The sequence below is a fragment of the Podarcis cretensis genome (assembly GCF_951804945.1).
Source record: "Podarcis cretensis genome assembly, chromosome: 12".
Lineage (NCBI taxonomy): Eukaryota > Metazoa > Chordata > Lepidosauria > Squamata > Lacertidae > Podarcis > Podarcis cretensis.
The window spans coordinates 502,915-750,000 of NC_137181.1; the positions used below are offsets into that span (position 1 = coordinate 502,915).

At 51.1% G+C, this 247,086-nt stretch overlaps 7 protein-coding genes and 1 pseudogene across 17 annotated transcripts in view; 4 read left to right on the forward strand and 4 right to left on the reverse strand.

Annotated features, from left to right (window-relative positions):
* Positions 1-23,061: 23,061 nt before the first annotated feature.
* Positions 23,062-29,623, reverse strand: LOC307199301 (vomeronasal type-2 receptor 26-like; annotated as a pseudogene). Its single transcript, XR_013843881.1, has 5 exons — positions 29,389-29,623; positions 27,318-28,127; positions 25,564-25,790; positions 24,286-24,412; positions 23,062-24,123 (listed from the first exon to the last, which is right to left on the reverse strand). The product of XR_013843881.1 is annotated as a vomeronasal type-2 receptor 26-like (transcript).
* A 5,686-nt stretch (positions 29,624-35,309) lies between these two features.
* Positions 35,310-45,193, reverse strand: LOC307199120 (vomeronasal type-2 receptor 26-like). Of its 2 annotated transcripts, XM_079946768.1 has the most exons (5): positions 44,829-45,094; positions 41,474-42,286; positions 37,562-37,789; positions 36,466-36,592; positions 35,310-36,304 (listed from the first exon to the last, which is right to left on the reverse strand). In XM_079946768.1, exons 1-5 carry the CDS (start codon positions 44,988-44,990, stop codon positions 35,406-35,408), a joined length of 2,229 nt encoding a protein of 742 aa, XP_079802894.1. In that variant the 5' UTR covers positions 44,991-45,094; the 3' UTR covers positions 35,310-35,405. The 2 variants fall into 2 exon arrangements, with proteins under 2 accessions (XP_079802894.1, XP_079802893.1); XM_079946767.1 differs by lacking the exon at positions 37,562-37,789 and having other exon boundaries at positions 44,829-45,193.
* A 9,781-nt stretch (positions 45,194-54,974) lies between these two features.
* Positions 54,975-89,063, forward strand: LOC307199300 (vomeronasal type-2 receptor 26-like). Its single transcript, XM_079947118.1, has 7 exons — positions 54,975-55,937; positions 57,114-57,393; positions 58,519-59,331; positions 59,427-59,654; positions 60,614-60,740; positions 60,902-62,139; positions 88,246-89,063. Exons 1-6 carry the CDS (start codon positions 55,690-55,692, stop codon positions 61,798-61,800), a joined length of 2,595 nt encoding a protein of 864 aa, XP_079803244.1. The 5' UTR covers positions 54,975-55,689; the 3' UTR covers positions 61,801-62,139; positions 88,246-89,063.
* Positions 64,297-88,251, forward strand: LOC307199086 (vomeronasal type-2 receptor 26-like). Its single transcript, XM_079946701.1, has 6 exons — positions 64,297-64,478; positions 82,216-82,507; positions 84,115-84,939; positions 85,565-85,792; positions 86,724-86,850; positions 87,012-88,251. The coding sequence occupies exons 1-6, from the start codon at positions 64,432-64,434 to the stop codon at positions 87,908-87,910; spliced, it is 2,418 nt and encodes an 805-aa protein (XP_079802827.1). The 5' UTR covers positions 64,297-64,431; the 3' UTR covers positions 87,911-88,251.
* A 5,362-nt stretch (positions 89,064-94,425) lies between the features above and the next one.
* On the forward strand, positions 94,426-152,171 carry SLC4A2 (solute carrier family 4 member 2). 7 transcript variants are annotated; one of them, XM_079996397.1, is made up of 24 exons: positions 94,462-94,558; positions 109,119-109,210; positions 125,026-125,163; positions 128,617-128,800; positions 131,257-131,537; positions 132,368-132,492; positions 133,491-133,717; positions 135,607-135,743; positions 136,983-137,163; positions 137,715-137,850; positions 138,753-138,936; positions 139,123-139,237; positions 141,590-141,774; positions 141,862-142,087; positions 142,452-142,658; positions 142,870-143,018; positions 143,623-143,817; positions 145,260-145,490; positions 146,043-146,132; positions 146,539-146,705; positions 147,937-148,190; positions 150,100-150,269; positions 151,173-151,346; positions 151,520-152,171. In XM_079996397.1, exons 3-24 carry the CDS (start codon positions 125,104-125,106, stop codon positions 151,598-151,600), a joined length of 3,759 nt encoding a protein of 1,252 aa, XP_079852523.1. In that variant the 5' UTR covers positions 94,462-94,558; positions 109,119-109,210; positions 125,026-125,103; the 3' UTR covers positions 151,601-152,171. The 7 variants fall into 7 exon arrangements, with proteins under 7 accessions (XP_079852524.1, XP_079852523.1, XP_079852525.1 ...); XM_079996398.1 differs by lacking the exon at positions 109,119-109,210 and having other exon boundaries at positions 94,426-94,558; XM_079996399.1 differs by lacking the exons at positions 94,462-94,558; positions 109,119-109,210 and adding an exon at positions 114,968-115,081.
* Positions 152,172-152,174: 3 nt separating this feature from the next.
* Positions 152,175-161,396, reverse strand: FASTK (Fas activated serine/threonine kinase). The gene is made up of 10 exons (XM_079946746.1): positions 161,375-161,396; positions 160,426-160,932; positions 158,970-159,437; positions 157,242-157,390; positions 155,656-155,869; positions 155,303-155,462; positions 154,909-155,000; positions 153,527-153,941; positions 152,697-152,811; positions 152,175-152,467 (listed from the first exon to the last, which is right to left on the reverse strand). The coding sequence occupies exons 2-10, from the start codon at positions 160,892-160,894 to the stop codon at positions 152,381-152,383; spliced, it is 2,169 nt and encodes a 722-aa protein (XP_079802872.1). The 5' UTR covers positions 160,895-160,932; positions 161,375-161,396; the 3' UTR covers positions 152,175-152,380.
* A 2,730-nt stretch (positions 161,397-164,126) lies between these two features.
* TMUB1 (transmembrane and ubiquitin like domain containing 1) lies at positions 164,127-169,079 on the reverse strand. Its single transcript, XM_079947039.1, has 3 exons — positions 168,931-169,079; positions 166,153-166,623; positions 164,127-165,124 (listed from the first exon to the last, which is right to left on the reverse strand). Exons 1-3 carry the CDS (start codon positions 169,038-169,040, stop codon positions 164,767-164,769), a joined length of 939 nt encoding a protein of 312 aa, XP_079803165.1. The 5' UTR covers positions 169,041-169,079; the 3' UTR covers positions 164,127-164,766.
* Positions 169,080-179,689: 10,610 nt separating this feature from the next.
* The window catches only part of AGAP3 (ArfGAP with GTPase domain, ankyrin repeat and PH domain 3), a 99,751-nt gene continuing 32,354 nt past the window's right edge, over positions 179,690-247,086 (forward strand). Inside the window, exons 1-9 of one of the 3 annotated variants that reach the window (XM_079996422.1) lie at positions 179,690-179,972; positions 224,583-224,641; positions 229,112-229,199; positions 231,648-231,733; positions 232,451-232,592; positions 234,938-235,072; positions 237,150-237,277; positions 240,402-240,557; positions 244,513-244,605. In XM_079996422.1, the coding sequence (XP_079852548.1) occupies positions 179,705-179,972; positions 224,583-224,641; positions 229,112-229,199; positions 231,648-231,733; positions 232,451-232,592; positions 234,938-235,072; positions 237,150-237,277; positions 240,402-240,557; positions 244,513-244,605 (1,155 nt within the window). In that variant the 5' untranslated portion in view covers positions 179,690-179,704. Of the gene's footprint in view, positions 179,973-212,644; positions 213,495-224,582; positions 224,642-229,111; positions 229,200-231,647; positions 231,734-232,450; positions 232,593-234,937; positions 235,073-237,149; positions 237,278-240,401; positions 240,558-243,033; positions 243,175-244,512; positions 244,606-247,086 lie in introns of those variants that run through there. The other 2 variants (XM_079996423.1, XM_079996421.1) reach the window with 2 other exon arrangements.

A 247,086-nucleotide genomic window follows, 5' to 3' on the forward strand; every position in this document is an offset into this window, starting at 1 on the left:
AATTTCAACAAAAGTAACATTATATGATTAACAAAATACCACAGTATCTATGGAACAATATTAATACCCTCAACAAACCAGCAACCAGAAATGAACTGTGCACTCTTGAATTCATGCACCCAGTCTCCCCACCGCATGACTCATGATCTTTCTCTCAATTCAGTTCACTAAAAGACGCATGCAGATAATGTCCATGGCAGCAGCTCAGGGCTGGAAGGTGGGGCAAGGCAGGTGGGAGAAGCCTTGGCCTGATGGCCATCACATAACTCAAGGTTTCCCCCCTTAACGCCCCCCAGGAGAAAGTAGAGTTTCCTACTGTGTCCCTCCATGCCCTCTGTCCTATTCATACATGTGGGATTTTGTAGATGCCTGACATGGTGGAAATCTCTTTTGAGATGTCAGAATCACTCCTTCCAAGAACAGCCAGAAGGGGATTCTCTTCTCCACAGCGATAATTGGGAATATTTCTTCCGCTGCCTGCAAGCAGCTCTACCATGGCATCTGAAGTCATCCTGGCATCAAAATAGTTCTCATAGAGGTTGTAGCCAAGGGTGGTGTTGGGTAAGAGCCTGAGATCCTGGTTGATCTCCTGGATGGTGAACAGGAAGGAGAAGATGTGCCAGTAGAAAGCAAATGTGTTGCTGCAATGAATGGACCAATTTAAAAGACTCAAACCCTATTCACAGGTGAATGATAACAAAATATTATCCACAAAGATTAGTCTCTATTAAATTATCTTATTGCATTTATATCTATTCATTTCCTACTTCCTAAAGATTTGGAGATTTGTTCTCCAGTCCAGGAGTGTAGAGGTACTCCGGAGAATAAAACAGAGTAAGAAAATAAATCTCCCTCCCCCTAAATTTGTGAAATACTGGGAAGTTACTGCAAATGTTTTGCCTGTGCTTTTGCCTCAGGGGTTTGGGTCCTTCAAAGGGGGGCTGTACACATTCCCCAGCTCTTATTCAGAAGGCAAAATGGGGGTCAAGTGGGGGTGGCGGTGTTTTGTCCAGGGTGACCAGTGGCTTAGTTAGGAGCAATTTGAGTCCAGGACCTCAAAACATCTTTACCGAGGAGGAGGAGGAGGAGGAGAGGAAGAAGAAGAAGAAGAAGAAGAAGAAGAAGAAGAAGAAGAAGAAGAAGAATTGCTCATGTTTAAGAGATCTGACTCCATAGCATGGGAGTCTCCTGGCTTTTATTGTTTTATTTCCTCTTTTTGTAGAAAGCATACCTTTCTCTCTCTCCAGCCAACAAACGTCACCCAGAGGATCTTAACATTTCATTCTCAAAACTGCATCCCTTAAAAGGAATTCTGACTAGGCAGTTTATAAATTGTACCAATAGAATAGTAATAAATCAAATCTTGGAACCTTGGAAACTGCCTGAGTCTCATGCCATCCTCACCTACTTCCTGCGGGTGGGAAACTTCAGGGGATCCCTTTGATCCCTGACCAGATTCTCTTGCATTCTTGTGTCACCAGCCTCCAAAAGCAACCCAGTTGCATGAGAAGGAGAATATTTTACTTGGGAAGATGCAAGGAACTGGGAGAGGCTTTGGGAGAAATCTTTTACTGGACTCCAACTCCCATCAGTCCTAGCCATCAAGGCCAAGGGTGAGGCAGGCAAGAGGGGGTTGTAATCCAGCGATCTCTGGAGGACCCCAGACTCCCCGGCCTTGAGAAAGGGGCTCTTTCCTTCACCAGGGGCCCTTAAGGACTTTGACATCCTCCTCTAAAGAATTACTTACCCCACAATCCTGGTGAAGGGTGTCTGGGAGAAGACATAGGGATCATATTCTAAAAAATCTTTTGGAGATACGATTCCACCAATGAGAAAGTCTCCAGGCCGGAAGTAATTGTGAGCATCACTTTGATCTCTGATCAGATTCAAGGGGCATTTTGCCTTCTGCTTCACACAGACTCCTTGGGAGCAAATTAGCAGCAGGAGCAGCAGGGATCTCATCCTGGCTCTGCCTCCTTCACACCTGTTGTGTGTGGCTCCTCTTCCTTCCTGACCCAGCCAAGCAGGAGAATCACAAGACTCTCGCAAGACCAAAGCTGCAGTGGCTTTCCTGGGGTGGGGGTGGGGGCTCAGCTCTGGCTTCCCTCTTCCCCCCAGCCCTTCACCTGCTCCAAATCTTGACTCACTCTGTCTCCAGCACAGGAAATATTATCTGCAACAACTTTTTCTTTTTCACTCACGGTACAAGTAATAATGTCATGCTTCTGTTGGTGCTTCTGATGCATTCTCCAGAAACATCTCTTGGGCTTTTAGAAGATGAAATCACTATGATTTTGATAATTATAAGTGGAAGAAATCTCACCTAGATAACTTTCTGGCGTCTTGAATGCCCCAAGCAGCAGCTGCAGAGCTGGAGGAAAACATGTTTGCAATGCTGCTCTAACATTTGGCACAAATCAATAGAGGGGGCATGTTTGGCCTGAAATTTGTGCACAGGACCTTTGGAGAGAGACCTGCACCTGGATCCGACCAAAGTCCCAACTAGTCCAACACCCTGTAGCTCACAGTGGGAAACTAGAGAAGCAGGACCGGAGGGTCCCAAGGGAGCTGCTCACACCTTCTCAAAGGATTGGGGTGCTTAAAGTTTTAAAAGCCCCATTGCTTTTTATATCGGTTCTGGAGGTCCTGCTGAATATGATTAGAAGAGACTAGTTGGTCAAAGGTATACAGGTCGGAGTTAAACAGTACAAATTGAGAGCATTTGCAGATGACATAGTTTTGACGTTACAGGAGCCAGAATCTAGTACTAAAAGGGTTTTAGACTTAATTCAAGAATTTGGTCAAGTGGCAGGATTTAAATTGAACAAGTCAAAAACTAAGGTTTTAGAGAAAAAATTAACATCAATTGAAAAAGAAAGGTTTCAGAATGAGACTGGTTTGACTGTGGTTAAGAAAGTGAAATATTTGGGGATTGATATGACAGCAAAAAATGTGAACTTATTTAAAGATACTTATGAAAAATGTATACCAGAAAGAAACGGATGTCTCATATACCCCAGGTAGTGTGGTTGCTGACCTTGAGCCAGACATCCTGGAGAGTGAAGTCAAATGGGCCTTAGAAAGCACTGCAAATAACAAGGCCAGTGGAAGTGATGGTATTCCAGCTGAACTATTTAAAATTTTAAAAGATGATGCTGTTAAGGTGCTACACTCAATATGCCAGCAAGTTTGGAAAACTCAGCAGTGGCCAGAAGATTGGAGAAGATCAGTCTACATCCCAATCCCAAAGAAGGGCAGTGCCAAAGAATGCTCCAACTATCGCACAATTGCACTAATTTCTCACGCTAGCAAGGTTATGCTTAAAATTCTACAAGGAAGGCTCAAGCAGTATGTGGACCGAGAACTCCCAGAAGTGCAAGCTGGATTTAGAAGAGGCAGAGGAACCAGAGACCAAATTGCAAACATGCGCTGGATTATGGAGAAAGCTAGAGAGTTCCAGAAAGACATCTACTTCTGCTTCATTGACTAAGCAAAAGCCTTTGACTGTGTCGATCACAGCAAACTATGGCAAGCTCTTAAAGAAATGGGAGTGCCTGATCACCTCATCTGTCTCCTGAGAAATCTCTATGTGGGACATGAAGCTACAGTTAGAACTGGATATGGAACAACTGACTGGTTCAAAATTGGGAAAGGAGTACGACAAGGCTGCATTTTGTCTCCCTGCTTATTTAACTTATATGCAGAATTCATCATGCGAAAGGCTGGGCTGGATGAATCCCTAGCCGGAATTAAGATTGCCGGAAGAAATATCAACAACCTCAGATATGCAGATGACACAACCTTGATGGCAGAAAGTGAGGAGGAATTAAAGAACCTTTTATTGAGGGTGAAAGAGGAGAGTGCAAAATATGGTCTGAAGCTCAACATCAAAAAAACGAAGATCATGGCTACTGGTCCCATCACCTCCTGGCAAATAGAAGGGGAAGAAATGGAGGCAGTGAGAGATTTTACTTTCTTGGGCTCCATGATCACTGCAGATGGTGACAGCAGCCACGAAATTAAAAGACGCCTGCTTCTTGGGAGAAGGGCAATGACAGGCCTAGACAGCATCTTGAGATGTAGAGACATCACCTTGCCAACAAAGGTCCGTATAGTTAAAGCTATGGTTTTCCCAGTAGTGATGTATGGAAGTGAGAGCTGGACCATAAAGAAGGCTGATCGCCGAAGAATAGATGCTTTTGAATTATGGTGCTGGAGGAGACTCTTGAGAGTCCCATGGACTGCAAGAAGATCAAACCTCTCCATTCTGAAGGAAATCAGCCCTGAGTGCTCACTGGAAGGACAGATTGTGAAGCTGAGGCTCCAGTACTTTGGCCACCTCATGAGAAGAGAAGACTCCCTGGAGAAGACCCTGATGTTGGGAAAGATGGAGGGCACAAGGAGAAGGGGACACCAGAGGAAGAGATGGTGGGACAGTGTTTTCGAGGTTACCAGCATGAGTCTGACCAAGCTGCGGGGGGCAGTGGAGGACAGGAGTGCCTGGCCTGCTCTGGTCCATGGGGTCACGAAGAGTCGGACACGACTAAACGACTAAACAACAACAACATGAAAAATGTTGGATGAAAGTGAAAAAAAATCTAGAAATTTGGTCAAATTTGAAACTTTCCTTGTTGGGTCGAATTGCAGTTATAAAGATAAATGTATTGCCTAGAATGTTGTTTTTGTTTCAAACATTGCAAATTGTGGACAAGATGGACTGTTTCAAGAAGTGGCAGAAAGATATTTCTAGATTTGTCTGGCAGGGCAAGAAGCCCAGAATAAAATTTAAGATATTAACCGATGTAAAGAAAAGGGGTGGATTTGCCCTGCCAGACTTCAAACTCTATTATGAATTAGCAGCATTCTGCTGGTTGAAAGACTGGCTGCTTCTTGAGAACACAGACATTTTGGACTTAGAAGGATTTAATAATGCTTTTGGGTGGCATGCATATTTGTGGTACGACAAGGTTAAAGTACATAAAGCATTTAAAAACCATATTGTCAGGAAAGCATTGTTTAATGTCTGGATAAGATACAAAGACTTATTGGAAAATAAAACCCCAAGGTGGTTGTCACCAATGGAAGCGAAAGCTTTTAAAAGACTTAATATGGAGTCCAAATGGCCAAAATATTGGGAAATTTTGGAACAAGAGGGAGATAAATTGAAATTGCAGAGTTTTGAGAAACTAAAAAACAAAGTGCGAGACTGGCTTCATTATTATCAGATAATGGAGGCTTACAAACTGGACAAGAAAATTGGATTCCAGGTGGAAAAATCGAAATTAGAAACAGAATTGCTAGAACCTAAAACTAAGGTTTTGTCAAAGATGTATAACTTGCTGCTGAAATGGAACACTCAGGATGAAACGGTGAAGTCTGCTATGATCAAATGGGCACAGGATGTTGGACATAATATTATGTTTGCTGACTGGGAACAGTTATGGACTACCGGTATGAAATTTACGGCATGTAATGCCTTAAGAGAGAATATTTTGAAAATGATTTACAGGTGGTACATGACCCCAGTCAAGCTTGCAAAAATTTATCATTTGCCCGATAATAAAGGTTGGAAGTGTAAAGAGATTGAAGGTACATTCTTTCACCTTTGGTGGACATGCTCAAGGATTAAGGCTTTCTGGGAAATGATTTATAATGAAATGAAAAAGGTATTTAAATATACCTTCTTGAAGAAACCAGAGGCCTTTTTCCTAGGCATGGTTGGCCAATTGGTGTCAAAGAAAGAACTTTTTTTATGTATGCGACAACAGCAGCAAGAATACTTATCGCAAAATATTGGAAGACACAAGATTTACCCACCCTGGAAGAATGGCAGATGAAGATGATCGACTATATGGGATTGGCAGAAATGACTGGCAGAATCCGAGACCAGGGAAAAGAGTCGGCAGAAGAAGATTGGAAGAAGTTTAAAGACTATTTGCAGAAATATTGTAAAATTAATGAATGTTAGAATGATGTTGGATAGAAATTAAGTGGTTTCCAGCTGTAATGCTTAAGAGAAATGGAAAATAAGGTTTTGAAATAAGTAAAGGTCAATGGGGAGGATCTGCTGAATTAATAATTTGAACTGGAATATAAGAAAGGGAGGTATGAGGAGGTCTGGAAAATAAGTTAAAAGAAAATAAGTAATTGGAAATTATACGTGTTTTGAGTTGGTTTTGTATTTTTGTATTTTTGTATTTTTGTATTTTTGTATTTTTGTATTTTTGTATTTTTGTATTTTTGTATTTTTGTATTTTTGTTGTTTCCTTTTTCTGTTTTACATTGTAATTCTTTTTGAAAATTTCAATAAATATCTTATAAAAAAAAAAAAAAGTTTTAAAAGCCCCCAAAGTCCTGCTCTGGCTCCACAGAGGAGAGGGCTGTTGTGCTCAGGTCCAGCCAGGGCTTTTGATGGAGACATTGGGTTGTCCACTGTGAGAACAGGATGAGGAATGACAATGAGCCATTGGCCTAAATGAGCCATTGGACTCCTCAATCAGAAGCACTGTAAATCGTAATGCCCTGTGGACTGTCCTTCTAAAAATTGGTTGCCCAGATAAATCATTCTGCTCCTCTGTGATAATGACAGGAACAATAGCAGAAAACAATGGCCCTCAAAGTGAACCATTCACAGTGGGATCAGGTGTTAAACAGGGTTGTGTTATTGCCCCAGCTCTATTCATTATTTTCATTGCCATGATCCTACACTTTGTTGATCCTACCCCACCAGAGTAGAAATCATATCTGGAACAGATGGAAAGCTCTTCAATCTGAGCAGGCTGAAAGCAAAGAGTGAACTTCTGTCCTAGAGCTTCAGGATGCAGAGGACAATGCGGTGTTTGCACGCTCAGAGGATGACCTCCAAACCATCCTAAATATCTTTGCAAAAGCTTACAAAAAGCTTGGCGTATCACTCAACATCCAAAAAACCAAAGTACTGCACCTACAAGTACAGAATATCCCTTCTGCAGCGCCACAAATCCAACTCAATGATGTTACGTTGGAAAATGTCGATCCCTTCTCCCACCTGGGCAGATATCTTTCCACAAGGGCCAACACTGATGCCAAAATCCAGCATTGCCTGAACTCTGCGAGTGCGGCTTTCTCCTGATTGAAGTGCGGAGTGTTTGAGGACCGGGACATGGGCAGGAAAACCAAAATGCTTGTTTGCAAAGCTATTGTACTACCGACCTTACTATGTGCTTGTGAAACATGGACCACTTATAAACGCCATCTCCAACTCCTCGAAAGATTCCATCAACCGTGTCTTTGAAAATGTTTACACATTTGGGAAGACAGGCAAACTAATGCCAGTGTACTGGAAGAAGCAAAGATCACCAGTGTTGAAGCAATGATTCTTCAACATCAACTTTGTTGAATTGGTCATGTTGTGTGGATGCCTGATTTTGATCTTTCAAAGCAACTACTCCTTTTCAAACTTAAAAATGGAAAGCATAATGCTGGTGGTTAACAATACAGTGGTACCTCTGGTTAAGTACTTAATTCGTTCTGGAGGTCTGTTCTTAACCTGAAACTGTTCTTAACTTGAAGCACCACTTTAGCTAATGGGGCCTCCTGCTGCCACCACGTCACCGGAGCACAATTTCAGTTCTCATCCTGAAGCAAAGTTCTTAACCCAAGGTAGTATTTCTGGGTTAGCAGAGTCTGTAACCTGAAGCATATGTAACCTGAAGTGTATGTAACCCGAGGTACCACTGTAGAGGTTTAAAGACTCTCTTAAGGCAAATCTTAAAACAATCCAGTATAAACACCGATAACTGGGAAACATTGGGCTGCAAGTGCTCCAGTTGAAGAACAGCCTTTACCAAAGGTGTCATAGGTGTTGTGGACGTTGAAGACGCTCGAACTCAGGCTGAAAGACAGAAATGTGCTAAGAGGAACACACGCTTGGCAAACCCACGTGATCCACTCCTGCCCGGAAACCTATGTTCCCACAGTGTAAGGACGTGTGGATCCAGAATTGGCTTCCACAGTCACTTACTGATACAAGCATGTTCATGGAAGACCATCTTACTCATCTATGAGGGATTGCCAAAGAAGAAGAAGAACGATCAGACTCACCATAGCCTGATAGGAAACCCAACTCCTTAGTGGAATGTGACCCAGGCTGAACAGATAAACTGCCAACCAAGTTTGAATGTCAAACGGACATGTAAATTAGAGCTGCCATATGTCCAAAATTTCTCAGACATAGTCAGAAATGGCATTCGGAAACAGAGTCTGGGCAGAAATTGCTAAGATGTCCAGGAAAATACGAACATATGGCAACCCACGTCAGTTCCCCAGAGTTCCGTCCCCCCTACTTGGCTGCAGTGGCCCCCGAGACCTGGAGGGATTACATATCATCCAACATTTCTCCAGTGGAAATAAGGAAACCTAGCCAGATGGGCGGGGTATAAATAATAATAAAGTATTATTATTATTATTATTATTATTATTATTATTATTATTAACATACATACATACCCCACCCATCTGGCTGGGTCTCCCCAGCCACTCTGGGTGGCTCCCAACAGAATATTAAAAGCACAATACAACATCAAACATTAAAAACTCCCCTAAAGTTATCTCTAATGCTCATTTTACTATTTATACCCCAGCCATCTTACTGGGTTTCCCCAGCCACTCTGGGTATCTTCTGACATACATAAAAACATAACAAACCATTAAACATTTTTTTAAAAATCGCCATAAAATATTGCCTTCAGGTGGCTCAGAGGGTCAGATAACTCCATCCCCTCCAACATTTCTGCAGTGAAAATAGGGACGTCCTAAGGGAATGTGGGACATTCCGGGATCAAATCAGAAACTGGGACGGCTTCTCTAAATCAGGGACATCCCTGGAAAATGGGGACACTGGGAGGGTCTGGGATGAGGAGTGGGAGCGACTTCTCCTGTTGAACTACCACCTGAGTGGGAGGAACAGAGAAAGGGCTTCTGGGACCCCGAGTTCGAGGGGCAAGAAGGGGAGTATCCAGCCTTGTCTTTCCCCTACGCCTGAAGGTTGGGGGGTGGGGGTCTAGTCAGGGTTTCTGTCCCGGGTGAAGCCTCCCCAGGGGGGCAACTGAGGCTCCCAGCCTGGAAAGCCCGGCTGCCTGGCTCTTCCCACTGAAGACGGGATCCCCTGTGGGTTTGCTGCTGTGCGGGAGAAAGAAATTCTGGAGGGGAACGGAGGAAGAGAATCGGCTGGACTACCAGGCACATCCAGATCCCAATAGACTGCAATCTACTCACAGTATGAAAAAAACTGGCAGTGATCTACCCATTGTAAAACAAACAAACAAACAAACAAACAAAAAACTGGCAGTGATCTACCTTTTTTTTTGGAAGCTAAAGTTGTTGGGCTCTTTTTTGGAAAGGCAAAGTTGTAGAGCTTTTTAAAGGAAGCCAGAGTTGTTGAGATAATTTTCGGAAGCTGAAGTTGTTGAGCTTTTTTAAACAAAACAAACCAAAACATTTTTTAAAAAAGATTATCGCTGAGGCTCCAGAGATCGTCCTGGATCTACCAGGAGTACCCCAAGATCGACCAGTAGATCACACTCTGCCTGTTGGACATGCCTGATCCCTGGGGTCCCTTCCAGCTCTGCCATCCTCTGATCCCTTTCAGGAGCTCAGCTGGAGTCCTTTCACAGGCTCTGTGTGATCCACCCGCAGGAGAGCCTTTTCCCTGCCCCAGGCCGATCCCTGGCCAGCCAGGACTGTGACCAAAGGGCCCTTCCTGCTTCAGACTCACAAAAAGCATTTCTTCGCCTCACGTGGAACCGCAAAGGACTACAAAACTATCATTTCCTCAGACGAGTAATCAGACAAAAATAAAACTTGTGAAGCTTACTTGGGAGTAAAAACTCGTTGAAAGGGAAGAACAAAAAGGGGTGGTGGTGGCAAAAAGCCTCAGAGAGAGGGGGAAAACCCATTTTAAAAGGAGACCAGAGGGTCTTGGCTGATCTGAGGGAAATGCCGTCTTTTAAGGACCCCGTGACCAAAAAAATCCCATTTGAAACCTGACCTCAGATAGACTATTGCTGCACCGGGAAGTTCTCCTTTGGAGAAACATTTTGCTTTGACTGGAAGGGATGCTCACTTCCCCTTTGCTCCGAGGTTTCCTTTGTACTCAGATGATAGACGTCCTTTTTATGCCCTTGAGGGATAAATGTGTTGCGGGGGGTTTGTTTGCAAAGACGCACCCGGGGTGCCCAACTGGGCCTTGGACCCCGGGGACAGAAAGCCCCTTTTTGGCCCTGGCTTGCCTTGACTCTGGTGGGACAAAGGAAGCTGGTCTGGGGGGTCAAACTCCCCTGAGGGAACCCTCCGCCTCTGAGGAGAAAAAGGCCCCATTATTATTATTATTATTATTATTCCTCAGAGAGGGCCTTTCCCTCCTTGCTGCCTCTTCTGGCGCACAACCTGGAGGATCCCCCCAGGCCTGGCATCTCCAAGGGTCTCGGCCTCCTCCATTGTGCCAACATGGCGAGGAGAGAGGTGCCCCCTGAGGCAAAGCCACCCTGGGCGCAGATGCAGAGGGAGGGCGGCCAGGCGGCCAGACACCCCAGGAGAGCTGGCACCCAAAGGTGCCGCCATCATTCAGCCGGGAGGAGAGAGCACAGAGGAGCCACGAGGCCCGCAAGGTCCGCCATCACATGGCGTTTCCCGTCTTTTTCGGAAAAGGGAGGGAAAGGCCTCCTCTGCCGCCTCCCTGGGCTCCTCCTGGGCCGGCCTGGCCAGGGGGGGAATCCAGCTGCCCCTAAAAATGGAGGGGAAAGAGAAAGAGGGAGAGAAGGAAGGAGAAATGAAGGAGAAGCTGGGAGGAAGGGAGCAGCCGAGAGGGAAACTCAAGGGGAAAACTCCCTCAGGAAAGCGGGCGAAGGAGAGGCCCAGGCCCAGGGGAGTGTTAGAATTCCTGCTCCATGTTCGCAGTCATGGGATTGTTGTCTTTCACATGACGGTGGATGTTTTGACTCCACCGAGTGGGAAGTGACGGAAACAAGATGTTTGTGTTCCGTGAAGTGGGACTATTGTCCTTTGTCCTTTTTCTCTTTGCTGTCTGATGCTATAGAGAGAGGGAGCCATGTTGCAGTGCTCCCTGTGTGTTTAGATGTAGATAAAGCAGATTAGCCAAAATGCTGAGTTGCTGAGAGGTCTGTCATGCGCATGTTGCTCAAACTCTCCGGATCCCTAAGTGTGCTGGTGTCTGTTGGCATCGGTTGCTGTGATGTTCGGGCAGAAGAAAGCTTATGAAGCTCCCAAACAATCGACCAGGAGGGAGGGAACATGCCAGTCGGGCATGTGTCTCTATCAGAGTCCTACTCGAGTGTAGGCTGAACTCCTGACAGGGAGACCCTCACCAAACTGGCCCCCCAGGAAGGCTTTCTCCTTCTAAGACAGAGAGAGACACAAAGACCCCGCCATCCCTGGCTGCAGGTGGGAGAGCCTGCCTGCCTGCACCCCTCAGAAATGGCGGACACCTGGCCTTGGACCGAGCAAATCTTTCAGAGACAACGTTGGTGGGATCATTCGGAGTTGGAGATGCGTTCAGAAGTGGTCCACGTTTCACAAGCAGACACTCAGGTTAGTAGCACGATAGCTTGGTAAAGGTGCATTGCGGTTTCCCTGTGAATGTCCTCAAATGCTCTGCGCTTCAGTCAGGGCCAGATTGAGGTTGGATGCGGCCCTCAGCAGCTCCTGAAGGTAACGGGGCCCTTGCTATGTCCAGCTGTCCTTTGCCCACAACAAATTGCTGCTGTTTTTTTGTATTGAATAGATGCTAGATGGTCATTGATGGACCTAATGTATGGGGAGGCAACCTGAGGCCCGGGGGCCGAATCCATCCCAATTGCCTTCTCAATCTGGCCTGTGGAAGGTCCAGAATCAGTGTGTTTTTACATGAGTAGAATGCATCCTTTTATTGAAAATGCATCTCTGGGTTATTTGTGGGGCACAGGAATTCGTTCATTTCTTCCCACTAAATATAGTCTGGCCCCCCACAAGGTCTGAGGGTCAGTGGACCGGCCCCCTGCTGAAAAAGATTGCTGATCTCTGACCTAAAGGGTATCTAAAGCACATCACAAAATATGTATTTTATCAAAGTCATTGCTGAACTGAAATACAACTAAGAAGAAGTATATTAAGAGTGAAATAATTATGAAGCTCTAACTTAAAATGCTTTTTTTATTCATAACAAACTTAATAATGCAAACACATTGGCATTTGGCAATAACAAAAGTTCCTTTAGAAACACCATTTACAAAGACTCCTCATCTAGTCTCTAGAGCAGGCATCCCCAACCTTCGGCCCTCCAGATGTTTTGGACTCCAGTTCCCATCATCCCTGACCACTGGTCCTGTTAGCTAGGGATCATGGGAGTTGTAGGCCAAAACATCTGGAGGGCCAAAGGTTGGGGATGCCTGCTCTAGAAACTTGCTAGAACATGAAACAATGAGATGATAACTACTAAAAATTATAAAGAGCAGAATGTAGGCACTCTATATCTAGAAAGGAGCAAACCAGTGATATTTTAGGGAGCAGGCGAGCAGGCAGAGCCCATTACTTAGGTACATCATAGGAGCCTACACAACACCAAACACTGTTGCTGTATGTAGGTTTTATTACATTTTTTAAAATCTTATATTTTGGAAATGTACATCCAGGTTTTTTTCCTTTAAACTTTTTTGAGTGGGGCCCTAAGCTATAGCTTGTTTAAATCTAGCACTGACTTCAATCGGGAGAATGCTGCACTCGCAGAGCTGAGGCGATGCTGGATTTTGGCATCAGTGTCAGCCATTGTGGGAAGACAGCTGCCCAGGTAGGAGATGTGATCAACATTTCCCAACGTTACACCACTGAGTTGGATTTGTGGTGCTGCAGAGATGTTATTTTGTACTTGTTGGTGCAGCACCTTGGTTTTTTGGATGTTGAGCGATAGGCCAAGCTTTTCATAAGCTTCTGTGAAGATATTTAGGATGGTTTGGAGGTCATCTTCTGAGCGTGCAAACACCGCATTGTCCTCCACATCCTGAAGCTCTAGGATGGAAGTTACTTTACTTTGTGCCTTCTCAGATTGAAGAGCTTTCCATCTGTTCCACATATGATTTCTACTCCAGTGGGGAGTTTCCCTTCGACAAAGTGTAGGATCATGGCAATGAAAATAGTAAATACAGTTGGGGCGATAACACAACCCTGTTTAACACCTGATCCCACTGTGAATGGTTCACTTTGAGAGCCATTGTTACCTGCAGTTGTTGCCATCATGTTATCATGGAGGAGCTGAATGATGTCCACAATTTATCTGGGCAGCCAATTTTCAGAAGGACAGTCCACAAGGCATTACACTTTACAGTGTCAAAAGCCTTAGTCAGGTCAATAAACGCCATATACAGGGGTTGGTTTTGCTCTCTGCATTTTTCTCTCTGCTGTCGAGTGGTAAAAATCATGTCCACTGTCCCCCTAGAAGGCCAAAAACCATTTTGGGGTTCAGCAAGGCTTGCCTCGGGTATTGTTAAGAGACTGTTTGCTAGGATCCTTGCAAGAATTTTGCTGGCCGCTGCTAATAGAGAGATGCCTCGATAGTTTCTGCAATCACTTCTGTCACCTTTTAAAAAGAGATTGATGATTTTGCCATCCCTGAAATCTGCTGGGATCTTCTCTCTCCCAGATTTTTTTGATGAGCTTGTGAAGTTACTGTGTAAATTCAATTCCACCCACTTTGAAGACCTCAGCAGGTATCCCATCAGGTCCGCTGGCTTTGTTGTTTTTCATTTGGTTAATAGCTGTGCACAACTCTCCCAGATTAGGAGATACTGCAAGCTCAGGGTGGAATTGAGCTTGCAGGGCAGCGGCTGAAGAAGGAGCAAAAAGGGTTTTCTCGTGTGTGTTTCTTGTGGCTGATTAGTTGCTCTCCCAGTGCAAAGGTCAGAGGGGGCAGGGTTTCTGTTGAGGTAGGTGATTAGCTGTGGGAGGAGCTTATCAGAGCTTGCAGGGCAGCGGCGCGCGCCTAGCAGCGAGTGCAGTTTAATCCATCTCTTAGATTTAGGGGAGCTAGTCTCAAACGTTTGTTGAGGGAGACCTAGGGTGTTTTGGGGGGAGTTATTTGTCCTGTCTGCACGCTTCTTATGATGGAGGACTGCTGTAGCCACCCCCAATGACACGTTCTCAAGATGGAGAGTGAGGGAACAGCTGCAGTCGCCTGCGGTTCCTGCGCAATGTTTGCCATCTTGCCAAAGGTTGCAGGCAGCTTTACCTGCAGCAATTGCATGTTGGTTGCCCTCTTAAAAGACAAAGTCCAGCAACTGGAGGAACGTGTGGTTACGCTCCAAAGAATTAGAGAGCTGGAGCTCTTCTTGGAAGCAACAGAGCACACCATCTCCACCAAGGAGGAGACAGGGGACTCCCCTGAGAAGGAGGCTAGTTCACCAACACAGGAGCCAGATATCTGGAGAAACGTGACTCAAAGAAGTAGGAGGCCCAGGGTTCGCTCTGATTGTTTAGAAATACACAATCGCTTTGAGGTCCTCTCCCCTAGCATGGAAGACGAAGAGCAGACTCCATTTGAGGATCTCTCCCTCATTACAGTCGATCAGGTATATGAAGACGAGCAGCAAAGTCAGTCCTCAGGGAATGTGCAGGCGACCTTGGAATGGACAGCTCACGGAAGAACCCCGACCAAACCTAAGAGGAGGCGTGTAGTGGTGATAGGGGATTCCCTACTGAGGGGAACAGAAGCAGTGATCTGTGGGCCTGACAAGATGTCTCGGGAAGTGTGCTGTCTCCCCGGTGCTAAGATCCAAGATGTAACTGAACGACTGCAAGGAATCATAAAACCCACTGACAAATACCCCTTCCTCTTGGTTCATGTGGGAACCAATCACACTGCAAGCAATAGCCTCCAGAAGATCAAAAGAGACTATGAGGCTCTGGGCAGGAAATTGAAGCAATTAAATGCACAAATTGTCATCTCATCTGTCCTCCCAGTTGAACGACGTGGCCCAGGGAGAGAGGGAAAAATAGTGGAAGTGAACAGCTGGCTTCGCAAATGGTGTAAACAGGAACGGTTTGGATTCTTAGATCACGGACTGCAGTTTCTTGAAGATGGACTTCTGGCAAGCGATGGGCTGCACCTCACAACGGTTGGGAGGAATGTTTTTGCCAAAAATCTCAGAAACCTCTTCAGGAGGGCTTTAAACTGACTAATGTGGGGGAGGGAGACAGTGCTCCTGAAGGCAGGAGTCTATCAATTGATGAAGGTGATCATCCAAATGTCATAGACCAAATGGAGCAAACAGCACGCAGACCTAGTGGTGGGAGGAAAAAATCCTTAAATAAGAGACACGGGGGAATGATTAATGGACTTCAATGTCTGTACACTAATGCGCAAAGCATGGGAAATAAACAAGATGAGCTTGAGCTCTTGGTACAGCAAACTAAATATGACATAATAGGCATCACTGAAACCTGGTGGGATAACTCCCACGACTGGAATGTAATAATGGAGGGATACAATCTATTTCAGAGAAACAGACCAGACAAGAAAGGAGGAGGAGTGGCGTTATATGTCAGGGATGTGTATACCTGTGAAGAGATCCAAGATTTAGAACCTCAAAGCCAAAGTGAGAGCATTTGGGTCAAAATTAAGGGAGAGAAGAATAACAGGGATCTCATTGTGGGAGTTTACTATAGATCCCCAAGCCAAACGGAGGACATAGATGATGCCTTCCTGGAACAGATGGCCAAGCATGCAAAAGGAAGGGAGATAGTAGTAATGGGGGACTTCAATTACCCGGATATTTGCTGGATGTCAAACTCAGCCAAGAGCATAAGGTCAAACAGATTCCTCACTGGCCTTGCAGACAACTTCATTGTCCAGAAAGTGGGAGAAGCAACAAGAGGAAAAGCCCTTTTAGAATTGGTCCTAACCAATGTTGATGACCTGGTTAGTGGGGTAGAAGTGGAAGGATCATTAGGCGCGAGTGATCATGCTTTTCTGAAGTTTACTATACAGCGGAAAGGAGCAGCCAAGCATACTAGGACTCAATTTCTTGACTTTAAGAAAGCCGACTTCATAAAACTTAGGGAAGTGCTGGGTGAGATCCCATGGACAGTAATACTAAAAGGAAAGGGAGTTCATGATGGCTGGGAGTTTGTTAAGAGGGAGATAGTAAAAGCACAACTTCAGGCAATACCAATGAGACGGAAACATGGAAGGTGCCTAAAGAAGCCAGGGTGGCTATCTAAAGAACTTTTAACTGAGTTAAGATTAAAAAAGGATGTGTACAAAAAATGGAAAAGGGGGAAACCACCAAAGAGGAATTCAAACAAATAGCCAGCACGTGTAGACACAAAGTCAGAAAAGCTAAAGCACAGAATGAACTCAGGCTTGCTAGAGAGGTTAAAAGCAACAAAAAAGGCTTTTATGGGTATGTTCGTAGCAAAAGGAAGAACAAAGAAACAGTGGGGTCACTCAGAGGAGAAGATGGTGAAATGCAAACAGGGGACACAGAAAGGGCTGAACTCCTCAATGCCTTCTTTGCCTCAGTCTTCTCCGATAAAGAAAACAATGCCCGACCTGAAGAATTTGGAGCAAATGATTCAGCAGAGGAAACACAGCCCAGAATAACTAAGGAGATAGTACAAGAATACTTGGCTAGTTTAGATGTATTCAAGTCTCCAGGGCCAGATGAACTGCATCCAAGAGTATTAAAAGAACTGGCAAATGTGATCTCAGAACCACTGGCAGTCATCTTTGAGAATTCCTGGAGAACAGGCGAAGTCCCGGCAGACTGGAGGAGGGCAAATGTTGTCCCTATTTTCAAAAAGGGGAAAAGAGAGGACCCAAATAATTACCGCCCAGTCAGTCTGACATCAATACCAGGGAAGATTCTGGAGCAGATCATTAAGCAAACAGTCTGTGAGACCTAGAAAGGAATGCTGTGATCACCAATAGTCAGCATGGATTTCTGAAAAATAAGTCATGTCAGACTAACCTGATCTCGTTTTTTGACAGAATTACAAGCCTGGTAGATGAAGGGAACGCAGTGGATGTAGCCTACCTTGATTTCAGCAAGGCATTTGACAAGGTGCCCCATGATATTCTTGTAAAGAAGCTGGTAAAATGCGGACTTGACTATGCTACCACTCAGTGGATTTGTAACTGGCTGACTGACCGAACCCAAAGGGTGCTCATCAATGGTTCCTCTTCATCTTGGAGAAGAGTGACTAGTGGGGTGCCACAGGGTTCTGTCTTGGGCCCGGTCTTATTCAACATCTTTATCAATGACTTGGATGATGGACTCAAGGGCATCCTGATCAAATTTGCAGATGACACCAAACTGGGAGGGGTGGCTAACACCCCAGAGGACAGGATCACACTTCAAAATGACCTTGACAGATTAGAGAACTGGGCCAAAACAAACAAGATGAATTTTAACAGGGAGAAATGTAAAGTATTGCACTTGGGCAAAAAAAATGAGAGGCACAAATATAAGATGGGTGACACCTGGCTTGAGAGCAGTACATGTGAAAAGGATCTAGGAGTCTTGGTTGAGCACAAACTTGACATGAGCCAACAGTGTGATGCAGCAGCTAAAAAAGCCAATGCAATTCTGGGCTGCATCAATAGGAGTATAGCATCTAGATCAAGGGAAGTAATAGTGCCACTGTATTCTGCTCTGGTCAGACCTCACCTGGAGTACTGTGTCCAGTTCTGGGCACCACAGTTCAAGAAGGACACGGAGAAACTGGAACGTGTCCAGAGGAGGGCAACCAAAATGGTCAAAGGCCTGGAAACGATGCCTTATGAGGAACGGCTAAGGGAGCTGGGCATGTTTAGCCTGGAGAAGAGGAGGTTAAGGGGTGATATGATAGCCATGTTCAAATATATAAAAGGATGTCACATAGAGGAGGGAGAAAGGTTGTTTTCTGCTGCTCCAGAGAAGCGGACACGGAGCAATGGCTCCAAACTACAAGAAAGAAGATTCCACCTAAACATTAGGAAGAACTTCCTGACAGTAAGAGCTGTTTGACAGTGGAATTTGCTGCCAAGGAGTGTGGTGGAGTCTCCTTCTTTGGAGGTCTTTAAGCAGAGGCTTGACAGCCATATGTCAGGAGTGCTCTGATGGTGTTTCCTGCTTGGCAGGGGGTTGGACTCGATGGCCCTTGTGGTCTCTTCCAACTCTAGGATTCTATGATTCTATGATTCATCTCTAACTTGTTTTTGAGGAATTTGTGAGAGGACCTCAGCAGCTGTGGGGGAATTGCAGTTACGGAGATGTTGGTAATGTTCTTTCCAGTGCAGTGCAATACTGTAGCTTCTTTATCTTTATCCCAGGAGTAATAAATGATGCAAATATATAGACCACATCTTCTCATGCCATTTCTGCATCCCGAAAAGAGCACAATAATTTGCGGGAATATCTGCAACATATTGTTTCTTTTTAGTGGTCAGAATATGAGTTGTTGGTTTGTGAATTGGCTGAAAGAGAAACCAAGGGGGAACAGGACAGAGCAGAGTTAGTGTATCAGTCAGAGTCCTTGTCACTCTTCCGTTACCAAGGGAACCATAGAAAGTGTGGGTCTGTGGATGGACATGGGGGGGGGGGAGTTCAAAGCAAAGGTCCTCATTGGTCTTTGGATTCAAATGTAGATCCACCAGACTGAGCCCCTGCTGCTGGTGGGGCTAGCAGGTGGGAGTTCTGGAGGCTTATTTCTTCTCTCACCCTGCTGTAAAGTGTATGCACTTAGTTATGCCAAAATCTCAAGGGGGGGGGAGGGGGGGAGTGTCAGTGCCAAGAGGCTCCTCCTACCCTTTAATGAGGCTTTATTTTCCCCACGCTTGAGGCTTTGTGTTATTGCTTATTAAATTTGTATGCCGCACTTCATCCGAAAATATGAAACAAGAACACAAAATCATAAGAAAACCAGACCCATTACCCCCCTCCCACAAACACAGGTGACAGCAAAACTTGCAAGGTTTTTAGCTGGGGCAATTAGAATAAGATCCACTATATGACTATTGATTCAAAACCCTACAATGTATTTTATATAATCAACTTTTTATTTTTATTTTTATTCGTTGTATGTCGTATTGTTGTTTTATTGCTATGGCCGATGGCTGATGCAAATAAAGATTCATTCATTCATTCATTCTGCCTCATTCTGCCCCTCCCACAAACACATTAAAGAGGCCAGAGAAAGTAAATCAGCCAAGGCCTGGTTAGAGAGGAACATTTTTGTTGTGGAGGTGGGGTTTGTGCAAACAAAACCAATCTCCTGGCAAACTGGGAATATCCCCTCGAACACCCAAGTTTAGGGTGTCCCACACCTTTCCTCAGCAGTTTCTTTTTCGAGAAAAATAAGTGACTCATGCAAATGTAAGCTAATCTTTAAAATAAAGAAAACTGTAACAATATAGTCGAAACAAAATAAAAAAAATTCCTTCCAGTAGCACCTTAGAGACCAACTAAGTTTGTTACTGGTATGAGCTTTTGTGTGCATGCACTCTTCTTCAGATACCTTCTTCTGATATTCTTCAGGTATCTGAAGAAGTGTGCATGCACATGAAAGCTCATTCCAGTAGCAAACTTAGTTGGTCTCTAAGGTGCTACGGGAAGGAATTTTTTATTTATTTTGTCTTGACTACGGCAGACCAACACGGCTACCTACCTGAAGCTGTAACAATATAGCATACAGGGAGAACCTAAATACAGCAGGAGGCAAGTCTGAGGCAAGAAGCAAGCTGCTGCTGGTCCCTCTTAATGTACATTTTTAAGGGAACAGACCCTGAAGGGAGAGGCTGATCCTGGAGCAAAACACACAAGCCCCGCCCACCAGGGATCTTCTGGATCCCCAAGTGCAGGAAAGTTGTTGTCTGCCAGGGGAATCTCAGAAATCCCAGGTGCCCTTTCCAGCAAGCGAGATCCATCCGTTGTCCTCTCCTTAACTTCCCCAAAGAAAAAGTAGAGTTTCCTGCTGTGTCCCTCCATGGCCTCTGTCCAGTTCATACCATTTTGTAGATGCCTGACATGGTGGAAATCTCCTTTGAGATGTCAGAATCACTCCTTCCAGCCAGAGGAGGATTCTGTTCTCCACAGTCATAATTGGGAATGTTCCTTCCCCTGCCTGCAGGCAGCTCTCTGTAAACAAACAATAACCGTCCATAAAAATGACAAAAGCAGTTTCTTTCCCAAATAGGTTTAATCTTAATTGCAAACGCAGTAATAAAGAGTCCACTTGTTGTTTGTTGTAATAAAGAGTCCACTTGTTGTTTGTTGTTTGGGTGTTGTTGTTTGTTGGCTGGCTTGGGTGGGTAGGTGAGGGAAAACTTTTGCCTTCCTTTCCTCCCTACCCCTCTCCTGCATTCTTAGCCAGCTGCTTTTCTGCACACGCCTCTCCTGCTCCTTGTCCCTTCTGTGTTTTTCCTTCCCTCCCCACTTAAAATGTGGTTAAAAAGCATGGATCCACATGGATCCTCAGGATCTTTGCATTGGGTCAGCCCAAATTCACCATCAGATCACATAGCATGTACCATGGCAACAGCCTGCCCCCCAAAAATCACGCACCCACTGTTGCCTGGGGCTGCAGTGGTGCAAAAATGTGGTTAAAAAGCATGGATCCACATGGATCCTAAGGATCTTTGCATTGGGTCAGCCCAAATTCACCATCAGATCACATAGCATGTCCATGGCTACAGCCTGCCCCCCCAAAATCACTCACCCACTGTTGCCTGGGGCTGCAATGGTGCAAAAACGTGGTTACAAAACATGGATCCACATGGATCCTCAGGATCTTTGCATTGGGTCAGCCCAAATTCACCATCAGATCACATAACATGTCCATGGCTACAGCCTGCCCCCCAAAAACCACACACCCACTGTTGCCTGGGGCTGCAATGGTGCAAAAACGTGGTTAAAAAGCATGGATCTACATGGATCCTCAGGATCTTCGCATTCAGTCACCCCAAATTCACCATCAGATCACATAGCATGTCCATGGTTACAGCCTGCCCCCAAAAAATCACGCACCCACTGTTGCCTGGGGCTGCAATGGTGCAAAAATGTGGTTACAAAACATGGATCCACATGTATCCTCAGGATCTTTGCATTGGGTCAGCCCAAATTCACCATCAGAGCACATAGCATGTCCATGGCTACAGCCTGCCCCCCCAAAATCACGCACCCACTGTTGCCTGGGGCTGCAATGGTGCAAAAACGTGGTTACAAAACATGGATCCACATGGATCCTCAGGATCTTTGCATTGGGTCAGCCCAAATTCACCATCAGAGCGCATAGCATGTCCATGGCTACAGCCTGCCCCCAAAAAATCACGCACCCACTGTTGCCTGGGGCTGCAATGGTGCAAAAACGTGGTTACAAAGCATGGATCCACAGGGATTCTCAGGAGTTTTGCATTGGGTCACCCCAAATTCACCATCAGATCACATGTCTGTGGCCACAGCATGAAGCACAAAAATGATACATCCACTGTTTCATTCAGAATGTTTTTTCCCTTGTTTTCCTCCTCTAAAAACGATGTGCGTGTTATGGTCAGGTGCGTGTTATAGAGCGAAAAATACGGTAATTTTCCAAATCAATACAAATCAAACCACATTAAATTAATACAATTTCTTAAAATCAGGTTTCCCACTCCTGTTCCAAACATATGATCATCATCATTTCCTCACATTGCTGCATCATTTCTTATTTAGAGTCCCGTTGAAATCCTTCACTTGCCGTTACAGCATTCTTCCAGCTGGCTGCTTTTTCCACCATCTTATAAATGGCCAATGCATTTCACATGTATAGGCCTTCATGTACAGTGTTGTTCCAGACCTGGTGTGCTGGGAGAGATCATTACGATCTTCCATTGTTCAGTTCTTTGCAGTTTTTATCTGGGCGGCACAAGGTCACATTCCATCCCTTCTGCTGTTTATTGACTAGGCTATGAGCTGCAGCCATAAATAACTCACACAATGCATATCCATACTCCGCCATTAAAATTCCTCTCTTGAGTTCTTCCTCGGCACACAGTTAAAGATAAGATCTTTTCTCAAATTCAGCCTCTTTGCCAGATACACTCAGCAGCAGGTCCTCCTTCCTTTTTCAGTGCACCAACAGCATTCCTAGTCTTCTCCAGGAATAATTTTAAATAAAGTCCATTCAGGCTTTGTCAAGGGGGGGAGAGCATAGTAAAACCTTGTTAAATTCCTTGTTAAGCATAAATCAAAAGCCTCCCTCCTCTTTTCCGAAGTAGCAAACAGAAAAACATAACAGTGGCTACACACGTCTCTTTCATTTTGAGGGGAGGGCAAGAAGAAAGAAGAGCATTTGAAAACCACAAAAGAGCACAAAGCACCTTGTCGTCCCCCCCCCCCCCACTTCCTTTCCTGGCTGTTTTTAATGTTCTCAAGCTTCAAAGAAAACATTCAGATGCCTTCAAAGAGCCAAGCCCAGTTCTTTTGGCAGCTGACTGATTGTATCAGAATTGCACTGAATTAACAAGTAGAATGAGGAAAATTAAAAATACATTGAGAAAGCATAATTAAGACATACATTTGTAGTAAATAATATACAAGACAGTATGTAAGCTGCTATTCCTAATCGAATGAAAACAACATAATATTATCCACAAAGATTAGTGTTTATTTAATTATCTTACTGCAATTATATCCAATCCTTTTCTGTCAATTACACAATAAAGATTGGGAGATTCATGCTCCGTTACAGGAGTGTAAATGAACACAGTCTCTATCCAGAGAATAAAACAGTAAAAAATGAATCTCCCACCCTCAAAGTTTCTGAATTGTTTTGCCTTTGCTTTTGGCTCAGTGGTTTGGCTCCTTCAATCCGATGCCATCTTAAGTCCTTGTTCTCAGGTGCTCCTTTGTATTTTAATGTTCCATTATTTTAATGTTGTATTTTATTTTTGTTTTAAAGTTTGTAATCATTCATCTTGTTTTTATTATTGCTTGTAAGCCGCTCTGAGCCCGGCCTTGACTGGGGAGGGCGGGGTATAAATAAAAAATTATTATTATTATTATTAGTCCAAGAGCTTGTAGTCATGGCAGTTATTATAGGTTCATTTTCATCATTCATGACTTATGCAAAATGAAGAGAGATTTATATTGATGGAACGTTAATCCAAAAACAACTATGTGTGTTTCCTTTCTGCAGTGTTGGGCAGAATCAACATGCAATACTATACAAATCCGATGCCATCTTAAGTCCTTGTTCCCAGGTGCTCCTTTGTATTCAGATCAGGTCTCAGCAGAATAACGTAGCACTTGGGAAGGAAGATGCAGCCCAGGAGCCCAGCACTGGAGGCCAACACAGAGAAGATCTGCACGGCCACCATGTACTTGCCCTTGGTGCTCAGGTAGGTGGGCACAAAAGACACCCAAACACTGCAGAAGACCAGCATGCTGAAGGTGATCAGCTTGGCTTCGTTGAAGGAGCCAGGCAGCTTCCTGGCTAGGAAAGCCACCGTGAAGCAGATGGCAGCCAGGAAGCCCAGGTAGCCGAGGGCAACATAAAACATGGCCACAGAGCCTTCGTTGCATTGCAAGATGATCTCTTCCGCCTGGGAGTGCATGTCGGGATCTGGGAATGGGGGAGAAGAGCCCAGCCAGATGGTGCAGATGAGAACTTGCCCCCCAGAACAGGAGATGACAATGGAGTTGGCCAGAGTCTTCCCTAGCCATCTCCTCACCCTGTTCCCTGGCCTTGTGGCCAGGAAGGCCAGCACCACCGTGATGGTCTTGGCCAAGAGAGAAGAAACAGCAACGGAGAAGATGATGCTGAAGGCCGTTTGTCGGAGAAGGCAGGTCGCTATTCTTGGTTGCCCAATGAAGAGGAAGGAGGACAAACAGGAAAGCAGAAGGGAGGCGAGCAGGATGTAGGAGAGGTCCCGGTTGTTGGCTTTGACTATTGGGGTTTCTTTGTATTTAATGAAGATTCCCAACACAATGCCTGCTGTAGAAGATAAGAAGAGGACAATGGAAGCTAAGGTGATCCCCAGATGTTCTTCATAAGCCAGGAAGGTCACAATCTTGGGGACACATTGATCTCTGTCCTTGTTTGGATGCTGATCTTCTGGGCATTTGGTGCAACGCTCTGCATCTGAGGAAGAGGAAAAGAGTGGCTTCAGCATCTCTTACATCCATGACCACCTGTGCTCCGGAAATAAGAATGTGTACAGAGGTAAAGAGGGGCAAGAAATTCTTTGTTCCCTTTTTAGCAAAGGGCAAGAATGCTTCCTCTCTTGTAATCCTTCTCACCCACCTTCTTGGTTGGACATGGTTCCTTCCGGACAAGGATCACAAGCATAGCAGCAAACAGGCTTTCCTTCTGGAACCACCTTTGCAAATCCAGGTGGACATGTTTTGCTGCACCTGGAACGAGGCACGGCCTAACCATGAAGATAAGAAGGTGCATGGAGAATCAATAAACATGATAGGGTGGGGGGAGAAGGTGAATTTTGACACTTTGGAAATTACCTAATAGGATCTCTTGTCCCCCTGACCCTGTCCACTTTTTGCACAGAAGCATCTCTTTGTTCGTTTGTTCATGCAAGTTTTATATCACACGTTTATATACAATTCAGAATGTTGGTGCTGATCTTTAAAGCCCTAAACAAACTTGGCCCTGTACGCTTGAAGGTGTGTCTCCTTCCCCTTTATCCAGCCCTGACCCTGAGGTCCAGCTCCAAGGGCCTTCTGACGGTTCCCTCCCTGTGAGAAGTCCCATTACAGGGAACCAGGCAGAGGGCCTTCTCGGTGGTTGGGACTTCCATGTGGAACAACCTCCCATCAGATGTCAAGGAAATAAGTACCGTATTTTTCGCTCTATAAGACGCACTAACTAGCTGACTTTTAGAAGGCAGTCCTATACAGAGAAGTATTACATTTTCGAGGTTTTATTGTGCGTTTTTGGGAGGAATTAGCTGCTCGTCTTGTACCAATTGGCTGTTCAGGTCTTTAATGTGGTTTTGCCAAACTTTAGGATTTGGGTAATCTCCCACATGCCAAACCACAGGGTGCAAACGCCTGGGTGTAAGATTTGGGGTTTAGAGAAAACCAGCCACCAGCCTATTTTGATGCTGGGGGGGACCGGACAGGAGAGAGAGAGAGAGAGAGAGAGAGAGAGAGAGAGAGAAGAAGAAGAAGAAGAAGAAGAAGAAGAAGAAGAAGAAGAAGAAGAAGAAGAAGAAGGAAGGAAGGAAGGAAGGAAGGAGGAAGGAGAGGGGAGGGGAGGGGAGGGGAGGGGAGGGGAGGGGGGGAGAGTGCTGCTGGCTTTCCTCCCCAGGCGGACTGAAAGTGAGAGGGACCTGGCTGGGAAACATAGTCTGCCTTTTCTCAGGATGCCTGGGCGCTAGCGCATTCTTGAGCCTCTAGATTCCTCTCCCCTCTCAGCTGCTGTGGCAAGAAGGAGCAGCGCTGGCAGCTGAAACTGGGTGGAAAGGACACCACTGGTCCCCCTTCTAAGGTCATTTGGCAAAAGAGGCTCCAGGAAGAGGATGAGCAGGATCTCCTAGCCTTCTTCCTCGCTAACATCCCCTACCTTGTGAAACTTCTCAGGCCACTCAATGGCTTCTGGGTTGATGGTGAACTTGATGCCAGTAGATGCCTCTCTCCTTATACTGCCAATCTTCACTAGAGCACGAGACCTATTGGAAACATCACCCAATTCATAATATCAAAGTCAGGAGGCAGCTCCCAATTCTCATCCAAACATATTGTGGCCCTGGAGGTATTCAAACACTGGATTTCTTTTAAGAAAGGGTGGAGCTGGAATGACAGGGAAAACAGCAGTATTTCATTGTTCCTCACTTGGAGCAAGTGGCTCTCCAAAATAAAATTAGTACAAATAATAAATAAGATCAATACAAACGACAATAAAATCATTTTATTTAAAAAAAAACAAAATGCCTAACAGACACTTTGGTCTATTAGAAGTAGCTGAGAGAACATCATTTTCACAGATACCCCTTTTATTTCTAGTGAAGATTGAATTCATATAGCTCCGTTCATCCAAGGATCTGATGGTGGATTACAGCATAATTAAAATTCTTTATGTTGCTCTTGCACATGACATCTGGTGAAAGGCCTGTGTCAGGAATGTGGCTCACCAGAATGAAGGGGAAGAGTCAGACTTAGAAATTGAACTAAGTGAAAGAGGGACCGACTCTGCAGATGAAAGCTGGCTGACAGTTGAGAAAGGGCAGTTCAACACTCCCACTTTCTCAAGGAAGATACTGTTAGCTCTTAAGAAGAGGAAGAGTTGGAAGGCAGCCAGAGTGTTGCTAGGCAATCAGCAGATAAGCAGAGGTCTGAGACTGTGTCAAGTGAAAGTGGGGAGGGCAAAGGCCAGCCTCTCAGTCCCCATTCTAGGAGACTGGATAAGATCAGAGGGCAACGGAAGGGCAAGAGGGGAAAGGCAGGAATTTGGCATCCTTCCGGCTGTGGGAGGGGTGAGGATTCAGACTGACCAACTATCGTCCAGGCGAGCAGGTGAGAAGCCGTGCTCTGGAAGTGTTTTGTTGAAAATAAATGTACATTAAGCTGCCAGAGAGTCATTACTTCTTGTTGGGGCTTGCTTGCCTGCCAGAGATCATTACAGGCTGTATCGCAGTGGAACAGCATCTACTTTTCACACCGAAGGCCCGTGCTTCAATCTCCAGCCCCTGCAGGTGAGGCTCTGTCTGAAAGCCAGGGGAACAAGTCCCTGGAGGCAGCACTGAGGTCGATGGGCCAGTGATCTGACTCGGTATAAGGCGGCTTCCTATGCTCCAAATGGTCATGCCTGCACCAAGTAAAATGGTTCAATAGCTGCATTTCCTTTCATCACCATGAATGCTACACAAAGTGATAAGGAAAGGCAATTCTTCCGAGGTTAGAGAGATTCATCAGCAGATTCAACAAGTATTTCATGTTTCCTAACTGAGCAGGTGCTACAGGGTCACTCCACAGAAGGCCTTCATAACCCCCACAATCATCATCTGATGGACTTGTTCATGCGCACGTCTTCTACAAGAAACCATACTGCAGTCCCTTTATTATGGACCGCAAAGACCTCCCTTTCTGGAATGGGATGATTAACAAGTGTTTCTGCGTCTGTCAACAAAAACCAGTCCCTGTTGAATTAACTGTTTTCCGTAATAAAGGAGAAAGAAAGCAAGCTCCAGCTTACAGCGTTAAGTAAAAGCAACAAAGAACTGGATTTATTGTGTGGATTGAGAAACTTTTGTCTCACTCCTACTTTTATTCCACAGTTGGGACAATGGATTGCAGTTTGCAGAAGGAGGAAGGAAATACCTGCCATGGCTGAAGCCTTCCTTGCTCCCATTTGGCTCCTCCTCCCACCATCAGCATCCGCCGTGGTCTAGATGAAAACGCAGCATTCAAGGCCTGGGCTGCAGCTTGAACATTGATGTAAGTGCCATAGCTGTCAGCAGACAGGACTCTCTCAATCTCCCCTTGGGGCAAAGCCCCCCGTTCCTCCATCTCTCTGCATCTTATCCGGCCTTTTGGGGATAACACATGCTTGGAATATGAACAGAGAAATGCTTCCCACAAAAAATAGAAAAGATCGGACAGTGGTCCATCATCACTACATTTGGTGCTCCCTATTCTGGTCTTAATTGCGAAAGAGAGAGAACCATGAATGTACTGGAAGAATGTACAAGGGAAAGTCAAGCTGACGCTGATGTCCTGGAAAGCTGTTGTGATCCAGACTTTGGCCCCTATTTCCTTCTCATAATACATACATATTTCCATTATTAATATGATTCTCACTGTATCAGTTACATAGCAAACAAATACCCCAACTTGTCTCCAGTTGAAAAGAGCTTCACTTGGGTTCAGCAGTTGCTTTAAATCCTCTTCTGCGAATATTTTTGACAAGGCAATGCAGATCCCTCTTCTGATCATCAGAGGTGTCATAATGCTCACAAAGCTTTCTCCACTGTCATTGTCTGGAGCCAAGAGACCAATCCAGTTCCATCCGAAATGGAGGAGCAACTCCACTATACCTTGGTACTGAATTTCATCTTTGGGGAGCATCTGGTAGAGGAAAGGGAACTGTGTTTTATCTTCAAGAACCTGGGCTGTGAAGCCATAACTGAGCTGGTGAGGAAAGGAAAGAGTAATTGTTTTGCTTTCAGGAAGGGAGCAGATATTTAGTAATCTGAAATGATTAATATCTAACCACAGTTGTTCTGGTGGGGCTAATGGGAACTTTATTCTGAAACAGCTGGTGGTGTCAGGAACTGTTCAGATGAGAAGAAGAGGTGAAGACCCTCAAGAGTCTTCCAGGGAGGGGGCAGAGGAAGACAGCATGGAGCCAGGATCGTGGTGGTAGGAAAAGGACAGAGCCCAGAAGAAGAAAAGAGCTGGGGAATGTTGGAAGGTGAGGAACAAGGGCAAGGTAGCAGATCCACCAGCCCTGAAGAGAGACAGGAGTCAGATGCAATGGAGACAAGATCGGAGCCAGTTGAGACTAGGTCCCTTGGGAGCCTGCTAGATCTTCCTCCTTCCTCTAAAACCAGGCGTTTCACCCACATCACAGAGCAGAAAACGACCCAGAGGCAGAAGGGGTCCCTTGGCCGCCACCGTAGGCAGCAGGAGGGGCCTGATATGCAAGCTGGGGCAAGGAGGAGGGGGCACACTGGGCAACAGCTCCAGCCTGGAGGGAACATACTTTGTGGTTCTCTGTCTCTTTCTTCGTTTGATATTAAGAAGGGAAGGGATAAAGATGCTCTCTGCCTGCCTGGTTCCCCTTGCCAGTACTTTGCCTGTCAGCTCCCTCTCTGTTAGGTGGAGGCCAAGTAGGAAAAGGCTCAGTACATTCAAAAAGAGTATGGATTCCATTCCATTTATTATATTTCTGTGTTGCTTTTGATTCACAAAAATCACAAAGCGGCTCATGAACAGCAAAAACGTAATAGAACATCACAAATGCAACATAATTCATATAGAATAATTTACAAATCCTCAGTAAAACAATTACGTTTTATAAGACACTCTTAACAAAACAACAGTACAATTTCAACAAAAGTGATATTATAAGATTAACAAAATAATATGCTATGGGACAATATTAATACCCTTAACAAACCAGCAACCAGAAATGACCTGAGCACTCTTGAATTCATGCACCCAGTCTCCCCACCGCATGACTCATGATCTTTCTCTCAATTCAGTTCACTAAAAGACGCATGCAGATAATGTCCATGGCAGCAGCTCAGGGCTGGAAGGTGGGGCAAGGCAGGTGGGAAAAGCCTTGGCCTGATGGCCATCACATAGCTCAGGGTTTTCCCCCTTAACTCCCCCAGGAGAAAGTAGAGGTTCCTCCTGTGTCCCTCCGTGCCCCCTGTCCCATTCATACCTGTGGGATTTTGTAGATGCCTGACATGGTGGAAATCTCCTTTGAGATGTCAGAATCACTCCTTCCGAGAACAGCCAGAAGGGGATTATCTTCTCTGCAGCGATAATTGGGAATGTTTCTTCCGCTGCCTGCAAGCAGCTCTAGCACGGCATCTGAAGTCATCCTGGCATCAAAATAGTTCTCATAGAGGTTGTAGCCAAGGGTGATGTTGGGTAAGAGCCTGAGATCCTGGTTGATCTCCTGGATGGTAAAGAGGAAGGAGAGGGTGTGCCAGTAATACCTCGGCGTCTCACTGGAATAAGTGGACCAATTAAAAAGAGTGAAACGGCTACTCACAGTTGAATGGAAACAAACATGATATGATACACAAAGATTAATCTCTATTAAATTATCTTTTTGCATTTATATCTAACCCTTTTCTATCCATTATACAATAAAGATTAGTAGATTCGTGCTCCAATCCAGGAGTGTAGATGCACACAGTCTCTCTGCAGAGAATAAAACAAAGTAAGAAAATGAATCTCCCTCCCCAAAAATTTGTGAAATACTGGGAAGTTGCTGCAAATATTTTGCCTGTGCTTTTGCCCCAGGAGTTTGGGTCCTTCAAAGGGGGGCTGTACACATTCCCCAGCTCTTATTCAGAAGGAAAAATAGGGGTCAACTAGGGGGGTATTTTGTCCAGGGTGACCAGTGGATTAGTTAGGAGCAATTTGAGTTCAGGTGGGGAAGCACCAAACAACTCAAAATATCTGTACATAGAAATGTGTATGAGAGAATGAGAATGAGAATGAGAATGGGAAGAAGAAGAAGAAGAAGAAGAAGAAGAAGAAGAAGAAGAAGAAGAAGAAGAGAATCACAGAGTTGGAAGAGACCACAAGGGCCATCGAGTGCAACCCCCTGCCAAGCAGGAAACACCATCAGAGCACTCCTGACATATGGTTGTCAAGCCTCTGCTTAAAGACCTCCAAAGAAGGAGACTCCACCACACTCCTGGGCAGCAAATTCCACTGTCAAACAGCTCTTACTGTCAGGAAGTTCTTCCTAATGTTTAGGTGGAATCTTCTTTCTTGTAGTTTGGATCCATTGCTCCGTGTCCGCTTCTCTGGAGCAGCAGAAAACAACCTTTCTCCCTCCTCTATGTGACATCCTTTTATATATTTGAACATGGCTATCATATCACCCCTTAACCTCCTCTTCTCCAGACTAAACATGCCCAGCTCCCTTAGCCATTCCTCATAAGGCATCGTTTCCAGGCCTTTGACCATTTTGGTTGCCCTCCTCTGGACACGTTCCAGTTTGTCCGTGTCCTTCTTGAACTGTGGTGCCCAGAACTGGACACAGTACTCCAGGTGAGGTCTGACCAGAGCAGAATACAGTGGCACTATTACTTCCCTTGATCTAGATGCTATACTCCTATTGATGCAGCCCAGAATTGCAATGGCTTTTTTAGCTGCCGCGTCACACTGTTGGCTCATGTCAAGTTTGTGGTCAACCAAGACTCCTAGATCCTTTTCACATGTACTGCTCTGAAGACGAAGAAGAAGAAGAAGAAGAAGAAGAAGAAGAAGAAGAAGAGGAGGAGGAGGAGGAGGAGGAGGAAGAAGAAGAAGAAGAAGAAGAAGAAGAAGAAGAAGAAGAAGAAGAAGAAGAAGAATTACTTACCTCACAATCCTGGTGATTGGTGTCTGGGAAAAGACATATGGATCACGTTCAAAAAAACGTTTTGGAGATATGATTCCACCAATGAGAAAGTCTCCAGGCAGGTAGTAACTGCGAGCATCACTTTGATCTCTGATCAGATTCAAGGAGCATTTTGCCTTCTGCTTCACACAAACTCGAAGGGAGCATATTAGCAGCAGGAGCAGCAGGGATCTCATCCTGGCTCTGCCTCCTTCACACCTGTTGTGTGTGGCTCCTCTTACCTCCTGACCCAGCCAAGCAGGAGAATCACAAGACTCTCGCAAGACCAAAGCTGCAGTGGCTTTCCTGGGGTGGAGTGGGGGGGGGCTCAGCTCTGGCTTCCCTCTTCCCCCCAGCCCTTCACCTGCTCCAAATCTTGACTCACTCTGTCTCCAACACAGGAAATACTGTCTGCAACAACTTTTTCTTTTTCATTCACAATACAAGTAATAATGTCATGCTTCTGTTGGTGCTTCTGATGCAATCTCCAGAAATATCTCTTGGGCTTTGAGTTGAAGAAATCACTATGATTTTGATAATTATAAGTGGCAAAAATTTCACCTAGATAACTTTCTGACATCTTGAATGCCTCAAGCAGCAACTGCAGAGCTGGCGGAAAACATGTTTGCAATGCTGCTCTAACATTTGGCATAAATCAAGGGGGGGCAGAGTTTGGCCTGAAATTTGTGCACAGGACCTCCAGAGAGAGACCTGCACCTGGATCCGACCAAAGTCCCAACTAGTCCAACACCCTGTAGCTCACAGTGGGAAACTAGAGAAGCAGGACCGGAGGGTCCCAAGGGAGCTGCTCACACCTTCTCAAAGGATTGGGGTGCTTAAAGCTTTAAGCCAGTGTGGTGTAATGGTTAAGAGCGGTGGACTCGTAATCTGGGGAACCGGGTTCACTTCCCTGCTCCTCCACATGCAGCTGCTGGGTGACCTTGGGCTAGTCACACTTCCCTGAAGTCTCTCAGCCCCACTCACCTTACAGAGTGTTGTGGGGGAGGAAGGGAAAGGGGATTGTTAGCCGCTTTGAGACTCCTTCGGGTAGGGATAAAGCGGGATATCAGATCCAAACTCTTCTTCTTCTTCTTTAAAAGCTCCCATGGTCCTGCTCTGCCTCCACAGGGGAGAGGGCTGTTGTGCTCAGGTCCAGCCAGGGCTTTTGATGGAGACATTGGGTTGTCATCTGTGAGAACAGGATGAGGAATGACGATGAGCCATTGGCCTAAATAAGCCAGCAGACTCCTCAGATTCCCAGGGCTGTTATTTCCTAGTTGCACTGCTGATATGTGAGTGCCATCAGAAGCACTATGCTGCCCCCCCTTCAGACCCTTTCATGGTGCCACTGATGGAGAACGAAGGCACACTTGGCAAACCCTCACCATGATCAACTCCCACCCAGAAACCTATGTCCCCACGGTGGAAGGACGTGTGGATCCAGAATTGGCCTGCACAGTCACTTTAAGGCTGTGCTCATGGATGACCATCTTACTTTGTCATCCAAGTAATGGAAGAAAGAAGAAGAAAGATCATACTCACCATAGCTAGATGGGAAACCCATCTCCAAAGTGGAATGTGACCCAGGCTGAACAGATAAACTGCCAAACAACGTATAAATTATGGCTGCTATATGCCCAGAAAATTGCGGACATAGTCTCCATAGAGACTCCATAGTCTCTTACAGACTCACTCCCCCATAGATTTCTGGAACTGGCATCTCCTTGTCCAGTGCTCATTAATGGTTCCTTCTCATCCTGGGAAAAGCGACACGTGGGGTGCTGCAGGTTCTGTGACCTTAAGAAGCGTCTCCACCTCCATTGTTCAGCCCAGAAACTGAGGTTCAGCTCCAAGGGCTTTCTGCTAGTTCCATCATTACAATATGTGAAGGGACAGGGAACCAGGCAGAGGGCCTTCTTGGTAGTGGCGCCCACCCTGTGGAATGCCCTCCCAGCAGAGGTCAAGAAAATGTATCCTTCAGAAGAAGAAGAAGAAGAAGAAGAGTTTGGATTTGATATCCCGCCTTTCACTCCCTTTAAGGAGTCTCAAAGCGGCTAACATTCTCCTTTCCCTTCCTCCCCCACAACAAACACTCTGTGAGGTGAGTGGGGCTGAGAGACTTCAAAGAAGTGTGACTGGCCCAAGGTCACCCAGCAGCTGCATGTGGAGGAGCGGAGACGCGAACCCGGTTCCCCAGATTATGAGACTACCGCTCTTAACCACTACACCACACTGGCTCTCCAGAAGACATCAGAAGGCAGCCGTGTATAGAGAAGCTTTTTAATGTGTAATGTTTTATTACATTTTTATCCCCTACCACTCTCTGGAAACCAGTTGGATCCATTAAGTAGCGGGGGAGGACCATCCGAATCAGTCCCACCTCCCTGCAGAGGGGAAGGGTCGTGGAGAAGTCCAGTTGCACCAGGAAGTGATCTGACCATGGCACTTCTTTGGTTTCGCTTTTAGTTAGTGTCAGATCACCAACATCCATGGAGGTAAACACCAAGTCTAAGGCATGTCCATGGCTATGAGTTGGGCCAAACTTATTCAGGGACAGCCCCATGGAGGCCATGTATCAGAGCTGCCCGAGGTCCCAGCTCACAAAGGACCAACGCCAGTCTGTTGTTATATACAAAAGTCTTTATTGAAGCGCAGTTTCAATTTCAAAGCCGCGGCGTGCAGCCCTACGTCTTAAACCCTAGACCGCTGAAGCTCCGTCTGAATCTCCTCCCCTCAGACACCAGTTTAAGACTCTAGCCTTGCTCCACCTCTTCCTTTGCTCTTTCCTCCTCTGGGTCCGCCTGTCCGCTGGGGTCTTGCCCTTTCTAGACTCTTCTGATGCTGAGTCCCCTGAGTCTTCCCCCTCCCTCCGGCGGGCTTTAGGACCTGGTTCCCAATCCGGGTTACCTGCTGTGCCGCACGCCTGTACATTCGAACTTGGCGCGTGCGCCCAGCCGGCAACCTTCCTCCTGACCGTTACACTGCTCCTGTCACTGCTTCCCCCTTCGGAGAGGCTAGCTGGACCTGACTTCCCCTCTGTTCCCTCACTCTGCGATGGAGGCGTGGCCAGCCCTGATTCATCTTCTCTCCCTGCTGGAGGAGAAGCTGGTCCTGATACATGGGACTCTTCCCCCCCACTACGCTCTGGTGGAGGAGCTGGTCCTGATCTCTCGCTGCTGCTTTGGGAGTCCCCGCTGGCCCCTTGCTTCTGGTGTGTCCCCCCTGGGACCCCCCTTGCCCTGGCCATCGGCGCCCCCTTCTGGGAATCTTCTGATTCGCTGGAGAAGCTCATGGAATCTCTCGGGCCACTCTCATACTCCCCTACGCTGCCCTCAGATTCTTCCCCTTCGCTCTCCATTTCCTCTCTCCCCTGTGCCTCTGCTCCTGAGCCCCTGACACCATGCTTTCCACGAAGTCCCGAGCAGCCCCTTGTAAGGTCATGTTGGCATGGATGTTAAAATCCCCCAGGAAAACCAAGCTAGGTGTCTCCAGGAGCATATCCGCCATGACCTGAAGCAGCTCGGGCAGGGAATCCTTGGTGCAGCGGGGACGTCGGTACACCAGTAGGAATCCTGTACTGCCCCTATTGCCCAACTTCCAGAACATGCACTCAGAGAACTGGGTCTTCCCAATAGGATGCCTGGTTTTTATATATGCTGGAAGACACGCAGGGTGGCTGGAGCAACCCAGTCAGTTGGGAGGGATACAAAGGGTACCTAGGTCTTGAGGCCCTCAAAATAAATTTTAGGCAAATTGGTGAAGCAGCAAAGAGTTTATTGACTGCATACGTTCTTGCAAGAAGTGGGTGTCCAAAAGCAGGCACACCCGAAATAAGCAAAAAGCTTATACCCCCTTTTCCCAAGCTCAGGGTCCCTCCCTTCTTTCCCCATTGGCTGGGGACGCAGAGGGTTTACAGCCTATCACGGCTGCCTGATTAAAATACTAAGACACCCGCCTTTGTTAACATTGCCCATTACCCTTAATTCCGATGACTTCTCATATTTGTCTTTCCCCTTATATGGTCTATGCTTTCAGCCTTTTACACATTGCCTCAAACTATAAAGCCACATCCTGAGCACTAGTGGGTGTAGCTGAGTTCAATAATAATAGCAATAATAATAATAATAATAATAATAATTTATTTTTACCGGCCCCCAGCCATTCTACATCTACATCTGCTGACGCATACAGATAAGTTGCAAGCTTCCTTGTTTTTCTGTCGTTCTAACCATAATCCGTTCTAAACATAAACTTTAATCCAAAAACAACTATGTGTGTTTCCTTTCTACAGTGCTGAGTAGAATCAACATGGAATACTATACAAATCCGATGCCATCTTAAGTCCTTGTTCCCAGGTGCTCCTTTGTATTCAGATCAGGCCTCAGCACAATAACGTAGCACTTGGGAAGGAAGATGCAGCCCAGGAGCCCAGCACTGGAGGCCAACATAGAGAAGATCTGCACGGCCACCATGTACTTGCCCTTGGTGCTCAGGTAGGTGGGCACAAAAGACACCCAAACACTGCAGAAGACCAGCATGCTGAAGGTGATCAGCTTGGCTTCGTTGAAGGAGCCAGGCAGCTTCCTGGCTAGGAAAGCCACCGTGAAGCAGGTGGCAGCCAAGAAGCCCAGGTAGCCGAGGGCAACATAAAACATGGCCACAGAGCCTTCGTTGCATTGCAAGATGATCTCTTCCACCTGGGAGTGCATGTCGGGCTCTGGGAATGGGGGAGAAGAGCCCAGCCAGATGGTGCAGATGAGAACTTGCACACCAGAACAGGAGATGACAATGGAGTTGGCCAGACTCTTCCCTAGCCATCTCCTCACCCTGTTCCCTGGCCTTGTGGCCAGGAAGGCCAGCACCACCGTGATGGTCTTGGCCAAGAGAGAAGAAACAGCAACGGAGAAGATGATGCTGAAGGCCGTTTGTCGGAGAAGGCAGGTAGCTATTCTTGGTGGCCCAATGAAGAGGAAGGAGGACAAAGAGGAAAGCAGAAGGGAGGCGAGCAGGATGTAGGAGAGATCCCGGTTGTTGGCTTTGACTATTGGGGTTTCTTTGTATTTAATGAAGATTCCTAACACAATGCCTGCTGTAGAAGATAAGAAGAGGACAATGGAAGCTAAGGTGATCCCCAGATGTTCTTCATAAGCCAGGAAGGTGATAATCTTGGAGACACATTGATCTCTGTCCTTGTTTGGATGCTGATCTTCTGGGCATTTGGTGCAACGTTCTGCATCTGAGGAAGAGGAAAAGAGTGGCTTCAGCATCCCTTACATCCATGACCACCTGTGCTCCGGAAATAAGAATGTGTAAAGAGGTAAAGAGGGGCAAGAAATTCTTTGTCCCTTTTTAGCAAAGGGCAAGAATGCTTCCTCTCTTGTAATCCTTCTCACCCACCTTCTTGGTTGGACATGGTTCCTTCCGCACAAGGATCACAAGCATAGCAGCAAACAGGCTTTCCTTCTGGAACCACCTTTGCAAATCCAGGTGGACATATTTTGCTACACCTGGAACGAGGCACGGCCTAACCATGAAGATAAGAAGGTGCATGGAGAATCAATAAACATGATAGGGCGGGGGGGAGAAGGTGAATTTTGACAGTTTGGAAATTACCTAAGAGGATCTCTTGTCCCCTGAGCCTGTCCACTTTTTGCATAGAAGCATCTCTTTGTTTGTTTGTTCGCTTGTTCATGCAAGTTTTATATCACACGTTTGTATACAATTCAAAATGTTGGTGCTGATCTTTAAAGCCCTAAATGAACTTGGCCCTGTACGCTTGAAGGTGTGTCTCCTTCCCCTTTATCCAGCCCTGACCCTGAGGTCCAGCTCCAAGGGCCTTCTGACGGTTCCCTCCCTGTGAGAAGTCCCGTTACAGGGAACCAGGCAGAGGGCCTTCTCAGTGGTGGCGACTTCCATGTGGAACAACCTCCCATGGGATGTCAAGGAAATAAGTAACTAGCTGACTTTTAGAAGGCAGTCCTATACAGAGAAGTATTAAATATTTGAGGTTTTATTGTACCAATTGGCTGTTCAGGGCTTTAATGTGGTTTTGCCAGACTTTAGGATTCGGATAATGTCCCACATGCCAAACCACAAGGTGCACACGCCTGGGTGTAAGACTTAGAGAAAGAGTTAGAGAAAGCCAGCCTCCTTTGATGCTGGGGTGTGTGGAAGGTGTGGGAAGGAGAGAAAGAGAGGAAGGGAGAAGAGAAGAGAGCTGGGTGCTGCTGGCTTTCCTCCCCAGGTGGACTGAGAGGGACCTGGCTGGGAAACATAGTCTGCCTTTTCTCAGGATGCCTGGGCGCTAGCGCATTCTTGAGGCTCCAGATTCCTCTCCCCTCTCAGCTGCTGTGGCAAGAAGGAGCAGCTCTGGCAGCTGAAACTGGGTGGAAAGGACACCACTGGTCCCCCTTCTAAGGTCATTTGGCAAAAGAGGCTCCAGGAAGAGGATGAGCAGGATCTCCTAGCCTTCTTCCTGGGTAACATCCCCTACCTTGTGAAACTTCTCAGGCCACTCAATGGCTTCTGGGTTGATGGTGAACTTGATGCCAGTAGATGCCTCTCTCCTTGTACTGCCAATCTTCACTAGAGCACGAGACTCATTGGGAAACATCACCCAATTCATGATATCAAAGTCAGGAGGCAGCTCCCAATTCTCATCCAAACATATTGTGGCCCTGGAGGTATTCAAACACTGGATTCCTTTTAAGAAAGGGTGGAGCTGGAATGACAGGGAAAACAGCAGCATTTTATTGTTCCTCACTTGGAGCAAGTGGCTCTCCAAAATAACATTAATACAAATAATAAATAAGATTAATACAAAAGTCAATACAATCTTCTTTTTTTAAGAACCAAAATTCCTAACAGACACATCGGTCTGCTGGAACTAGCTGAGAGAACATCATTTCCACAGGTGATGTCATGAATGAGCCAACTGAAGAAAGCAGCCAGGATGAGAGAGGGTTAACTGCCATGCAGGATGAGCATCGGCTTGTGCCTACTCCTCCACCCCCTTGGAATGCCGGCTGATGAGGGAATGGCGGAGAACATAGTCAGGAATGTAGTCAAAGCTCGCCGGAAGCACAAACCGGCAGTAAAGAGTTAAGGGACAGCCTCTCGGAGAATTAGGAAGAGGTGGGAGTTGACTCACTCTCTCCAAGGTCTCGACGAATGGGAAGGCTTCAAGATAAGAAGGAAAACAAAAGATGTATGAAGTGAAAGTTCAGTTGCTTCTGGTCGCACCGGAAGCATTCTTCAGAAGGGTCATCTTGACTGATGATGGAGGCTGTGTTAGAGCCGGCCGGAGTTACCTGTTTGTTTTGACAATAAATCATCCTTTTTAATTAACTACGCTCACTGTGTTATCAAGCTGGGGACTGGATTCCTGACTGGTGACCCCTTTATTTCTAGTGAAGATTGATCAGATCAGAAGAATTTTTATTTGCATCAACCAGAAGTCATAGCAATAAAATTGTCAGCATTGCCCTTGAGCCAGTGCCACCAACTGAACTCACACACCTCAGCCCCGACTGGGCTAGGCAAGCTGGGTAGCACTTCTGGAGACCACCTTCTGCACAAGAACAGGTCAAAGTGCTGTGGACTCACAGCTTAGAGTTGTGAGCACCGGATTCACTTCCACAAGAAGACAGTCGTCGCACAACAGAGTATAGCAGAGTATAGCAGAGCATAAACGACTCGGAGAGCAGCTCTGTAGAATATCTTCTTTATTCTGTCTACAACTATAATACACAACTATGTACAGAGCTAAATGAGGTCTAAACGAAAATGCTGAACTGCACTGAGTGTCTGCAGCTGCTCTTAGCAGCAACCTTATCTATACACACGATCTCTCTCTAACACTCAGTCTCTCTCTCTCTCTCTCTTTGATGTGAGGCTGGAGCGAAATAAGTAGAGAGCAGAATCCGCCCCCTCCTCTCTGGAGAATCAGCAGAGAACATCAGCAGATTCTTGGATATGGGAGGGGTGAAATCTCCTCAAAAATAATAATATATACTGAAGATAGAGGTAAAAACTTTAACTAAAATAGAATGCATTTTGGGGTTTACATCAAATAATAGATCTTATTCTAATTGCTGCCCATTAAAATCCTTGCAGTTTTTGCTGTCACTTGATCATCTTGATCTGCTAAAAGAAAGGACACAGTAACAATGGTTGAGCGACCCGGCATGGAAAATAAAAGAGGGGTAATAACCTCACTCCTCAAATCTTTATAAAGAGTGCAAACCAGAAGGACATGAGCCGCTGACTCAATACTGCCATCTCCCCAGGGGCATAACCATTTTTCCAGTGGAATTTTTTGAAATCGACCCTCAAGTATAGCCGAAGGCAGTATATTCAACCTTGCAAAAGTGCATCTATATTTTGGGATTGTTAAATTTTGCAAATAGGGTGCCAAATGTCAAGATGACCATGTGGAAAGTAGTCATACCATGGACAAAATTTCCTCATTGTGGCCAGATTATTCTGTTGCTCAATATCATGTAGGCCAGTAGTAGCAAACTTATGGCACGTGTGCCAGAGGGGACACTCAGAGCCCTCTCTGTGGGCACGCACATCGTCGCCCCAGCACAGGGCCAGCAGAAGGTGAGAGCAGTGTGTCAAGTCCTCAGCTCAACTTGGGCGGCCGGAGCGCCATGTGCGCGGCCGGTTGGCATAGGAAACTGCACAGCAGGAGTGGGATGCGATGCCCGTCAAGGCACTGGCTCTCTCTAAAACAGAGCTTGCAGCTCTTCTTTGGCCCTAGTTCATTGCGCTCAATTGCACGGAGGCTTCCAGAACATATTGTGGCAACTAGTATTTTGCGCGAGCAGGTTGCAAAATAGCACCAGCAATGGTTATGGCGGGCCCTCAGTTTCGGAAACTGCACAAGCAGGACAGCATAGAGCCGAAATCCCCAAACTGGCCCGTCTGCTGCAGCACCTTTAGGGCTCCTTTTGCTCAGCCGCTCGGCACAGGATGCCCAGACTGAGAAGGCACCCTTGTGGCCAGGGAGGGGCAAAGGGAAGGGGCGAGTGGGGCATTGGTCCCATTCAGATACTTGATGCTGTCCCCACGCAGGCACTCATGTTCTCAGAGGCTGAGCATGGATCCTGGGACTTGTGTCCAAGTAGAAGAGCCTTGGATGGGGCGTCGGGGGGTGCAAAACGGAGCCACAACCCCCAGGGCACACGTTTTTCCTTGGGGAGCCTCTGCTGTGGGTGGGGAAGGCGCAGCAGTCTGCACATGCTCAGAGGTGTGCTGCCACTTTGGTGAGCCGCTGAGAGTTCTGGATGGGCCTTTTCTGTGGGGGGTTGTGTTATTTGGTTATATGTTATGTATTTTTTCTTCTCATTTTGTGTCTTTATGCTGTGAACTGCCCTGTGATCTTTCCACCAAGGATGGGATCATGGTGGACTGAAGGTCTTTCAAAGACTTCTTGCCCACAGAGATAGTAGCCTAGGGTTGGATGATAGCCAGACTCAAGCTTGGCTGTCAGATTTCACTTCTGAAAAGAAGTTGAAATGAAGCAATTAACCTCTGGTTGCTTTGAAAAGTTGCTTTGAAATGTTGGATTGTTGTTTTCCTGCCCTGTGACTCAAGTGACTACAAACCATGGATCATCATCTTGCCCAAACCATGCTGCTGTCCCATTATTATGGACCACAAAGACCTCCCTTTCTTAATGATCTTTGGAATGGAAGACCATATTACACCGGTCCTGAAAGACATGCATTGGCTCCCAGTACGTTTCCGAGCACAAGTCAAAGTCTTGGTGCTGAGCTTGAAAGCCCTAAGCGGCCTCGGCCCAATGGACTTGAAGGAGCATCTCCACCCCCATCATTCAGTCGGGACACTGAGTTCCAGCGCCGAGGGTTTTATGGCAGTTCCCTCCCTACAAGAAGTGAGGTTGCAGGGAACCAGGCAGAGGGCCTTCTCGGTGGTGGCGCCTGCCCTGTGGAACGCCCTCCCATTAGGTGTCAAGGGAATAAACAAATAGCTGACTTTTAGATGACATCTGAAGGTAGCCTTATTTAGGGAAGTTTTAAAGGATTGCTGTTTTATCATGTTTTTGATATCCTGTTGTAAGCCGCCAAGAGTGGGCAGGGTATAATTTTTTAAAAATTATTTTATTTTATTTTATTTTATTTTATTTTATTTTATTTTATTTTATTTTATTTTATTTTATTTTATTTTATTTTTTATTTCATTTACAAGTGTTTCTGAATCTGTCAGAAAAAACCAGAACCTTGTGAGTTAACTGTTTTCCACACTAAAGAAGAAGCATTGAGTAAAAGCAACAAAGAGCTGGATTCACTGTGTGGATTGAGAAACCTTTGTCTCACTCCTACATTTATTCCACAGTTAGGACAATGTATTGCAGTTTACAGGAGGAGGAAGGAAATACCTGCCATGGCTGAAGCCTTCCTTGTTCCCGTTCGGCTCCTCCTCCCACCATCAGCATCCGCCGTGGTCTAGATGAAAACGCAGCATTCAAGGCCTGGGCTGCAGCTTGAACATTGATGTAAGTGCCATAGCTGTCGGCAGACAGGACTCTCTCAATCTCCCCTTGGGGCAAAGACTCCTGTTCCTCCTTCTCTCTGCATCTTATCCGGTCTTTTGGGGATAAAACATGCTTGGAATATGAACAGTGAAATGTTTCATTCAAAAAATAGAAGAGGTGATTGGACAGTGATTCATCGTAACCATGTTTGGTGCTCCTTATTCTGGTCTTAATTGCGAAAGAGAGAGAACCTTGAATGTGCTGGATGTACAGAGCAGGGAAAGCCAAGCTAGCACTGATGCTCAGGAAAGCTGTTGTGATCCAGACTTTGGCCCCTATTTCCATCCCATAATACATACATAGCTGCATTATTATTAGGATTCCCACTGTATCAGTTACATAGCAAACAAATACCCCAACTTGTCTCCAGTTGAAAAAAGCTTCACTTGGGTACCTCTCTTGATATATATCATCTTCTGTTAATATTTCTGACAAGACAATGCAGATGCCTCTTCTGATCATCAGAGGTGTCATAAGGCTCTCAAACCTTTCTCCACTGTCATTGTCTGAAGCCAAGAGACCAATCCAGTTCCATCCGAAATGGAGGAGCAACTCCACGATCCCTTGGTACTGACTTTCCTCTTTGGGCAGCATCTGGTAGAGGAAAGGGAACTGTGTTTTATCTTCAAGAACCTGGGCTCTGAAGCCATAACTGAGCTGGTGAGGAAAGGAAAGAGTAATTGTTTTGGATATACAGGTGGTACATGACACCAGTCAAGCTCGCAAAAATATATCATTTGCCCAATAATAAATGCTGGAAATGTAAAGAGACTGAAGGTACATTCTTTCACCTTTGGTGGACGTTCCCAAGGATTAAGACTTTCTGGGAAATGATCTACAATGAAATAAAAAAGGTATTTAAATATACCTTCCTGAAGAAACCAGAGGCCTTTCTCCTGGGCATGGTTGGCCAATTGGTGCCAAAAAAGGATAGAACTTTCTTTATGTACGCCACAACAGCAGCAAGAATACTCATCGCAAAGTACTGGAAGACACAAGATCTACCCACCCAGGAAGAATGGCAGATGAAGGTGACGGAATACATGGAACTGGCGGAAATGACTGGCAGAATCCGAGACCAGGGAGAAGAGTCGGTGGAAGAAGATTTATTTTATTTACAGAAACATGGTAAGTTTATTTACAGAAAGTTTATTTACAGAAACATGGTAAAATTAAGGAATGTTAGAAGGAGGCTGGAATGAAGTTATGTGGCTTTAACAGAAACATTATAAAGGACTAAGTAAAAATAGACTTAATGGATGAAAGGAAGAAAGGTAAAGTTACATTATATTAAGATAAATTATAGGATAAAAATTGGGAATGGCGGAAAGGATTTGTTGAAATAGCTAACCGAACTAGAATACAAAAAAGGGAGGTGTGAGGAGGTCAAGGAAACAAGCAAATGAAAGATAAGTTATGGGAAGGTTTGTTGTGCTTTTTTGTTGTTGTTGTTTTAATTGTTTCTATTTTTCTGTTTTTTTACAAGTTTGTGTTTAACTTGGTGTGTTTTCTTTTTCTTTTTGTAACCTTTAAAACCTTAATAAATATATATATATCTTTTAAAAAGAATGCTCCAACTACCGCACAATTGCACTCATTTCACACGCTAGCAAGGTTATGCTTAAAATTCTACAAGGAAGGCTTAAGCAGTATGTGGACCGAGAACTCCCAGAAGTGCAAGCTGGATTTAGAAGAGGCAGAGGAACCAGAGACCAAATTGCAAACATGCGCTGGATTATGGAGAAAGCTAGAGAGTTCCAGAAAGACATCTACTTCTGCTTCATTGACTATGCAAAAGCCTTTGACTGTGTCGACCATGGCAAACTATGGCAAGTTCTTAAAGAAATGGGAGTGCCTGATCACCTCATCTGTCTCCTGAGAAATCTCTATGTGGGACATGAAGCTACAGTTAGAACTGGATATGGAACAACTGATTGGTTCAAAATTGGGAAAGGAGTACGGCAAGGCTGTATATTGTCTCCCTGCTTATTTAACTTATATGCAGAATTCATCATGCGAAAGGCTGGGCTGGATGAATCCCTAGCCGAAATTAAGATTGCCGGAAGAAATATCAACAACCTCAGATATGCAGATGACACAACCTTGATGGCAGAAAGTGAGGAGGAATTAAAGAACCTTTTAATGAGGGTGAAAGAGGAGAGCGCAAAATATGGTCTGAAGCTCAACATCAAAAAAACGAAGATCATGGCCACTGGGCCCATCACCTCCTGGCAAATAGAAGGGGAAGAAATGGAGGCAGTGAGAGATTTTACTTTCTTGGGCTCCATGATCACTGCAGATGGTGACAGCAGCCACGAAATTAAAAGACGTCTGCTTCTTGGGAGAAAAGCAACGACAAACCTAGACAACATCTTAAAAAGCAGAGACATCACCTTGCCAACAAAGGTCCGTATAGTTAAAGCTATGGTTTTCCCAGTAATGATGTATGGAAGTGAGAGCTGGACCATCAAGAAGGCTGATCGCCGAAGAATTGATGCTTTTGAATTATGGTGCTGGAGGAGACTCTTGAGAGTCCCATGGACTGCAAGAAGATCAAACGTATCCATTCTTAAGGAATGAGTGCTCACTGGAAGGACAGATCGTGAAGCTGAGGCTCCAGTACTTTGGCCACCTCATGAGAAGAGAAGACTCCCTGGAGAAGACCCTGATGTTGGGAAAGATGGAGGGCACAAAGAGAAGGGGATGACAGAGGACGAGATGGTGGGACAGTGTTCTCGAAGAGACCAGCATGAGTTTGACCAAACTGGGGGAGGCAGTGGAAGACAGGAGTGCCTGGCGTGCTCTGGTCCAGGGGGTCACAAAGAGGTGGACATGACTAAACGACTAAACAACAACAATTTCAACAAAAGTGATATAATAAGATTAACAAAATAATATGCTATGGGACAATATTAACACCCTCAACAAACCAGCAACCAGAAATGACCTGAGCACTCTTGAATTCATGCACCCAGTCTCCCCACCGCATGACTCATGAACTTTCTCCTGATTCAGTTCACTAAAAGACGCATGCAGATAATGTCCATGGCAGCAGCTCAGGGCTGGAAGGTGGCAAGGCAGGTGGGAGAAGCCTTGGCTTGATGGCCAGCACATAGCTCAGGGTTTTCCCCCTTAACTCCCCCCAGGAGAAAGTAGAGTTTCAGTCTCTGTCCCTCCAAGGACTCTGTCCCATTCATACCTGTGGGATTTTGTAGATGCCTGACATGGTGGAAATCTCCTTTGAGATGTCAGAATCACTCCTTCCAAGAACAGCCAGAAGGGGATTCTCTTCTCCGCAGCGATAATTGGGAATGTTTCTTCCGCTGCCTGCAAGCAGCTCTAGCATGGCATCTGAAGTCATCCTGGCATCAAAATAGTTCTCATAGAGGTTGTAGCCCAGAGTGATGTTGGGTAAGAGCCTGAGATCCCGGTTGATCTCCTGGACGGTGAACAGGAAGGACAATGTGTGCCAGTAGTACCTAGGTGTCTCACTGCAATAAGTGGATCAATTAAAAAGAGTGAAACCGCTACTCACAGTTGAATGAAAACAAACATGATATGATACACAAAGATTAGTCTCTATTTAATTTTCTTATTGCACTTATCCAGCACTTTTCTATCCATTATACAATAAAGATGAGGAGATTTGTGCTCTAATCCAGAAGTGTAGATGCACATAGTCTCTCTGCAGAGAATAAAACAGAGGGGGGGAAATGAATCTCCTTACTCCAAAATTTCTGAAATACTGGGAAGTTGCTGCAAATGTTTTGCCTGTGCTTTTGCCTCAGGGGTTTGGCTCCTTCAAAGGGGGGCTGTACACATTCCCCAACTCTTATTCAGAAGGAAAAATGGGGGTCAAGTAGGGGAGGGTTGTCCAGGGTGACCAGTGGGTTAGTTAGGAGCAATTTGAGTCCAGGACCTCAAAACATCTTTACTTAATAGGAGGGTGAGAGAGGAGGAGGAAGAGAATTGTTCATGTTTAAGAGATCTGACACCATAGCATGGGAGTCTCCTGACTTTTATTGTTTTATTTATTCATTTTATAGAAAGCATTTCTCTCTATTCAGCCAACAAACGTCACGCAGATGATCTTAACATTTTATATTCAAAACTATTGCATTCCTTAAAGGCAATTCTGACTAGGCAGTTTATAAATTGTACCAATAGAAGACTAATAAATCAAATCTTGGAACCATGGAAACTGCCTGAGTCTCATGCCATCCTCACCTCCTTTCTGCAGGTGGGAAACATCAGGGGATCCCTTTGATCCCTGACCAGATTCTCTTGCGTTCTTCTCTCGCCAACCTTTAAGATGCAAGGAACGGGGAGAGGCTTTGGGAGAAATCTTTTACTGGACTCCAACTCCCATCAGCCCCAGCCATCAAGGCCAAAGGTCAGTCAGGCAAGAGGGGAGCTGTAGTCCAGCGATCTCTGGAGGACCCCAGACTCCCCAGCCTTGAGAAAGGAATCTCCCCTTCAGAGACAGGGACCTGGGGTGCTTAAGGACTTTGACATACCTCTGTAAAGAATTACTTACTACAACATCATGGTGAAGGGCGTCTGACGAAAATCAAATGGACCACGTTGCAAAATACGTTTTGGTGATACGATTCCACCAATGAGAAAGTCTCCAGGCCGGAAGTAATTGCGAGCATCAATTTTATCTCTGATCAGATTCAAGGGGCATTTTGCCTTCTGCTTCACACAAACTCTTTGGGAGCAAATTAGCAGCAGGAGCAGCAAGGATCTCATCCTGGCTCTGCCTCCTTCACGTCTGTTACTCATGTCTCCTCTTACCTCCTGACCCAGCCAAGCAGGAGAATCACAAGACTCTCGCAAGACCAAAGCTGCAGTGGCTTTCCTGGGGTGGGGGTGGGGGCTCAGCTCTGGCTTCCCTCTTCCCCCCAGCCCTTCACCTGCTCCAAATCCCGACTCACTCTGTCTCCAACGTCTTTTTCTTTTTCACTCACAGTACGAGTAATAATGTCATGCTGTTGGTGCTTCTGATGTATTCTCCAGAAACATCTCTTGGGCTTTTAGAAGATGAAATCACTATGATTTTGATAATTATAAGTGGAAGAAATTTCACCTAGATAACTTTCTGGCGTCTTGAATCCTCAAGGAGCAGCTGCAGAGCTGGAGAAAAACATGTTTGCAATGCTGCTCTAACATTTGGCATAAATCAAGGGGGGGCAGAGTTTGGCCTGAAATTTGTGCACAGGACCTCCAGAGAGAGACCTGCACCTGGATCCGACCAAAGGCCCAACTAGTCCAACACAGTGGGAAACTAGAGAAGCAGGACCGGAGGGTCCCAAGGGAGCTGCTCACACCTTCTCAAAGGATTGGGGTGCTGAAAGCTTGAAAAGGCTACAAGCCCCCAAAGTCCTGCTCTGGCTCCACAGGGGAGAGGGCCGTTGTGCTCAGGTCCAGCCAGGGCTTTTGATGGAGACATTGGGTTGTCCACTGTGAGAACAGGATGAGGAATGACAATGAGCTGTTGGCCTAAATAAGCCAGCAGACCCCTCAGATTCCCAGGGCTGTTATTTCATAGTTGCATTGCTGATACATGAGTTCCATCAGAAGCGCTGTGCTTCTTTCATGGAGCCACGGATGGTAAGAAGAAGAACCTTCGGCCAATCCTCACTGTGATCAACTCCCGCCTTGAAACCTATCTCCCCACTTTGGAAGGACGTGTGGATCCAGAATTGGCCTCCACAGTCACTTATGTTCATGGATGACCCATCTTACGTAGTTACAACGGATCTCCAAAGAGAGAACAGAGAAGACGCCTGCCCATGTTTGCATCAATATGTCCTCTCAAAGTACTGCAATCTGCAACAATAGCCCCCCCCCCCATGCCAGTTCTCTCCCAACAGAGGCTCACTTCCAGGGGATGAGTTTTAAGGGCCAACATGCCATAACCACTGCTGTCAAAAGATGGTTGCAGCACAGCCCCCCCCCCATACCTGCTCAGGGCAATTCTCAGTCCATTGTGCTGCTTTTGTGAATGGGACACTCCGCTGTGTCAATGGCACACTGTGGGCAATCTTGTCAGGCATCATGCGAACCCTGGTCTGCCATGAATCCCCAAGCACACAGTCACGGAGGCTCCTCCTCCTCAGCAGAAAGGTCCAGAAGAGTTTTTCTTCATGGTGGCAATTTAAAATGGACATAGCAATGTTTTCCCATCCTATTGGTTACCGTATTTTTCGCTCTATAAGACACACTTTTTCTCTCCTAAAAAGTATGGGGAAATGTGTGTGCGTCTTATGGAGTGAATGCAGGCTGCGCAGCTATCGCTGAAGCCAGAAGAAGAAGAGGGATTGCTGCGCAGCGATCCCTCTTGCTGTTCTGGCTTCAGGGATAGCTGTGCAAAGCCTCTTCAGGGCAGTGGGAGCGTTCCTCCCGCTGCCCCGAAGAGGCTTTGCATTGCTTTCACTGAAGCCAGAAGAGCAAGAGGGATCGCTGCGCAGCAATCCCTCTTGCTATTCTGGTTTCTGGGATTCAGAATATTTCCCCCCCCTTGTTTTCCTCCTCCAAAAACTAGGTGCGTCTTATGGTCAGTGGCATCATATAGAGTGAAAAATATGGTACTTTGACGGAGTCCTGCCGTCATAGATGGTGCTTAGCATAGCATAGAAAGAAGACACAATGAGGCAGCGAGTATTTTCATAATGGAGGGGCAGCTCCTTCGAACCTCTCCCTTCCCCGGTCACTTTTATTATCCTTTGTCCTCACCAACAGCATGGTCATCTTGCAATGTCTCACGTTACATGCCTGGTAATGGTTTGACACTCCCCTCACCATATAAGGAAACACTGTCCAGAGGAAACACAACTCCATTTAAGGTCAATACATTCCTATACATTGTAAAGCTCAGAGTGCTGGTCAGCCGAGGTCAGGGGACACCCTGTGGTATTTATAAGCCTCTGCCTTGGCTTTATGACTCCCACAGTACTTGTGTTGTCATTCAAATGGAACTTGTGATAACTATTCAGAACCTCAATGCATTACGAAAACTCTGTCTGGAAAGGTGTAAGCCCTGCAATTCACAACTGACTTGATTGACATGTAATTTCTAACTTGTCTGACCTGCTGCAGACCCTCCTAACGTGTGATGTTCTTTTTATGTTTGCATACACATCACTGACATTTGTGGGATGGGACTTCTTACCATTTTTGTGCCAAATGTAAATTTTTAAAAAGCTAAACATGCATTGTCTGGGGGTTCTCCTTTCTTTATTTTCAGAGAGGTCAAATCTTTGTCGTAACAAATAAATGACCAACGTACAGCAAGCACGGGAATGGCTGGGATCAGTCTAATTAGTTTTGATTTAGAAGCATATTTGCGCAGCGGTGTTAGTATTTTCATTCTCCTATTGGTGGGTCACATGATCCCATGTTTACATTCCTTACCATTGTATGTGTGGGAACGGAAGTAAGACTGAAAAACTTCCCCTCTTTGTTCTTCTCTCTCTGACTGAGAGGATGTTTGTGTGAGACGCTGCTCACACTGCTAGTCATGTTTGTTTACTTAATTTGCTGTAAATAATAAAATACTCGATGCCACATATCTGGACAGTCTGGCTTTTCGCTGACTCTGTTGTTAGCATGCACACAGGTCCATTGGATGTGCGTCACTGGATGTATGGGACCGCTGCCAAATTTGTGTCCTGATAAGCAGTTCTCACACACAACCATTACACATAAAATATGTCCTAATCTGACTCCTGGTGCTGGAGGAGACTCTTGAGAGTCCCATGGACTGCAAGAAGATCAAACCTCTCCATTCTGAAGGAAATCAGCCCTGAGTGCTCACTGGAAGGACAGATCCTGAAGCTGAGGCTCCAAGACTTGGGCCACCTCATGAGAAGAGAAGACTCCCTGGAAAAGACCCTGATGTTGGGAAAGATGGAGGGCACAAGGAGAAGGGGACGACGGAGGACAAGATGGCGGGACAGTGTTCTCGAAGCTAACAGTGTGAGTTTGACCAAACTGCGGGAGGCAGTGGAAGACAGGAGGGCCTGGCGTGCTCTGGTCCAGGGGGTCACGAAGAGTCGGACACGACTAAACGACTAAACGACAACAACATGTTTTTTAGCCACATGTGTTTCTTATAAACAAATTATATCAAAAAATTTATGAATAAACAAATGTTCATTTTAAAAAAAATATTTATTTAAATTTTCAGGATTAATACATAATAACAGAAAAAAGGAGAAAAAACAGAAATAGAAAAATACAAAAAAATTAAAAACAATTTAAAGGCAAGAAAAAACAAAACAAAAAGAACATGTATAAATTCCATTTACATATTTTCTTTTACCTTGCTTTCCAGACCTCCTCATACCACCCTTTCTTATATTCCAGTTCAAAATTATTTGTTCAGCAAGTCCTCACCATTAGATCTTCTGCTTATTTCAAATCCTTATTTTCTATCTCTTAAGCATTACAGCTGAAAACCACTTAGTTACTATCCAACATCCCTCTAGCATTCCTTAATTTTACAGTGTTTCTGCAAATAGTCTTTAAACTTCTTCCAGTCTTCTTCCACCGACTCTTTTCCCTGGTCTCGGATTCTGCCGGTCATTTCTGCCAGACCCATGTAGTCGATCATCTTCATCTGCCATTCTTCCCGGGTGGGTAGATCTTGTGTCTTCCAATATTTTGCGATAATTATTCTTGCTGCTGTTGTCGCATACAAAAAGAGAGTTCTATCCTTCTTTGACACCAATTGGCCGACCATGCCCAGGAGAAAGGCCTCTGGTTTCTTCAAGAAGGTATACTTAAATACCTTTTTCATTTCATTATAAATCATTTCCCCAAAAGCCTTAATCCTTGGGCACGTCCACCAAAGGTGAAAGAATGTACCTTCATTCTCTTTACATTTCCAACATTTATTGTCCAGCAAATGATAGATTTTTGCAAGCTTGACTGGGGGCATGTACCACCTGTAAATCATTTTCATAATATTCTCTCTTAAGGCATTACATGCCGTAAATTTCAAACCGGTGGTCCATAACTGTTCCCAGTCAGCCAGCATAATATTGTGTCCAACATCCTCCTCTGTCCAGTGGTTCGGGTCTTCTCCAGATTCCGCTCCTTTCTGCAGGTCTTCTCCGTGGTCCCCCAGAAACCTATCTTTGTCATGCACTGTTCTTATTCTTATCTTCCTTTCTTTATATTTAAAAGATAGGCCTTGGGGGAATTCCCACCTGAAGAGTATTCTGTTTCTTCTCAGTAGGGTAACTAGATCTCTGTAGTTGGTCCTTATGTCCAAAATGTATTTTGGGATATCCTTATAAATCTCCACGAATGAATCTTCAATTTCCAAAGTTCTTTGATAGTGCAAATTCAAAATTTTGTCTCTTTCCTCTTTTGTTCGAAGGGTAATCAGACAGTCTCTGACCTTGTTCTTTCTCTGTTTTCTCCCAATTCTAAATGCACTCACTATCTTAAATTCTTCCTTCTCCAAGTCCTGTTGCCAAAAGTCTGTAAATTCTTTTGTAAGAAAGTCGGCCAAATTGTCCTTCTCAATTTCAGGTATTGCTCTGATTCTCAGATTTCTCTCCTTATCATGTAATTCTATCATAGAGAATGTCAAATCATGATCTTCCAGCTTCTTATACACTGGTAGTATCTTCTCCTGAACGGCAATAGCAGTTTCTTTGGCTTCGTCGGCTATTTTCCGAGTTGTAGCCGATTCCTCTAATAATTTTTCGATAGACTGTGTATTAAAACTGACCTTTTTTCCCAAGTCATTAATGCTTGTGGTATTCACATCTATTTTTGCTGAAGCCTCAGGAACCTGTTTATTTGTCTCGGCCACTTGTTTATTTGTTTCTGCTACTTGTCTTGCCAAATTTTCCAAAGACTCATTAATTTTGCCAAGTGCCTGGCTCAAAACATCTTCAGTTGACATAACTTTTAATTTAGTTTGCAAAGTAGCAGTTCCTTGTGTACCAGCAGAGCCAGATGTTGAGGCCCTCCTCTGAGCCGAGGTATCTCGAAATTGCCTGCCTGATCTAGTGCCAGTAGTTTTTTCTTGTGCCATCTCTAATTTTCCTTTATCATCTGCCATGCCACTCTCATGAGACTCCAAGGTCAATCCCATGCCTGGAAGATTTTGTTTTGGAGAGGAAATTTCCAATTGCTTAAATGTTGTTGCAACAATATCAGTATTCCTTTAGGGGGACCAATTCAATGTAAAAGTCTTTAGAGACAAATAAAGTCCTTATAAGTTCTAAAGTCACTTAAAAGTTACAGTTTCAATGTCCCCAGACAATTACTTTAAACAGTTGCATCAAAAATTGTTACTTTAAAATGTTACTCTCAGAAAGGAGAAGACCAGAAACACTGTATCTCTTTTGCAGAGTTGCTTTCAAAGTACTTAACTCACGGCTCTCTTCCTTGCCTTAAGGCAGTCCGTTCCCAGGTATAGAGGCAGCGGATAAAATTCCCTCTTCCCTCCTTTCATACAGGTAAAGGATGTTTAAATCTTCCCCCTCCACTCCTGCAATTTAGAGGGGGAACTGCTTTTCTTTATTGGTGTTGGGTTTAAATCTTCGCAAAAAGTCTTTAAAGGTTTCCGCTTTTTGATCTCTTTGCTTTACTCAGTCTACAAGAAGGGGGGGGCAGACTTCCTGTTTATACCCTCCCCTTTCGGTGTCGAATTTGTTCAAATTTTCTCAAATAGTTCAGATTCAACCTACTCACGGGTAGTTGTTTTGTAATCCAATTGTCAGGAAGAAGTCAGCGCTCTCCGCAAATGGCTGTGCGGCTTCACTCCACGAGAATAGCAGTCGGCTCTCAGCACCGCGCCTCTCACCCCGTTCCATTCCGAAGCCTTTAAAAAGGCTTTTTCGCAGTTCGGGGGGGGGCATAAATGGTGCCCGCTGAGTCCCACGCTCAGAGGCTTCACCCGCCTGTGATTTTTGAGGGTCCCCGCTTTGCCGCAGCGGCAGGACCCGAACTCGTGAAGCTGGTCCCTCCAGAGCTCAGAGGGAATCCGCCATTACGCGTTGGCGCTAACCCGGAAGTCCTGAATTAACAAATGTTCAATTTTATTTCTTTTTACTTTATTATTAAGTCCATTCACATTCCATGATAGTACTTTCACTGCCATTTCAAATTCCAATTAAAATAATATATTTTTATTTTTAAGATTGGGATTCTTCTTCCTCCACTTCTTCCTCCTCTTTTTCCTCATCTATTTGTGGTTTGTCCTCTCAAATCTTCCATTCTTGGGCAAGGTGATTGAGCGGGTGGTTGCTGAACAACTCCAAGCACGCCTGGAGGATGTGGACCATTTGGATTCCTTCCAGTCGGGATTCAGGCCTCACCATGGGACTGAAACTGCCTTGGTCGCTGTGATGGCCTGGGATTCTGATTTAGAGGCTGAACTGGAGGAATCCCAGCCTACACAGGAGTCCCGGCCTCCAGGGCCAGCTGAACTGGGGCAGGGCCTTGTTTCTGAAGCAGCTACACCTGTGCCAGATCCTCAGGAACAGGCACCAGGTGAATCCACTCTGGCTCCGGAGGTGGTTGAGGACACAGTGCCTGCAGGTGCGCCTCTCCCAGCCCTATCAGGGGAAGGTGAGTCTCCCCCTGGGTCCAGTAACCCTCCAGCCTCTCCTGAGCTGCAGAGGCTCAGGGCAGAGAGGCGGAGGGAACTGGTTTCTCCCAGGAGGAGTGCTGGGGTCCTGGGGGCCGGGACCACCCCTGGCCTCAGAGAAGATAAAGGCCAGTCAGCCCGGTCCCAGGTTGCGGGAGCAACGTCGTTGAAGAGCTGTTTTGGCCAGACCCAGTCCTGTTCCTCCAGAGTTCCTGTCCTTGCCTGACTCCTTGCTTTGGACCCCGCTTCACCCATGGAGGACTTTCTGCCAACCCTCAACTCAGGTCCTGGACCTTGCCCCACAGTAACCTCCCCCTGGGACCAGCACAGTCGCGCTGGTCGATGATCTCCGGTGGGCTAGGCATAAAGGAGAGTGCTGTTTCCTAATTCTGCTGGATCTTTCAGTGGCGTTTGATACCATCGACCATAACATCCTTCTGGACCGTCTAGGTGGGCTGGGAGCTGTGGGCACTGTTATACAGTAGTTCCACTCCTTTCTCCTGGGCCGTGTTCAAAAAGTGGTGTTGGGGGATGAGTGTTCAGACCCCTGGGCTCTCACTTGTGGGGTGCCTCAGGATTCTGTCCTCTCCCCCATGCTTTTTAACATCTACATGAAGCCACTGGGAGAGATCATCAGGGAGTTTGGGCTGGGTGTTCATCAGTATGCAGATGATACCCAGCTCTACCTCTCTTTTATTCAGAGCCAGTGAAAGTGGTGAAGGTCCTGTGTGAGTGCCTGGAGGCAGTTAGAGGATGGATAGTGGCTAATGGATTGAGATTGAATCCTGACAAGACAGAGGTATGGTTTTGGGGGGACAGGGGGTGGGCAGGTATGGAGGACTCCCTGGTAATGAATGGGATAACTATGCCTCTGAAGGACCAGGTGCACAGCCTGGGAGTCATTTTGGACTCACAGATGTCTATGAAGGCACAGGTTAATTCTGTGTCCAGGGCAGCTGTCTACTAGCTCTATCTGGTACGCAGGCTAAGACCCTCCATGCCCGCGGACTATCTTGCCAGAGAGGTGCATGCTCTAGTTATCTCCCGCTTGGACTACTGCAATGTGCTCTATGTGGGGCTACCTTTGAAGGTGACCTGGAAACTACAACTAATCCATAATTCGACAGCCAAACTGGTGACTGGGAGTGGCCACTGAGACCACATAACACTGATCCTGAAAGACCTACATTGGCCCCCAGTGCATTTCTGGGCACAATTCAAAGTGTTGGTTCTGACCTTGAAAGCCCCAAATAGCCTTGGCCCAGTATACCTGAAGGAGCATCTCCATTCCCATCGTTCTACCCAGACACTGAGGTCCAGTGCTGAGGGGCTTCTGGCAATTCTCTCATTGCGAGAAGCTAAGTTACAGGGAACCGGGCCTTCTCGGTGGTGGCACCCACCCTGTGGAATGCCCTCCCACGCGAAGCCCGTTCTGGATCCACATGTCCTTCCACAGTGGGGACATAGGTTTCCAGGCGGGAGCTGATCACGGTGAGGGTTTGCCAAGCATTCCTTCCTCTTACCCAGCCAGATTGGCGGGGTATAAATAATAAATTGTCATTGTTATTATTATTACCATTTGTGGCTCCATGAAAGGGTCTGATGGGGGGTGGGGTGGCACAGTGCCTATGATCAGCAATGCAACTAGGAAATAATAGCCCTGGGAATCTGAGGGGTCTGCTGGCTCATTTAGGCCAACGGCTCATTGTCATTCCTCATCCCATTCTCACAGTGGACAACCCAATGTCTCCATCAAAAGCCCTGGCTGGACCTGAGCACAACAGCCCTCTCCCCTGTGGAGCCAGAGCAGGACTTTGGGGGCTTGTAGCCTTTTCAAGCTTTCAGCACCCCAATCCTTTGAGAAGGTGTGAGCAGCTCCCTTGGGACCCTCCGGTCCTGCTTCTCTAGTTTCCCACTGTGAGCTACAGGGTGTTGGACTAGTTGGGACTTTGGTCGGATCCAGGTGCAGGTCTCTCTCTGGAGGTCCTGTGCACAAATTTCAGGCCAAACTCTGCCCCCCCCTTGATTTATGCCAAATGTTAGAGCAGCATGGCAAACATGTTTTCCTCCAGCTCTGCAGCTGCTCCTTGAGGATTCAAGACGCCAGAAAGTTATCTAGGTGAAATTTTTGCCACTTATAATTATCAAAATCATAGTGATTTCTTCTTCTAAAAGCCCAAGAGATGTTTCTGGAGATTGCATCAGAAGCACCAACAGGAGCATGACATTATAAATTGTACCGTGAGTGAAAAAGAAAAAGTTGTTGCAGGCAGTATTTCCTGTGTTGGAGACAGAGTGAGTCGGGATTTGGAGCAGGTGAAGGGCTGGGGGGAAGAGGGAAGCCAGAGCTGAGCCCCCAACCCACCCCAGGAAAGCCACTGCAGCTTTGGTCTTGCGAGAGTCTTGTGATTCTCCTGCTTGGCTGGGTCAGGAGGTAAGAGGAGACATGAGTAACAGACGTGAAGGAGGCAGAGCCAGGATGAGATCCTTGCTGCTCCTGCTGCTAATTTGCTCCCAAGGAGTTTGTGTGAAGCAGAAGGCAAAATGCCCCTTGAATCTGATCAGAGATCAAACTGATGCTCGCAATTACTACCAGCCTGGAGACTTTCTCATTGGTGGAATCGTATCTCCAAAAGATTTTTTAGAATATGATCCCTATGTCTTTTCCCAGACACCCTTCACCAGGATTGTGGGGTAAGTAATTCTTTACAGAGGGATGTCAAAATCCTTAAGCATCCCTGGGCCCTATCTCTGAAGGAGAGAGCCCCTTTCTCAAGATTGAGGAGTCTGGGGTTCTCCAGAGATTGCTGGACTACAGCTCCCCTCTTGCCTAACTGATCCTTGGCCTTGATGGTTGGAGATGATGGGAGCTGGAGTCCAGGAAAAGATTTTCCCCAAAGCCTCTCCCAGTTCCTTGCATCTTCCCTAGTAAAAACTGGGTTGCTTTTGGAGCTTGGTGACACAAGAATGCAAGAGAATCAGGTCAGGGATCAAAGAGATCCCCTGAAGTTTCCCACCTGCAGGAAGGAGGTGAGGCTGGCATGAAACTCAGGCAGTATTCAAGGTTCCAAGATTTGATTTATTACTATTCTATTGGTACAATTTATAAACTGCCTAGTCAGAATTGCTTTTAAGGAATAGAGCAGTTTTGAGAATGAAATGTTAAGATCCTCTGGGTGACGTTTGTTAGCTGGAGAGAGGGAAAGATATGCTTTCTACAAAATGAAGAAATAAAACAATAAAAGCCAGGAGACTCCCATGCTATGGAGTCAGAGCTCTTAAACTTGAGCAATTCTTCTTCTTCTTCTTCTTGTTCTTCTTGTTCTTCTTGTTCTTCTTGTTCTTGTTCTTGTTCTTCTTCTTCTTCTTCTCCTCCTCCTCCTCCTCCTCCTCCTCCTCCTCCTCCTCCTTGTCTCTCATTCTCTCATCCTGATTTCTAAGTAAAGAAGTTTTGAGATCCTGGACTCATATTGTGCCTAAGCCACTGGTCACCCTGGACAAAACACCCCCCCTACTTGACCCCCATTTTTCCTTCTGAATAACTGCTGGGGAATGTGTACAGCTCCCCTTTGACGGAGCCAAACTCCTGGGGCAAAAGCACAGGCAAAACATTTGCAGCAACTTCCTAGTATTTCACAAATTTGGGGGGAGGGAGATTCATTTTCCCCCCTCTGTTTTATTCTCCAGAGTACCTCTACACTCCTGGATTGGAGAACAAATCTCCAAATCTTTATTGTATAATAGTCAGGAAAGGGTTGGATACAAATGCAATAAGATAATTTAATAGAGACTAATCTTTGTGGATAATATTTTGTTATCATTCACCTGTGAATAGGGTTTGAGTCTTTTAAATTGGTCCATTCATTGCAGCGACACATTTGCGTTCTACGGGCACACCCTGTCCTTCCTGTTCACCATCCAGGAGATCAACCGGGATCTCAGGCTCTTACCCAACACCACCCTTGGCTACAACCTCTATGAGAACTATTTTGATGCCAGGATGACTTCAGATGCTATGCTAGAGCTGCTTGCAGGCAGCGGAAGAAACATTCCCAATTATCGCTGCGGAGAAGAGAATCCCCTTCTGGCTGTTCTTGGAAGGAGTGATTCTGACATTTCCACCATGTCAGGCATCTACAAAATCCCACAGGTATGAATGGGACAGAGGGCATGGAGGGACACAGGAGGAAACTCTACTTTCTCCTGGGGGAGTTAAGGGGGAAAACCCTGAGCTATGTGCTGGCCATCAAGCCAAGGCTTCTCCCACCTGCCTTGCTCCACCTTCCAGCCCTGAGCTGCTGCCATGGACATTATCTGCATGTGTCTTTTAGTGAACAGAATTGAGAGAAAGATCATGAGTCATGCGGTGGGGAGACTGGGTGCATGAATTCAAGAGTACTCGGTTCATTTCTGGTTGCTGGTTTGTTGAGGGTGTTAATATTATTCCATAGATTATACATACTGTGGTATTTTGTTAATCTTATAAAGTTACTTTTGTTGAAATTGTGCTGTTTAGCTTATGAGTAGTTTTCTTAATTGTTTTTTTATAGAGCGTAAATGCTTAACTGATGGTTTGTAAATTATTCTATATGAATTATGTTGTATTTGTGATGTTCTATTACATTTTTTCTGTTCATGAGCAGGCAGAGAGCATCTTTATCCCTTCACTTCTTAGTACCAAGCAAAACAGTCAGAGAACCACAAAGTTCCCTCCAGGCTGGAGCTGTTGCCCAGTGTGCCCCCTCCTCCTTGCCCCAGCTTGCATATCAGGCCCCTCCTGCTGCCTACGGTGGCGGCCAAGGGACCCCTTCTGCCTCTGGGTCGTTTTCTGCTCTGTGATGTGGGTGAAACGCCTGGTTTTAGAGAAAGGAGGAAGATCTAGCAGGCTCCCAAGGGACCTAGTCTCAACTGGCTCCGATCTTGTCTCCATTGCATCTGACTCCTGTCTCTCTTCAGGGCTGGTGGATCTGCTACCTTGCCCTTCTTCCTCACCTTCCAACATTCCCCAGCTCTTTTCTTCTTCTGGGCTGTGTCCTTTTCTCACCACCACAAACCTGGCTCCATGCTGTCTTCCTCTGCCCCCTCCCTGGAAGACTCTTGAGGGTCTCCACCTCTTCTTCTCATCTGAACAGTTCCTGACACCACCAGATGTTTCGGAATAAAACTCCCATTGATCCCAGCAGCACAATTCTGGTTAGATATTAATCATTTCAGATTACTAAATATCTGTTCCCTTCCTGAAAGCAAAACAATTACTCTTTCCTTTCCTCACCAGCTCAGTTATGGCTTCACAGCCCAGATTCTTGAAGATAAAACACAGTTCCCTTTCCTCTACCAGATGCTCCCCAAAGATGAAATTCAGTACCAAGGTATAGTGGAGTTGCTCCTCCATTTCGGATGGACGTGGGTTGGCCTCTTGGCTGCAGACAATGACAGTGGAGAAAGGTTTGTGAGCATTATGACACCTCTGATGATCAGAAGAGGCATCTGCGTTGCCTTGTCAAAAATATTGGCAGAAGAGGATGTAATTCCACTGATGAACCCAAGTGAATCTTTTTCCAGATGGAGACAAGTTGGGGTATTTGTTTGCTATGTAACTGATACAGTGGAAATATTATTAATAATAGAAATATGTACGGATCATGAGGAGGAAATAGGGGGGAAAGTCTGGATCACAACAGCTTTCCTGGGCATCAGCACTGGCTTGACTTTCCCTCCTCCACTCTTCCAGCACATTCAAGGTTCTCTCTCTTTCGCAATTAAGACCAGAATAAGGAGCACCAAAAGTGGTTATGATGAATCCCTGTCCAGTCTTCTTATCCATTTTTTGGATGAAGCATTTAACTGTTCATATGCAAAGCATGTTTTATCCCCAAAAGACCGGATAAGATGCAGAGAGAAGGAGGAACGGGGGGCTTTGCCCCAAGGGGAGACTGAGAGAGTCTTGTCTGCCGACAGCTATGCCACTTACATCAATGTCCAAGCTGCAGCCCAGGCCTTAAATGCTGCGTTTTCATCTAGACCACGGCGGATGCTGATGGTGGGAGGAGGAGCCCAATGGGAACAGGGAAGGCTTCAGCCATGGCAGGTGATTTTATTGTCTTTTGCATTAATCTTATTTTGGAGAGCCACTTGCTCCAAGTGAGAAACAGTGAAATGCTGCTGTTTTCCCTGTCATTCCAGCTCCACCCTTTCTTAAAAGAAATCCAGTGTTTGAATACCTCCAGGGCCACAATATGTTTGGATGAGAATTGGGAGCTGCCTCCTGACTTTGATATCATGAATTGGGTGATGTTTCCCAATGAGTCTCGTGCTCTAGTGAAGATTGGCAGTACAAGGAGAGAGGCATCTACTGGCATCAAGTTCACCATCAACCCAGAAGCCATTGAGTGGCCTGAGAAGTTTCACAAGGTAGGGGATGTTACCCAGGAAGAAGGCTAGGAGATCCTGCTCATCCTCTTCCTGGAGCCTCTTTTGCCAAATGACCTTAGAAGGGGGACCAGTGGTGTCCTTTCCACCCAGTTTCAGCTGCCAGCGCTGCTCCTTCTTGCCACAGCAGCTGAGAGGGGAGAGAATGCGCTAGCGCCCAGGCATCCTGAGAAAAGGCAGACTATGTTTCCCAGCCAGGACCTTCTCAGTCCACCTGGGGAGGAAAGAAAGCAGCACCCAGCTCTCTTCTCTTCTCCACTTCTCCCTTCCTCTCTCTCTCTCCTTCCCACACCTTCCACAAACCCCAGCATCAAAGGAGGCTGGCTTTCTCTAACTCTTTCTCTAAGTCTTACACCCAGGTGTGTGCAGCTTGTGGTTTGGTATGTGGGACATTATCCAAATCCTAAAGTTTGGCAAAACCACATTAAAGCCCTGAACAGCCAATTGGTACAATAAAACCTCAAATATTTAATACTTCTCTGTATAGGACTGCCTTCTAAAAGTCAGCTAGTTACTTATTTCCCTGGCATCTTATGGGAGGTTGTTCCACATGGAGGGTGCCACCACTGAGAAGGCCCTCTGCCTGGTTCCCTGTAACGGGACTTCTCACAGGGAGGGAACCGTCAGAAGGCCCTTGGAGCTGGACCTCAGGGTCAGGGCTGGATAAAGGGGAAGGAGACACACCTTCAAGCGTACAGGGCCAAGTTCATTTAGGGCTTTAAAGATCAGCACCAACATTTTGAATTGTATACAAACGTGTGATATAAAACTTGCATGAACAAGCAAACAAACGAACAAAGAGATGCTTCTGTGCAAAAAGTGGACAGGCTCAGGGGACAAGAGATCCTCTTAGGTAATTTCCAAACTGTCAAAATTCACCTTCTCTGCCCGCCCTATCATGTTTATTGATTCTCCATGCACCTTCTTATCTTCATGGTTAGGCCGTGCCTCGTTCCAGGTGCAGCAAAATATGTCAAGCTGGATTTGCAAAGGTGGTTCCAGAAGGAAGGCCTGTTTGCTGCTATGCTTGTGATCCTTGTGCGGAAGGAACCATGTCCAACCAAGATGGTGGGTGAGAAGGATTACAAGAGAGGAAGCATTCTTGCCCTTTGCAAAAAAGGAACAAAGAATTTCTTGCCCCTCTTTACCTCTTTACACATTCTTATTTCCAGAGCACAGGTGGTCATGGATGTAAGAGATGCTGAAGCCACTCTTTTCCTCTTCCTCAGATGCAGAGCGTTGCACCAAATGCCCAGAAGATCAGCATCCAAACAAGGACAGAGATCAATGTGTCTCCAAGATTATCACCTTCCTGGCTTATGAAGAACATCTGGGGATCACCTTAGCTTCCATTGTCCTCTTCTTATCTTCTACAGCAGGCATTGTGTTAGGAATCTTCATTAAATACAAAGAAACCCCAATAGTCAAAGCCAACAACCGGGACCTCTCCTACATCCTGCTCGCCTCCCTTCTGCTTTCATGTTTGTCCTCCTTCCTCTTCATTGGGCAACCAAGAATAGCGACCTGCCTTCTCCGACAAACGGCCTTCAGCATCATCTTCTCCGTTGCTGTTTCTTCTCTCTTGGCCAAGACCATCACGGTGGTGCTGGCCTTCCTGGCCACAAGGCCAGGGAACAGGGTGAGGAGATGGCTAGGAAAGAGTCTGGCCAACTCCATTGTCATCTCCTGTTCTGGGGGGCAAGTTCTCATCTGCACCATCTGGCTGGGCTCTTCTCCCCCATTCCCAGAGCCCGACATGCACTCCCAGGCGGAAGAGATCATCTTGCAATGCAACGAAGGCTCTGTGGCCATGTTTTATGTTGCCCTCGGCTACCTGGGCTTCCTGGCTGCCATCTGCTTCACGGTGGCTTTCCTAGCCAGGAAGCTGCCTGGCTCCTTCAACGAAGCCAAGCTGATCACCTTCAGCATGCTGGTCTTATGCAGTGTATGGGTGTCTTTTGTGCCCACCTACCTGAGCACCAAGGGCAAGTACATGGTGGCCGTGCAGATCTTCTCTATGTTGGCCTCCAGTGCTGGGCTCCTGGGCTGCATCTTCCTCCCCAAGTGCTTCGTTATTGTGCTGAGGCCTGATCTGAATACAAAGGAGCACCTGGGAACAAGGACTTAAGATGGCATTGGATTCTTAAAGTATTGCATGTTGATTCTATCCAACACTGCAGAAAGGAAACACACACAGTTGTTTTTAGATTAACGCTCCATCAATAAAATCTCTCTTCATTTTGCATAACTCATGAATGATGAAAATGAACCTATAATAACTGCCACGACTACAAGCTCTTGGACTGAAAATCTTTTTCACAGGCTGATTCCAACAAGATACCTTAAACGTCATGTTGTTGTTTTTTATGCTCCTGATCCTCATCTGGGTCATCCTGACTGGTTCTGGAGGACAGTATGGATTTGGATCAGTTGTTTACAGAAGGGCATAGTTCAGAGGCTGCAGAGGGTAGAAGCTGGGGAAGATTGGAAGAGGAAGGAGGAGGAGGAGGAGGAGGAGGGGAGAGACAGCTGACAGACTCAGTGTCTTTGGAAAGCATTCCTGACCCCCCCCCCCGCCCCTTTTCACAAGACAAGACAGGCATTGAGGATAGTAGAACAGAGAGCTCAGCTGCAGAAGGCCCGCCATCCTCTGCTTTCTCCCCCTCGAGAGAGTTCAATCCAAACTTCTTAGAGCCCTTGTACAAGTCCCCAGATGTGTTTCAAACACCTGGGTCAGACTAGAAACGGGGATGATGAGAGTTTTGGTTCATATCAGCCCAACCTCAATATATAAATGGCTGGCACTGAAACTGCTCCCGCTTGGTATAGCTCCACTGATCCTTTGCGACCAGTTCCAGTCAGGCTGGCTGTCCTGAACATTCTTCAGAAACTGGGCTTTGCCCCTCAAGCCCCTTTAAGCCTGGGCTTGCGCCAAGCAAAAGCCACGGTCAGGCAAAGAATTATAGACAGTGAGAGACAACAGGACTGCCTAAGGTTCCCCGAGTACAAAACTCTAGAAACTGGCAGTATATCTCTATTTTCTTGTATCCAAAAATACACTTGCCAGAAACTTGGCTCTGCCCTCCCCGGTCCTGGAAGGATCCTTCAAAAAGTCCCATATGCCCAGAGACTTTGTGCCTGCCCATTGGGGGATATAGAAAGCCCCGAACATCTATTTTTTAGATGTCCTTTCTAAAATGAGGCACGTAGAAATACTACTGACCACTTGCTGAAGAGTCTTGCTGACCTCCCAGAAAAACACAAATTTGATCTTCTCCTTTTAGGTAAAGATCGTAAGATGACCTGGATGGTTGCCAGATTCTGTCCACAGATCTGTAGGTGCAGACCATCCCCCGATACAACTAGTCCGTCAAGAAAATCCCCAGACTCGGATCCATGGGTGACTCTGGGCCAATTTTCTATGCTAGTTTTTCCCAAAGATTTTATGTGTTTACGTGTTTGGCGCATTTTTTAACATGTAAGCCATTGCTGTACATTGTTTTTAATGTCTGCTTTGCTTTTGGGAGTGCAGTCCCCTTATGTGTTTTACAAGCTGGTCATTCCTGACCCCCTTCTCCCAGGACCAGGCGAGCATTGAGAGCAGAAGAGAAAGCTCAGAAGCAGAAGGCTCAGATTAGCCGACACAGGGGTGGCGTAGAAGAGGAGAGACGAGGGGGGGGGGGGACTTGACTCAGAGCAACGCCACTATCTTAAAACAAAATAAAAAAATTCCTTCCAGTAGCACCTTAAAGACCAACTAAGTTAGTTCTTGGTATGAGCTTTCGTGTGCATGCACACTTCTTCAGATACACTGAAACAGAAGTCACCAGACCCTTCTATATAGTGAGAAGGGGGGGAGGGGTATTACTCAGAAGGGTGGTGGGATTGGGTGATTGGCAGATAGCTGTGATGAGCCTGTTGACGACTCTTAACGACTGCAATAGGTCTTACAGGAAAAAGCAAGGGGTGAGAAGGTGAAAAATGGCTTTGTCATGTATAATGAGATAAGAATCCAATGTCTTTGTTCAGACCAGGTCTCTCCATGGTTTCGTGTGCATGCACACGAAAGCTCATACCAAGAACTAACTTAGTTGGTCTTTAAGGTGCTACTGGAAGGAATTTTTTTATTTTGTTTTGACTATGGCAGACCAGCATGGCTACCTATCTGTAACTGCCACTATCTTAGGGAGACTGCATTCTTCCGTGTCTCTCTGTGAACTATGGAATAAATTACTCCTCTTGTTTACCTGCTTCTTGGCTGCCTTTGTGGGAGGGGTCGGATTCCCTGCACCCTGACACCACTTGCCACTCTTTCCAGGATGACAAGGAACCATTAATGAGCACTGGACAAGGAGAGGCCAACTGCAGAAGTTTATGTGGCAGCCCAAGGAAACACACCGGAAGGCAGATGTCAGGGGCTGGACTGAGGAGGACTGGGGGGAGCCCCCGCTTTTCCTGAACCTTCTCAAGGGCAGGAGGACAGTATTGAATTAGAAGAGTGGTTTGCAGAGGGGCATAGTCCAGAGGGGAAAGGCTGGGAGAAGCTGGGTGAGGAACAGCTAGAAGAGGAAACACCAGGAGAGATAGAGCTGGCAGATTCAGTGCCCTTGGGCAGCATGCTTAAGACTAGAAGGGTTTGAGAGTGATAGAACAGAGAGCTCAGAGGCAGCAAGCTCAGATTACGCGATGGAGGAGTGACGTATATTAATGGGGACGGAGGGGGTGAGCCTGGACTGGGGGCAGCACCATTTCCAGAGAGATGGGCATTCCTTTATCTCTGGCTGTGATTATTAAAGGAACCAACTGGTAAGAACGCTGCTTTCATTTGATCTGATGATTTACTGCCACTGGGGGAGGGATACGATTCCCCAAATCCTGATAGCAGATAAGCTCTGACCACCTAAACGTACACTTCCTGTGGTGAAAATAACCAGATATCATTTTGAATTATTTTAAAATTTATACACCATTGAATGACAAAATGAGAGGTTCCAAGAGGTTCACTAAGTATAAACGCCCAATTACACATCATTTAAAAATACACCGCTAAAGGTCTTCACTGTCATCAAGCTGCAGCAAGATCTTCCTCTCCTCTCCCCTCCCCTCTCCATCCCTGCTTCCCAGAGCCCCTCCCAGGCTGGTTGCTCACAGGCTTGTTGTTTCTGGCAAGAGGAGCAAGTTGGCTGCATGTGCTACAGAGACTCACCTTCCCCAAAACACGTTGACAGGGAAGGGAGTTATTCTACTGGACAAAGTAATGTCAACGGTGTACTTCCAGGTACTATCTCCGATCATCCTGTCCTCGCCACTGAATTTCCGGCACAGGTCCCCATTGGTAGGTCCAGTCAAGTAGATGTATTGATGGGTCAAGTTCACTGCAGTTAAATTCCAAAAATCCACGTTGGCGAAAAGGTGTTGTTGTAAAGTGAGGGGAATGCCACTTTGGACATGAGCTGGGGCATTTGCACAGATCCAGCAGTTGTCCAAGGTCACTTGCTTGGCAATTTTTGAGACGAGTTTTACGTAGGAATTGGAGTGCCAAGTGGAGAGGAGGTCTTCATTGGTAGGTATATTTGACACCAACAGTTCCCCCCTTTGTTGGGGTGCCGTGCCTACGGAATGCAAGGGGTCTTGGCAGTATAGATAGGTGAGGTTTGCAGCCAGTCCCCCACACCTTTGTGGGCCAGTAGTGTCCCACTCTGTGGGTGTGGGGCCAGTAGTGGAGTGGTACCAGCCTTCCAGGTAGGCCTTGCCCTCCCATGTAGAGGCCAGACCAATGTGCCATACACAGCAGAATCTCCGTAGACAGACCCCTAAGTGGATAGTGGGTCGGGGTGTGGAGTCGACACGTTGGCAATAAAATCCATGGATCAGGCGGTCGGTTGGGTGATTCCGGTCTGTATAAACAGACTCTCCTCCCCCATTGTCCAGTAATGTCCAGTTAATTGGTTGGAAGACTTCGCCGTCAGAAAAAAGTGTATATGAGCCATTCAAGCATTTAGCTCAATTCCAAGCGTTATTGTGGGTTAGGATGAATTTCTCTAGGAGGGTATAAGTTGGTGAGCAGATGAATAGTTCCCGGGTCTGGTGGGTTGTCAAGGTTGGTAAGACCAAGTAGCAGAGGAGAACACGGGTTTCTGGCGAGCAAGAGTCAAAGTCACCCAACCGGTCTAATGACCCCTTCTTCACCATGTCCACAATTCCAAAATCCAGGTGTTGTTCCAGTTACAGATAGGTAGCCGTGTTGGTCTGCCATAGTCAAAACAAAATAAAAAAATTCCTTCCAGTAGCACCTTAAAGACCAACTAAGTTAGTTCTAGGTATGAGCTTTTGTGTGCATGCACACTTCTTCAGATACTTCTTCTTCCAGGTGTTGTTGTTCAACTTGTAGTCCCGGACACCAGTGGTGTTGGGGGTTTGTGGGTATGGCAGTCTTGGAGTAGGGAAGAAAGGTAGTGAAAATGCAGGGTGTGAGGAGAAAAGATAAGAGGAAAAGCGGACTGGTATTGATGGAAATCATGGGGGATAGTAGGGGCGGTAGGATGAGGCGGGAAATGTAAGCTGTCAAAAGTGGCGGGTTGTCAGAGCGGTGAGTCAAACACGAGCTGTCAAACAGGAGCTGTCAAAGTGTTGTTTTGCGTAGTAGGAGGCAAATTGGGGGTCTCCCTTGAGTGGGAAGTATTTCGGATGTCTGGTGGGTCGTTGTTGTAGGTGAAGCTGGTCCGGTCTGCTGAACTGGTCCGGTCTGTTGGGCTCGATCCGTGCCCCGAACTGGTCCAGTCTGTTGGGCTCGATCCGTGCCCCGAACTGGTCCAGTCTGTTGGGCTCGATCTGTGCCCCAAACTGGTCCAGTCTGTGGGAGGTCCTCGGAATCGCTGTCGTCCCTGGGTTGGGGTGGGGTGGCTTAGATCGTAGGGATGTCGTCCTGGTCTGTGGCGTCAGTGGGTGGAAGGGAAGCTTTGCAGCGTGTGTGGTGAAGCCAAGCCAACTTTTCCGCTACCTTAAGAGAAGTGGGGGTAGTCCGTAATACCTGATAGGGTCCCTCCCAGGTGGGTTCCAACGGCACCTTGTGGTAGGTCTTTGTCAATACCCAGTCGCCCGGCTGGAAAGAGTGGATCTTCTCGTCCAGGGGTATATTTTGACTCCCAGCTGCATACCTGTGGAGAGTAATCAATTGCTTCTGGAGCTGGATTACATATTGAGTTAGTTCTGATTTTCCCACCTCTAGTTCAGAAGGGGGAAATTGGGTGTTGTACACAGAGGAACCAGAGACCAAATTGCAAACATGCGCTGGATTATGGAGAAAGCTAGAGAGTTCCAGAAAGACATCTACTTCTGCTTCATTGACTATGCAAAAGTCTTTGACTGTGTCGACCACGGCAAACTATGGCAAGTTCTTAAAGAAATGGGAGTGCCTGATCACCTCATCTGTCTCCTGAGAAATCTCTATGTGGGACAAGAAGCTACAGTTAGAACTGGATATGGAACAACTGATTGGTTCAAAATTGGGAAAGGAGTACGGCAAGGCTGTATATTGTCTCCCTGCTTATTTAACTTATATGCAGAATTCATCATGCGAAAGGCAGGGCTGGATAAATCCCAAACCGGAATTAAGATTGCCAGAAGAAATATCAACAACCTCAGATATGCAGATGACACAACCTTGATGGCAGAAAGTGAGGAGGAATTAAAGAACCTTTTAATGAGGGTGAAAGAGGAGAGCGCAAAATATGGTCTAAAGCTCAACATCAAAAAAAACGAAGATCATGGCCACTGGGCCCATCACCTCCTGGCAAATCACTGCAGATGGTGACAGCAGTCACGAAATTAAAAGACGCCCGCTCCTTGGGAGAAAGGCAATGGCAAACCTAGACAGCATCTTAAAAAGCAGAGACATCACCTTGCCAACAAAGGTCCGTATAGTTAAAGCCATGGTTTTCCCAGTCGTGATGTATGGAAGTGAGAGCTGGACCATCAAGAAGGCAGATCACCGAAGAATTGATGCTTTTGAATTATGGTGCTGGAGGAGACTCTTGAGAGTCCCATGGACTGCAAGAAGATCCAACCTCTCCATTCTGAAGGAAATCAGCCCTGAGTGCTCACTGGAAGGACAGATCCTGAAGCTGAGGCTCCAAGACTTTGGCCACCTCAGGAGAAGAGAAGACTCCCTGGAAAAGACTCTGATGTTGGGAAAGATGGAGGGCACAAGGAGAAGGGGACGACGGAGGACGAGATGGTGGGGCAGTCTTCTCGAAGCTACAAACATGAGTCTGACCAGACTGCGGGAGGCAGTGGAAGACAGGAGGGCCTGCCGTGCTCTGGTCCAGGGGGTCACGAAGAGTCGGACACGACTAAACGACTAAACAACAACACACAGAGGAAGGTCTCCCAAAGAGTAGCTCATACGGAGAAAGGTTCAGGTTTCCTCTGGGGCACCCTCTTATGTTATGTAGTACCAAGGGGAGAGCATTGACGCACTTCAATCCGGCGGTTTTACAAAGTTTCCCTAATTGTGACTTGAGCTGCTGGTTCATTCTTTCCACCTGGCCGGAGGACGGTGGGTGGTACGGGGTATGCACTTTCCATCAAATTCCCAATGCTTTGGCTATTTGTTGGACCACATCCGGTGTAAAATGGGGTCCTCTGTCGCTGTCTATGTGCCTTGGGACTCCGAAAGGTGGTATGATTTCATGTAACAAGGCTTTTGCCACAACCTGAAGTCCACTTGCAGACTTTCAAATGCAACAAAAGCCCATGGTCTAGCTCCCGGTGGGGTTCTGGCAGCGTGTTTTGGGTTGAAGGCATGACAGGTATGGCATCTTAAACTGCAGCCTTTGCAGCAAGGGCTAATCCTGGCGCATACCAGCAGCGTTTCATACTATCCACAAGCTTGTCCCTTCCCCAACGAGTACAGTGGTGTAATATTCTTAGATGCTTTGGCACACAGAGTCTCGGCATCAAGAGTTTTTTGTCGGGGAGGTACCAAATGCCGCCTTTTAAAACAGCCCCCTGTTCCCTCCATCCCACTAGTTCTTCTGGAGTCGCTGTTTTATACATTAGTTCGAAATCAACATCAGAAGGTAATTGTGCTCCCTGGAATCCATTGTCCGGTGGTAGGGGCCATAAAGCCGGTTCCTGTGCTGCCTGATCAGCGCATCGGTTTCTGACTGGGATCAGATCCTTTCCCTTTGTGTGCTTTACAGTGCACCACCACCTTGGCATCGGGAAGGTGTGTGGAGTTCACCAGGCGCTCAACTAAAGTTGCATGGGCAATGTTTGTGCCTGCAGCTGTTAAGAAACCCTTCCGGAGTCAAATTTGACCTGTGGCATGCACCAGTCCGAAATAATATCTCGAGTCCATGTAGATCACAATTCTTTGTCCCGCCCCCATTTCACAGGCTCTGATAAGGGCAATTAGTTCTGCTGCCTGTGTACTATATCTGGCATGAATGGGGCGGGCTTCTAGAATGTCAGTATCAGTTACTACTGCATAACCACTTTTGTGCTCCTCTCCCACTACCTTGGAGCTCCCATCTGTATCTATGATGAGGTCCGGATCTTCCAAGGGAAGGTAGTCCAGATCCTCTCATGGTTTTTCAGCATGGCCAACTACTTGGGAGCAATCATGGTGTGGCGACCCATTGTCAGGGAGAGGAGGGAGAGTCGCTGGGTTAAGGGAATTCACCCTTTTGATCCTTACGTCTGAGGGGCTCAGGAGGATGGCTTCACGCCTATTTAGTCTGCATGGTGAAACGTTGGCACCCCCCGTAGGTTAAAGAGGGTGGCCACGGCATGGGGAATGTTTATGGTCAGGTCGTGTCCTAGTACAGTTTCTTGTGCCTTCTCTAAAAGTAGGTGCAGCTGCTGCTACCGCTCTGAGGCACCCCACATTCCCCATTGCAGTGGTATCTAACTGGAGGCTGTAATAGGCAACTGGTCTGTTCCTTCCTTGGAATGGCTGTGTGAGGACACCTGAGGCCACGCCTTTATTTTCATGTAGGAACAAGGAGAAGGGCAACCGATAATCAGGGAGCCCGAGGGCAGGGGAGGATCTTAACTCCCAGGATTCAAGTGCCTCTGCAGACCACACAAGTTGTTTTGGGGCATCATCATGAGTCATGGCGGTGAGGGGACGGGTGAATTCTCCATATCGGGGGATCCAGGCGCGGCAGAACCCACTCATTCCAATGAAGCCTCTAAGTTGCCTTTTTGTCTTGGGGAGGGGTAGTTTTGTTATGGCCTCTATCCTGTCTGTTGTTAAGGGTTTCTTTTCCTAGGATGTGACCAAGGTATTTACTTCCCTTTAGTAACACTGTACTATCTTTGGGGATACCTTGTGTCCTTTATGCGCTAATGCCGTGAGAAGAGCGATGGTGTCCAGTTTACAAGATTCTAAGTCCCGCCCACATGGTAAGATGTCATCAACGTACAAAAGGGGGGCAGACCCTTTTGGGAGGGTTACATCTAGCAGATCCTGATATAGTATAGCAGAGAAGATTGCTGGAGATTCCACATAGTCCTGGGGCAGCCGCGTCCATGTTAATTTTCCGGCTTGCCAGGTGAAGGCAAAGAGTAATTGGCTTTCTGCATCCACTGGGATCCTGAAGAAAGCAGAACACAAGTCAATAACGGAGTAAACTACAGTTCCCTTCGGAACTGAGCTCAGGAGGTGATGAGGATTTGCCACCACAGCGTGGCGGGGAAGGACAAAGGAGTTCACAAGTCTCAAGTCCTGAACCAAGCACCATTTTACAGGGTTCGTGTGGGGTTTGTGGACGGGGAGCAAGGGGGTGTTACAAGGGGAAGCGCAGGGAACTAGAACTCCCATTTTTAAGAATTCCTCTATCATCGGAGTAAGTCCTTCTATTGCCTCCTTTGGTAATGGGTATTGTTTGGTACAGGGAAAAGGCAGGTCTTTCCTGTAGTTCACCTCTATTGGGGTGGCGAACTTCAGGAGTCCAACCGATGTGGATTCAGTTCCCCATAGCCGGGGAGAACACCCCATTTAGGAGCTCAGGGGGAAGATCCAGATCTTTATTATTCGTCTCTTGTAAGATTCCTTGGAAGTTGAAGATAGATTCATTGGGCATATGCAGGTAAATTCTCTCCTGTCCACATTGAATGGTGGCATTTAGTTTGATGGGGCTAGAAGGTAATAAAAAAAGTGTGCTTAACGGACAAAGGTCCAACTGACACTTTGGCAGCCTTGGAAAGGGGGCAAACTCTAGGAATCCCGTCTATTCCCATTACAGTCCTGGTTTCTTCTCCTGGGCTCAAGTGACTATTTGTGAGAATAGAACAGGTGTCCCCCGTGTCTAGCAGACAGTCGTAAGATTGTAGGATCTGAGGGTGATAGTTGTAGAATAGGACAAAGGAAAGGAAAAGAGGCGGGATCTGCTTCTGATTGTCAATAGTCATTGTATTCCTCCATTACCATTTCGTGGAAGGGTTGTCAGGGCAGTTTGGATGGTTGAAAGGATTGGTGTTATTGGGGAGATTCTTAGGTTGTGGTAAAGGAGGAGGAAGCGCCCTTTGGGAGGACCCATAATCAGGGGGAGTTCCCTGAGCCTGGGGTTAGCTGGTTCCCTGTATTCCAGCCTCAGTGTCCTTGCCTCTCTATATGAAATATACTCAGAGTCGCAAAGTGATTTCATGCTCTTTATTCAGCTCATAGTGGTGAGGAGGAATGAATGTCCCCTCAAAGTATCTGCTTTATATACATTATTTACACAATGGGCTGCACATGATTGGCTAATTCCGGAATTCTACTGTAAGCCAATCAGGTTGTGGATTCACTTCAATCTGGAGCATGACTGGGTGGTTCCTGCCAACCAATCATACTGCTGCATTGTTCTAGGACCAATCAGACTGCTGCATTCTGAATCCTATTGTTCTAGGACCAATCAGACTGCTGCCTTTTGGATCCTATTGTTCTAGGACCAATCAGACTGCTGCAGTTTGGATCCTATTTGACTCAGTACATAACACCCCTCCCCTCTAAGTTCCAGTCCTGCCCGGGAGGTCGCATTCATAGTCCTCAAGGTACGCTGGCGGCCTACGTGTGCGTTGCGGCCTGGGGTGTTCCCTGGTCCGGGGTTCAGGTTCTGGCTCGTGTTCCAAGGATGCTGGCTGTGATGGGGCTGTTTGGTCTGGCGCAACCGGCTCGCTCAGTCGTGGTTCTGGTTCCGGTGTCCTTTCAGCCTCACGGGTCCTCTCTGTATTTACTGATTCTGCCTCTCCTGCTGGCCCCTGCTGCTCTATGGGCCTCACTGCCCCACTGTTCCCTTGGGACTCCTCTGACCTGTCCTCCTCCTCCTGGTTTTCTCCCGGGAATCGTCGGCGTATCTGGTCGCAGTGGCGGCGCCAGCATTGCCCCCCATCTGTTAGCACCTCGTACGACACGGGGCCAGTGACCCTGGTGACTGTGGCGGGTACCCATGCAGGGCCTGCCCCAAAATTCTTTGCGTACACTGGGTCCTGGGCCTCGAAGGTCCGGGGGTTCCTGCCTTCCCCCACCACTACCTCATCCTGAGCTCTATCGGGGTGAAGGCGGTCCAATCTGATTGCAAGGCGCCGACCCATTAGTAGTTCAGCGGGGCTCCTGCCAGTTGTTGAGCTGGGGGTGCTGTGCTGTGCTAGAAGGAATGTGGCAAGGCGGTACTCCCAATCCCCTTGCGTCATGCGGCGAAGGGTTTCCTTGGTGGTCCGCACCATGCGTTCTGCTTGGCCATTGGTGGCAGGGTGGAATGGCGCCGAACGGATGTGGCGGATGGCGTTCTGCGCTGTGAAGGTTTGGAATTCTCCTGACGTAAATGCAGTCCCGTTGTCTGAGACGAGAGTGTCAGGGAGCCCGTGGGTAGCAAACAGCCTGCGTAGTACCCGGATGGCTGCGGACGTAGAAGTGGACGGTACCAGTGCGACTTCCAGCCATTTGGTGTAGGAGTCCACCACTATGAAGAATGTTTTCCCCTGAAAGGGGCCAGCGAAGTCCACATGCAGTCGTGACCATGGTGCTCGGGCGGACTCCCAGGACTGGACTGGGGCCCTTGGGGGATCTGGGCGGGATTCTTGGCAGGCCTGGCAGTGTTTGACCCAGGCCTCTATCTCTCCGTCAATCCCCGGCCACCACACATAACTCCTGGCAAGGGCCTTCATTCTTACTACCCCAGGGTGTGTCTCGTGTAGGGCTGTGAGGACCCTTTTTCGGAGGGGCTGGGGAACAACGACCCTGCTTCCCCATAACAGGCACCCCTTGTGGGCCGACAGTTCATGTTTGCGGGTTGTGTAGCCGGCGAATTCTGGCCCGGGGCTGCTGCTGGGCCATCCCCTCCACACCCAGTCCAGGACCCGGGAGATGACCCTATCTTTCTTGGAATGGTGTGCAACTTCTTGTGCCTGAATGGGGCGGTCAGGAAGCAGCTCCAGGCTCATAACCTCTTGTGCAGGTGCTGGGTCAGGGCCTGTTTCCGGTAGTAGCAGCCTGCTGAGGGCGTCCGCATGGCCCATCGCCTTCCCAGGGCGGTGAATCAGTGCATACTGGTAGCTGGTAAGGAAAATTGACCACCTGAGGACGCGAGGAGACAGCACTTGGGGGGTCTGCTTTTCGGGGGCAAACAAGCCAAGCAACGGTTTGTGGTCAGTCACCACGGTGAAGGGCCGCCCGTACAAGAAATCATGGAATTTTTTAACTCCCTTCACGATTGCCAGACCCTCCTTGTCAATTTGTGAGTAGTTCCGCTCAGTTGCGTTGAGTGTCTGGGAAAAGTATGCCACCGGTACCTCTCTTCCATCTGGGAGTTGGTGTCCCAGGACAGCGCCAATGCCATAGGGTGAGGCGTCGCATGCTAGCACCACCGGCAGCCTCTCGTCGAAGTGTGCCAAGACCGAGTTTGAGACAAGCAAGTCCTTGACTGCCTGGAATGCGGCCTCCTGGCGCTGGCCCCACACCCAAGGGGCCCGCTTGTCCAGGAGTCTGTGTAGGGGCTCCGCTACCGCCGCCTTGTGGGGAAGGAAGGAATGGTAAAAGTTCAATAGTCCCAAGAAGGCCTGAAGTTCAGTCTTGTTCTTGGGCGCTGGGGCATCACAAATGGCCCGTACCTTGTCCCCAGTCGGGTGGACCCCTTCTGCGTCCACCATAAATCCCAGAAAGTCCACCTGGGGCACTCCTAGTAGACATTTTTCCCGCTTCACCTTGAGACCTGCTGTCTGGAAACGGTGCAGAACGGTGCGGAGGCGGTCCTCAAACTCCTCTGGTGTGGGCCCGGCAATCAACACATCATCGAAGAAGGGGGTGACGCCAGGAATCCCTTTAAGGAGAGAGTCCATTAGATTCTGGAATATGCCTGGTGCCACGCTGACACCGAATTGCAGCCGCTTTACCCTGAATGCTCCTCTGTGCGTCACAATCGTCTGTGCCTCTGCTGTGGCCTCATCTACTGGCAGCTGTTGATATGCTTGGGCCAAGTCCAGCTTGCCAAAAATTTTCGACCCAGCCAGGGTGGCAAGGACATGGCTGACCACTGGCACTGGGTATGCATGGGCCGTGAGGGCCTTGTTTATAGTACATTTGTAGTCTGCGCAGATGCGGACTGAACCATTAGGCTTGACAGGTGTGACGATTGGGGTTTCCTAGGGGGCATTAGGCACCGGTTCCAGCACTCCTTGCTCCATGAGCCGGTCCAATTCCTCATCTATACGGGGTTTCAGGGCGAACGGGACCCGGCGGGCCTTGAGCCTGACCGGTCGTACTGCGGGGTCAAGCTGTAGAGCAATGGGGGGGCCCGTATACTGTCCCAATTTCCCATCGAAAACCCCCGGAAATTCCTTGCATATGGCGTCCACGTCCACTTGTAAGCTAGTGTGGTTCACCCCGGTGACAGCTAGCCCCAGTGGTCCAAACCATGACAATCCCAGTAGGCTAATGTAGGGGCCCTTGACCACAAGTAAGTCCAATTGCCGCGTCCGCCCTCGGTATTGCACCCTGAAGGTCCCCACCCCCATTGTGGGGACCTTACGTTTCTGGAAGTCCCGGAGGGTGAATGGGGCCGGCCTGAGTTTGGGACCCCCAGTAGGACACAGTTTCCTTAAGGTCCTTGCCGAGATTATGGATAGAGTTGAACCCGTGTCAAGCTCCATGCGGCATGGGGCCCCCTCTATCTGTACCTCTACATAAATTTTTTCTACGTTGGGGTGGGGCAACTGGTATACCTGGAAGTCCGTGAGCTCTGTCGAGTTGCCTTGGTGCGTTGGGCCCCGGGACCTGGGGTTCTTGGATTGGTCATCTGATGCCTGGCATCGGGTGGGCCGAGCCCGACACACCCGGGCGATGTGTCCCACTTTTCTGCACTGCCTGCACTCTGCGTTGCGGAAACGGCAGGTCCTCCTCTCGTGACTTTCTCCACAGCTTGCGCAGTTCCCTCCTTCTCGTCGAGGCAGCTGTGGTATGTGGGCTGCTTGAGTGCGCTGCTGTACTCGGTGCACCTCCTCCCTGTCAGATCCTGAGTCGTCGGTGAGGTCTTCGTGGTGGACCCTCGGTTGGGATGGCTGGCTCGGCCGTGCCTCTTGCGTCGACCTCTCGGCAGCTTCCGTTGCCAGGGCCTCCTCCAGAGCGACCTGGAACGTTAGGTTCTTCTTAGCGTAGAGGCGTCGTTGCAGCTTCTCATCCCTCAGGCCACCGACGAGGCGGTCACGAAGCATGTTCTCCAGCTCTGAGAAGTTGCAGAACCGGGCGGCTTGGCGGAGAGAGGTCACAAACCCAGTTATGGTTTCCCCAGGGGCTTGCCGCTTTGCATAGAAGGCATTTCGACGAGCTACCACTGAGGGCTGTGGCGAAAAGTGCCCCTTCAGCTGTTCCATTATTGTTTTGTATGGAACAGTAGCAACGTCTTCAGGCGCAAGGAGAGCCCGGGCGATTTCAAATGTCTCCTCTCCGCAAACGCTGAAGAATATTGCCCTCTTCTTGGCGTCTTCTTCATCGGTGACCCCTTTGGCTTCTAGGAGGAAGGTGAAACGGGAGGCGTACGCTTCCCAGTCTCCGGATGCTGGGTTGAACGGCGAGAAGCTGCTGTCGGTTGCCATTCTGAGTTCCTTGTGTCCCGGAGCTGAAGCCTGGATACACGGTGCGAGGCAGCGGTGCGGCAGGTGGCGGTGCTGCGGTGCTGTGTGTGGCAGTCAGCTCAGCGGGATCCCACCTTCGTCGCCAGTGAAATATACTCAGAGTCGCAAAGTGATTTCATGCTCTTTATTCAGCTCATAGTGGTGAGGAGGAATGAATGTCCCCTCAAAGTATCTGCTTTATATACATTATTTACACAATGGGCTGCACATGATTGGCTAATTCCGGAATTCTACTGTAAGCCAATCAGGTTGTGGATTCACTTCAATCTGGAGCATGACTGGGTGGTTCCTGCCAACCAATCATACTGCTGCATTGTTCTAGGACCAATCAGACTGCTGCATTCTGAATCCTATTGTTCTAGGACCAATCAGACTGCTGCCTTTTGGATCCTATTGTTCTAGGACCAATCAGACTGCTGCAGTTTGGATCCTATTTGACTCAGTACATAACACTATAGATCTCCTGGGCCTGGATTCTTGGTGTCCGGTTAATAATGGGCAGTTCCTTCTGATGTGTCCTTCCTCATTGCAACGGAAACAGACACGTCTGTCTGTCTGTTCATGTCCTCTTCCCTTCTGCCTTTCCCTAGGAGGGGGAACCCCAGTTGCGTAGGCTAGCACTTGTGGGGATTCTCCCCTCTGGTCCTTCCTTTTTCGTTCATCTCTTGAAATAAAAACTGACTTGGCAATAGAAAGGATCTCATTTATTGTTTTCCCGTTGTAGCCGAGGTGTGCGTTTAATGCCTTTCGTATGTCGGCTGTGGCTTGGTCTTTAAAGAATCCCTTAACACTAACCTCATGTTGTAGACTTTCAGGGTTGATCCCACCCCAGGTTTTGATTGCAGACACCAATCGGGTATAATAATCAGAAGGGTGTTCATCGGGTCCTTGTAGGACGCCTTGGACTTTAGTCCAGTTTACTGTTCACTGTCCTGCAGCTTGCAAGCCATCCAAGATAGCTTTCTTAAATATCTTCAAACCCCATATACCCCCGGTTGTGTTATAATCCCAGGCAGGGTTGTTGTTCAGGAGGTTTTGGGCTGTCAAAACGGGCATATCAGTGGGTCTGTCTGCTTGATAGTCAGGTCTGCTCAAAGCTTCCCCTGCCTTTACCAGTATTTCCCTCTTCTCAGCTTCATTAAAAAGGGCTCCTAATAACATGTGCACGTCAGCCCACATCGGATTATGAGTGGAAAAGATAGTGGCTCCTTGTCAATGGCATTTATCGGGGTCATCTCGGAGGGAGGGCATTTTATCCGACCAGTTCATTAAATCGGAGGTGAGGAAAGGCTGGTGGGTGAAAACAATGTGAGGCGGGTCTCCTGCTCTTGCCGGGGCGATGGGTAGTGCTCTGAGGGGGACCACGGCCTCTACTTCTCCACTGACTAAGTTATTTCTGTGGCAAGTTCTCCTAGAGAGTGGTTCTTCACCTTCCTCATCTGAAGGAGCCCCCACAGGCAGAGCATTCGGGTCAGGATTAGCTTGTCCCCCCCCCTCCTGGCGCATTCTGGAGAAGGTTGTTTGAGCTGGGATTTGTAGGTTTGGGGAGAGATCGGGGGCAGGATTCCCCGGACTTTCTATGGCTCCTCCCCCGGCTCTGGCTCCTGGTCCAGATGGCAGGGGTCCCATTGGTTCAGGGTAGTAAAAGGGAATGAGGGACCTATCTAACTGTTCCTCTTGCATCCTGATTTCATCATAAGGAGGGGGTCTGGCGGTCCCCAGTACAGCCATCTGTCAAGCAATCTGTGCTTGCTTACATTTAAAGAGTTTGTGGGCTTCCATGAAGACATTTAGGTAGTAGAGCTGTTGGGGTGTTTCATCAGCTGAGTAGGATCTAAGTGCTTGCATCTTCGTAACGTTAAAAGAGCCTTGAGGTGGCCATTGAGACCCTGCCTCTAGGTGATGGATAAAAGCCACCCATGAAAAGTTACAAAGGTCTCTCAATTTGGACTTGGAAAGACCCTTTCACCCCTTTAAACTTTTCCAGTTGGAGATGACAAACTGGAGAGCCGTATCAGAATCCTCTCTGGGGCAAAAAGGCTTCATGTTTAAGATAAGGAACTAAGATAAAATAAAGAGGGGGAAATTTGCTGAATTAATTATTTGAATTGGAATATAAAGGAGGGAGGTGTGAGGAAGTCATGGAAATAAGTAAATGAATCATAAGATAGAGAAAGAGGGATTTGTTTTTAATTTGCTTTTACTTTTCTTTTTTTTCCCTGTATTTTGTATTTTTTCTTTTTTTTGATTATGTAATTTCTTTTTTTTTTCTTTGTAATTTTTCTCTCTTTTTTTGAAATTTCAATAAATATATATATATATTTAAAGGCTTCATGGAAGCCTTGTTGCCAGGAGGAGTCCAGCTAGGGTGCTTGGAAGGTTGAGCTCCAATTTTCCTTTTATACCGAGGGGGGGGGTTGCTCAATAACAAACTATACAAGGAGATAGACAAACAAATACAAGTGAGGGACAAAGGGGGGGGGAGAGAAAAGAATGTCCTATCAGTATTCAGTCTAACACTCAGGTGCCCCTCGTGGCCCTTTCTGGGCAAACTCTGATGGATTGGACCAGAGAAGGCTAGCAGAAATCTAAAACCAGGCAATCCCTGCCTACAATTAAAACCACAGGCAACTGGCCTGCAAACCACAGGTCTCTTAACCCGGAAAAACCACAGATCCAGAATTCACTCAGAGCTGCTCATAAAACTAATCCTAGTGCGGGGCCCAGTCTTCTTCCTTGAACCTCCCGCTCTACCGTCTACAACAACCTCCTTCCTGAACTCAAATGCTAGGTTTGGGATTCCCTACTGGACACTTGCACATCGCAATGCCAGATTGGGACCCAAGAAAACAAAAGTTTGGAAAGGAACAAACAACCTTGCGTTCTTACGTACACGAGTCATCCCAACAAGGGTCGTCGTGGCAGAGGTGCGGCTTCATTTGATTTAAGGAGAAAAGAAGAGTATAGGCGTAGGTAAAGTCCCTTCGACCTTCTCTGGCCGTTCTCCGAAGGATCGGGTTGAAGGGTATCATTCAAGAAAGTGGTGAGGTGAGTTTTCTGCGACCCTTTCTGGGCAAACTCCGATGGATCGGGTCAAGGAGACAGAGAGAAAAAGGTTTCCCATGACCTTCTCTGGCCGTACTCCGAGGGATCAGGTCGGGGAGTGGGGAAAAAAGGAAAGCTTTGGTTGTCGTGGAGATGTTATCCTTCCACCCCCTCCCAGTGCACTAATTTCAAATCATACTCATGTCCTAGGAACATCCCTCGTGGATACCGGGATCCTTAGTTGGCCGGCTTGACCTTGCCTTTGCTCCTCCTGGCTGAGCCTTTGGTGACAGTTGATTACCTCCCACAAAGGGAAGGCAGGGAGAGAAAAAGGATCCCTGGGCTAAGGTTGCCCAGTGGCGCCCGATCCCCTCTATCTCCCTCCTCGTCTTCATAGGAGAACCAAGAGTCCCTGAGCACAGTCGCCAAACTGTTAAGGGAGAAATCCAAGGGCTCCCTTGGACAAAAAGCAAGGACACCAACCAGGAAAATTGGAGCAAAACAGCAGCCAATAGGCTTGGTCTTTATTAAGACTGTCGTGACAGGACTCCAACTCACTGCAAGACAAAGCAAGATGGAAGCGCCAAACAAAAGAAGACCCCAACTTTTATTAGTTACTAATCCCCCATGCTACACCCCTAACACTACATCATAACTACATCATGACTACATCATTGATACATCACAAAGAGGAGGGGTTGATGTGGTAACCTGAGTGTCCTGTCACCTGTCCGGTTCCTTCTTTCCCCCTCCCCATGAGCACATTCCAGAGGACAAAGAGGAGTTCACAGTTTCCTGCTCCCAGAGGGAAGGGTTGGTCACTGTCCTTTGTTTTGGTCCGTACTGAACCCACTTCCAATGCAAGTTCTTTGTGATTGAAATGGTCCACTTTCTGGCACCATCAGTGTGGGCACGCCCGCTGGGGTGGGCTCGCTGCGGACGCGTTGGTACGCTTGGGGGCTTATGGCTGCCCTATGTCAAGCCTCCCCCTTTGATAGTCCTTCTTCCAAGGTGCAGAACAAAAGTGGAACGGTACAGATCCGATGTACAGCTGAATTTCTTTGAATTTATAACAGAAACACTACAGAGGTAAAAACACTTTCACTCCAAGAGGAAACACTTGGATACATTCGGATAGGACAAGTCATGATCAGTTAAACCCAGATACAGTGTATTGGCAGCTGTCAATAGTTACTGAGAGGTAGACATCGGCCCTGCAGTACCTGCTTGGTCGCCAGAAGGGGCGCTATTCAGTTACATTCATTGGCTGGAGCGCAGCAGTTTATTTGCATAGGGAACTGGTCTACCTGTATTGAAAATAGCAAATGGGCTTCCGTGGGGATAGACTTATGATTCAAGCGCTGCCTTATTTATAGAAGGCTTTTCAAATAAAGTTTATTAAAGGAAGTGGTGTGTGTGTGTGTGGTGTGTGTCGTGCTTGTGCAACTGAATGGTTGGGGGGGATCCTGCAACAGGCCAAACTCTGCCCCGCCCCCCCTGCTGCTTGGGGCATTCAAGACGCCAGAAAGTTATCTAGGTGAGATTTCTTCCACTTATAATTATCAAAATCATAGTGATTTCATCTTCTAAAAGCCCAAGAGATGTTTCTGGAGATTGCATCAGAAGCACCAACAGAAGCATGACATTATTACTTGTACCGTGAGTGAAAAAGAAAAAGTTGTTGCAGATAATATTTCCTGTGTTGGAGACAGAGTGAGTCAAGATTTGGAGCAGGTGAAGGGCTGGGGGGAAGAGGGAAGCCAGAGCTGAGGCCCCCCCCCAACTCCACCCCAGGAAAGCCACTGCAGCTTTGGTCTTGCGAGAGTCTTGTGATTCTCCTGCTTGGCTGGGTCAGGAAGGAAGAGGAGCCACACACAACAGGTGTGAAGGAGGCAGAGCCAGGATGAGATCCCTGCTGCTCCTGCTGCTAATTTGCTCCCAAGGAGTCTGTGTGAAGCAGAAGGCAAAATGCCCCTTGAATCTGATCAGAAATCAAAGTGATGCTCACAATTACTTCCAGCCTGGAGACTTTCTCATTGGTGGAATCGTATCTCCACAATATATTTTGGAACATAATCCATATGTCTATAACCAGACACCCTTCACCAACCATTTAATGTAAGTAATTCTTTACGTAGGAATGTCAAAGTCTTTAACTGCCCCTGGTCCCTCTCTCTGAAGGAGAGAGCCCCTATCTCACGGCTGGGGAGTCTGGGGTCCTCCAGAGATCGCTGGATTACAACCCCCTCTTGCCTGACCGACCCTTGGCCTTGATAGTAGTTGTTGTTAGAATTTATAGATATCCCTATACCCGGGGGTCTCAGGGCAGTTCACAGAATAAAATCAAGATATAAAACCACAAAATACCTGAGAAAAATAAAAACAACAACCCAATTGCCTCCCCACTGGGGCTGATGGGAGGTGGGGTCCAGTAAAAGATTCCCCCCAAAGCCTCTCCTATTGCCTTGCATCTTGCAGGTTGGTGACACAAGAATGCAAGAGAATCTGGTCAGGGATCAAAGGGATCCCCTGAATTTTCCCACCTGCAGGAAGGAGGTGAGGCTGGCATGAAACTCAGGCAGTTTCCAAGGTGCCAAGTTTTGATTTATCACTATTCAATTTGTACAATTTATAGACTGCCTAGTCAGAATTGCTTTTAAGGAATAGAGCAGTTTTGAGAATGAAATGTTAAGATCCTCTGGGTGACGTTTGTTAGCTGGAGAGAGGGAAAGATATGCTTTCTACAAAATGAAGAAATAAAACAATAAAAGCCAGGAGACTCCCATGCTATGGAGTCAGAGCTCTTAAACATGAGCAATTCTTCTTCTTCTTCTTCTTCTTCTTCTTCTTCTTCTTCTTCTTCTTCTTCTTCTTCTTCTCCTCCTCCTCCTCCTCCTCCTCCTCCTCCTCCTCCTCCTCCTACTTCTCCTTCTTCTTGTCTCTCATTCTCTCATCCTCATTTCTAAGTAAAGAAGTTTTGAGATCCTGGACTCATATTGTGCCTAAGCCACTGGTCACCCTGGACAAAACACCCCCCCTACTTGACCCCCATTTTTCCTTCTGAATAACTGCTGGGGAATGTGTACAGCTCCCCTTTGACGGAGCCAAACCCCTGAGGCAAAAGCACAGGCAAAACATTTGCAGCAACTTCCCAGTATTTCAGAAATTTGGGGGAGGGAGATTCATTTTCTTACTCTGTTTTACCTCTACACTCCTGGATTGGAGAACAAATCTCCATATCTTTATTGTATAATAGTCAGGAAAGGGTTGGATACAAATGCAATAAGATAATTTAATAGAGACTAATCTTTGTGGATAATATTTTGTTATCATTCACCTGTGAATAGGGTTTGAGTCTTTTAAATTGGTCCATTCATTGCAGCGACACATTTGCGTTCTACTGGCACATCTTCTCCTTCCTGTTCACCATCCAGGAGATCAACCAGGATCTCAGGCTCTTACCCAACACCACCCTTGGCTACAACCTCTATGAGAACTATTTTGATGCCAGGATGACTTCAGATGCTATGCTAGAGCTGCTTGCAGGCAGCGGAAGAAACATTCCCAATTATCGCTGCGGAGAAGAGAATCCCCTTCTGGCTGTTCTTGGAAGGAGTGATTCTGACATCTCAAAGGAGATTTCCACCATGTCAGGCATCTACAAAATCCCACAGGTATGAATGGGACAGAGTCCTTGGAGGGACAGAGACTGAAACTCTACTTTCTCCTGGGGGGAGTTAAGGGGGAAAACCCTGAGCTATGTGCTGGCCATCAAGCCAAGGCTTCTCCCACCTGCCTTGCCACCTTCCAGCCCTGAGCTGCTGCCATGGACATTATCTGCATGTGTCTTTTAGTGAACTGAATCGAGAGAAAGATCATGAGTCATGGGGTGGGGAGACTGGGTGCATGAATTCAGGAGTGCTCGGTTCATTTCTGGTTGCTGGTTTGTTGAGGGTGTTAATATTATTCCATAGATTATACATACTGTGGTATTTTGTTGATCTTATAATGTTACTGTTATGTACTGTGTCGAATAGGATCCAAACTGCAGCAGTCTGATTGGTCCTAGAACAATAGGATTCAGAATGCAGCAGTCTGATTGGTCCTAGAACAATGCAGCAGTATGATTGGTTGGCAGGAACCACCCAATCATGCTCCAGATTGAAGTGAATCCACAACCTGATTGGCTTACAGTAGAATTCCGGAATTAGCCAATCATGTGCAGCCCATTGTGTAAATAATGTATATAAAGCAGATACTTTGAGGGGACTTTCATTCATTCCTCCTCACCACTATGAGCTGAATAAAGAGAATGAAATCACTTTGCGACTGAAATCACTTAGTTCAGTTACTTTTGTTGAAATTGTACTGTTGTTTTGTTAAGAGTGTCTAATAAAAAAAAGTAATTGTTTTACTGAGGATATGTAAATTATTCTATATGAATTATGTTGCATTTGTGATGTTCTATTACATTTTTGCTGTTCATGAGCCGCTTTGTGGTTTTTGTGAATGAAAAGCAGCACAGAAATGTAATAAATGGAATGGAATCCATACTCTTTTTTGAATGTACTGAGCCTTTTCCTACTTGGCCTCCACCTGACAGGGAGGGAGCTGACAGGCAAAGTACTGGCAAGGGGAACCAGGCAGGCAGAGAGCATCTTTATCCCTTCCCTTCTTAGTATCAAACGAAGAAAGAGACAGAGAACCACAAAGTATGTTCCCTCCAGGCTGGAGCTGTTGCCCAGTGTGCCCCCTCCTCCTTGCCCCAGCTTGCATATCAGGCCCCTCCTGCTGCCTACGGTGGCGGCCAAGGGACCCCTTCTGCCTCTGGGTCATTTTCTGTGATGTGGGTGAAACGCCTGGTTTTAGAGGAAGGAGGAAGATCTAGCAGGCTCCCAAGGGACCTAGTCTCAACTGGCTCCGATCTTGTCTCCATTGCATCTGACTCCTGTCTCTCTTCAGGGCTGGTGAATCTGCTACCTTGCCCTTGTTCCTCACCTTCCAACATTCCCCAGCTCTTTTCTTCTTCTGGGCTGTGTCCTTTTCCCACCACCACAAACCTGGCTCCATGCTGTCTTCCTCTGCCCCCTCCATGGAAGACTCTTGAGGGTCTCCACCTCTTCTTCTCATCTGAACAGTTTCTGACACCACCAGCTGTTTCGGAATAAAGCTCCCATTGGCCCCACCAGCACAACTGTGGTTAGATATTAATCATTTCAGATTACTAAATATCTACTCCCTTCCTGAAAGCAAAACAATTACTCTTTCCTTTCCTCACCAGCTCAGTTATGGCTTCACAGCCCAGGTTCTTGAAGATAAAACACAATTCCCTTTCCTCTACCAGATGCTCCCCAAAGAGGAAAGTCAGTACCAAGGGATCGTGGAGTTGCTCCTCCATTTCGGATGGAACTGGATTGGCCTCTTGGCTCCAGACAATGACAGTGGAGAAAAGTTCGTGAGGACTATGACACCTCTGATGATCAGAAATGGGATCTGCATTGCCTTCTCAAAAATATATACAGAAGAGGATTTATTTCAACTAATGGACCCAAGTGAAGCTGTTATCAACAGGAGACAAGTTGGGGTATTTGTTTGCTATGTAACTGATACAAAGGAAATTTTCTTAATAATGGAAATATGTATGAGTATTGAGGAATATTGGAAGAAGGAAATACCGGGAACAGTCTGGATCACAACTGCTTTCCAGGACATCAACATTAGCTTGACTTTCTCTCCTAGGTACATCCAGTACATTCAAGGTTCTCTCTCTTTTGCAGTTAAGACCAGGATAAGGAGCACCAAACATGGTTATGATGAATCAGTGTTCCGTAATTTTTTCCTTTTTTGGAGTGTAGCATTTCACTGTTCATATTCCAAGCATGTTTTATCCCCGAAAGGCCGGATAAGATGCAGAGAGAAGGAGGAACAGGAGTCTTTGCCCCAAGGGGAGATTGAGAGAGTCCTGTCTGCCGACAGCTTTGGCACTTACATCAATGTCCAAGCTGCAGCCCAGGCCTTGAATGCTGCGTTTTCATCTAGACCACGGCGGATGCTGATGGTGGGAGAAGGAGCCCAACGGGAACAGGGAAGGCTTCAGCCATGGCAGGTATTTCCTTCGGCATTTAGAATGGTTATGTAAATTATGTGAATATTTGGAACTGGCCAAATTGATGGATATAATAAGATTAAAGCCAATGAATTCAGAAAAGAAGGAATGGAAGTGCTTGAATGATTATTTAGAAAGACAAGGTTCTAACGTAAAAATTTGGCTGTGTCTAGAATGACCTCGTGAATGGAAAAGGGTAAACATATATATATGCATATCTATATATTAAGATGCAAATAATACTGAAATACAGATAAAACATGAAATAAAATATGAAATGTGAAAGGAAGTGTTGTAAGAGTGATGGAAGTCTATTACTATTATTATTTTGTAAAATAGTGTTTATTGTATTGAAATATACTTTTCTTTATTCTTTTACTGTCTACTTTTCTTTTTTCTTTTCTTTCTTTTTTTCTTTTTTTCTTTTATTTATATTATTCTTTATGTATAGTTTGGTATTGATGTATTTACTTTGCAATAAAAATTCTAATAAAAAAATAGGGAAAAAATGATTTTATTGTGTTTCGTATTGATCTTATTTATTATTTGCATTAATCTTATTCTGCAAAGCTCCTTGCTCCAAGTGAGGAAAAATAAAATGCTGCTGTTTTCCCTGTCATTCCAGCTCCACCTTTTCTTAAAAGAAATCCAGTGTTTGAATACCTCCAGGGGCACAATATGTTTGGATGAGAATTGGGAGCTGCCTCCTGACTTTGATATCATGAATTGGGTGATGTTTCCCAATGAGTCTCATGCTCTAGTGAAGATTGGCAGTACAAGGAGAGAGGCATCTACTGGCATCAAGTTCACCATCAACCCAGAAGCCATTGAGTGGCCTGAGAAGTTTCACAAGGTAGGGGATGTTACCCAGGAAGAAGGCTAGGAGATCCTGCTCATCCTCTTCCTGGAGCCTCTTTTGCCAAATGACCTTAGAAGGGGGACCAGTGGTGTCCTTTCCACCCAGTTTCAGCTGCCAGTGCTGCTCCTTCTTGCCACAGCAGCTGAGAGGGGAGAGAATGCGCTAGCGCCCAGGCATCCTGAGAAAAGGCAGACTATGTTTCCCAGCCAGGACCTTCTCAGTCCACCTGGGGAGGAAAGAAAGCAGCACCCAGCTCTCTTCTCTTCTCCCTTCCTCTCTCTCTCTCCTTCCCACACCTTCCACACACCCCAGCATCAAAGGTGGCTGTTTTTTTGTAACCCCCCAAGTCTTACATCCCGGCGTGTGCACCCTGTGGTTTGACACGTGGGAGAATCCTAAGTTTGGCAAAACCACATTAGAGATCTAAATAGCCAATTGGTACAATAAAACCTCAAAAATTTAATACTTCTCTGTATAGGACTGCCTTCTAAAAGTCAGCTAGTTACTTATTTCCTTGACATCCCATGGGAGGTTGTTCCACATGGAAGTCGCCACCACTGAGAAGGCCCTCTACCTGGTTCCCTGTAACGGGACTTCTCACAGGGAGGGAACCATCAGAAGGCCCTTGGAGCTGGACCTCAGGGTCAGGGCTGGATAAAGGGGAAGGAGACACACCTTCAAGCGTACAGGGCCAAGTTCATTTAGGGCTTTAAAGATCAGCACCAACATTCTGAATTGTATATAAACGTGTGATATAAAACTTGCATGAACAAACGAACAAAGAGATGCTTCTGTGCAAGAAGTGGACAGGGTCAGGGGGACAAGAGATCCTCTTAGGTAATTTCCAAAGTGTCAAAATTCACCTTCTCCCCCCGCCCTATCATGTTTATTGATTCTCCATGCACCTTCTTATCTTCATGGTTAGGCCGTGCCTCGTTCCAGGTGCAGCAAAATATGTCCACCTGGATTTGCAAAGGTGGTTCCAGAAGGAAAGCCTGTTTGCTGCTATGCTTGTGATCCTTGTGTGGAAGGAACCATGTCCAACCAAGAAGGTGGGTGAGAAGGATTACAAGAGAGGAAGCATTCTTGCCCTTTGCTAAAAAGGAACAAAGAATTTCTTGCCCCTCTTTACCTCTTTACACATTCTTATTTCCGGAGCACAGGTGGTCATGGATGTAAGAGATGCTGAATCCACTCTTTTCCTCTTCCTCAGATGCAGAGCGTTGCACCAAATGCCCAGAAGATCAGCATCCAAACAAGGACAGAGATCAATGTGTCCCCAAGATTGTGACCTTCCTGGCTTATGAAGAACATCTGGGGATCACCTTAGCTTCCATTGTCCTCTTCTTATCTTCTACAGCAGGCATTGTGTTAGGAATCTTCATTAAATACAAAGAAACCCCAATAGTCAAAGCCAACAACCGGGACCTCTCCTACATCCTGCTCGCCTCCCTTCTGCTTTCCTGTTTGTCCTCCTTCCTCTTCATTGGGCCACCAAGAATAGCGACCTGCCTCCTCCGACAAACGGCCTTCAGCATCATCTTCTCCGTTGCTGTTTCTTCTCTCTTGGCCAAGACCATCACGGTGGTGCTGGCCTTCCTGGCCACAAGGCCAGGGAACAGGGTGAGGAGATGGCTAGGGAAGAGTCTGGCCAACTCCATTGTCATCTCCTGTTCTGGGGGGCAAGTTCTCATCTGCACCATCTGGCTGGGCTCTTCTCCCCCATTCCCAGAGCCCGACACGCACTCCCAGGCAGAAGAGATCATCTTGCAATGCAACGAAGGCTCTGTGGCCATGTTTTATGTTGCCCTCGGCTACCTGGGCTTCTTGGCTGCCACCTGCTTCACGGTGGCTTTCCTAGCCAGGAAGCTGCCTGGCTCCTTCAACGAAGCCAAGCTGATCACCTTCAGCATGCTGGTCTTCTGCAGTGTTTGGGTGTCTTTTGTGCCCACCTACCTGAGCACCAAGGGCAAGTACATGGTGGCCGTGCAGATCTTCTCTATGTTGGCCTCCAGTGCTGGGCTTCTGGGCTGCATCTTCCTCCCCAAGTGCTACGTTATTATGCTGAGGCCTGATTTGAATACAAAGGAGCATCTGGGAACAAGGACTTAAGATGGCATCGGATTTGTATAGTATTCCATGATGATTCTACCCAACACTGCAGAAAGGAAACACACCTAGTTGTTTTTAGATTAATGCACCATCAATAAAATCTCTCTTCATTTTGCATAAGTCATGAATGATGAAAATGAACCTATAATAACTGCCACGACTACAAGCTCTTAGACTGAAGATCTTTTTCACAGGCTGATTCCAACAAGATACCTTAAACGTCATGTTGTTGTTTCTGCTCCTGATCATCATCTGGGTCATCCTGACTGGTTCTGGAGGACAGTATGGATTTGGATCAGTTGTTTGCAGAAGGGTATAGTTCAGAGGCTGCAGAGGGAAAAGCTGGGGAAGATTGGAAGAGGAAGAAGAAGAAGCACCAGCGAGAGACAGCTGACAGACTCAGTGTCTTTGGAAAGCATTCCTGACCCCCCCCCCAGCCCCTTCTCACAAGACAAGACAGGCATTGAGGATAGTAGAACCGAGAGCTCAGCTGCAGAAGGCTCAGATTGGCCAACACAGAATAGGGGAGGCAAAGTTGGGGGGACTTTACTTTGAGCAAGGCCATTTCTAGAGAGACCACATTCCTTTGTCTCTCGTTGTGATTATTGAATAAACTAATGGGTAAGAACTCTCCTTTTTTTAGCTGCTTCTTTGCTGCCAATGAATCTGATCTCCCAAAGCCTGACTCATTTTCATCTTCTGTCTGAAATGATGGGAGGAACCAGCTGGGGAACCATCAAGGGCAGAAGGCTGAGAGCCTGGGGAGAGGCGGTGGGACAATGATGGGAGGTCAGAGCGAGAAGACTAGGGAAAAGAGGGGTCAGAAGCTGAGAAGGTAACAGGGCTTAGTGAGCGGGGAGAGTCTGTGGAGAGGGCAGTCCAGAATCAGAGGCCGAAGCTGAAGCAGGAGGGGGGGGAGAGGGAGGCCAAGAGGCAGAGGCGAGTCAGGCTCCCCCTCCTGCAGCCACAAACTCCCCTCCCTCCTGGTCTCTCAGAACCGGAAGAGGCAGGAAAAGGGTGGAGAAGAGAAGAACTTCACACAAGCGCAGTCTCTGCTTGCTTGGGAAAAACCCTGGAGAGGAGCGGACTTATGCAACTCCAGGACATGAGCTGCCCTGACCCTTTGCCAAGTCTGTGAAGATCTCCATTGCCTCAAGGATTGGTTTAGGTACTGCCTGTGCTCATCTGGCACTGGCTGAAAACCTACCTCTGAAAAATAATTGTGTATTAATTTTTGAGGCAGGTTGTCAGATGAGTGCATCTATCCTCTGAATCTCTTGCTGAGTCATTCAATACTGTCCCTTCAGGTTGCAAACCTCAGTAATTTGAGTTCTGTTTCTCGGTTTGTTGACGCTGGGGTGACACACCTCCCCCCAAAACCCCCAAGAAGAGTACTGGGGTGTCTTGGGGTCCTGCGGCTCACAAGCGGAGCTAAAATCAAGAGGAGGACTAGAACATTTATTATTAATATTGAGCTATCAACATTTAATAGTACAGACTTTCATATTGAATATAAAAATGATTTGGATGTGAATGGCTGTAAAGATCTGAATATATAATTGCTACAAATTATATTCGTGAATAAGGTGGGGGAGGGGAGGGGTAAAACTGAAAGTACTCGTTTTCCTCTACTGAACCTGGAGGAAAGTCTCTGACAAAGTACTGACAAAGCTGAAAATAACACTATTAGTGGTGGGAAAAGGCTTCTTGTTCTGAAAGCAAACCCTAGAGGAAGCTGGGAAATGGGAAGAGTCGTCCCCCCGTCCCCCCGTCCCCCCCGCTCTAAACTAGAAATGGCAGAGGAAAAAATCCATATGTTAAAAGGAACCAGCCAGGCCGTAATTCAAAAGAACATAAGAGATGATTTGCATGATTTTCTTTTAGATATGAAAATAGAACTGTTTGATCAGATAAAAGAAGATGTTAACAGAGCAGTTTCTTAAATTTGCAAAAAATAATAATTTCCTTGCAGTGGCCGTGACACAATTAAAAACGGCAAATACACAAACCACCAAGGTGGAAACGGTAGAGAGATGAGACACAAGGAAAATACAAGGGAAAGTAAGGGGAGTTCAAGACAAAAATGGTATTATATGTGAAATGATCTGGGAAACTTTGACTGATAAAAGTGATCCCTCATGTGAAAAGATTTAGGAGGCTTTGACCATGACAGAGAAGAATCAAGAAGGGAGGGCAAAATGCACAAGAGGTTACTGTATGTGGTGGAAATGTAAAATTATTTAAAAGGCCTGGGGAAAGATGTATAAAGATTTGAAGAATATGTGGGAAATGATTCATGTAAGAGAAAACTGGTGAAGATACTGAGATGCACAGGGTTTGATGGACCTACCGAGTGAAAGGTTTTGTTCCAGGACCGGAGACAGGATCCCAGACCAAGGCAGGTCAGCCTCCGCCGAAGAAGACAAGAAGATTGGCAAAATAAACTCTTGAACGATGCAGGACAATTTAATTTGAAACCATAGAAAGAAGGAATTTGAGTTTAAAAGGGGGGCAAATGTTTAATGCATCTCTTTTAAGCTTGTGTTTAGACTTGTACATCAGTATAACTTTTACAACTCACTTGTAATAAGATGAAGAAGGTTTTAAAATTGGACTGTTAAGAATATAAGGTTCGATGGACGTGCATAAATCCCTCGGCAATCTTCGCGGAGCTCTGGCCCAATGGTTGCCAGTGGCTTGATTTGAATTAATTTTATGATGAATGATTTTAGAGGGTTGTGTTGTACTTTTGTACTGTTTTATTGTTGTTAGCCGCCCTGAGCCCGGCTTCGGCTGGGGAGGGCGGGATATAAATAAAAAAATTTATTATTATTATTATTATTATTATTATTATTATTTAATATAATGAAACCAAGAGGGGGAGGGGAGGGAAGTCTACTAAAAAGAATATGGTTTATAAAATTTCGCATATGATTCCCCACCCCCTTTATCTTCTGTTGTGTTGTTGCTGTTGTTTTTATTTTGGTTATTTATGAAAAATTTAAAAAGGCTATCACAAAAAAAGAGGATCCCTGAGTACAGCACATTCCACTCTGCGATCTGGTGATCTTGGGAGGTCCTTTTGCCAGTCAGAACCATCCAAGAGACCGCAGCCAGGTATATGAAGCTATTAAGCCCCATCTTTATTGTTGCAACCCCCCCCCCAAGCAAGCGAAAAGAAGAAACCCCGGACAAAGGTGTGCAACCCTTTTAAAAGCTACAATTTCCCCAAAAACATTTCCAGAAAACACAATTTAAATGCCATGCCATGTCACAAAACGGTTCTGTGATAGACAGAAACTTAAGTCCTTGGCTTGTCACCTTTCAGTCAAGATGTCAGTGTATTGCTCATCTTTCCTCCTTGAAGCAAGGATTCCCGTTTTCTTTTACACTACAGTCACGTTCGTTCCTTTCTCTTGGCCCAGTCTCTTGTGCAAATAGTCCCTGATTGCGAGTGGGTGACTCTCTGCCTGTCCATCTGGTCCAGCCTTGCCCTCTGGCAGCCAAGAGGGAGAGGTCCGAGTTGGCACTCTTGCTCTTTGGGGACGATGGCTCCTCTCGCTCTGACCAGCCCGAGGGCTCGGGACCACTCCAGCCATGTCTTTGTAGGCTGAGTTTCTACCCTTTTGTACAAGCAAAACGGTTTATTTGAACATTTACAGTGTTTTCCGTTGATAAGAGTTTCACGGGCTTATTGGATGATTTCCAGAAGGCACATTTCTCCACTGGACCCGCTGATGTGTGATGGATGAAGTGCTGACAAGCTCTTTCTCGGCAGAATTTGCTCTTTACACAGCCACTCCTATAGAGGCCGCTCTTCCTTAAGGGGATTTTAACTCTAAAGGGCCTGCTAGTGCTGTTTCGGAGTGGATGGCTGACAAAAGGAGTGGTCAGTTTTCGGGCTGTGTTGAAAATGGAGGTTTACTGCCTGATTTCAGTATGGTGGACTGAATGCACTTATGTAAATTGTTTGTTTGTTTGTTATGCCCCGCCCATCTGGCTGGGCATCCCCAGCCACTCTTGGCGGTTCCCAACAGAATATTATTATTATTAATATTATGCTTGAGCTGAGATTCCTGCCTTGCAGGGGGTTGGCCTAGATGACCTTTGGGGGTCCCTTACAACTCTATGATTCTGTGACTCTTGGATGGAGTTTCCTGCTTTACAGAGCCTTTCTCCCTGCAAGCTGCTGCTCCTGTTTCTGGCCAAGGGAGGGAACACAACGCCACCAGCCAGGAACACACACACACACACCCACAAAAAATAAAACCTCTCTGGGTTCCTGGGCAGGAGGGAGCCTGGTGTGCTCAGCTTATCAGGATTGCAATCTTCCCTGTACCTCATTTGCTGGTGCTTTCTAAAGACTGTTCCCTATTAGGAAAAAGGTTTCCAGACCATAAACCAGATGATGAAATCCCCAGTCCAATCAGATCCCAAAATAGCATGATTACCTTATTTTTCTTTAGAAGCCCAAGGAATGCCTAATGAAGATCTTATTACTCGTTTGTTAACTGCCGCCGGATTAATAAATGTCAGGCGCAGGAAGACTCTTAATGTAAACCTCTTTGAAGCTCGGCTGTCGCAAATGTAGGACTCTAGGCTTATGCGCAAGCTAAGAGCCTGGCACTGAGAGCCCCCTGCTGGAAAGGAAAGCACAAACTTTTAGGGGAACCATATTCCTTTTGTGGAATATGCACAGTCTATTGAGCATGGCTTCCGTCCACATGGCAATACTGCGGAACGGTCTCCCTTGGGAGGTTGTGGACTCTCCGTCCTTGGAGGTTTATAAATGAAGGTCAGGCAGCCCCAGTCAGAGTACCTGGAGACATGATTCCTGCATCGCAGGGGGTTGGACTAGATGACCCTTGGGGTCCCTTAAAGCTCTGCAATTCTAGGATTCTACGATAAGGTTACCAGATTTTTTTCTTTCCACCCCCCCCCCAATAAATATTTATTGTTTTCTTTACATATTCTTTCTTACAATACTTTAATCAACACAAAACCATTTTAGGTCTGCTGAGCTTGTGACTTCCCTCCCATATCACATCCATTTACGTATTTTATCTTTTCACTTTTTTCATCTACATTGTAGGAGTTACTTCAGTCCTGCTAGTGTCCTTAAATTTGTAAGGCTATCTTTTAAATATACAATAAATTTACTCCAATTTTCTGGGCATCTCTGATCGTCCTGATCCCAAATTCTTCCCGTCAGTTTGGCTCATTCCACATAGTCAATCACTTTCGTCTGGCATTCTGCAATCGTAGGAACTTCCTTTAATTTCCAGTTTGGGGCCAACAAAGTCCTTGCAGCACCTGTGGCGTACATAAACAGTGTTTGATCTTTTGTCTTAATCTCCTTTCCCATCAAGCCGAGTAAAATGTTACCAGATTGTTTTCAATGAATCCAGGGACACTTTTCAACTTCAATGGATTTTGTATGGGGACTGATTTGTAAATCGTGGGACTGTCCCCGGGAAATGGGGACGTCTGGTAACCTTATTCTACGAGTCTATGAATGATACTTTCATCTGGCTATTGTGCATTCAATGAACCACAACTGGGATTGCTTCTGTTATATTTTCCTCTTTGGAGGGACGGCTCTGTACCTGTTGTGATTGTTTATATTACTATTATTTTCTCTCCTTCATATGCTATTCATTTGTAACTGCTCTGCTTCAGGACAGAGGAAACCTTCCTTTTCCCTTTCCCTCTTTCTTTTTAGTGCCACACTCCCTTCTTCTCTCTTTCGGCTCCTTCTCTCTCTCCTTCCTTCGAGGTGCGCCTGTCCCGTGGGAGACTATGCCAACCTTTATTGGCATAAAGCTTTGGAGAATATGCCAACCTTTATTCCACTGGTGACTCAGCCTCTTGTGGGTTTAAGGTCAAGGGGAAACACATTTCACAACCAAGGCACCTTACAAACTCTGGGTGCCGCCGCGTCTGGGAAGGCACGGGCCCCCTCCTTCTTGCCGGGATCTCGCACGCGGGTCAAGGGAAGGCGGTGAAAGCCTCGCCTGCTGCCTCTGAGCTGGGACGGGATGGAAGTTGATATCCAGTTACACCTGGCATGGAAGAAAGGGGAAAGAGGAGAGTTTTTCTCCCATCCCAGGAAGATGGAGGGCAGGTGAAAGGAAGTTCTTCTTCCCCTAGTTAGACTATGGAGACAGGATGGCCAAAGGCCTGGACGGCTTGAGCGGAGACTCCTGCACTGCGGGGGGCTGGACTAGATCCCTCCCAACTCTACAATTCTAGGATCCTGCGGAAAGAGGATTGCACAAATTCCTGGCGGAGGCGGAGGCTGTCTCTGGCCAGCAGCCAGGCTGCCTCCAGTCCCAGCGCCGGCTCCCCCCTGGCTCCGCGCGCTCTGGCGGTTCTTGCGCGCAAAGCAGGCATCCCCCTGCACGCCTTTTGCCTCCCCCCGACCCTGGGGGTCTCTGCCCGCCCCTCTGTCCGCCTGGGCGGGGCCCCCGCTGCTCCTCTCAGGGGGCGGGGGCTTTCCTGCCGTGCACGTGGCGGAGTCGGGAGCGCGCAGGGTCCAGCTGCGCATGCGCTCCCCCCTGCTTGGCGAGCCGAGGTTGCTTCCTCGGACCTGGAGGGGCCGGGCTGGCGGGCGCGCGCCTGAGGCTGCTGCCGGGGCTCTTGGAGCGGGTGAGTGACGGGCGCGCGCGCGCGAGGCAGCGGCGGCGCGGGAGGAGAAGGAGCGCGCGAGAGGCACCGGCGGGCCGGAGCTGGAGCCTCTCGGGGCCGGGAGACGAGCCGGGGGCGGACTGGGGTGGGGTGCCTGCCTCCCATCCTCTGGCCCAGGAGGAGGGGGGGCGGACGGGCCTCCCGGGGCCGCGCGCTGGGCTCCCTCCTGCTCCGAGGCAGGCGCGCTCTGCGTGTGCTCAGAGGCACGCGCTTGGCGGAGAAGCGAGGGAGCGCCCTCCCTGGGGAGAATCGGCTGAGGAGCCCCCCATCCAGGACTTGCGCTCCGCCAGATTGCCTTTGCCGGTGGGGCTGGGAGATTCCCCGCAGGCGGGACTCGCGTCGGGTCGAAGCTCCCGAACATCCCCCTGGCCGCGCTCCCGGGGCGCCTGCAGCGCGCGGCCTGCGCTTTGGGAGAGCGCCGGCTCCAGCTTCGCGCATTGCGCTCTGCCGGGGCAACCTGGGCGGGGGGGGGGTGTCTCCCTTTCTCTTGCTCAGCCCGCGATGCAGAGGTCTGCCCGGGGTCCACCCCAAAGGCCAGGCGAGCCACCCACCGTGGGGCAGGATCTGAATCCAGGCCCCGGGGCCCCGCAGGCAGAGGGCATCTGGGGCAGGCGCTGCGGGGGCACCCGGAAGCCTGGAGACCAGGGGGATTTGCCAGGATCCATTTCCCTGAGCAGGAGGGATGCCGATGTTTCTGGCTGGGATGGAGCCGCCAGGGACACACCTTGCTGTGGGCGCGGATGATGCCAACACCTTCTCTGGCTTTCTGGGCAGGGCTGGGCGCCGCTGCATAACCTTGGAGGTGGGGGGGGGATCCAGCCTGCAGCCCGCATCCTCTCACCAGGGAGGAATTCTCCAGGGGTGGCTCATTCCTGGCACTCCCTCCCGCCTCCCTGGAGGGCCTGCATTGCTTTGCAGGCCGTGCCAGCCTGTTCAGGCGGCACCCCTCTTGGGGGCGAGAGGGAGGAGTTCCTGGATCCCTGCCCTGGGTCTGTCTGGGTGCTGTGCAGCGCCAGAACCTCAGCTCATGGGCAGCGCTCACCTTTTGCTCCTGATAGTGGAAGGTTCGGGAAGGACAAAAGAAAGTCTGTCTTCACACAGCAGATAACTGACCTGTGGAACTCCCTCCCACAGCCATGACCACCAGCTTGGATGGCTTTCAAAGAGGGTTAGGACAATTGACGGTGGGGGTGGCTTGCAATGGCTACTAGCTGGGGTGTCTGAGTGCCTCTGAATCCCAGTTGCGGGAGAGTTGCTCTGGCGCTCGGATCCTGCTCATGGTTTCCGAATAAGGGCATCTCATTGGCCCCTGTGAGAACAGGAGGCTGGACTAGGTAGGCGACTGGCCTGATCCAGCAGCTCTTGCGTTTGAGGTGGGCGCCACATCCCATGACACCAGTCCGGAAGCCCCAGCTGCTCTCTGCTTTTCCTTTCATTTCTGGACATGAAACCAAGAGCAAGGAAGGTGGCTGGGCCTTTGGTCAGGCCAGACTCTGGGTTGGCAACCTGGCACTTCTGAGTGTTCCTGGCCTGCAGTTCTCATCATCATCATCCCTCCTGGCTTCCACCTGCAGGCAGCCCCTTGGCCCTTCCTCTTCTGACCCAGAGCTCCTTCCATGGTTGTATCCTGGCTTGTGTGGACACCCCACCCCACCCTGCTGCTGCCTTTGAGCCTGGCATTCTCTTCTCCTCACTCCACTGGGGACTGCATTGCAGGGGGTTCGACTAGATGGTGCCTGAGGGTCCCTTACAATTCTGTGATTCACGAGAGGTTTCTAGCAGAGTTCGGATGGGCGTCTGTTGCATAGCTGTCAACATTTCCCTTTTCTTGTGAGGAATCCTATTCAGAATGAGGGAATTTCCCTTTAAAAAAAGGAAAATGTTGACAGCTATGGTTTGTTGGGGATTCTTCAGCTGTGATTCCTGCGTTGCAGGGGGTTAGGCTACAGTTCTTCAGTTTTGTGGGTGCCTCTAAGCATGTGCAGAGTGGCGGCCTCTTGGCAGATGCCGTTGGCAGAGCCCCGTTCATTGTTTCAGAAATGAAGCTGCCCTTCCGTTTCCACTCAATTCTGGCCTTTCTGGCAGGTGCCTTATTCACCTCTTGAGTTTATTACCTGCTTTTCCCACACTCAGAAGGGGCAGCAGCCAAAACCCCAGTCGAAGCCAAAAGAGAGAGGGGGGGCGAGGAAGAGCAGAAGGGGCACCAAACCAGAACCAGACACAGGACAGAACCAAACAGAGGCTGGTTGGGAAATCAAGTTGGTGCCATAGCCTTCTCCAAGCGCAGCAGCAAGGCAGATCTTTGCCCCTCCTCAGGTGGGAGAGCCTTGGGGTGTGCCACGCCAGGCCACCTGGTTTGCAGGCTCCGCTGTTTGTTTATTGAGGAGGCAGCCCCTTCAGGCGTGTTTGTTTGCCTCCTGCATTTATGTCTCCCCCCTTTCTCCACGGAGCCACCGTACGCAATTCTCCTCTCCCTCCTCGTTTAATTCCCACAACAACCTCGTGTTGGGCTGAGACTGGGTGACCGGCCCCCAAGGTCGCCCTTCCTGGCTGAGTGGGCAGATTTGAACCCTCGTGCATCCTTGGTCACAGAACCATAGAATTGTAGAGTTGGAAGGTTCTGCAATGCAGAAATGTTTCCTGGGCTGACACTCCCGTCCTGTAGAATTCTCTCTGTTATATTTCATCTACACCATCAGAATGAATTCTGGAACCAAAATGCTTTTTCTGTGAAGCCTGAGCAGGAGCAGCAAACAATTATAGTTGATAGTTGTTGCTTGTCTCCGCTTCCCCCATTTCAGAATTGTGAAGAATATTCGTGTGATATGAATGGTCTGTGTCACCATTAAGAAAAAGAGGTTGGAACTGGTTGATATACAGTGTTACCTCGGGATAAGAACTTACCGGTAATTCGTTCTGGAGATCCGTTCTTAACCTGAAACTGTTCTTAACCTGAAGCACCACTTTAGCTAATGGGGCCTCCTGCTGCTGCTGCACCGCCAGAGCACGATTTCAGTTCTCATCCTGAAGCAAAGTTCTTATTTCTGGGTTAGCGGAGTCTGTAACCTGAAGCGTCTGTAACCACTGTATCGGCAGACTGTCCCTGGATCAAGAGACTTCCCTTCTTTTAAGTTTTCAAAATTCTTAACCCATCTCAAGGTTGTCCTCTGAACTAGCCAGATGTTTCCCTGAGAATCAATCACAGTCAGTCCAACATTTGAAAAATAAGACTTCAGAGCTGTCCGGTCCCAAAATGGCAACTAGACGTTCCATTTTGGCAACTTCAGCCTCGGTTTAAGGAGCCCTTTGGCCCCTACCTTATACATCTGAGTTTCCCACCCTGCTAGCAACCATTGACAGCCTTCTCCTCCTCTATCAACTTGCCCTGTGTCCTCTTTTAACACCAAAACACCTTCCTTCCTTTGCCTCTCTGCCGTGTTTGGGCTATTTGGCCAAAAAGGCCCCCAGAGCGGTTGGCCTCCTATCAGGAGAAAGAAGAGACAGATGCAGGCTGGCAGCATGAAGGACGTGGCACCCCAAAGAGGACTTTAGGGCCCCCAAATGGCAACCAGAACTAGACCTTCTGTTTTGGCGACTGCAACTTTGGTTTAAGGAGCCGCTTGGTGCCCAGCTGATCTGCCTGGGTTTCTGTCCCTGCCTCCAGCTCCCCTGTCCTCAAAGGGCCTCTGTGGGAAAGTGGGAACAACTCTCCCCTCCTGGGCAGCCCGTATTCAGGGGAACAGTGGTACCTCGAGTTACAAACGCCTCAGGTTACAAACTCTGCTAACCTGGGAGAGTTAACTTGAGTTGAGAACTTTGCCCCAGGATGAGAACGGAAATGGTGTGCCGGCGGCATAGCGGCAGCAAGAGGCCCCATTAGCGAAAGCACGCCTCTAATTGAGAACAGTTTCAGGTTAAGAACAGAATTAAGTTCATTAGTAGAGGTACCAGTGTATTTGTGGAGGCAGAGCAGAGCCGGGTGGCCAGCAGCCAAGAGGCCAGAGGGGCTTGTCCTGGCTGGAAGAGTCCCAGCTTGGCAGCTAGATTTCTCTCTGCGGTGAAAGAGGCCGGCAGTTGCTGTCAGCAGAGTTCCTGAGGCTCATTGTGTCGAGTAATTAGTGGGTTTTGTTCTCGGCCCCTTGCGCTCCCCGGGGTGGGGAGGGGGCCTAGGTGAACAGGTCCAGGGCTGCGTAATTGCAGGCGCTGCCCCACCCACCTGGGAAGCAGCCGAGGAGAACCTTGCGGTGTTTTTGGGGCTTCCTTTGTGAGATCCTCATCTCTGCTTTCTCACGCTCAGGGGGAAGGGCCTGCTGTGGGCCTACCATCGCAGGAGGGGGCCGGGCGGCCGCTTATGGAACCGTACCATTTGAAAGCGTTGGAAGGGAACCCCCAAGGGCCATCTACTTCAAGCCCCTGCAAATCTGGAGACGCAGCCAAAGAATCCCTGCTTAAAAACCTCCAAGGAAGGAGAGAGAGTCTTTCAAGAAAGTCCACTCCACAGTCAAATAATAATAATAATAATAATAATAATAATAATAATAATTTATTATTTATATCCTGCCCATTTGGCTGGATTTCCCCAGCCACTCTGCGCGGCTTCCAACAAAGTATTAAAATACCGTGGTCTGTTAAACATTAAAAGCTTCCCTAAACAGGGCTGCCTTCAGATGTCTTCTAAAAGTCTGGTAGTTGTTTATTTCTTTGAAATCTGGTGGGAGGGCGTTCCACAGGGAGGGCGCCACTACCGAGAAGGCCCTCTGCCTGGGTCCCCCCTGTAACGTGGCTTCTCGCAGGGAAGGAACCACCAGAAGGCCCTCGGCGCTGGACCTCAGTGTATGGAAGCTGCTCAGAGTGGCTGGGGAGACAATTATTATTATTATTATTATTATTATTATTATTATTATTATTATTTTCTTAAAGCAACAGGGAGGCTGCTTCTGTTTCTTTGGTTATAGAAATTATTGCCCTGAAAATGAATAAAACTAGCCACAAAATAACAGCATACTGGAGCAGAGATATTGCGGGGGGCGGGGGGTGTCCTTGCAAGGGCTGCTCCTCTCTTCCACTGCCTTGGGAGGGGCTGCTGGGCAGAGCATCTTGACCAGGAGGTTGTACAGCTGGCATCCCGCCCCCCAGTTGCCCCCTCCCTGTGGGAATCCTGGGGGTGCCCCCTGGACCAGGAGCAGGCACAGAGAGGGGGGAGCTGAGATTCCGTCCCTGGCTTGGCCTCAGTGTTAAAGGAGGGCTCCTTAAACCGAGGCTGAAGTTGCCAAAACGGAATGTCTAGTTGCCATTTTCGGGCCGGACGGCTCTGAAGTCTTATTTTTCAAATGATGGACTGACTGTGATTGATTCTCAGTGAAACATCTGGCTAGTTCAGAGACAACCTTGAGATGGGTTAAGAATTTTGAGAACTTAAAGAAGAAAAGTCCTTGATCCAGGGACTGTCCGCATATATATTAGCCTATTCAGACTTCTTTTTCTTAATGGTGACCATTCCTAATGTAGGCAGATTCTTCACATGTGTGAGCAGGGTGAGGGGGGGGGGGGAGTGAAGACAAGTGCCAGCAATTCATTATAACGTCGTTCACTACTCCTGCTCAGACTGCCCAGAAAAAGCATTTCGGTTACAGAAGTTCATTCTGATTGTGCAGATAAAATATCACAGATAGAATTTAGCAGGACGGGGTCTTTGTGTGTGAAAACAGTCCCGATCCAAGGATCCCCAGGTGGCCGAGATGTCAGGCCCCATCCTGGCTCACAGGCATCTTCACTTGGTCACAAGTGGTCAATAGCCAGGTGCAAAATGAACCCTGGGCAGAGCATCTTTGGTGGAGCACCTGCAGGATGGGCTCTTGGTCCTGTTGGCCCAATTCTGTGGCTCTGCCCCCCAGCTGAGACAAAGCAGCCCCCCCATTGAACTTCAGGCACTCCGTGGACACTTTTCAGACGTCTAGTTAATTTAAACAGATTATAACTCTTTTGCAACTTTGCATTTTGCGTAGAAACAATGGCCTGTAAATTGTATCAAAAAGCTTTGCGTGGAGAAGGGCGCCTGTTCCGTCCCTGCCAGCATCTTCAGGGAGAGCTAAGAAAAACCAAACCCAAAGTGCGGCTGCTGCCCATCAGTGTTGACAGTTCTGAGCTAGCTGGGCCCTGGTCCTCCGTCTCCGCTTCTCCCTCTCCTGTCCTGCGTTCTTCCCGGTCCGACCCCTGGAGTCTCTTGCCGGCCCCTAATGATGGGTTGTGCGGCTGGCTGGGTTGCATCTGCCACATTGGTCTGGTTTTGAAGTCTGGGTTGTGGGGCTGGAGGTGGGCCGGTTTGTGGGAGGGAGGGGAAGGGCCCCAAGCCAGCCAGCCCAGGCCTGCAAAGATGTGCCGGTCAGCTGGTTTTCCGCAGAAGAGGAGAGTCAGTGGCTGGTCCTGAATGGGGGACGGCGCTGTCAGGTGCTGGTCCCAATCCGTAGAACTGGGGAGGATTCAGAAAAGGGTGAGCAAAATGGTCCAGGAGTGATGCCCCTGTGAGGAAGGCCTGCAGCACTTGCAACTTTTTAGTTGAGAGAAAAGGCAAGTCAGAGGCAATGGGATAGACGTTTATAAAGCTTTTCTTCCTCTCTCATAACACTAGAATTCATAGGTATCCCATGCAGTGTTAGACATCTGCCTGGTGCGTTTTGCTGCTGGCACTCATCCAGGTGCAAATTCCTGCAGATTTCTGGGCATCAGGTTGGGGACCGGCGTTTAAAAACCTCTGCCTTAGTCCATTGCTAATGCCATTTCCATTCCCACTGAGTGTGTTTCTCTGTCTTGCATCCTGGGACAAGGAGACTGTTGGAGGAGTAAGCGGCAGGCAGGCAACGTAGCTGAGAGCATAGGACAATGGAATCATAGAAGGGACCCCAAGGGTCATCCAGTCCAGCCCCCTGAAGAATAGACATCCCATTGTGGCGACTGCAGCCGAGGTTCAAGATGCCCTTTGGTGCTGAGCTTGTATATCGGAGTTTCTAACCCTGCATGAGGTTGAAGGTTGGAAGATTCAGGAGAGGTACAAGAAAGACCTTCATGTGGCACTTAGTTGAACTGTGGAACTCCCTGCCACAGGAGGCAGTCATGACCACACACCTGGTTGGGTTTCAAAGAGGGTTAGGGCAAATTCATGAAGTGGGAGAAGGCCAGCGATGGCGACGAGTCAGCATGGCTCTGCTGTGCCTCCATGTTTGCTGGAAACCACTGGAAGGGAGATGGCCGTCGAGGAGGGAAGGGATTTACCTTCCCCCAGGTCAGGCTGCCCTCCTGACAGGCCCTGCGAGAGAATCCGGGGGCAACACAAGGCGCTTCTGCTGCGCCCTGGAGCCTGAATTGGGAGGCAGGGGGGCCCAGAGCCGGTCCTTGGAGCAAAAAGTTGGGCCAAGTCTTCCCCTAATGATGATGCGAATCCCAGAGGCCCCTGTGAAGCCAACGGCACTCTGCACATGGGCAGAGGTAGGCCTGCTTCCATCACTTCTGGGGGCCCTTCCAACTTGAGCTGGAAAGCAAGTTTGAAGACCTGCCTCCGGCACCCCACTCGTGGACAAGGGTTGTGAGGTTTCCCCAGTGAGTAACAAGGGCACCAGAACAGCTTGGCTGGTGCTGGATGAGGCCAGAGGAGGCCCATCTGGGCCAGCCCCTCTTCTTCCAGTCGCCAACCAGATGTGTGGGGGGAACCAGCAAGCGGGATCTGAGCAGAAGAGCTCTCTCCCCTCCTGGGGTTTCCAGAAAGGGGGGTTCAGGAGCGCCATGGAGAGCTCCCCCCTCCTCTTCCATGAATTTGTTCTCATCCTCTTTCCAGCCCACAAGTTTTGCATATCACTCATTTCCTGACATGACGCATCTTTGGTTCAGAGTTTCCGCCTCTTCTTGATTCCGAGCTGAAAAGTGGGGGGGAGGGGGGCTTTTGTCGGCCTGAGGCCTCATTCCCTGATGGCCAACCTAAGGCCCGGGGGCCGGATGCGGCCCAATCGCCTTCTCAATCCGGCCCACGGACGGTCCGGGAATCAGCGTGTTTTTACACGAGTAGAATGTGTCCTTTTATTTAAAATGCATCTCTGGATTATTTGTGGGGCATAGGAATTCGTTCATTTCTTCCCCCAAAATATAGTCCAGCCCCCCACAAGGTCTGAGGGATAGTGGACCGGCCCCTGACTGGAAAAGGTTGCTGACCCCTGGCCAAGGTTATGGGGCCAAATGTAAGGGGTGTGGCCGGAGGCGCAAGTGGGCAGAGACCCCCCCCCCCAAAAAAAAACATGCATCCACACACATGCATACAAATAGTTGCAAAGAGGCAGGCATTCAGACACATCTGTTCGTTCTTGACACCCCTGTGCCTTTGTGCTGCCATGCCTGCTCTGCCTGGGCTTGGACCACGTGATCTTTTGGATCCCTTCCAACACTTCCATTCTGTGATTCTATGAACCTAATGGCGGCACAGGGACATTTTGGGCACTGGGGGGTATCGCATCGCTTGGGGAGGTATAGCCTTTCCTTCCGCAGCTGCGACCCCCCCTCCCCAAAAAACAGCCCCCCCCCCCGGAAAACCTCCTAGTGGCTCCCTGGGTTTTTTCAGGTCTAATCCTGGCACTGGTGGGAGGGGAGGAATACCAGAGCTCAATGGGCCACATCCAGCCTCCAGATCAGGAACAGGGTTATTTATTGCTGCTAATCAAATTTATCTAGCCACCCATCAATAAATATTCCCGGAGCGGTTTGCAAGCATAACGACGTTAATTAAAAATACAATATATAATTAATCTTGTGGAGAATAATTATCTGGTCCAACCCCTCTCCTGGTGCAGGACGTCCTGTCCTCGGATCGAGAGTCAGGCAAGACCGTCAAGGTAGATATCCCTCTGAAATCTGGAAGGAAAGACTCTCTCTCTGCACTTCTGCCCCACGAAAAGTGCTCCTTCCCTCTCTGCGGAATCCTGAGCTGAACGTCTGCAAACCGTCCTTGCCAGGTGCAAATAATTTTGCCGCCAGCCACCTGTGCGCAGCCTAGCAGTTCTTCCATCTTGCCCCAAAGGTGCTTGGGAGAGATTGTCTGCAAGTGTTTCTGTGCCAGCGCTGGAAGCCTCTGAGTCAAGAGGGGCAAAGTGGAGCGCTCAGTGTTAGAGAACGGCTTTGGTGCAGTGAATAGCATGGAAACCTGACGGTTAACTCTGGGAAGGACAGAGAGCAGCGTATCGGAGGTGGTTTCGCTCTGAATGTCAGACACAGCACTGAATCCAGCAAGCTAGAATACCCCAAAGGGACAGATTCATTGTGGGTGGTGGAATTGACCGGGGGGGGGGGCACCCCTAGACTGAACCTTGAGTGGCACCCAAAACCTGGCACAAGAGGGAAGGGTTGCCCAACCACTTGGGAGCAGCAGCCACTGTGCTATTAAGTTAAATGTGCATTTAACTGGCCAATTGCCCAGAAAATCCTACACGGCCCCATTTGACTTCCAAACAGGAAACTTCATCACAATGAGGATATTGGTCAGCGATGGGAGTTTTAGTTCAACCCCCTATGGAGGGCACCACGTTGGCAACCTTAGTAAAGGCCTGGTAGTGAGGCAGTGATACAGTTGAAGCTCTTTTGTTTTTGTTGTTGTTGTTGTTTTAATATTATGATAGATTTTATTAAAATTTTGAAGGTTACAGAAAGAAAAATAGAAAAAGTTAAACAAACAAAGCACAAAAAAACACACAAATCCAACCTTTACATAACTTTCTTTCCTTTGCTTATTTCCTTGACCTCCTCACACCTCCCTTTTTTGTATTCTAGTTCAATTAGATATTTCAGCAAGTTCTTTCCATCTTTGTTTTTATCCTAAAAAATTATCTTGACATACTATAATTTTACATTCTCCTCTTTCACTAATTACCAATTCATTTTTACCTAATCCTTTATAACATTTCTGCTAAAACCACATAGCTTCATTCCAACATCCTTCTAACATTCCTTAATTTTACAATGTTTCTGTAGATAAACTTTAAATTTTTTCCAATCTTCTTCCACCGACTCTTCTCCCTGGTCTCGGATTCTGCCAGTCATTTCCGCCAGTTCCATGTAGTCCATCACCTTCATCTGCCATTCTTCCCGGGTGGGTAAATCTTGTGTCTTCCAGTACTTTGCAATAAGTATTCTTGCTGCTGTTGTAGCATACAGTTGAAGCTCTTTTGGCCTCCTTTGTGCAAGTTAGGACTGGGCAATATATCAATATATCATCGAAAACCGGATGTCATGATTTTGGTTTCATAATTTTTGACCTGGCAATATATTGCAAATCATGATGTGTGTGCGCCCTGTGCCGAAATTACAATGGGAGGGAAACCGTGGAGCCAGGCAGGCCTCTCCCTAACTCCACCCTTATTTCAGACATTGCAATACATATATCGTCATGTATGGCTCATGATATATCACGATGTTGAAAACCAGACATTGCCCAGCCCTAATGCAGGTAGGGGGGGGAGTTCGGTCTGTAGGAGCAGCATTCTGGAAATTTGCTGGAGTCTAGAGGTGGAAATGTTCTAAAGTGCATCCTTCGACATGCATAATAATGTATTTTGTCCTCATTTTGCATTTTTCTGTTGTGAACTGCTCTGGGATCGTAGGGTGGAGGGCAGCATGCAAACTTTTATCATCATCATCATCATCATCATTGATAATATGGCAAGGAAGTAGAAAGGCAAAGAATGGAGGATTAAATCTCTCCCAAATGATCAGGAGTTGGAGAAGTCATTGGAGACCCGAAGGCTTCTTTTGAAAAATGCAAGTTCTGTCTGAATGAAGAGAAAAGGAGCACAAACTTTGGCCAAAGAAGAAAGTTAAAGTAGATAGTAAAGGATGCTAAAAAATAAAAAGGCTTTGAAGAGCACATTGGTAAAATCATTGAGACCAAAGGCCAGAAGTGTTTAACTACATTTGTAGCAGGAGACCATCTAGGCTAGGAAGGGGTTAACCCTTGGGTGACCAGGGGGTCAAAAATGTGCTAAAGGAAGACAAGGAGACTGTGAGGAAACAGAATGACTTCTGCAAGCCTATGCCTGAAGGATTGGGAAGAGAGTTGCACTCTGTTCATGCTCCGAAGCCTCGCCCATTTATTTCTGGGGCTTTGTTTGCTCTGGTGTTTTGAAATCTGGTTCCGTGGCTGAGCTCTCGCAACGCCTGATTCAGAGGGGTCCCTCCTTGTCCCCTTCCCTGTGACAGCCACAAGTCCTTGGAGACACCTTTTCATCTTCTGCCCTCCAAGGACCAGGCAAAAAAAACAGGAGTTGTGGGTCCTGATTAGGAGAGGGCAGAATTCAGTTAAACATTAGGCGAGATTAAGGGAGCCAGTGCTGACTGACTCCAGAGATCCAGGACAACATTCCCCTTATCCGGCCAAGATAAGAAGTGGAACAATGGGGAGAAAGGCACCTCCTGGGGACCCCTTGGCCAGGAGAAGGGGCAGCCCCTGCAGATGGGGCTCTCTGGGGCCAGGCCGGACCAGGTGCCATCACCTCCTGGAATGGACTTGTGGGTCTGTGCCCCCTTTCTTTTTTCCATAGGGCAGGACGTTTTTGGGGTGCAGCACTTTGCTGCGTTTTTGTGTGGCCAGGTGTTAGGGATGTTAGGGGAGGGGCAGCACTGTTGGCTATTTGCAGTATAGCAGCGGGGCAGAGAGCTTGCTGGGGAGACCATGCATAACCAGGAACTCAAAATAACTTTTTAACAAGGTTTTAATAACAAACAAAAAAAACTCCTTTTACACTAAAGATAACAACAAACCAGACCCAACCACCGACCCACCCCCCAGGGTAATGGGAGAGGAGCTAGGTGCTGCTTCTTATATACACAGCTTGATTAACACAACTCAGCAGCACCTGCTGTGTTTCACAGCTGCAAGACTGGGTCTCGTTATTTGCCCTGGCCCTTAAAGACGTACACAACTTGTGAAACAATAAGGAACCTTCACATTTTACAGTGACCATTCAACAAGCACATCTGGTGGGGGCACGTCCTGCTCCTTTGGGGTCATTCGCCCATCTTGGCTTCCCTGTGCTCAGTTCTTACCCGTGGCTCCTAGAAGCTGCCAGCAGGAGACAGAGGCCACAATCCCAGGGAGGGGAGCCAAGGGGTCTTGAACCCTCAATGAGTGATTTGCGGGGGCAGCACTAGACGACCCTCGGGGTCCCCTCCAACTCTACAATTCTGTGGTTCTGTGACATTTGGAGAGGGAGTCATAATGATGTATAGTCTGCTCTAGGGGGCTTAATTTGGACAGAATTGAGTCCACACTTCCAGAGTTAATGCTAAATGCCGTTTTTTTCGCTCCATAAGACGCACCTAGTTTTTAGAGGAGGAAAAGAAGAAGAAAAATAGTCTGAATGAAACGGTGGATGTATGATTTTTGTGGTTCATGCTGTGGCCACAGACATGCTATGTGATCTGATGGTGAATTTGGGGTGACCCAATGCAAAAATCCTGAGGATCCATGTTGATCCGTGCTTTCTAACCACGTTTTTGCGCCATTGCGGCCCCACACAACAGTGGGTGCATGATTTTTTTGGTGCAGGCTGTAGCCATGGACATGCTATGTGATCTGATGGTGAATTTGGGGTGATCCAATGCAAAAATCCTGAGGATCCATGTGCTTTTACCTCCCCCCTCCCAGGCAGCCTCCTTTATCTCTAGAGTCCCTTATCTCCCTCCCAATCGCTTGCCAACCAGCTGCTCAGCGGCTTTGTTTCAACACCCCCTTCCCTCTTTCTAAAAAAAAAGCACAATCTGCTTTTTGCCCCTGGGCAATTCAGCTCCAGGGACCACGCATTCGCTCCATAAGACACACAGACATTTCCCCTTACTTTTTAGGAGGAAAAAAGTTCGTCTTATGGAGTGAAAAATACGGTATGTTAGCGGCCACCAGAGCCACTAGAGGGCCATGAAATCTTGTGCCCTGGGCTTTTTAGACTCGTCTCCCCATCTACTCTCTGAAAACCAAGGGACAAATTGGTTGCCGGGTGTGAAGTTTTCCCCAGCCCTCCTACCCCACGGAACTTCTTCTTTGGCAATCATCTCTCTGATACCTGCTTGGTTTCCCCTGCCAGAAAGGACTTGAAATCCTTCCTAAACTCAGACCTGGACGCAGACACCCTTGCCTTTGTCACGCCAAGGTTAGACTACCTCTGTGCTCTCTCTGTGGGGCTGCCCTTGGAGACGGTCCAGGAGCTCCTGCCAGGCCAGACTGTGGCGGGTGAGGTGTCTGCCATCTCACCTGAGGCTCCTTGTGGTCCCTCGCTTCTTTACCTGCTCATTTTTGGTGCTGCCATTCTCATTTCCTGCTTGTTCATTTATGCCCCTCCTAATGCCTGAATGGCTTCCATTGACCTTTGAGGCCCCCAATGGCCTGGACTTTTGGGGTCCTTCCAGCTCTACAGCCCCATGATTGTGTGATCTGCCCTACAGACTTGCTCAAGTTTTAAGATCTGCCTCCCATTCATAGAATTGCAGACTTGGGAGGGAGCCCAAGGCAAGAAGAGCTGTTTAACAGCAGAGGTTTTTAAGCAGAGGCCATCTGTCATGAGGTTCCTGCACTGCGGGGGGTGGGGTGGACTAGATGACCCTCAGGGGATCCTTCCATGATTCTAAGCAGCCCCAACAGAGTTTGTTCCACTGGTCTTTGAGACGCAGCTTTGAGTTTTCCTGATCAGTCCTCCTGACTTCTGACTGTGGCTTTGTTTTGCTGTTCTGCCTTCTTTGCATAGCTTTGCATGTTTTCAAATTACAAGCAGATAAAGAATTGTATGTGCTGGATCAGGCCACAGGCCCCACTGGCCCAGCCTCCTGTTTTCACAGCAGTTGCCCAGATGCTGGGGGGGGGGCGACCTGCAAGCGGGACTGGAGCCCCAGAGCCCTCTCCCCTCCTGGGGCTTCCAGAAACAGGGATTCAGAAGTACGGCCGTCTCTGACTGGGGAGGGCAGAGTCCAGCCACCCTGGTTTTCAATAGCCCTTTCCTCCTGCACAAAGTTGCCCTGTCCTCTTTGGAAGCTGCCCAAGTTGGTGGCCCTCCCCGCCTCCTGTGGCAGTGAGTTCCGTAGGTTAGCTGCCCCCTGCGTAAGGAAACTCCGCTCGTATATTTCGCAATTTGCTGCACCGATGCATTGCTTAAGGGGAAGCAGAGACGAGGACGCACTTGTCCTTTGTGCCACGGGCAGCGTTGTGACTCGGGCAGCGCTGTGCGATGCCCTGTGCGCTCTGAGTGCCTGTTTGCATGTATTTCCCCTCTGCCTGGTTGGGGGGCTCAGTGTGGGGCCAGGCATGCTGGACATTTGGGCAACCAGCCACGGCACTTGGTGGCTGCCTGACTATCTCCTCGCTCGTACAGGTTCAGAGGCGGCTCCCATCCCCTCTTGCAACCCGCGTCTGCAGAAGGGGTGTCCCTGGGGGTGAGATGGATGGGGGACCAGCAGCACCCACAAAGAGGGGGCTCACCCCCTTCCTGGATGTCTTCTTTTTCAGTATCCTATTCACTGGCCGAGTTTGAGATGGCAAGGCCTCCTCTTCACTGCCTTTCCTGAGGACTAGAGACCCTGTAGGAATTTGGCGAGGAGGTGAGTGCACCCCCTGCCATTGGACATGGGGAGGGTGAGCGGTAGAGTGTTGGGTTTGGGGTTTGAGTCTTATACCACCTTTTGGGGGCTGAGACTGAGCAGAGCAGTAGGAACCGGGATGCTGTCCAGCCACCCCTTTCTGCCCCCTGCTCAAGAGAAAGCTGCTTCCTTGCGCAGCCTTTGGAACCTCCTGCCACCAGAAAGAGTGGCTTCCTCCCCAAACAGGCTTTAGAGAGGGAGGTTTCCAAGGGCACGGGAGGAGCTGAGTCACTTCTGTGTTTCCCATCAGGGATGAATCAGGGCTTTGGGGAGGGAAGGGGTGTTCCTGGCGGAGGACGGGGGGGGGGGGAGCGGCCTTTTCTGAGTGTGCTTTGCCCGGCCTCCTCTGCTGGTGGGGCCTTTGCAATAGGCAAATGGGGGATGCCACACTTCTCAGTCATGGGGCACCTGCCTGGAATGCAGAAGGACTCGAGTTCGAACCCTGACAGCATCTCCTGGTAGACCCAGAAATATCCCCAGACAGCGACTGCTGCCAGTCAGCGCAGGTATGACTGATCTAGATGGTCTGACTAAGGCGGCTTCCTTAATGAGGAGGGGAGCTTTGCTGGGGGGTAGAGACAGTCTGGGGAGGGGGCTTGCTGGGTGTGAGGGACAGAATGAGCCCCCTTCTCTGGAAACTCCCTCTTGAAAGTGTAGGGCGGGGCTTTGTTTCCAGACTTTGTCCAGATGTGGCTGAACTACAACTCCCAGCAGCCTCTGCACCCTCCAGCTGAGTATCTGGAGCAGACACCCTCAACCTTGGCCCTCCAGATGTTTTGGGACTACAGTTCCCATCATCCCTGGTCCTGTTAGCTAGAGATGAGGGGAGTTGTAGTCCCAAAACATCTGGAGCGCCGAGTTTGGGCATGCCTGATCTGGAGGGCTTCTGGCCGAGGACTCCTAGATTTATAGCATTGCAGAGTTAGAAGGGACTCTGGGGGTCATCTATCCCAACCCCCAACGTGGGCCTTAAACCTGGGACCCTCGGGCTGAGTTTTGTGCTTTGACAAGTGGCTCCTTCCTCGTTTTCCTGGCTGCGCTGTGTGTGCCTTGTGTTGTGCAACCGGCTGCATGCTGACTCGGCTGTCCGCAGTGAAGGTGATTTGGGGGCTGGGCTGGGGGGCAGGAAGTGTGGGGGGGCTGCTTGTGGGGCCGGATTTCACAATGGCGGCCCCAGGTTGAGCTGCGGGTCAGGGCGCTGCGCCAGCCCAATTATTCCGCCCTGTCAAGGGGAAGAATGTAGATTTTCACAGCGCGGTGGGGGTCTGCCGGCCGCCTCTGGAACTGGGGGGGGGGGGGCGGGGAAGGGGACCCTGCCCCAAGAGCATCAGCCGCCCTGGGGCAGGACATGGGGGGTGACACGAGGGTCCTGGGCCAAGTGGGGTCTGGGGGTCTGTCTAGAGCCGCCATTCGTATATCGATAGTCCTTCTGCTCAGTCCCGCAAGGAGCACATTGGACCATAGTTCCGGAAGGGACCCAACGGTCATCTAGTCCAACACGCTGCGTTGCAAGCTGTGACCCCCAAACTAAGCTAAGACCCACTCCTGCTACCCTTGCCCAGAAGTGGGGAGCAGGGGGGTTGGTTTTTGGGGGGGTTGCAGCTGCAGAAAGAGGTTCTTCCTGCTGGTGCCCAGGAGAGTTTGCCAGCTGCAAGGTGGGCAAGAGGGCAAGGCGGAAAAGGGGTCAGGCCCAGTGAAGGACACCGGGGGGAAAGGGGTTGCAGAACCCGGGTTCCAAAAACCCGACCTTAATGAAAAGCTTGGTGCAGATTGCCTGAGCTGTGATTGTTGCCTTGCAAAGGGGGTGGACTAGATGAGCCCAGGGCCCCCTTCCAACTCCCTTCCAGTTCCACGATTCTCTGCCGCCCCGCGACTGACGGGGGCCGCCATCCTTGCTGCCCCCCCAGATGCCAAGTGGGGACTTGGGGGTGCTGTGCCTTTGACTTTGGCCGGATGGGGACCCCCACGGCCGGCCAGGACAAAGATGACGCAGCGCTTGCCCCGGCTGGCACTGCCCACCCCGGCCTGCTGCTGGCGCTGCCCCAGAGGCGGCTCCCCACGCCTCATTAGGGCCGCTTAGGGGGCAGTGGGGGGCCTGAGTGGCAGCCAGGAAGGGCAGGCCAGACGCAGGGAAGGGCAGAGCGCTGCCTCTCCTCGCCCGGCCCTCCTCCTCCTCCTGCCGGCTTGGGGGGCCTCTGGCGGCCCATGCCAATTAGCCCAGCGCCTGCCGTGGGGCAGGAGGGCCTTTCAAGTTCTTTGGGGTCACTGGAGGGCTCAGGGCACCAGCGGGGGGCTCTTGATGGCCAAAGAGCCTCTGGCCATAGGCTCAGCCCTCCCCTTCTGCCTCCACCAGAGTCAGAGAACCAAGCAGTTGCCAAGTTGGAAGGGACCCCCAAAGGTCATCCAGCCCAGCCCCCTCCAAGGCAGGAGTTGCAGCTGAGGAATCCCTGAGAGGTGGCTGGACAGGGTCCTCCATTCATGCCATTAATAGGATTATTACTTTATTATTTATACCCTGCGGGGAGGGAGACCCTCTTAGTCTTTACATCTGTAAGGAAGGGAATCTTGCCTATTTACCGCTTTTGAATTTATATCCTCATTTAATCCCCAGAACAACCCTGCAAAGGAGGTCTGGCTGAGAAGCAGGAGCTGCCCCCCCCCCCAGACCGCCCCCAGGGAGCTTCGCGACTGAGTGGGGACTCGAACTCTGGCCCCCCGGGTCCCAGTCTGACACTCTGCTAGACCCCACTCTCTTAGGGGGCATATTTGGGGGGTTGGGCGCTGGGTCTGGCCTTGCATTTGACTGGCCTCTGCTCCCCAGTGATGCCCTCTAGCAACACCCCCCACCCTGAGCCCCCCACCCCTCTTTGCAAGCAGTTCAGGGGGTGGTTGCTTGCGAGGGGAAACCGAGGAAGGAGGGGAACATTGAAAGTGGGGCTGTTTGCACTTTCAGGCTTCCAATTTACTGCCCCATTTGGCCTCGCCGTGGGGCAGAGGCCTTCTCTGGCTCCCCCTTTGCATTGCTGGGTGGGCTGGATGACCCTTGGGGTCTACTCTGTGATGTTTTAACACAGGAAGAAAGAGGAGAAGCTCAGCTCGGCTCTCCTTTCTTAGTCCAGGATTCTTGCGCTGCGATTCCTGCTTTGCCGGGGGTCAGACTAGATGGGCCTTGGAGGTCCCTTCCAACTCTGCGCTTCTGTGATTCATTGATCCCTCCCCTTTGGGGTGTCCCATTGGCCAGGGAGGCTTCCCCCTGGGGGGTCAAATGAGCCCCCCCCCCTTGCAAAGAGTGAGTGACGTCCATCTGGGGAGGAGGGCAGAGGAAGGAAACTGCCTTTCTGAGCAACTCTTGACTTCTCTCTGTGTGTGTCCCTGATGACCCTCCCTGCCCTCCTGTGTCACTTGGGGGGTGCAGAGCTTCAGGGGAAGAGCCCCATGGAGTCCCTTTGGGGTCAAATATGCAAAACCCCAGCCCAGCATGCCAGCTGGATTTCCATACCAGCCCTCCCCACAGCGGGGTCCTTCCCAGGGCCCCCTGCCCCCCAGCTCAGTCGGCAGAGATGGTCACGGGTTCGAGCCCCAAAAACGTCCTGCATGGCAGGGGGTTGGACTAGATGACCCTCGGGTCCCTTCCAGTGCTACAGTTTGAAGATGGATGGATTGATTGATATCCCATCAAAGTGGCACACGTGCTTCTCTCCACAACAGCCCTGCCGGGTAGGTCAGGCTGAGAGAGACCCAGGGAGCTTCCGAGCCGAGTGGAGATTCGAACCCTGGTCTCTCCCAGGTTAAGTGCCTGCTCAGGCCATGCCTTCATTTTCCCATAATGCCTTTGGGCCTGGCTGCATCCTGAGCTAACTCGGAAGGGGGGAACTGGGGTGGTGGGTGCAGAACGGGACCCGCCTCCTGGGGCGGCTTTATTTCTCTTGGGGGGTGTCACAGCCAAGAACGCCAATGTCCCCACCAGTGCAGCCATTGGCGTCTGCATGGCAGCGGAAGAAGGAGAATCTTCCTCCCTCCCCTGGAACTCTCGAGATGGAAGGGTCCCCCAAAGGTCATCCAGCCTGACCCCCTTGCCAGGCAGGCGACTCGGTTCAAGAATCCCTAGCAGGAGACCACCTGAGCTCTGCTGAGAAACCTCCAATGAAGGAGAGCCCCCCCGCCCCGCCTTCCAAGAATCCATTGAATCCTAGAATTGGAAGGGGTCCCCAAAGGTCATCCAGCCTGACCCCCTGAAAGAGAGTTTCTGAGAGAAGGTTCTGAGGTGGGGAAGGTTGCCTGGGGATGTGTCATTCATGCCCCCCCTCCAACTAGGTCTTACCTGTTTGCTGCTCCTCCAGGACAGGTGAGCTGTCTTGCCTGGGGGCAGAAGGGGGGCAGGAAATAACCAGCCTGCTTGTGGGGGGGCAGGTAATGACCCCCTATCAGGGCCGTGGGGCCAGAAGAGGGAGAGGCTGTCTGGGTGATGGGGGGGGGCACCCTGCCGCAACCCTGGCATTAGCAGCAGGGGTTGGTTTACCACCCAGGCCAGCCACCCTGCTGACACAGCAGCACCTGCAGGAGGAGGAATTGGCTGGAGACTGGGGGGGGAGAGGTGGCGGGAGACTTGCAAGGTCCCCACCCCACAGCACGCCCCCCCCCCGGGGTGCCTTGCCGAGGGCCCTCACCTGCCCCCCTGCTCCAGCTGCACAATCCCAGGGGTGTCTCTCCCTTCCCGCCATAGAAGCCTGGAGCCGGAAGGGAACCCAGGCATCATCTAGTCCACCCCCATGCCGGCCATCAGGCCAGGGAGCCCCCTCCCAAGACTGGCCCACTTTCAGAGGAGCCCCGTCTCCCCCACAACTCACTTGGCTGGTCTTTTCCCTCCTCCCCAGCTGGGCTCTCTCCTGCTCCTCCACAGTTCACCATGGAGCTGTGGAACTCCCTGCCACGGGGGAAGAGGTGGCCGGAGACCTCCATGTGAATCCAAAGTGGATTGGAGAGGAGAGAGGCTCTGCTCTGCCCTCCAATTTCAGAGGCAGCCGCTCTGAACCCGGCTTGGGCTGGGGAGGGCAGGGTATAAATAAAATTTTATTATTATTATTAAATGCTTCTGAATCCCAGTGGCTGGAAGCTGCAGGAGGGGAGAGTCATGGTCAGATCCTGCGTTTCCCGAGAGGGGCATCTGGGCTGCCCTATAGATCAGGCTTCCTCCACCTCGCCCTCCAGATGTTTTGAGACTACAGTTCCCATCATCCCTGACCGCTGGTCCTGCTAGCTAGGGGTCATGGGAGTTGTAGGCTAAAAACATCTGGAGGTTGGGGAAGCTTGCCCTAGATGGTCCCCTTTGGGGCCCCAGAACCCGCTTTTTGTGGGGTGATGGGCAGGGGTATGGAGAGAGGGCCTCTGAGCATGCAGAGAGTGCTTTCCACACGTGGGGGGGGGGAGAAGGCAGGGCAGGGCAGCTGTGGCCTGCGCTCTGTGTGTGTGTGTGTGTGTGTTTGCGGTGCCCGCAGGAGGAGTGGCCAGCGCTGAAGTGGCACTTATGGGGACCGGCGTCCCTCCCCAAACCCTTCCTTGCTGCTGTGGGGACTTTTCCTCCCCCCCCCCCCTCTCCCTGCCAGGAGGCAGGTATAAAAAACTCTGCAGCCTCCTCCGAGGGCAGTGCCAGGGCAGCCGCTTGGGCAGAGGGTGCCCCCTTCTCCTGCGGCAGCTAGCTGCCTGCCCTCCCTCCCTGCCCAGGCGGCCTTTGGCAGGATTTCCTGCTTCCTGAGCAGCTCCCGGGCAGGAAACCCGCCGGACCCCTCTGCCCGCCCCACGGAGGAGGAAGCCGCAGCCGCAGGAGCCTATGGGGTGAGTGGAGGGGGCCGGTTCCTGGGTGCCCAGAGGGGAGATTCCTGGCCGCTGGCTTCTGGAGAGAGAAGCCGCTGCTTCCATTCTTCTGTGGTCCGGAGGTGCCCTTCCGGGGGTGGCAATGGCCCCCCAGTCACAGCTGGAAGGGGTCCCAGGGGTCATCTAGTCCAACCCCCTCGTTGTGGTTTGGCTTCCCATGTGCAGAGTGCTTTCGGGTCTTCCTTCCTTGGAGGTTTTTCGGCAGAGGCTTGTGGATGCCTGAACTCAGATCCCTGCATTGCCGGGGGGGTGGACTGGATGACCCTGGGGGGTCCCTTCCACCTCTGCCGTTCTCTGATTCCCACAACATCCAGCGGGACATGGAGTTGAGTCTCTTTTTGCCAAAAGAAGTGGGAAAGGTATAATAATAATAATAACAACAATAACAATAATTTTAAAAAATTATTTACATCCCACCCTCCCCAGTCAAAGCCAAGCTCAGAGTGGCTAACAGCAGTAAAAATAACACAGTTATTATTAATATTATCACTATTATTACTATTAATATTATCACTATTATTGTTGTTATTATTATTATTATTATTATTACACTGTGGTTGTTCTCCTGATGGATAAAGGTTGAGGTGGAGGGAATATTTTCCAGCTCCCGCAGCCTCCAACCTGCTCAGCTCAGTGTTGTGGCCTCTGGGGCTTATTCAGGGCTGATAGAAATGCACTCTACACATGCCCCAAGGCGCAAGGTTGCTTCACAGTATGACATCCCTCAGCTTTCAGGGCTGGATCTGGGGGGCCTGATCTCTTTGGACACTTCGTGTATGCTGCTGTTAGTTTGGGTAGCCTCTGAGCCCGCGCAGAGTGCCTTTTGCTCTCCAGGGCAGAGGCAGAGTCTCCTCCCGGCTTCTGCACCCTCCTGGATCTGCAGAGGCCGTGCAGGGCAGGGGAAGGAGGAGGAGGAGGAGGAGAGGTTTGTGTGCGAGGCTGGAAGAGGAAACCTGCTGCGTCCGCAAGGAGCCTCTGAGCACGTGCTGAAGGGCAGGGGGGGGGCAACTCTCGTGATTCATCCTCAGGATAGTCTTACTTGCTCTGTGGAGGCGGCTGGTGGCTATTTTTAACTGGGTCTGGGCGGGTGGAAGGCGCCTGGCGCTGGCTCTGCCTCTCCAGGCCTCTCTCTGGGGGTTTGCAGGGGCCCAGCAGGTGCTCTTTTAATGGGGGGGGCAGGCTGGCAGATGGGGGAGTGGCAAATGCTGGAGGGCTCCCCCCAGCAGTCAGTCACTTTCGGGGTGGCCTTGTGGGCTGAGCAACAGAGCCGGGCAACTGTGCCACCTTGTGAGCTCAGCTCTGCCCCTGCTCTGCCCATTGCACAGCTGGAGAACTGAGGCCACTGCTGCCAAGCCCATCTTTGTTCTCCAAGGAGCTCAAGGGGGCATGCATGGGTCTTCTCCTCCTCCCCCCCCCCACTGTTTTATCCTCCCAACACCCCTGTGAGGAAGGCTAGGCTGAAAGAGCAGGGACTGCTCCCAGTCCCACCCACTGAGCTTCATGGCCAAGTGAGGATTCGAATCCAGGTCTCTCCCATGTTTTTATTTATACCCCGCCCTCTCCAGCCAAAGCCAGGCTCAGGGCGGCTAGCACCAATAACATTACAATGAAAACATAATAGAAAAAAATAAAACAAAGCAATTTAAAATACAGGTTAATATGCAATTTAAAATGCAGCCTCATTTTAAAATAGCTGATAAAACAAGACCGTAAGGGGAGGGAAACATGAGGGTCAGACCGAGTCCAAACCAAAGGCCAGGCGGAACAGCTCTGTCTTGCAGGCCCTGCAGAAAGATGTCAAGTCCCGCAGGGCTCTAGTCTCTTGTGACAGAGCGTTCCACCAAGTCGGGGCCAGTACTGCAAAGGCCCTGGCCCTTGTTGAGACCAATCTAACCACCTTGCGACCTGGGACCTCCAAAGTGTTGTCATTTGTGGACCTTAAGGTCCTCTGTGGGGCAGACCAGGAGAGGCGGTCCCATAGGTACGTGGGTCCTAGGCTGCATAGTGTAAAACTGGGTCTGGGAATCCGACTTTCACGTTGGTCACGAGAAGCAACTTTCTAGTCCTTATTGGGGCTGCGGAACTTGGCCCGCCCCCTCGGGGGTGGAGCTTTCAGGCCCAGCCTTGTACCAACCACGCCCAGAGGGTAGAGGTGCCCTGCTTTGGTTCAGGGCGCCCAGTTGAGAGAGGGTATTTCTGGCCAGCCCTTTTTCTCTTGGAGCCCAGGCAGAGAGGCCAGTGCGGGGAGGAGGGTTTTAAGCCACCTGTCATGGAAGCCTTGGCTGTGGGTCCCGCACTGCAGGGGGTTGGGCTGGATGACCCTCTGGGGTCCCTACAAACTGTCGGATTCTTTGCTCTCGTGGTCCAGGAGTGAATCAGGCAACTCCATCAAAACCCAAAGCCTTCTCCATCTCTCTCTGCTGCAGTCAGACCCCTTCCAAGCCCCCAAGATTCACTGTCCTCCTTCATCCCCCCCCCCCCCCAGTTTTAAACCCCATTTGACGAGCAGCCCTACTTGACCCCTTGTGGTCAAATAAGCAGGGATCCGCTGAGCCTGTCTCAGCGCATGGGGGGGGGCGGTCCTGAAGCAATCTGGGGAGGTGGGGAGCAAACATGAAAGGAATTGCAGGAGGGGAGTGGCAATCCTGTCTGAGAAGAAGTCCCTGCCCACCCCCCCACCCCCAGGGCAGAGGTGCCAATAGAAGGAGCAGGAAGGATGGTGGCTGAACGTGATCCCTTCGCAGAGTGACCTTCGTCCTCCTTGGAAGGCTTTGTGCTTTCTCGTAGCGCCTGTGCCTCTCTCCCTGCAAAAGCCATGGAGTGCTAGAATTGCAGAGTGGGAAGGGGTCCCCAAAGGTCCTGTAGTCCAGCCCCCTGATTAGGCCCCTGCAGGTGGACCTCCAACCTCTGCTTAGAAACCTCCACCTCCCAGGGAGGCAGCTCCACTGCCCAACGGCTCTTGCCCCCAGAAAGTTCTTCCCACAATTTAGTCAGAATCTCCTTTCTTGCAACTTGAAGCCCTGAGTTCGGATCCTGCCCTCCAGAGCCTTCGGTTCTTCCTTGGTCAGACCCGACCTGGGAGTCCTGGGTCCAGTTCTGGGAGCCACATTATAAGAAGGATGCTGACCAGCTGGAAGGGGGGCAGAGGAGGGAGAGCAAGATGACCCAGGGTCTGGAAAGCAAGCCTGATGAGGAACAGTTGACAGAGCTGGGGGTGTTTAGCTTGGAAAAGAGGAGACTGAAAGGAGATATGAGAGCCATCTTCAAATATCTCAAGGGAAGGGGGAACAAGCTGGTTTTCTGCGGCTCTAGGAAGCAGGACGCCAGCTGCCGGATTGAGATCTGTGCGATGTTGTGTTGGAGGGCATCATAAATTCAATAAGTAATAACAAATTATAAGGCAAGAAAGGAGATGCTGACTGCACTACTGATCGGGAAATCCTGCATTTGAGAGAACTAGACACAGGTGGCTAGACGACCATTTCCAAGAACTTCGGAACCAATTTGGGGAATCTCCGCTTGGACCACCCTGAATGACCACAGGGCGTCCATGCTAGCAAGACTGAATGGGACCCCTTTGCCAGTCCTGCAGGGGGGAGTGCAGAAAACGCCTTTCCTGGAGGCTTTTCAGCAGAGGCTGGATGACCATCTCTCAGGGATGCTTGAGCTGAGATTCCTGCATTGGAGGGGCTGGACTGGATGACCCCTGGGGTCCCTTCCAACCCGACGGCGATTCTATGACACAACTAGACTGGGTCATGCATGTTCTTTTGCACTGTCCCTGAGATGAGACCATTCGATCAAAGTTGGTTGTTAGTGGGGAGCGACATCTGGACAAAGACAAGGTCCCCTTCCTGACCTATAAGATTCAGATAGTGGCCACGTTTCTGCCACACGAAACGAAGTGTATCCTATAACGTTATACATTAACTTAAGCATGAGGTTTAGGTTTTTATTGTGGAAAACCCTACTGCAATCTGACATAAATGCCAATAAAGGTTCAAGAGTTTGAGATGCCAACTCAGCCTTAGGAAGATCTCTCAAGACAGGGAGACTTTCCTTCCCTGGAGGTTTCCAAGCAGAGGTTGTGCGGATGCTCCAGTCGCGGTTGCTGCATTGCAGCGGGTTGGTCTGGATGACCCTTTGGGGTCCCTTTCAATGCTGCAGTCCTGTAATTCTGCCTGCTGGCTGCTGCCCCCTCTCCCAGGGTCAGGAGACTGGGGCACGGTCTGTCCTCCGGAGAACCAGGACGAAAGGCTGCCTCTCTGCTGCGACTTTGACAGACCCCCCCCTGCCCCCCCCCCATAATCGCCTTAGTGGGATCAGGCGGGCCAGTTGGGGCTCGCCCCTGGAATGTGACTTCAGGAGGTGCGCCACTCTGTAATTAAACGGTGAGCGGTGCGGGGGGGGTGTCAGCCGCTGTGGGGTCTTTGGCCCAGCCTGGCCGGGATCTGATCTGCCCGGCGTCTCCCTCTGCCACAAGGGCCTTTTGTCCGCCGCTTAAAGCCCCGTGAAATATTTGGGTGGCGCAGGGGGGAGTGGCTCAGGAGGAGGCAAGCGCCTGGGTGCCAAGGCAGGAGATTGGCAGCGTGGCAGAGAGGAGCCGGGGCGAGAGAGAAGCCTCGCAGGTGCCGCTCAGAGGCTGCTGGCCTCCACCGCCTTGGCACCCCAAGGTAGGCAGGGAGGGTAGGCATTGGGGCCCCTGGGCGGGGGTCCTGGAGGGGGCCAGAGAGGTGCCAGTTCCTGGGTGGGGCAGGCCCAATGGGGGGCTGCAGGAGCAGGACTGGGTTGCAATGGGGGCAGGGCGGTTTGGAGCATGTGCAGAGTGCCCTCCCCCCCCCGTGTGCATTAGTGCTTAGATTAAAGGGAGGCAGTGGGGGGTCTGCAACAGCTGCACCCCCCTGCATGCTGGGAGATCCACTGTCTGAGGACAGAGCTTTCCCCAGGTGCAGAAACCTAGAACTGTAGAGTTGGAAGGGACCCTGAAGGACATCTAGTCCAACCCTCTGGCAGACAGCCTTTGTGGCCATGTTTCCCTTTCCCCCTCCCCATCTCATGCAAGCAGCACCCTTGGAGTAAACATTCCCTCTTGGGGAGGCAGGTCGGTCCTCTTCCAACACCCCCAACGCATGTGGGAAAGGCACTTTGCACGTGCCCAGAGGGACTGTGTTATCCGCTGTGGGGCAACCTCAGCCCTCAGGGGCGCGTCCCAGAGGCTTAGCCCTGATGAATGCAGGCAGAGAGCAAGGAAGGAGATTCAGATTCTGCATCAGGACTCCAAAGCAATGGATTCAAGTTGCAAGAAAGGAAATTCCGGCCGGATGTCAGGGAGGACTTTCTGACGGGAAGAACAGCTGTTCCGCAGGGGAACCGATTTCCTTGGGAGTCTGTGGAAGTTTTTCAGCAGAGCTTGGCTGGCCTTCTGTCCCAGATGCTTGAGCCGAGATCCCTGCGTTGTAGGGGGTGGGCTGGATGACCCTCAGGGGTCCCACTCTGCAATCCCGTGACTCCAATCCTTCCTGCTGGGCTGGGGAAGGAGTGTGCGGCCGCCGGACTCTCCCACCCGTGAGAACCAGTCTGGCCCCCTCTTCTCAGCTCGGCTTTCCCCAGAACAATCTGAAATTTGTTTACCGGCCCTTAATCCTCCCCTCCTGCTACACACATGGGCGGCCGGATTAAGGAAAGGAATCTGCTTATTCAGAGGGGCGGGTGCATGGGCTGGGGGGGGGTTGTTCCGTGGGGGGTGCACTAGTCTTTTGAGCCCCTGCCCCAGAGATGGGGCAGGCTGACCCTCTTCCAAAGAATGCCCCCTCTCCATCCCTGGGGTCTCCATGTGGGGCTTTCGGCCTCTGCACTTGAACCAGGGTCAAGGGGTCCTGGCTCTGACCTCTGGCCTGGCCTGGGGGGAGCTTCCTCTCCCCCCCACGCCTGCCCCACTTCTCCATCCCTAGCAAATGAACATGGATGCAGTTTAGGAAAGTGTTTCCCTGCCCAGAAAGATTAAATCTAGATTCTGTTCATGGTCCTCCAGCTGCCAATCATCATGTCTGGAGGGGCTTCTTATTTTGGCCCCCGGGGCTGATGGGAGTTGGAGTCCAGCCCTATTCTGGGGGGACGGTTGCAGGCTCCCCCCTGCCTCCATCAAGAGAAAAAGGGGCTCCTCTGTGCTTGGTTTGGGGCCGGCATTCCTGCGCTCCTCCAGCAGAGGGTGCTGTGGAACCGTCTTCCTCTTCTGCCCCCCAACCTGCCTATCTTGTGCAAGGGGGGTGGGGTTGGGGGCAGGCTGTGAAAGCCTTGGGACAGGAGTCACTGGCCCCTCAGGCTGGCAGGATCCAGGCAGAGCCATAGCATCCGAGAGTTGGAAGGGACCCCCAAAGGCCCTCTAGTCCAGCCCACTGCCAAGCAAGGGATGCTGTCTCAGCAAAAAGATGTCGTGGCTGAGAGAGTGGGGAGGGGGGCTCTTTTTCGCACCCCTGCATTGGAGTGGGCTTGGGGGGCTGCTTGGGCATCCTTGGAATCTGAAAGGGCTCGCTTGCTCGAGTCGCCTGCCGCCGCTTGCTCTGCTCTGTTCTCTGAGAAGCAGAGATTAAGGCCTGTGGGCTAAATCACTGAGCCTAGGGCTTGTGGATCAGAAGGTCGGCGGTTCAAATCCCCACGACGGGGTGAGCTCCCATTGTCCAGTCCCTGCTCCTGCCAACCTAGCAGTCCGAAAGCACGTCAAAGTGCAAGTAGATCAATAGGTACCGCTCTGGCGGGAAGGTAAACGGCGCTTCCGTGCGCTGCTCTGGTTTGCCAGAAGGGGCTTAGTCCTGCTGGCCACACGACCCGGAAGCTGTACACCGGTTCCCTCGGCCAATAAAGCGAGATGAGCGCCACAACCCCAGAGTCGGCCACGACTGGACCTAATGGTCAGGGGTCCCTTTACCTTATTTGGGGAGGAGGCTGTCTGGGCCTTGAGTGCCATTCCTGCCCGACCAGCCAGGGAGCCTCACAAAGGAGGCAGGCAGAGAAGCCCACAATGCCGGGGGGGGGTCTGCCAGCTGGGAGGTGGGTCTGGAACCAGGACCATAGCCTTGTGGACTCAGAAGGGACCCCGAGGGTCATCCAGCCCAACCCCAGTGAGGCAGGAATCCCAGCAGGGCAGGAATTGCCAGACCTGGCATGGGGGGGCTGGATGGTTTGTGGGGTGCTGTGAGAACCTGGTGCCCCTGTGGGTCCTGCCTGCAATGTGTGTGTGTCCCCCTCCCTGCAGGGCGAGCCAGAGTTCGGCCCTGTGGGTGACAGCAGGCTGAGTGAGCGTCCCTTGTGAGGGACAGTCACCGCTCAGCTGGCGTCACGAGGCGCAGGGGGAGCCATAAGAGGCGGCGGGAAGCTGCTGTCCCTCACTTGACAGCTGGAGGCAGGGGCAGCTGGTCTCTGGGGGAGCGACGGAGGTGAGCAAAAGGGGGGAGCCCAGCCCCACGATGGTGGGGGGCAAAGGGGGGCTCAATCGTCAGGGGTGGGGGGTCTGGACAGGCCCTTGGGGGGTGGAGGCAAAAACTGTCTGGCTTCCAGAAAGGACGCTGCACCCAGCAGCCTGAGCAAAAGGCCCTCTGCACGTTCACAGAGGCCACTGAGGCAGGACCCACCTTTCCTGGGATGGCACTCTGTCCGGGACGCTTTTGCTGTGATTCCTGCATTTCAGGGGATGGGGTTGGTCTGGATGACCTCTTGGGGTCCCAAGCCTTCAATTCTTTCATTCAATGACTCTCCTCCGTCAGGGGCGACTCCTGCATTGTGGGGGGCTGGGCTAGATGACCGCCTGGGGTCCCCCCAACGCCACGTTCCCCTTTGAAGGCTCCCAGTGCCTGTCTCCCAGTGCCCTCCCCCCACCCCGCCCAGATGCCCCGAGACCCCCTGCCACCCTTCCTGCTCTGGGGCACAGGGACTCATGCTGGGCAACCCCAGAGCTCTCTTGAGTCACGAGTGCGATTCATGGCAAGAAAGCAGGCGGCAGAGTGGGGGGAGCTGAGCCTGGGCCGGATCAGACCAGCCGCACCGGCTGCCTGGGGGGACCCAATCCCCCTCTGTGCCTGGCGTTGCTCTTGGCACCCGCTGCCGCTGGAGAGCCCCTGGCCAAGACAAGCGTGGCCTCTGCCTCACCCGCCCGGCCCAGCGGAGAGACCGCACTCTCTCCTCCTCCTCCTCCTCCTCCTCCTCCTCCTCGTTGGGATGCAGGAATCTTCCCGGGGTCGGGACACTGCAGCAGCTGCGAGGAGGAAGAAGGCTTTCCCAGAGGAAGAGGCTGCTGGCCTTTGCAGAAAGGGGCCTCCAGAGGTCATCCAGACCAACCCCCTGCGAGGCAGCGAGGTTGAAGGGGGAACTATTCGTAGATGTGCAGCTTGGGAAGCGATGGCGGGAGACACCCCCACCCTGAGATGGGGGCTGCAGAAGGAGGGGGTCCTGAGCAGGATGGGGGGTGTTTGTGGGGGGACGGGAAATTCCCGGGGGTCTCTTTCCACGTGGGCTCCTAACATGCCCTGGGTGAACAGGGATTCCCTTGCTGAACCCAGGAAGCAGAGCATAAGGAGAAAGCTGCAGGATCAGGCCAAAGGTGGCCCATCGGGTGCAGCGTCCGAATGCCCCATTGCACCGCAGAGTCCAGATAGACTGCCTCTGGGCCTGGAGGTTCTGTAAGGACGTCAACAGAGCCTGGCTGCTGGAGGAAGGCAAAGGGAGGAAGCCATCTCATCCCAGGGGCCCCCAGGGGAAACCCACAAGCAGGATTCGAACTCCTCCCTTGGTTTCCAGCAGAGCCTTGCTGCCTCTGGCTGGGGAGGGAGAGCCCAGCCATCGCCCTCTCCTCCTCCACAGATTTGCTCAGTCCTCTTTTCATGGTGGCCAAGCCTCCCTCTTGTGACAGGGAGTTCCACAGTCTAGCTCTGCCCTGCAATAGGGTTCCCAGATTCCCAAAAGTGAAAATTTGTCCAGAGCTGTTTTTTTTTGTTTTTTGTTTTTTTGTCCCCCTTTAACATCTCCCCAAAAATATCAAGTTTGGGGGCTTTGTTGTAATTTACCACCCTTGCTATATGTCTGGGTGTTCCTGGACATTTTACTGATTTGGCAAAAAACCGCCCAGACGCCATTCTGCTGCCCAAACCCTGGTCATTTCCAGGAAAATCCAGCCGTGGGGCATCCCTGCCCCACAAGATCCCTTGGGAATCTTCCGACATTCAGTTTTGTCCACGAATTCCAGTGCTGAGAGCAAGGGGGGGCCCACACTTTCCTCTCGGCCCCAAAGCCCCCAGTGCCGCCTCCCTGGTCCTCTTCCAGGGGTGCCCCCGCCTCTCCCACTGGCCTCCCTGCTCAGGTGCCGCCTCCTCGGCAGGGACCCCCAAGGTCATCCAGCCCCACCCCTCCCCTGCAATGCAGGGGTCGCACCCCCAGCATCCCTGGCAGGGGGCCAGCCAAGCTCTGCTTCCAATCCTCTCCCCCCCCCCAACTCCCTCCCTCCCGCTGCCCAATTCCTCCTCCGATTTCCTCGTTCTTTATTTCATGAGACATGGGATCCCGACTTTGCCCGCTGGGCACCGGAAAGAGCTCTTTCCTGCCCCGCTGGTGCTGTTGGAGCCCGCCTGGCAGGGGCCACGATCAGGGACCCCCTCTGGAGGGGAAAGGGGGCATCTGCCTTGCCCAAAGTCCCTCCCTCTGCATTCTGTGGATGGTTCTTGCCAGGGGGGGGGCATCTTCCAAGCCCCCAGAGGTGCCATTTGCCAGGTGGGCAGAAGGCCCCTCATCTGGGTCGGAGTCGAGGATTCATCCCCACCTTGGGCAAAAGATTCCCGCCTTGCCGGGGGTTGGGCTAGATGACCTTGGGGGGTCCCTGATTCTGTGATAATTGACCTTTTCTCTCTCTCTCTCTGCAGGTTATGGTGCCCTCACTCTGCCCTCTGAGTGCCAGGGAGAAAGAGAAAGGCTAGAGGGGCCTTTGCCCGCAGCCCGCCATGAGTCGCCCGCAGGTCTCCTCTGACCTCCACCGCATGGTCTCCGGGGCCGTTGAGGGGGTGAGTAGCAGAGGCCGGCCCTCAGGTGAGCCTCTCTGGACCTCACAGGGGCCACGGGGGGGGGGCTGGGCGGGGGCCGGGCAGGGGGCTTCCGACGCCTGAGATGCTCCGGAAAGGTGAGCCCGGTTTGCTCCATTGGGAAGCGGTGCCAGGAGAGCGGGCGCAAGCGGGCACTGCGCCATGTGCTGCCCACCTCTTTCCCCAGGCCACGGGGCACCTGGCTCAGCCCCTCCAGTCCTGTGTGGGGCAGAGCTCAGAACAGAGCCCAGGGTGAAGCTGGGCTCCAGCAGGCAAAATCGCAGCAGCCTGGAGGGCATGGGAAGAGCTCTGTCAGTTGAATTTCTGCCTGCCGTGTAACCCTCAGACGTGCAGGATGATGCCTGCCAGGGAAGGGAAGGAGCCGTGGGGCAGGCCCTGCTTTGCAGTGCGCCAGCCGCCCCCTGCCCCCCCTTCAAGCCCCCAAAAGCCTTTTCAGGGAGCCCTGTGGAACTGCTGCCTGCTGGGACCTTGCAGGAACGGTCAGGAATCCCAGGCCGACCCACAGGCCTCCTGGGAGATGGGGAGAGCAGTGCATGCTGGGATATGTGTCCTCGCCCCCTTGGTCAAGGTGGGGCTGGTGCAGAGGTCCAGAGCAGGCTGGGGAGGGGGAGAGAACTTGCTGACCCCCTTCCTGCGGATGACCTTCTGCAGCACCCCCAGAACTGAGTTCCCAGGATGTAGCTCCAGAGCATGTGCAAAGTGCTTCAGCCCTTTAATTGGGTGGGGGGATTGCAGCGGGGGGGGGAGCTTTCTCCTCCCTCCCACCCACCCGCTGCTGCCGGCCTGGTTTGGCCCCCTCCCCTCACATCAGCCCCACTTCCTGGAGGGCAGCAGGTGGGGCATCATCAACACCCCCTTGAAATGGCAATGCCTGTCGACTTTGGGGGTGCCGGTCCCCTCGAATATTTTATGGGGGGGCCAAAGGGGCCGCGATCCCAGGAGCTGGCTCCTATGGCCCTGGGGGGACCCAGCCGCCAGCCCACCTCCTGCCCCACTGGGAACCGCCTGCTCTGAACTCCTGTGGGGTTAATGATTAACCCTTTGCATGGCTGCCTGCTCCCCGGTCCGTCCCCCCCCCAACTGGGCGAGTCCCGTGACCCAGGAAGGAGCACCTGGGAGGAGGCGGCAGGGCTGGGTGCTGCTGGGACCCCCCTTCCTCCCCCCAAACACACCCACCCACCCACCCTGGGCTGCCATGGACTTCTTGCTCTGCCCACAGGTAAGGCCAACCCCCCAGTCGCTGCCAGGCTGAAGGATGTCACCTGGGGAGGCCTGGGTGCCGGGGGGGGGGGAATGGAGGGGAGGGGGCGGCAGGGGGGTATCTGGGTGCAGCTTTCTCCTGACGCCCACAGGGTGGGAACACCAGCTCTCATCTCCCATGGGGCAATTTCAGCAAAGGAGAAGGGAGCCGGGAGGTTCCCCCCCCCCCCACTCAAGTGAGGGCGTGTGGTGGGGGCAGACTTTCACCAGAGGCCGGGATTTCCCCTGTCTTGGGTGCCAAGCACTGCTTGCTGGATGGGGGGCAGGAAGAGAAGAGACCCCCTCCTGGGTGACTTGGAGAGGGGTGGGAGGTGGGGGAGAGGGAGGTGGAGGGAAAGGGAGAAGCTGGGAGGATTAATTCAGCAGCACGTTCTCTGTGGAACTCCCTGCCACTTGACGCCAGCCAAGCGTCTTCTCTGATCGGTGCCTGCTTGGCAGCCCTTTCGCTCAGAGTTCATTTCATTCATTTCCACTGTTAGTTTTAGTGCTTTACAGCCCTTTTAAACTTTTTACGGACAACTTTAACGTTCGTTTCTCGTAAACCACCCGGAGATGTTTTACGACCAGATGCCTTTTCAGATGCAAATTAAATGAAACGGGTTTAGATAGGACACCAAAGTGAATCTCTCCCAAATCTCCCCTGAGTGTGTGCTGGGGGTCATGGCTCAAATCTCTAGGCCCCCCCAGCCCAGGGTACCTCTTGCCCTTGGCTCCATGGGGGCGTGGGCTGTTGCCTGTGCTGCAGAGACAGAAAGCACTCTGTACATTCTCAGAGGCAGGTGCCATTATTGCCACATGTTCCAGGACTTACATGGTGGCATGGGGGGTTGCTCCTCTTTGGGGCCCTCCAGAGGGGGACCCTAAGCCCTGCTGGGCTTCTTGGGGTTGCCAGGGGCCCCTAGAGTGGCAGGGATGGGCTGGGGGGGCCTGTCCCAGGATATTCCTGCCCTCCCCCTTGGGCAAGTTAGGGGCCTTTCTGTGCACCCCCTCTTGAGAAATGGGGATTTAGAGGGACCCCAAGGGATTCGCAGCTGGAGCATCCCTGGCCGATAGCAATGCAAAAATTCTCCCGCGGAGGAGATCCTCTTACCCGCCCAGCCTCGGGGGCTGCGGGGAGGGGGAAGGCAGGCAGCCCCTCCCCGTGAAGCACTTTGGGGGTGCCAGGAAGCAATGCCCCCCCTCTCCCTGGGAGCCTCCATGCAGCTGTCACCTTGAGTCCTGGGGGGGGGGAACCTCCTCCTTCTCCTCCCCCCCCCCCCTCCTGCCGGCTAATCTGCTCGGGTGTCTGCCGGCGCAAGGGGGGGCCTTTCCCCGTCAATATTTGGAGTGGCAGGAGGGGACGGATCCGCCTGCCGCCTCCTCTCTGCGGGCGAAGTGACCTTCCCGGCCCGGGAGGAGCTCAGCATCATAAAGCGCCAGGCCGGCGGAGAAGGAGGCGCAGAGAGACGGGCAGGAGGGAGAGCGGAGGGGCAGCCGCGGGGGCGGGGGGCACAGCTTGGCATGGCGAAGGTAGGGAGAGGGGGACCCCCCCTCCAGGGCCCCTCGCCGGATGGGCAGGAACTTGGGGGGGAAGGAGGGGGGCTTCTCCACCTGCCTGCCCCCCTCCCTCGTGCCAGCCTCTTCCCTGGCACAGGCTGGCGCTGCTCTGGAGCCCCATCCTGGCAAGCAGAACGTCTCTTTGGGGGGGGGGGAGTTACTGAGTTGCGCCCCCCCCTTTTAAACTCCCTGTTTTCACATGCAGTAGTCGCACAGCCGGTTAATCCTGCGGGGTTTGGGGAGCCTGCGAGGGAGGAGGAGGCTGCGCCTGGCATTGTAGAGAAGGGAGGGACCCCCAGTGGGCATCCAAACCACCCCCTGCCAGGCAGGAATGGCAACTGAAGAGCCCCTGGCAGGCAGGCAGCTAACCAACTTCCAGAAGGCTGGAATGGAGGAGAGAGAAGCACAGAGTCCCAGAGGTTTCTCCTGCAAAGCTCCTCTCCCGCCTTGTAGAGGGACCCCCAACGCTCATCTAGTCTGACCCCACCCAAGGCAGAGCCGCTGACCCCAGAGAAGAGCAGTCAGGCTCAGCAGGTGGAGCTTCTGCAGGTGGGAGGGGCGTAGGGCGCAGGGGGGGTCTCTCTCCTTCCCCTCTCAGGCTCTGGGGTTCTTCCGCAGCCGGAGCAGGATGGGCCCAGCCCCACGTCGCCCACCTTTGGGGGGCAGAAGGCGGCCGAGGAGGAGGAAGAGAAGGACCTGAGCAAAGCCCTGCGGGTGGAGCGCTTTGAGGAGATCCTGCAGGATTCGCACCCGCGCAACGTGGAGGAGGCTGGGCGGAGCTACAGCGAGGAGGACTTTGAGTGTAAGTTTTATTTGGGGGGGGGGCAAGGCGGGATCCTGCATCCAGGCCGGGGGGGGGGTCTGCTGGGGGGCAGAAGGCAGGCTGTGTTGGGAGGGTGGGGGGAGAGGAGCCTGGGGGGGGGGAGGAAATGGGGTGGGTGGAGAATGCAGAGCTGCTATTATTATTATTATTATTATTATTATTATTATTATTATTATTATTATAATACCCTGCCTCTTCCCCTGGCAGGGATTCAAGGCAGCTTAAAAATAAAAATAAGGACAGCTAAAAACACTGCTGGGGGGAATCAAGCATTAACAGATTGATAGAATTAAAGCTATACTATATACATTTAAAAACCGGACCATAAAGGCACCAGAACTCCGGCCCCAGCTGGAAAGTGAGCCTGGCACATTCAGCTTGGTCTGCGAGTGGCGGTTGAGTGGAGCACCCATGTCCTGAGGAAGTCTATCTCTGGGTCTGGGGGAGCTCCCCTTCGCCCGGCCTCCTAGGCCTGCAGCGCTTGGTGGCCGAGGGAAGACTTCCTAGACTCAGAAGGGCCCTCCTGGGGCCATCTAGTCCAAGGATGGCAGCTGGTTGGGGGGGGGGTCTTGAAGACCCTCTCGTGACCAAGGCTGTGCCTGGATTCACTTCCTTTTATTAGAATCCTAGAATTGTAGGGTTGGCAGGGACCTTGTGGGTCATCTAGTCTGACCCCCGGAAGGCAGGAATCTGCAGCTGCCCCACATGGGGGTCAAACCTGCAACCTTCGCATTATCAGCACCAGGCAACCTTGGCTTGGCAGTTTTCTCTTTGTACAGAATCACTTCTTCCTCAGTTTCTTTCTTTCTTTCTTTTTCTTTCTTTCTTTCTCTCTTTCTTTCTTAGTTTTTTATTTAGACTTTTCAGATTTATACATTTCATTAGTTTTACAATCAATTCGACATTCCAAAATTTGACTTCCTTCCCCCTTTTTCTGCGGCTCCTTAAATTTATTTCTTAATATCTTCTGCAAATCCAAGTTCATTTAACTTGCTCATTTAATTATTTGCTGTAAATATATACTCGTATAAAACTGCAGGTTATTACACTAATCCTGCTAATGTTTTTATTTGTTTACAATTTATCTGTCAATATTCAATAAACCATCTCCATTCTTTTATAAAAAAATTATCTTGATTTCTTATTCTTCCGGTAAGTTTCACCATTTGGTATATTCCCTAAGTTTTTGTATCCATTCTTCCTTTGCTGGGACTTCTGCTTCTTTCCGTTTTGGGGGCAAGCAATGTTCTTGCTGCTTTAGTTGCATACATAAATAAATTACTATACAATTTAGGTAGTTCTGTCCCTATAATTCCTACAAGAAAAGCTTTTGAGTTGGTTTGTTTTTATAAAAGTTATTTTGAACATCCTTTTCAATTCATTATATATCATTTCCCTGTAAGTTTGGACCTTATTACAAGACCACCACATATGATAAACCCAGTTTCCCAGTTATTCTACTTGGACAATTGGTTCCTTCCTGTTGGTGAGGACCAGATCCAGGACAGATAACCCCCTTCTTGCTTCTTCCACCTTCTGTTTTTCCTCCCCAAATTTTTTTTTATTCATTTTATAACACAACTAAACAACAGAAACAGAAAAACAATACAAAGAAATTCTTGTCTTATCCTTATTTTTTCCTAAACATTGTTAGGTGAGCTTCCCCAAGTCCCCTCTATCTGATTTTCATTTTACCTCATCTTTACAGTTTACATATATCATCATTTTTAACCATTTTTTTTATCACGCTTACTTTTAGCATAAAAATTTTCACATTTTATCACTTACAAATAATGCTATTTTAAAATATGCTATCTTCTACTTCTAACCCTACAGCCTATATCCACTTCCAAAGCTATTCTAAGATTTAAATATTAACTTTTTTTTCAAATATTCCTTAAACTTCTTCCAATCTTCTTCCACCATCTCTTCTCTCTGGTCTGGGAGTCTCCCGGTCAGTTCGGCATGTTCCATATAATCCGTCATCTTCATCTGCCATTGTTCAATAGTTGGTAAATTTCATTTCTTCCAATTCTTCGCTAGCAATATTCTCGCAGCTATTGTGGCATACAGAAAAAAAGTAACATCATTTTGGGGGATTTTGCCCCCCTCCCCACTATACCAAGTAAATAGGCTTCTGGTTTCTTAATAAATGTGTTTTTCAACACTTTTTTCAGTTCATTATAAATCCTTTCCCAGAAGTCTTTTACTTTGGGGCACGTCCACCACATGTGGTGAAAGGTTCCTTCTTTTTTCTGACATATCCAGCATTTATGATACATTTTTGCTGAAGTCAGCAAAAATGTATCATAAATGCTGGATCTGGGAAAGGATTTATAATGAACTGTGATTCTGGGCCAGTTTCCTGGTGGCCCTGGAGGCCCCCTCCTCCCCAAATCACCCCCCCCAACGCTGCTTCCCACTTCTCCCCACAGACCACCGCCAGTCGTCACACCACATCCACCACCCTCTGTCCAGCCACCTTCCCTCGGACCCCCGGAGGAAGAAGGGTGTCTCCAGGAAGGCCAAGAAGAAGGAGAAGCAGCCGCAGCCGCAGCGCCCCTCCGTCCCCGGGGAGACCCCCACCATCGAGGAGGAGGAGGAAGAGGAGGCCGAGGAGGGGGAGGAGGAAGCCGATGAGGACACCTGCGACACCGAGACGGAGCAGGCCCCCGAGGACCTGATGCACCTGCACGGCTCTCCAGAGGGGGTGCAGGTAGGTCGGGGAGGGGGGCAGGATGACGTGCTCAGAGGGACAGCACTGACCGTCAGCAGTTCAGGCAGGGAGGCTGATTCCACCAGTCTGCCATCCCAGAATTGCAGCGGGTTGGTCTGGATGACCCTCAGGGGTCCCTTCTGACTCTACGATTGGATGCCCACCAGTCAGGGATTCTGGAGCTGCGATTCCAGCATCGCAGGGGGTCAGACTAGATGGCCCTCGGGGACCCCTTCCAACTCGACATTTCTACAAGGAAGGAGATTCCGGCTCAACTCTGATGCCAGTGGAGCAGCCTCTCCGTGCTGGGAGGCTTCTAAGCAGAGCTGGGACGGCCCTCTGCCATGGAGGCTTCAGCTGAGATTCCCGCATTGCCGGGGTTGGACTGGATGACCTTTGGGGTTCCCTTCCGACTCAGCAATTCCGCAATCCCAGGCCAGGCTGGGGATTGAACCTCTGAGCTATGACAACGGCCATCCCCCCCCCCCCCGGAGCTCGGGATGGTGGTGGAAGCGGCAAAGGCGTTTGTAGGTGTGTAGAACTGTCATGTCAGAAGGGACCCAAGGGTCATCTAGCCCAACCCCCTTTGATGATGATGATGATGATGATGATGATAATAATAATAATAATAATAATTTTTAAAAAATTATTTATCCCCTGCCCTCCCCAGGCAAGACCGGGCTCAGGGCTGCTAACACCAGATATAAAACAATTGATTGAAATGCAACTTAAAAAACAAGATTAAAATACAATTTCCTGGCCCCAGAAGGCCGAGGAGGGGAGGGGAGCACCCGGCCCCAGCCCCTGACCCCCCGCTTCTCTCCCCTCAGTTCTTCTTGCAAGAGGATGATGGAGTAGACCGGCCGGCGGAGGGGGCAGCCAGCCCCACAATGCCCCATAGCTCCTCAACGGACTCTGGGAGCTCCCCAGCTCCCAAGGGGGGCAAAGCAGGCAGGTGAGTGCGGGGTGGGGGCCTGAAGGGAGGGGGTCCAGAGGAAGGAGGGGGTCTGCCCTGAGCAGCAGATTTCAGCTGGGGGGGAGTGAGGGGGGTGAGAGAGGGTTTGGGGCACCTCCTCACTCCTGGGGGGTCCCTGAAGGAAGGTGGGCTCGGGCTCCCTGAGTAATTGGGGGGGGGGGAGTCTCTCCCCACAGCATCTGAAATCAGGCTATTTGTTCCATGAAATCATGTGCTGCTTGTTTAATCGATACTTTATTGAAAGGTTTTCATGTATAAAAGGAAAATTGAGAGAGAGAGAAAAGAAAAGAGTGTGGAAAAAGAAAGACAGAGGAGAAGACAGAAAACAATGCAGAACGTACAGTCTAATAATTAAGTCCCTTTCCTTTCTATAGATTATTCTATAGAGGAGTGATATTATCATCCTAATCTATATATGGTCACTAATAACCCCCTCGATTCCGTATAAACCCGTTTCAGGTATCAATATATTTGTCCAAACCAAGGAAGTCGGTTCATCAGTTGCAAGTGTGGTCAGTCTTTGGATTCGCACGTTAAAAAACCCTCACAGCTGTTTTCCAAAGAGAAGAATGACCAACCAGAAGGCTTCCTAAAAGTCGAAACCAACTAGAAACAGAATTAAAACTCGTTGCCGGTTTTTGAGCGTCTGGGCAGGCCTGTCTGAGCAAGAATGTTCTTAGCGGGCGCCAAAAAGAAAGCAGCGAAGGCACCTTGAGATCCCTAGGCAGGGAGTTCCAAAGGTTATAGGTGCTGCCACCCTGCAAGATTGGTCATTGCGCGGCACCTGTAAGAGTGCCAGTTGTGCCGATCGAAGCAGCCAAGCAGGCAGGTCTGGGGCAAGGCGATTTTGCGGGGAAACCGGTGCCCAGTTGTTAAGGGAAGGGAGGTTCCCCTCACTTTATGCCAGCCCCACAGAGCTGCCTCCTTGGCGCCCGAGGCGGGCGCAGTGCCCGCCTGTGAGTCTGCCTCTCTCACAGCTCAGATGCCGAGGAACCCGCGGGCACGGGGGCGCCCAGCATGGCCGAGGCGGGCTCCCCCGGGAGGGCGCTCTCCAAGTCCCAGCCCGCGCACCGCAGCTACAACCTCAACGAGCGCCGGCGCATTGGCAGCATGACGGGCATCGAGCAGACCCGCTACCCCAAGGTGCCAACAGATGAGTCCGAGGCCCAGACCCTGGCCTCCGCCGACCTGGACTTCATGAAGAGTGAGTGGCGTGGGGTGTGGGGGGGGGGAGCACAGAGGAGGAGGAGTCCCAGGTGTGAATCCACCAGCCCTCTGGCTGCCTGGCATGAACTCTTTCTTAGGCAAAGCCATGAAACCATCTTTGGCCCATTAAAGCTGCTATTAGGATTATTTTTTGTGGTTATTATTTATTATTGATGCTCTGTAAAATGTGTTCTTAATGGAATCTTTTGATAAAGGGCAGTATATAAAGAATTAGTATTATTATTATGGCAGGGGGGTTGTGCAGCAGAGTATAAAGGGCTTTGTGAGTTGCTGTATTTTTTGCTCCACAAGAATCACTTTTTTCTTCCTAAAAAGTAAGGGGAAATGTCTGTGCATCTTATGGAGCGAATGTGTGGTCCCTGGAGCCGAATTGCCCAGGGGCGAAAAGCAGATCGTGCATTTTTTTTTTTTTGGAAAGAGGGAAGGGGGTGTTGAAATGAAGCCACTGATCAGAAACAGGAAGACTAAATCAATGAGGAGAGAAATTAGAAGAAAAGGAGGAGCAAAAAACTGCTAAGAAAAAGACACCAAGGCAAACAAGAGGGAAGGGAGTGTTGAAAGGAAGCAGCTGATCAGTGGGATTGGGAGAGAGATAAGGGATGCTAGCGATAAAGGAGGCTGCCTGGGAGGGGGAGGTAAAAGCCCATAGATCCTCAGGATTTTTGCATTGGGTCACCCCAAATTCACCATCAGATCACATGTCTGTGGCCACAGCATGAACCACAAAAATCATACATCCACTGTTTGGTTCAGAATATTTTTTCTTGTTTTCCTCTAAAAACTAGGTGCATCTTATGGTCAGGTGAGTCTTATGGAGCGAAAAATACGGTAGTCTGTCAGAGGCACTTCTGAGCCAGACACGTTTGTTGCATCCCAGTCCTTTGTGGGCTGCAGAGAATAGCCTTCCTGGGAAGCACTAATAATAATAATAATAATAATAATAATAATAATAATAATTTTTTCTTCCGGGCAGCTTGCCTTTGCAGGGAATTTCTCTCTCTCCAAAGGCAAAGAGCACCTTGTGATTATAGTAAATAAAAGTAAACAAGGGAGAAGGAAAAGGAAAGAATAGAAAGCAGAAAGAGAGGAAGAGAATACATTAAGAAACATTTTTAAAAACAGAGGGTAACAGCAATAACAAAGTAACCATTAAACAGAATTATGGCTACAAAACTATATGGTATATCCCAGGCACCCTCCACCTCGGCCCTCCAGATGTTTTGAGACTACAATTCCCATCATCCCTGACTGCTGGTCCTGCTCGCTAGGCATCATGGGAGTTGTAGGCCAGAAACATCTGGAGGGCCGAGGTTGAGGAAGCCTGGGCTATCCTTTCGCCATCCGTGGCATGGAGGTGGGCTTTTCCGCTCACTGGGTGTTCATTCCTTTAATTCTGCCCCTTTGAATCCTAGAAGGGAAGGGACCCCCAAGGGGCATCTAGTCCAACCCCCCTGAAAGGCAGGAGTGTTGCCAGGGGGTCTCTGGCGGTCAAATCGGGAAACTTTTTTTTGCACAGAAGAGGAAAAGTGGGCAGAACACACAATATTCTGAGCCCTGGGTTCATCCTAGCCTGCTCACTCGGCTATCATTGTTCTGGTTTACTCGCAAGTACGCAGCAAAAATAGAAAGCCTGGCCTGGATCCCTGGGGGCCTTCCTCCCCTGTCTTTGGAGGGAGGGACCCCAGGATCTTTCTGACCAATGGCGTGCCAGCGCCTGGGGCTCAGGTACTTCACCTTTCTCAGGTGGCACCCAAAGAGACTGGCAGGAAGACGGTTGGATGTAGGGGAGCCGCAAGGAGGACGGGTCAGGGCCTTTCTCTGCACCCCCCCCCCCCACTCAGGGCCTTCTGCCCTTCCACCCCGCAGGCCACAGGTTTGAGGACGTTCCCGGGGTGCGGCGCCACCTGGTCCGGAAGAGCGCCAAAGGCCAGGTGGTCCACATTGGCAAGGACCGCAAGGAGCCCAGCGCCCGGCAGAGGAAGCAGGACCGGCAGCCCCACGAGGTGAGCGGGGGGGGGGGGGGCAGGGGGCGATTTGTGGCCTGATGGGGGGCAAGGGGCAGAGCCACAGCTGGGTGATCTGGCGCCCCTGGCAGAACCATCCAGATTGCGCCCCCTAGGGAATGTGGCACAGGGAAGACCCACATATCGTGCAAAAACCCTCTATTTAAGACCTTTTCTTATGCGGCAATAATTAATCTTATTATATTAATTATGGCACCCTCTCCTTGCCTGCGCCCCTGGAAGGGGCCTTCCTCGCCACCCCCTGGCAAGAGGCTGTGGGAAGGAGGGGGCGCAGCCGGCGGGCTGAGGGACCACTGGGGCAAACTGGACGCCGGCCCCAGATGTTGCAGGGCTATCAGAGACCCCTAAGTTGGGGGTCTGGCTGGGATTCCTCCTCCACCTGCCTCTTTGACTCACTGGCATGGGTTCCTGGGGGGCACTTGCTCCCCACAAATCCAGGCCTGGATTGTGGAAATTCCCTCAGGGTAGGGGGGGCCATGGTGTTTCTGAGCCTGGGGGGGCTCAACAACACCCCCTTGCAGGATGAGGAAGCTCCTTAGCCATCACCCCAAATTCTCCTGCCCCCCAAGTTCTGATCAGGGCTGTTAGTCAGAATCAGAGGCCGCAAGTATTTCTGAACCCCGGTTTCTGGAAAGCAGAGGAGGGGGAGAGGGCTGGTCTCATGTTCAAATCCTGCGTCCGATCAGTCCTTGCAAGGACAGGAGCCTGGGTTCCGTGGGTCTCCTTGGGCCTGATCCAACCAGCGCTCTTCCTTATATATATATATATTATTGAGATAATTCAACATTAATACATTTATACATACTTATTACGGATATACAGACAAACATAAATTTCATACAATCCTTAAAAATATTCTTACAAACCCACACATGCTTCCTTTTCCCACCACCAACCCTGTGCTTCCACTCTACTCAACTGCAATTTCTTTCCATTTCTATTACTTTCTTTCACACACTATTAAACCATTCTACTTCTTTTTCGGTTGTTATCCATATTGTTTGGCGTTTCAGTATTTATAACGGAACTTGTTTATTCCAATAGGAGTTCTGGTTTTTCAGTGTGATTTTGCAAATCTCCTTTAAACGCCTTCCAGTCCCTGTCTATCTTCTCTCTTGAGATCCTTCCCATTTCTCCCATTGTTTGGGAGATATTGCAATACTCCAATGATTTGGCCAGCCACTCTTCCCACGCTCTCACCCTCTCCGCCCGGCCCAGGTCTTTGTCGAGCTGAACGAGCTGATTGTGGACAAAAACCAGGAGATGCAATGGAAGGAGACCGCGCGATGGATCAAGTTTGAGGAGGACGTGGAAGAGGAGACGGATCGCTGGGGGAAGCCCCACGTGGCCTCGCTCTCCTTCCGGAGCCTCCTGGAGCTGCGCAGGACCCTGGCTCACGGTGGGCAGGGCAGAGGGGCACCGGGAGAGGGGAGGCTCATTTGTAGAGTCAGAAGGGACCCCTGAAGGTCATCCAGACCAACCCCCGGCAAGGCAGGAATCCCTGAGGGATCCCATCCCAGCTCCGCTTAAAGACCTCCCAGGAAGGAGAGGCTCCTCCACTGTCATCAGAGTTGAGCCACAATCTCCTGCCTTGTAACTTGTAGAAACGTCAAGTTGGAAGGGGTCCCCGAGGGCCATCTAGTCTGACCCCCTGCGATGACAGAATCACAGCTCCAGAATCCAATGCCCTCCGATGAGAAGGCAGGGGGAATATGCAGGTGGCCCATATGGGCATCGAACCTGCGACCCTGGCATTTTCTGCCCCCCCCCTTCAACTAGCTAAGCTAACGGGGGAGGCCAGGTCTGGTTCTTTTGGCACCCTGGGGAGCTGTGGAACTCACGGCAGCAGGAGGGGCTGGGTGCAAATGGGGCTCAGTGAGGAACTTTTCGGGGGGGTCTATGGGAGAGACCCTTGTTCCCTGGCTAGTGCCCCTTGCTCTCTCCCCCCAGGGGCCGTCCTCCTCGACCTGGACCAGAAGACCCTGCCAGGGGTGGCACACCAAGTCGTGGAGCAGATGATCATTTCGGACCAGATCCGAGCGGAGGACCGCGCCAACGTGCTGCGGGCGCTGCTCCTCAAGCACAGGTGAGGCAAGCAGGGGGTGGGGGCAGTTTCTGGCTCCTCCTCCTGCCAGCTCTGGCACCACAGAGACAGCGTGGCGGAGTGGTTAGAGCAGCCTCTCTCTCCGCCTTGGGTCCCTGGGTGCTGCGCTCCCATCGTCCCTCTCTAGCAGAACCGTCGGTCAGGAGCGATGGGAGTTGTAGACCAACAGCACCCAGGGACCCAAGGATATGGCAGGGACCCGGGTTCAAATTCCGACACATGGCCATGAAACTCAGTGGGTGACCCTGGAAGTCAGTCTCCCTCAGCCTGACCTACCTCACAGGGTTGTTGTTTAATTATTATTATTATTTGCTGATGTTTAATTTTACTGTTTGTTTGATATAAGCTGTTTATTTTAAAGTTATTGAGATTTTTATATTATATATACACATACACACACACACACACACACACACACACACACATATATAAAATTTTATATTACTATTAATGCTTGAAGTTTTATTATTTTTTATGTCTTGGAAGCCCCCACCCCCCAGAGTGTTTTGGGCAACCCAGCCAGATGAGTGGGGTATAAATGAATTTTATATAATAATAATAATTTATTATTTATACTCCACCCATTTGGCTGGGGAAACCCACTCTGGGTGGTTTCCAACAGAACACTAAAATACAATAACCTATTAAACATTAAAAGCTTCCCTAAGCAGGGCTGCCTTCAGATGTTGTTGTTGTTGTTGTTGTTGCAAAGATAAAGATGGGGGGGGCAATGGAGGAAATAAGTGTGGCCGATAAGGGTCATACTATAATCCCAGGGAGGATTCCCTTGGCTTGGTGGGTGTCTGCAACAAGGGGGGGCATCCTTGCAAGCCCCCCCCCCACAGACGGAGCCCCCTTCCCTGACGCGCTGGCCTTCCTCGCAGCCACCCCTCCGATGAAAAGGAGTTCTCCTTCCCGCGCAACATTTCGGCCGGCTCCCTGGGCTCCCTTCTGGGCCACCACCACAGCGCCAACCACGTCGGCGAGGGGGCTGAGCCCACCGTGACCGACCCCCTCATCGGGGGCCACGCTGGGGAGCACGAGACCCGGGTGGACATCGAGAAGGAGGTGAGAGGAAGCGGGGAAGGGACCCCCAGAGGCCGTCTGGCCTGACCCCCCGCAATGCAATGCCAGAATCCTGGCTGGGGTGGGGTGGCTGGGGGGGCGCACGTGCACCAAGGATGCGCGGCAGCCGGCTGAGTCTCCCCATCTTGCTTCTCACTCTCCCCGCCCCCCACCTGGGGGTCTCTGCAGCGTGAAGTGGCGTCCCCCACACTTCCCGGCCCCATCACCAGGTCCAAGTCGAAGCACGAGCTGAAGCTATTGGAGAAGATCCCAGACAACGCAGAGGCCACCGTGGTGCTTGTGGGTAAGGGAGGGGCAGAGGGGGGGAGTCTCGGGGGGGGCAGGGGGAGCCGGGGGGCAGAGAATCATGGAATCGTAGCCTTGGAAGTATTTATTTACAGTGGCACCTTGGTTCTCAAACTTAATCCGTTCCTAAAGTCCATTCCAAAACCAAAGCGTTCCAAAAGCAAGGCGTGCTTTCCCATAGAAAGTCATGCAAAACGAATTAATCCTTTCCGGACTTTTAAAAACAACCCCTAAAACAGCAATTTAATATCTAACGAGGCCACTGGTCCACAAAATGAAAGCAATAATCTATGTACTGTGCTAAGTACATAAATAAGACAGTACACTCCTACCTCGTGCTGCGTTTGCTTCAGGCTGAGCGTTTTCAGGTTGCGTCCCCCGGCGACCTGGAAGTAATGGAACGGGTTACTTCCGGGTTTCGCTGCTTGTGCATACGCAGACACTCAAAATGACGTCATGCACATAAGTGGCAAATCGTGACCTGCGCAGATGTGGGTTGCGTTCTGCTCAAGTTGCAAACAGGGCTCCAGAACGGATCCCTTTCACAACCAGAGCTACCACTGTATTGTAGATGATAAAAATTAAAATTACCGTATTTTACTGTGTATAAGACTATAAAAAGGTAAAGGTAAAGGGACCCCTGACCGTTAGGTCCAGTCGTGGCCGACTCTCGGGTTGCGGCGCTCATCTCGCTTTACTGGCCGAGGGAGCCAGCGTACAGCTTTCGGGTCATGTAGCCAGCATAACTAAGCCGCTTCTGGCAAACCAGAGCAGTTTACCTTCCCGCCGGAGCGGTACCTATTTATCTACTTGCACTTTGATGTGCTTTTGAACTGCAAGGTTGGCAGGAGCAGGGACCGAGCAACGGGAGATCACCCTGTCGCGGGGATTCAAACCGCCGACCTTCTGATCGGCAAGTCCAAGCAGCACAGTGGTTTAACCCACAGCGCCACCCGCGTACTGTATAAGACTATATTTTCCCCTAAATTTTTGAAGTTTAAAATAAGGGGTCGTCTTATACATGGATAGTGCATAGTGCATTTTCTTAAGTTTGAGTCCCCCAAAATAGGGGGCATCTTATACATGGAAAAATACAGTAAAAAAAATTCTTACCTGCACTGATGATAGTCATTGTTTGGATGGGGGAGGCTTTTATCCATTTCCGCAGTCACATAATCAATCAGTAGCTGAACTGGGTTCCACATAGTCACAAAAACAAATTAATTGAAAAAGCCTCAAAATCAAAAAGGCAAAATAAATAGCAAAAACAAAAGCGCCAAACTTAATCAGGGATAGGGATTTAGGGATAGGGAATATCATAAAATTGTTGGAAGGGATCCCCTTGGAGCACAGGAGAACCAGGAATCACAGAAAGGACCCCGAGGGCAGCGTCCAAAATTCACCAGGCATACTGTATTTTCACTCTATAAGACACACTTTCCCCCTTCTAAAAAGTAAGGGGAAATGTGTGTGCGTCTTATGGAGCGAATGCAGGCGGGAGGCTCTGCTCGGTGCTCCCTTTAAAGAGCCACATGGAGCGTGTGTGCAGCTCTTCGGGCTTTTCCCCGAGGGGGAGAAGGTCTGCCCTTCTCCCTCCTTAGGCAAAAGCCCCCAAGAGCCGCATACACGCTCTGTGCGGTCTTTAAAGGGAGCGTGGCTCTTGGGGGAGCCTTAGTCGCGCACAGCCTCTCCCCGGCAGCGGGATGAAGGCTCCCCTTGACCAAGAGAGGCTGCACGCAGCTATCCCATAAGTCAGGACAGCCAACTAGCGTCTTATGGTCTGGTGCGTCTTATAGAGCGAAAAATACGGTACTTTGCGCCTGGCTATTTGCCACTTGTGGCCAAGTGAAGATGCCCAGTTGCCAGGATGGTGCCTGATTTCTCCACCATCTGAAGATGCAGAATCCTATCCGTTCTCTTTTATCTGCACAATCAGAACCAACAAGTCATATTGAAAAATACGACTTTGGAGCTGTATTTTGGCCCCCAAATGGCAACCAGGCGTTCCGTTTTGGCGCCCGTCAGCCTGGTTTAAGGAGCCATTTGGCTCTTGGCTTACATCTCTGCATGAGGTGGAAGGACGGACGATTCAGGTCAGGTTCAACACCTTCCTGCAGCGCTGAGCTGAAGTGCCCGTTCCTGCCCATGCCAGGGGGCATCTCGGCTCAAGCGCCCCTGGCAGGTGGCCGCCCAGCCTCTGCTCCAAAGCCTGCCAGGCAGGAGAGCATCTCGAGGGAGACGGTGCTAGAGCTGCCACCATGCCAGAGCTCCGACTGTCAGGAAGCTCTCCTTTCTTGTGGCTCGGATCCTGGTCCTTGGCACCCATCCGCTGCTCCCTCTTCCCCCGCAGGCAGCGTGGAGTTCCTGGACCAGCCCACCATGGCCTTTGTGCGGCTGCAGGAGGCGGCGCTGATGGACTCGGTCCTGGAGGTGCCGGTCCCAGTGCGCTTCCTCTTTGTCCTGCTGGGGCCCAGCAGCGCCAACATGGACTACCACGAGATCGGGCGCTCCATCTCCACCCTCATGTCCGACAAGGTAGGCCCCAATCCTCGCCACCCTCTCCTCCTCCTCTCCCGTGCGGCGGGGCTCCCTCCCCAGCCTCACCTGCCCGTCTCCCCCCAGCAATTCCATGAAGCCGCCTACCTGGCCGATGACCGCCAGGACCTGCTCCACGCCATCAACGAGTTCCTGGACTGCAGCGTGGTACTTCCTCCCTCGGAGGTGCAGGGCGAGGAGCTGCTGCGGAGCGTGGCCCACTTCCAGCGAGAGATGCTGCGGCGGAGGGAGGAGCAGGAGCGGCGCCTCCTCCTGGGGGCCGCCATGGAGCCCAAGTCCCCTGAGGAGAAAGGTATATACAATAAATATACAAAATAAATAAAAACGATAATGAAAATATATTGCAACAAAACCAGCCTCAAAGCCACAGTAGCCTGGAAAGCTCTTGCTTCCTCGTGAGCCAAAATGCAATGACTTGATCTGCCAGAATGCTACCATTATTATGTAAAATATATATATTCCGGGGATATATATGGGAACGAGAGAATCATAGCATTGCAGAGTTGGAAGGGGCCTCCAGAGGCCATCCAGTCCAACCCCCTGCCACGAACACCCACTCGTTCAACCCAGTCGTGGAAATATGTTGCAGCGTTGGGGGGTCTTAGTCTCTTCTTGGGAGGGCATGCCCTCACTGCCGCCCCCTGTCTGCCCCACAGCGCTGCTGAAGGTGGAGGAGGAGGAGGAGCCGGACCCCCTCCGGCGAACGGGGCGCCCTTTCGGGGGTCTGGTCCAGGACGTCTGCCGCCGTTACCCCAAGTACCTGAGCGACTTCCGGGACGCCCTGGACGCCCAGTGCGTGGCGGCCATCATCTTCATCTACTTTGCTGCCCTGTCGCCGGCCATCACCTTTGGGGGGCTGCTAGGTGAGTGGGGGGTCAGCGCCCCACATTGAGGCACAGAAGCCGCCCGGCCTGGCCTGGCCTGGCCGGACCCCGCACTGCCTGCGCCTTTGGGGAGCTGCCCTTCCCAGGAATTGCAGGGCTGAGGCTGGGCTTGGGGTGCTCTGGGACACCAGCCCTGAGAGGTAGGCCAGCCCCCTCTGAGCCTTACTCTCCCCCCCAAAAAAAAACCCAGGTGAGAAGACGCAGGGGTTGATTGGGGTCTCGGAGCTGATCATCTCCACCTCGGTCCAGGGCATCTTCTTCTGCCTGCTGGGCGCCCAGCCCCTCCTGGTCATCGGCTTCTCAGGACCCCTCCTCGTTTTCGAGGAGGCCTTCTTCATGGTGAGTTTTTCCAGGAGGTTGGGGTCTCCCCTGATTCCCTAGCGTCCCGTCTCCCCCTTGAATCTCCCCGTCGGAGCTGCGATCCTGCAGGACCTCCTCTCCCCTCTGAAGGCCCAGGGCAGGGGGAGGGGGAATCCTATATCTCCAAACTCGGGGTTCCCTGCTGCAAAGGTTTCCGGACTTTGTCCCGATCTGGTCCTGCAGGCTCAGCATCGGTCTGGTTCGAGCAAGAAAGCGCAGCCAGGTTAGAGAAAACCCTTCAAGTAGGGTTTTGGTATTTCCTTAGCAGGGGGGACCCCTAGAGGTCCTGTAGTCCAACCCACCCCTGCAATGAAGGGGTCACAGTCCAGGATCCATGGCCGGTGGCCCCCCAACCTCTTTGCCCACCGAATCAGTCTCCCACTAGAAGGGGGGCTGGGCTGGATGAAGGTCCCCCTTGCAGCCTGATGGCGTTATCTTTCAATGAGCTGGTTCTCCCTAGAGCATCTCTCTGCCAAGGGAGGGGAGAGAGAGAGAGAGGTGGACGGGTGCCCCCCACCCAGGACTGTGGGGAGGGGGCCCCTGGAGGACACCCCTCACTACCTGTCCTTCCCCCCCGCCCCAGTTCTGCACCTCGCAGGGCCTGGACTACCTGGTGGGTCGTGTCTGGATCGGATTCTGGCTCATCCTGATCGTGCTGGTCATGGTGGCATTTGAGGGCAGCTTCCTGGTGCGCTATGTCTCCCGCTTCACCCAGGAAATCTTCGCCTTCCTCATCTCCCTCATCTTCATCTACGAGACCTTCTTCAAGCTTATCAAGGTCAGTGGCGGACCCACATTTGGGGGGCCCTGAAGCTCGGAGCGTATGAGGGGGACCCCAAGGCCTGGGCAGTCCCTGCAACCTTCTTCCACAGATTTCTGCTGCATATTTTGTTATTCTTAATTTGGAATCTAATATATTTAGCATTGTTTTCTTCTTGTTTTTTCGAGTTGTATTTTCTACGTTTGTTTTGGTAATTGTAAATGTTTAATCAAAACCTTCTAATGCGTCCATCTCTCTACATTGTTTCTGTAGGGATAACATAAATGGTTCCCAGTCTTTCTTAAAGTCTCTGTTATCCTTATCTCATAGTCTTCCAGTTAATTTTGCCATTTCAGCGTATTCCATCAGTTTTTCTTGCCATTCTTCTTTTCCATCTTTGGGCTAACAGCATCCTAGTTTTTTCTTCTCTTTTAGCAACTCTTGACCTGAAATGCCTACTAAAAAAGCTTCTGGTCTTTTTATTTAAAAAGTTATCTTAAACATTTTTTTTTCATCTCATTATAAATAATCTCCCAATAGCTTTTGATTATTTTACAATCCCACCACATATGAAAAAACGTGCCTTCTTTTTCTTTACATTTCCAACACTTGTTGGAGCCTGTTCTATACATTTTTGCCATTTTTACAGCTGTAATGTACCATCTATACATCATTTTCATATAGTTCTCTTTTAACAATATGCAATCAGTGAATTTTAAATTCACTTTCCATAATCTTTCCCAGTGTTCCATTTGTATATTATGTCCTATATCTGGTGCCCTGGAGAGTTCATTTTGGCAGCAGTTTGAATTCATCCCCAGAGGCAGACTCCATTGTTTCTCGAGATAGACGGATGCTGCCACTGCCAAAATACACTCTCAGTAGACCTGGGAGAAGAGTTGGTGGAAGAAGATTGGAAGAAATTTAAAGACTACCTGCAGAAACACTGTAAAATTAATGAATGTTAAAATGATGTTGGATTGAAAATAAGTGGCATTAGCAACAAAGTTAAAAAGAGTATGCAAAAATGAATTGATAATGGGTGAAAATATAGAGTTATAATATGTTAAGATATGGAGTTAAGATAAATGAAAGAGGGTAAGGATTTGCTGATTTGATTATATTAATGGGAATACAAAAAGGGGAGGTGTGAGGAAGTCAAAGATACAAGCTAATGAGTTTAAAGTTATAAAAAATGGATTTGTTTTAACTTTCTTTTTTATTTTTCTAGTTTTCTTGTTTTCTGTATCTTGTATTTTTGTTTGAAAGTTTTTGTCCTTTTTTTGTTTTACTATGTATTTTTGTATTTATGACTTTGTAAAACCTTAATAAATATTCTTTAAAAAAAAGGAAAAAGAAAACCAGTTAAAAAGCATTCTGTGAAACAATATACAAACCAACCAAGCAAGGATAAGGATTCCTTGCAAGAAACAAATGGGAAAGGTTTTGTCTCTGGGCAGATCTTCCAGGAGCACCCGCTCAACAGCTGCACCAAGGCCAACGGCACCGGCGACATCAGCCTGGACGGCAACACCACCCTGGTCTTGGGCAACGGGACGTCCGTCCGCTCCGCGGCCAAAGTGACCGGCCAGCCCAACACGGCCCTCCTCTCACTGGTCCTCATGGCCGGCACCTTCTTCATCGCCTTTTTCCTGCGCAAGTTCAAGAACAGCCGCTTCTTCCCGGGACGGGTGCGTGGCTGGGGGGGGGGTGGTCAGGGAGCAAGAGAGTGGCCGCAATTGCCCAGAGAGAGGATTCCCTTATTTGCAGGAATTTGGAAAGTTCGTCTTATGTGTCCAGTAGATTATCGAATGTTGCTTTGTTTGGTTTTTAAGCAGAGATTGGATGAACCCGTCAGCAGTTCCTGCATGGCAGTGGGGTGAGATGGATGACCCTCAGGGGTCTTTCCCAACTCTGCCACTCTACGTTATGTTTATATTAAAACCTTTTAAAATTGTGATTATATATTTTTGCGTTGGATCGTATTGTTACACTGCACGTTTTGGGGTTTCTTCAGCTTGGCAACCGCTTTGCGTGCAGCAATAGAGAAAGATGGGATTCAAATTAAAAATGACATGGAGGGGTGGCGAGAGGGGGCAGAGGCCTCCTGGGCGGATGGCAGGAGGGTCTCAGGGGCACTCTGCACACCCTCAGAGGCCCCTTGCCTTAAAGCCACATGCTCACCAGAAACGGCTCTTGAAGGCCAGGGCTGAGCAAGCCTCTCCCTCTTTCTCTCTGGGCAGGTCCGGCGTGTGATTGGGGATTTTGGGGTGCCCATCGCTATCCTCATCATGGTGCTGGTGGACTACAGCATCCGGGACACCTACACACAGGTGAGCAGGCAGGTGGGCTCAGTGCCCCAAAGAATCCTGGAACGGAGGAGGCAGGCAGTGCTGTGCAGTGGTTATAGTGCCGGACCGGAACTTGGCAGAAACAGTTAACAATACCAATAATAATAATAATAATAATGCCAACAACAACAATTTAATTATTTGCCGGTATCTTGAGAGTTCCTTTTATTGTGCCTAGATTGTTGGATCTTCGCAACCTCCTTCCTTGGAGGTTTTTAAGGAGAGGGTGCCTGGCTATCTCCTTTAGTGGACATTCCTGCATGGCCGGGGGTTGGACTAGATGACCTTTGGGGGTCCCTCTGCCATTTTCCTCCCCGGAACCCCTCCTACAATTCTCCTCTCCCTCTCGCTCACCCGCTGCCCACCTCTTTCCCCTCCTCCCCTACAGAAACTCTCGGTGCCCCACGGCTTCTCGGTCACGGACCCCCAGAAGCGGGGCTGGGTGATCAACCCCCTGGGCGAGAGCCAGGCCTTCCCCGTCTGGATGATGGTGGCCAGTGCCCTGCCGGCCGTCCTGGTCTTCATCCTCATCTTCATGGAGACGCAAATCACCACGTGAGTCACACCAAGGAAGCCCAGGGTCTGTCCCAAGGGGGACCCTTTGGCCTGGGGGGTCCTCTCTAGGAAGCGGGAGGGGAGGGCAGGCCAAGGGGTTTCAGGGGGCGCCGGTTCCTTTCTTAATATTATTTTTATTTCATTTAATAAATTTATTTGGTTTTCACTTGTAAATTTTACAAACACCAACATACAACATAAAAGCAATATTCCCAGGAATCGCCTGGACTTCTCCCCTTTGCGGGTCCTATTATTAATCACTTCCTCCTGCATCTTTTATAATAGTCCAAATATTTCACATCTCCATTATGTCCAAAGTTCATCATTAAACTACAAGCGTTCTTCCAACCCTACTAACGATTTCAACTGTTTGCAATAGTTTTTAAGGTAAAATATAAATTTTCCCCATTCCTTATTTTTACGATACGATAATCTTTATTGTCATTGTCACATACAGAACAACGAAATTGGAAAAAATCTATATCAGACATTCAAAACCCTACAAGCCTGCTATCCCAGCTATCCCAACCTGGTCAGCCCCTAAAAACTCTGATACCCCATAATTAAATACAATATACTCCCACAGAGACTACCTTACACTGCATTTAAAACCAAAAACGCATTTGGGTAGAAACTGTTTCTCAGGCAACTGGTCCTAGTCTTTATAACCCTGGACCTTCTTCCAGAAGCTAAAAGAGATCATTTCCGGGGTGCGCACTATCCTGCGCTATCTCTGCAGCTTTCTTATGGCACCTGGAAGCATAGATTTGATCCAAGGTGGGAAGAGGGCACCCAATTATTCTCTCCACAGTCTTTACAACCCTGGACAGCATTGTTTTTCCCCTGACCGTGAGCTCCCAAACCACACACACAGACCATAAATTAATACACTCTCAACAGTACAATGGTAAAATACCATAAACAGGTCCTTTGAGAGATTGTTTTTCCAGAGGATTCTTGGAAAAATCTAACCTCTGCTGTGCTCTCTTCATCAGGTTATTAAAATTTTGATCTTCCTCATTTCGGCATGATCTATCCACTAGATCTGCCATTCTTCTGTTTTATCTTCTTTCCATCTCTGGGCCAGTAACATCCACGTAGCCATGGTTGCGTACATAAATAGTTTTTTCTGCTCCCTTGGGATTTTGGCTCCTAGAATTCCTCAAAGGAAGGCTTTGGGTTATTCTAAACTTCTTTTCCAGTTCATTATATATCATCTCCTCGCCCCCAGGCTGATCATCAGCAAGAAGGAGCGGAAACTCCAGAAGGGCTCCGGCTTCCACCTGGACCTGCTCCTCATTGTGGCCATGGGGGGCTTCTGCGCCCTCTTTGGGCTGCCCTGGCTGGCAGCGGCCACCGTGCGCTCCGTCACCCACGCCAACGCCCTCACCGTCATGAGCAAGGCCGTGGCCCCCGGGGACAAGCCCAAGATCCAGGAGGTCAAGGAGCAGCGTGTCACTGGGCTGGTGGTGGCCCTGCTTGTGGGTGAGTCGCCGGCCGGGGAAGGGGACGCGCCCCACAAACATGATAGTTTCTGTTTGCCGCTGAGCAGCTGCTTGGAGTCACAGGACTCTGTTTACATTCCAGAGACCTTCCAGGCTGTTGGAAGTCTCATGGGAGACGGGATGTGACGTTAGTGGTTTCCTGGTTCCTTTGTTCATTTGTCCCTTTGTTCAGTTGCTCTCTGCTTCCACAGAGAGAGGATGTCTTTTCTGTCTGCGTAGCTTAGAAATAAAACTCTTTGCTATGTAGCCCAAACCTCTCGTCTCTTTCCTGTGCTGGAAACTCTGCTGAATGGAGGAACGTGCCTTGGAGCCTCATCAAAGGCTCAGGTCATTAATTATTCGTCGGGAGGCAATTCCAAAGGCTCGGCCAGAAGATGAGCTTTATCAGCTTGGCCGAGTGGAGATTCCGACAAAACACACCAGGGACCACTTGGGGGAGCCCACCTGGCAGGGTGGTTGCGGACGAGAAAGAGGAGAACCAGGAGAGGGCTGGAGAGAAAGGCAAATGCAATAATAAGGAAGACTTCCTTGCTTTTGGGGGGGGGGTCTTAAGGACCAGGAGTGCCTCCCTCCCTACAGTGGGCTGGAGGACCCTGAGGAGGACCCCGAAGGAGCATCTCCACCCCCATCGTTCAGCCCGGACACCAGGGTCCTCTCCCCAAGGGCCTTCTGGCAATTCCCTCCCTGCGAGAAGTGAAGTGAACCAGGCAGAGGGCCTTCTCGGTGGTGGCTCCCTCCCGTCAGATGTCAGGGAAATAAACAACTATCTGACTTTTAGAAGACATCTGAAGGAAGCCCTGTTTAGGGAAGTTTTTAATGTTTAATGCTGTATTGTGTTTTTAATATTTGGTTGGCAGCTGCCCAGAGTGGCTGGGGAAACCCAACCAGATGGGTGTGGCATAAATTATTATTATTATTATTATTATTATTATTATTATTATTATTATTAGTATTAATATTAGTATTAGTATTAAACTCCTGCATTGCAGCTGAGCAGGGGGGCAGAATTAGGTAGCTGTACTGGCCCCAGACTGCAGCCAGTGCAGCTCATTTCAACATTGCTGTGTCTCACCAAACCGCAATGTTCAGCTGGTGATATACCACAATGTTGGAAATCTGACATTGCCCAGCCCTCAGCCCCATGCCAGATCTGTGTGCCCCCCAACCACCTAATCTCTAGGATTGCTCCCTCAGCCCCACGCCTGATCTCCAATTTCAGACATATATTGGGATATCACGATGTTTAGCTGCTGATACGTCACTATGCTGAAAACCAGATATCGCTCAGTCCGAGTTTTTCAGTATACCTAAAATCATTTGCTTATTAGGGGCTACCCCACATTTTGCTCCAAAAATTTCTTTGTGGAGGTAACTCCCGTAGAGTTATCTAAATTTTCAAAAGTAGGGGTTCCGTGGCTTGGTTTTGAAAAATAGGGAGCCCTCAGTAATGAGCTAATTGGGAACCACTGATCTAGACACAGGGGAAAAACACTATAAATAAGTCAGAATAACAAAAGGGTAAAATCTCTATGGAAAACCACATTTTAAAATGTCCTGCTGTCTTGCGCCACCTGGTGATTCATTTTTATAGTGCAATCAAATGGCTATTTCGATGAGTCCTAAGAGTTAACCCTTACTATTCCATATACTTGTCTAGGTATTGGTTTCATTATCCAAATATTTTCGGGTTTATTTTTAAATGACTATATTTTGTATAAATGCGTCATCATACTTCTCCATGCATTCTCCATCTTGGCACTTTGCTTGATGGAGATGCCCCAAAGTGGGGGCACTGGGGGAGGCAGATCCCCCTCTGCACCCCTCCTGGGGGGGTGTTGGGGTCTGGCAGGACTCTGGCTGAACCGCCCTGTTCCCCCCTCCCTCTCCAGGCCTGTCCATCGTGATTGGCGACCTTCTGCGCAAGATCCCCCTGGCCGTCCTCTTTGGGATCTTCCTCTACATGGGCGTCACCTCTCTGAACGGGATCCAGTTCTACGAGCGACTCCACCTGCTGCTTATGCCCCCCAAGCACCACCCAGACGTCACCTACGTCAAGAAGGTCAGAAGGGAGGGCCCTGGCCTGGGGTTTGGGGTGGGGGCAGGTGGGTCTCCCATGGGGGGGTCAGGGGAGAGACCCAGGAGAGGCTCTTTGCACCCCACGGAGCCCCATTTCCCCAGAGTCCAGAGGGTCTTTCTGCCCCTGGCTCCACAGGAGGGGCCCAGAAGCGAATTCAGTCCACATTGCTTTTTTTAAAAAAAAAAAAAAAAAATTGGGTCCAGTTGACCCAGTTTGAGCTGCATGACTGAAACGGATTAATTTCTAGCGGCATCTATTTCAACAATCCCAAAGTCTGAGACACAGCGGCACAAATGTAAAGGCGGTAAGTTGGCCGTTCTGCTGAAGAGCGCTCAGATTCTTCCAGCATCGTCTCCAGGAAGTGTCATGGCCAGGAAACTCTCCGGATGCAAATGTGTGGCTCAGAAAAGAATCACAGGATTGTAGGAAGGGAACCCCAAGGGTCATCCAGTCCAACCCCTTGAAAGGCAGGGATACTTTGCCCAAGGTGGAGCCCGGAAAACTATATGGCACTGGGCATTTTTATTCAGCCCGGTGACTTTCCAGGGCAGACATTTTAATCAGAATCTGTTGTAGCAGCTAATTTTTAATTTTTAAACGTGGGGCTCTGTCATGGAAAAACCCCACTGGAAAGGGAATGGGGTGATCTGGACCTCGTTGCTGGTTGCGATGGGACCCCCATCGCAGTCTGAGCCTCAAAAAGCATAAGTCTGGGCCCCCCCTTCTTCTGGGACCGGTGGGGTGGGAAGGCGGAGGGCGCTTCTGCCCTCGGTTGTGGGTCTTCCTTGGACAGCCGCCTGCCAGGGATCCTGGAGCTGTAACCGGGGGTTGGGCCGGATGACCTCCCGGGGTCCCCTTTCCGACGCTGCGCTTGTGACCCTGCAGGTGCGGACGCTGCGGATGCACCTCTTCACGCTGCTGCAGCTGGCCTGCCTGGCGGTGCTGTGGGCCGTCATGTCCACGGTGGCCTCGCTGGCCTTCCCCTTCATCCTCATCCTGACAGTCCCCCTGCGCATGTGCCTGCTCAGCCGCATCTTCACCGAGAGGGAGATGAAGTGTGTAAGTGGCCAACGCAGAGGAGGCCCCGCCGGGCGCAGAGCCCTCACAAGGCAGGGGGGAAGCGGGCTGCGCTGGCGCCTCCGCTCCCGGGGACGGGGGTGGCGGGGGAGCAGAAGCAGCCCCTTCCTCCTCCCCCCGCTGCCCCTGAGCCCCCCTTTTCTTCTGCCCCACAGCTGGACGCAGCCGAGGCCGAGCCCATCCTGGACGAGAGGGAAGGGGTGGACGAGTACAACGAGATGCCCATGCCCGTGTGAGGCGGGCAGCATGGACGGAGACCCGCAGGGCAGCGGCCAGAAAGGGCCCTGGAGATGGCACCCCAGTGCCTTGACCAGCCACCCCCACCCCCAGTGCCTTCTTGCCCCAGAGCAGAGGGGTCGCCCCACATCTCCCAGCCGCCTCGGGTGGCGCTCAGCACACTCACACCCCCGAGACACCCCTCACCCTTTTGCTTCCTTGCGCCAGCCTTAGAAGGGGCAGGGGGCGTGCCCCACCCTCGCCCCCAAAGACAATCACTCTCCAGCCCCATCCAATCTCAACGCGGCTTTCTTAGGGCGGGGCGTCCGGCAAGGGCAGGGGGGCAGGGGCTCTGCCCTCAGCTGAGGGGCACTGCCTCCCCAACCATGCCCAGCTGAAGGCCAAAGAAGAGGTGCCCCCAGGAAAGTGGGGCTGGGCATCCCCCCCCCCGGAAGTGAGTGGGGCAGGTCCATAGGGCCGCGCTGGAGGCAGGACGATGCGTTGTGGGGAGGCTGGGGGGCGGCAGAAGGGAGCCCTCTGCCCCATTCCTTGCTGAACGACGGAGGCAAATAAAGCAAGAGAAGGAAGCCGGTCTGGACTTTTCGCCTCTTTATTCATATTATTATTATTTTAATTTATTTTAATTTATTATTGCAAAGAAAAACCGTCTGTTGCACTTCGAACGAATCCCTCTCAGGGGTGCACTGGGGGAATGTGTGCTCTGCAAGAAAAGACCCACACCATCCCCAAACGTGCCCGCTGTCTGGTGACCCACACAGACCCACACCCAGGCGTCTCCTTCAGAATTGCAGCTCCTCCAGCTTCCGTCTCAGGTAGAGCTTGGTTTCCTCGACGCCCCTCATTTTCTCCAGCTCCTGGTAGGGCAGCTGCAGAGCGGAAGAGCAGAGGAAAAGCCTGCCGGCCAAAAGACCCCGGGACCCTGGGCGTCCAGGTAGACTGCTCCTGCTCCCGGAGGCTCCATGCGGGCGTCCGAAGAGCCTGGCTGCTGGATTCGGCCCAAGGGGACCCCTCTGAGCAGAACAGCTGGGAAACAGCTGCCCAGGAGCAAAAATGCCCAGCCCATCTGGAAGTGTGGGGAGGGAGAGTCCTGCTTACCTGCACCAGGCGGTAGCCCAACAGGCGGAGATGTCGGCTGCGCATGGCCCGAGAGCCCACCAGGACCGAGGAGCCGTGGCAGTAGTGCCATTGGTCGTTGACAGACAGCACCACCCTGGTGGGGGGGGAGGAAATGGGGTGCTGGCATCAAAGGGAGTGTACCCCCCCTCACTCAAGGTCCCCCCAGTAAGAGCCCCAGAAAAAAACACTGCAAGGTCTGGAGGATGTGGCCGCCTACCCTGGTCAGAAACGGGGGGCAGGCCCCCTCCCCAGATGCAAGAAGATGTGGGAGAGATTCCCCCCTTGGCACTAGAGGGCACCCTGGCACAGCCACCTCCAGAGGCAGCCAGGGGTTTGGGAGGGGGGGTCAGGCTTGGCTCCTCTGTGCCCCCAGAACGACTGCCCCTTCCGCAAACAGGCTCCAATCCCCTCCCTCCCCATAACTCAGCCCCCCTCAGGCTTGGCATTCCTGGCCCAGCCGAGCCCAGACATGTTCTGAGCACGGGCTGTGAGCCACCGCCACAAGAGGCTGGCCGCTGCCTTGCTCTGCAAAAGAGGGGGGGGGAAGGGCAAGGGCAGGCAGCCTGCAAACTGAGCTGGCTCTGGGCCCTTGCTGGGCCAGGAAGGAGAGAAGCACAGAACTGAAGAGGGACCCCCAGCGGTCATCTAGTCCAACCCACTGCAATGCCGGAACCGCAGCAGGATGGGCTGAGAGGAAAGCACTTGGCTCCTATTCAGTGGCCAAGCGACGGAAAAAGCACCAGCCCCCCCCCACTCAAGACTGTGGCCCCAGGTCAGAGGTGCCTCCCCCCCATTCATGCTGCAGGTACCTGTGGACCCCCTCCTCCTGTGGACCACCCTGCGCTGCGCCTTTGGTGCTGGGCCCCTCGGGGGAGAAGGGCCCCCCTTCATCCACTGGGTGGAGGAGCTGCTCCCTCACCGGCAGCCCCTGTCCAGTCTCTGGCCGCCAGGCGGGAAAGAAGAAGTGGGTCCCGTTGCTGCTGCAGGGGGGCCCCGCCGAGGAGGGGTCCGTCCGCGTGGGGCTGCTCAGGGAGCGGGTCCCTGGCGAGGGCTCCCAGCTGGGGCCACACAAGCTGTCTGGGGGCAGCAGAGACCCTGCCATCGACTCCAAAGGTGCCGGGTTCTGGGTTCCAGAGACGAGGGCGGTGGCAGCACCCTTGAGAGAGCTGTGGGGGGCCCCCAGGGGGTGAACGCTGCCGGAAGGGGTGACCCAGAGCAGGAAGTCTGCAGAGAAAGAGAGAAAGGGGGATCGGCTGGGGGTTCAAGACAAAGGGAGAAGTGGAGTTGCTTGATGGCTGAAAAACACTTTTCCCCAGGGAGCCTGCAGTTACTGGCGGGGAGGGGGGGATGGAGGGCACGATCCACTGCATGTGACATGTCAAAGGACCAAGAAGGTCCAACTGATCAGAATAGAGTTTGGAAAGGCTTGGAGATGAAAGCAAGTTTTCCCAAGTTATTAAGAAAGGGAAAATCCCTGATGCTTTTTTTTATCCCCAACAGCCCAAAGCAGCTGAACTGGAGCATTTCATTGGGGTGGGAGGAAAGATTCATAGAATCTCAGGATTGCGGAGTTGGGAGGGACCCCAGGGGTCATCCAATCCAGCCCCTGAGTCCAAGGATGCTATAAAACGTCCCTTAAAGGCACTCCAAGTGTTTAGAGCAGGAATTCATTTCTGTTGAAATATTTGCAAATATTTAAAAGATGAGGCAACCTAATGGGATCCATCAATTTATACCTAAAGTGGGAGAAAGCAAAGAGGCTGTCGAAACAGACAGACTTTGGCGTGGAAAATTCAATATGACCGCAGAACTGAGACTGGATCCGTTGGTGATCTTTTACGACCGGTTTTTAAAATGGAAAATTGTTCACCCGCCTCTGCCCCTTAAATGCCAGGGGAGTTGGAGGGAGAGATTTGCACGCCTCAGCCAAGAGCTTCCTGTTCCCCTGCCCAACACACACACAGGGCACCTTTCCGAGAACCGAAGGATCGGAGCCTTGGAAGGGACCCCCTGAGTCATCTAGTCCAACCCCCGGCCAGGCAGGAATCGCCCAAAAAAGCGTCCCTGGCGGAAGGCGAGCCTCGGCTCTGATACAGCAAAGGAAGCCAGGGACTTGGGGGCTGAAGCCGAGCCCCCTTCTCTGGCTGGGGGGCCCTTCCCCGCCCCAAAGGACGGGGCCCCCCCGACTCACCTAGGCAATATCCCGGGGGCACCACCTCGTCCTGCCGGAAGCACCCCCTGCCCACCAGCTGGCAGAGAGCCTCTCCCACCAGGCCTTTGTAGCTGGGGAGCAAAGAGAAGGGGGGGGTCAGTGCGGCAAAGGCCCCCCCCCGTCCCCCAAAAGACACATGGCAGCTCAGCGCCTCTTCCCCTCCTAGCCTGGGGGGGTCTTTCTCCCCCAGTTACTGCACCCACCCCAAGGTTAAATATTCCCCTCTCCAAAAAAGGATTGAGTCATTCACACCAAGTCCATGGGCATTTCCTAGGAGAGATGAGTGGGACCCCAGAGGGTCATCCATCCCACCCCTGGCAAGCCCAGCCCTAAAGCACAACCCCCTCCCCGGCGCCCCCTCCCAGGCTCTGACCTGTACTTGCGCTTGGCCTCGTCTGCGGTGAGCGCCCCTTCGAACATGCGCACGTGGTGCTGGGGGGGCAGGCGGGGGCCGCGGTAGCCGGGGACCTCCAGCGCCACAGCCACATCCAAGAGGGAGAGGTAGCGCAGCACAATCTGCCTGCAGGGGCTGCCTGGGGGGGGGGAGAAGGGGAGCTGCCCCTCATCTGCTGCTCAAGGCGGGGGCCCCGAAGAACAGCAACCTCCCCCAAAAAAAACACTGAACCTCCCGGCCTCCCGAGGCCCACGGAATGGCAGAACGGCAGCCTGGGAGGGGAGGGACCCCAGAGGTCATCCATCCCAACCCCCCGCCAGGCGGGAACCTACTGGTCACGTTGGCCAAGAAGGCGGGAGAGAAGACTTGGCACAGAAGGGCAGGAGGGAAGTGGCCGAGTTGCACCAAGGACATGAGGACGTTGAGGGCGGCCAGCGGGGAGACACCCGGCTTCTGCAGAGCCGCCTCCAGGCGGGGGAAGAGGGCGGCGTGGTTGGACGGGCGGAAGTTCAGCCGGCTGAAGGGGAAGACCAGCTTCTGGATCATCTGCAGGAGGAGAGGCCTGGGGGGTCAGCCTCTCTGCCCTCCCCCCCCCAACATCGCGTCCTGCCCCTCCCCAAAGCTCCAGGGAGGCTGGACTCCGAAGCACGCTTTGCAGAACCGTCTGGTCGGAAAGGACCTGAGGGTCATCTAGGCCAACCCCGTGCAGGGCACTGGCCAGGAAGCGGGTCCCGATGTGTTCAGCTGATCACACTGGGAGGGGACCTGCGCTGGTGGGGCTTCCAGACCCCCAAGAGCCTCAGACCAGGGCAGCCTCAGAGAGGTGAGCTGCTCCAGGGATCAGGGAGAACCCCAGCAGCTAAACTGTGGAACTCCCTGCCACAGGATGAGCAGCCGAGATCACAAATGAGCCACCCTGAGATCTTCGGATGAAGAACAGCATATAAATTTTAATAATAATAATAATAATAATAATAATAATAATATCCTCTAATCCTGTGTGGAGGAAAAGGGAACAAGAGAAACTTAATCTCCATTTCTTTCAGCCTGCTCTACTCCAGGGAGCACATAAATTGAAGTGGGCCATGGACTGCCGTAACCGTTAGGGGTTACTGCCTGCAAAATTTTCATCACTGTACCTGCTGAACCCTGGCAGGACTTTTGATGTGAGTAAAACTTGTGTTTTCCTTGTTTACCCAAGAGTCTGAGAGTGATTTTTTTAAGATAAAAAATGAGAAGATAATGCAAGTCTGCCTAAAGCATCCTAATGGTTCCAGAAGTTTATGCAACCTCGTCTTCAAAGCTTCTAGAGATCAGCTGCGCACAGATGGTTTTTCTCCAGTGAAGCAGGTATCTGGACTCTGACACACAGGAAAAGAGGAAGGATAATGACTTAAGATCCTCTCCTCCGTCTCTAAATCCAATCGATACACAGAAGGCAGGGATGGGAAGCATCTCGGGCAGCTTCAGAAGAGAAATGGGCAAATTTGTGGAGGAGGAGACGGCGAGCAATGACTTATTATTATTAATTAAATTTGTACAGCGCCCTGTACTTGCAGGCTTCTCTCTCTCTCTCGCCTCTGTTGGGATGCTTGCAGGAAACCCCAGAGTTGCTCCTGTGTTCGAATCCTGCTCAGGGGTTTCCCTTTAGGGCCCCTGGTTGGCCACTGTGCAAAGAGGATACTGAGTGGGCCATGGGCCTCATCCTGTACTTTGGCTCTTCCCAGGTCCTTAGTCCCCCCAAAAAACCCACAGCAGCAGCAAGCAAGCTGAGCTGGTAGGTTGGGCGAGTGGGGGGTGCCATACTGCTCCCTCTCTCTTGACCCTGGGGCAGGGGGCGCCCGGTGGTCTGTCCGTCCTCCTTGACCTCTGGGTAGGGGCACCCCAAATAGGAAGGCTACCCCCCCCCGAAGCTCACCTTGCTGTCCAGCTGCTGTGCCCTCTCCAGCAGGAAGGTGGCGATGGCGTCCAGCAGGCGAGACTCCCTCAGGCGGTGGCGGGCCAAGTATTTGGCAACCAGGGCCATGGTGGGAGGGGTCAAGCCCCCCGCCTTGCCAGGGAACCAGTCTGCGGGGAGAAAGAGCAGCTCAGCAGGCCCCCCAAATAAACAGTGTGCCCCCTGAAGGTGGTGGGACAGGCTCCCTCGGAAGTCGGTGGGCTCTCCGTGGCAGGAGGGGTTAAGCAGAGGGTGGGTGTCCCGTGGGGCTGAGCTGCGAGGAGACCCCCAGAAGCCCCCCCCTTGCTTGCTGGCATTAAGAAGCCCACCTCTTTTCCTACAAGGAGCTCAAGGAGGTGTAGGGGGCCCTCAGTCAACGCCACAACAACCCTGTGAGGGACCAACGGGATCATCTAGTCCAACCCCCAGCCATGCAGGAATCAGTTGCCTGACATGGGGTTCAAACCCAAGGCCCTAAGAGTCTCGTGCTCCGCCGACTGAGCTATCCCAGGGACTGGTCCCAGGTCACACCCAGGGAGCTTCACGGCTGAGAGGCAGGATTCAAACCCTGGTATCCCAGGTCCTAGACCATGACTCTAACCCCTACACCACACTGTCTCTCCCGCTGGTTTCCTCAGAGCCCTTCTCTGCCCTTGGTCTCCCCCTCTGTTTACTCACTCCATGCAATTCTGGTTTTAAACGCAGTATAAAGAGTCTCTATAGGAGTATATTGCATTTTAAAATGGGGTTTCAGAGTTTTTAGGGGTTTTTGAATGTGTTGTGTAGATTTTTCAATTTCATTGTTCTGTATGGGACAATGACAATAAAGATATCCTAGCATATCGTATCGTAATTGCAAATCCTGGGATGAAGGGCGCAGGGGGAGCCCTTTGCACAGCAACAGTCTATGGGGGGGGCACCGAGACGCCCACAGCCCCCTCTGTGCCCAAGAGCCACCCCCCCCCCCGGACAAACCCACATGTTTGCACCCACAGCTACAGATCTCAGTTTCAACCACACGATGGGAAATTGTTTTAACTGCTATAACGAAGGCATCTCTGGATCTTAAATTGAGGCTCATACAACAAAAAATAATATTTACAATATATTGGACCCCATTACATTTATTTTAAAAAAGGCTATCTAAGGTATTTAACTGTTGGAGATGCAACAGGAACAATGCTTCTCTAAAACATATGTTTTTTCATTGTCTTGTATTGAAATATTTTTTGGCAGAAGGTAGCCGAAACCATCAACAGAACTGTATGGAGCAACCTTACATTTACAGAGCAAAATATCCTCTTGAATTATATACCCAGCACATGGAACCTTGCAAAAGGACAATGCGAATGGACTCTCTGTGTCCTGGCCATGGCAAAACAACTGATGCTGATGAATTGGAAAAACAAAAATGCAGCTCCCTTCTATGATTGGATTGAAGACTTGTACAAACTCACAACATATGAACAGCTTGCATATTAACTGCAGACTTGCCGTGACAAATTCAATGATATTTGGAACCTATTATTACAATTACAGTAATAGCTTAGGATCGGGTGAAGTACAAGAACAAACTTGTAAGATATCCAGTCTGGGGTTTTTCTACATGGGCTTAGAAAGGGGAAATAAATAAACGTTTGCACCCACAGCTGACCCCCCTGGGGCACCGCCTCCCGCTTCCCCGCACACACCCCCCCCCCCGGCACCCACCTGCCATGCTGCAGACGAAGTTCTCCCGGCGGTTCTGGTAGAAGAGCCGGGATCCGAAGATGGCGCCCAGGGTATCGCTGCCAGTGGCCTCGCGGGCGCAGAGACACAGCATCTCCTCCAGCAGCGCCAGCTCCTGTTCCTGCGCAACCTGCAGCTGGCGCAGCGAGAGACGCACCAGGCGCAGGAACTCACGCTGCACCGGTGGGGCTTCTTCCTGCTGCTTCTGGGCCCGCAGGCGGTAGTAGGACAGGAGCAAGAAGAGAGTCTGCAGGCGGCGCTGTTCCTCTGGGCTGCCCTGGCAGGACTCCGCTGGAAGGGTGCTGGTAGCAGCAGCAGCAGCGTGGCTCAGTGGGCGGAGGTGCATGGTGTTGCCGCTGACCATCGAGATGTCCCTCTGGCGGAGGCGCTCCAGCCGCCTCTGGGCCTCATCCTGCAGCGCCAGGACCAGGCAGCCGTCTCCCGGCAGGCCTGGGGCAGAGCAGGGGTTAGAGGGAGGCCGTCCCACCGCTGCCCGACCCCGCGGGGCGGCCCTTGGGAAGCCAGAAGAGAAAGGCCTGGTCAACGCCAAGGACTGCCTTCGGCCCCCCCTGCCCACACCCCCAAAGCCCCCAGGGACCCGGCAGCGCCCCTCACGGTGGCAGCATGAGAACAGGGCCTTATCTGCAGTGGCTCCCCATTTGTGCAATCCCCCCCCCGCAAGAGACTCAGCTGGTGCCCTCATTACGTATCTTTAGGCGCCAGGACTAAAGCTGTTTAAACTATCTATGGTCTTTCAAAATGGGAGTGTTTTGCTTTTGTTTGTTACTGTGATCTGTATTTTTGTGTTTTTATATTATAAACCGCCATGGGAGCTTCGGATGAAAGGCGATACATAAAGCTAATCAATAATAATAATAATAATAATAATAATAATACATTTTGGATCTACTGATAGGCAGGAGCCCTCACTGTGCTCTTTTTTCCGGTACCTGCTAAAAACATAAATCGGACAAATCCTGCGCTGGTGCAAGTCTTACTCTGTTTTTAATCATGGAAGGGACCCCGGGTTATCTAGTCCAACCCCACCCTGCAGGAATCTTCTTCCCAGTGTGGGGCTCAAACCCACAACCCTGAGATTCAGAGTCTGTGGCTCTACCAACAGGAGCGTCACTTTGCTGAGGGCTAAGCTGTTATTTTAACTTTTCAAATTATTTTCCCTTCTTCCTGGTGGCAATTTCACTGCTTTCTCCTTTCTCCTAAACCACCTTGAGGTCTTTTCCCAATCAAGCGTGGTATAAATAAGTTTATGGGATAAATAAATCAGCCACAGCAGAGAGGCTCTGAGCTACTGGGCTGGCCCTGGCATGGGGACCTGGGTGAGCATTGAGAGCCCGGGGGTTGGACTAGAGAACCTTTGGGGTTCCCTTCCCGCTCGACCATTCCCAGATCGCGCCCCCCCCCCATTCCCGGGTCTCACCCAGCGCAGCCGAGGCCTGGAGGCAGCGGACGAGGGTGGCGTCGTCAAAGTGGGCGCAGCGCCTGGCGACGGCCCGGCTGAGGTGCTGGAAGTCGGGCTGGTGCAGGAGGGGCTCCAGGCGGGGACCCCCCTTGCCCGGGGGGAGCAGGCGGCCCAGGTGGCCGAGGGCCAGGGCATAATGCACGCCCGACACCCGGCCCGGGTTCTGCCACAGCCAGCGCAGGAGCTCGGGGATGCTGCGCGATCGCTCCAGCAGACGCTTCAGGGCCAAAAAGCTGCTCCGCCTCTCCAGTGACCCCTCGGGGGCCGCAGTGGGATGCAGGGGGCCAGGTTCCGGCAGCGAGGTAGGGGGCTTGGCCCTCCCCAGGCAGAAGCTGCAGGTCGGGAGCAGGCCAGGCCCGCCCGGGTCAGCCCAGGGGGCCGAGGGGCTGGTGCCCCCCCTGCTCAGGGCCCGGAGGAGCGGCAGCATGGCAGGGGGCAAAGTGGGGGGCAGCAGCAGCCCCAGACCTGCGGGAGAGAAGGGAGGCGGTGAGGTACAGATCCAGCACCCCCAGCCCAGCCAACACAGGCGGGGGCCACTCCGCAGCACTGTGCACGTAGGCAAGGGGGTTGTTGTTAACCTGTGGAACGCCCTGCCACAAGAGGCAGGGGGCCCCCCACCTGGGAGGCGTTAAAAGAGGAGAGGACCTTCTGGGTGGAGGCACCCACCCTGTGGAACAGCCGCCTGTCACATGTCCAGGAAGCAAATTATGGTCGGACTTTGCCTTGACGTTTGAAATGTTTGGCCTGGCTCAGGAAGGTGTCCAGTTGGATCCAGAGCGATGGGGGCAACTGATCCAGATGGAGGCGGAGAAGGGCCCCCCCCCAGCTTCCGTTGGAACCCCCACCCTGAGTCCATTCCCAGAACCCAAAGCAATGTTCATCCGCCCCTTGGGGTGAGAGTACCTGCCTTTCTCGAGGCCAAGATCCCTCCAGTCAGGGCCGGATTGAGGTCTGATGTGGCCCTCAGCAGCTCCTGAAGGTAACGGGGCCCTTTCTATGTCCACCTGTCCTTTGTCAACAACAAATGGCCGCAGTTTTTTTTGTGTTGAATATATATGCTATACACCAGATGCTTGGGTTGCGAATGTGGTCCGTGTGGGATGCAAGAAGTTGCGATTTAGAGCTTCTGCGCAACCACCGAAACTCGGAAGTAACCCATTCTGGTACTTCCGTGTTTTGGCGGTCCGCAACCCGAAAGAAACACAACCTGAAGGGTCTGTAACCTGAGGTATAACTGTATGGTAATTGATGGACCTAATACATGGGGAGGCAACCTAAGGCCCGGGGGCCGGATTCAGCCTAATCGCCTTCTCAATCTGGCCCATGGGCGGTCCAGGAATCAGTGTGTTTTTACACAGGTAGAATGTATCCTTTTATTTAATAATAATAATAATAAATTTTATTTATACCCCGCCCTCCCCAGCTGGAGCTGGGCTCAGAGCGGCTAACAACAATACAAGTAACACAGCATATATTAAGATAAATTATTAAGATAAAAACAAAGCTGGAAAGGATTTGCTGAAATATCTAACTGAATTAGAATACAAAAATGGGAGGTGTGAGGAGGTCAAGGAAGTAAGTGAATGAAAGCAAGTGATGTAAAGGTTTGATCTGGTTTTTTTCCCCAAATGTTTGTATCTTTTCTGCCATTTTTATTTTTATTTTCTTTGTAATCTTTAAAATTTGAATAAATATTATTAAAAAAATAAAAAATAAAAGTAACACAGCATTCTAAAATCAATTCATTCTAAAATCCATTCAGAACCAAATTCATGGCAACCACTGGGCAAGAGTTCGGTGAGAATGGCCAGAGTTGGTGGTCAGGCTGCGCCTCGGCCCAAGGCCAGGCGGGAGAAAGAGGTCGAGTCCCGCGGGGCCCCGCTCTCTCGGGGGGGACAGAGCCGCTGGGCTTGGGGGGGGGCAGGCGAATGCGTCCAAAATAGAGTCCGGCCCGGGCCCAGGTCTGAGGGACAGTGGTCCGGCCCCCGGCTGAGCCCCGAGGACCTTCTAGGTCCAGACCCAGCACCCAACACTGTGGCTGGGCTTTTGTCGCTTCTACTTGGGAGATGCCCATCCTTTCATTCTTGGGGGGCCGCCTTCCGGTGACCCCGGAGCCCCTTCTCTCCCTCCCTCCCTCCCTCCCTCCTCCTCCTCACCTCGCTTCCTCCCCCGGAGCTGCACCGGGGCGACGCCGGCCGGCCTGCCTGCGCGACCTCCAGGAGCCCTCCTCGGCCCAAGCCACGCCCCCTCGTTTGCATGCGTCCCGGACGCCGCCCCGCCTCTTCCGGTTTCCGGTCGGGAGGAGGAGGGAGCTTCCGGGTATTCGCCGGGCTGCGATTGGGCGGAGAGAGAGGGGGCGTGGCCTGGGAGAGAGCGATGGGGCACCCCGAGGCCATCCAGCGCAGCCCCCGGCCAGCGGGAAGCGCAGGACAGACAGCAGGAGGACAGACGCCGGAAAGCAGGCGGGGGAAGAGAAGCGCCTGAGCTCGGGTCGTGGGTTCGAGCGCCACGTGGGGGGCCAAAGATGCCTGCACTGCAGGGGGCTGGACTAGATGAGCCCTGGGCTCCCTTCCAACTCCGCCATATAGAAGGGTCCCCCAGGGCTCATCTAGTCCAGCCTCTGCAATGCAAGGCTTGCAGCTCTCACAGCCTCTGCTGAGAAACCTTCCAACTAAGAACTGAGTGCCGATTATGTTTCCCATTGTCATCGTTGCATCTGCCCCCCACCTTCTCCCCAATGGCTGCGCACACACACACACACACACCCACACACACCCTTGGCGCGCCTGGATTCTCCCGTTTTGCTGACTGTGCCACGCTGGCTCTCTCAGGAGCAGGGTGCTGTGGCACAGGGTGGGGAGGGGGAAATGCCCACGACCCGCTGATGGGCTGGCTGGGGCATTTCCCGTGCTGAGGAGGCAGCTGGCTCTGGGGAGGAACCTCAGCGTCCGCCTCGGACCCTCTCTGCAGCAACAGCAACAGCAGCAGCAGCCAGGAGGTGGCTGCCAGGGGAAGACAACAAGCAGGTGTCATGGTCTGCCCCTAGCCCTGGAGGCTCCACTCAGCTCTCTTCCCCGAAGGACAAGCACTTCCATCCCACAGCCAACAAAGCTTGGAACAAGGTCTCCAGGCTGCCTGCCCCCCACCCTCAGAGCCCTTCTGTATCCTGCCTCTGATGGGAACCCCACAGCTGCAGCTGCAGGGCCAGGACCCACAGGAAGAGATGTGACTGGCACCAGACGCATTTGGCTACTGGCGCGGGTCCAGCTGCGACCACATTGAGACCTCTGGCCCCCAGGCATCTCCACCTGGCTGCTCCCTCCAGCTTCCTGAAGCAGGTCAGCAGAAGAGCTTAGTCACTGCATTTGTGCCCCACCTTTTCCCCCAAGGAGTCCACGGTTCACCCCCTCCTCGGCTAATCCCTACAGCAACCCTGTGGGGTAGGCCAAGAGGCTGCGACTGACTCCAAGGTCACCTGGCTAGACTTGGGACGGAGTGGGGATTCGAACCCTCATCTCCCAGGTCCTCGTCCGACACTCACCACTGCCCCACACTGCCTTCCTGGAGTCCTCCAGCTGTGGGGCAGCTCTATAAACGAAGTCACCAAATAAATACAGGGAAAGCAAAATGCCACTGAAATATTCTCCTTGAAGCTTGCATTCGTTTCATTCCGGATTGCTTTATTTGATGTTCCAATGTGTTGTAAACAGCTGGAGATTTTATCTTTAAAATATAATTATATATTATATAATTATAATTGATTTTCATCCGGGGGCGGGGATTGGTGCCTAGATAGTCTGTTGTGGCAACCATGACCTAGTTCTCAGGTGGCCTTTGGTGATGAGCTTATGCATCTGAGTTTCTAGCCCCCCCCCCCCCCGCCACACACCACGAGGGAGACCACTTCCCATCCTTCACAGTTTTAATTTTAAAAGAAGCCATGGCCAGGCACGCCCCCACCCGCCCGCTGCTCTCGGCCCAGGCACAGAAGGCCCCACCCCCTCCCCACCCCTCCCCCAGGGCCCTTGCCCCACTTAGGCACCACAGGCGGCTCCTGCCCCCCTCCCCAGCCCCCTCCAGTCCAGTCCCGCTTGGAGGTACATGCAAGGCGCCCGCTGCTGCACGCGGCGTCCTGGGAGGGTGCCTCCCCCTGGGGGGAGGCGCAAAGACGAAAGGCAGGGAACACACATCCAGGCAGCTCCAATGCAGCAGTCGGGGAGCCTGCGAGGTCTCTGTCCACCTGGGGGCCCTGCCCTCCCCTGGCAGGCTGGCGCGCAGAGTCCGGGCCTCGTCCAGGCGCTATCTGCGGTAGACGGCGAAGGCCACGAAGCTGAAGACGAGGGTGAGGCCCGCCAGGCAGGTGGTGGCCGTGGCTGTGAAGACGTGGCGGTACTGGAGCTGGAAGTACCAGAGGGCGCCCAGCATCAACACAAAGAGAGGCACCATTAGGCTGCCCACGTTGAGGGCCGCCTGGGCGGCGTCCGCCTGGGCGCCGTTGCCGTGGGCGGGCGCGGGCGGTGGCCGGGTCTGTGAGATGTGGCAGTGCACCACGCTGTTGTGGGTGAGGTGCAGGGCGGAGAGCGTCTGAGAGTCGTCCCGAAGGAGCTGGCCCTGGTAGATGAGACGCACCAGTTGCTCCTGGCCGGGGAAGTGGGTCCTGGCGGGGCGGAAAGAGAAGGAGAGAGGCTCATGTCCCTTGGCACGGGCTGAACAAGGGGATCCGAGCACGGAAGGGCTGGACGGGACCCCCAAAGGCTCCCCCCACCCCCCTGAGCAATGCCAAAGGGCACAGCTCAACCAGCTTCCCTCCCCACCGACAGCATCTCCTAGAGGGCCACTGCTGCCAGCCAGTGTGGGCAATACTAAGTGAGTTGAAGTAATGGGTCAGACTCAGTACAAGGAAGCTGCCAACACTGCTCAGTTTGTGATAGATCTGGAGGGCCGTCTGCAAATACCACTAATAAGTGACAGCGGCTTAACCCCTGCCCTGGGTTTGAAGTTTTTGGCTGACTCCAAAGGGAGATGGTCCCCTGATAAGTGGAACTCTGGATCTGCTGTAGGTATTTCTGCTAATTCAGGGTCCTTTTAATGCACTGCATTTAAATGAACTGAATAGTTGTGGTTGGGAGTGTGTGTGTGTGAACTCAGAAGCGTTAAGCTCATTTTTCAGTTGCTATTTTGTCAATATTGTTTCACAGATTACAAATGCCCTATTGGTTTGTTAAGCCTATCATACGACTTACACTACAACGGCGACATTGAGCTTATTTCTCAGTTGCTGGGTTGCTAATCGTGCTTTCTAGACCATAATTGTTGATTTTTTAAAATTATACACTTGATGTTGTGAACTGTCTGAGATCTGCAGACGAAGGGCTAAACAAGAATTAAATAAATAATAATAATAACAACAGTGTTTTATGCCGTACTTGTGATGTCCTATTAATGTTTCTGAGCCGCTTTGGGATTTGTCTGAATGGAAAGTGACACAGATACACATCCCATCGCTCAAATCCATCCCTGGTTAACAGAGAAGGGGGCTGGCTGCGTATTTGCATTCTGACGCCATTGCAGCCCCCCAAAGGGTGGGTGGTGAAGCTCCTTTCAGTGGGGCTGGGAACTCACTGAACAGGGAGCTATCAGCAGTGCTGGGGCAGCCCCCCCAAAACCCCACAGGAAGCCCCTCACCTCTTCAAGGTGCCGACAGTGTCGTCTGGGTGGACCCGAGCCAGGCGCTCTGTGTCGTTCAGGAACTTCAGCCGCAGGACGATGGTGTTGTCTGCTGGGGGGGCTTCTGCGCCAGGGGCCGGCCGGGGTCCCTGGGCAGGACTGGGGGCCGTCCGATGCCTGAGCCCCCCAGCATCCGAGGCAGCAGCTGAAGATGACGCCCCTTCGTCCTTGACCTGCCGGACCCCCGAGACCTGCGCCCCAGGCCTGTCTTCCACCAAGAGACCTCCATCCCGCGGCTGCCCCCCTGCGGCCAGAGGGGGGGAGGCGGCAAAGAGGGGGTCCCCTCGCTCCACCGTGCGCGTGGAGAACCAGGCGAGGGCCAGCACCAGCAGCACCAGCAGCACCCCAAAGAGCACCGTCACTTCGTCCCCCACGCCCTCAATCAGAGCCATGGCCGATGGTGACAGGGGGGAGGCACACCTCACACGCCTGGGGGGCGGAAGGAAAAGAGGAGGGCAGTGAGAACAAGAGAAGCAGCGGGGAGACTCCCCACCCCCCAGAATCACAAGGCTTATAAAGCAGATTCTCAACCCGTTCTGCTCTTTAAACCTTTTGTGTTTTAAACTGCTGTTGCAATTTTTCCTTGGTTTCTCTCTCTCTTTTTGTAGAAAGCTTGGAGGCAATTGGGGTTTGTTTTACAGTCTGGTTAGGTTTTAGGAAATGGATAAAATTAAAACAATGATGTCGCAGATCTGGAGCCAACCGCCAGCCCCCGACTCTATGGGGCTGCTGGAAACCTCCAGCGGAGGAAGCAGACGACACGGTTGCTGCTGCTTCCAAGGGCATTGGGAGGGTGGGGGTGTCTCACCCTGAATCAGCCTGGCAGCTCATGGGAAGCTAAGTGTCCTTGTCACCCCCACCAACACCCCAGGAGCCAACCAGATGCCCACAAGCAGGATCTGGCCATAATGTCTCCTCCTGCAGTTTTCAGCATCTGGTTCTGGAGGGCATTTGCTAAGCAGGCAGCATTAGAAATTAGCCAGGTGTGTTTTGCGACTGGCGCATGTCCAAGTGGAGATTTCTGGGTGCCAGGCTGGCGACTGGGGGAAGCCAAAGGCCACTTCAAGAAGGAGCTGAAATATTCTCCTGGAAGCTTGACTTTGTTTTGCTCTGGGTTGTTTTGAGTTGGTATTTCAATGTGCCGCTTTTGAGATTTCTTCTTTAAAAGATAAAGCTGTATACAGTGGTACCTCGGGTTAAGTACCGTATTTTTTGCCCTATAGGACACACTTTTCCCCCTCCAAAAATGAAGGGGAAATGTGTGTGCGGCGATTCCAGGCTTTCGCTGAAGCCTGGAGAGCGGGGGGGGGTCGGTGCGCACCGACCCCTCTCGCTCTCCAGGCTTCAGGAAGCTCTCCGCAAGCTGTGGGAGAGCTGTGCGAAGTCGTGCAGCTCTCCCATGGCTTGCGGATAGCAGCCTGTTCTGGGGGCTGGGGTCGGGGGAAGCTCGGGCTTCCCCCGCCCCAGCCCCACTCCTGGGGGGGGAAATATATTTTTTTTCTTTATTTCCCCCCAAAAAAACCTAGGTGCACCCTATGGGGCGAAAAATACGGTACTTAATTCATTCCGGAGGTCCGTTCTTAACCTGAAAGTGTTCTTAACCTGAAGCACCACTTTAGCTAATGAGGCCTCCTGCTGCCGCCTCGCCGCCAGAGCACGAATTCTGTTCTCATCCTGAAGCAAAGTTCTTTACCTGAGGTATTATTTCTGGGTTAGCGGAGTCTTTAACCTGAAGCGTATGTAACTTGAGGTACCACTGTAGAACCAATAACAACAACAAAACCTCAAAACCGATACCTACGTTCCATTGTGGCAAGGAGTACCCCAGGTTTGAGGTGCCATTTGGCAATGATAATTATAATAATAATAATTTATTATTTATACCCCGCCCATCTGGCTGGGCCTCCCCAGCCACTCTGGGCGGCTTCCATAGAAACCAAAAATACAGTAAGATATCACATGTTAAAAACTTCCCTGAACAGGGCTGCCTTAAGATGTCTTCTGAATGTCAGGTAGTTATTTATCGCTTTGACTTCTGCTGGAAGGGTGTTCCACAGGGCGGGCGCCACCACCGAGAAGGCCCTCTGCCTGGTTCCCTGTAGCTTTGCTTCTCGCAATGAGGGAACCGCCAGAAGGCCCTCGGCGCTGGACCTCAGCGTCCGGGCAGAATGATGGGGGTGGAGACGCTCCTACAGGTTTACTGGACCGAGGCCGTTTGGGGCTTTCAAGGTCAGCACCAACAGCAATGAGCTTGTACAGCTGAGTTTCTGTGTGCAGGACGGAGCATGGAAACAAGGAGCAAGGTCGCCTTTAGGAGACATGGGAAGGCAGCCCAGGAGAGGGAAGTCTGCTCAGTGGTTAATGTTCTATTATGTTTTTATTTGCAGTCCTGTATGCTGCCAGCTGCCCAGGCTGGCGGGGTGCAAATAAAGCATTAGCAATAATAATAATAATAATAATAAAATTAAGAATGGCGCCTGGGAGCCCTCCCCCCCCCGGAAGCAGCGCTCCCTTCGGGGCTCCAGGCTGAGGGGCCCCAATCCAGCTGCTCTCCTGGGGCTCCGCTCGGGGGGCCCCCCTTCCCTTCACAACAGCCCTGCGAGGTGGGCGCCCGGGAGGAGGGAGGGAGGGAGGGAGGGAGGGAGGGAGGGGCGCCCCCCCCCGGACTCGGCCCCCGCCCCCCCCCGCGGAGGCGTCTCCTAGCAACCGCCCCCCCCCGCCGCGACCCCGACTCACCCGCGACCCCGCCAGCCGCCGCCGCCGCCGCCGCTTCCTCCTCCATCCTCCTCCCGCTGCCACTCAGGCGCTCCCGCCCTCCCTTCCGGCCGCCCGCGCGCGCGCGGCATTGTGGGCCTCGTAGTCCCCGCCTGCCCGACTTCCGGGGCGGGAGCGACTGCGCCGGCGCAGAGAGAGTGGCCTGCCAGGCGGGGGCCGTAGTTGGGGCGCGCGGTGCCTTGTGGGTCCTCGTCGTCGCCGCAGGGGATTGTGGGCGCTGTAGTTTTCCCTTCCCGGGCGAGGAAGCGGAAGGGGGGGCGGAGTCGGGAGGAAGAAAGGGAAGGCTGCTTCCTGCGGCGCAGAGTTGAACTGCGGAACTGCCTGCCACAGGAGGCCACCAACTGGATGTCTTCCAAAGAGGCTCGGGCCAATTGAGGGAGGAGGAAGAGGATAGGAAAGGCTGTCCTCTGGCTCTGCAATCGGAGGCAGAAATCTTTCCCAAGAGCAGTTGCTGGAAAAGGCAGGAGGGGAGAGCGGCTCTGGGTTCGAGTCCTGCTTGAGGTTTTCCCATTGGGGCCTCTGTGAGAACAAGATGCTGGACTAGAGGCGCACTGGCCTGATTCAGCAGGCTCTCAAATGGCTTCTGCACTGAATCATTCCTCCTTCATGGGCAGCATCCAACGAGGCAAAAGGAAGTCCTCCTCTGAAGCACAGAGTTCAACAGTGGAACTCACTGCCACAAGAGGCCAGGCTTCTCAGCCTGACTACCTCACAGGCTTGTTGTGAGGATTAAAGAGGGAAAGGAGACTCCCTGGCAGAAAGGCCCCTCCGAATCCCGAGGGTGACGGGCGCTTGGGCCACATGCAAGGCCAGGGACAGCCAGAAGGGGGCAGTAGCCAATGTCAGTTCAGTCCACAGGCAGCTTCGAGAGGAACTGGGGGGAAGCGACCCTCAGTTCTTCTCCTCTCGGCCCTGATGTCCACAGATCCATAAGAAGAGAAGGATCAGGCCACTGGCCTTCCAAAGCCCTCTCCTCCTCTTTTAAAGCCATCCAGCAGTCCTGAGGCAGAGAGTTCCACAGGTTAACTCTGTGCTGTGTGAAGGACCTTCTTTGATCTGCCCCGAATCTTCCAACATTCGGCTTCATTGTGTCCCCCCATCAGAGGATGAATTTAATGCCTCGAGGAATGGCCTTGCGCAGGAGTAAAATGCCTCCCTGTCCGCACCCCAACCCCAAGAGCCCAATGGGATTCCCACACGGCAGGACTGATGTTGCCAGCCTTTGTGTCACACTGGCAGACATGTTGGTAAGGCAGAGTTGCTCTGCCAGTTGGTCTGGTGCCCGAAGCCAGCACCCCATTGGGGATCCTGCCATCCTCCATTCAACGGACACAACCAAGCCAAACGTCGCTGAGACAGGAGTGTGAACGTGCTGGGAGTGTTGCCCTGGGAGAGCACTTCTTGGTTTGGAATTCTGTCCTGTCGTGTGAAGCCCCCAATCCTTCGGTTCCCCTGCATCATCATCATCATCATCATTTTTAATTTGTATACCGCCTTTCTATCTTACAATACACAAGGCAGTTTACAAGCTGAAGAAACCAAAAAATGTACATCTTATAACAATCTAATGCAATACAAAAATGTGATAATAAATCATAACTTTAAAATAGGCAGCCTCCATCAAAAAAGTAACATTCAGCAATCATTAGAATAGTATAAAATAATAATATCAACATATAAAAGTTAAACAGAAATCCACTCAACCGTTACAATAATATCTAAACTATAATCAATAAAAGAACAGCACATAAAACAACACAATACGCGTTGAGAAGCAGAGAATGGGGCAAGGCAGGTGGGGGGAGGCCTTGCCTGGTGGAGTCTCTCCCCTCATCAGCGCATGCGGAAGTCACGGAGGCCTCGCTCCTGCCAGTTGCAAGTTGCCCACAACTCAGTGCCACAAAGCAGCAGGCTCAACATGCAAGCGTCTTGATATTGGACATCCCATTCTCCCAGACTCTTTTGGAGAAGCCAGCCATGGCCAGAGCTGCTTTGCGAACATGCTTGTCCAGATCAGCATCAATGGAGACTTTTCTGGTTATAGGAGAACCCAGTGGGATGGCCTGGGACTCAGGGTCGGACTTGGAACCAGAGGAGTCTCAGTCTGCACCAGATCCTTTGCCTCAGGCATCATTTGAACCAAGTCTGGGGCCTGATCCTGAAGAGTCCCAGCGTGCACAGGTTCCCCTGCAAGAAGCACTGGCTGGGCCGAGTCAGGGGCCTGAGCCTGCCCTGGCTCCAGATGTGGGGATGACCTCGTTGCCTCCAGCCGGACCATCACTTACAACTGCTCCACTGTCAGTTGGGTCAGGGGAGGCTGAGGCAGCCCCTGGGTCTGGTAACCCACCGACGTCTCCTGAGCTGCAGAGACTGAGGTCTGAGAGAAGGAGAGACCTGAGTACTCGCAGGAGGAGTGCTTGCCTGTGGGCGAAACAGGGAGGTGAGTTGCCGGGGGATCAGGACCGGTCGTTACCCTGACAAAGATAAAAGGTTGTCGGACCCTGCCCCACGTTGCGGGAGCAACATTGCTGTGTGCTAGATCCTGTACCTCTCCTTGCCTGGTTTCCTGCCTTGGCCCTATCGGACTGACTCCTAGCAGAACCTTTGGATTCTGGACCAGTCCTGGACCGCATTTCACGGGTTACCCCCTGGCCCAGCACACCCAGTGTAACAGAATCTTCCACCACCTCAAGGCCGTGGTCCCCAGTGCTGATGCCTGGAGTGCTGGCGATGTCCTGGACCAGGATCTTGGCCCTTGTCAGGCTGGTGATCAAGCCAAACTCCCCGCAGGCTTGGGCAAAGCGGTTGAGGGGTCTCTGCAGAGCTTCCTCATAGTGCGCTGTCACGGCAGCGTCATCTGCAAACATCTCTCACATAAGGATCAGGCCCACTTTTGTCTGGGTGTGGAGATGTGCCAGGTTGAGCAGACCCCCATCGCCAGACACCAACTTTGGACTCCCAGGAAGGCAGAGGAGAGCAGCAGGGAGAAGAATATGCCAAAGAGGGTTGGGGCAAGAAGACCACAGCCCTGCTTAAATAATAATAATAATAATAATAATAATAATAATAATAATAATAATATTTGTACCCCGTCCATCTGGACTGGTTGCCCCTGCCACTTTGGGTGGTTTCCAACAGAATATTAAAAGCACAATAAAATATCAAACATTAAAAACCTCCTGATGCAGGGCTGCCTTCAGATGTCTTCTGAAAGTCAGATAGTTGTTTATTTCTTTGACATCTGGTGGGAGGGTGTTCCACAGGGCAGGCGCCACCACCGAGAAGGCCCTCTGCCTGGTTCCCTGTAACTTGGCTTCTCACAGGGAAGGAACTGCCAGAAGGCCCTCGGAGCTGGACCTCAGTGTCTGGGCTGAATGATGGGGTGGAGACGCTCCTTCAGGTATACCGGGCCAAAGCCTTTCAAGGTTAACACCAACCCTTTGAATTCTGCTCGGAAATGTACTGGGAGCCAATGTAGGTCTTTCAGGGCTGGTGTTATATGGTCTCAGTGGCCGCTCCCAGTCCCCAGTCTGGCTGCTGCATTCTGTGTTGTGGTTGTCTTTACTTTTATTAAACATACATTACATGCAAAAAATAAAACAAAGAAAGAAGGGAAAAAACACAAACTAATCTTACATTGGATATTTCTAGACTTAAGATAGTTTTACAGTATACATAATCAAATTATCAAACATCTAGAATAAATGTGTATTATATAAAAGAAATAGAGAGAGAGAAAAGAAGGGGAAAAAACAAAAAACACACGACAATAAAACCAAAAAATTTACAAGACTAAAAATACCTATCAAACAAAAAACATTATTTAGTTAATTCAAACCAGTACCAGGGTATCTAGCTGACGCATTCTGGATTAGTTGTAGTTTCCGGGTCACCTTCAAAGGTAGCCCCATGTAGAGCGCATTGCAGTAGTCCAAGCGGGAGATAACCAGAGCATGAACCACTCTAGCGAGACAGTCCACGGGCAGGGAGAGTCTCATCCTGCGTACCAGATGGAGCTGATAAACAGCTGCCCTGGACACAGAATTGACCTGCGCCTCCATGGACAGTGGTGAGTCCAAAATGACTCCCAGGCTGCGCAGCTGGTCCTTCAGGGTCACAGTTGCCCCATTCAGGACCAGGGAGTCCCCCACACCTGCCCACCCCCTGTCCCCCAAAAGCAGTACCTCAACCTCAATCTGTTAGCCGCCATCCATTCTCCAAACACTTCATACCACTCTTTGTGCGGAAGGCGTCTGAGGATGAGCCATCACATGGGATGGTGCCACACATGTCCTTGTGGAAAGACACCGTCGTTTTGTGAAGCTGAGGTGGACATCTTATCTGGTGGAGCCACGTGAAGTGTCCTTTTTGGCTGAGGAGGTCAAAGGCCTCGATGTACAAGGGGCATCTCTGCTCTCAGCTGGCGCACTGAGAACATCATGTCAACTGTGGCTCAGTGTTGTGCTCACAACATTGTGACTCGGAATAAACCCTGTGGGTGAGTGACCACAATCCGCTGAGCGCTACATGGACCAAGGCTTTCCCCGCAGTAGCAGAGGGGCCCATGGTAGCTCTTGCTGTCATGGTGGTCACCTTTGTCACAATGCTGGAGTCGTGCATGTCTTGTGGCTCAGATCCTTGTTCCCAACACTGTGAGAAGAGGCTGTGGAAGAGTGTCAGGAGGGAGGAACGGAATCTGGCTCTCAGCACTTCTGGGGGAGGGTTCCATCCTGCCCTGGGCCTTTTCCACATGCCTGAGAGTTGAGGGCATTCTTTAGTTGGTCAAGGGAGGGAGGGCCTGTTAGAATTCCAAGACAGGCAGAGTCTGGATTCTGTCAATTTCCTGTGAGTAGCATTCTTGAGAGTGCTCTGTCCATCATCGCTTCATTGGCTTGCTGCAGTCTGCAACGATCCGTGGTGCATTTTTCCTGATTGTTGCCCCAAAAGCTTTCTACATGCCTTCGTACATTTTGCAAGCGTTGCCGCTGTTAGCAGTGAGCTGGATGCTCTGACACAGTTTTAGCCAGTAGCCATTGGCACTGTGCTGGGCCCAGGGGTAACCTGTGAAACGCAGTCCAGGACCAGTCCAGGACCTGAAGGTTCCTCTGGGAGTCAGTCCGACAGGGCCGAGGCAGGAAACCAGGCAAGGACAGGTACAGGATCTCAGGCAGGATCTAGCATACAGCAATGTTGCTCCCACAACCTGGGGTAGGGTGTGACAGCCTTTTATCTTTGTCGGGGTAACAGCCGATCCTGATCCCTGAGCGACTCGCCTCCCTGTTTCACCCACAGGCGAGCACTCCTCCTGCGAGTACTCCGATCTCTCCTTCTCTCAGACCTTAGTCTCTGCAGCTCGGGAGACGACAGTGGGTTACTAGACCCAGAGGCCACCTCCCCTGACCCAACTGGCTCAGGCCCTGGACTCGGCCCAGCTGGTTTTTGTTGCAGGGGAACCTGTGCAGACTGGAACTCTTCAGGATCAGGCCCCAGACTTGGTTCAGATGATGCCTGAGGCAAAGGATCTGGTGCAGACTGGTTCCGAGTCCGAGCCCAAGTCCCAGGCCATCACAGGCACATTGTTTGGCAATCCGCTGGACATCACTCCTTACCTTGTCTTCTCTCTACAAATTTACTCCTGAAGACTTTCCCACAAATGGAGCTTTAAGAAGAGTTTTCCTTCTCCTGGAGGGGCAACTTTCCCTGGTTGACAAGCCCCCCATTTCATCTCCACGGTATGGGCAGAAAATGCCTTCTTGACGGTTGGCCCCACTATGGGTTAGCTGTGATTCCTGAATGGCCGGGGGTTGGACTAGATGCCTCGGGGGGTCCCACTACCTAGAATGCCATGCTTCTAGGACTGCTGGGCTGGAGCAGAGTGTGTATCATCATGCAAGTCCTTATTTTCATTTGCTGGTTCATGAGGGGGTGGAACACGTCATGTTGTTTTTCCTTCCTGTGCTGCCATTGTGATCACTGTTTGGGGTTTCTCTGTCTTTGTTTTTCTATACTCTGCATGGAATTTTAATATTTTATAGAATCATGGAAGGGATGCCCAAGGATCATCTAGTTCATTCCTGCGCAATACAGGAAGAATGATCCATGTTGTGAACTACCCTGTGATCTTTGGAGGAAGGGTGGTATACAAAATAATGGTGATAATAATAATTCTCTTTTATAGTGTTATTCTGTGTATGTTGCTTGGAGACGGTTTTAGGTGACAATAAACTAATAGGTTTAATAGATAAAAACGTAAGGAGACCCTGCTGGCTCATCTAATCCAGCAGCCTCTTCTCACAACCAGTTGCCCAAAATGGGAAACCTGCAAGCGAGACCCGAGTGCGGATTCCAGAAAATGGAATTCATGGAGGCAAAGCAGAACTCCTTTGGCTAAGAGCCAACAACAGCCCTTTCCCCCACGCATTTGAAATAAGCAAACAGTGCCTTCTGGGGGCTATGGACAGGATATGGACCTGGAGCCTTCCCCACATTTTCCCCACATATGAGTCTTCCTCACATTTTTCGAATTACCGGGGGGGGGGGGGCGGATTGGCGTTCCTGCCCGAAAAAGGCTTTCCATGGAGGCACTGATTGTCACTGTGATCCAAGCGACGGCCACCTCCAGACTGGATTATTGTAACTCACTCTACGTGGGGCTGCCCTTGAGACTGACCCAGAAACTCCAGTGGGTGCAGAATGCCACAGCGAGACTCCTTACGGGGTCCTCGCCACAGGATCACATTCACCAGGTGCTATACCAGCTGCACTAGTACGAGGGTCCTAGGTGCCGTGAAGGGCATTAAAGGTCAAAACCAGCACCCTGGACTCCACCGGGAGCTGGTGCAGCTGGAAAAGCACTGGGTGAATGTGCTCCCATGGCAGAGGGATTAAAAGACGATTGGAGAAATTGATGGAGGAGGAAGAGAGGCAGTCGATGGCTCCTGGCCAGGATGCTGTGCTCTGCATCCAGTCAGAGGCAGCGATGCTTCTGAAGACCACCATCCCCTCCACCATTTCTCCAATGAAAATAGGAACGCCCTAAGGAAAAGCAGGACATTCCAGGATTAAGAGAGAAACTGTGATGGCTTCTGTATATCCGGGACTGTCCCTAGAATATGGGGGCACTTGGAGGGTCTGCATTTGCAGGAGGGGAGAGTTGCTTTTGTGGCCAGATCCTGCTTGCTGGTTTCCCAGTGAGGGCATCTGTTCAGCCACTATGAGGACAGGATCCTGGGCTGGGCAGGCACCCTTGGGCCTGACCCAGCAAAGGGAGCTCTTTCCTCCTGGGCAGCCCCGAGGAAGGCAAAGAAGCTGCAGTCCAGCCTTGGTGTGAGGGCTGTGTGCCTCCGTCCATCCGTCTGTCGCCAGCTGTGGGAGGTTTCCCTGCCTGTCTCCTGCTGCCCTCTGGATGAGTCACTCGGGCTCTGCTACCCAAACCTCCTATTAGGGCCTGGGGGTAATTAGCACCCAGCTGATCTGGCAGCTGGTGCCAATTAACTGCAGGATGTGTGTGCAGGCACTTGGAGGGGGTGCCGCTCTGGGCCTGAAGAAGATGCCAGCGATGGGGTGGGGGCTGGGTCTGCAGCCCTCCGCTGACCCCCAGTTAGCTGATCTCCCGGAAGGCACAGGGCTGCTGGTCAAAACTGGGCTTCTCTGGGGAGGCATGTTGAGTGAGCACATCTCCTTCATGGGCAGAGTAATCCCATGCAGCAATTAGGCGGGGGGGGGGGGTAAATGCCAAGACTCCTCCTGCAGAGCAGGCTCTGCGTGGGTCCAGGAGTGGGGGGGGGGGAGCACACGCAGATGCCCAGAATGGTGTGAAAAGGACAACCATGCCCTGAGCATCTCTGGACAGCCCATCTGGGATTGGGCTGGGGGCAACACCCCCAGCCGAAGGGAGCAGGGAACTCTGGACCCATACAGACAAGGGGCTGTATCCTGCAATGTGCACTCTCAAGGTTGGAAGATTCAGGACAGGGGTGGGCAAACTAAGGTCCGCGGGCCAGATCCGGCCCAATCGCCTTCTAAATCCAGACCGTCGTGTTTTTACATGAGTAGAATGTGCCCTTTTATTCAAAATGCATCTCTGGGTTATTTGTGGGGCATAGGAATTCTCTCATTTCCCCCCAAAATATAGTCCGCCCCCCCATAAGTTCTGAGGGACAGTGGACCGCCCCCCTGCTGAAAAAGTTTGCTGATCCCTGGTTCAGGACATGGAATCATAGAGTTGGAAGGGCCCTAAGTTCTACACTTGGATAGGAAGAGCCAGCTGCAGAAATATAGGATGGGGGACACCTGGCTTGACAGCAGGACATGGGGAAAAGGATCAGGGATCTTAGTATAGACCACAAGCTGAACAGGAGTCAACCGTGTGATGCAGCAGCAAAAAGAAGCTGATGCTATTCTGGGCTGCATCGACAGAAGTCTAGTCTCCAGATCAAGGGAGGTGATGGTCCATCTCTCTTCTGCCTTGTTCAGACAAACACCTGGAATATTGTGTTCAATTCTGGGTGCCACAATTGAAGGAGGATGTTGACAAGCTGGAAGGTGTGCAGAGGAGGGCAAGCAAGATGACCAAGGGTCTGGAAACCAAGCCTGATGAGGAGCGGTTGAAGGAGCTGAGGGTATTTAGCCTGGAAAAGAAGAGACTGAGAGGAGATATGAGAGCCATCTCCCAATATGGAGGAGGGAGCGTGCTTGTTTTCTCTTGTTCTGGAGGGCAGGATCCGGACCCATGGCTTCAAGTTACAAGGAAGGAGATTCTGACTAAACATCAGGAGACCTTCCTGAAGCTGTTTGATGGGAAGATTTTGGACCCTCCTTCTCTGGGTTTTTTTAAACAGAGGTTGAATGGTCATCTGCCAATGATTCTTTAGCCGTGATTCCTGCATCGCAGGAGGTGGGACTAGAAGACCCTGGGGGGTCCCTTCCAGTGTTACAGTTCTGCGATGTAACCAGGGCTATTTTTCTGGGGAAAGAGGTGCCGGAACTCACCATCAAGGCCCCCCTTGTTCTCTTATACTGGCAATGGTGCCCACCTGAGGGGTCAAAACTGAGTTCTGGTGAGTTCTAGCTGGAAAAAAAAGCCCTGGATGTAACTAAAGATAAGGAAGCAATGAGTGATAAAAAAAACATATTTAGAGAGTTAAGAGAAAAGATGGACTGGATTTTCAATTAATGATCCTCTTTGTTTTAAATTGTGTTTTGTTGGTTGTTTTTTTTAAAAAACGATGAACCTGCCATTCCTGTCTTGCTGTGCTGGCCTGGTTTATGTTGTTCTGTTAGTTTTAATATTTTAGATACTGGTGTTTGCTACTTAAAATTTGTTGTTAGTATTTTAGATATTGATGTTTCCTATTCAAAAAATGTTTTACACTTGTTGTGAGAAGCCTTGAGAAAACTGTGTTTTGAAAGGCGGAAGTCTCTGAAATAAATGAAATGGACTCCACGCTCTCTGGGTTGGGCTGAGGGCCGAAACTGACCCATTCTAGACCCCCTCCTTTGGCAAGGAGCTCTCTCGGTCTCTGGCTCGGTCTCTCCATCTTACTCTGAGATTTTTGGGAAGCCTCCTTCCCCCTGGGCCAGCACCCTCACTGGGAGCCAGCCCCTAGGTAGCCCCTGGCCTTGGAGGAGGTGTGGGTCACCCCCCAACTGCGGCCGCTGCCGCCTCCCCTGTGGGAGGCATCAAACTGGGCAGGCGGAAGGAAGGAAGGGCTTCTCAGCACAGAGTCCAAGGGATGGACTTCCAAAGGACGCTTTGGCCAAGCTGTGGGGGTGGAGAAGGCCATCTTGGAGGCACAGGAGCCATCTCTTAGGGGGCGAGATCCCTTCACCCCCCAATAAAATATCTGAGGGGGCTGAGCCCCCCAAAGTTGATGCGCATTGCCACATCTTGTGATTGGTTATGCAGGGTGCCCCCACCATATTTTATTCAGGTTGGCGCCCCTGGCAGGGGGAGGGGGGCAGCGAAGGCTAGGAGCCACGTTGTCTCGGCCCCCCCTTCGGAAGCCCCGCCGCGAGGGGAGAGCTGGTTCCCGAGAGGCCCCCGTGGGAAAAGGCTGCTGGACTGGGGCTGATCCATCCGGCGGGCTCATCTTCCGAGGCTGCCCCCCGACGGCCTGCCCGTTCCCAGCCCCGCTCCTGCTGCTGCTGCTGCTGCTGCTGCTGGGCTCCTCCTGCCCCGGCCCCCTCCGAGGGTCCCCGCAAGGCGGGCGAGGGCCACGCGCGGCTCCCCCCGACGGCGCGGCCGCGCGCCTTACATAAGCCTTGGCCGGGCTTGCGCAGGCGGCTCCTTCCCTCGCCGCCGGCCCCGCATCCCTGCATCCCTCCTCCCTCTCGGCCGCTCTCCTCCTTCCTACCTTCCTCCTTCCCTCCTTCCCTCCGTCCGGGGGCGGTGCCAGCCCGGCGCTGACGCGGGAGGAGGAGCGGGGGCGGCTGCGTGACGCGGGGCCGCCGCCGCCGCTTCTGCCGCCGCTGCTTGTGCTGCTGCTGGCGGGGCCGCCGGCCGGAGAGGAGGAGGAGGAGGAGGACCAGCCGCCGCCGCCGAGCAGCGCCGGGAGCCGCCATGCAGCGCCGGGAGCCCGCAGCCCCGGACGCCGCCGCCCCGCGCCGCTGAGCCGCCCGGCCTCGCCTCGCCCGCCGCCCCGTCGAGCCTCGCCCGCCCCCTCGCCCTTGTCCTCCCCCTCCGCATCCCCCTCGTCGTCGTCGTCGTCGGGCTCCTGCTCCTCCCGCGCCGGCCATGAACTTCCCGGGCGGGCCGGGCGGGCAGGGCGGCGGGCCGGGCTCGCAGCAGAGCCTGGCGGCGCCGGGGGGCCCGTCGGGCCCGTCGGGCGCGGGCGGCGCGCCCTCGCCGCAGTTCGGCCTGTCCAACTCGGCGGCCATCCGCGCCGAGATCGGGCGCTTCGAGTCGGTGCACCCCAACATCTACGCCATCTACGACCTGGTCGAGCGCGTCGACGACCTGGCGCTGCAGAGCCAGATCCGAGAGCACGTCATCTCCATCGAGGGTGAGACCCCTGGCGGGGGGGGGGCAGGGCAGGGCAGGGGGCTCCTGCGGCGGCGAGGAGGGGCGGCGGCCTCGGCGGCGGGGGGGGGGAGGTCGAGGGAGGGGGCGGGGGCTCTCAGGCGCCGCGCGGCCTCGGGGATGCTCTGGGAAGGATGCGGCCGAAGGGGCTGTGCGGCGCCTGCCTTGCCAGAGGAGCCGCCTCCGCCTCCTCCGCCCGGGGGGGAGGGGGGGCTGTTATGTGTGCATCTCTCTCTCCTGCAGCAGAAAATGGAGCTCCCGATGGGGGGGGGGAGGTTTTATTGGCTCTGCAGAGAGGCTGTGATTAATCCCTTGCCAAATGTCACTCCTTTCTTTCCTCCTTTCCTTCCTTCCTTCCTTCCTTCCGTTCTCTCCTCTTGCATCCCCCCCCCCACCGCACCACGTGCTTTGGCACTTGGCAGAGTTTGTTGGCACTTTGCAAGGGACCCTGGTTTTGGGGAGGGGGAGAAAGGAGACCCTCTTGGCCTCCTCGCACAAAGCCAGCCTCTCTTGCGCCAGGTTCCCTGGGTGGCGCTGTGCCCCCCTCCACACCCCATGCCTGTGGCTGCCCTTGGCTGTGCCCTTCCTGGCCAGAGAGGGGACTGGCAAATGTTGATGCTGCCAGATGCGCCCCAAAGGGATGGAGGGTTGTTGGCCAGCTGGGGGTCTGGAGAACCTCCAGGGTTGGGCAGTGGAGCCTGGCGTGCAAAGCAGCTCATTCTGAACCCCAGGAAGGCCCCCCAAATCATCCACCTTCCAGCAAGGGGGTCCTGGGCTTGGGAGGTTGGCTGGGCGTTGTTGCAGGCAAGGACCCTGGCCAGTTTGTGAGGAGGGCCCCAAACCCCTCCAAGGAACCAAAGGCTGCCCCCCTCTGCTTCTCCTGCCTGGTAAACTCTGCGGTGAACCTGGCTTCAGTTATAGAAACGCTCTCTGCACGAGCTCAGAGGCACTGTTTTCATGCCGGTGCTCTGAGGCCCAGCGGGTGCTCTCTGGAAGGGTCCTGGGGCTGGAGTGCCCAGGCCAGAGAGCCCTTCTGCCTTTGGCTGGGGTCAGGGTATGAAAGCATCCCTCTGGGGCAGACCCTGGGGGTGGGGGCTCAGTGCCATGGAGACGGTGGTGGCGATGGCAGCACCCTCCATTTCCCTTGGTTTCTGCTGGCGGCTCCGTCTCTCTGCGCAGGAGGCCCTTCTGCGTGGCACTGCCTGTGCCCATTGCTGTTGTTCTGCGTGGCCGGGGGGGGGGCCTCTGGGGGCAGGGCTCGGGGGGGGGAGCCATGCCAGCTGTTCTGCCCACACCCCATTTCCCTCTCCCTTGCTAAGAAGGGCAGCCTGGGGGAGTGGAAGCTGTCAGGCAGGGAAGGCGGGTGGCACTTTCTGCGCACGACCTGGGCGTGGAACTGCTCCGAAAGCCTTGCCCTGAGGCAGCACAGCACCTGCGCTCCGCTGGCAGGTTGGCAAACCTGTAGCGCCACCTCCCCACCTGTGCTGCTTTGCAGGAGCTCTCGGGGAGCCTCAAAAGAAGAAACGATTCCGAGTGAGAGACTGGCGTGGGACAAAGGGCGGGGGGGGGGGGGAGAGAGAGAGAGAGAGAGAGAGAGAGAGAGAGAGAGAGAGAGAGAGAGGATGGTGTCTGGGAAGGGCCACCTGCATCTGGGGGAGCTTGGGGTGTACTTGGGGGGACCCCTGTGAAGAGAAGGGCAGAGTCTGGACTGTTCCTGAGCATCCCTGGGTAGAAGAAGAAGGAAAGAGACATGCAGACGCTGGCAGGATCAGAGGGAGGGAGGTTGCTGCTGCAGGGAATGGAAGCCACACAGGGAGCTTCCGCTGATGATCCATCAGGGCAGGGGGATTTCTGCCTCCCGCTACTATTTGGGAGCTGGTAAAAAGGTAAAGGTACCCCTGACCGTTAGGTCCAGTCGCGGACGACTCTGGGGTTGCAGCGCTCATCTCGCTCTATAGGCCGAGGGAGCCGGCGTTTGTCCACAGTTTTTCCGGGTCCAGTGGCCAGCATGACTGAGCCACTTCTGGTGAACCAGCGCAGTGCTGGGAGCTGGTAGGAGCCTCAAAAGTACGTCCACTCTGCTGCCAGGGGCAGGATGGGGCCTTGGCGGCAGCAGGAAAAACCAGAAAGAGGTGCCTTCTGTCTATCTGTGGCCTGGCATTCATTGCTTGGTAGGAAGGGAGGAGCCTTGCAAGAGCCCCCCCCCCCTGAAAGGAGACACCTGGGACTGAGAGGGCATCACTGCTTTCGGAGGCGGGGATCTTGTCAAGAGCTGGAAATGCCAGGTCAACCCACAGGTGCCAGCCTTATGCCAAGGACTCATCCAGCTCTGGCCTTCAATGCTGGATGAGTCCAGGGGTGAGGGTGGCGTTGAACCCTGCACCCATCCTGTATCCTTCTGTGGGTGTCCTTTTCCCTTCCAGAATCTCTGTGTGGCATCCAGGTGCAGCCAAGGGAACTCCTCAAAGGCAGCCTCCTTGGGTGTCCTGGGTCTGTGTTCGAAATCTGCCAGGCGCATTTTGCACCTGGCTCCTGGCCACTTGCAACCAAGTGAAGAAGCCTGAGTTCCAGGAGGGTGCCTGACGTCTCCACCATCTGGAGGTGCGCGCCTGCACCTTGGATCCTTGGATCCTGACTGTTTTCACACACTAGCAACACGTCCTGTAGAATTCTGTCCATTCTATTTTAACTGCACAATCAGAATGAATCTCAGGAACCGAAATGCTTTTGCCGTGCAGCCTTGAGCAGGAGAAGAGAGAATTGTTGTGGCTTATCTTTTCTTCCCCCACCCCCCAGCCTAGTTCACACTTGCGAAGAATGTCCCTATTCTATGAATGATCTGTCTCAACCTTAAGAAAAAGAGGTCGGGATAGGCCAATATATAGGTGGATTGTCCTTGGATCAAGGGACTTCCCTCCTTTAAGTTCTCAAAGCTCTTCACCCATCTCAGCCTTGTCATATGAACTGGCTGGATGTTCAATCACAATCCCTCATTTGGAAAATGACTTTAGAGAGCCATCTTGCCCAAAAATGGCAAGTAGACATTCTGTTTTGCTGACTGTAACCTTGCTTCTCAGGTGCCATTGGGTACCTAGCTGACATATCGGAGTTTCTAAGACTGGTCTGGCCATGTTTAGATTGCTGTAGCCCAGATTTGGGGGGCACCTCAGCAGCTGGCGTCCCTGGTGGCCCCGTTGGGGAGGCTGGGTGCTGAAGCCGGTGACTTGCCTGACCCACGTGGTCCTCAGCCTTTAGGAATTGCCTTCCTTTTGCCTTGCCACTCGCTGGATGCCGGCTGGGTACCCCCAGTACCTGAAAAGCCCTGGAGTTGTTACCTGTGCCATACCTGTTCACTAGGTGTGTGCCAGTGGTGATCAGGCCAGGAGGACCTCGGAGGAGCCCTGCAGGTGGGCCGGATCAAATTCCTCAAGTTGCCTACAAGTTGCTTGAAGGAAGGACTTTCTCTAGTCAGTTCTGGATCTCCCTTTCGATGGCGGCTCACGAAGCTGCATTGCGAGACAGGAAGAAAAACTTTGCACTGTGCCTAATTTTATAAACATCCGTCTTGTCGCTTCTTGTTCACCTTTTTTTGTAAACGGAAAATCCCCCAATGCTGCAACTTTTCCCCAGAGGGGAGTTTCTGCATCCCCTTCTCCATCATTTTCGGAATCTTCTCTAGCTGTGTGATATCCTCTTGGAGGAGAAGCAAACAGAACGGGGCGCAGGCCTCCCAAATCACATCATAGATGGCATGATGGCAGTTTTATTTCCGGTTCCTTTCCTAATGATCTCTCGCGTGGGGGATTTGGTGCTTCCAGTTTCACCTCACTGTTCACCCGACTCCAGACAATTTATGTACAAGTCAAAAAGTTCATGCCCTAATTCTGCTCTTTCTGAGGGTGCTTTCCACATCCCTCTGTGGGGAGCAGCCCCATTTGTCTCTGCTCCCCACTTCCAGTTCTCTAGCCAGCTTCTGATTCAAAAAGAGGAGGACCTCTCCTCTCGCCCCACAACCATTCAGCTTCCTCTGCAGTCTTTAGCAAAGATCTCCATTAATTAGGGGCCATTCCGATAGGTCAGCATCAACGTGTAGCTCCCAATAACTGGCTTGCCTTTCTTTGGTGTATGCTGCGTTCTTCCTGCATTGCAGGGGTTGGGCTGGATGGCCCTTGGGGTCCTTTCCGATTCTGCGGTTCTCTGATTCTTGTTAGGACTTGTTGAGGTGACCTTGTTGCTTTCAGGCCCTGTCAGCATCAGGGGGAGAAGGTCTCAGTGTCGTTGTGGTCTCACATATTCCCTAAGAGCTTCTTCTCTGGGAAAGAGACACCATAATGGAAAGTGAGTTTCTTCGCCTGATGTTTCCAGCATAAAGGACGATACTTTCTGGTCTTCTTGTGGCGCCTCTGAGGAGTCCTATTTTGCTTAGTCATTAACTGGATACAGCTTCCCCTTCAGTTGATACAAAACGAGACATTCTTGCTTTTAGTCCACCTGTGTTCCTATGGATCAAGGAAAGGGGCTCTTACAGAACTTTTAACCTGCTCTTTCAAATATAGTACAGTGGACGCTCGGGTTGCGAACGTGATCGGTGCAGAAGGCACATTTGCAACCCACAGCGCTGCGTCTGCGCACACACGGGTTGCAATTCGGCGCCTCTGTGCATGCGCAAAGCGTGATTTAGTGCTTCTGTCCATGCGTGAGTGCCAAAACCCAGAAGTAACCCGTTCCGGTACTTCTGGGTTTGGCGCAGTGCACAACCCGAAGAGTCTGTAACCCAAGGTAGGACCAGGGCGCAGTGCATGCACCCTGAAGAGTCTGTAACCCAAGGTAGGACTGTATATAATTTGGCAAAACTGTACAGATGCCCAGTGTGTCGTTTGCTTCTTTGTTTTGTTCCCACTAGCGAAAGACGAATTCACACAGCTGAAACTTTTGGCTTTGTAGTTTAATCTTCCTAAGATCTCAGTTGAATTAAATATATTCGATATATTCCTATGTGTGTTATAAGGAATTTTGTATCACAGTGAAGCTGTGGCAGAAGTTGCTTCCTTCCCTTCTGCAATTTTGGGCTGGGGAGGAGAGCAAGGCTTGCAAGGGGGTCCTGCTCTCTGCCTCTGGGACATCCAGCCGTCCTGGGGCCCAGAAACAGGTTCTGCTCCTGTGCCCGTTCCCATTTAAGGTACTCTTAACTCTGAGCCAACCATGGGAAAGGGAATCATATAATTGTAGAACTGCGGTGTTGGAAGGGACCCCAAAGGCCATCCAGCCCAACCCCCTGCAATGCAGGAATCTCAACTCAAGCATCCCTGACGGATAGCTGCCCGATCTCTGCTCAAAAACCTCCCAGGAAGGAGAGTCCATTCTACCACTGAATGGCTCTTTCCGCCAGAAAGTCCTTCCAGGTGTTTCGTCCGAATGTCCTTTCTCCTAGTTTGAATCCAGGCAGCAGAAAACCCGCTTGTTCCACCTTAATTGGAGGGACACTCAAGTCTGGATTTGCAAAGGAAAGCTTGGCTTGGAACAAATTGCCTTTTGCTTGGTGCCAGACAGAGGGCAACTGGCTTAGTGGCCAACTCTGCTCTTCTCCACTGCACCCCCCCAAAAAAAAAGTGTATTGTGGGCAGAGGGCTGGTAATATATATATATATATTGCACAGTGCCCATGGCCTCCCCATTCCATTCCAGATTTGTGGGTTCTGCCCCTTTGCTTGGACTGCACGGTTCATTTGGGCTGCTTGGGGGTCTCTGAAGAACCCTGGATTTTGGAGTCTGGCGGGGGGAAGAACTGAAGTCTGGGGTGGTTTGGCAGTGTGGCAGGGAGGCGGCTCTGATTCCTGCAATGGCAGGGGTTGGACTAGATGTCTCTTGGAGTTCCCTTCCACCGCTACAATTCTATGATTCTGTGGGTCGCTCCCAGCCACACCCTCTCCTTGGGGCTCTTACAGCTAGGGTACGAAACGCCCCACATTTTTCTTCTGGGTTTTCTGTGGCTTTTGCTGTGCTTGGATCCTGCAGCAGCTGCCTTGTGTTTGTGGCTCAAGAGCTCCACTGACCCACAAGCAGCTCTGGGGGGCTGAGTGTGGCAGATTCCTGGGTGTTGGCCTGTCTCTTGCAATTTGTCTTGTGCTGGAGGCGACAAGTGTTCTGGGGGTGGGGACAGGCACCCGCCCGTCTTCTGTGGCTCTGTCAAAGACAAGCTTCTAGTCTTCCCTTCCTTCCTTCCTTCCACCCTCCCACACATTTCTTGGCCACTCAGCCTGACCCCTTTTTTGTGGGGTGGGCGGGCACTGGCAACTCCCTCCTATCTCTTTTCCTAATCTCGTAGGTCACCATTTATTGTGGAACGAGCACCATAGTATTATTATTCATTATTATTTATTAAATCTGTGTACCACCCTTCATCTGAAGACCACAGGGTGATTCACAACATAGAAATGTGAAGTGAGAAGCCAAAATGCGTGATAAGAACAAGAGCAAAAGCGAACCCTTCGCCCCCCTCCCAGAAACAGAAAAGGCCAAAGAATGTTCATCAGCCAATACCTAGCTAGAGAGAAATGCTTTCACCTGGTGCCTAAAGATATGTAATGGTGGTGGTACGCGAGCCTCCCTGGGGAGAGCATCCCACAGATGGGGAGGCACTGCAGAGAAGGCCCCGCTCTCGTGTTGCCACCCTCTAGACTTCTCGAGGAGGAGGAGGAGGCACACGAAGGAGGGCCTCGGAAGGTGATCTCTGGGACCGGGTAGGTTCATATGGAGAGAGGCGGTCCTTGAGGTATTGCAGTCCTGAGCCGTTTAAGGCTTTATAGGTCAAAACTTTGAATTGGTGCCAGAAACTAATCGGTAGCCAGTGCAGTCGGACCAGGATTGGTGTAATATGCTCAGACCGTCTTGCTCCGCTGAGCAACCAGGCCGCTGAATTCTGCACCAGCTGAAGTTTCTGAACCGTCTTCAGAGGCAGCCCTACGTAGAACGCATTGCAGTAATCTAACCTTGAGGTTACCAGAGCATAGGGAACAGAAGTCAGGCTCTCCCTGTCCAGATAGGGGTGTAGCTGGGCCACCAGCCGAAGATGATGGAAGGCACTCCGGGCTACTGAGGCCACCTGAGCCTCAAGCGACAGCAAAGGATCCAGGAGGACCCCCAGGCTACTAACCTGCTCCTTCAGAGGAAACGTATCCCCATCAAGAGCAGGTCACCTCCCAGCCATCTGGTCTGAGGAACCACCCACTAACAGTGCCTCAGTTGTATCTGGATTGAGCTTCAGTTTGTGGCTTTCATCCAGTCCATTACTGAGGCAAGACTTCCAGCACTTCCACTGCCTCACCTGCAGATGTCAAGGAGAAGTAGAGTTGTGTGTCATCAGTATATTGCTGACAGCGCACCCCAAACCTCAGAATAACACAACTCGGTGGTTTCATGTAGATGTTGAACAGTATATAGGGGATAGAATTGAGTCCTCAAAAACCCCACAGTGAAGGCTCCATGGGGCCAAAGAACACCCCCCCCCAAGCATCACCCTCTGGGAACAAACCGTCTGAGTAGGACCGGAACCACCACAAAACGGTTCCACCCACCCCTAGTCTAAAAGAATCCCATGGCTGATGGAATTGAAAGCCGCTGAGCCGTCAAGGAGAATTAACAGGGACAAATTTTCCCCCTCTTTCTCCCAACATACAGGGAGACCAAAGCAGTTTCTGTGCTCAAACCAGGCCTAATTGCCGATTGAAACGGATCCAGAAAACCTGCTTCCTCCCAGAGCGCCTGGATCTGGTCTGCGACCACCCGCTCCAGAACCTAAGAATAGTAATTTAGGGGGTTCACTTGATTTTGCTGTTTGGTTTCCAAGCAACAGAAGACATTTCTGTCACGTTTTCAAAGATTCTTTCCTCTCAAACCGGGGGGGGGGGGGGGCGGTGCGAGGAGGGAGCTGCCGTCTGCTATCTGGGCTGCCGGGGGGGGGAGTGGGGTCTGCTTGGGGCGTCAGCACCCCTCTGCTGGTCTTGAGTGTGAGTCCTTTGGGCTTACGGTCTTGCTCATGGGGCTAAATCCTGCACATCGGCCTGACCGTAAGAACGATTACCACCTGGCAGTGGAGGCCCAGGTCCAGAAGGACGTTCGCCCTCTGCCCACATGTGGGGGCCACCTTTCCCCTTCCCCACCCACCCACAGCACTCCCCACGGCACCACGTGGCACTCTGGGGCCTGCCACCACGTAGCTTGTGTGCAGCAGACACATCCTGACACTGGCACAGCCGCTGCCTTAGAAAAATAGAATTCTGGAGCTGGAGGGACCCCAGGGGTCATCTAGCCTAGCCCCCTGCAATGAATGCAGAAATCTTTTTGCCCACAACCCTGAGATTAAGAGTCTATAGGACCGCCTCTCCTGGTCTGCCCCACGGAGGACCTTAAGGTCCACAAATGACAACACCTTGGAGGTCCCACGTCGCAAGGTGGTTAGATTGGTCTCAACTAGGGCCAGGGCCTTTTCAGTACTGGCCCCAACATGGTGGAATGCTCTGTCACAAGAGACCAGGGCCCTGCGGGACTTGACATCTTTCTGCAGGGCCTGCAAGACGGAGCTGTTCCGCCTGGCCTTTGGTTTGGAATCAATCTGACCCTTATGTTTCCCTCCCCTTACGGTTTTATTTATGGGCCGCTACTACTAAAATGAGACTGCATTTTAAATTGCATTTTAACCTGTATTTTAAACCCCCCCCCCCTTATTATGTTTTCACTGTGATTTTATTGGTGTTAGCCGCCCTGAGCATGGGGAGGGCTGGATATAAATAAAAAAAAATTATTATTATTATTATGCTCCAGCAACTGAGCTCCCTCTGCTTGGCTTCAGGCGACTCTGCCGTGTGAGACAGAGCTGATGCCACCCTCTCCAACTTCCCTCCTGCCAGGGAAGCCAAGGAGAGCCTGGCAGATGGGCAGCTGATGCCAGTCCTGTTGCACACAGAATGAGCACCTGGCACCCCTGAGTGCCTCTGAGTGGGCATCTTGCCATGTTGTGCCACCCTGGCCCATCCCTTGGGCTGGTCGCTGGGGCAGCTGAGCAGGGAGAGGGCAGGTGCTGTTGGGGCATCTGCTTGGGAGAGGCATCTGCGGAAGATGTGATGCCCAGGGGCTGCCCAAGGCCAGGCGGGTGAGTGGAACTTGGCCTCCCTCCAGCAGATTCCCCATTGCAGGTGACGGGGCCAAACTTCCCCCAAGAGATTGGGGGTGTGTGTGTGTTTGTGGTGGGGTCTGTCTGAGGGCGTGGTTGCTCAGCAGGGAGGATTTGATTTAAATCAAATCGATTTAAATCACTAGTCAGTAAGACTTGATTTAAATCATTATTTTTTTACAGGAAGACTCATTCTTGCTGGTATAATCTTAATATTTGCAATCAGATGAAGGTTTCATTTTTGGAATAATAAATTTTCAGAGTAGTTTTTACAGTTATATAAAAAAATACAGATTTAGTTATACTATTAGAAATACATAGACAGACAATTGTGAAATTATTGTGAGGTTTAATAAGTTAACTGCTTATATTTGGACAACTTTTCTGCTGTACTTTAATGGAAGGAGAAGAATAATCATTTCCTTAGTAACAATTTAAACAATTTATTTAACTAAAACAATAACATTAGAACCTATGTATCCATGTTTGTTAACTGATGTGGTTAAACACTTTTTTTATATAAAAAAAACCCCCTTAGACTGAGTTTTAGCACACATGACAAACTTAAAACAAAACCTTATTTCCTGATGAATAGCCTTTGGACTATAATGTATTCTAAATAGAAAACTATCTTTAGAAAGGTTTTTCCTCCAAAAGCATTTTATTTTAAAAATCCAATTTAAATTTTAAAAAATCTGATTAAATTTGTTAAGAAAACCATTGATTTTTATCCACCCTGTTGCTCAGATATTTGGGGTCTTGCAGGCTCCCCCAAATCCTGTTCTTTGAAAATGTTACTGCACTGAACCTTATATTGTGTTGTGGCTCCGTGATTCCTAACCCCCCCCCCCATGCTAAGAAGTCAGGAATTTGCCCCCAGGTCCCTAGAAAACTCGCCTGCTCCCAACCTGAAAGCATCCCCAAATCAAAGTTGGCATATAGAATCGTAGAAATTGGGGGAATCCCAAAGGTCATCTGGTCCAAGCCTCTGCAATGCATGAAGCACAGCAAAAGGTGGGCTGGCTGGGGGGGTGTCCCTCCCCCCATCTACAAATAATGTGATTTTCGAGATGGATCTCAATTTTATGCCCGTCTGTAACTTGTCAAGGAAACGAAGACTTGGCAGAAGAGGTTTGCCTTAAGAGAGAGAGCTCAGCTCTAAGAATCAAGGAATTGAGGTGTTTTGAGAGGGGATTGATGCTTTTGAATTCTGGTGCTGGAGGAGACTCTTGAGAGTCCCATGGACTGCAAGAAGATCAAACCTCTCCATTCTGAAAGAAATCAGCCCTGAGTGCTCACTGGAAGGACAGATCCTGAAGCTGAGGCTCCAAGACTTTGGCCACCTCATGAGAAGAGAAGACTCCCTGGAAAAGACCCTGATGTTGGGAAAGATGGAGGGCACAAGGAGAAGGGGACAACGGAGGATGAGATGGTGGGACAGTCTTCTTGAAGCTACCAGCATGAGTTTGACCAAACTGCGGGAGGCAGTGGAAGACAGGAGGGCCTGGCGTGCTCTGGTCCAGGGGCTCACGAAGAGGCGGACACGACTAAACGACTAAACAACAACAAGAGAGGGGATTTTTGGTGTTGGATTTTTACAAAAAGGGAGCCTTGTTTCGGAGAGAGAACTGGAAGAGGGAGTGGCAGCTGTCAGGGCTCCAGGATGTGACACCAAATACAACGTTGAGCTGGTTACAAATGGAATCGCAGAGGCAACAATTTGAGTTTCCTGAAAAATGCAGAAGTCCTTTGGCTGGCGAGGGGCAAAGGGAGGCTGCTGCCTGCTTCTCCCATCTTCCCCGCCTCGTCCCCACATCAGCCCTGCGAGGCAGGCCAGGCTGGAAAAGGGGGCTGGCTGAAGCCCACTTGGGGTGGGGGGCTTCCTGCCTTCCCTGGGGGTCCCACTTCTTCCAGGCTCCCTTTCCGCCTCTGCTCCATGGGGCGGTCGAGGGGCTGCTGCTGTGATGAAGGGGCCTGAGCTGCCCGTGGTCACTGCCCTCCAGGCCTTGGCAAGCCATGGGGCAGCTGCTTCCCTCCCCTCCGGCAGCTGGCGTGGGGGTTGGGGTGGGGGCTGGGTCACCAGCTGACTGGCAGGGTGGGGGCAGAAGGCTGGAGCTGGATGAGGAATCTCTGCCCTCTGACTCACAGGCTGGCACTGCCCTCAGCCGCCGTTTCGTCCAGGCTGCCTGGCATGCTCTGTGGTTGCCACTGAATGCCAGTGCTGTCAGAAAGTTCTTCCTGATGCCTCAAATGGAAATCAGTGATCAGGATTCGAACACAAATCCAATGCTGTCCCCTCTAGGGGTTTCCAGCAATTGGGATTCAGAAGCATTGCTGCCTCTGACTGTGGAGGCAGAACAGAGCCAGCTATGGATATCTGTATCCATGAATTCCTCTAATATTCTCTTCAAGCTACCCCTATCTCTTGTGGGAGGGAGTTCCACAGGTTAACTTTATTGCATCCACCCTGAATCTCCTCATTCAACATCACTGAAGGTCCACAAGTTCTCCACGCGTTATAATACAGCCACACCTTGGTTTTCAAACGTTTTGGCTCCCGAACGCCGCAAATCTGGAAGTGAGTGTTCCGGTTTGCCAACTATTTTTGGAAGCCGAAAGTCCAATGGGGCTTCCTGCAGCCAATCAGAAGCCGTGCTTTGGTTTCCAAACGTTTTGGAAGTCAAACGGACTTCTGGAATGGATTCTGTTCAGCTTCCAAGGTACGACTGTAATTTATTAGAGTTGTGGGTTTGAGCCCCCCCCCATTGGGCGAAAGATTCCTTCATGGCAGGGGGCTGGACTAGATGACCCTGTGTGGTCCCTTCCAACTCCAATTCTGTGATTCTAACATGTCACTTCTCACTAGCCTCTTCTCTGAACTGAAAAGTCTGAAACTCTGCAACATTTCTTTCTAAGGGAGTCGCTTCCTCCCCTCAATTATTTGGGTGGCCCTTTTCTGAACATTTTCAAACTCTACAGTATTATAGTATTATTCCAAATGTGGTTGCACCCTAGATTTGTATAAGGGGAACATGATATTGGCCATCTGGTCCCAACGCCTGCAATGCGAAAATCACAGCTAGAAGCTCCCTTTCAGGATCTGGCAATAAAGAGATTAATCTCAATTTTATGCCTGTCCAAAAATAGGGAAAAAGGAGGGGGGAGTATTGAAATAATAATAATAATGATAATGATAATAATGATAATGATGATGATAATAATTTATTTTTTATACCCTGTCCACCTGGCTGGGTTTCCCCAGCCACTCTGGGCGGCTTCCAATACAATATTAAAATACAATATTAAAAAGAAGTTCACCTTCAGAAAGACAGTGACCTGGCTCTCAGAAGTAGGAAACAGAGGTGTTTGGAGAGAGGAGTCAGTCTCTGGGTGATCAGCTGTGGTTTTTGTATTGCACGGGGTTGGACTAGATGATCCTTGGGTCCCTTCTGGCCCTGAAGTTCAATGATTCTTTGAGCTCTTTGGAGTCACCCCAAGGGATTCTGCCAAGCTGCCGAATTCCTTGAGGTTTCCTCCTAGAAGTGCCCTTCTGGGCATGTCTTGCCCCCCTCCCTGGCGCTGCCTGCCTGACCCTGCCTGTCTCAGAGCAGCCCCGGGAGGCAGGAAGTTCTGCGGGCAGGACCAGGAAGTTGTTGGGCTGCGCAGGTGGTTGTGGGCGGCTTCTTGCGGCTTCCGCCTGGGTTTCCCCAGTGGTGGCTCCCTGTGGGGGCCGAAGGACAGGCACGGCTGTCACCTTCCGGGGACTCCTCCCTCCCTCCCTCCCTCTTCCTTCCTTGGCTATGTGTGGACAAAGGCAAAACAAGGAAATCCTTCAGCTGCAGCTGGATCCGGCCAGTGGCTCCTCCAACCCTCCAGCCTCTTCTCACAGCGGCCAACCAATTACCTCCAAAGGGGAGCCTTTCCCCACTCTTTCTCTCTGCCATTTCAAGGTAGACTGGCTCTGTCCACGGAGGCTCGATTTGGGAATCCAAGGAGAGCCTGCTGCATCAGGGCAGTGGCCAGCCAGACGCCCCAAGGTGGAGCGGAACATAAGAGCTCTCTCCCATCCCACAATTTCCAGCAACTGGGGTTCTTTCCCCCCCACCATACATATATTTATTTGGTTTTTCAGATTAAAACTTTACAGTCACATATCAAACATATAAGTAAGATTCCCAGGAATTTCCCAGAATTCCCTCCTCCTCCCCTTTGTGGGTCCTGCTGTTTTTTAGTCGTTTAGTCATGTCCGCCTCTTCGTGACCCCCTGGACCAGAGCACGCCAGGCACTCCTGTCTTCCACTGCCTCCCGCAGTTTGGTCATACTCATGCTGGTTGCTTCGAGAACACTGTCCCACCATCTCGTCCTCTGTCGTCTCCTTCTCCGTGCACCCTCCATCTTTCCCAACATCTTTTCCAGGGAGTCTTCTCTTCTCCTGAGGTGGCCAAAGTCTTGGAGCCTCAGCTTCAGGATCAGTCCTTCCAGTGAGCACTCAGGGCTAATTTCCTTAAGAATGGATCGGTTGGATCTTCTTGCAGTCCATGGGACTCTCAAGAGTTGGATCGGTTGGATCTTCTTGCAGTCCATGGGACTCTCAAGAGTTGGATCGGTTGGATCTTCTTGCAGTCCATGGGACTCTCAAGAGTCTCCTCCAGCACCAGAATTCAAAAGCATCAATTCTTTGGCGATCAGCCTTCTTGATGGTCCAGCTCTCACTTCCATACATCACTAATGGGAAAACCAGAGCTTTAACGATATGGACCTTTGTTGGCAAGGTAATGTCTCTGCTTTTTAAGATGCTGTCTAGGTTTGCCATTGCCTTTCTCCCAAGAAAAGCAATGTGGGTCCTACTGTTAATCATTTCCTCCTGCATCTTTTATGATAATCCAAATCTTTTACCTCTCCGTTGTGTCCAAAGTTCACCTTTAAACTACGAGTGGTATTCCAATCCTACTAAAGGTTTTAACTGTTTGCAATGGTTTTTATGATAGGTTATAAATTTTCCCCATTCCTTATTGAAATTTTGGTCTTCCTGATTTCTGATTCTTCCGGTCATTTTGGCCATTTTGGCATAATTCATCCACTTGATCTGCCTGCCTTCTCTGGACTTTATCTTCTTTCCATCTCTGGGCCAGTAACCTCCGCACAGCTGTAGTTGCGAACATAGATAGTCTTTCCTGCTCCCTTGCGATTTTGGCACTTAGAATTCCTCCAAGGAAGGCTTTGGGGGTTTTCTTTAAGAAAAGGTTATTTTAAACATTTTTTTTAGCAGCTGGGATTCAGAAGTCTTGCTGGCCCCTGGCAGAGCCGTGCCAGGGTGGTTAAGAGCCGGTGGCAGCTCTCTCCTCCTCTGTGAATCTGTCTAATCCTCTTTTAAAGTCCTCCAAGTTGGTGGCCATCTCTGCCCCAAGTGGCAGGGAGTTCCGCAGTTGATGTGCTGCATGAAGAAGGGCTTCCTTTCCTCTGTCCTGACCAGGCTGGTCAGGCTTCGAAGCCCCCCACCCAAGAGCAGGTTGTCCTGGAGTCCCGTGCCCAGTTCTGGGCACCACCATTTAAGAAGGATATGGACAAGGGATGTTTCAGCTGAGATTCCTGCCCTGCAGTGGGTTGGACTAGATGACCCCTGGGGTTCCCTTCCAGCTCTCGTATTCTCTTACTCTGTGGCAAGCTGGAACGTGGGCAGAGGATTTGGAAGGCAAGCCTGGTGAGGAACGGCTGAAGGAGCTGGGTATGTTGAGCCTGGAAAAGAGGAGACTGAGAGGAGAAACGAGAGCCACCTTCAAATATCTTAAAGGCTGTCACATGGGAGAGGGAGCATGCTTGTTTTCGCCTGCTCCGGAGGGCAGGACTCGAACCCGTGGCTTCCATTGACAAGAAAGGAGATTGCAAGTAAACATTGAGACAGGGAGAGCTGTTTGGCAGTGGAACAGACTCCCCTGGAGTCTCCTTCATCTTGCGTTTTTCAACAGAGGCTGGAGGGCTGTCTGTCCTGGATGTTTTAGGTGTGATTCCTGCGTTGAAGAGGGTTGGGATAGATGACCCCTGGGGTCCCAACGCTGTAATTCTCCGATTCATCTACTCCCCACCACCCACCAGGTTCTTGGTTGCTCCTGAAGGCCTGCTGGCTCACCACAGCCCCAACATAAATCTGCCTCCTGCCTCCCCAGCCGAGTCCTCTTCCCACGGAGCGTCTCCCTTTCCTTGCCAAAGGCGAGAGGACGCTTCCCAGTCCTGCAGCTGGAAGTGGGAATTGGCAAAGCCTTTTGGCCCGAGAGCCCAGAGCCTCCTTGGCTTCTGTCATTGCCTAGGAAACCCAGAGAGGGAGGTCTCCATCCTGGGGAGGGAGAATAGCAGATTCATAGAATTGTAGAGCTGAAAGGGACCCCTGAGGGTCATCTAGCCCAACCCCCGCAATGGGAAGGGTAGCCTGTGGAGTGTGGGGGTCTCTCTTGTGTGTTGGGAGCCCCACCTTGAACCCACTCCTGGGCCAGGTGTCCAAGGAAGCTGGAAGATTCAGGACAAATAAAAGGAAGTTTTTCATGCAGTGCAAAGTTGAACTGTGGAACTCACTGCCACAAGGAGGCAGGTATGGCTTTAAAAGAGGTTTGGACAAATTCAGGGAGGAGGAAAGGGCTATTGGCTCTGCCCTCCACAGTCGGAGGCAGCAGTGCTTCCGTATACCATTTGCTGGAAGCCACAGAAGGGGGGAATGCGGCTCCTGTGTTCGAATCCTGATTGTGGATTTCCCATAATGGGCATCTGGGAGGAAACTGTGAGAAGAGGAGGCTGGATGAGTTGAGCCACTGGCCTAATCTGGCAGACTCTGCTTGTGTTATTCAGGACATCCTCAACTGGCCTTCTTAGCTTCCTGGCTGATTTCTTAAGAGAAATCGGGGTCTTGGGTGCGGATCCATCACAGATTGTGCTAGGAGAGCTGCCTGCCCTCATGGCACTTTCCTGCAACCCCCTTCTCCCCAAACCAGCAGGCTTTTACCCCACAGACTGGCTGCCCCCAAGGTTCCTAGATTCCAGCTTGCATTTTTCTACCTGGCAGGAGAGCCAGGCCAGGCCTTGCAGCCCTTGCAGGATTGGTGCCTTCCTGACCTGCAGAGTCCGCCAGAGTCTCTCGCCCGCCTGAGCTGCTGCACATCTGGCTAGCAAGCTCACAGCTGGAGAGGAAGCTTGCCTGACCTTCTCTGCCCGCCTGCCAGGCTCCCCAGGGGTCAGAAGGAAAAGGCAAACCCGCTGAGCGGGGGGAGGGGGGCCAGGGGACGTGTGTGCCCATCTGGCAGTGCCAACCGGGGCTTAAGATCTCTGTCCTGCGGTGACCTTCCTCTCCGTCGCTAGTGCAGCGAAGAGCAGGGCGGGACCAGGCGGGCAGGGCTGGAGAAATACCAGGATTTGCAGTATATTGCCAGGTCACGATATCACAATACGGACTTCAAACTGGTTTTGGATTATATATCAATATATTGCTTAACTTTCCCACTTGAGTGCAGTTCCTTGGGATGCAAAATATTTTCCAGCTCTGTCTCCTTGAGTAACAATAATAATAATAGTAGTAGTAGTAGTAGTAGTAGTAGTAGTAATAATTTTATTTATACCCTGCCCATCTGGATGAGTTTCCCCAGCCACTCTGGGTGGCTCCCAATCGAGTGTTAAAAACAATACAGCATTAAATATTAAAAACTTCCCTAAACAGGGAGGCAGGTTGGTGATAAAGTATCCAACTGGGACAGGGGAGAATAATAGAATCCTAGAATGGCCGACTTTGAAGGGACCCCTGAGGATCATCTAGTCCAACCCAATCTCAACTCAAGTATCCCTGACAGGTGGCCATCCAACCGGTGCTTAAAAACCTCCAGCCAAGGAGAGACCACCTCTTTCTGAGGGATCCTGTTCCACAGTCAAATATGCAGCCTTGGGGTGTAAAACATTTTCCAGTTCTGCACAGAACCTGGTTCTTAAGTCCTGTGCTGAATGAGCTGGTGCAGATTTAAAATCTGACTATAAAGCATCTGTCTGGGAGACCTGGCCTCAAATCCCCCACTTTTTACATACTGCAGTTTTATGTTGTGAACCACCCGGAGGTCTACAGATGAAGCGGGAGGGTATACATGGAACTAGGGGCTCTTTTGCCTTTCTTGTATTTTCCTGTGCTGCAACACTCCCTAGAACCTAGAATCACAAGTTAGTAACAACCACAACAGCGAAACTTCCAGGAGCCCAGGAATTCCTTAGCTTTGCCTTCCCCCTCTTGGCACCCTCCAAGCTGGACTACAAATCCCATCATCCCCAGTCCAGCGTGACTGTGCTCCCACCCGCTGCCCCACCCCCGTGGAGTTGTGTCAAGCAGGGGCTGATGGGAGTTGTGGTCCAAACCAGCTGCAGAGACCCACTGTTTAGCCAGGTTGCAAAAGGCAGGTGGCAAATGGCTTAAGGGAACGACTGCCGTGACGCTTCATCCGCCAGGAGGAACAAATTAGAATAATAGAATCATAGAGTTGGAAGAGACCACAAGGGCCATCGAGTCCAACCCCCTGCCAAGCAGGAAACACCATCAGAGCACTCCTGACATGTGGTTGTCAAGCCTCTGCTTAAAGACCTCCAAAGAAGGAGACTCCACCACACTCCTTGGCAGCAAATTCCACTGTCGAACAGCTCTTACTGTCAGGAAGTTCTTTCTAATGTTTAGGTGGAATCTTCTTTCCTGTAATTTGGATCCATTGCTCCGTGTCCGCTTCTCTGGAGCAGCAGAAAACAACCTTTCTCCCTCCTCTATGTGACATCCTTTTATATATTTGAACATGGCTAGCATATCACCCCTTAACCTCCTCTTCTCCAGGCTAAACATGCCCAGCTCCCTTAGCCGTTCCTCATAAGGCATCGTTTCCAGGTCTTTGACCATTTTGGTTGCCCTCCTCTGGACACGTTCCCGTTTGTCAGTGTCCTTCTTGAACTGTGGTGCCCAGACAGCTGCTCCTGTTCCGACAGCAAAACAGGACTCTTTCTCTTGACACTTGTTCTGCAAATGGGAAGGAAGCGCCATTGGCGTGTTGCCGGGGGCTCAGTTTCCTGATTTCCAAGTGAGATGGAGGCTCAGCCTGTGGCCTCTGCAGAAACAAGGAGGCTGCAGCAGAAGTTCTCCAGGAGAGAGGACACAATGTCCCCTTTGAGGCTCGGAAAGGGCTCTGGTGGGCGCCAGCTCTGGCAGCTTCCCTGCTTGCCTGCCTCAGGATAAATGCCACCCGGATCCCAAAGGGCTGCTCCTTGTTATCTGAATCCATTAAGGACGGAGTGGCTGCAGCCTGTATCTTCTGAAATACTCCTGGGCAGAGCAATATTTTGCCTCCCTGCAGAAGAGCAGGTGGGATTTAGAGACTCGGCTGAGCAGCCCCAAATTCTGCTAAGTGTTATTAATAAACCCGCCTGAGGTTCCAGGCAGGCTCTGCCTGTTCAGCTACTGCCTGCAGAAGCTTTTGGGTCTCAATGCCCGGCTGGCCTTGCCTTTCAGAGAGGCTGCCAGGGCCGGGGGGGTGGGGGTGCAAGGGCAAGCGCCCGCCGGACTCCTCCCTTCAGCAGCGGGGAGATGCCAGCAAGCAGGGAGATGGATTTGGGTCGCCTTTGGGGTTGCAATATCACGCAGACCTGCAGGGAGCAAAATGTTTTCTGGTCGCTGTTCAGGCGGATAGCTTTCCCCCTCCTTGCCGTTTTTTATTTGAACGGGCGCTGCTCTTCAGCCTCGTTTCCCAGAGCAACGGACGCAGCCTGAGAATCGGAAGAAATGCCGCACAAGGTCAGGGACAAATGGCAGCAGGTAGAAGCCCAATGCCACAGGGAAATGGCTCGATGGAAATAATAATAATAATAATAATAATAATAATAATAATAATAACAACAACAACAACAACAACAACAATAAATTTTATTTACTGTATTTTTCACTCCATAAGACACACCTGACCGTAAGGCGCACCTAGTTTTTAGAGAGGGAAAACAAGAAAAAAACCTTCCGAACAAAACAGTGGATGTATGATTTTTGTGGTTCATGCTGTGGCCACAGACATGTGATTTGACAGTGAGTTTGGGGTAGCCCAATGCAAAAATCCTGAGGATCCATGTGGATCCGTGCTTTGTAACCACGTTTTTGCGCCATTGCGGCCCCATGAAATAATGGATGCATGATTTTTGGGTGCAGGTTATAGCCACGGACATGCTATGTGATCTGATGGTGAATTTGGGGTTACCCAATGCAAAAATCCTGAGGATCCATGTGCTTTTACCTCCCCCCTCCCAGGCAGCCTCCTTTATCGCTAGAGCCCCTTATCTCCCCTCCCAATTGCTGGCCGATCAGCGGCTTCATTTCAACACCCTCCTCCATCTTTCTTAAAGAGAAAAAAAAACACGTTCTGCTTTTTGCCCCTGGGCAATTCGGCTCCAGGGACCACACATTCGTTCCATAAGACGCACAGACATTTCCCCTTACTTTTTAGGAGGAAAAAAGTGTGTCTTATGGAGAGAAAAATATGGTACAGTGGTACCTCAGGTTACATACGCTTCAGGTTACATATGCTTCAGGTTACAGACTCCGCTATCCCAGAAATAGTGCTTCAGGTTAAGAACTTTGTTTCAGGATGAGAACAAAAATCGTGCTCCGGCAGCGCGGCAGCAGCAGAAGGCCCCATTAGCTAAAGTGGTGCTTCAGGTTAAGAACAGTTTCAGGTTAAGTACAGACCTCCGGAACGAATTAAGTAATTAACCCGAGGTACCACTGTATACCCTGCCCTCCCCAGCCAGACCTGGTCTCAGGGCAGTTAACATCAGTAAAATTATAATAAAAACATAATAGGAAAAAAAACACCAGTTTAAAATACAGGTTAAAATGCAATTTAAAATGCAGCCGCATTTTAAAAGTAGCCCATAGATCAAAACCGTAAGTGGAGGGAAACGTAAGGGTCAGACTGAGTCCAAACCAAAGGCCAGGCGGAACAGTTCCATCTTGCAGGCCCTGCGGAAAGATGTCAAGTCCTGCAGGGCCCCGGTCTCTTGTGACAGAGCATTCCACCAAGTCGGGGCCAGTACTGAAAAGGCCCTAGCCCTTTTGAGACCAATCTAACCACCTTGCGACCTGGGACCTCCAAAGTGTTGTCATTTGTGGACCTTAAGGTCCTCCGTGGGGCAGACCAGGAGAGGCAGTCCCACGGAAGTGGAATTGCACTGGAAATGGACTCTGCCAATTTCTTGGGCAAACTGGGGACAGAAAGGGAATGAAGTCGGTGCCAGGGAAGCCCCTCTGGGAAAGGAGTTTCACAGGGCCAGGAACGCAGCGTGTTCATGTCATAGCATCCCCCCCCCCATGGGCAACTATTTTTCCTGTGTCCTTTTGCGCCAACTGCAGCTCCCCAGACTTCTGCAGCAGAGGCCCCAGAGCCAGCGCCTTGCAGTAGTCTAGAGGAGATGCAGCCCAGCAAGCACAGTGGACCTCTGGGGTCACTTGTCACCTGTCTGAATTTGGTTACCTTCGTTTCAAGGCCATCCCAGACTCAGAAGGGGGGACATAAGGAAGAACTAAGAACAGAGACTCAGCGCATTGTTCTGCCTTTCCTTGCAATTATCTGCTCGCTGCTTCCACTCTCCTGCTCCTTCTTGCCCCCAGGATTTGGCTCTGGGTCCCCAGGAGCCAGTCTAAATCCCTCTCTTGTTGAACGGCCTGAGATGCCCCTGCCAAGCAGTGTGCTTCTTCCCACGGGGGGCAGCTCCTCTTCTGCCAGGCAGGAGCCCCTCAGTTGCCCAGGGGAGGCCGGGGTCCAAGGCGTCTGCATAGCCGGCTGTCTGCTTCTGCTCTTCAACTCCCCGGAAGGCGGTGGACTCTCCTTCGTTGGAGGTTATTAAGCAGAGGCCGGGTGGCCACCCGCCAAGGTCTCTGGAGTTGTGATTCCTGCTATAGCAGGGGGTTGGACTAGACGACCCACAGGGTCCCTCCAAACTTTACAATTCTTTGCCTTGGTCCTGTATACCTGAAGGAGCATCTCCACCCCCATCGTTCTGCCCAGACACTGAGGTCCAGCTCCGAGGGCCTTCTGGCAGTTCCCTTCCTGTGAGAAGTGAAGTTACAGGGAACCAGGCAGAGGGCCTTCTCGGTGGTGGCGCCTGCCCTGTGGAACGCCCTCCCACCAGATGTCAAAGAGAACAACAACTACCAGACTTTTAGAAGACATCTGAAGGCAGCCCTGTTTAGGGAAGTTTTTACTATTTAATGCTGTATTTTTTTTAACACTCGATTGGGAGCCTTCCAGAGTGGCTGGGGAAACTCAGCCAGATGGGCGGCGTATTAATAATAATAATAATAGTTGTTGTTGCTGCTGCTGCTGTTATTTTAAGGCCAGGCAGGTCCCCAGAGGACATGTTGCCTCTGTGCACTTTTGGTCCCTCTCAGCCTCGGGGAGCCTCTGACGACCACTGCATGTGCCCCTCCCTCGATAGGCTGTCCTGTGGCGAATGGTGTTCTGGGCCCTGGCTTCCACTCCAGGGGAAGAGCCTAGCCTCTCATGCACGGACTGCATCCTGGAATTCCTGCTTTTCCGGAGGGGGGGTCACTCTCCTCTTCTGGCTCTGCATCTCCCCTTCCCCTCCAGCCCCTTCGCCGCCTCTGCAAATATCTTTCCATCTGCCTACAGGGAGGAAAGTGAACCTGGGTGCCAGGTGCCCCCCAAGACTTCCCCCCCCCATCTGCCCCCCCCCGTGCTTGGATCTCCAGGTGAAACCCCCTTTCCCTGGGCTCCTCCCCAGCCTTCCTCACAGAGTCCTCCTCTCTTTGCCCACCCAGCAAATGGGGTCCTGACTTGATGGCTCAGCTGTCAGCTTGGGCCCCACTGAGAAGCCACAGCTGGCTGAGCCGGGTGACCCAGATGAGGTGACTCAGCAACCCAAGCAAAAGGGGGGAGGAGATATTTACAAATAACGCCCCCAGCACACTTTTGCAGGCTGAGTCAGGTGTCTGAGCAGTCTCTGCAAGCGGGGGGGGGGGGGAGCCTCAAATAGGTCACAGACTCGCCCACGCATCCCAACCCCTTTTGTCTCTTATGCCAGCCCTGTTCAACGACCCCCCGCCCACTTTACTTGCTTGCTTGCTCTCAGGAAACAGAGAGCCCTCCCATTCTGGAAAGGCCTTGCACCGCATCCTGAGAGCCCCAGGAACAAGGGTATGGGCCGTGTGGAGCAGCCTCTCTGGTTCAAGGCTGAGAGTTGTCACATTGCCACCATCCCCATCGAGGAGGCTGAGAGAGGAGCTTGTGGCCGAGCAATGATGTAGACCTTCATAAGTGCCTGCTGGATCAGGCCCACCCAGCCCAGCCCCCTGTTCCCACAACGGCCAGCCAGTTGCCCCAAGGGAAACCCCCAAACGGGTACAAGTCTTCTCCCCTCCTGTGGTTTTCGTAAGAACATAGCAGATGTGGTTGTTTAGTCGTTTAGTCGTGTCCGCCTCTTCGTGACCCCCTGGACCAGAGCCCGCCAGGCCCTCCTGTCTTCCACTGCCTCCCGCAGTTTGGTCGAACTCATGCTGGTAGCTTCCAGAACACTGTCCCACCATCTCGTCCTCTGTTGTCCCCTTCTCCTTGCGCCCTCCATCTTTCCCAGCATCAGGGTCTTTTCCAGGGAGTCTTCTCTTCTCATGAGGTGGCCAAAGTCTTGGAGCCTCAGCTTCAGGATCTGTCCTTCCAGTGAGCACTCAGGGCTGATTTCCTTCAGAATGGAGAGGTTTGATCTTCTTGCAGTCCATGGGACTCTCAAGAGTCTCCTCCAGCACTACAATTCAAAAGAATCAATTCTTCGGAGATCAGCCTTCTTTATGGTCCAGCTCTCATAATAAGAATAAGAAGAAGAAGAAGAAGAAGAAGAAGAAGAAGAAGAAGAAGAAGAAGAAGAAAGAAGAAGTCCCCCGAGCCACTCTGGGCGGCTTCCAACAAAACACTAAAATACAGTAACCTATTAAACATTAAAATCTTCCCTATACAGGGCTGCCTTTAGATGTCTTCTAAAAGTCTGGTAGTTATTTTTCTCTTTGACATCTGGTGGTGGGGCGTTCCACAGGGCAGGCACCACTACCGAGAAGGCCCTCTGCCTGGTTCCCCATACCTTGGCTTCTTGCAGTGAGCGAACCGCCAGAAGGCCCTCGGAGCTGGACCTCAGTGTCTGGGCAGAATGATGGAGGTGGAGACGTTCTTTCAGGTATACTGGACCAAGGCCATTTAGGGCTTTAAAGGTTAGCACCAACACTTTGAATTGTGCTCAGAAATGTACTGGGAGCCAGTGTAGGTCTTTCAAGATAGTTGGCCATATTGGCAGCATCTAAAGATGGTTTTTTAGTGAGCGGTTTGATAACCGCTACTTAATCTGCATACATCACTACTGGGAAAACCATAGCTTGAATATATGGACCTTTGTTGGAAGGTGATGTCTCTGCTTTTTAAGATGCTTTTGAAGACATAGCAGATAGCTCCATCCATAGAGACTCTCAATCTCAGGGTCATGGGTTTGAGTCCCAGGTTGAGCAAAAAGATTCCTGTATTGCAGGGGGTTGGGCTAGATGACCCTCAGGGACCCTTCCAACTCTGATTCTGTAAGAAGAACCTGCTAGATGAGGCCATGGACTCGTCTAGTCCAACACTCTCTAGTTCTTACGGTCACCGACTAGATGCCCATTACAGAGAACCTGCAAGCAGGATCTGTTCTGAAGTTGCCTTTAGGAGACAGATATGAACTCTTCTCCTGGCCTGGAGCAGGATTTGAGTGCAAGAACCTCTTTCTGCCCTCCTGTGGCGTCTTAAGTTCTGGGATTCAGAAGCATAGCTGACTCTGTGGAGGCAGAGCAGAGCCCTTGTGCTCAGTCGCCACCCCTGGCCCTCTCCTAATCCAGGAGTTTGTATAAGCCTCTTCTAAAGCCAACCAGGTTGGTTGAAGCCATCACTTCTTCCAGTGGCAGGGAGTTCCACCGTCTGACTCTGCCCTGCATGAAGAAGGTCTTTCTCTGATCTGTTCTAATGCATTGCCAGTGACGCATTTGATGCTCTACCAGGCAAATGGGGGGGGGCTCTTTGTGGGCCACCTGTTTCCCCTTTTCCAGGCACTTCTGTGAGATTTAACACCTGTCTGAAATGGTGGAATAAATGCTCGAAAGCCCTTTATTTTCACATCTGCACCCTGTGCATAAGAGCTCGGAAAAACGAGCTTCTTGATAATCAATAATCATGTGTTGGTTGCCAGATCAGGCCAGGGAGGAGGCTGGACTCCCGGCAATTGCCTTGCATGCCAGAGTGCGCATGTTTGGGCACATGTCTGCAGACATTCACACGTGTGTGACCGGCTGCTCGGAAGTGACGGCATCACAGGATGGCATGCGCTGGACCTGCAGCCTCAGATGGGCAGATTTACACCTATCCCTGTCATTAACTGGGAACAAATGCTGGGCTGTCCTTGCAAAGTGTTCTCCGCAACGTTTTCCTCCTCACCACGTGGGTCTGCGCATGGAATGTGGCTCTTTCCTCCTTCCTGAGCCACAACCCCCTTTAACCTCCTCGGTTCTGCGGGGGAACTCAGCTACTCCCGCCTCTCTGGCATTTCCAGCCAGTGAGAGGAGTCATAGCAATGACTGGCATCTGGGAAGAGGGATCCAGCCAATAGACACAGAGAAAGCCCGAGCAAAACACACATTCCTCAAGCCTTTACTGCTGGTTTTTCTGGGGATCCAGCATTTGAGCGCAGACCTGGGTCGCACTTCATATGCCAAAATAAAAACGTCTTCTAAGTCTGTAAACGTTTAAAATGCACTGTTGATGCCAATGCCGATGCGCTGGCACATCTTGCAGGTGGCTGAGAGAGGGCAGCTTACGCCAGCCCTGCAAAGTAGACTACTTTTTCTTTTTCTTTTGTTAGAGCGTTTATTAATATTCCAATAAAAACATCCAATTAGCATATCAAATCATAACCCAATAAAAATAAAAAACTAACATAAAAACAAATCCAATTCCAAATTTAATTCTAATTTTGCTACTTCCCACAGCCTGAACATCAAAGCAACTCCAAGTCTCACAATATTTCCATATTTCATCACTTTTCCTTTTTCCTGAAGGGAGGAGGAGGAGGCTGGTGCCGTGCTATTCTTATTATATACCGGTAGATAGTTTTAATTCTATCAATGTATATTTGTTTTTATTCATTCCCCCCCCCAATGTCTTTAGCTGTTCTTATTTTATCTGTAAGCTGCCTTGAGTACCTGTCAGAGAAAAAGGCAGAGGAATAATAATAATAATATAATAATAATAATAATAATAATAATAATAATAATCTGGTGACGTGGGTGGGGTGGGATTGTGAAGTCACTTGCAGGAGGGGTGCAATTAATGAAGGGCTGGAGCAGAGGCGGGGCGGGGGGGGGGTAAGTGAGGGTTTCAGCAGTGACCAGAAGGGTGATGTCGTTGCAGCTGGCAGAAGGGCAGAGCTGGAAGAGGAGGCTCTGAGCTGCGATTCCTGGCTAGATGCCCTTTGGGGAGCCCTCCTCACTCGGCGGCGACGCCGGGATCCGTCCACTATAAGCAGAGCTGGCAGGGCTCTTCTTCCGCAGGCGGGTTTTCTGCATTGCGAGGAGGGAGAGATGGGTTTGGGGGGAGAGATGCAGCCGGGGGGGGAGGGGCGTGCGGGGGCGGAGCTCTTTCCTGTCCTCCCGCCCCCGTCCCCGAATGACGCGCGAGCCCAACTGCGCAGCCCCTCCGGATCCACGACTGACGTCCGGACAGGCGGGCGTCACTCTCCCCCCCCCAAATCGCCCGGACGTTTCTCCAGGCGCCAGCAGCCTGGCACGGGGGGGGGCACCCTCGCCCTCCCCTCCCCCTTGCCTGTGATGGGGGGAGGGTCTTGGGGCCCCTGTCCTCAGATTCCCCCCCCCCCAATGCTTCCCGGAGCCGAGTCAGTTCTGCTCAGAGGCGACCCGTTGAAATAAAGGACCCAACTCAGTCCCGTTGCTATTATCAGCCGGGGACCAGCAGTTGAGAGCACCCAATGGGTCTACTCTTGAGTAGAACGTGGATCCCACGCGAAAGACCTTCACCAGAGGCTTTGAAGCGGAGGTCGGGGGGGGGGCGCCTGTCATGGGCGCTCTAGTTGGGAGTCCTGCCTTGCAGGGGTTGGGCTGGATGACCCTGGGGTCCCTCCCCATGCGCCATTCTGTGATTCTGTTGCTGTTTAGTCGTGTCCGCCTCTTCGTGACCCCATGGACCAGAGCACGCCAGGCCCTCCTGTCTTCCACTGCCTCCCGCAGTTTGGTCAGACTCACACTGTTAGCTTCGAGAACACTGTCCCACCATCTCGTCCTCTGTCGCCCCCTTCTCCTTGTGCCCTCAATCTTTCCCAGCATCAGGGTCTTTTCCAGGGAGTCTTCTCTTCTCATGAGGTGGCCAAAGTCTTGGAGCCTCAGCTTCACAATCTGTCCTTCCAGTCAGCACTCAGGGCTGATTTCCTTCAGAATGGAGAGGTTGGATCTTCTTGCAGTCCATGGGACTCTCAAGAGTCTCCTCCAGCACCAGAATTCAAAAGCATCAATTCTTTGGCAATTCTGTGATTCTATTCTGTGATTCTACAACTCCCAATTTGCCTTTCTCTTGGTCTCCTAGCTGGAGCCCTAAGATAAACCCCTCTTGCTCCTCTTCCCCCTTTCAAAGCGTCTCCTCAGTCAGGACATGGGGGGGGGACCCCTCCCCCAGGATGCCCCCAAAGCAAGTGGGAGAGAGAAGGAAACAGGGGTAGCTCAGCTGGTAGAGCAGAAGACCCTTAATCTCAGGGTTAATCCATGGTGAACTCATGCCTTCTTGCTAACTTTTTTTGTCTGGTTTTACTGCTGCAAACTGCTTTGATCATTTGTCCATGACACACAGGCATACAAGTCTTTTTACAAATAAATACACCATCCAGGTGCCAATATTGAAAGGCCTTGATGGGGCTTTGCACAGTTGCAGCAGCGGAGACTGCAGAAGACAGCAGCCGGGGTCTGCAGCTTGTGGGACTCACTGCCACAAGATGCAGCCCCCAGTGACTCGGAAGCCTTTCCAAGGAGGAGAGGGGGCTCTCCTCAGCTGAGTGAGTCAACTCTGGCTCTGTGGCCCCAGGGGCTTCAGGGGGGCTTTGGGGCACCCTTCTCACTCCCTTCCCCCCAGGAGGGCAGAGCTGAAGGGCCAGCAGGTGCCTCTGAGCAGGGATGGTTTTCTGAGAGGGACTCCCCAGCTAAGAAACCTGGCTATGTGGTGGCCCCGACTTCTGTGTCACACACAGATGATTGATGCCCTTGATGAGGCAAGCTTTGTTGCAAGAGGGGTGGCGGATTGGGGTCCCAGAGATCTCTGCTGACCTGCTGAACTCTGGCACAGAAACCAGAAGGCAAAGGAAAAGCTCAGCTCCTTCCTCCAAGTGGCCTCGGCTGCCCTCCAGTGGCCACCATAGAATTGTACAGGTTGGAAGAGACCAGGAGGATCGGCTGCTCCAGCCCCTGCAATGCAGGAATCTGTTGCCCAGCATGTGGCTTGAACCCGTGACCATGATATAATAATAAATAATAATAATAATAAAATTTTATTTATATCCCGCCCTCCCCAGCTGAAGCCAGGCTCAGAGCGGCTAACAACAGTAAAAATAACACAGTTTACATAAAATCACAATCAGTTAATTGAAATACGTTCTAAAATCAATTCATTCTATAATCAATTCAGAATCAAATTCATGACAACCACTGGGCTAGAGTTCTGTGAGGATGACCAAAGGAGGGGGTCAGGCTGTGCCCTGACCCAAGGCCTGGTGGAACAGCTCCGTTTTGCAGGCCCTGCGGAAAGATGTCAAGTCCCGCAGGGCCCTGGTCTCTTGGGACAGAGCCTTCCACCCGATCGGGGCCACGGCCAAAAAAGCCCTGGCTCTGGTTGAGGCCAGCCTAACCTCCCTGTGGCCCGGGATCTCCAAGATGTTTTTGTTTGAAGACCATAAGGTCCTCCGTGGGACATACCAGGAGAGGCAGTCCCATAGGTACGAGGGTCCTAGGCTGTATAGGGCTTTAAAGGTTAAAACCAGCACTTTAAACCTGATCCTGTACTCCAGCTGGTAGAGCACCGGGTGAATGTGATCCCGCAGTGAGGACCCCGTAAGGAGTCTCACTGCGGCATTCTGCACCCGCTGGATTTTCTGGGTCGGTCTCAAGGGCAGCCCCACATAGAGCGAGTTACAATGATCCAGTCTGGAGGTGGCCGTCGCGTGGATCACTGCGGCAAGATCAGGGCGAGAGAGGTAAGGAGATGAGGAGTCTCAGGCTCTGCTGACTGATCTACCCCACGGCAGGCTGGTGCAGACAGCAGGGCCTCTGTGCTGGGGGGGCTTTCTACGGGGAGACAGCCAGGAGCAAGATTTGGAGCAGAGCAACAGGGGCAGATTCCTCAGCTTCTTAAGAGATCTTGCAAGGCCCCTGGGGCTGCAAAGCTGCTCTGTGGACTTTGCTGCCCTTAGACAGGTTTTATTATCCTTCCATCAATTTTTGATGTACCAAATGGTGTTCCCTACGCTGCCCTGTGCCTGTGCCTCGAATGCGGCTGCATTGCGGGGCTGAACCTAATAGCCTGGTTACGGACATGTTAGCCAAATACCAACCATCGGGATGGTTAAGTGGGATTGAGAATAAAATGAGAGAGAGAAGGAGAGGAATCTCACCAGAGGACCTTGTGTGGCTTGTCCGAAAATTCCATGTTTGAGATGGATTATCTCACAGAGTCCAATAACTTGGCAGCCAAACTGGGAAGAACACCTGGACAAGTCTGGGGACTGTGCGAGGTGAGAAGCCAGGGCTGACTTTTCTCTCCCCTTGGACCAACCCAAATGGACGCAGGGCCAAGATGCTGGTGAGACTGAATGGCTTGCCCTCAGCAGCGCTGCAGGGGAGATTTCAGAAAACAGCACTGGCAGGAAGAATGTGCCTCTCTGGACAGAGACAAATGGAATCAGTCTTGCATGTTCTTTTGCACTGACCCTGGTATCTGACAGTTCGATCTATGTTTATTCATCAGTTGGTTGCTACTAGGGAGTGGAATTTGGAGAAATGCAAGGTAGCCTGCCTTATGTTTACTCAGGATGGAGGTAGTAGCCAAGTTTCTGCAACCTGCAGTGAGGATTTGTGAATGCTAGATGGCACTAACTTGAGTGTCAGATGGGATGTTTTTGTATTTGTATTGAACCCTCCTGGAATCTTGTACAGTGGTACCTCGGGTTACAGATGCTTCCCCTAACCCAGAAATAGGACCTCGGGTTAAGAACTTTGCTTCAGGATGAGAATAGAATTCGTGCAGCAGCGGTGCGGTGGCAGTGGGAGGCCCCGTTAGCTAAAGTGGTAAAGGCAAAGGTAAAGGGACCCCTGACCGTTAGGGTCCAGTCGCGGACGACTCTGGGGTTGCGGCGCTCATCTCGCTTTACTGGCCGAGGGAGCCGGTGTACAGCTTCCGAGTCATGTGGCCAGCAGGACTAAGCCGCTTCTGGCGAACCAGAGCAGCGCACGGAAACGCCGTTTACCTTCCCGCCAGAGCTGTACCTATTTATCTACTCGCACTTTGATGTGCTAGCTTGGCAGGAGCTGGGACCGAGCAATGGGAGAATACCTCAGGTTAAAAATAGTTTCAGGTTAAGAATGGACCTCCAGAATGAATTAAGTTTGTGATCCAAGGTACCACTGTACGTATGCCAATAATGGCTTGAGAATCAGAGTCACTCCAGTGGGCTGAGTCTCTGTGAATGGGCTCCAGGAGTGACCCACTTTTCCCGAACCTGGATGGGTCGCTGGGCCTCCGTGCCCCTTCAGAGGCCGCCTCTCCCGGCCAAAGGCAGACTGGACTTTCACACGCAAAGAGGCCCCTCAGGCAAGCGGCAAAGTCTGAGGGGAGGAACTTGCGCGGCTCTGTGGACGTTGGCCGGGGATCCAACAAGCCAGTTCTATGTGGCAGCTTCCGGTGGGTAGGAAATGGCGTGTGCCACCTCCTGCAAACCTCAGATTGGCCACCAATGCCCAGCGTGTCCAAGGCAGCCTGGCAGGGGGATCTGCGGCTGTCAGTATAAAGGGAGGCTGTGAGCTTCTGCCTGGGGGTTATTTTATTTCCTAAATGTTATACACCAGTTGCTGGGAAAAACAAATCAACCCCAATCTCATAAATAAAATAGGAAAAATTTAAAACTTTCAAAGAGTTAAAATAACAACAGACAAAACCCCCCAGTAAAGCTCACATTAGCTTCCTAAGCAACTGGAAGGTTTATTCAAATACAAATGTTTTTAGCAGGTGCCAGAAAGATTGCAGTAAAGGCACCTGCTTGCTATCAATAGGCAGGGAGTTCCAAAGTGCCGGTGCCAAGATCACGCTAAAAGATTATGTGGCACCTGTAACAGCTATGCTATTACTCGTGTGCAGGGGGTTCTTCTGTTTTGTTTTTAAATAATATTTATTAAATTTTCCAATAAGAACATACAAATACAAAACAACTACAATAAAAACAAACACAAACAAAAAACAACAAGTATAATTTCAAAACTTATTTTCTCAACCTTATTTCCCCGACTTCCTCATACCTCACCGTTTTGTATTCTAGTTTCATTATCCCAACAGCAACTCCATTCCCTTATTTCCCAAAAGTTTTTTACTAATTCCCTTCCTTTTCTTACTCTAATGTCTCTGAAAACCAATATTTTTAAGTCCATGTCAATCTAACATTCTATAATCTTGTAATATTTATTAAGATAGTCCTTAAATTTCTTCCAATCTTCTTCCACTGTCTCTTTCTCCTGGTCTCGGATTCTGCCCGTCATCTCTGCAAGTCCCATATAGTCTGTCATCTTCATCTGCCATTCTTCCAGAGTGGGTAGATCTGATGTCTTCCAATACTTTGCGATAAGGATCCTTGCTGCTGTTGTGGCATACAAAAACAAAGTTCTGTCCTTCTTTAACACCACATGGCTGACCATACCCAGGAGAAAGGCCTCTGGTTTCTTCAGGAAAGTGTATTTAAACATCTTTTTCATTTCATTATATATCATTTCCCAGAAAGCCTTAATCCTTGGGCATGTCCACCAGAGGTGAAAGAATGAGCCTTCATTTTCTTTACACTTCCAACATTTGTTGTCTGACAAGTGGTAAATTTTTGCAAGCTTGACTGGGGTCATGTACCACCTATATATCATTTTCATAATATTTTCTCTCAAGGCGTTACACGCCGTAAATTTCGCTTCTCGGCCTTTTGGCTGAGATCGTGTGCAGGGGGTTCTTCTGGTGGAAGCTGCCCCCGACAAATGCACCTGAGCCAAAGATGTTGCTCCTCAGCGGAGGCAGAGACAGCTGTCCTTCCTCCTTCACCTCTTGCACCCAGAAGCTTCCATTTGCTGACTGTTGGCAGAAGCGACGCTTAGTGGCAGAGCCCCCTGCTTTCACAGAATTGTATACTTGGGAGGGACCCCACAGGTCATCTAGTCCAACCCCCTGCAGTGCAGGAATCTCAGTTCAAGCATCCATGACAGATGGCCGCCAACCTCTGCTTCAAGACCTCCAAGGAAGGAGAGGCCACCGCCTCCCAAAGGAGACTGTTCCACTGCCGGAAAGCTCTCTTATTGTCAGAAAGGTCTTCCTGATGTTTAGTCGGAATCTCAATTCTTGTAACTTGAAGCCATGGGTTCGAGTCCTGCCCTCCAGAGCAGGGGGCTCTTTTGTGTGCAGACGGTCCCAGGTGAGTGACAGCCCCTCGCCAGAGGAAAGGCCTCTGGGCTGCCTGGATTAACCTTTCCTTGACCTGGGGGGGGGGGGGACCTTATCTTTGCGCAGAGCTGGCCGGGCTCCGGGCTGGGCCTCGACGGTCCAGCAGAGGGTGCTGTTGCATTAGGAAAGAAACGGCTCGGGGGTTCGGAAGGTCTGGGGCTGGGTTTGGGGGTGGGGGCTAATGGGTGCCCGTCCCTCCTGGCAGAGGCCCGAGCTCGGGGACCGGGTTTGGAGTCTCCAGAACTGTCCCCACAGCGAGCCTTTCTGGAGTGGATCTGGCCCGCAGCCTCCCAGACGGCCGAGCCCGGGTTTGCCTTTCGGCTGGCCCCACCGCGCCCCAGGGCTGGGTGGCCCGACGGCTCGCCCTCTTCCTCGGCCCCGCCGTGGGAGCCGCGCCGCTGCCGGCCCGCTCCGTCTTGGGCGAGGCCGCCTTCCCAGCTGCGCGCCGTCGGGCCTCCGCTCCGGGCAGGGCGGGATCCGCGCCAGAGTTTGCGAGGCGCTGTCGGGGCCAGGCCCGGGCACGTCGCTGCCTGGCGCGGGCTGCGATGCGCGAGCCAGAGGAGGCTCTGCCAGCGACGGGGCCAGGCCAGCGCGGCGGCGGCGGCATGGGGCGCGGGGCCGCCGGGGCCCGGCCGTGAGCCCCGCGGGGATGCGCAGCAGCGGCAGCAGCCGGCCAGGGCGCGCCGTCGAGGATGGCTGCCGAGGGCTGGCGCTGGCGTGAAGCGGGCCGCCCGCCGGGGACCCCCCGCGCGTGCCCGCGCCGCGCCATCAGCGTGTGCGAGTCGCTGGACCTGCAAGGCGTGCCCGCCGTCCAGGCGGCCCTCAAGGCGGCCGAGCGCCAGCGCCAGCGCCCCAAGAGCCTCTGCTCGGTGGGCAACGGGCTGGGCGTCGGGCCTCTCGGAGCCGCCCGGCCACCCACGCGAGCGCGCAGCGGCTTCCTGGACTTCCTGCGCCTCCGCTCGCCCCGACGGCCCGACGACGAAGGCGCGCCGCCGCGCCCGGCCAGCGCCGCCTTCCCGCCGGCCGAGGCGCCCCCGACGGAGCCCGGGGGGTTCCTGCGCGGCGGCTCGCTGTGGGGCAGCCGGCGCTGGAACCTGTTCGGCGCCCGCGCCGACGGGGCGCGCAAGGGCCTCAGCTCGCTGCGCAAGAGCTTCAGCTTCCGCCTGCGCCGCGGCCACGAGCTGCACCGCTCGGGCTCCGGCCTGCTGCGCCCCGCGCGCCTCCGCACCCGCAGCGAGGGCGACGCCAGCTCCCTGCACACCTTCCCCAGCAAGCGGGACCTGCTCTACCCCGACGCCGCGCAGCCCCGCGGGGACCGGGCGCGCCCCGACGGCGGCGGCGGCGGAGGAGGAGGCAGCCTCTGGAAGCTGCTGGCGGGCCGCCTCCGGCGCCGAGAGCGCTGCGCGGGCCGCTCCTTCAGCCCCCTCGACCCCCGCGCCAGCCCCGCCAGCGCCCTCTGGAGCCTCCCGGGGGCCGAGCCCGTCCTCGTCTCGGTGGGGAGTCGCCGCAGCAGCGGGAGGGCGCCCGGTAAGGACGGAGAAAAGCCGGCGGGGGACACCCCAGAAGTAGCACCAAGGCTGTGATCTTCTTTGGTGGGGGGTCTGGGGAGGTGGACGGTATTATATTTAATTGATTTCTTTGTTGTTGTTGTTTTTAAAATAATATTTATTAAAATTCTGAAAGTTACAGAAAGGAAAAAGAAAAAAAGTTAAACATAACAAAACCATACAATACAATATAGAAACAAAAATATTACATATGCATAACAAAGATAAAACAAATATTGTTTTTGATTTCTTTGTTGCATATGTATCCCACTCCTTTCACCATGCAGCTGGGGGTGGCCTGCATATTCCTCCCCCCCCCCCCCCACACAACAGGCCTGCCAGGTAGGCTGGGCGCTGAGGGAGTGACTGGCCACTGCATGGCTGAGCTTGAACCCTGGTCTCTCCCAGGTGGTCTCTCCCATCTGACCATTGAAGCAGAGGTTGGCTGGTCAGTTTAATAAAGTTAAACTGTGGAACTCCCTGCCACAAGAGACGGGGATGGCTGTAAAAGAATTCATGGCGGAGGCAGCTTTTAATATCTACTGGCTCTGTTCTGCCTCCACAGTCACAGGCAGCAATGCACCTGAATCCCAGTGGCTGGAAACCCCAGGCTTGAGTTCGAATCCTGGTTGCTTGTTTCCATTTGAGACCTCTGGTTGGCCACTGTGGGAACAGGAGGAACTTTCTGGCAGTTAAGAGCTTTTAGACAGCGGTCCTCTTCTCCTGCCTGGGAGGTTTTTAAGCAGAGGTTGGCTGGACACCTGTCATGCTTGAGCTGAGATTCCTGCACTGCAGGGGGTCGGACTGGATGACCCTTGGGGTCCCTTCTGATTAATTTCTGTGATTCTATGACCCTAACCACTGCTCCACCACTGGCTCTTGGGCATCGTAGCTCAGCGACAGAACACCCGCTCTGCATGCAGAACGTTCCTGGCTCAGGCCCCACTGGCAGCTGCACACAGGTGCTGCCAGTCTGGGTTGGCAATGCTGAGTATAGAGTGTTTGAAGGCAGCTCCTTCCTGTGTGTTTTCCTCCTGCTCCCTTGAGTGGTCTATGCCTGAACTCTCGTTTGCAACTTTTTAGCCCTACGTACAGTATGCTGAAATAATTATTATGATTGCAACTTTGACTGGTTGTCTACCCAGCTACTCTGCAGAGTAGGCTGCTAGCATTGTTATCTGAGACTGGGCTTGCTGGAGGGCAGCTGGCAGGAGTCCACTCCTTTTTCTGGGGGGTGTTTAGGCCCAGTGGCCATCTGCAGACCCCACGAGAGCGAGAGCCGTTGGTTGAAGTCCCACTGTGGCCAAGGAGTGTCCCTTGGCTGGGCTGGGGACAGATTTTGAGGCTGTGCCAGGAGGACTTTTGCCCTTGGTGCCAATGTAGCTCTGGAGGGAGGCTGGACAGCCAAACTCTCTTGCGGGGGGGGGGGCGCTTAGCTGGAGTCTGTCTAGAAGCTGGCAAGGGAGGGGCATGGAAGTGGTGTGGTTTGCAGCGGGAGGGGGCTCCCTTTAAAATGTTCTCTTCTCACCCAACCCCACCCTGGCCACTTTTTAGCATCCCAGGTTCGCTTGTCAGGGATGCTTCAGCTGTGATTCCTGCTAGGGTAGATTTGATGGAAATCAAATTGATTTAAATCACTCTTTAAATGACTAGTCAGTAAGACTTGATTTAAATCTCTCTCTCTCTCTCTTTTTACAGAAAGACTCATTCTCACTGGTATAATCTTAATATTTGCAACCAGATGAAGGTTTCATTTTGGAATAATACATTTTCAGAGTAGTTTTTACAATTATATAAAAAATACTGATTTGGTTATACTATCAGAAATACATAGATAATTATGAAATTATCATGAGGTTTAATAAGTTAACTGTTTATATTTGGACAACTTTTCTGCTGTACTTTATTGAAAAGAGAAAAATAATCATTTCCTGAATAACAAATTAAATAGTTTATTTAACTAAAACAATAACATTATAAGTTATGTATCCATGTTTGTTAACTGATGTGGTTAAACAATTATATATATATATATATATATATATATATATATAAAAGACTGAATGAAAAACGTAAAACAAATCCTTATTTCCTGATGAATAGCCTTTAGACCAGGCATAGGCAATCTTGGCCCTCCAGATGTTTTGGGACTGCAACTCCCATCATCCCTAGCTAACAGAACCAGTGGTCAGGGATGGTGGGAATTGTAGTCCCAAAACATCTGGGGGGGCCGAGTTTGCCTATGCCTGCTTTAGACTATAATGTAACATAAACAGAAAACTATCTTTAGAAAGATTTTTCCTCCAAAAGCATTTTATTTTAAAAATCCGATTTAAATTTTAAAAATCCAATTTTTTTTTATTTAAGAAAAATCATTGATTTTTATCCACCCTGATTCCTGAATTGCAGGGGTTGAGCTAGATGGCCCTTGGGGGTCCCTTTCAACCCTGTGATCCTTTCCCTCTGGCTGCTCACAGACCAGCCCCAGACAAGAAGCCAAGGGCAGGCAGGAAGGCAGAGGATGTTTAATTCCTAATTCCCAAATGGTACCTTAAACCTGGGTACGGTCACCACCATGGAATGTCTAGGTGCCTTTTCCCAACGAAGTATTTTTTTTTAATTATTATTATTATTACAGTTGTTTGTTAGTTTTTGAACAGCTTAGTTCATGAACAACTTGGAACTCGAACGTCGCAAACCCGGAAGTAGGTGTTCAGGTTTGCAAACTTGGCCTCAGAAGCTTACTGTCCGGTGCCACTTCTGTGGCTTCCAATAGGCTGCAGGGCACTCCTGGAGCCAATCGGAAGTCGTGCCTTGGTTGTTGAACATTTTTGGAAGTCGGACAGACTTCCGGAACGCATTCTGTTCGAAAACCAAGGTACGACTGTAATTCCGTTTCTATGGCCCCTTATATTTTAAAGAACAAATCCCAAAGCTGTTCACAACACAATTAAAACATCGTATGAAACAACCCAGAGTAAAACTAATTCCGGCTTCAAGGAAAATATTTCAGCTCATTTGGCTTTTCCCCGTCCACCAACCCGGCACCCAGAGATCTCCATGTGGTCACAGTCGGACCCATGCCAGTTGCAAAATGCGTCCGGGAGATCTCTGTCACTGGCCATGGGAGAACTTCCTGACTCTCAATGTTGGGGGGAGGGCAGAGTTTGATCCTCTGAGGTTTCCCGAGGACCTGGCCAGATCTGCGTACAATAAAGCGCAGACTAATCATGTTGGTCCATACGGGGAGGGGTCAAGCACAGGCCCAATGATTTGGGGTGGGAGGTGAAGTGGGTCAGGGACAGCACTTGGGGTAAGTGCCCCAGAGAGGAGGCCCCAGGCTCTATCTGCCCCCATCCCGGCACCCCAAGGCAGCACCCAGGAGCAGTGTTCGAAATTCGCCAAGTGCCAGGCACATTTTGCACCTGGATTTTGGCTACATGTGACCAAGTGAGGATGCCAGGATTGGGCCTGACATCTCTGCCACCTGGGGATCCTTGGATCAGGACTGTTTTCACACACTAAGACCCCGTCCTGTAGAAATCTATCTGTTATATTTTATCTGCAGAAGCAGAATAAATTTCAGGAACCCAAATGTCATACTGAAAAATACGACTTTTGAGCTGTCAGGCCCCCACATGGCAACTAGGCAATCCATTTTAGCGACTGTCAGCCTGGTTTAAGGGACCATTTGCCGTCTCACTTATATACCTGAGTTTCTAACCCTGGTTTCAGGCCCTGGGGTCTCTCCCGGTCCTAGCAGGAGATTCTGCGGGGGGCTGAGGGTGAGGTCCTCTCCTTGCTCCATAGCCCTGAGGTCCATTGGCCTTCCTGAGATGTCTGGAGGGAGCCTCTGGTGGGAAGATGCTGGGTGGAGGCAGGAGGGGCCAAGTGGGAAGCAGATTTGGCACAGGAAGGGCAGGTAAACGTCAGAGGGACGTGCCTGGGCACCAGCCGGTGGGTGAGGTGAGGTCATCATCGCCAGGGATGGCAAGCCAAGCCAAGGAGCTGGGCAGGAGGCCAAACCGGGAGCTTGTGTGTTTTGGGTGGGGGCAGGGATGTCAGGCAACACCTGCGGTCTGTGGATAGGAGGAAGGGGGCCGTGGGGCTGGCACAAACCCCTGCCTGAAACCCTGGAGAGCCAAATGCTCCCCACTTGAAGATTTTCGAGGGTCCTGGCAGACAATCCAGTGCCTATCATGCTTGTTGCAGCCACTGCGATGCCGAGTGATTTCTAATTGTGTTTTTATCCCGCCTTTTCTTTAAAACATATTACATTTTATTGCATTGCTGCTGCAATTCCACAGAATTCAGGTTTTGCTAGTGTTCCTGGCAGAGACGCCCGGGTCCCCCTGAGCGAAGCCTGGGGGGGGGCTGGGGTCATCAGTCCTGCGCTGCATAGATGGATCCACGGCCTGACTCTGCGCCAGGCGGCTCGCTCAGTTCCACAGTCCCTGTCTGGGCTTTCCTGCATTTCCTTTCCTTCTGAGCTCCCTTTTTGCAGCTCCCCCCCCCCCCCGGCACCTTAATGGGAACCTGCAAGTCAGGATTGTGCCACCTGATGCAGGTCGATGGCCGTCCACGAAAGCTGGTTGTGCCATGATGAATTTGTTAGCCCTCAAGGCCGTACTGCTCCAAAATTTTATTTTTCAAATGGCGAACTGACTGATTGATTCTCAGTGAAACATCTGGCTCGTTCAGAGGGTTAAGATTTTTGAAAACTGGGTTAAGATTTTTGAAAACTTAAAGAGGAAAGTCCTTTGATCCAGGGACAGTCTGCAGATATAGCCTATTCAAGATTATTTTTCTTAATGGTGACCATTCATAATGTAGGCATAGTTTTCACATATGTGAGGGGGGGGGATGAAGCCAAGCAACAATTAGCTATAACATCTTTTGCTGCTCCTGCTCTGGCTGCACAGAAAAAGCATTTTGGTTACAGAAGTTCATTCTGATTGTGCAGATAAAATATCTACAGATAGAATTCTGCAGGACGGGGTCTTTGTGTGTGAAAACAGTCCCGATCCAAGGATCCCCAGGCGGCCAAGATGTCAGGCCCCATCCTGGCTCCCAGGCATCTTCACTTGGTCACAAGTGGCCAATAGCCAGGTGCAAAATGCGCCTGGCTAGTTTTGAACCCTGGCTACTAGTCAGGATGTCTAGGTTCTGCCTGCACAGTCTTGTGTAGCAGCGTAAGACAAAAGGCTGAATTCAGATGCAAAATAAATCTGAGGCCGCAGTGCAGGTGCCCAGTGTGCCTCACCCCCCCCCCCAGCCTGGGCAAAGTGGTGCATCTTCTCCCACCTGTCAGGGCAGGTGCATGGCAAGGTGAGGGCCCCACCCCAGGTGTCTCTTTAGGCCAGAATTTTGGATTGTAGGGAGACTCTCTGAAGTGGCCAGAGAGGCTTTGGGGTTGCTGCAGAGATGCTGCAGTCTCACAATTGTGGCTTTTGCAGGGGCGTCTGTGTTTGATGCAATGGTCTCAAATGATTGGTAGCTGTTTTCAATCACAGATATTTTAAATGCTGTTGCGTAGTGCTTCTCTAATATAGCAGTAGCTGACTTTTGCAGTTTTGATCGTCTCAGGGTCATTCCTGGAGGAGCAAGCGCCGTTTTGAAACACACAGAGCTATAATAAACCTTAATAGTCACCACTTGTGAGAACATGTTTCTCTTCTTTGCATTCTTTGATTATTATTTTTTACCAGCGGAGGCAAAAATGTCCATTTTGCCATGAAAGCCGATTCCCATATATCTCCTCCGCTCTCTTTCATGCCCCCCCCTTGTGGGTTTTCTGTGTAACCTCCAAGCCTTTGTGTGTAATATTCTTGCTGTTACCCGTAGGAAGTTAATTCCTCGAGTTCATCGTAGTCATCTAGACTGAGGCATGAGCAGCGAAGGAGCCAAGTTGCGGGTCAGGAAAACCACAAGGAATTGTTGTTTGTTGGACTGAAATCAGTGCACCCCTTTCCATCTCAGTCTCAGGGCAGAATTGCGATGCAACAGGCAGTTCTGAGATTCTGCCGGGGGGGGGGGGGGAATGTATATTTGGCTACTGTTCAGAGGGCCCTTACGTTTTCATTCATTCATTTAGAACATTATAATCTACTTTTCCTCCCAAGGAGCTGAAGGCACCACACACAGTTCCTCCTCCTCCCGTCCCATTTCATCCTCACAACAATCCTGTGAGGTAGGAATTACTATTATTATTATTATAAAGGTAAAGGGACCCCTGACCATTAGGTCCCGTCGTGGCCGACTCTGGGGTTGCCTCATCTCACTTTATTGGCCGAGGGAGCCAGCATACAGCTTCCGGATCATGTGGCTAGCATGACTAAGCCGCTTCTGGCGAACCAGAGCAGCGCACGGAAACGCCGGAGCGGTACCTATTTATCTACTTGCACTTTGACGTGCTTTCGAACTGCTAGGATTTCAGGAGCAGGGACAGAGCAACGGGAGCTCACCCCGTCAGGATTTGAACCGCTGACCTTCTGATCGGCAAGCCCTAGGCTCTGTGGTTTAAACCACAGCGCCACCCGTGTCCCAACTATACTTATGGATAAAAAATGCAGCACAGAGATAAAACAGAAAAACTAAAAGCATGGGGGGAAAGTTTGTCATCAGAAAGTATTAAGTCCGAATAAAATTTAAACAATATAAAAATCAAATCTATTAAAAATGCAAATAGCAGCAGCCAGAGAAACAGAGCACCAGGCCTGTCTATGAAAGCAGCCAGTTCCTGAAGGCCTGTCGGAATAAAGGAGGGAGCCTAGCTTGAATCACAGAATCATAGAGTTGGTGCGGACCCCAGTGGTCATTTAGCCCACCCCCTGCAATGCAGGGCACTGGGGGGCAGGGTGGAGCCGGGGACATTGTAGGGTGCGGGTGCCTTCCGCTTCCAATCCTGCCATTCCCAGTTCTGGGATAACTGGCTCTGGTTCATGTTTTGTGGGGAGGCTGCTCTCCCCGATCTGCATATGAATCTTCCAGATATTTGCATTTGAATATTGCATTGTTGCTCTTTTCTGCTTGGGAAAAGGAAGTCAGAATGTGTTGAGGTAACTGAGGCGTGTCCTTGGGGTTGTCTGTGCAGTCCTGTGTGTCTTCAGGAGGAGCGCAGTCTGCTCTGACTCACTATCCCTAAATCCTCCCCCAAGTTCCTGGCCCTCATGAATCTGAGCAGCTTTGTTTGTTTACTTCACCCCAAGGTCCCAAGGCGGGTTGCAACATTAAAATGCAATATTTAAAACAACTTTCAGTCGCAAAAAACAAGGCATACGCTTCCTGTGGGGTGTCCTCTGCTTTTACCAGAAGCTGAATAGTGAAGGTGCCAGACCCACCACTGCAGAGAGTGCCACAGTTTAGGGGCCACCACAGAGAAGGCCCTCTTCCCCTTAACCGCCACCCCAAACCAGCCCCCGAGAGGGTCTGCAGGGAAGGAGCCAGCCTTTCAGATATGAGGGGCCTGAGTCATTCAGGGCTTTGAAGGTGTGTGTGTGTCGGGGGTCGGGGACCCTTTTCCTGCCTTCTTGGCATCTGGTCCAGATAGGACCCCAGTCTCCCCCAGTTTGGGTCTTACGGAATAGCTGTGAGGAGCTAAGAGCAGTTTGGCTTTGGAGCAGTCTCCCTCGGAGGTTTTAAACCTTCCTTGGAGGTTTTTAAGCAGAGATTGCATGGCCATCTGTCATCATGGATGCTTGGATTGAGATTCCTGCATTCCAGGGGGTTGGGCTGGATGACCCTTGGGGGTCCCTTCCAACTTGACAGTTCTATGATTCCGTGGCCAGGTTTGAGTCTCTGCATAGAGGCTGCGGAGGAAGAGGTGATGGCAGAAGTTGGGGGGGGGGCTCTGTGCAAGAGACTGGCTCGGCCTGTCTGGGCAGGGTTGGGGCGCGGCTGGAGCTGAGCTCAATCCCGTGGGGGCTGGGAGGGCCTCCCCGTTTGCTGAACTCTGTGCTTTGACCTGGGCAGGCGTGTTGGGTGGGCCCCACCCAGTCTGCAGCCCTCGCCCCTGCCCCCATCCTGAGATGCCTCCTCCATGGGGCAGGTTCAAGAGATGGAGATGAACTGCTTATCTGTGTGGCTCCCAAGGCTTTCCTGAAAGTGGGGGGACCTCTCTCTCCCTCTTGGACAGACACCATTCCTCCCCCTGCCTTCTGCCTGCAGTGCCCCCTCTCCTTCCCTGCCTCTTGGGGGGGGGGCATGACACTGAGAGGCATCTCCCTCTGCAGAGACCTGGAGCAGCCAGACCCGCCTAACCAGTTTGGGTGCTGTTCTGGCAAGCCCAGAGCCAGGGGCTGATCCTCCTCCTCCTCCTCCTCCTCCTCCTCCCGCCCGCTGCTGCCTCTGGGATCTCCAGTTGAGGCAGGCAGCGCTTGCCTCCCTCAGCCTTAAGGGCACAAGGAGAACCCTGCTGGATCAGGCCCAAGAGGACCCTTCTAGTCCAGCACCCTGTTCTCACAGTGTGGCCAAATATCCCCCAAGAACTTGGGGATCTAGATAGACTGCCTGTGGACCTGGAGGTTCCATTAAAAACATAAGAAGAGCCTGTCTGCTGGATCAGGCCAGTGGCCAGTCTGGTCAGCATCCTGGTCTCTCAGCCACCAACCAGGTGCCTCTTATGGGCATCTCTTAGTTGGTGGCCATCCTGTGGGAGGGAGTTCCGTAGTTTCCCAAAATTCGTCTTTTTTATTGTCTTCTTCATAAAGGCCCATGAAATATTATCAAAGGCCTTTTCAGCATTTATAAACATTAAAGCAGCTTGTTTCTCATTCCTGACCTCTAGGTAGTGTATGTCATCAATTATATTTCTTGTATTATCCTACATCTGGCGTCCAGGTAGGAAACCAGCCTGACCATGATGAATTATTTCTGCCAAAACTCTTTTCATTCGGTTGGCAAGTATATTGGCAAATAGCTTATTATTTAATAAGGAAATTAAAAGCCTATAACTTTTAAGTGAAAGTAAATCCGCATCTTACTTTGGGGTCAAAGTGATATAGACCTCTTTCCAAGTCTCTGGTACTTTACCTATATTTGAAATCTTGTTCATTACTTCTTTTAACGGTTGTACCAGTAAATCCTGCAACTTTTTATAATACTTTGCTGACAAACCGTCAGGCCCTGGCGTTTTACCTATTTTAGCTTGCTTAATTGCAGCTTCCACCTCCAGCACTATTATTGGCACATTTAATAAAACTATTTTGGGGAGTTCCATAGTTTAACTCAGCACTGCATAAAGAAGGCCTTTGGAGGTCCCATTGTTGGGACAGAGGAAAGAAAACTTCTCTCCATCTTTCTCTGTTCCATGCTTATTACAGTGGGGCCTCGCAAGACGAAATTAATCCGTTCCGTGAGGCTCTTCGTCTAGCGGTTTTTTCATCTTGCGAAGCAAGCCCATTGACAGCGGATTAGCGCTATTAGCGGTTTAGCGGCTTTTAGCGATCAGCTGTTAAGCGGCTTATCAGCGGATCAGCTGATAAGCGGCTTAACGGCTTAGGAAAAGGGGGGGGAAAGGGGAAAAACCCCGCAGGAACTTGCAAGACATTTTCGTCTTGCGAAGCAAGCCCATAGGGAAATTCGTTTTGCGAAGCGCCTCCAAAACGGAAAACCCTTTCGTCTAGCGGGTTTTCCGTCTTGCGAGGTGTTCATCTTGCGGGGAACCACTGTATTCCTCACCTACGCCATGTCTCCTCGTAGAGGAGCTCTTCTGTCTCCTTGATATTTTTGGCTCCCCTTTTTCGAACCTTTCCAGCTCCACCGTGTCCTTTAGGAGGTGAGCCTGGCTGTGACCCCTGAAACTGAACGAGGGCTAGCTGCTCCCCCCACCCTCCAGGGGCATGCAGGAAGACGCTTGGGGCAATTTGCCCTTTGCCAAGCACTTGACAGTGGGGGGGGGGCAAACAGGGTGCTTTTAGTGGTTGGGCGGGGGTGCATTTGGTTCTTGCCAAGAATTGCTTCCTCTCCGTTTTCCATCAGTACCTCCACTGGCGCCTCTGCAGATCTCTGGGATGGGGCAGGGCATGAGCTGAGCCAAGGCCTCTTTTGCCCTCTGGGAGTGGCACTGCCATGGCCTCTGGGCAAAGAGCTTGCTGGTAGCCATGGGAGGAAAGGAGGAGCCAAGGGCAGGGAGAAGGTCCATTGCATGCAGAAGCTCCCAGGTCCAGTCCCAGTTTATGAAACCCTGGAGAGCTGCAGCTGCGAGTCAGTGCAGGCAATATGGGGTAGGTAGTGAGTGGTGGATAGGTGGGAGGTTGCCTGCTCTTGATGGGAATACACTTCCCCTGAAGGAGCAGGTTCACGACTTGGGGGTCCTCCTGGATCCTTTGCTGTCGCTCGAGGCTCAGGTGGCCTCAGTAGCCCGGAGTGCCTTCCATCATCTTCGGCTGGTGGCCCAGCTACGCCCCTATCTGGACAGGGAGAGCCTGACTTCTGTTCCCTATGCTCTGGTAACCTCAAGGTTAGATTACTGCCATGCGTTCTACGTAGGGCTGCCTCTGAAGACGGTTCAGAAACTTCAGCTGGTGCAGAATTCAGCGGCCAGGTTGCTCAGCAGAGCAAGACAGTCTGAGCATATTACACCAATTCTGGTCTGACTGCACTGGCTACCGATTAGTTTCCGGACCCAATTCAAAGTGCTGGTTTTGACCTATAAAGCCTTTAATGGCTCAAGATCGCAATACCTCAAGGACTGCCTCCTTCCATCTGAACCTACCCAGACCCTGAGATCATCTTCTGAGGCCCTTCTTCGTGTGCCTCCTCCTTGAGAGGTCCATAGGGTGGCAACATAAGAACAGGGCCTTTTCTGCAGTGGCTCCCCGTCTGTGGGAGGTTTCAGATGAGCTGCTGGCCCAAGAAGAAGAATCAGGTGGTGTTTTATTGCCTCTTTGGGCTCCTTTATGAAAGGGGAAAGGGGAATAACTTGCAGAAATCAACAGGGTGTGCAACCCAGCACTGACCAGCCTGAGAGATGTCATGCTCTGACAAGCCCCCCTTCCCCTCTGTTTTTTTGGAGTTTCTTTGGCTTTGAGGGGATCCCTTCACCCTCTGCTTCTCTCTCTCTCTGCAGATTCCTTTGTCAACAGCCAGGAGTGGACCTTGAGCCGGTCAGTGCCGGAGCTGAAAGTGGTGAGTTTTCTGTGGCTGTACCTGAGAACCTCGGGAGAGTCCAAGGGCCCCCACCTAGCCCAGAACCCTGATAATAATAATAATAATAATAATAATAATAATAATAATAATTTGCTGCTTCCAACAGAATATTAAAATACAATAGTCTATTAAACATTAAAAGCTTCCCTAAACAGGGCTGCCTTCTAAAAGTCAGGTGTCTTCTAAAATATTGCAGAATCTACTTTTGTTGTCTATCAGTCCCCACGTTACAGGAATTTAAAAGTGTAGGAATGTCCTCAAGAGCCAAATATTCCAATTGTCCTCACCTGTGATTGGGAGAAAAGGCATAAGATCCTAATCCAATCCATAACCTCCTGAGGAAATCCTCCTCCCCCCCCCCAAGTAACAGAAATAAACTGTCAGTGTAGTTTGACAAAAGCCTTTTTAGCATCAAGAGAAATAACTGCAGCCACATCAGCGCTTTCACTGCTTGAAGCACCCCCTTTTCCTACTAACCTCAAATTATCTGCTCCCCATCTTTGGCAAATAATATTGATGTACTGCTATAGCCATCACAGTCTGGTTTGCAATGACTCCTGTTATTATCTTGCTGACTACAATAATTAAGGTGATTGGCCTATAATTTGGACTCTTCTCCCGGTGGCTGATTGCCCCATGGGAGCTCTCTGGGAATCCCGATAGACTGCCTCTGGAGCTGGAGGTTCCACAAGAAGAGCCCAAGGGAGCCCACTCAGCCCAGCCTCCTCTTCCAACGGCGGCCACAGTATGAACACCCATCCTCCCCACTTCGGAGGTCCTTTGGGGTCTGGGTCTATGGCTGGCTCTAGATGTGTGCCCTGACCCCTCACTCCCCAGGGTATGATGGCTGGGGGCTCAGGAATATGCACTTACCCATTTTTTTTTATCCTTGCCATGGATGACACCCCATATATATCCCTGGTGGTCCAAGGAAGGAAGGAGATGTGGGTCTCTGCTTCCACTGGAGGCTGGAAGAACCGTAGAATTTCAGAGTTGGAAAGTCTCCAGTGGTCATCTAGTCTAACCCCCTGCCACGCCTGGTCCCGAGAAGCACCTGGGTTGCAGAAACTGGGGGCTGGTAGTGTGGGACACATGTGGTTTTGACTCCCTTCAGAGCCAAATGGCAGAGAACGGCGGGGTTGGGGGGGTTGTCCAGCAGTCTGGGTTGACCACTGAGCTCCGCTGCCTTGCCAGCTGGGTCTTTTGTTAGAGCAGCCACCAGTAACTGAGGTCTCCGGTGGCCCCCCACTTGGGGGCTGGGGCCCAGAGGAGATACGTCTGAGCCTGCAGGTGGGGGAGCTTGAGCAAGATCTGTCTTCCCTGGTGCTCCAAAGACCCCTGGAAGCTGGTCTGTCCCCCCCCCAAAAAAACGATCAAAAGAGCCAGCAGAATGAGGGGTGAGCCACAGCCGCCCCAAATAAGGAGAGCCTGCTGGGCCAGGCCAGTGGTCTCACGGAGGCCGTGCCATGGGAAGCCAGAGAGCAGGATTTGACCGCAAGAGCCCTCGCCCCTCCCCACTGGTAGAAGCTCAGCTATACACTCTAAGTGCCAAATGGCACCTTAAACCTGGGTTAGGGTCGCCACAACGGAATGTCTAGGTGCTATTCCCCACCCCCCAAAGTCTAGTAATTATCATTATCATCATTATTATTTCATTTTTTCTCTTTTTTTATATTAAATTTGCTGCTTTACAATTTAAAATACTCATTTTTACATTCTGAAAGTATCAATGACTTCCCTTCTCCTTCTGTGGTTCATTTTGCATCTCTTAAATCCTTGCATATTTCACAAAAACTAAACCATTCAGCATTCCATTACTGCATCCATCAAAACTTATTTACACTGTTGAGTTTATCTTAATGCTGCCAGGGTTTTCAGCTGTTCACAATTATTTCCCATATATTCAATAAACGTTTTCCAATCTCCTCCAAACGTATGTTCTTCTTGTTCTCTTATTCTATATGTACATATTCCACCAGCTTAAGTTGCCATTCTTCTTTAGCTGGGACCTCGTTCGTTTTCCGTTTTTCCATTCCACGGAAAATGGACAATAATTTCATTTCTATACCCGTAGCAGCCATGGATTTATCTAATCCTTTTTTTAAGCCATCCTGGTTGGTGGACTTTGGTGCCTCCTTTGGGAAGGAGTAGCTGTGCCTTTAAAACCACCTGGGAGCCAAGAGAGAGTCAGGGCAGGACTTCCCAAATTAACGGGTTTAACCCTTTGTTAGCCTTTGGCACTTATTACCTGCAAAGGCAAAGAGCACCACCTTCTGGGCAAAGGCTGCAGTGCTGATGGGAGCCAACCTGCATTTTGTTCCTATCAGGAGGACAGTTTGGGGTGGAAAAGGGCACTCTGGGTTGTGGGCAGTTCTTTCCGGCAGGTGCCAGGTGGGGTGTCAAGGAGTGCCTGGCACTGCCCCCTTAGTGTGCCCCATCTTTCTCCCCTCCTCCCTTCAGAATCATAGAGTTGGAAGTGACAAATGCAGGAATCTCAACTAAAGCATCCATGTCTTTCTTTCGTTCTTTCGTTCTTTCTTTCTTTCTTTAAATGAGATTTTTAATTATTATTTTTCCACTGCATCATAAAATTAGAAATAGAAAAGAAAAGGGCAGTAGAAATAAAGATTGAGAAAAGAAAAAGAGAGAGCAGTAAGATAAAGGGTAAAAAAAATAACAAGAGAAGAACTTCTTATTTTCCACCTTCCTGTTCCATAAAAAGTGGAGAGCCCTTTCCTTTTAATATTTATTTGGTTTTCCAGATTAAAATTTTACAATCATATAATGAAATAAATCATAAAAACAAGATTCCAAGGAACCTGCTGGGCTCCCCTCCTCCCCTTTGAGGGTCCTATTATTAATCATTCCCTCCTGCATCTTTTATAATAATCCAAATCTTTTGCATCTCCATTGTGTCCAAAGTTCACCATTAAACATTAAACTACAAGTGATATTCCAATCCTATGAGCCCACCACTTTCCAAGGCTGTCTGTTCCTTGCTGGACAAACTCCACAGAAATGCACGCAGGGGCCACAGTTCCTGGCGCACTGCTCCGTCTTGCGCATGCTGGGACCGCAGAGAGGGAGAGCAAGGTCTGGCGCCGTCTTGCCCATGTTGCCAAGCAAGGTCAGGTGCCCATGGTGGGCATCCAGCGTGGGCCAGAGGCCCCTGCCCAGCAGGGCTTGAGCTTTGAGCAGCCAGTGCTGACATTGCCAGGCTCAGCTTTTTCAGGAACTTGTAGCACAATTTTCTGCGTTCCGTTTGTTCCTGCTCTTCTCATTGGAGCATAACCGCCTTGCAACATGCAATATAAACAGCAATATGAAATAAATCCCAACATTGCATGCATCCCAGACCGTCTGTAATTTTGTCTGTCCTTGACTGTTTATTTCAAAATCAGTCAAGGCCTTTTTTGTTTTTTCCATAAATTTTTGATCGTCTAATAAATCATCATTTAGTCTCCATCTAAAGGAGATCTGGCTTTCCTTTTGTAGTTCCATAATCAAGGAATTATGATCTGAAAAGGTTCTGGGATTGATTTCAATTTTTTTGACTCTTTTCTCCAATTCTTTGGAAATCTATAGGGAATCTATTCTTGAGCTGCTGTCATATACGTGACTGTAGTGAGTGAACTCTTTATCAAACAAATGTTTTCTTCTCCATATATCTATCAAATTTAAATTTTGAGCCGTATCAAAGAAAGTCTCTGGTAACTTACCTTCTTTCGTCTCTTTTTTCTGGCTGATCTGTCTTTATCCAGAGAAGGAACTCCATTTAAGTCTCCCATTAAGATCATCTTTTGATTTGCAAATTCGAGTAGTTCTGTTTTTTCTAATTTTTTTGAAAGAGATTGATTTTTTGTCATTGGGTGCATAAATGCCAACCAGAATCACTTTCTCTCCATGAATTTTGATTTGTATTATTAAGATTCTACCTTTCTCACCCTTCTGAATCAATTTGGGTTCAAGTGCAGGATTGATATAGAAAACTACTCCTCTCTTTTTTGTAACTGTTCATTTATCTGCGTTTATACCCCCCCCCAGGAGCTCCTGGTTGTCCTTCTCCCCTTTCTACCCTCACAACGACCCTGAGAGGTAGGTTAGGCTGAGAATAAGTGACTGGCCCCCAAGTTCACACAGGGAGCTCCCCGCCCGAGTGTGGATTCGAACCCTGGTCTCTCCCAGGCCTCCTTCTGGTACTCTAATCACTACACCACACTGCCTCTCAGACGAATGATTCCTCAGAGGCAATTGTCCGACTTCCTTGAGCTTGACTGGAATCCAAAGGGATCTCTCTCCCCCCCCCCCCCCGTTTCTGTGCTGGAAAAGACCACCTGGTGCATTTAAGGGAAGAGCATGGCTCCCTCCATCACCCCTCCAGGCCCCGATCCAACCTCCACCTCCCAAGCAGACTGGGCGCGGTGCTCAGCCTTGCCTTCTGTATTTCAGGGGATCGTGGGGAATCTGTCCAGTGGGAAGTCAGCCTTGGTTCATCGCTATCTGACGGGGACCTACGTGCAGGAGGAATCTCCAGAAGGTAAGGGGGCAGGCCCTCTCTGGCCCTCTTGTGGGTCACAGCCGTGCCTGGCACTCCCTGCTGTACGAAATTTATGCACTGCATAACTGCAAAATGCCCTCACTGCATGACTGTAGAAAAAACAACAACCCTCAAAGCAGTTTACAAAAAGGGAATTTTTCTTTTAAACTGCTTTGAGGGTTGTTGTTGTTTCTATAATAATAATAATAATTTAATATAATAAATATAATAATTTCTACAGTCGTGCAGTGAGGGCATTTTGCAATTATACAGTGCATAAATTTCGTACAGCAGGGAGTCCCAGGCATGGCTTTCGAAAAGTTCAAATAACAATAAACAGATTAAAACTCACATCTCTTTTCTACATACCCAGGTGGACTTGTCTGAGCAGTAATGTTTTTAGCAGGTGCCAGAAAGGGGAAGGTGTCAATAGGCAGGGAGTTTCAAAGTTCAGTCGCTGCCACACAGGCAGACTTGAGTTCTTACCTGTCTTGCATGACCCTTGCAGCAGCATCAGGGCCGTCGATCACAGTGGTTTAGGGGGCGCAGGGGGGTTCCAAGTCCATGTCCGGTAGGGACAGACGTGGGGTTGTGCCTTTCGCTCTCTGCCCTGTTCCTGTGCCCAGGGCAGAGAGCAGGATCCATCCCTTCCTGTGGGTCCTCCTGTGGGAGAGGCCTCCCTCCATCTCTCAGACCCTCCTGGTCCTGGGGGTCAAGCGGACATGACTCCCCAGAGGAGCCCCTCTCCTTAATTCAATGGGCCACAGGATCCGGAGAGACTTTTCTCTGGTTTAATCCTGGCATCCGCTTGGCTTCCCACCAGGCACCCATCCGAAAAAACCTTGGGTGCTGTTGATGTGAACAGTACGTTGGGGCTGGGAACCGCAAGGGGGCTGCTGAGAACAGAGACCCCCAGGCCTCCCCACTGCCTGTTTTGCCACCTTTAGAGTAGGGGTGGCTGTGAGTAAGCTTGGAGCATACTTGGCCCATAGCTGTCAACTTTTCCCTTTTCTTGCGAGGAATCCTATTCGGAATAAGGGAATTTCCCTTAAAAAAAGGAAAACTTTGACAGCTATGCCTTGGCCAAGGGCAGCCTCTGTGCTGCTGGCTTGAAGGAACCGGTTTCCTTCGTGTCGCTCTGAGGCGGCCCCGATTCTGCTGCAAGGCCCAAGTTCCACTCTTGGCCTCGTCTGTTGCCTCCTCCTGTTTTCTCCTCTCTTACTTACAATGTGCTCTGCTGAGAATGACACTTGGGGGGGGGAGGTTCTAATGGTCCTTTCCTAAGCTCCTGGCCCTGACTGGGAGACCCCTAAAATCCCAGGCAGGGTGGTCTAAGGGATGGTGGCCAGGGGCAGATTTGCAGTGGCCAGAGAGGGGGGCAGTTTCCTCTGGCCAAGGCCAAAGAGATTGAGGCAGTGGGAGCAAAATGCTTTGGGCCTGAGTGTCTCTTCTGTTTTGGGCCGCCAGTTTCCCTGTGCCCCAGGGAGGTGGGTCTGTGGGGAGTGTTAACGGAGAAATCTGAGGGCTCCCTTGGACAAAAAACAAGGACACCAGCCAGAGCAAAACAGCAGCCAGTCGGCTTGGTCTTGATTGAAGACTGTCGCGACAGGACTCCCACCTGCCACCAGGTGGAACAAGATGGAAACACAAAACAAAAGAGAACCCAAACTTTTATTAGCTGCTAATCCCCATGTTACACCCCCCCAACTACATCACTCATACATCATGGTGACATCATGAAAGGGGAGGTCTGGTGGCAGGAATCTGGGCATCCTGGACCCTGCCCCATGGTTCCCCTTGCCCTCCACCAAACACCCATCAAGTGGAACAAAAGAGATCTTTACATTTCCCTGTTTCCCGGCCAAGTTAATCCCACCCTTTTGTCTTCATCTGGGTTTGTTATTTCTGGAATGGCTACCTGTCCGGCACTCAGGTATCAGGATGCCAGGGATTATCCCTCGGGCAGAGGGGCGTCTGAGTAGCTGAGCTCAAGTGTCTATATGAATTTCTGAAGTTTTCCCAGTGAGCCAGTGCATAGATACATTGATCAGTGAATTCTGACATTTGGTACCATGCAGCAGAGGCCCTTTGAATAGATAGGAAGAAACTGGGATGAAGTGTTTTGCGGGGACAAGTCACAAAAGTCACAAAAGCGATTGTGCTGGTTTTGGCAGTGGGCTGCGTGTGCACAATATCTGCTGGAGGGGCAACCCCCCCCCAAACCTAGACATAAATTCCTGCAACAGGAGCACCATTAGGTCAGCCCCCCTCCTGTTGATGCTGGACGGAAGACAGAGAAAGAGAGAGGGGACTTATCTAGGGCAGGGCTGGGGAGACTTGGGGAGCCAAGCCAGATCCCTTGCCCAGGAGGCGGACCTTTTCCAGACTGGCTCTGCCACTGATCTCCACCCCCCCTCCACCCCCTGCCCTGCCTTCCTGCCTCCCCAGGTGGCCGGTTCAAGAAGGAGATTGTGGTGGATGGGCAGAGCTACCTGCTGCTGATCCGTGATGAAGGAGGCCCTCCGGAGCTGCAGGTAAACCACTGGGCCCCCCTTCCTGGTGGGGGTCAGGGAGGGGTCTTGCTGTGGGTCCCCCTCAGCCTCTGGGGGTCACCTCTGAAAGACCAGGCTTTGGGGTACTCTAGCAGAGCTGACCAGAAAAGTTAGAGGAGCCCCAAATCAAAAAATACACAGAGAATAGAGATTATTCAAGGAGTGTATTAGATTATATTCTAAAAAATGATATTATCCTAGCAGAATTGAACGATACTTGTATATAATAAACAAATCGAATAAATATACCAGAAAAATATACAGGAAAAAGCTATAAAACAAACTGTGCGATAAAATTAAGACAATAGAAAAAGTACAATGAGAAAGATCAGAAGTTTCTTTCAGAAGACTTTATTAGATAAGACAGGATGTTATAACTAATATTCATTTCTTATTGTTAATTCTCTTTTGTTCTTGTTTATTTTTATTTTCTTTATACTTTTCGTTTTATATCTTCGTGTTTAATTTTGTTGTAACCATTTGTAATACATATGTAGGATGGTATTTTAAATTAATAAAGACGAATTTGAAAAAAAGAAGCACTTCCAGGGCAGCGAGAGACCCCCTCGGACAGGAGATCCAAACATGGGGCTCCTCTGTTGTCCTGTTGGAAAGGCTTCTCAGGGGGTCCCGCTGGCCGCTGGGGGCGGCGGAGGCCATGCTGCTCTGACTCCCCCCCCCCCCCCGTTCTTTCTCCAGTTTGCGGCCTGGGTGGACGCCGTGGTCTTTGTCTTCAGCCTGGAGGACGAGATCAGCTTCCAGACGGTCTACAACTACTACCTGCGTCTCTGCAGCTACCGCAACACCTCGGAGGTGCCCATGGTGCTGGTCGGCACGCAAGGTGAGTGGGCGTGGGGCCGGTCAGCGCAGGGCAGGACCCCTCCGTCCGGCCTCGCAGTGAACTGGAGGGTCAGGCAGAGGGAAGAAACTCTCTCTGGTCTGGGGATCATGGCAGGGTCTGGGCTGCCCTGCTCTGAGAAGGAAAACCAGGAATCCCACCTGTAATGGTTCTAGGGGGTTGCTTGTGCGTAAGTTGGCACCACACCTGGCTGAGTCACCTGGGTGAACCCTTTCTGTCCGGACAGCCACCCATCTGTGGCTGTCTCAATCACTGGCAGAATCCATCAGTGGGCGTTTCTTGAACTTCTTCCAGCAAAGAAGCTCTTTGACGCCCAGTCTCCTCCTACTCTCCCTGCGCGGAAGTCTTCTGCGCAGGGAGGGTGTGGGCAGCAGAGGACCCGTGCTCTCCCCGCTGGTCTCCGGCGAGGAGTCCTGGAGCCTTCTCTCTGATTCCCCCATCTGCCCCCCTTCTCCACTGGTGCTATGCTGATTTCCTTCCCCAGCGGATGGGCTGCCTCTCTCCCTACTGGGACCCTCTCTGGCATCCCTCTGGAGCCTTCCCTACGCCTCTGGCTCCGATGGCAGTTCCCTGACACCACCCATAGGAAACTGTCTTGTCCCAGAGAAGGGTGGGCGAGAGGCTGCTTTTGTGGACAAACCTCTGGGTTGCAAGGGGGCTGCCGTTGCTGTTCTCTCCCCCCCCCCATCATCATTATTATTATTATTATTATTATTATTATTATTATTATTAAATAATTCATTTATACCTCACCCATCTGGCTGGCTTCACAGTTTTTCCTACATTGTGATTTTTGCATAGCGTGCACACACATGCATCATGATTGGTGATATATATTGTCAGGTCAGAAATTATGAAACCGATATTACGATATGAAATTGGACGATATATTGCCCAGCCCTAGAGACCTCCGGGTATAGGGTGGTATATAAATTCAAATAATAATAATAATAATAATAATAATAATAATAATAAATTGTCCAGTAGCACCTTAGAGACTAAGTTTGTGCATGCACACTTCTTCAGATACCAAAAAAAGCTAATACCCAGAACAAACTTAATTGGTCTCTACTGGACAATTTTTTAATTTATTTCAACTGTGTCACACCAACATGGCTACCTGCCTGAAAATAATAATAGGGGGTTGGCACAGATACAAAGCTAAGCCACCTTAAATGGCCAAATCCCCCCCCCCAGCCTGTTCTGTAGGATGGGGACTGCCTTGGATGGGGGGCAGAACAGAATGCCTTTTCCAGCCTGGCTGGCTGGCCCATGGCAGCGTTTTGTCCCGGGTCTCGCTTGCCCCACGGTCTCGACATTCTCAGGGCTTTGCTGCAGAGGGGAGAGACTGCGAGTCTTCGCCCCGAGGAGCTTACAGTCTAGCGTTTGCCAGTGCAGTGGCAACAGGAGGAGAAAAGGGGAAGGGGGGGGTCGGGCGTAGCGAAAAGCAAGTGTGTGGGAGACTCCCCTTGGCACCTGGGCTCCGAGGTGGATGTGGACCGGGGGGGGGTCATGTCTGGGGTGCTGTGGGGGCAGCAGTTTTTGTTCACAGGAAGCGATTTATCAGGAGGAGGAGGCCTTGGGGGGTCTGCTTGGACTGGGGCAGTGGGGTCAGGGGGCGCCCCTCTCCAGCCCCTGGACAGATGAAAGGGAAGGGGGCCTCTTTTCCTCCCCCCTGAACTTAGAGCAGGAAGGGGGGACCTGCTGTGACACCCCCCTCAAAAAAATGTGGTTGGCCTCCCACCCTTGTCCCTAACCATTGGGCAAGCTGGCTGCTGGGGCTGCTGCAAGTGGGGGGAGTCTGGCCTGGCCCCCCAGGCATGGCGGACTTTGTTCGTTTGTTTGACCAAAATTTATACGGTGCCTGATTTGGGGGGGGGGATGCCTCACAGGGTTCTGCAAAAAGACAAGAAAACCAAGGACAAAATTACTGCAAAATTACATGCAAAAAGTTAAAATGCTAAAGCGCCTTTAAGATTTGCATCAACTTCCTAAGCGCCTGAACAGGCTTTTTGAAAGGTGTGTTTTTATCAGAGAGCCAGGAAGGCACCTGCTTGAGGTCCAGAGGCAGGGAGTTCCCAAGGACACACTCAATGACTGAGTTTTTACAAGGGCGTCAAATGGGTGTGATGTGGCAGTGCCCATTCTGCTCACAGAGGCAACTGAGTGGCTGCACAAGGCACTGGCAACAGCCGGCCTGGCATTGTGCCCAGGCCCTGGGGCACTGTGTGGGGCAGCAGTGACCCCTGCCTGCCCCAGGGAGGTTGGCATCAGGGGGGCAGATGTTCTCAGGCCTCTCCCTGACCCCCTCCCTCCCTCCCTCTCAGATGCCATCAGCGCCACCAACCCCCGGGTGATTGACGATTCCCGCGCCAGGAAGCTGTCAAACGACCTGAAGCGCTGCACCTACTACGAGACGTGTGCCACCTACGGGCTCAATGTGGAGAGAGTCTTCCAGGATGGTAAGTGGACGCCTGGCCGGCCTTGGCTGGGGCAGCAGGAGGGGAGCGGGGCTGCCTTGATGGGGTGCAAGAAGGGAGCCCATCTTTCCTGGCAGCAAGCGGGCAACAGCCTTTGCCCCGAATTGCCCTTTCTACCATGGTATGTTGACTGTTTTTTTAAGAAATACACCATTTAGAGTAGAGACTGCTGGTCCATCTTGTGGCAGTGAGTTCCACAGGCCCCTTTTTGTTTTGCGTGGTCTCTGTCGGTGGCAGGGCAGTATTTGCCCGCTTGATACCCCCCCCAGGGGCTTTGGGCTGCAGCTCCCATTAGCCCCCAGTCAGCCCCATGGAAAAGGCGGTAGAGCAGTGGTTCCCCAAGTGGGTGGAGGGATTACTTGGGGGTGGGGGCCGCTCAGAGACGAGGGGGTGGCAGGGGGCACTGTACTTGGCATGCATTTTGTTGGGTTAAGAGAGTTGTAATTTGAACAGGAGTCCAAGTAATTGTTACTGTTTTTAATTGTGTTGTGCTTACATCTTCCCAATTGGGTCGTGCAAAGAGCTCTCCTGCGTAATGCATTTTATAGGGACCAAGGGGGTGGCTGAGGCCTGGCGCTCTTGCAGGGCCTTTTCAGCAGTGGCTTTCATGCGATGGTCACCTCCAGACTTGACTACTGTAATTCGCTCTACGCGGGGCTGCCCTTGAAGCTGTCCCAGAAACTCCAGCGGGTGCAGAATGCTGCAGCGAGGCTCCTCACGGGGTCTCTGCCATGGGAGCATATTCACCCAGTGCTTTACCAGCTGCACTGGCTCCCGGTGGAGTACAGGGTCAGATTTAAGGTGCTGCTTTTGACCTTTAAAGCCCAATGAGGCCTGGGACCCTCGTACCTACGGGACCGCCTCTCCCGGTATGCCCCACGGAGGACCTTAAGGTCCATAAATAGCAACACCCTAGTGGTCCCGGGCCCTAAGGAAGTTAGATTGGCTTCCACCAGAGCCAGGGCCTTTTCAACTCTGGTGGAACACTCTGCCTCATGAGACCAGGGCCCTGCAGGATCTGATTTCTTTCTGCAGAGCCTGTAAGACAGAGTTGTTCCGCCTGGCCTTTGGCTTGGAGCCAATTTGACTCCCTCCGTCTCTTTTTTCTTTTCCTCCTCCTCCTGCAATGAGGCTACATTTTAATATTTTAATGTTTCAATATTTTAATGTTGTATTTTAATTTTGTTTTTAAGTTGTAATCATTCAACTTGTTTTTTTTATTGCTTGTAAGCCGCTCTGAGTCCGGCCTTGGCTGGGGAGGGAGGGGTATAAATAAAAATTATTATTATTATTATTATTATTATTATTATTATTATTATTAGCTGAGAGGGGAGGAGCCCTTGCAGTGCTTAGAGGTGGGGCCTGGTTCGGGTGAAAGCCGTCTGATTGGTCTGGGGAACAGCGGCCTGTGATTGGACCTGGAGGGCTCCGCTCAGGGAAGACAGGCAGTTAACTGCCCCTATGAGAAAGTCATGGTGGCAGAGGGGAAAGTGGGGGGCAGAGACTTGGGGTGAAGAGCAGGGGGAGGGAGCCCTGCCAGGCTGCCCTCTGGGCACGTGCCCAAAAGGGGTCAGCTGCCCCAGCAGGCAGAAGTGCAACGGGGAGAGCTTTTGGTGGGCTTGGGCCGAGGGCGGACATTTGCCCCTGAGCATAGCTGTCAACTTTCCCCTTTTCTTGCGAGGAAGCCTATTCGGAATAAGGGAATTTCCCTTAAAAAAAGGAAAACATTGACAACTATGGACCTGAGGGGAACCTGGCCTGCCAGCAGAGGGGGCAGCGGAGGAGGGTCACAGTGGGAAGTTACAGTGGCAGGGAGTTCCAGAGACCCCGAAATAGAGGTGGGGCAACCCATTGCCACACACACCCTGCAAATACCTGTTGTGGCTCAGCCTCGCCCCCCATTCTTGCCTTTCCCCAGCCCATCTGGGGGGGGGGGAGCCACCACAAGTGTGGCTGCTGTGCCAGAGATGGGGGCTGCTCCCCGCCTTTCTGGAAACACCCCCCCCCGATAGTCGCCTGGGGCTTATCTCTCTCTTCCCCCCCCCCCCCGCTTTTCCAGTGGCCCAGAAGGTGGTGGCCCTGCGCAAGAAGCAGCAGCTCTCCATTGGGCCCTGCAAGTCGCTGCCCAACTCTCCCAGCCATTCGTCCGTCTCGGCCGCCTCCATCCCCTCCGTGCACATCAACCAGGTAGGGCGGGCCGGGGGGAGGGCATCTTTGGGGAGGGCCCTGGGTCTTCCCTGGGAGCTTGGAGGGTCTTTTTGGCCAGCCCCATGAGCAGAAAGAGGCTGTCCTGGGCTTCGCCCTGCAGGAAACCAGAGTTGTTGTTGTTGTTTTTTAAAATTTATTTAATCATTTTTTCAATACAAACAACAACTGCAAAAGACACATACAACAAAAACCATAACACAATTTGACAATTCAGATTTGAATACACTGATATACCTATGACTACACCTTTTCAACAATGTTTTCCCACCTCTCTCCTCCCCACACTATCCACCTTATCGCTTAAATATTCCTTCCAGATTTCTTCATATTTATCCATTCTTAATATGCATTGACATGCAGTTCGTTTGTATGTAGCTAATCTGTCCATATTATCAATCCATGTGCTCAGTGGAATCTCTTTGCGGCTCTTCCAATTCATCAAAACAAGTTTTTTTGCTTCTAATATAGCACGGTACATCCATTTTTTTGACCCCTTTTTTGATCCCACGTTTCCGGAATATAATTTAGAATTAAATTCAATTCCCCTAAATAACAATTTCTTTTTATTACTCTTGCTGTAAACATCCTCACCGGGAAAGCAGAGTTCTCGTTGCTCAGAGGTGTAGCCTCACCGAGCCAGACAGGCCTAGAAAGGGACATGAGAACCCAAAAGGGCCTTGCAGGATCTGGCCCTGTCCTCACAGTGGCCTCCCCAATGCTCGATATGGGAAGCTTGGAAGCAGCAGCGATTCTCCAATTGTTATTCCCCATCTTCCAGTATTCAGAGGTAGACTGCCCCCGGGCATGGAGGTTCTGCTATCGCAATAGATCTCTATAAGAAGAGCCCTTGCGGCTGGTGGTCCACCTTGTTCAGCATCCTGTCCTTGTAGAGGGCACCCCAGATGCCTTCCCCCCCCCCCCCCGGTAGCCTTCAATGGAAAAGATGGAGAGAGGAAGGATTGCCCTGACTGGAGGGGAAGAGCTGGCTAGACCTCAGCTGTTGTGGCAGAAGGGTGGGGGGCTGGTCCTGGGGATGTCTGTGATGCCCTCTCTTTGCAGACTCAGGGGGTTGAGTGCCAACCAGCACCACCTTAACGCCAACCAGCACTTTCTGCATACTTGTGAGACTCCCTTGCCAGGCTGAAAAGGATGCCAATGTATTTCACACCTGGCAGCCAATGCTCCACTTTGGTTTCAGATAGTATCTGGGTAGACGAGTCTTAAAAGCCCAGGACAGAAATGTTCACAGCCCACCAGCGGCTCTGGTGGCTCATTTGCCAGAAGTCATCTATTTAGCATTAACTCTGGCCATTCCCGCCCCGCGAGAAGTGAGGATACAGGGAACCAGGCAGAGGGCCTTCTAGGTGGTGGCGCCCGCCCTGTGGAACGCCCTCCCATCAGATGTCAAGGAAATAAGCAACTATCTGACTTTTAGAAGACATCTGAAGGCAGCCCTGGTTTGATGTTTTCTTGAGTTTTTAATATTCTGTTAGGGACACAGGCGGCACTAGGACTTGCCGATCAGAAGGTCGGCGGTTCGAATCCCTGCAATGGGGTGAGCTCCCGTTGCTCGGTCCCTGCTCCTGCCAACCTAGCAGTTCGAAAGCACGTCAAAGTGCAAGTAGATAAATAGGTACCGCTCCAGTGGGAAGGTAAACAGCATTTCTGTGCGCTGCTCTGGTTCGCCAGAAGCGGCTTAGTCATGCTGGCTGCATGACCCAGAAGCTGTACTCTGGCTCCCTCAGCCAATAAAGCGAGATGAGCACCACAACCCCAGAGTCGGTCACGACTTTACTAATATTCTGTTGGGAGCTGTCCAGAGTGGCTGAGGCAACCCAGCCAGATGGGCGTGGTATAAATATATTATTATTATTATTATTATTATTATTATTATTATTATTATTATTATTAGTGGCCACTCGATTCTGACCAAACAAAGCTTCCTGGTGTATATTTTGCTCTAGGAGGCGTAGTTTGGTCAGAATTGAGTCGATGCTTCCAGAGTTAATGCTAAATACTTTACTTCTGGTCAATGAGCCACCAGAGCCGCTAGAGGGCCATGAAATATTGTGTCCTGGACTTTTTAAACTTGCCTATCCATCTGAAGGTAAACGGCGTTTCTGTGAGCTGCTCTGGTTCACCAGAAGCGGCTTAGTCATGCTGGCCACATGACCCGGAAGCTGTACGCCAGCTCCCTCGGCCAATAAAGTGAGATGAGCGCCGCAACCCCAGAGTCGTCCGCGACTGGACTTAACGGTCAGAGGTACATTTACTTTTTATCCATCTGAAACCCAAGGGGCAAATTGGTTTCCAGATGTGATTTTTTCCAGCTCTTACTAGTAGAGTTGGAAGGGACTATTGTGGGTCATCCATCCTACATCGGCTCCCAGTACATTTCCAAGCACAATTCAAAGTGTTGGTGCTGACCTTGAGAGCCCTAAACAGCCTCAAAGGCCCAGTAGACTTGAAGGAGTGTCTCCACCCCCATCGTTGAGCCCGGACGCTGAGGTCCAGCGCCAAGGGCCTTCTGGCGGTTCCCTCCCTGCAAGAAGTCAAGTTACAGGGAACCAGGGAGAGGGCCTTCTCAGTGGTGGCGCCCACCCTGTGGAACGCCCTCCCACCAGATGTCAAGGAAATAAACAACTATCTAACTTTTAGAAGACATCTGAAGGCAGCCCTGTTTTGGGAAGTTTTTAATGTGCGACATTTTAATGTATGTACATTTTAATGTATTTTTAATCTTTGTTGGAAGCCGCCCAGAGTGGCTGGGGCAGGGTACAAATAAATTATTATTATTATTATTATTATCATTATTATTATTATTATTATTATTATTATTATTATTATTATCCAGTCCAATCCCCTTCAATGCAGGAATCACAAATAAAGCATCGCTGGCAGGTGGCTCTAAACCCTTGTTTAGAAACCTCCAAGAAGGCGAGGTCTCCATTAGAAATCACTTAAGCACCGTCTGCTGTTCTTGTTGATTCTGCTGCAGTGGGGAGGCAGCCCCTTTTTGGGGGGGTAGGATAGGTGGTTTGGTTGGTGTGGGAGGCCCCGCAGTGTCGACCCCCTGGCCTCACGCGTCCCCCTTCCTCCCCAGGCTGCCAACGGGAGCGGGGCCTTCAGCGACTACTCGTCCTCTGTGCCCTCGACCCCCAGCATCAGCCAGCGAGAGCTGCGGATCGAGACCATTGCCGCCTCCAACACCCCCACGCCCATCCGCAAGCAGTCGAAGCGCCGGTCCAACATCTTCACAGTGAGTGCCTGAGTGTCTCGGGGGGGGGGCGCGTACGGGAAGAGGGGGGTGGCGGGCTCCTTTGGGTGGGCTGCCTGCGCAGAGCAGCCCATTCATTGCCTGCGGGGGGCAAAGTGGGGCGACACCAAGGCATAGCTGTCAACCTTCCCTTTTTTGCGGGAAATTCCCTTATTCCAGCGCTGCTTCCCGCTGCTGTCCCGGATTGTTAGCTATCCCGTAGTCTGTCCCCCGGGACAGGGGAGGCTGCTGATCCCTTATTTTCAAATCTGAAAGTTGACAGCTAAGCACCAAAGTTGCCCCACAAGCAACCACGTGGTGGGTCTTGCCCTGTTCCAAACATTCGCAAATGGTTTGGACACAGGAGGGACGCACATCCACTTTGCAGATGATTAAAAATCGGGACAAATTGCAAACTCTGCTGGGAATAGGATTGAGCTACAGGGTGATATTGTGGAGCAGAGATTTCATGAAGAGTCATTCTGGATTGTCCTCTCCCCTGAGTGACCTTTTTTTTTTAGCTTTCTTGGTTGTCCAGAAATAACTGAATTTGAGAAATTGGATCCCTCCCTCTGCCCCAAGGCCTTTGGCTTCTGCCTTTCTGATTTTAAGAGGGCAATGGATGTAAATCGGATCAACCAAAGGCCTGGTTAAAAAGGAACGTATTTGCCTGGCGCCTAAAGGTGTTTAATGAATGTGCCAGGCAAACTTCCCTGGGGAGAGATTCCAAGGACCCTCCTTGCTTCCTCCTCAGTTTTAAGGGCCCAATTCCCTCCCTGCTTCTGTTCTTCTACAGAAGTCCAGATACCACCGGGGGGGGGGGTGCAGATTTCCTGCAAAAAGCAATAAAGACAAAAGAGCAAATTCATTTTGGAAAATCCTGGAGGGGAGGGTGTGGCTGCCACCTGCCCTTCAGGGAAGCAAAAGAGGCTGCCCCCCCCGGGGGGGTATTCCATCTTAAAGAATGGCCAGGGGACATGGTTGGCCAGTCCATACTTTTGAAAAATTGCATCCCTCAGGTGAGACCCCTCCCCATTTTTCAATCATCTGTTTGCAACATGGGCCAGGGTTGTCCCGTCCTGAAGTCTTGACCATTGTAGAGAATCTGTATCTTTGAACATGGGCAAAGGTTTCCTGATTTCCAATCGGAGAAAAGCCACAAACACGCTAAACCCCAGAGCAGGCATCACCTGGCCTGGAAGCAGCTGTGCAGCCCCCCCGCCCAGCCCCACAAGGGCCACAGAGCAGTGCATGCCCCTAGGGAGGGAGGTGGGGGCACCTGGAGAGGCTGTGGGTCTTGCTGGGGCTCCTTGGCTTGGCTGTGAGGTCTTCTGCTGCATCCGGGGGGTGGGCAGGATGTGGAAGCTGGGGCTTGCCTGTCTGGCACTCGGGCGGGGGCTGTGGGGCACAGCCTTTGCAAAGACAAACGACCCCTGTTCTCTCTTGCAAGCCCCCCCCCCTCAGCCCACTTGACCAGACCCAGTCTCTGGGTCCCTGGGCCACTTCCGCGCACAAACACAAACACACCCTGCCTTCCTGGGTCTCGGCTCTTCCTCTGCAAGGGGGCTGCTCCTGGCTGTGGGGGTCCGGTGGGGGCCCTGGCTGTCCTTGCTCCTGCTTGCTTTGCTGCCCCCACTGCACGCGGCCCCCTCCTGACACTCCTGCTTGCTCCCGCTGGCTGCTGCCTTCCTCCCTGCTCCTCGTGGGCGGGTCTTTGAGTGAGCGAGCGCTGCGCTGGCTTGCTCCCTCTCTCGCTCTCTCGCTCGCTTGCCCCCACCGCCACTCGGATGGAATGGCTTGCCGTGAGACCACCCCTCTTGCTTGGCGTCCCCCCTGAGCTCCCTGCGGATCTGCTCTCTTCACCATGCTTGCTCACGTCCATCCACAAACTGCTGCCCCACAGCTGCTCTCACGTGGGGGGCCTTCCAGGGGGCGGCACTGGCGGGGGGCTCCGGACGGGGGCTCCTGAAGGGTCTGGAGCCGGGGCTTGTTTGGCTGTTGGGGCACGGGGTGGGGGGGAGGGAGGGGACCCTGTTTCTTTCGTCTTCACCTGTGCACCCCTCATTCCCAGAAGCTCATTCCCATGGCTGCTGCTTCCCCCTGCCTCCCTCTCCAAACTCCTGCTGCTTCTGCCCCTTCCTGGCTGCCTCTCCTGCTCTCTGCACCAGCCAAGGAGGACGGAGGGTGTCAGTGTGTCTCTGGCCAGCAGGTGGAGGCAGAATCCTGCTTCCCTTCCTTCCTCCTTTCTTCCTCCCTCCATCCCTTCCTCCCTCCCTCCCTTGGCTCTTCCTTCTCTCTCATCTGCTCAGCCTGATTGCTGCCGCTGCTGCTGCTGCCGCCGCCGCCCCACCTCTGGGCTGGCCGGCCTGATTCTCTGTGTCCTTCCTGCCGTGCCCCAGACAGACAGACAGACAGACACGCACACACGTCCTTTTCTGAGTATAACATGCCAAACTCTTTATTCTTTCGATATTTGCAGATATGTGCCACTGTTTCCAACTTTTCATCAACCAAAAGGCCTTTTCAACTCCTTCCAAATTAGAAGATCCCGTTGGTTTCCCAGCAGGCACCTCAGTACCAATTCTCTCACTTTTCATTGCCTCTCCAGGGCCGGATCAGGGACAGGCACTGGGAGTGATCTCAGATTAGCGGCCTGCCCTACCTGCCGCCTGGGTCCCCCTCCTCCCGGAGACACGCAGGAGCCTTTAGCCCCTCCTCCTCCCCCCCTCTCTAAAGTCTCTCGGAGGGAGTCTGCTGCGCCTGCCCTCTAAGCCGGGACTTTGCTGGGCGAGCTGGACTGTCCGCGTGCCGAGAAGGGGCCCTCCGGGGACAGGAAGACCGACAGAGCCGCCAGGAAGTGCCAGGAGATGGAGGGGCCACGGGACGCTTTGCCGCTGGTCGCGCCCTGCTACTTGCTCTCCGGCTCCCTCCTTCCTCCTGCATGGACTCCTCCTCTCCTCCTCCTCCTCTTCTTCCTCTTCTTCTTCCTCCTCCTCCTCTTCTTCCTCCTTCTCTGCCACGGCCGCCGCCGCCTCCCCAGACGACTATGGCTCTTGGAGGCCCCCTCTTTTGAGCTCGTCGGAGTGCGGGGCAAGAGGGCTGCTGCTGCCGCCGCCGCCAGCTCCTCCTTTCCGACCCCCTTCCGAGTGCACAGGGGTTGGTGCGGCCGGCTGCGTTGATGGACAGACAACGCAAGGGCTTGTAAGATGGACGGACGCCGGCCGAGGGCCGAAGGCTGCCTCCTCCCGCCATTCTTGTGGTTCTGAATGTATCGCTTGCGTCCCCCGCCGTGACTCCCGCAAGGCTCTCCACTGTCTCTCCAGCACCTTCCATGGACCGCTTCTCAGCAGACTGTGGTTTCCAGCTTCATCTAGTGATCCGTTTATTTATTAAGCTGATGGTGGTGATGATGATGATGATGAACTGGAGTTATTGCTCTTCCTCTCCCCGCCCTCCTCCTCCTCTCTCTCTCTCTCTCTCTCTCTTTCTCTCTCTCTCTCTCTCTCTCTCTCTCTTTCTCTCCCCAAGAATCATGTTCTAAATGTAAAGTAGCTGTTTATTGTCAAAGCTCTTTTGTAAGGGGCTGACGGTGGCCCAGTGACATCCGCGACTTTGTATGGTGCCCGTGTGTTCACCAAATAAACGGTTGGATTAGTCGGGCTGGTGCCTTCTTTTCCGGCGGTGCTTTTGCTGCTGCTGCTGCTCCCGCTGCTGCTGTCGCTGCTGCTGCTTCCTCCATCCATGCTCACCCCATCCCATGCTGCTCTCGTCTGTCACCCCATCCCGGGGACCAGGGGGCGGGCGGGCAGGCGGGGGCCGAGGCCACGGCAGCGCCTCCACTCCTCTGGCCTGGGGCTGGAGCAGAGAGCAGGCGGGGGCTCCCCTGAGTCTCCAGGGGGCAGCCTCCCTTGCCCTGCCCTCCCTGCCCATCTAACGCCCCGTGTCTCTTCTCTTCCAGTCTCGGAAAGGCACGGACATCGAGCGGGAGAAGAAGGCCCCGGAGTGTAAGGCGGACTCCATCGGCAGCGGGCGGGCCATTCCCATTAAGCAGGTTCGCGCTCTTCCCCCATCGCTGCAGCCCTGGAGGCAGGGCAGGGGGGGCAGGCGGGGGGGAGGAGCGGGCAGAAGGGGCACCTGGGGCTCACCCACTCTTTTTCCTTCCCCGCGACTGAGGAGCATCTCTTTGTCAGGCCCATTGTGTTTCTCCATGCCAGTGTTGCAGTCACCAGCTCTGTGTTTGGCTACTCTGTGTGCCTACGTGTGTGCATTTGGGCGGCAGGGGGGAGGGGAGGCCTTTGCTATGCTCTCCAAGGTGCCATCGGGGGCTGCCAAGCACCATCTGCTGGCTGGCAACATCTGTGGAACTCCATGTTGCTTGCTTGGGCCCTCGTGCAATGGTCAGCGGGTGTGGGGGGCGGGCACCATTCAGCATGGATCTCTGAAGGCTGCTGGGGACCAGGCCTTGCCCGTCATGCCAGGATGCAAGGCTGGTTGCAGCTTCTTGTTGGCACTTGGCAGCCTCGCCTGGCATTGAGCCCTGGCCCTGAACGTAGATTCCAGGGGCCGGGGGGGGTGGCTGGCCTTGCTGAAGAAGGCCTGGATGAAAGGACGTCCTTCCCAGGAGCCGGTCAAGTGCTGGGCTGGCTCTCTGTGTCAGACTGCCTTCGAGAGGAGACCGTAAGGTGGTTTTGCTGCCAGCAAAAGTCTCTGCAGGGAGATTTCCTCCAGACAGCGCCAGGTCTTCTGGAGGAAGCCCCCTGCCTTGCTGTCTGCCCCATTTGGGGAAAGGACCTGGTAAGTTGAGATCTCTCTCCCCAGTGGGCAGCCCCTCACGTCAAAGAAGGTGGACAGGAGTCGTGGTTGCTGGTTGTGGAAGAGGAGCCTTCTGGGGCTTTGGTGCAAGACGTCTCCTGGAAGTCTCAGGGGCGGGACTAGGGCAGCGTCGTCCGTCCCCCCGCCAACCCCTTTCTCTGCCACTGACACCCCGGGCAGCTGGAGGAGGGGGAATCTGAAGGAGAAAAACGGCAGGAAGGGAAAAGGTGCAGCCGAGGGTATTGCAGTTCAGGCAGCCTTTGTGGGAAAGAGAAGCTGTTTCCCCAGGACTTTGTTGCCGGCCCTTGGCCCTTGGCCTTTCGGGGGGCCCACCCGCCAGCAGCCCACTCCCCACAAGGGTTTGGACCCCTTTCTCTCTCCTTTCCATGGCAAAACAGGAGGCCTCGGGGGACAGGGCATGATCTGTGCTGGCTCTGCTTGCCAGCCATGGGGCTTCCCACTCTCTTTCGGGGGTCATGTGTCGGGGGGCTGACTGAGCCCCCTCCTGTGGCTTTCTGTCCGTGGTGGCTGGGCCGCCTTCTGTGCAGCATTCAGGTAGTTCTGACTGAGTTGCGTAGCGCTTGGGCTGCCATTTTGGGGTGCTCTCTCCTCCTCTCCCCCAAATGCACGCCTGCAAGGCTTCTGTGTGAACTCGGTCCAGGGCCCTTGCCAGAGGTCTTCTGTTGGGCTGCAGAGCCTTGCTGGGCAAAGTCTCCCTCCCAGCTGGGAGCTTGGGGGCAGAGGCAGGCGCCCCATGGTGACTTGGGAGAAGGAGAGCCCAGAGGCCCGTCCTGTCCAACAACCTGCTCTTGCCTGTGGGACTCCCACAAGAGCACTCTTTACTCCCGTGGCCAGCCCAAGCCTGCCCCTCTGCGCTAACTGGAAGGTACAGGCAGGGTCCTGGCCCCAGAGCTCCCCTGCAGACCCTCCCGGCCAGCTCCAGCCCCCTACTGCCTGAGAGCCAGGCCACAGGGCTCATCTAGTCTAGGGTTCCCGGCCCCCAGGAGCCCCCAGGGGCAGCTGGGCAGGAGGGAAGAAGCCCTACCAGCCCAGCCCCCCCCCCAACCCAGCCCTCCATGCCTGGCTTGCACTGGTGGAGAGCTGGGTTCCTCAGTGGGGCTGAGCAAGAGGGGAGCAGCCCCCCACCACCTCCCTCCTTGTCCTGCCTGGGGTGCTCCCATCCTCCCCAGCCCCTGGGGCAGTTGCTCTGGCCCCATCCCATCCTGCAGAGGCTCTCCTTTCCTGGGCTGCCTGGGCCGGGTGGCTTCTCCTTGGAGGGAGCCGGGATCATGCTGGGAGCTTAGATTACATTTAAATTGCCATTTGCATTTTCCAATCAATACGCGACTTTACAATTAAGTTTGGTGTTAAAATTCTTAGCGAAAAGTGAGTGGAAGGGAGATTTGTGGAGTAAACGAGTCCTGTGGGGGCCATTGCTGCTCCCTGCTTCATTACCCTGCATATTGCTGCTGTTGCTGCTGCTGCCGCCGCTGCCGCCTCCTCTTCCAGCCTCAATCTAGCAGCCTGGCTTGGCGGGGGGGGGGGAGAGAGAGAGAGAGAGAGAGATGCGTGCATGTGGGGAGGAAGGCGGCCTGCCCCATCATGGGAGACCCCTTTCCCCCGGTGGGGACACACTGGTTGGGGGAGAAGTGGCAGCCGGGCAGAGGGGGGTGGCTTGGCTGAGGGGGCGGGCAGTGCCCTTTATTGGCTGAAGGCATCT

Excerpts from the sequence above, each read along its gene's own strand:
- LOC307199086 (XM_079946701.1), top strand. The coding sequence starts at position 64,432 with ATGGGCATTCCTTTATCTCTGGCTGTGATTATTAAAGGAACCAACTG. Across the intron at positions 82,508-84,114 it reads GCATCTACAAAATCCCACAG|CTCAGTTATGGCTTCACAGC; the intron begins GTATGAATGGGA and ends TTTCCTCACCAG. Across the intron at positions 84,940-85,564 it reads GAAGGCTTCAGCCATGGCAG|CTCCACCTTTTCTTAAAAGA; the intron begins GTATTTCCTTCG and ends CTGTCATTCCAG.
- SLC4A2 (XM_079996398.1), top strand. The coding sequence starts at position 125,104 with ATGAGTCGCCCGCAGGTCTCCTCTGACCTCCACCGCATGGTCTCCGGG. Across the intron at positions 125,164-128,616 it reads TCTCCGGGGCCGTTGAGGGG|CCGGAGCAGGATGGGCCCAG; the intron begins GTGAGTAGCAGA and ends GTTCTTCCGCAG. Across the intron at positions 142,088-142,451 it reads CAAGTCCCCTGAGGAGAAAG|CGCTGCTGAAGGTGGAGGAG; the intron begins GTATATACAATA and ends TCTGCCCCACAG.
- LOC307199300 (XM_079947118.1), top strand. The coding sequence starts at position 55,690 with ATGAGTAACAGACGTGAAGGAGGCAGAGCCAGGATGAGATCCTTGCTG. Across the intron at positions 55,938-57,113 it reads CCCTTCACCAGGATTGTGGG|CGACACATTTGCGTTCTACG; the intron begins GTAAGTAATTCT and ends CATTCATTGCAG. Across the intron at positions 59,332-59,426 it reads GAAGGCTTCAGCCATGGCAG|CTCCACCCTTTCTTAAAAGA; the intron begins GTGATTTTATTG and ends CTGTCATTCCAG.
- TMUB1 (XM_079947039.1), bottom strand. The coding sequence starts at position 169,040 with ATGCCGCGCGCGCGCGGGCGGCCGGAAGGGAGGGCGGGAGCGCCTGAG. Across the intron at positions 166,624-168,930 it reads GGCGGCTGGCGGGGTCGCGG|GCGTGTGAGGTGTGCCTCCC; the intron begins GTGAGTCGGGGT and ends TCCGCCCCCCAG. Across the intron at positions 165,125-166,152 it reads ACTGTCGGCACCTTGAAGAG|GACCCACTTCCCCGGCCAGG; the intron begins GTGAGGGGCTTC and ends CCGCCCCGCCAG.
- LOC307199120 (XM_079946768.1), bottom strand. The coding sequence starts at position 44,990 with ATGACTTCAGATGCCATGCTAGAGCTGCTTGCAGGCAGCGGAAGAAAC. Across the intron at positions 37,790-41,473 it reads GAAGGCTTCAGCCATGGCAG|CTCCACCCTTTCTTAAAAGG; the intron begins GTATTTCCTTCC and ends CTGTCATTCCAG. Across the intron at positions 36,593-37,561 it reads GGCCTGAGAAGTTTCACAAG|GCCGTGCCTCGTTCCAGGTG; the intron begins GTAGGGGATGTT and ends CTTCATGGTTAG.
- FASTK (XM_079946746.1), bottom strand. The coding sequence starts at position 160,894 with ATGCTGCCGCTCCTCCGGGCCCTGAGCAGGGGGGGCACCAGCCCCTCG. Across the intron at positions 155,001-155,302 it reads GAGGCCAAGCGCAAGTACAG|CTACAAAGGCCTGGTGGGAG; the intron begins GTCAGAGCCTGG and ends TTTGCTCCCCAG. Across the intron at positions 152,468-152,696 it reads TGGGCTACCGCCTGGTGCAG|CTGCCCTACCAGGAGCTGGA; the intron begins GTAAGCAGGACT and ends TCCGCTCTGCAG.